This window comes from Pseudophryne corroboree, chromosome 7 (genome assembly GCF_028390025.1).
Source record: "Pseudophryne corroboree isolate aPseCor3 chromosome 7, aPseCor3.hap2, whole genome shotgun sequence".
NCBI lineage: Eukaryota > Metazoa > Chordata > Amphibia > Anura > Myobatrachidae > Pseudophryne > Pseudophryne corroboree.
The window spans coordinates 118,192,814-118,481,171 of NC_086450.1; the positions used below are offsets into that span (position 1 = coordinate 118,192,814).

Sequence of the window (288,358 nt, forward strand, 5' to 3'; positions counted from 1 at the left end):
GAGCGCCTGGTATGAACTTCCGCCCCTGCATGGCCCCTTATTTGAATAGAAGGTACCTTTTTGTGCCTTTGCAAGACCATGATGTGCTGGTTGGGGATAGCAAATTTTAAATTTGCAAACATACCAGCCGGCTCAGTATTTTTATGTAATATGCAAAACATGGCGGCATTTTCCCTACATGTACTGTATATCCCACATGTATAGAACAAATAGATTTGGTTCCTTGTATTGCGGCATGGTTTGCTCAGGTGCAATTTTATACAATTTGGGTCTCACAGTATTCTGAGTTGTATGTAAAGTGGTCACAATTCTTGACGCCTGCAACAAACAGAATGTGGACAGAATGCTAATGCATCTATATGTCCATATTCTAACTAGTATGCATGTATGCGATTGCAATGTCCCAATCCACTGACTGCAAGAGCAGCCATAATCACTAACACCATGCTGCAGTAGGTGCAGGAGATCTGGCTGAGGGTCTAATTCAGACCTGTTCACTCCTCTATGAGTTTGCAGAGGTTTGCAATCAGATAGTTGCTGCCCAGGCAGAGTGAAAAGCCGCCCTGTGCAAGTCTGCATATGCCGGGCGAAAAGCTTTGTAAATGCCGGTGAGCTGCAAATCCATTCGCAACTCACGCACCATTTAATGATTTTTCCAGTCTGTGGCTGTGCATAGCCCAGGGCCTACTCCTACAGTGCAATAGAAACAGGCTGGTCGGGGCTCGAGCTGACATCACACACCCTCCCTGAAAATGCTTGGGAACGCCTGCGTTTTTTCTGACACTCCCAGAAAATGGGCAGTTACCACCCCCAAACGTTTGCTTCCTATCAATCAGCTTGCGTACTCCTAGCGATCAAAAAAGACGCTGGATTCTTTCGCAGTTTGGCCTTGCACATGCGCACTATGATCCATACGCATGCTCAGTTGATTGATAATCGGCCGCCTTGTGAATTTGCACAACAGCGATTAGGTCTGAATTAGGCCCTTAATTTGGTTACATGCCCATTACCAGGGGTAGATTGGCCATAGGGCTCACCAGGAGGATTCCTGGTAGGCCGACATGTCTGTGTGGCCTGTTTTGTGTGTTGTCATGTGGCCCCAGCACCCACATGACAGACAACCCACTGCACTCAATACACTGTATTGTCCCCATTCATTCCGTTATTCCACCTCTGCAGTACAGTGACCCTGCCATCCTTTGATGCTGCCATGGCTACATGTTGGGCCACTTCTAAAATATTTTTAGTTCCCAATCCGCTCCTAGGGGGTAATTCAGACCTGATCGTAGCAGCAATTTTGTTAGCAGATGGGAAAACCATGTTGCACTGCAGATGGGGCAGATATAACATGTGCAGAGAGAGGTTTGGGTGGTGTGTTAAAACTGAAATCTAGATTGTAGTATAAAAATAAAGCAGCCAGTATTTACCCTGCACAGAAACAAAATAACCCACCCAAATCTAACTCTCTCTGCACATGTTATATCTGCCTCCCCTGCAGTGCATATGGTTTTTCCCATCTGCTAACAAAATTGTTGCTACGATCAGGTCTGAATTAGGCCCTTAGTCTCAAAAGACACAAAGAATGCACATTTGCGCACATCAGGCCTTATGAGGAGGCTCCAGCCCCCTCAGCAGGCCACACCCCCTTATCATACCACAACCCCATTAGGGCTGCTTCCATAAATTTCCCGTGCTGGTTTTCCATCCCTATCCGCCCCTGACCATGACTCACCCATAGAATGTATAGGTGATAAACCGTATGCAGCCATGTCACCATCTTGTTACTTTACATCAGGCATGTCCAAACTGCGGCCCTCCAGCTATTGAGAAACTATACATCCCAGCATGCCCTGACACAGCTTTAGCATTCTCTGACAGCAAAACTGTGTCAGGGCATGCTGGGATATGTAGTTTCACTACAGCTGGAGGGCCGCAGTTTGGACATGACTGCTTTACATGGTAGTAACATAAATACTAAGTGTTATTACTTTGTGTTTATTTTTAAGAAAAGAAAATAGTCCCAGGTTTTGCAAAATTATGTTTTATTGTGTATAACTAATAGTCAAATACATCTCACTGTTTCATGCAAAATAAAATAGCATTATAATAAGGACATCACAAACAGATGGGTTTAGTCAGTAGAAATGTGAAATAATCCTGGAATAAGGAGAACATATGATACATAACAGCATGTATCTGATATTAATGCTACAGTTACTGTACATCAGACTTTGGAGAATACACAGTGCTACAGTTCAGATGTTGGTATCACATATAATTCATTGCAAGATTTTTTTTAAATTAAGTGAATGGAAACAAAATATAAAAATGTGTCCATCGCCTATAAACAGTGGAGGAAGTCATTTCATGGGTACCATCCGGTCAGATTGTCGACAGCAACCATGTCAAAAGTCATAATGTCAACACAGCAAAGTCAACATGGTTCATTATGTTGACAGGCACCACGCCGACAAAATCAGAATGTCGACATGCTCACAGTGTTGCTATCTGAAAAGTTGCCATGTGAAATTCTGACATTCTGAGGATGCCGACAGTTAGGGTTAGGATGTGCGAGGGGGATGGGAGGTTAGGGTTAGGTACTAGGGGGAGTTTAGGAATTAGGATTAGGGACAGGGGTAGACTACTCAGCACATGACTGCCGGGACACAGAAGATGATGTTGGAACTGCTGCTGCCCCTGGACGAAGGTAAGACACCACTAAACCACCAGGACTGTTTGTTGACAGTTCATAAAGTCAACATATAATTTGTGTAGGCATGATGAACTGTCGACAAATAATACCACACCCATTTCATGGGTTAATCCAATATTTGTGACAAAACGGCCTATCCATACTCTAGGAACTAGTGACATCATGATGTAACTGGTTTAGATTCGGAAATATATGTTTAACTTCCAAAGTGAGCTCTTTCTAATGTGTGTAAGCACCAGCTACATGCTACGGTTGTTTAACATAGAAAGAATGGCTACATCTTTGTATTATAAGCCTGTGAGTGCACACGGCAGTCTTATTCAGCCAAAGTCTGGCACAGCTTTACATTTCTTCCACTGATTAATTAACTTTTATAAGAAACACTAGTAAAGTATATACATTAACAAATGTTGCAATTACTGTAGCACAACACAAAGAAGACATAGGAGTTTATTGCATGCAAAGAGCATTGCCTGTGAAGCTGTTTTAAGGTTCTAATCTGTGCACTTTTAAATACAATAACCTATGATGTATAGAAATACAGAAATGGTATATACTCATGCTCGCTATAGCAGCTTTAGTTGTTACATAGGCACCAGGCAGTTATTTCTGGAATAGTAGGGGCCCCATTGTGACAAACCCCCTGTCATGCTTATAAGTTCCTTGATGGACTGGCAGTCCTATGCAGCACTCCGCTCTCCTCTTTCTGCTGGGCCTGTTTGGAACAAACTGATATCCCCCTCGAGAACTTTATTAAAAGTTCAGGTTTTAGTTTCATTTTTTCCACTCCACCAAAAACAAAATAGCTAAGACTCAACAGTGCAACGGTGATCATGATGTGATTAAAAGCTACACACAACCTATTCACTACCTGTAGCTTGTAAGGGCAGGTGGGCAGTGTGTGTCAAATTTTTGGCAGCAGAGCCAGATTCATTGCACATCTTAGGACCCCACCAAGGGCCTAGCAGGCACTGAGAGGCTCATATTACCCTAAACAGTTTTTATATTGTTAATTTTTAACACATACAAAAGGGGGCTCCAAGCTAGTATGTTTTCTAGATCTCCATGAAGGGCCATAAAATAGCGAAGTCTGATACTAAAGTAATTCTTCAAAAAAGTTTAACTTTTATGTTGTAAACTGTAACAAAATCTTTACATCTTTGTTTGGTTAATGGGAGTTACAGAAGCTTTCATCCATGTACCTGTTCAACAGTTTTCAAAAATGTCCCTTAATGTTCTTTATTTCCCATTGAAATACTAAAAAAATGGAATCGAAAGTATCCTTAACAAGTTCCCACGTCATGAACGGTTGGCTGTTTTTATATTTTGATCAAAGATTACATGTAGGAAGACCTTGTAGAAAGGTATGTACAAACTGGATTGGAATAATTTTTATCTTGGAAGTTTCCATTCAATTAATGTATGTTTCCACTGACAAGACCCATTTTCTGAATAGAAAGTACTGCACACCTAATATTTAGCTTAAGTACCTAGTTTACCAGCAAAAATAAATGTAATTTAACAATCTCTACCCTCACTATCATCCAAGCAGTTTGTTTGTAGGTTCCTGACCCACTGTATTTACGTGTCATTTCTTTTTGTTCATTTTCTTTTTCGTATCATTTGATAGTTTTATGTTAAATTGAAAGACATTCACAGCATTTATACATGACATTTTACATTACATTTTTGTTTGAGTGATATAATGTTTTAAAGGTTGTTTTGAATAGATATAGTGTAAGTCAAACATATTTGTTTCTGTGTCTGAGTAACATCTTTTCTACGTAGAACTGACTTTGTATAAAAACGACAAAACAAACAACAAACTCTCAACATCATTCTGTTAAAACCAATGTACATATTATGTCCGATATATTCTGAAAAACATATTATATTACCATTCAGTCTCTTAGGCACACCAGGTGCTTATTACTTTTTCAGAAACCAAAACATGATACAATATTCTTTATATATCTAGTAGAAAGTCATGCCATAACATTTTGTATAAATTCACAAACTCCCCAAATTGTTGTTTATTGCCCTCTTCATGGAAAATAACTGCAGACAAAACTGCCTAATACTGTCTTATACTTTATATTGAAGGTTAAGCATTTAATAATAATAATAATAATAATAATAATAATAATAATAATAATAATAATACTACAGCAAACAGGTTAATAAAGAATATTATGGGGATTTTCAACAGGTATTTCACCTTCAGCTGACATTAATTACTGGTTTGTGTATCCTCTGTTGCCATTTGTAATGCTATATATTTCTTGCTTCTGCATTTTTCATCAAAGTCTTTACATTATCCAGAATTGTTTTGTTTATGCTCTGCTGTTCACCACACAACCTTAGATGACATTATATTCAATGCAAAAATAAAACTGAACAATATCCATGTACAGTAGCCAATGAAAATATAAAAACACACACAACTCTTCTAAGATGATATAAAGATATTAGTGAAAAACATGAAAGGAAGCCAGAATGATAAAACAATGGATAATTTAAAAAGTTACCAACAGTTTCAAAACTGTTACATTAGGATTAATTTGTATGAGTAGTATTCTTATCATTTATGCACTGAAGTCTATTTTCTTTTAAAATAGTAGGTAAGTAAATTTGTTTATTTCCCGACCAATGCCTTGGAACATTGGTTTAAGGCTGTAACACTGTTTATTTCATGTCTTTTAGCCATGCATCACAGTCTTTCACAGTTATTCTTTCAAACTTTGGCTGAATGTACTTTGCAGAATTGGCTCTCTACCTTTACATGGCTCATTTATAACGTTGCCCTGCAAACCACTTGCATTAGGCTTCTCAGGAGTGAGAGGCTGTGTTGACAAGCCATGTGTAACAATTGTTTGTGTCATTTCTTTCTTCAGAAATATCACAGCAATGTGATTTTTCAGCTTCACTTTTCCCTGAATCTATTGTCTTATTTGTAGTAGGATCTAGGCAGAAAAATTCTTCAGAAACATGCAGAATATTTTATGGAGAACTCAAGTCAGCTGTCTAATATTCTTAAATTTTCATAGTTAGAAACAGCACAAAGCTTTGCATGTCCTGTGTTCTTTTTACTAGCTGTGTATTTTTTTGTCAGCTGTGTGTATTTTCTTACGTGAAAGTTTTCTAAAATGTACATTGTAATTGATGGGGTTATCATTATTGTTATAATTATTATTATTATTATTACTTTTATTGCAAACTTTTGTGGTGTGTGTGGTTTTCCTCCTCATTTCCATCAATTTTGGTGACCTTCAATAAACCGTTTGTATTTTCTTCTTTTTCCAAACATTCTGCACTCGTTCCAGAACATTCCCTTTTGCTCAAGTTGTTTGTAAAATGTTGAACTCCATCTTTACCTTCCTGGTCAACTTCACTTTCTATATCCAGTCTAGAAACTTTCAGTTCCTCATTCCAGATATTAGCTACTTTTTCACTCTCGTGTTTGCCTTGTTCCCCACCTTCTGGGGGTGGTCTTACCCCATCTACTTGCTTCATGTCCTCATCTGGAGGCCATTTTGGTCTGTTTCCTATAACTTTCTCAACTGTAGAACTTTGCTTAGAACTCTCTGCTGATGGAGGCCATGTGATGCTCAGTTTACCTCTTTCATTGGAGAGCTTCCAGTTGCTATCATCTAAACTGCCTTGCTCCCCACTTATTGGCAAGCTTTGAGAATTACTTTTGCTTGACTCAGTTTTATTTTTTCTTTGCCTTTCCACTGTGGGGTCAGCATCTTTAGGTTTTGTATTCGGGTTCCACAGCGCTTTATGGGGTTTGTATCCAAAACCTTCATCATAATTTCCTTTTGCTTTGAAGAGTTGTTTAAAGTGTGGTTTGCAGTATATGTTTCCATGAAGAGATGCATAACTTCCTAAACTGTGAAGAACCAGAAAAAAAAATCTTAATAATCAAATAATTGGAGCCAACTTCAACTTTTTGCATAAATGCTGATTTAACATAGTTTACACTTGTCCCATACAGATTTTATATTCAAGTGAGATGTGAAAATGTAAAAATGCTAATGACTACTTGAAGTGCCCAAAAAGCATCATTGACCCCTATAGATTGTAAGCTCATATGAGCAAGGCCCCCTACCCTGTATCTTCTCTACCTAATTATGCTAACTGCACACTTTACTTATGTATCTGTGTGAAATTATACAGTGCAACTGAAAAGTATTCACAGCACTTCACTTTTTCCACATTTTGTTATGTTTCAGCCTTATTCCACACATAATACCCCATAATGACAATGTGAAAAAAGTTTTTTTGAGATTTTTGCAAATTTATTATAATCGACCAAACATTGACAAAAACTGACCCAGATCGATTTTTAGTAGTATATCCTAAACCCATATTTACTTAAAGATGATCTTTTCTGTGTCAAAAAGTTATTATTGTGAAAATATAAAATAGTTCAATGTATTTGAAGATAATATTTATGACCAAATATAATGGGGTAGATTTATCAAAGATTGGAGAGAGATGACATAGAGAGAGAGATGTAGTACTAACCAATCAGCTCCTAACAGTCAATTTACAAAACACGTACTTTAACATGACAGATGCCGATTGGTTAAGACTTTATCTCTCTCCAAGCTTTTAGAAATCTGCCCCATACTGTGTGTGTCACCATAAGCGTGCACAAGTATGATGTGATATGGCTTGTCAGTTTTGATTAGACTTAATCTAATATTTCCTGTTTAGTTAAAATTGTAAGGTTTGACAGTTTCTTAAAGCAAGACAGAAAGAGGGCATCTAGCAATAAATACCAAGACTGAACAATGCAGAAGAGCTGAAGGCCGCTATTGAAGCTTCATTGTCTTCCATAACACCTTAGCAGTGCCACAGGCTGATAGAATCCATGCCACGCTTGCTTTGAGGCAGTAATTTATGCAAAAGGGACCCAAACCAAGTACCGAGTACATGTGCATGATTATACTTTTTCATAGGGCTGACATTTCTGTATCTAAAATCCTTTTTTTATTGATTTTATGTAACTTTCAAATTTTCTGAGATTTTGTATTTGGGGTTATCTTAAGCTGTAAGCCACAATCATCAAAATTCTAACAAATAAAGGCTTGAAATATCTCACTGTGCGTGTAATGAGTCTATATAATATATTAGTTTCACCTTTTAGGTTGAATTACTGAAACATATGAACTTTTACACAATGTTCTAATTTTCTGAGTTTCACGTGTGTGTGTGTGTATATATATATATATATATATATATGTAACAAGAAATGATACAGCGCCACTTGTGGGGTAGGGTCTCAGTAAGGGAAGTGAATTAAAAATCACTAAAATATTAAAAAACACACATAACCTTGTTATAGGTGTCTGCCAACCCTTAAGAGTGCAATGCTGGTACAGTACTGCTAAAAAGAGTATAGAGTGGGGGGATAAGGGTACCGGCGACTTGTTTTGTTTAAAATACAATCACTAAAACTTAAAATTTATGAGCCAAAAAATATATAATAATACAAACAAGTTTGTAATAACACATAAAAGTGGAATAAAACATAAAAAGTTTTTTAAAACTGGTAAAAGCATAAAGGTCTTTGTAAAAGGTAAGGAGTTCTGACTTAACGTAAAATAGGCGAGGGGGTCAATGCAGGGAAACCAACGCGTTTCATCACACCAGACTTCTTCAAAGGGGAAGAAGTCTGGTGTGACAAAACGCGTTGGATTCCCTGCATTGACCCCTTGCCTATTTTAAGTATGTATACACATACATACAAACACACACACACACACACACACACACACACACACACACACACACACACAAACACACACACACACACAGAAATGGTCTCTACTGTTTCAAGAAAGTTGTTAACTATATCATATTGTGATTATGAGGTGTATAGGACATAGAAAAGGGCCTTCAAATGCGTTTTCAATTTCAATAATGATGTTTTTGACTGTCTGAAAAATAACACTCACCTTAATGTACTTGTACAATGTTTACAACGAAAGCAGTTCTTATGAAAGGTCTGCTTGTCTACCACCAGGCATTCCATTGGATAAACCTTCTTTTGACAAATAATGCACATTTCCTTTTCCTGAGGAAGAATTTTCTAAAGGGGAAAATAAATAAATATATAAATAAATGTGTGCAATCTCCGTTATTGTATCGCCAATGCTAACTTATATTCATCAGATTCTCTCTTTGTCTTCCTTAATAGATTATGACTCATGAAAGTTTCATAGAAATCTCATTGTATAATATTTAGGACTATTTCTGAAATAAATGTTATAATGTGGATTTAAATTTGCATTATATAATCTTCATTTAAAAATGAAAAATGATGTAACTCAGAAATGTCATTACTTAGAATAGGGATATAAAGTACAACAAGGACCTGACTCCTTTGTGCCCCAGTTTTTCTGAAAGACATTATAGAATGCCATCAAGTAATATTGATATCCATCCCACAATCATTCTGCTTACACTTACTGTACGCTGTATATAATGAAAGACTTGGAAAGCTGAGCATGTCCTCACTGTTAGTAGGTAGTAAAGAATGGGATTGTGTGTAGATGTTTTCTGTTTTTAAAAATACTTACAAATAATGTATGCCTTTTGCTTACAAGTCAGAAAACATTTTCCACATCTACCATATAATTTATTTGCCACCATTGGGTTCAGGTATCTGTAACCTCTCACCACATTGTATTATACAGAGTACGTTGACATCAAAACAGTTTGATGCTTGAGTATGCTAAATTATTTCTACAGCTTACAACTCATCTAATATATATTAGCCCAGATCTGTGACTCTGTGACTGTGTGTATAATGCTGGGAGGAGTCACAGCGCTGGGCGGAGTCAGGACGGGATGTACTAACTTCTACAACTGTGGTATCTGGCTTAACGCATCCTGTGTGTTCTCCTCGGTAATAAAATCACCGCCCGCTGCCCGTAGTTTTCTCCTCACTACACTTCCGCCTCATCACTGCCGCGGCCACTCAGTTCTGAACTCTACGTAGCTGTTGATCAGCGCTGCGCTCCCCCTGCCAGTCGCGCGTGCGCACCATGTTTGTTGCATACAGCAGAGACAAGTGAGCATGCGCAACTTACAGGGGGAGCGCATCGCTGATCAACCGCTATGGAGAGATCAGGACTGAGTGGCCATGGCAGTGATGAGATGGAAGTGCAGTGAGGAGAGAACTACGGGCAGCGATGGGCAGTGGGCGGCGATCCTATTACCGAGGAGAACACACAGGATGCAATAAGCCAGATACCACGAGGTTAGTACATCCCACCCCCTGAGTCTCCCGCACCTGTCTCTCTCCCACCCACGGCACACCCGTGCCCACCCCTCCCCCACCAGCAGAACCCCCGCACTCGCCCCACCCCCACCCAGCGCCCGCAGCACCACCGGACCTCCATCCGTGGAACCCTGCAACCATTCCTCCCCCACCTGCAGCACCCCTGCAACCCCTCACCCAAACGTACCCCCCCTGCACCCTCCCCTCCCCCACAGACAGCACTTCCAGACCCCCTCCTTCATCCACGGCCCTCCGCATCCACCCCTCCACTCCCAGCAGCATCTACATACCCACTCCTCCATCCGCTGGTGTGAAGAGCGCCCGTAGGGTGCGATGAATCACCTAGTATATGTTCTTAGCAGTTGAGCTAGGAAAATTTTATAGATACTATAGTAATGCTGAATCATAAATATGTGCTTGCTGGGTGGCACTAGAACTCTGTATGGGATTCTATGACTAGGTACTGTGTAGTAATGCTCTTACATTAAATGGATTGTAGATATTGTACTTTGCTATAAATGAAGGTTACTACAGCCAGGGTTGGTCTGACCCACTGAGGCACATAGGAAACCCCCCATGGGTCCTACTGCCTGAGGGCCCCAACCCTTATTCTAATGTCAGGTACCAGACTCTGTACTCAAATTATACATTGTTACAATATTAGAGAGTCAGTTGTATGGTCTCTTATGACTATTTGAGCCTTTGTGGGGGTGCATCATTGTAACTCGCCATACCTCTTAAGCATGGCCCCTACCACTGTATTCCCCCAGTGGGCTCTTAATGCACCAGTCCAACACTGGCTACCGCCATTTGTTGTGCTAAGTGCTCCTTCACCCTCCCTTCAAACTGTTATCACTGGCGAAGTAGACAACCCAAGTTGCTTAACTTTGGAATTCCCCACCAACGCTATTTCTGACCTGACTTCCCTCTTAGAGCTGTTGTTGTAGCGCACAATGCAGGAAAATGCTCTACTGTAAAGCTCTCAATACATTGAGGGGGAGATGTATTAAACCTTCTAAAAATGACGGATAAGTTGCCCATTGTAATTAATCAGCTTCTAGCTATCATGTTATAGAACGTACTTCATAAATGGTAGCTAGGATCTGATTTGTCATTATAGGAAGCTTCTTCACTTGTCCTTTTAGAAAGCTTGAGCCATCTCCATGTGAGTCTTCTTAAACTACTAGCTGGAGAGTAATACAGCTTCCAGATACAGGTAATGGGAAATTATCCAGCAGTGGGAACACCCTATTTACTTCATGGAGGTGCTAGATCAGATTAGGGGATAAACCAATGAAGTGCCTAGCTGAAAAGTACACTCAGTAGGGGGTGGAGAATATTGTTGCCACAAGGTGAGATTGGTTAAGTCCATGCAGATGTTGCTCCATGCATTGGGCATGTACAGTAACATTTGGCTGTGAGACCTGAAGGGGTAAGGTGAGAACTGGGAGTAATACAGAGGGGATTGTGGGTGTGTTATAGAGAAAAAACAGGCACTATTATGCACTTAGTGCAGTGTGGGAACTCAATACTATGTATATAGATATTTATAGTATGTAATGTTGGGAAACAGATAGTGTTGCCTTGGTTTTTGACAGCTTTCTTCTTGGTTTTGAGAGAGCAAAACACAGAGATAGGTGGAAAGAAATTGGGCTGGGGGCACAGAGAGAAAGAGAGGTGAGGCTTGGGTGGGTGGAGATGACAAAGGGAGAGAAAAAACCCTTAAAAAAATGTAAAAATTAGCAGCTAGCACTATATACTGAATCATTAAAGGAAAGGGGAATTGGATAATGGTTGGGTGCCTACTATCCCTTGAGGTGACATTAAAATATAATTTTATTAATTTCATTCTTAAAAACAGGTACCAGAAATTACACCATATTATTATAAGCTGGAAGGTTATCTAGCACTGTACATAGGTCCAAATGGGGACCAAAACGTTGATGTAACCAGCTTCTGCCTCTGCCAAATAAACCTACATTTGTAACTGCGAGTCTGGTTAGTGCACCCTCTACTTGACTTCTCAGTGTTTGCAGCTTCTGCCCTAACATGGGTTGCGGCCCCAGCATTCTAGTTATTAACATGGAATGAGTGTGGACCTGTGGTGACCGAAGCCCAATGTGTGGCGAGCGCAATGACCCCACGAGGGGACTCACTGCCAGGATTCCAGCAGACAGAATGCAGTTGTCAGTATAGTGACAGTCGTGTTATCCCGTCTGCAGGGATATCATATGTATACCAATTACTAAATGTAGGGGCACTTTGATGTTGCAAATGTGTGCACAATTGCTGTACTTAAATGTAACATTTCATGTCAGGCAGAGTTATAGCTACAATGAGTACAATCCAATCCAGACTTGTCATGAAATAACTGTCTGAGTTTCTCTTATTACTGTACTCCACTATAGACTGCATTATGCTTTAACATGGATGCATTATTATTTCTAACTTCTTGTAGAAAATCCTTGTTCTTTTACATAATAAAAAATAGAAACTGAGACTTAACTAGCGCGTTCTCAATTCCTGCTGACTCTTGTAGTTCCACAGAGTTCCATTAATCATAATTGGATGCCATATGGAGAGAAAAAAAAGTATGTATATAGTGAAAGGGGAAAAGTACATGGACTAGTGGGTTGCCATAGTGATGAATCCACCCACCTATTCCCTACACACTGTGGATATAAATTAGCCTGTGGGACGAGGAGGGTCGGCATGGCAACAAACCCGCCCACGGGCTATCTCTGGATCAGGATCACAGCTGCTATGGACACTCTGGCAGAGGATCATGGAACTTTTAGGTAATAATGTATAGGATCCATCTGGGTGCCTAGCAGTTTCATTGGTGGATGGAGGTTTAAATATTAGTATGTGGAGGGAAGGAAGCATTCAGTTTGCAAAACCTTGAGAAAGACCCCAGCCAGGGGTAGAAACGCGTAGGTTGTATCCTTACAAGCCAGGGGACGGACGCAAGGACCAGCACTCAGTAAGATCTGTTACCTGCATGGTGGGACTATCCGGAAATCCCATATAACATCTTGCATGCGTTTTCAGAACTGTCTAAACCACAGTTCAGAATCATCTGGTAATTAGCCTGTCCTCCTGTTCTTTGCTTGAAGGGATTATGTAATATTGTGGATATCTGTGTATTTTTACTCAATTGTTTGTTATATATGTTTTACCATTAAAACAGTACTTCACTATATACATACTTTTTTTTCTCTCCATATGGCATCCAATTATGATTAATGGAACTCTGTGGAACTACAAGAGTCAGCAGGAATTGAGAACGCGCTAGTTAAGTCTCAGTTTCTATTTTTTATTGTGCATTTTATTGGTGAGGGGTGAAGGAAAACCTCCTATGAAACTTTGAGACTATACCAGCAGCTGTATTTGCGCACAAAGTTTTCCTATTCATTCTTGCATTGTGTTGTTCTTTTACATGTCTAACAATCGCTGGGAAACATTCAGTTACATCTCTTTGATGATTCATAATATTTCATGCAATTATTAAAGAAGTTGCAAAACATGAGTTTGATGCGTGCAATTAGTATACAAACATATGCAAAATATAATGTTATTTTTACCTTGCGATTCAAACTCCATTTACTGTCAGCACAGCAATGATTGTTAGTCACAAACACACATACACACAGGGTGCCATTAAAGAAGATGCCTTCAGAAAGAGAATAGAAAGGCAGTAGTAATAAAGGACAGCATAATGTAGATAATATTTTGTTAGTTTTCAACAATATATTATTGTTTTTATCGGAACTGCATAACTCACTGCATGTGTCAAAACATATTAGTCAGATAAGGTCTCTTCAAACTCTCACCATGCCTGTTTACCAGTAATTAATTTCTCCTGATGGTAGCTACTTGTCATCTCGGAAGCATCTGAGACGGTATAGCCAAGACTTTTAAATACCCTTTCACTTTCTTCCCAGGTCTTCTGAAAGTTCTTAAGTATTTCCTCTGGGGATTCAGCAGCAGAAATATCAAGCATATGACCTGATATGACATCTTCATATGTTGGAGGTGCATGTTTGAATTCAAATCCAGTCTTCATACCTTCGGAATTCCGTGAAGCCCTTGACCTAATCACCTTGCTTTCCATCTTGTCAACACCAGAAACTTGTGGCATTGTCTCAGAATGCATCATTGGTTTAAATAAATGATCTTTGCTATCTTCGTGTCTGTTCATATATATTTGCTTGGAAATATTTTCCCTGTTGTCTCTAAGCTGTTTTATTGGCACCGTTCTAGCTTTCTCTGTAGTAGGGACCTCATTGACTGACTTTTGGCTTTCCTGGTGCAGTGTCTTCTTTTGTTCACTTTGAAATTTACCGCTCTGTGTTCTAAAGCTAGCACTTTCTGCTTGGCCTGACATATGCCCTTCTCTGGTTCTTTCTAAATTAGATTTTTTATGGACATTTGCTTTATCTCTCGTATAAATATTTTTATCCTTTGTCTCATACTGATGCTCTGCAGGGAGTTTTGTTTTATGTGATACTGATGTTACATCCATGCTATCCACGTCTAAGCCCATCCATTTTGGAATGTGTTTTGGATCTTTTTGAGAGAGTGTTTGATGTGTTTCTGATATTCTAGCTTCCTCGTAAATTTCTGTTCTGTCCTCCACTGTGCTGACAGTCACTTCTCCTATAGGAACAGGTGTGGTGCTTACGGATCCGGAGCTATGGCTCTCTATTTTCAGCTGCCTGCGCAGAGTAGCAGGAGAATGTATAATCTCACATTTTTTCTCCACTACAACTGGAATTGGGGTGATAGCTCGAGGTTGTGTTGTTCCATATGATAATTTTGCTGTTGTGTCTTTTAGTTTTGCAAGTTGCTCAGATCGACTTTTTTGAGGAGATGGGGATGGACATGACATTTTAGGTGTTGCAGAACGTCTCGGTGGCAGTGGAATTGTGACTGATTCTTTGGGGAGAGGAGATGGACAGGGAGCTCTGTCTTTGTCTGTGCTCCTCGCTATAGATTCAATAGTAATATATGTAGGTGATGGAGATCTCATCTTCAGCAGAGGAGAGCAAGCACGAATATTTGTTTGCTTCATATCACTTTGGAGTCTACTAAATTCATTGCTGATCTTTCTTTGCCTATTTGTAGTGGCAACTTTATTGGAAATGGCACTAATTTGTTTGTGAAGTACTTCACTTTGACTATTGGTTTCATTTCTGTTTTTCACCAATGTAGCAGATCTTATAGCAGACTGTATATTACCTTCCAAGGTTGACTGCATGTCCATTGCATGATTCTTAATATAGGACAATTGCTCTGTAATACTCTCCATATTGCTGGATGCTGCCAGGTCTGCTATGTCTTCCTTTTTCTCTGGACTGATTAACCAGCTTGGGACAACACTCAGGAAAGTTCGAAATGTGCTTATACTCAATGTCTGTGGATCTGATTCAAATTTATTTGCATTAGATACTGTGTTCTGCAACTCCTCACATTTTCTGAGGTATTCTATTATGTTTGATGATTTAATTTCCTCTTTGTTTTGTGAGTCAGATACAAAATTCAGGTTTCTGTTCTTTTCAATGGTTTCTCTTGTTGCAGATGTTTCACACACCTGTTTCTCTGTTAAATTTTTTGCAGTGGAAATATTTTCTGGCACCGACTCTTTTGGAAGTGGCAGGGGAGGATGTGCTTTTTGTTGATGGATTTGACGATGTTGAAAACTTTTTGACTTTTCAACATGCTCATGAACACCAGACATATTCTGCTTGGCTATAGCATCACTTTTCACCAGGTCCTTCTTAATCTGTAATTTCCTTTGGAACTTTGGTGATTCTATGGTTTTTGTTACTGAGCCAACTATGGTTTGACTTTGTAATGTTTTTGTTTCCTTTTCAATAGACACTGATTGGATGTTACTTGTGCTCTTTAGTTGGTTTCGTTTTGAGCTTTCCAAAATGGATTGTGCATTTAAATCCTGGCTTAGACGTTTTTCTGTAAACTGTTCATCTGCTCTGTTGCTGTTCTTCACATTGCCTATATTATTTAAAGGTGTAGCCGTAATTTCAGACCTTGCCATTGGAAGACTTTCCTTAAGACCAGCTTGAGGAGAACACGTACGTGTGGCTTGCAATGGGTCCACATGTTTTGTCTTTTCTGACTTGTTAAAAGCATATTGCTTATTTGTCTGCTCAAGTGTATCGGATTCCTTAAAAACCTTTGAGTGTTGCTGCGTCATTTGGATTTCTTTTGAGAATGTTTGTATATCAAGAACATTGCTTGTAATAGATGATGAGGCTAATTGAGTAGAATTGTGTTTATCAATATTAAAAGATTCTTGATGGGCTTCATTTGACAAAACATTTTCACTTGCCTTTATTTGGTTCTTTGAATTGGTTACATCTTTTGTTGAGGTCACTGTTGTTTTAGGTGATTCTCTTGATGTAGACTGGACAGCTTCTGTCTTTGCTGTTACTTCTTTGCTCTGGGATTCAGAGGCTGCTGAGATAACAACATGAGATATAACCTTGTTTTTATTTTTCTCTAGTTCTTCTCTCTGCTGACGGTACTTTTCCTCTGCAATCATTAGCGGAGTCTTGAATTTTCTGACATACGTTTTAGGTTTTGGTGGTGGAGTTTCAACGTGTATGGCTGGAGACATCCTAGGTGGAAAGAACACTTTTCTTTTGGGTTTTATTGTTTCTTCATGGATTTTTTCCAATTCACGATCACATTCCAGTTGATCTAAGTCCTGTTCACTTAATTGAATGGTGTTTTCCATCTTTTTCTGTACTGATGCTGTTGCCTCTGAAGTTATTGCCTCGGAAGTGCATAACTTGTCCTGATGAACATGATTAACTGTCACATCTTTTGCATTGCACATTGATGACTGAGCCACATTGGTTAGCGCTGGAGATATTCTTGGTGAGAAAATAGCTTTTGTCTTGGGATTTATAGTCTCCTTGTGAATTGTTTCCAATTCCTGCTCACGAGTTATTTGATCATAAGCTTGCATGGTTGACTCACTTTTGTCCACAGTTTTCTCACAAATTATGGTTTCTTGCGTAACTGCTTTAGAAATAATTGGTGAAGTCCCAGATTTTATTGCTGGAGATATATTTGGTGAATATAACTTTTTCTTTGTATTTAAAATGCCTTTATTGATTAGTTCTACTTCTTTACAGAATTCAGATTGTTCATAATCTTCAGCATGTGACTTTGTGGTGCTAGCATTTTGTTTCAATTCTGAAACTGTTGATTGAGAGCTAAAATTTTTACTTTTGTTGACCTTTGACGTTGTCATTGCTCCTGTTTTAGATTGAAATATTGGAACTTTAGACTTTGGAAGCACGTCAGGTGCTTGTTTTTCAGAGTGCTTACTAGATTGTTTTTTTTCAATGGATTTTTGTGACTGTTTAAGATCGAGTTCATTTGCAGAATATGTATTCAAATATGACCTTGACTCTTTGCTTTTTGTGACTGGTTGCTTGTGACAAGGCATACTAGTTGATTGTTTGTCTTGCTCTTTGTATTGCATAACTAGTAGTGGTGTTTCTGGCAGAGATGGAATAAATTCATTCTCTATTTTATCCACAACTGGTGGAGGTGGTGAAGGAAAATAGTCAGATTCCATATATGCCTTAAATGGTAGTTGAGCTGGTTGTGGCGGTGGTGGTGGCGGAGGTGGTGGCGGTGGTGTAGGTGCCAGCGGAGGCTCCATCAAAGAAGACTGTGGCAATGGCGGTGGAGGAGGGAAGTAAATTTCAGGTTTTTCCCTTTTGTTTGCAATGTTTTTGTTATGATTATAACTGCTCATAGAAATAGATTTATTCTTTTCACCGACCTCTTGGACTGTTCTATTTTTAGTCACATGTACATTGTGAATATTTTCCATTTCTTTTTGCAATGAGATTTTATCAACAGACATTAGTACTTTGTCTGCAATTTCTACATTGTTATTGATGGAATCTAAAACTTGAGCTTGTTGAATGTTCATTGCATTCTCTGAAACCAGTCTTTTTGACTGCTGTGATTGCTGATTTGTCACATGCCTCTGAACATGATTAGATGTTTGAAAGCTCCCTTTATTAATCACATTGAAGGCTGTAGATTTGGAGTTATTGATACTGGAAGACATTTTTGCTTTTTGCATGGCCTTGTTTTGATTGATTAGGTCTGTGGATGATTTTTCTTTCTGCCCCTTGCTATATCCTTGGACTAAACATCTTTCCTCTTCAGACATTTCTTCTACAACTTGAGTATTGGAGAATGTATTACTTTTTTTCCAGCCTTTGTTGGTCACTGACTTTTGTACTTTTTCCCCTCTAGAAGTTGTAGCTTTGCTATTCATAGTTTGATTAGACGTATCACAAATTTCTTCTTTTTCTTGACCTTTCACATCAGTGAAAATATTGGTTCCCGTGACCTTCTGTTGCACTCTGTCGATATTTAGTTGACTTTGGTGATCAATTTTTGTTGAATTTTCACTAGCCTTCTCTTGTAACATATTAATATTTTGTTGACTTTTTTTATAAATTTTTGTTGATGTATATTGGTCATCAAGACCTACAGTGACCAATTTCTCACTTGACAGTTGACTTTTAGCTGATATTTCATGAGCTTCATCATTAGATTGTACAAAAGTTTTTATTGTGCCTTTCACATTGCCTTCAACACTTGGTTTACATTGGGCTGTCTGAAAGTTAGGCTGTTGCAATGTCTTCGTGGTACTTTTTACATCACCTTGTATGCTGGCTTGATGTTGGACATGTTTTTTTTCTGTAGAAGAGTCCAGCAGGCTTTGCATTGTTGCATTCATTTCTACTCTGACTATATTTTCTTTTTCTACTTGCTTTACTGACTGCTGTGCTTCTTTTAAAGATTTTAATGATGCCTCAAGGTTGCCTTGGATAACTTCCTCCTTAACAAACTCTGTTTTAAGGTTTACTGCTTTTTCTAGAGAGTCAATGGTTGCTTGAATGTCACCAGGGATAACATCTGGCTTTTCTGTATCCCTCACTTGATTCTGTGATTCAGTCAGAGATTTCAGTGTTGCATGGAGATCAGCTTTAATAATATCTTCTTTTTGTACAACCCCTGTCTGATTTATGGCTTTGTTCAGTGAATGTAGTGTTGCTTTCAAATTGCCTTTTACAACTTCTTCTTTATTTATATCATAGGATTTATTCTCAGGCTCAGTCATAAAAACTTTAACTGTATTATAAACGTCTCCAGGGATAATATCCATTTCATCAACAGTTCGCTCGATTTGGCACTCTTTTTTTTTTAGTAACAATTTTGTACCTTCAACATCACCTCCAACAATTTCTTCCATTTTCTGTTCCACAACAACATCATCTGTCACCCCCTGCAGTCTTTTTAAATAATCTAATGCTCCAGATTCAATACATGTGGTATAAAACTGCACATTGCCTCTTTCTGAATCATCTATTTTTACTTTCTCCAACTTCTCACCCGTCATGGCAGAGGACTTTAAGTTATAAAGTGTACGTTTTATATCTCCAGCTACCACTTCATCACGCTGGAAATCACATTTGCTTTTCTTGTTAAGTAGAGAGTACACAGTCATTTTTATATCCCCTTTCTCACTTTCTTGAATGAGTATTCCTTTTTTCACAAAATCCTCACTGCAGAGGTTTTTGATAGCTTCCTGTATATCTCCTCCTACAATGTCCTCTCTCCAGGTCTGTACATCAGTTGAGCTACTGAATAATTGGGATTTTGTCAAAGATATGTTGCCCTTTTCTTCATCATTTAAAAGCACCATTCTTTCTGTTGATGAGTTTTGGGAAAGTAAATTCATCATTATATTCTGAAGATCTCCTCTTATGATTTCTTCTTTTTCTATCTCTGGACTTTGTTGATTCATTAGTTGGTATTTAGCCATGCGGACATCCCCAATTTCATCTGCTTCTAGAATAATTCCGTGAGACTTCACAATATTTTGGTTATACAACTCTTTTAATGTTTCTTGTATACTCTTACCAATAATGTCATGCCTCTCTGATTTGTACTCATTAAATTCATGCAATGGTGTTGTTTCAAAAAGCCATGTTGTTGTTCTAACATCAGCTTGTGGAATTTCTTCCCTCAAGGTCCTTTTAACATCTTCATCATTTACCTGGATTGAGTCCAAACTCTGGTTTTCAAAAAGCCACACAGCTTCTTGTACATCCCCTTTTTGGATGTCTTCTACTCTCACTCTTTTCATGTTGTCATAATTTTCTTCATGAAGCTCATCAAGAGTATGGGTTTCAAATAACCAAGTAGATGTTTTAACATTGCCTTTTTTAATCTCACTAATACTTACTGTTCTTACAACCTGGCTCTTATCTCCTTTTTCAAAAATCTCTCTGTTGCCTTTAACATCTCCGCCTTGAATATTTTCAATAGTATGAACATCTAATTTAGCCTCATCAGAAATTTTATCTAATGATTGAGTTTCAAATCTCCATCGTACAGAATTAACATCACCCCTCTGAATATCCTCTTGAGTTACTGCCTTTATGATAAACACTTCATTAGATTCATTAATGGAGTCTAAAGGCTTTGTCTCAAAGAGCCATCTTGTTCCACGAACATTACCATGACATACTTCTTCTTTCTTCACTGTTGTGACTTCATGATAAAATCCTTCTTTATCTTGAACAGCATAGAGTGGCTGTGTTTCAAACATCATTGTGTAATGTTTCACGTCACCTTTTAATATATCATCCAAATCAACTGTTTTTGTCAATATCTCTTCTGAACTTTCATCTTTAATCTGATCTAAGGAAAAGGTCTCAAAAATAAAACATCCCTTTCTTACATTTCCACCTTGAACATCCGTGATTGCATAAGCTGCTTTATTGTTGTCCTGGTTTTCATTGATCTCATCAATAGAATGATTTTCAAAAATCCACCTGCAATTTAAGACATCTCCTTTCTGGATTTCTTCACATGTCATGTTTTTTATCTTTTGCAACACCTCTTGTGAACTTGAACTAATTTTATCTAGTGGTTTGTTTTCAAAAATATATTTTATGGTAGAGACATCACCAGATTGAACATCAATTTCAACCACTCTCTTAAAGTCTTTTTTCTCTTCTCCTTGTATATGTTCTAAATTCTGAGTCTCAAATAGGAAGCAAACTGTTTGTACATCTCTACCTACAATCTTCTCCTGATCTAAGTTTGTGGACTTTTCTGATTCTTCTTGTATTGTGTCAAGTGCTTGAGTTTCAAAAAGCCATGTGCAAGTTTTGACATCTCCCTTTTGAATTTCTTCACTACTTGCCATTTTAACTTGTTTGTCATAAAGATTTTCCATTGGCTGAGTTTCAAATAGCCATTTACACATCTTGACATCACCTTTAACATTATCTCTCCTATCTTCTTTTACTATTTCTTCATCTTCAGAATTCCTAAAGTGTTTAATAGAATCCAATGGTTGGGTCTCAAAAAGCCATTTTCCTGTTTTGACATGACCAGATTGTATTTCTTGAGAAGAGATTCCTCTGATAAGCTGGTACTTATCAACACTTTCTCCAAACTGATCAATTGGTGTGGTTTCAAACATCCATTGACATGTTCTTACATCTCCTCTCACTACTTCCTCTTGACGGATAGTTTTGACTTCATGATAATGTCCAAAACGATCCTGAATAGCATACAAGGGTGTTGTTTCAAAAAGTTTTTTGTTGAGTTTTACAGCTCCCTTATCAGTGTCTTCAATTTGAATTTTATATGAAAAGTCACCTGTTTGCCAATCTTCTCTTTCAAAGGCATTTCTGCAGGTATTGACATCTCCTCTATGGATTTCATCTAGCTGGACAGTCCGCATATATTCTTTTTTTTCCTCCCTAATCTGTTCAAGAGGACATGTTTCAAAAACCCATTTTTGATGGCGAACATCACCTTTTTCCTCTTCTGTTGTTACCATTTTTTTAAGCTTGCCAACTTCAACATCTTCTTTGAGTTCATCCATTGGCACAGTTTCAAATAGATATTTTGTGTTGCTAACATTACCTCCTATTATCTCTTCCCCCTGAAGAGGCCTTTCATTAGCATTGTCCTTCAACATATCCATTGGAAGGGTTTCGAAAATCCAACATTTTTGGTATACATCTGCACCTATAATAGTTTCTTTTTGAGCAATAGAATTAGCCTCTTCTTTAATTGAGTCCAAAGGATGTGTTTCGAATAGCCATTTTGCCTTTCCCACTCCCCCTTTAACACTTTCTTCCATAGATATTCCTCTGACAACTTTAATTTGGTCTTCATCCTGATTAATCATGTCCAAAGGCTGTGTTTCAAACATCCACCGTGCTGTTTTAACATCACCCTTTTCAATATCTTCCTTGCATACAGTTTTAATCTCAAGTACTTTCCCTGAACTATCTTTTAAGACATATTTGGGTTCAGTTTCAAATTGTTTTACAGTTCTTTTTACATCTCCTTTAAACTCATGTAGTTCTGATTTGAGTCTCAACATATTTAATTCATCAAATGAAGAAAGACTCCCATCACGATACTTTGTTTCAAATAAATATCTTCCAGTTTTTACATCCCCTCCATGAATGTCTTCAGATGCCAGAAGAACATCAGAGTCATTATCCTTGTATATTTTGTTTAGAGAGTCTAATGGCTGGGTTTCAAACAACCATGTTGCAGTTCGAACATCTCCTCTTGCAAGATCTGGAACCTTGTCAGCATTCTCTGTAGAGATGGAAGTATCCACTCCCAAAGCATGAATTGGCTGTGTCTCGAACATCCAAGTTGTATACTTCACATCTCCTCCAGCAATAATTTCTTGTTCTCCAATACTTTTAATATGACTTTGTTCTGGTGATTCATCTTTAATTGAATCTAAAGGTTGATTTTCAAAGACCCACCTCATAGACTGCACTTCTCCTTTCAAGATTTCATCCCATTCTAAATACTCTCTTTCGGGGCTAAGACATTTCTGCGGGCTGCCTGCAGGATTTTCAAATACATATCTTGCTTGTTGCACCTCACCTTTTTGCTCACATTGATTTGTTACAATATTGGAAACGTCACTGAAAAATTCCTTTTCCAAATTCTTTCTTACTTCTGGATGAATGTGCTTATATAAACGTTTAAGCTCATTTAAGTTCCGCTGCTTTGAGTATACATCTTTGGTTGAAGCTGATGCATATCTTTCTGTAGAGTTGGGAGGTTCTGGGGACTGGGAAAAATCTGCTATTTCAGAAGTCTCTAAAATATCTGGAGGAGAAGGAGGAGGTGGTGGGAATTCCTCTAAACTTCCAAAGTGAACAAACTTACTAGCAGATTTTGAAGCACGTTCTGTTTTCATAGATGAACACACAGAATCATAGACATTGCTGGATGAGCCAGATGTGCTGGCATTTACCACTGGCCATTCAAATTCTGGATGCTCATTATATATCTTTAGGGGATAAAATACATGTTTTTAAGTCACCTTAACTACATTTGCTATAAAATATTTTACATAAAAATTAATTTTATTTCTGCACTGGAGAAAATTACTTATCTTAATATATTTAAAAACATTATATTTGCATCTAATAATTATGCGATGCAACATCTAATATGTAAATGTAATATTAATATTTAAAATAAATATTATTAATTTCTTAAGGGGCAGGCCTGTACATTTTTTTGTTTAAACTTAATTATTCAGGCTGCTCTTTTGTGTGCTTTTGTGTGCTTTTTAAATATTTTTTTGTACAAAGAATGAATGAATGTCAGTTGAAAAAGAGTATAGTTTGTTAAAATGGAAAAGAGAAACTTAAAGCACAGAAAATACAGATGTAAAAAGAAAATATTCCTTTAAACTATGCTTGAATCACTTTCTGAAAAAGAAATTATATAATTTTACACAAAATATTTTATTGTTTAATCTAATTTTATCAAATATTTATTTTGTGTACTTGTGAAACACAGTTTAGGAAAGCTATTCTTATAATATACCTTTGCATGTTTCCCTTGTGAACTTTCTTTTCCATGAGCATTGGTGCTTTTTTCATTGAGAGATCTCTCAAACTGTTGCTTAAGAACTTGTGCTGAAATTTTTGGGTTCTCCTCGTAACCTGTTAAATAATTATATAGAGTCAGCTTATGAGGACAGTATATTCATCCTTTATAATAAAAGGCTAATGCTGCTTCTCACCTCTATGGGGGAAATTCAAGTATTTTGTGTGACGGTGGCCACTAGATGTCATCTGACAGAGCAATTCAACTGTTGCTCCATTCGACCACACACAGACTCTAGTGCTGACATTACTGTTATGTTGTTCCTTCATTTTGATGGGCTGGTAACTAGTACATTAATAACAGTTGAGGCGAGGATCTCTATGGATAAATGTATGAACTGGGGACAATATTCTTTTATTATACTATTTTGAAACATTCTGAATTGTATGTGAGTCTGTAAATATACTTTACACCCACTAAAGTGTATTTAACATATATTCAACCCAATAACACAAAGATCCATACCATAATAAAAATTATAGATAGTAGACCATATTCTTGCAAATTTTACTATCAATTTTAAAAATGCTTATATGATAATATAGTGACATGATGGTTCAATCAGGCATGCTAACTTGAACTGTACAGTAAACAGAATAGACACACTGGAATAAGCAGTGAGAGCTGGAAGAATTGCTATCTGGAACTTCTAAACAAAAACCTTTGGTATAAACATATTTCAGGAACAGAGGAGTCGGAATGGGGGGGGGGGGGTGTGCTTCCGCTGCATGCTCTGTCCTAGCTGGCTCTTCATACCGATTCATTACTGGGAGGAGGCGGGGATGTCCCAGCAGGCTCAGCATGGCCACACCTCCTCCCAGTAATGCATCTGTATGAAGAGACGGCTAGGACAGGACATGGGGCAGCACACTGCGACTGCAAACTTATTAAAGTAGGACTGAAGTCTCCGTGATGATCCGGCGGTAAGCTCCCTGCACGGTGTGTGTGGGTGAGGTAATCGTTGGGGGAGCGCCAATCATTGGGGTAGAGCCAAAATTTATTTTTTTTCCATGCCCCCTCTGCCTCCCAACCACAAAACATTCTGGCGCCCCTGGTCAGGAAAGTATCATTGTTCACGAAAATTATTTTACTTAGCTGCCCTTTGGTCATTGGCTGTACATGTGTCAAGTTTATATAATCTCCTCATATTTTTGTGGATTTCCATTAGAAGTTTATCCCACAGTTAATTGGCTTCTTAAGCCTAGTGTGTTCCATGTGGTACTGTAGGCAATATAGATTGTAAGCTTCACCAGGGCAGAGACCCGTGTGACTCATATTATTTTCTTTGTAAATTGCTGCATAATATGTAGGCACTATATACAGTAAATAACTGGTGATAAAGTGGTCTACAGTATGTGGCTATGATTAGCTGAATGCATCTCTAGAGCAGGCATTCCCAACCACGGTCCTCAAGGCACACTAACAGTGCAGGTTTTAGTGATATCCAGGCTTCAGCACAGGTAACTTAATTAGTAGCTCAGTTATTTTATAATAATAATAATAATAATAATAATAATAATAATAATAATAATTTTATTTATATAGCGCTCTTTCTCCAGTAGAACTCAAGGTGCTTAACAGATACATAGCATAATATAGTACAGAAAATAATGAAGTACATTTTCATAAAATACAGAAGCATGAAGATACTAAAAGGGACATTATGGAAATGCTTGAGTAAACATAAAAGTCTTGAGTCTACTTTTGAAGGATTCTATAGTTGGGGCCTCTCGCACTGTGCGGGGAAGTGAGTTCCATAGAGTCGGAGCCACATGACTAAAAGCTCGACCCCCAGATGAATTACGATAGATTCTAGGTACTGCTAAAAGTCCTTCATCTACAGATTGCAGTAATCGAGTGGGGCAGTATGGGGTCAGAAGCTGTTTCAGGTACCTTGGGCCTTGGTCATGTTCTGCTTTGAAACTCAGTAAGCCAATCTTGAAGATGATTTGCCATCGTACAGGCAGCCAGTGAAGGGAGTAGAGGATGGGTGTTATGTGGCTAGAACGGGGCTGGTTGGTTAATAGCCTGGCAGCTGTGTTTTTCACCAGCTGTAAGCGCTGCAATTCTTTTGCTGGTAGACCAAGGTAGAGGGCATTACAGTAGTCTAAACGAGATGATACAAATGCATGTATGACTTTTAGCATATCATCTGAGGGAATTTTGATTTAACCATCCGTGCTGCAGCCTGTATATCACTAAAACCTGCACTGTTGGTGTGCCTTGAGGAACGTGGTTGGGAATGCCTGGTCTAGAGGCTCTAGAATGAATCAGGAGTAAAAAATAAAACAAAGTGCAGACCTTTCAGTAGACAATGTTTAATAAATGTGAAACTTTAACTTACCATAGAAAATGTAATAAAATAAAAACAAATACAAAATAGAAATTTCATTTTTAATAAACATCTGTTATTTGGCCCCTTTACACATCAAATGGGATTCCTTTTTCCTCTCACAGTCCAAATGGAAATAACTATTAAGCAGTGCAAGTGATGGCTGTAACACCATATAACTGCTAATGATATGAAAGCTGTCAGTGGTAGGGGTCAATATGCTTACTGCTAATTATCATTATTATTGAGTCTCACGGCACCAGCCCTTCAGTATGTGGAAGAGATGCATCTCCTGACAGGTGTATCTGTATCTACATCCAAGTTATCTTATGTTATCTTATGCCTTTACTGTACCTGGCCTACACTCTCTCATCTCCCCATTCTTTTCTCCAGTCATGAGTAGTCATAAAGGTATCATGTGCTGTATACGTATATCTACACATCATGTGCAGTTCATATATGCTTGTTTTCCGCACATAAATCAGCTGCAAGTCAGACTATACATGAGTCCCATGAAGTATACATGTGTCTTTATTCCTAAGTAGCTCATATTCTCCGTCCAGTTCAATGCTTGTAAAACTCAAAATACTGAAAGCCGTAGCATAATTTCCTCAGAGTAGTTAGTTGAAACTGCATTATATGTATTATGTCTAATGGCATTTATTGTATTCGACTCCTACGTTAGTAATAATATTCCCTTCTACTTCTTGGTTGCAGAGGGTCTGGTTGGAGTATGCAATGAATGAAGTATTGTTCTCTCACCTGGTGTTCAATTCTATAGCAAAATTAAGCCTGTAATGCTCCTTTCCTTCATATACATGAATTATTCTTTATTTTGATCAACCTTTTAGAGGAATTATAATGAATTGCTAAAACTGGAGATAAAGAAAAGTCAAATACTCATCGTTCATGTAACTATCTTTACTGGAAGACCTTGTTCTCACACAGCTACACTGAGAACACACTGGCTGCTGCAGAAAGGGCAGTTTGGAAAGGACTGACATGTGCTCCATAAAGGCATTTCACTTCCCTCCCAGCTGGATTTTTATTTATGCTGAGACATTTTGCATACTTAGATAAAAGTTGTCAGTATAATGACAGTGGGAGTCATCAGTTGCCATGTTGCCTGCCTGCAGTCCCTTAACATATGTGCTAGCCAAAGACCGCACTTCATTTATATAGGTTAACATGCTTGGCGGTTACCTAAGTGAGCAAGAGACAGGTGGGGTGGGAGATAGTAATAACCCAAACATGACCCTACAACTCATTAAAATATGCTAACACTTGCTATATTGAACAGGCTCAATACAAAGAATGTATCTGCATTGATGTGTTATCAGTTTACCTGTGTAGGATATTATATATGCATGTACACCTCAAAGGCACATTAAACAGTATCACCATTGTCTTCATCATCAACATCACACGCACTTTTTGTGTAGAAAAATAATTATTCATCAATCTATTGCTAAGTTCTTAATATTTACTAATGAGAGTATTTATGTGGTATCATTTGCAACATCCCTATAGGTCCCTACTATACACTGCAGACAAGCATACTAACTGCTATTCACTTCTTGGGTCACTTCTACAAAGAATAACAATGGAACTTATTTGAAAATTAACGCATACTGTATGTTTTCTCAGATATGCATAAAACCCCAGTTAATTGGCACATGTGACCTTGGAGACATATAATAAATTGGAAGCTCAAATACCTAGATTAAAATGTGCAAACTAGACAATAAATTCTATTTTATAAACTGCAAAATATGTTGACCCATAGAAAACTGTAACCACATTTTGGCTTTGGAACTTGCACTACAAAATCATTCTGTATCTACTCTTGCATTTCTGTTTTCCTCCTACAATTCCGCATCCTTTATGTCTTAAATACACATTATAAGATGTTTCATACTCCCTCTTCCCCGGAATTACCTGTTACTAAGATCCTTCCTTACCTTCGACCCTGTTATGAATTTCACAAGAACCTGTAGTTCATCTACAGTATATACTAATTCTATAAAGTTTTTTACTGTGAGACCTATTTTCAAAATAAAGGTCTTACCATGAACATGTGCCAGTCGAAGAGAAAAATTAGATTTCTGGCAACGGTTCTGTTTTTGTGGAGCAGCAAACTTCCCATGTAAAGTCTATCAGAGAACTATGAGTGAGGAAGTTTACATTTGTTGCTTCATATGAGTTTATTCTTTTAAAAAAACAAAACAAATAACCATCAAATTGGCCGGGTTTCCTCTAGTTCTTTTTATGCACTGATGCCTCATCTTAGTGTATTTGTACTGAAATTTAGGAAATCTTTACGCTATTTTATTGTTGCAAAATCCCACTACACTTTCCATTCTGTTTCTGTTTTTCTATTTCTTTCCCCTCTTAACTTGCAATTACAAACAATGTAATAAAATATATTTTGAAAAAATCATAAAAATGGAATAAATGAAATAAGGTTGTGTCAAAATCCAAATGTGAAAATGCACATGCACATAAAATGTACATCTTTTACATAAAACTATAGATCACCCCCTATACATATATCTTGCTGTGTGAATCCACAGGTTGCCAATGAGAGTGCCAGTTGTGGCATGCAACTAGTTAGGGTGCCCTTCAAGTTCCAGTTGTGGCATGCAACTAGTTAGGTTGCCCTTCAAGTTCCAGTTGTGGCATGCAACTAGTTAGGTTGCCCTTCAAGTTCCAGTTGTGGCATGCAACTAGTTAGGGTGCCCTTCAAGTGACAGTTATGGCATGCAACCAGTTAGGTTAGTCCTTCAAGTTCCAGTTGTGGCATGCAACTAGTTAGGGTGCCCTTCAAGTGACAGTTATGGCATGCAACCAGTTAGGTTAGTCCTTCAAGTTCCAGTTGTGGCAGGCAGCTAGATAGGTTGCCGCTGGAAGTGCCAGTTGCAGCATGCAACTAGTTAGGATGCCAATGGAAGTGCCCATTGTGGCATGCAACTAGTTAGGTTACTAATAGAGTGCCAGTTGTGGCATGCAACTAGTTAGGTGGCCACTGGAAGTTCCAGTTGTGGCATGCAGCTAGATAGGTTGCCATTATAACTGCTCATTATGGCATGCAACTAGTTAGGTTGCCATTGGAAGTGCCAGTTGTAGCATAGAACTAGCTAGGTTGACACTGGAAGTGCCTGTTGTGGCATGCAACTAGTTAGGTTGACATTGAAACTGCCAGCTGTAGCCAGGCCCGATGACAAAGGGGGGTACAAAGGGTGCACAGGTCCTGGTATCCGAGGCTCAGAGGGACCTGAGGTTCATGAGCATATAAACAGGGCTGCAGCTCCTTATAGGGTTTTTAAGAGTGTTGGGATGAAAGCCAGAGAGGATGCCCGTATCTCACAGCAGAGTCTCAGTATAGATGGCTTTAGTGGAGCTGGCAGCGGGGGTCCCCAGCGCTGATTCAGCTGCATGGTTATGTGTTGACCAGCTGATCCAGGGCACATACGGATGCTGGTCAGTCAGGAAGATCTCTTATCATTGACCAATAAGCACAGAGTAGTGGATGAGCTGGGGGAGTAGCTCTTAGAAGCATGTTGCCATTCAGTGTTGAACAGAGAACAGAGGAAGACTGCATAGAGGTCTGTAAGTGAACTGTCACTCCACCAAGACATGTACTTCAACATCCATATTAATACAGCTTACCCATCAGTGACACTAGAAAATACAGACAGGATAACTAATCTACACTAGCCTGCATCAGCTGCAATTACTGCAAGTGTCCTGTAAGCATTTCCATCATTTCCACTGTAGCAGACAGGTTTAGCTTCACCTAAGGAGTGTAGTTATATCTTTGAGAGCAGAACTACATAAACAGCAATAGCTGTATTTAGGCTGTGGAACCTTCATCATAAATGAGAGGTTGCCTGCTAAACCGGAGTAGGCAAATGCCTGGTGTACTGTAACGCAATTCTGTTTAGTTTACAAGGACAATATTAATCTACACTATGATCATCAGCCCTACCAGAGACCAGTAGAAGCTTTCAATAGGTTATTTAAGATCGCCACCCCCAGTATCTAAGAGACAGTTATTAAAATCTTTGCAGCCTAAATAAGCTACTCAACTAGGCTGGCAAGAGACAATAAAATTATGAAGTGCTGGTCTTTTCCTGTTTGTTCTTGCAGCCGCCACCTAAGAAGAGAAGGAGGCAGCTGAGCAGGAAGAACAGCTGCCCACCGCCTAGACAGTGCACTATGCATTGCCTGTTTCAGGCAGTAGCCCCACTGTTCTCCTAGGGTACCAACATCATCCCTGGCCTGGCTGGCAGTCTAATCCATGATGAGGCACCAGAGACAGTGACAACAACACTGCTACTGGCAGCGGGGCATCCATAGCCTACACTAAGACTTTAGTGGTGTGGTAAGTCAAGTTACAGTATATTTTTATTTCATTTCATTTTGCTTTGGATCATTTGGATGTTTATATATGGGAGTTTGGCTGTGGTGAGTTCCTTTGGCAGTGAATGGGTTACCACTAACACAGACTGTATTACTGTGAAGGGAGGAGTCAGGGGTAAAGGTTTGGTGATACAGTACATGTATTGGCACATAAAGGGGAGGGGAGGGGCATGTTGATTGAGGGGCCCCAGAGATATCAGTGTGCCATACCCCAAGATTCTGTTGCCGGCCCTGGTTGTAGCATGCAACTAGTTCAGTTGTCAATGGGAGTAAAAGTTGTGTCATGCAACTAGTTACTGTAGACTTCCTGTCCTGCTCTTTATTTTTTATACTGTCACAATTAAAGATTAGTTTTGTTTGCATATATAACTTTCCAAGTGGTGCATAGAACAAGTGTGAATGTGGCCATTATTTTTGCTCTAGTGTTTTATTTAATCATACTATGGTTTTTAGATCAGAGAAACACTGAGGTCTGAATCCAACTGCCAGCACTTTTTGAAGTCTAACGGGAACTACTGTACAAGGTATGGTATAAATCCACAAAAGAAGAAAGAAAAAAGTTCTGGCGCTTTCTAATCACTTAATTTTAAAAGTTGGTCTATGAATTAAAGTGCAAGATGCAGCTCTCAACAAGACAGTACTGAGCTGCCCACTACTAAACAATATTAAATGCTAAAACAGAGAGAGCGCATAAACAAGTTATTATCAATTTAAACTAACACATACACATTTATTTAAGATAAAATTGATAATGTATATATATTATATTACTGAATAAAAAACCCTGATTAAAATGTTCTCCTACTCCAGCGGTAAAAAAGACTGTTTTCCTTTAATAGACAACTATTGTACACTATAACTGAAGTTCTTTAAAATAATTTACTGGAACCATTCCTTTTGTTTTATGAAAGAGCTAACCATAACTGCATATATCGTGGTTACTTCCTTTGGTTACATTCCCTTTTATTCTTCTTGTACTCTTTCTGCAATAGATTTACACATTGTTTTGCACTATTCTGTTGAATATTTGTATTATATCATTGTATTGTATTACAAATTTATTTGTAACGTTGTTTACTTCTTTTATGAAATCACTACAAATATTCCCCACTACATTTGAACCTAAATATCTATGGTCCACCCAACTCCTCCCATGTTTTTATGTGTGATTTGCACCCCTGCAGATGGGCATATTCTGTGCTCTTTCTGTAAATATACAGTACTGTATGTGCATTCATGCACACATAGGGGCATGATGTTACCAAACGTCATTGGTGATGCCGCCACTATTTTTCATGAATCTATATATATATATATATATATATATAAACGGATGTATGTGTGTATGTATGTTCCAGCATAACTCTGGAATGCCGGGAGCAATTAACACCAATCTTGGTACACATATGACTTGCAATCTGGAAAAATAATACTGTGGGGGTAAGACACTGCTAGCACCCCTAGGTGTGGGGGTGAGGGTGGGAAGGGGGTGACATATAAAAATCCATAGTTTTCGGGGTTGCTGAGATGAATAGTGACACTCTAGATGCCATTTCAGTCCAAGTTCAGCCCCCATGGGGGGTGAGAAGGGGTGAAACATAAAATGTCCCAGTGACTTTAAGCGTTGTGCAAAAATCTTTTACCTTTTTACCTCAAAGGAGGAGCCATAAGGAGAGCGAGAAGCTAAGCAAGGAGACCATGCATATTTAACATACAGTGGGCGGAGCTTGGCCTGTCATCCCAGCATTTACAGCACTGAGCAGGGCAGCATCAGAGGCGGGACGGGGCAGAGAAGGAGGCGGATTATTTTCCATGGCACCAGCCTTCTGACAGATTGGCAGCGGCGGGTGGAGCAAGTAGAGTTTAAGTCTAATTGCTGATCTTCTGTGATAAACTAACCAGTTAACTTTAGGTATATCCCGTTGTGAAAATAAGACACAGAGACTACAGATTCTCTTACATTAAAATCTTTGTGATTATACTTGACATTCCATAGTGAAGCACGGGTATTCAGCTAGTTGATTTATATTTTGCACTATGCCATATGACGGTTAGGCTTATTGTTTGTTGGTCTGAAATATAAAGTAACATAGGTCTGCTTTGCTCTCTGCTTTGGATACCACTGAATCTGTTTGTACTGTATTGCAGGGTAATTACAACAACCAAGTCGCAAGTTGCAGTATGGACTGACTAACACTTAACAGCACCCATAAATGCAATATCCCCTACATTTATGGTAGATATTAGTTCATTGTGTATTTTATAAATAGAACATTAAATTCTTCTTCATCACTCACAGAAATAGTTTCTCATCAGCAAACTTACAGGCTAAATTCAGTCTTTAATTTGCTACCTGACTGCATTCCACTTTGTAGCTGCTCTAAACACAGCTAAAACTGTGTTCTTACCGTCTCCATCAGCTTGATTATAATTAGACACTGCGTTCGTCTCATGGGTGCTTTGCTCTTGAAAGGATACCTAGATAACGTAAATGATAGCATTTAAAATATAGCGTCATCAAAGCTTAAGTAAACGCATGAATGGACATGGCAGTATATCCTGCAAAACATTTGGTTGAGTATAATACAAATTCTGAGTCTTTTTTTTTCTTTCTAGTAATATAAATACTCAACATTATCATGAAAAGTTGTATAATACCTGTTCTGTATCGCAAGCTGAAAACTGAGTTTCATGATGCTCGGCTGCTTGGCTGCTCCTTGTGAACGCAATTTCATTGCTTTTCTTTGTTTCCTTAAAATATAAGTCAGAAAATTGGTTGACGTTTTTTTTTAAACAAACAAATATTTGTCTTACATGAATATGAATAATTTAGCATTAGAGTTTGTCTATATTAAACAAATGTTATTGTTTAGTAGCAGCATTATTTAATATACAGTAGACTAACGCCCTTCTTAGCACAGGGAATCCTGTCCTGTTTTTAATTTGATCCCTTTTGGTTAAGTTGGGTAGCCCATTATTTCTCTTTTGGTCGCAGAGTTTGGATGTAATTTGGTGCTGCCCTTACATTTGCTTTCAGTTAGCATTAGAGCCAGTGGCGTAACTAGAAATTTTTCTCCCCCAAGCCAAAAAATCCTTCGGCGCCCCCCCCCCCATACCCCCCCTAATTGGCACTAGTAAAGGGACAAATATGCGCGCGCCGCCAAAAGGGTGTGTGGCTTCATTGAAATGGGCGTGGCTTCACGTAAAGGGGCGTTGTATTGCAGGAAAAGACTACCTTATACCCCAGTTTTGCAACCTGCACGCCCAGACGTTAGCCACCACAGGAAAGAAAAATAATCCTGATTCATGCCCCTTACATTATTTGTCATTTTTCCTCCTTATAGTAATGCCCAGTATACATTATGCCACATACTGCAATGGCCCTTAGACATTATTCCACACACAATAATGCACATGACACAATATGCACACACTGTAATGCCCCGACACATTATGCCACACACCGTAATGCCTGTGACACATTATGACAGGAATCGCAATGCCCGTTATACATTAAGCTACACACTGCAATGCCCCTGATGCATTATAGCACATACAATGCCTGTGACACATTATGACACACACCGCAATGACCCTGAGACATTATAACACATACCACAATGCCCGTGATATAGTATACAACACACCGTAATGCCTGACACATTATGACACACACCACAATGTCCGTGATACATTATGCCAAACACTGCAGTGACCCTGAGACATTATACCACATACCACAGAATGCCCGTGATATAGTATACCACACACCGTAATGCCCATTACACATTAAGTTCTACAGTAAGGCTTCCAATTACTTTTAAATTACCTGCTCGTTGCCAGGGGTTTCATGCTCTTGGTTCCATGCACGGTGCCAGGGGTTTTCATGCTCAGGGTGTCATGCTCGTTGCCAGTGGTTTCATGCACTGGGTGTCATGCTCGTTGCTAGGGGGTAGTGCTTGTTGCTAGGGCCATGCTCCCAGTGCCACATATGCCCCCAGTGCCAGATATTTCCCCACAGTGCCAGGTATATGCACCCAGTGCCAGATATTCCCCCACAGTGCCAGGTATATGCCCCCAGTGCCAGATATTCCCCCACAGTGCCACATATGCCCCCTCAGTGCCTGCTCCCCCCAGTGCCAAATATTCCCCCACAGTGCCAGGTATATGCCCCCAGTGCCAGATATTCCCCCACAGTGCCAGGTATATGCCCCCAGTGCCAGATCTTCCCCCACAGTGCCAGGTATATGCCCCCAGTGCCAGATCTTCCCCCACAGTGCCAGGTATATGCCCCCAGTGCCAGATCTTCCCCCACAGTGCCAGGTATATGCCCCCAGTGCCAGATCTTCCCCCACAGTGCCAGGTATATGCCCCCAGTGCCAGATATTCCCCCCAGTGCCAGGTATATGCCCCCAGTGCCAGATATTCCCCCCCAGTGCCAGATCTTCCCCCACAGTGCCAGGTATATGCCCCCAGTGCCAGGTATATGCCCCCCCCAGTGCCAGATATTCCCCCACAGTGCCTGCTTCCCCCCCAGTGCCAGATATTCCCCCCCAGTGCCAGGTATATGCCCCCAGTGCCAGATATTCCCCCACAGTGCCTGCTTCCCCCCCAGTGCCAGATATTCCCCCCATGCCTTCCCCAGTGCCAGGTATATGCCCCCAGTGCCAGGTATATGCCCCCCCAGTGCCAGGTATATGCCCCCCCAGTGCCTGCTTCCCCCCCTACCCCCTCCCTTGTGTTGGAGGGACACGGAGCGCACATCACGCGCCTCTCCAGTGTCCCTCCTGGCTCTCCCCCGGCCGGTCTAATAAAGGAAGTGCCGGTTCGTGAGCCAATCAGAGCTTTTTTCGCACCATCCCGTTGCTATGCACCGATGCCCGGAGCAGTCGTCCGATGCGCCAGCGCATTGCGGTGCATACACATATGCAGTTCGGACCTGATCGCAAGCTGTGAGAAAACGCAGCCTAGTGATCAGGTCTGAATTAGGCCCTTGGTGTGTTGCGAGTTCCTGACGACTCCAGGTCACAGTACAATATTCGTGAGTAGAAGCTTAGAGAACACCGACGAGTACACATACCCGATGTCTGCATTGCTTAGTTAGCTCTTCTGAGTTACAGTATATAATAAAGTTCGATTAACTCCAATGCCTAATTTCTACCATAACAGAGCAAATCTATCTTGTTCAAGCATTTTTGTCTATTTTTGACTGACACTTAAAAAATTCTTTCATTTTCTCTGAACACAGCATAAATAATGTTTTTCGTAGGTTTTTTGTAGACGCAGAATATCAAAGCCTGAAAAAAAGATGCACCAAAGCGGTGCAGGAAAATGGAAAAATTGGTTTACTAAAATTGTTGGTTGATAAAATTAAAAACCGATAAGGAGATAATTCATGAGGGGGTAGATTTTGACTGCCTAGGGGGCTCCACAGGGTTTAATCTGGCACTGCACTTATCCACCAGGACATCTCTTCCAATTTAGAGCTGACCCGAAAAAGCAGTTCTCACTGTAGTCCATACATCGATGTGCTGCCATCAGCCTGTGCATGCACAAGCTGCAGGAAGTGGAGAGGGATCCTTTGGTTCCCCCTTTCAGTTTTTCATGATAAGAAGCCCATAGGCTTCTATAGACAATGCTCTTTAAAGTTTCTGCATGCTGCAATGGGGAATGCTGTCCTTATTGGGACTGCTGTGCCTTGAGTTCGCAGTATATATCTCCAATATTTGCCGTTTTAAAACACATATCGGTCAATATGTATTGTAAATTTGTAATAAACCTCCAAAAAAACAAAATTTTCAGAAGTTTTACCACATTTTAAGATTGATACGTCCCACCCTGAGAGAGAGAGGAGATGCAGAGTGAAGGCGCCCTGAATGAGGATGACCTATGTATGCTTTATTACAGTCATTACATCATGAGAGTCTCTGCTGAGAAGTGTGGCCTCCTTACAGCATCATCGTTGAAAGACTTTTATATTGGTGTGTGTGTGGGGATGTGCACTTTTAATTTGCATGTCAGGTGTGCCGAATTTGGGTCGACTATTACTAAAATAAATAAATGAATAACATAATAATCCCAAAGTTATTGTTGCTCATCAATGTCTGCCTGTATATAAATCTGGTCAGCATGTTGTCCTTAAAGGGTATTTGGGATTATACATAGGGGGGAATTCAATTAACCATGATCCTTTGTCGCAGAAAAAAAAATCACAATTAACTCCCATTTGAGCGCAGTTTTTTTGGGGGGTAAATCAATCACCCCCCATTTTTTCCGTACCCGTTTACACACAAAAACACACAGGGTCTGTGATAAGTTCCCAGATCCATGTGTTTTCGCAAATGGAAGCCACGAAAACACAGCACTTATGGTTTTTTTTGTTTCTCCTGTCTCCAGGGATCACTTAGCCTTGGAAATTTACTGTGACTAATTGAATTCCCCCCAAGTATTCCAAGTACCCCCTAATTTTTATAAATATTTACAAAAAATCCTGCAGCAAAAACGGTGATATAGCTACACTCGGACCCTATTACATTCCCCACATCATACATCCTACTTTATTTATTATTTATTTATTAACAGTTTCTTATATAGCGCAGTTTTGGAAGTTGCATATGTAATTCTTGTAGTCTGCTCCCATATTTACCACAGTGTCACTCCACTGCAATTTCGTCGAGACTGTGTACTAATGGGTTGAAGACCACTGGTCACATTTTTGGCAGGGGAATCCCGATGCTCACAATGCAGATGGATCTCTGTGAGTATTCTAACCTTAATCCACCTTTCCCTCAGCCTAACCATTAGTGTCCCCCTGGCAGGCTAACCTTAACCCACTCAATAGTGCCTAACCCTAATACTCACCATCGGGATCTGTCAGCATTATGACTGTCGTAATTCCGCTGCCAGAATTGTGACTGTTGGGATCCAGACAACCAGGATACTGACTACATCCCCTAATAATTCCTCATGCTACGTTTTCAAGAATTTCTCTTACAATCTGAATCTTTTCCTTTTCTATAGCTGGTAATTATGTAATGTGTTGTGCTGTGTACACTGATGATCATGGCCGGAGTAAGCCTTCGGTGGGCCCAGGCAATTTAAGACAGGGAGGCCCTCTCCATCTTGTCAGCACCGCACCCCTGGCTGTGTGTATATATATATATATATACACACACAGATAGTTATATATACATACATACTATATATTCTAATGTCCTCACTCCTTCCCATATATATACAGCAACTCATCACCTGCAACTCATCCCATATATATACAGCAACTCATCACCTGCAACGCATCCCATATATACACAGCAACTCATAACATGCACACCTTATAAAATCAATTTAATTATTTCTTCCCCCATATATTTCTATAATATACTCCCTGGACTCTGCTGAATGGTGCGTCCCACTCTCAGCATAGACGGGCAGCAGCTTCAGCAGCCACGCGCTCCTTCTTTGGGGGTGAGTAAGGTCTCATTACGTTTCACCCCCAGTGTCAAATGAGCAGCGCTGTCTGCTGGTCACTGGCGTCGTTGGAGGGTGGAAGGCATCAGGTACTGTAGGCGTCAGTACGATTCTCCTCTCCATGTTCCGCTGCCAGCAGCTGCCGCTTAGGGAAGGACATCGGAAGCCAACCATCATATGATGGCTAGGCTTCCGCCATTGACACTTTCGATGCAATGGTTACTAAGCATCGCATCGAAAGTATTTTATGGTAAAAACTATTTATATGACTTGCGCTTGCGCTAAATCCCTGCAGTGTGGTTGGCAGGAGGTGGGATCGGGGGCTGGGCCAGTACTCCTCTACACTCATCAATGAGGACAACCTGCTCAGTGATACTAGCCTACAGTGCAGGCTGCATGTGGTCTATATATACTGTTCCAGCACTGGAAGTACCCTCTGTATACACTATTTCATCACTGGGCATTGTGTGTATATAATATATATAATATATGCACACAATGCCCAGTGATGAAGTAGTATATACAGAGGGTACTCCCAGTGCTGATGGAGCAGTGTGTGTGTGTGTGTATATTAGAGATGAGCGCCTGAAATTTTTCGGGTTTTGTGTTTTGGTTTTGGGTTCGGTTCCGCGGCCGTGTTTTGGGTTCGACCGCGTTTTGGCAAAACCTCACCGAATTTTTTTTGTCGGATTCGGGTGTGTTTTGGATTCGGGTGTTTTTTTAAAAAAACCCTAAAAAACAGCTTAAATCATAGAATTTGGGGGTCATTTTGATCCCATATTATTATTAACCTCAAAAACCATAATTTCCACTCATTTTCAGTCTATTCTGAATACCTCACACCTCACAATATTATTTTTTGTCCTAAAATTTGCACCGAGGTCGCTGGATGACTAAGCTAAGCGACCCTAGTGGCCGACACAAACACCTGGCCCATCTAGGAGTGGCACTGCAGTGTCACGCAGGATGGCCCTTCCAAAAAACACTCCCCAAACAGCACATGACGCAAAGAAAAAAAGAGGTGCAATGAGGTAGCTGTGTGACTAAGCTCAGCGACCCAAGTGCCCGACACAAACACCTGGCCCATCTAGGAGTGGCACTGCAGTGTCACGCAGGATGTCCCTTCCAAAAAACCCTCCCCAAACAGCACATGACGCAAAGAAAAAAAGAGGCGCAATGAGGTAGCTGTGTGAGTAAGATTAGCGACCCTAGTGGCCGACACAAACACCGGGCCCATCTAGGAGTGGCACTGCAGTGTCACGCAGGATGTCCCTTCCAAAAAACCCTCCCCAAACAGCACATGACGCAAAGAAAAATAAAAGAAAAAAGAGGTGCAAGATGGAATTGTCCTTGGGCCCTCCCACCCACCCTTATGTTGTATAAACAGGACATGCACACTTTAACCAACCCATCATTTCAGTGACAGGGTCTGCCACACGACTGTGACTGATATGACGGGTTGGTTTGGACCCCCACCAAAAAAGAAGCAATTAATCTCTCCTTGCACAAACTGGCTCTACAGAGGCAAGATGTCCACCTCATCATCATCCTCCGATATATCACCGTGTACATCCCCCTCCTCACAGATTATCAATTCGTCCCCACTGGAATCCACCATCTCAGCTCCCTGTGTACTTTGTGGAGGCAATTGCTGCTGGTCAATGTCTCCGCGGAGGAATTGATTATAATTCATTTTAATGAACATCATCTTCTCCACATTTTCTGGATGTAACCTCGTACGCCGATTGCTGACAAGGTGAGCGGCGGCACTAAACACTCTTTCGGAGTACACACTTGTGGGAGGGCAACTTAGGTAGAATAAAGCCAGTTTGTGCAAGGGCCTCCAAATTGCCTCTTTTTCCTGCCAGTATAAGTACGGACTGTGTGACGTGCCTACTTGGATGCGGTCACTCATATAATCCTCCACCATTCTTTCAATGTTGAAAGAATCATATGCAGTGACAGTAGACGACATGTCCGTAATCGTTGTCAGGTCCTTCAGTCCGGACCAGATGTCAGCATCAGCAGTCGCTCCAGACTGCCCTGCATCACCGCCAGCGGGTGGGCTCGGAATTCTGAGCCTTTTCCTCGCACCCCCAGTTGCGGGAGAATGTGAAGGAGGAGATGTTGACAGGTCGCGTTCCGCTTGACTTGACAACTTTGTCACCAGCAGGTCTTTGCACCCCAGCAGACTTGTGTCTGCCGGAAAGAGAGATCCAAGGTAGGTTTTAAATCTAGGATCGAGCACGGTGGCCAAAATGTAGTGCTCTGATTTCAACAGATTGACCACCCGTGAATCCTTGTTAAGCGAATTAAGGGCTGCATCCACAAGTCCCACATGCCTAGCGGAATCGCTCCCTTTTAGCTCCTTCTTCAATGCCTCCAGCTTCTTCTGCAAAAGCCTGATGAGGGGAATGACCTGACTCAGGCTGGCAGTGTCTGAACTGACTTCACGTGTGGCAAGTTCAAAGGGCATCAGAACCTTGCACAACGTTGAAATCATTCTCCACTGCACTTGAGACAGGTGCATTCCACCTCCTATATCGTGCTCAATTGTATAGGCTTGAATGGCCTTTTGCTGCTCCTCCAACCTCTGAAGCATATAGAGGGTTGAATTCCACCTCGTTACCACTTCTTGCTTCAGATGATGGCAGGGCAGGTTCAGTAGTTTTTGGTGGTGCTCCAGTCTTCTGTACGTGGTGCCTGTACGCCGAAAGTGTCCCGCAATTCTTCTGGCCACCGACAGCATCTCTTGCACGCCCCTGTCGTTTTTTAAAAAATTCTGCACCACCAAATTCAAGGTATGTGCAAAACATGGGACGTGCTGGAATTTGCCCATATTTAATGCACACACAATATTGCTGGCGTTGTCCGATGCCACAAATCCACAGGAGAGTCCAATTGGGGTAAGCCATTCTGCGATGATCTTCCTCAGTTGCCGTAAGAGGTTTTCAGCTGTGTGCGTATTCTGGAAAGCGGTGATACAAAGCGTAGCCTGCCTAGGAAAGAGTTGGCGTTTGCGAGATGCTGCTACTGGTGCCGCCGCTGCTGTTCTTGCGGCGGGAGTCCATACATCTACCCAGTGGGCTGTCACAGTCATATAGTCCTGACCCTGCCCTGCTCCACTTGTCCACATGTCCGTGGTTAAGTGGACATTGGGTACAACTGCATTTTTTAGGACACTGGTGAGTCTTTTTCTGACGTCCGTGTACATTCTCGGTATCGCCTGCCTACAGAAGTGGAACCTAGATGGTATTTGGTAACGGGGGCACACTGCCTCAATAAATTGTCTAGTTCCCTGTGAACTAACGGCGGATACCGGACGCACGTCTAACACCAACATAGTTGTCAAGGACTCAGTTATCCGCTTTGCAACAGGATGACTGCTGTGATATTTCATCTTCCTCGCAAAGGACTGTTGGACAGTCAATTGCTTACTGGAAGTAGTACAAGTGGGCTTACGACTTCCCCTCTGGGATGACCATCGACTCCCAGCAGCAACAACAGCAGCGCCAGCAGCAGTAGGCGTTACACGCAAGGATGCATTGGAGGAATCCCAGGCAGGAGAGGACTCGTCAGAATTGCCAGTGACATGGCCTGCAGGACTATTGGCATTCCTGGGGAAGGAGGAAATTGACACTGCGGGAGTTGGTGGGGTGGTTTGCGTGAGCTTGGTTACAAGAGGAAGGGATTTACTGGTCAGTGGACTGCTTCCGCTGTCGGCCCAAGTTTTTGAACTTGTCACTGACTTATTATGAATGCGCTGCAGGTGACGTATAAGGGAGGATGTTCCGAGGTGGTTAACGTCCTTACCCCTACTTATTACAGCTTGACAAATGGAACACACGGTTTGACACCTGTTGTCCGCATTTCTGGTGAAATACTTCCACACCGAAGAGCTGATTTTTTTGGTATTTTCACCAGGCATGTCAACGGCCCTATTCCTCCCACGGACAACAGGTGTCTCCCCGGGTGCCTGACTTAAACAAACCACCTCACCATCAGAATCCTCCTTGTCAATTTCCTCCCCAGCGCCAGCAACACCCATATCCTCCTCATCCTGGTGTACTTCAACACTGACATCTTCAATCTGACTATCAGGAACTGGACTGTGGGTGCTCCTTCCAGCACTTGCAGGGGGCGTGCAAATGGTGGAAGGCGCATGCTCTTCACGTCCAGTGTTGGGAAGGTCAGGCATCGCAACCGACACAATTGGACTCTCCTTGTGGATTTGGGATTTCGAAGAACGCACAGTTCTTTGCGGTGCTACTGCTTTTGCCAGCTTGAGTCTTTTCATTTTTCTAGCGAGAGGCTGAGTGCGTCCATCCTCATGTGAAGCTGAACCACTAGCCATGAACATAGGCCAGGGCCTCAGCCGTTCCTTGCCACTCCGTGTGGTAAATGGCATATTGGCAAGTTTACGCTTCTCCTCCGACAATTTTATTTTAGGTTTTGGAGTCCTTTCTTTACTGATATTTGGTGTTTTGGATTTGACATGCTCTGTACTATGACATTGGGCATCGGCCTTGGCAGACGACGTTGCTGGCATTTCATCGTCTCGGCCATGACTAGTGGCAGCAGCTTCAGCACGAGGTGGAAGTGGATCTTGATCTTTCCCTAATTTTGGAACCTCAACATTTTTGTTCTCCATATTTTAATAGGCACAACTAAAAGGCACCTCAGGTAAACAATGGAGATGGATGGATACTAGTATACAATTATGGATGGACTGCCGAGTGCCGACACAGAGGTAGCTACAGCCGTGGACTACCGTACTGTACTGTGTCTGCTGCTAATATAGACTGGTTGATAAAGAGATGTAGTAGTAGTATGTATGTATAAAGAAGAAAGAAAAAAAAAACCACGGGTAGGTGGTATACAATTATGGACGGACTGCCGAGTGCCGACACAGAGGTAGCTACAGCCGTGGACTACCGTACTGTACTGTGTCTGCTGCTAATATAGACTGGTTGATAAAGAGATGTAGTAGTAGTATGTATGTATAAAGAAGAAAGAAAAAAAACCACGGGTAGGTGGTATACAATTATGGACGGACTGCCCAGTGCCGACACAGAGGTAGCTACAGCCGTGGACTACCGTACTGTACTGTGTCTGCTGCTAATATAGACTGGTTGATAAAGAGATGTAGTAGTAGTATGTATGTATAAAGAAGAAAGAAAAAAAAACCACGGGTAGGTGGTATACAATTATGGACGGACTGCCCAGTGCCGACACAGAGGTAGCTACAGCCGTGGACTACCGTACTGTACTGTGTCTGCTGCTAATATAGACTGGTTGATAAAGAGATGTAGTAGTAGTAGTATGTATGTATAAAGAAGAAAGAAAAAAAAACCACGGGTAGGTGGTATACAATTATGGACGGACTGCCCAGTGCCGACACAGAGGTAGCTACAGCCGTGGACTACCGTACTGTACTGTGTCTGCTGCTAATATAGACTGGTTGATAAAGAGATGTAGTAGTAGTAGTATGTATGTATAAAGAAGAAAGAAAAAAAAACCACGGGTAGGTGGTATACAATTATGGACGGACTGCCGAGTGCCGACACAGAGGTAGCTACAGCCGTGGACTACCGTACTGTACTGTGTCTGCTGCTAATATAGACTGGTTGATAAAGAGATGTAGTAGTAGTATGTATGTATAAAGAAGAAAGAAAAAAAAACCACGGGTAGGTGGTATACAATTATGGACGGACTGCCGAGTGCCGACACAGAGGTAGCTACAGCCGTGAACTACCGTACTGTGTCTGCTGCGACTGGATGATAAATAATGATATAAAAAATATATATATATCACTACTGCAGCCGGACAGGTATATATTATATAATGACGGACCTGCTGGACACTGTCTGTCAGCAGAATGAGTTTTTTATAGAATAAAAAAAAAAACACCACACAAGTGAAGTCACACGACGAGTGTTTAACTTTTTCAGGCAATCACAATATAGTATACTATACTACTAACTATACTGGTGGTCAGTGTGGTCAGGTGGTCACTGGTCAGTCACACTGGCAGTGGCACTCCTGCAGCAAAAGTGTGCACTGTTTAATTTTAATAATAATATGTACTCCTGGCTCCTGCTATAACCTATAACTGGCACTGCAGTGCTCCCCAGTCTCCCCCACAATTATAAGATGTGTGAGCTGAGCACAGTCAGATACGAGTGTTTAACTTTTTCAGGCAATCACAATATAGTATACTATACTACTAACTATACTGGTGGTCAGTGTGGTCAGGTCACTGGTCAGTCACACTGGCAGTGGCACTCCTGCAGCAAAAGTGTGCACTGTTTAATTTTAATAATAATATGTACTCCTGGCTCCTGCTATAACCTATAACTGGCACTGCAGTGCTCCCCAGTCTCCCCCACAATTATAAGATGTGTGAGCTGAGCACAGTCAGATATATACATAGATGATGCAGCAGCACACTGGGCTGAGCAGTGCACACAGATATGGTATGTGACTGAGTCACTGTGTATCGTTTTTTTCAGGCAGAGAACGGATATATTAAATAAAACTGCACTGTCTGGTGGTCACTGTGGTCAGTCACTAGTAAACTCTGCACTCTCTACAGTTCTACAGTACTCCTAAGCTCCAGTAAATCAGGTCAATCTCTCTCTCTCTCTCTTCTAATCTAAATGGAGAGGACGCCAGCCACGTCCTCTCCCTATCAATCTCAATGCACGTGTGAAAATGGCGGCGACGCGCGGCTCCTTATATAGAATCCGAGTCTCGCGAGAATCCGACAGCGTCATGATGACGTTCGGGCGCGCTCGGGTTAACCGAGCAAGGCGGGAAGATCCGAGTCGCTCGGACCCGTGAAAAAAAACATGAAGTTCGTGCGGGTTCGGATTCAGAGAAACCGAACCCGCTCATCTCTAGTGTATATATATATATATATATATATATAAAAAGTTGCAGCAACACTAGGAGTGCACACATTGTGTGTTATCAGTCACACTGCATGTCCTGAGCTCCATGTATCAGACTGTGGCAATTGTTGTGAGTGAGTGTGTGTGTGTGTGTGTGTGTGTGTGTGTGAGTGACTGGCTGCTGTAGCAAGGAGAGGGCTGTGCTCTGATTGGCTCTTTAGGTCAGTGAGAGCCAATCAGAGCTAACAATGTGCACTGATGCCTAGCAGCAACCTAGAAAGGGGAGGGGGTAAGAGGACTGAGGCGGCTCATGTGTGAGGCAGAGATTCAGCCTCCAACGAGCCAAGGAAGATTCCCTGATGAAGACACACACAGGGGAGGCATATTATTAGTATTTGTTTTTTAAAAATCCACCATCGTAACACCATTGAATGATCACCATTCGATGGTGGCAAACATTGGAAGGTCCCCATCGAATGGTAAAAACAATATGATCGAAGGAAAACCATCTATGTTTCAGAAACATCGACCATCGATGTCCATCCCTACTGCCGCTCAGGGCCGGCAACAAGGCGGGTCAAAGGGGACACCTGTACTGGGCCCCAAGGATCAGAGGGGCCACAAGGTTATAGTACTTAGTGCCAGGCCTGGATGTGAGCCGTTTTGTCCAAACAGGGCGGCGAGCTGTAAGTGGAGTGGGCACAGCCTCAGAGTGACAGGAGCCTCTCACACACAGTGACTGTGCGGTGAAAGTGTGCGCCACTCTTCTGGGTCCAGCTCTGTTGCAGGCAGTTATGGAACATGGCTAGAGTGACCATATTATCCCTTTTACCTGGGACGCTCATGGATTACACAGGTTCTGTGGCTGATTAAAACCATCTGAAATGTAGGCTTGAAGTCAGCCAGCCACAGAACCTGTGTAATCCATGAGCGTCCCAGGTAAAAGGGATAATATGGTTACTCTAGGCATGGCAGCAGCTCTGCTGGCCAGGATTCCCGTGCCCTGCGCCGGCCTCTTCTGGTGGGGTGTGAGGACTGCATGGTACCTGCTGTGTGGTTTTCAAGCCTGAATACTGGGGAGTGCGGCGCAGGTGAGTCTCTCCCCAGGGTAAGAGTGGCTTGTTGAGGGGATACAGGGCTTTGGGATAGGGTGGGGGAACTGGGAATGCAGCATAGAGTCATTGGGGAGAGGCAGACTGTGGGGTGTGTGGGAGGAAGGAGAGAGGAAGACACATACTGTGGTGTGTGTGGGAGGAAGGAGAGAGGAAGACACATACTGTGGGGTGTGTGGGGGAAGATGGAGAGATACATATTTAGATATGTGTATAGATAAATATATATATATATATATATATATATATATATATATATATACATACATATATTAAAAATGAAGTAAAACAAGTGCCTAATAGTGTCGGTGAGATAAAACTTGTGCAGTCAGGTGCAGTTATTAAAATAAATAACAACTTAGCTTCAAATACTTTCAGGCTGATGACATTTGGAAGCCGAACATGTAAAGAGAAAATAAAAGCAACATAGTGTGTACTGTTTTAAAACACAATATTTTACGGTGAAATCAGGAATTAGGAATGTGGCTCATTCCAATTATTTAAGTAAGCAGAACTGATAATGGAGACTGAAATATATTAAAAATATATAAAAAAGATGGAAGCTATAAAAGACAAAGTTTTCACTAAAGCTTAAAAGCTAGGAATGTGGCTCATTCCAATCAATGTTAAGCAAACGTGATAAAAAATAACAATTTAATAGGCACAATCCTGCCACGCTTAAAAGTAACAAACGTACAAGACAATTAAAACAAATAGGCAGTTCATCTGTCCATAAGTGCAGGTAGCACACGTAAAGGATTGAAAAGTAAAAACAGCTTATCTGTCCGCATATAGGGAGTCCAAGGGGTAAGTAGCAGGTCCCTGTCCCAACGCTTTTCGTCCTATTAGGTGGACTTAGTCCAGATAAGATAAGCTGTTTTTACTTTTCAATCCTGTACGTGTGCTACCTGCACTTATGGACAGATGAACTGCCTATTTGTTTTAATTGTCTTGTACGTTTGTTACTTTTAAGCGTTGCAGGATTGTGCCTATTAAATTGTTATTTTTTATCACGTTTGCTTAACATTGATTGGAATGAGCCACATTCCTAGCTTTTAAGCTTTAGTAAAAACTTTGTCTTTTATAGCTTCCATCTTTTTTATATATTTTTAATATATTTCAGTCTCCATTATCAGTTCTGCTTACTTTAATAATTGGAATGAGCCACATTCCTAATTCCTGATTTCACCGTAAAATATTGTGTTTTAAAACAGTACACACTATGTTGCTTTTATTTTCTCTTTACATGTTCGGCTTCCAAATGTCATCAGCCTGAAAGTATTTGAAGCTAAGTTGTTATTTATTTTAATAACTGCACCTGCATGCACAGGTTTTATCTCACCGACACTATTAGGCGCTTGTTTTACGTCATTTTTTTATATTCTATTCACATACTGTATAAAAGCTGCCACTCATATAGATGAGGTGTGTTGTGTAAAAAGAAAAAAATTATTTTCTCTGCCTTGGTCTCTATTAGATATACCTAGGCTCTGTTCTCCACTGCCCTCATATATATATATATATATATATATATATATATATAAAAATAAACAGTTTGTTATATAGCTGACGGGGCCCCAGGGATATCACTGTATTGGGCCCCAAGATTTCTGTTGCCGGCCCTGCTGCCGCTGCTGCTATTCATGGAGACCGGAGACGAGTAGAATCATCACTGGAGTGGACACTGAACAGCAGCTCCGGCTGCCCCTCCCCTAATCCTGGATACTTATTCCCTGTGGATACTTACCCCCTGCCCCCACATCCCCTTAATCTGGCACTGCCGACGATTATGTATATATAATCTATTCATAGAGACATACATTTAAATGCAATAATATCATAAATTTGCTAACCCCGGTTATATGTTTTGGGGCACTTACACTGCCCACTATAAATAATCCCCACAATAACCAAATGAATTCAGATAAACAGACTTTTGTTCACCACATTACCATAGCTCAGCAGATATTTTCTTTAAGCCTTTAGTTTGCTATAGCCATATTATATTAAGAGGACATGAATAGCCCATGTGTTCCAGACTGTAAACTGAAGTCATGAAAAATCTTTCAAACCACAGAGCCAACCACAACGAAGTTAGAACACTTTAAAGTGTTTACTTGCTCTAAGTAATTAATTCCCACAGGTAATGTCAGCCTAGTGAAAACGTACTGTGCATTTTAGGTGAGCGCTTATATGTTACTAGCAGGATGAATCAGAGGAATTAAGCTCTTATGAAATGGGAGAGTAATTGGAAATGCTGTGTCTGAGCTGATGGTGAATACTTCATTCTCCTTGCCTCTGGGATGCATTAGTTTTTAAATGTAGTCATTTTGTGAAAAAACAAAACAAAACAACATTTCAAGCTTTGTTTTAAATGACTAAATATGCAAGCTGAACACCCAGCTTAATCAGACAAGTAAGCTCTCTGAGCTACTGTATGAAAGGAAATAGTACTTAATTTTAATATATTAGCACTGTTTTAAGTAGTGATGTGCACCGGACATTTTTCGGGTTTTGTGTTTTGGTTTTGGATTCGGTTCCGCGGCCGTGTTTTGGATTTTGGCAAAACCTCACCGAAATTTTTTTGTCGGATTCGGGTGTGTTTTGGATTCGGGTGTTTTTTTACAAAAAACCCTAAAAAACAGCTTAAATCATAGAATTTGGGGGTCATTTTGATCCCATAGTATTATTAACCTCAATAACCATAATTTCCACTCATTTCCAGTCTATTCTGAACACCTCACACCTCACAATATTATTTTTAGTCCTAAAATTTGCACCAAGGTCGCTGGATGGCTAAGCTAAGCGACACAAGTGGCCGACACAAACACCTGGCCCATCTAGGAGTGGCACTGCAGTGTCAGGCAGGATGGCACTTCAAAAAAAATAGTCCCCAAACAGCACATGATGCAAAGAAAAAAAGAGGTGCACCAAGGTCGCTGTGTGAATAAGCTAAGAGACACAAGTGGCCGACACAAACACCTGGCCCATCTAGGAGTGGCACTGCAGTGTCAGGCAGGATGGCACTTCAAAAAAATAGTCCCCAAACAGCACATGATGCAAAGAAAAAAAGAGGCGCACCAAGGTCGCTGTGTGACTAAGCTAAGCGACACAAGTGGCCGACACAAACACCTGGCCCATCTAGGAGTGGCACTGCAGTGTCAGGCAGGATGGCACTTCAAAAAAATTGGCCCCAAACAGCACATGATGCAAAGAAAAATTAAAGAAAAAAGAGGTGCAAGATGGAATTGTCCTTGGGCCCTCCCACCAACCCTTATGTTGTATAAACAGGACATGCACACTTTAACGAACCCATCATTTCAGCGACAGGGTCTGCCACACGACTGTGACTGAAAAGACTGGTTGGTTTGGGCCCCCACCAAAAAAAGAAGCAATCAATCTCTCCTTGCACAAACTGGCTCTACAGAGGCAAGATGTCCACCTCATCATCATCCTCCGATTCCTCACCCCTTTCACTGTGTACATCCCCCTCCTCACAGATTATTAATTCGTCCCCACTGGAATCCACCATCTCAGGTCCCTGTGTACTTTGTGGAGGCAATTGCTGCTGGTGAATGTCTCCACGGAGGAATTGATTATAATTCATTTTGATGAACATCATCTTCTCCACATTTTCTGGAAGTAACCTCGTACGCCGATTGCTGACAAGGTGAGCGGCTGCACTAAACACTCTTTCGGAGTACACACTGGAGGGAGGGCAACTTAGGTAGAATAAAGCCAGTTTGTGCAAGGGCCTCCAAATTGCCTCTTTTTCCTGCCAGTATACATACGGACTGTCTGACGTGCCTACTTGGATGCGGTCACTCATATAATCCTCCACCATTCTTTCAATGGTGAGAGAATCAAATGAAGTGACAGTAGACGACATGTCAGTAATCGTTGGCAGGTCCTTCAGTCCGGACCAGATGTCAGCACTCGCTCCAGACTGCCCTGAATCACCGCCAGCGGGTGGGCTCGGAATTCTTAGCCTTTTCCTCGCACCCCCAGTTGCGGGAGAATGTGAAGGAGGAGATGTTGACGGGTCACGTTCCGCTTGACTTGACAATTTTCTCACCAGCAGGTCTTTGAACCTCTGCAGACTTTTGTCTACCGGAAAGAGAGATACAACGTAGGTTTTAAATCTAGGATCGAGCACTGTGGCCAAAATGTAGTGCTCTGATTTTAACAGATTGACCACCCGTGAATCCTGGTTAAGCGAATTAAGGGCTCCATCCACAAGTCCCACATGCCTAGCGGAATCGCTCTGTTTTAGCTCCTCCTTCAATGTCTCCAGCTTCTTCTGCAAAAGCCTGATGAGGGGAATGACCTGACTCAGGCTGGCAGTGTCTGAACTGACTTCACGTGTGGCAAGTTCAAAGGGTTGCAGAACCTTGCACAACGTTGAAATCATTCTCCACTGCGCTTGAGTCAGGTGCATTCCCCCTCCTTTGCCTATATCGTAGGCAGATGTATAGGCTTGAATGGCCTTTTGCTGCTCCTCCATCCTCTGAAGCATATAGAGGGTTGAATTCCACCTCGTTACCACCTCTTGCTTCAGATGATGGCAGGGCAGGTTCAGGACTGTTTGGTGGTGCTCCAGTCTTCTGTACGCGGTGGCTGAATGCCGAAAGTGGCCCGCAATTCTTCGGGCCACCGACAGCATCTCTTGCACGCCCCTGTCGTTTTTTAAATAATTCTGCACCACCAAATTCAATGTATGTGCAAAACATGGGACGTGCTGGAATTTGCCCAGATGTAATGCACGCACAATATTGCTGGCGTTGTCCGATGTCACAAATCCCCAGGAGAGTCCAATTGGGGTAAGCCATTCTGCGATGATCTTCCTCAGTTTCCGTAAGAAGTTGTCAGCTGTGTGCCTCTTCTGGAAAGCGGTGATACAAAGCGTAGCCTGCCTAGGAACGAGTTGGCGTTTGCGAGATGCTGCTACTGGTGCCGCCGCTGCTGTTCTTGCTGCGGGAGGCAATACATCTACCCAGTGGGCTGTCACAGTCATATAGTCCTGAGTCTGCCCTGCTCCACTTGTCCACATGTCCGTGGTTAAGTGGACATTGGGTACAACTGCATTTTTTAGAACACCGGTGACTCTTTTTCTGAGGTCTGTGTACATTTTCGGTATCGCCTGCCTAGAGAAATGAAACCTAGATGGTATTTGGTACCGGGGACACAGTACCTCAATAAAGTCTCTAGTTGCCTCTGAATTAACGGTGGATACCGGAACCACGTTTCTCACCGCCCAGGCTGCCAAGGCCTGAGTTATCTGCTTTGCAGCAGGATGACTGCTGTGATATTTCATCTTCCTCGCAAAGGACTGTTGGACAGTCAATTGCTTACTGGAAGTAGTACAAGTGGTCTTCCGGCTTCCCCTCTGGGATGACGATCGACTCCCAGCAGCTACAACAGCAGCACCAGCAGCAATAGGCGTTACACTCAAGGATGCATCGGAGGAATCCCAGGCAGGAGAGGACTCGTCAGACTTGCCAGTGGCATGGTCTGCAGGACTATTGGCTTTCCTGGGTAAGGAGGAAATTGACACTGAGGGAGTTGGTGGTGTGGTTTGCAGGAGCTTGGTTACAAGAGGAAGGGATTTAGTGGTCAGTGGATTGCTTCCGCTGTCACCCAAAGTTTTTGAACTTGTCACTGACTTATGATGAATGCGCTGCAGGTGACGTATAAGGGAGGATGTTCCGAGGTGGTTAACGTCCTTACCCCTACTTATTACAGCTTGACAAAGGCAACACACGGCTTGACACCTGTTGTCCGCATTTGTGTTGAAATAATTCCACACCGAAGAGCTGATTTTTTTTGTATTTTGACCAGGCATGTCAATGACCATATTCGTCCCACGGACAACAGGTGTCTCCCCGGGTGCCTGACTTAAACAAACCACCTCACCATCAGAATCCTCCTTGTCAATTTCCTCCCCAGCGCCAGCAACACCCATATCCTCATCCTGGTGTACTTCAACAGTGACATCTTCAATTTGACTATCAGGAACTGGACTGCGGGTGCTCCTTCCAGCACTTGCAGGGGGCGTGCAAATGGTGGAAGGCGCAAGCTCTTCCCGTCCAGTGTTGGGAAGGTCAGGCATCGCAACCGACACAATTGGACTCTCCTTAAGTATTTGTGATTTAGAAGAACACACAGTTCTTTGCTGTGCTTTTGCCAGCTTAAGTCTTTTCATTTTTCTAGCGAGAGGATGAGTGCTTCCATCCTCATGTGAAGCTGAACCACTAGCCATGAACATAGGCCAGGGCCTCAGCCGTTCCTTGCCACTCCGTGTCGTGAATGGCATATTGGCAAGTTTACGCTTCTCCTCAGACGCTTTTAATTTTGATTTGTGGGTCATTTTACTGAACTTTTGTTTTTTGGATTTTACATGCTCTCTACTATGACATTGGGCATCGGCCTTGGCAGACGACGTTGATGGCATTTCATCGTCTCGGCCATGACTAGTGGCAGCAGCTTCAGCACGAGGTGGAAGTGGATCTTGATCTTTCCCTATTTTAACCTCCACATTTTTGTTCTCCATTTTTTAATGTGTGGAATTATATGCCAGTATCAATAGCAATGGCCTACTACTATATATACTGCGCACAACTGAAATGCACCACAGGTATGGATGGATAGTATACTTAATGACGACACAGAGGTAGGTACAGCAGTGGCCTTCCGTACCGTACTGCTATATATAGTATACTGGTGGTCACTGTGTCAGCAAACTGCAAAACTAAAATGCACCACAGGTATAGAATGTAGATGGATAGTATACTTAATGACGACAAAGAGGTAGGTACAGCAGTGGCCTTCCGTACCGTACTGCTATATATAGTATACTGGTGGTCACTGTGTCAGCAAACTGCAAAACTAAAATGCACCACAGGTAAAGAATGTAGATGGATAGTATACTTAATGACGACACAGAGGTAGGTACAGCAGTGGCCTTCCGTACCGTACTGCTATATATAGTATACTGGTGGTCACTGTGTCAGCAAAATGCAAAACTAAAATGCACCACAGGTATAGAATGTAGATGGATAGTATACTTAATGACGACACAGAGGTAGGTACAGCAGTGGCCTTCCGTACCGTACTGCTATATATAGTATACTGGTGGTCACTGTGTCAGCAAACTGCAAAACTAAAATGCACCACAGGTATAGAATGTAGATGGATAGTATACTTAATGACGACACAGAGGTAGGTACAGCAGTGGCTTTCCGTACCGTACTGCTATATATACTGGTGGTCACTGTGTCAGCAAACTGCACAACTGAAATGCACCACAGGTATAGAATCTAGATGGATAGTATACTTAATGACAACACAGAGGTAGGTACAGCAGTGGCCTACTGTACCGTAATGCTATATATTATATAGTGGTGGTCAGTGGTCAGCAAAACTCTGCACTGTACTCCTCCTATATAATATTATACTGGTGGTCCCCAGTCCCCACAATAAAGCAGCACACTGAGCACAGATATGGAGTGTTTTTCAGGCAGACAACGTATACTGGTGGTCACTGTCAGCAAAACTCTGCACTGTACTCCTGCTATATAATACAGCTGCTCCCCAGTCCCCACAATTAAGCAGTGTGAGCATAGATATATGCAGCACACTGAGCACAGATATGGAGCGTTTTTTTCAGGCAGAGAACGGATAACTGGTGGTCACTGATCAGCAAAACTCTGCACTGTACTCCTCCTATATTATACAGCTGCTCCCCAGCCCTCCCCACAATTAAGCAATAGTGCACAATCAAGTTCAACAATAACGGAGAGGACGCCAGCCACGTCCTCTCCCTAACATTTCCAATGCACGAGTGAAAATGGCGGCGACGCGCGGCTGCTTATATAGAATCCGAATCTCGCGAGAATCCGACAGCGGGATGATGACGTTCGGGCGCGCTCGGGTTAACCGAGCCATACGGGAGAATCCGAGTATGGCTCGGACCCGTGTAAAAAGGGTGAAGTTCGGTGGGGTTCGGTTTCCGAGAAACCGAACCCGCTCATCACTAGTTTTAAGTGAGATAAGAGATAGTTTTATTTGTACATGTACTGTATAAAAAATAAGCTTTCCAGATACAGTAGATGTGGAAAAACAAAAAGTCATGCTACAATTATCAACAAACCAAAGTATTATCTTGGACATGGCTGTTTTAATGAAAAATAATAATAATCATGAACGCAGTATACACATTTAGCAGATATCTGAATGACAATTTTTAAATAATAATATAGTAATAAACTCAGTAATGGTGTATTTTTCTGTGTGTATATATATATATATATATATTCAGTAAACAGATACAGGTGCGCTGGTAGCTCTTAAACAGAATCCAGTCCACATGACACCAGTCCGGGCTCGAGCTCATATATACTTAAATACCGCGGCAAATCTCTCCTTAAATAGCTCCGAACTCCAGGAGTAAGTCTTTCTAAAAACAAGGACGAAGAGAAATTGCGCTCATAGTGCAAATCAAGTTTTTAATAAATAAAACAATGTCACAGGACAGCGCGGTGTATGGTCCTGGGTAGCAGACGGCGGCATGCAGTAATAGCCTTTTGGAGCTTATTCTACCATGTGGTAACCAGCCCACAGTGTGGGTGATCAGGGTACGAGCCTTACCATTATTGTTTGACCTGTCCTATGACATTGTTTTATTTATTAAAAACTTGATTTGCAGTATGAGCGCAATTTCTCTTCGTCCTTGTTTATATATATATATATATATATTGGATAGTGGGAGTATGGCGCCACAGGTGTATGTGAAATAGAATAATAAAGTGATAAATACTGCAATTCAGACACTCCTTTAGTGATATAAGGCGTCAGCTAACCCCTAAGTATTCGGCAGGGATAAACTGCCTTGAATTAAATATGTAAAAAGGGGGATAGGGTTGTCAGCGACCGACAGTGTCTGATAAAAAGTGATATAAATATGAAGAAACTTGCCGGATACGTAATAAAAACATAACAGTATATTTATTTATACAATTTAAAAAATATTTTTAGGGTGGGTTTAAAAACCGGAGGATATATATTGCTAAAAGATACTGGATAAAATATAGCTAGAGAAGTGGATTAAATAAATTCAATAAAAACAATAAAAACATCAAATATAGGATAAGAGAGTACTGCTTATCTTAAAAATGGAGAGTCAATTGAGGTACACCCAATATACTGTTATTTTTTATTACGTATCCGGCAAGTTTCTTCATATTTATATCACTTTTTATCAGACACTGTCGGTCGCTGACACCCCTATCCCCCTTTTTACATATATTTATATATATATATATATATATATATATATATATACATACATACACACACATATATACAGTGTATGTGTGTGTATATACAGATAGATCCACCCACGGTTATCTTTGCTTCTCTGCTGCACCTAGGCACACCATGGTTTATTTACATAAACCTTTCATCTATTGTTCTCAGCTGCAATACAATACAGAGAACAATACAGCAGGGGATTAAGTCATTACAGCAGGGGATTAAGTTCGACTGCCCAGTCTCAATTAATCCTATTAAAGGCCAAGATAAACGTGGACTCTCTCTCTCTCTCTCTCTCTCTCTCTCTCTCTCTATATATATATATGTACACAGTATAGTGGATATTGTTAGGAGATCAAGGTAGTGGTGCCCTTTCTTGGGGTAGATGGGCACTTCCAAACACACAGCAGCCAGGAATGAATACACCAGTCCAGGGTTTTTGTGCAATCTGGCCATAGCTAGTTTTATTGTGCAATACACAAAACATAAAACATAAAAATAAATCTTAGTCTGTAAAGTTAAGAAACAGGTTCCCTCTCTCTGAGTGGTAGAACCCAATGCCCCTACCACAAACATAAGCAGGTGCACAGAACTCTTGGTCAGAAATTCACATTGTCTAATAATAGGTCTGCTGCCTGTTCCCCAGGTAGTGACACCCTGAGTAAAAAGCTTTTGGCCACATATTATAGAAAGAACTTCTGTGATATTCAACCTACACCAGGTTTGGTGGTTTTCTGCTCAGTTTTTGCAGGACCAAATGTAATACAGAATTCCACTCTGCAGTGACCAAGGTGGGGTGCTGCTGCACATTATGACAGAGGGATCTCAAGCTGTGAGACTTCTTGTAAACATCTTAGTGATATTTGGTGGACCCCTTTCTTTGAAAGTAAAGCATTCATAACCTAGAACCAGAAATAACGACACTGAGACTTGAATTTTGGCAGAAAATTGCTAGCTATTTATTTGTCCCTATCCATTAGGAAACCTGTAATAAAGAAATTAATTTAATATGCCGCTCCAGCTGGCATATGGTGGCGGCCCAAAAGAACGGCTCAATTAATCTGAATTAACTTTAAATAACTAACCCTATAAATTTACTAAAACTTACTATAAACCGGTAATAGGTGACAACTCAACCCCCACAGTGACTACCCACCGCTCCTGGGTGCCCTGCCGCTGCCTTCCCGGACGGGTGGTCAAGCGGCCATAAGTCGATGGAGGTGAGTGCACCTAAACCACAACAAACTGTAAAAACACTACAGTTTTCCCTACAATACAAAACTGACGTTCTTTTCCGCCAATAAATAGCCAACGAAAACAGCCAACAACTTAAAGCCAAAGCCCACGTGCCACAAATTCTTAATACCAGGGCGGGAGGGTGGGAAAGCAAATCACCAAGAGACTTAAGATGGCCTCTCCTTCCCTATATATAGCAAACCCTCCCCCTAAAGAAGGCTGTACTTTCCTCACAGCTAGGTCCACCCCTCCCCAGATGTTTAACTCTTTCCTCTCCTATGCAGTCAATACTCTCTCCTAAACATCTTAGTGATATTTGGTGGACCCCTTTCTTTGAAAGTAAAGCATTCATAACCTAGAACCAGAAATAACGACACTGAGACTTGAATTTTGGCAGAAAATTGCTAGCTATTTATTTGTCCCTATCCATTAGGAAACCTGTAATAAAGAAATTAATTTAATATGCCGCTCCAGCTGGCATATGGTGGCGGCCCAAAAGAACGGCTCAATTAATCTGAATTAACTTTAAATAACTAACCCTATAAATTTACTAAACTTACTATAAACCGGTAATAGGTGACAACTCAACCCCCACAGTGACTACCCACCGCTCCTTGGTGCCCTGCCGCTGCCTTCCCGGACGGGTGGTCAAGCGGCCATAAGTCGATGGAGGTGAGTGCACCTAAACCACAACAAACTGTAAAAACACTACAGTTTTCCCTACAATACAAAACTGCCGTTCTTTTCCGCCAATAAATAGCCAACGAAAACAGCCAACAACTTAAAGCCAAAGCCCACGTGCCACAAATTCTTAATACCAGGGCGGGAGGGTGGGAAAGCAAATCACCAAGAGACTTAAGATGGCCTCTCCTTCCCTATATATAGCAAACCCTCCCCCTAAAGAAGGCTGTACTTTCCTCACAGCTAGGTCCACCCCTCCCCAGATGTTTAACTCTTTCCTCTCCTATGCAGTCAATACTCTCTCCTAAACATCTTAGTGATATTTGGTGGACCCCTTTCTTTGAAAGTAAAGCATTCATAACCTAGAACCAGAAATAACGACACTGAGACTTGAATTTTGGCAGAAAATTGCTAGCTATTTATTTGTCCCTATCCATTAGGAAACCTGTAATAAAGAAATTAATTTAATATGCCGCTCCAGCTGGCATATGGTGGCGGCCCAAAAGAACGGCTCAATTAATCTGAATTAACTTTAAATAACTAACCCTATAAATTTACTAAAACTTACTATAAACCGGTAATAGGTGACAACTCAACCCCCACAGTGACTACCCACCGCTCCTGGGTGCCCTGCCGCTGCCTTCCTGGACGGGTGGTCAAGCGGCCATAAGTCGATGGAGGTGAGTGCACCTAAACCACAACAAACTGTAAAAACACTACAGTTTTCCCTACAATACAAAACTGCCGTTCTTTTCCGCCAACAGCGAAAGACTCATCCCCAAAGTCTTTCGCACCGCCACCATAAACCTACCCTAACTCCTGCAAAGCGAAACCTAGATCCTCCAGAAAAAACATCATCCCCTCATTGGATAGATGTACTCCATCGCGCCGGAAAAGGTGGCTGTCTCTGAACCGTATCCTCGGGTGGCGAACCACCCTCCCACCGTGGGACAGCACCCACTTTGCCACCGCTCCGTTCACCTTTTTCCGGGCCTCATCAATCTGGCGACCATCCGCCACACCCCTCCAACACAATCTTGGCACCATCATGGAAAAAACCAACACACAATTGGTCCATGCCGCGGTCACACTTGCCAGATCCTGTATCATGGCCCACCGCAGATCCAAGGATGTCCTCTTCCCCAGGTCGTTGCCACCTAGATGGACAACCAAAACCCTAGGTACTCCATGCTTGCTGGCCTGACTCACTAACCTACTCCTCAGCTCACCCCACATCATTCCTCGCCAGCCAAGCCATCTGACACCCTGTGTTCCTAGCAATGCCTGAGACCCTTCCGAGGCCACAAACCTGGCCGCCCAGTAAATGTAAGAGTGGCCAACCACCCAAATGGGCAAATAGTCTCCGAACCATCCTGAAGGGAAAAAGAGGGGTAGAATTGATTACTAAGAGGCTTATTAATTGTTTATACTGAAGGATCTGCCAAAAAAGAAAACTTTAGATCTCGCCATTGCAGCAGTCACGGCCTAGCCGACTGCACCATGTTCCGTTGCCAATTTAAAGCGCAATTAAAGACACAAAGGGGAAGGATCAAATAAAACAAACAAAATAAAAAAGGGGGGGGGGTATAAAATGGGAAACACATGTAATAACTCAGCTGGAGGTGAAACGTAAAGACCTGCTGAGGGACTCTGATTAGACCAAATTAGCCGAATTATAGATTAGAATTCAGTCCGTCAAGTCAGGCAAAAAATCGCAAATAACTCCAGACCCCCGCTGCCGACTCATGCCAGCAACGGCGAGTAGCTAATCCCTGAGTAGGATAAAAAAGGGGGAACACCAACAGACGCACAACACCATAAAATCACAGAACTGGAACAACGTAATACATTGCCATTTAAACAAAGCCCCAAGCGCAAACCGACCTCTCATGTGACGGGGCGAATATATCGTCTGTAACTTGACGACTTCCATCGCCCCACCACTTGGATTTCAGTTCTGGAGCAACCCGCCGCAGCAGCCGACGTCGCTGCGCCTATGCGAAAGGAATGGGTACCGAAAGCAGTGGGTGGGAGGCCCAAGCCCGCCAAACAACGACTCAGCATCCAACGAAACTGGTATTTCGTGACTGGCAGCCCATCATAATGCAACAGCCAAGACCCCTCCTTAACGGGTCGCACCACCACATATTGCCTTGCCAGCCAACTGGGCAAACGCTCTCCTCTAGCGCTGGAACCATTGTAACCCAGCGCCCTCTCCCCACTTGATCCGTCTTGGAGCGTCGCAACCTGCACAGCAAGGACCTCTCACCCACTACCACGTCCCCGACCAGCATGCGCGAATCTGCTCTCTTGGAAGGCGCTACCAACTCAGAAACTCGAAAGGCCCCGTGGTAAGCCATTGAGAACGCCAAACTAAACAAAAGCGTCTCAAACCTGGACGACGCGACTCGCCCTACCGCCTCGATGACGGCTGGCAACAAAGCCGCATCGATGGGCCGCCTCCTATCCGGTGGCGACGGCGCAACTCGCGCCCACCCTTTCATTGCCTTCCGCAGAACCTCGCTTTTTGTTACGTCAGGGACGCCTCGCAGCTTGCAGAAAAATGAGATGCCTGCCAAATACCGCGATACCACTGCTCGTGACCTACCGGAGACGTAAAGCTGCCACATAAAAGAAAGCATCAGCCGATGCCTACTCTTACCTTGATGCTGACGCCCTTGGACAAACTCCTCCCATTCACTCCAAGCTTGTTCGTAAGCCTTGAGCGTGGCTGGCGCTACTGACCGCAACGCTAGACCCTCCAGTCCGGCCCGATCACCTGCCAAACCTAACCGGGACAATGAAAACCTTGCTCGTTGGCCTCAGGTGCCAACAACCAACACCTCTCCCACTGTCCTCGCGACAAAGCGTCGACAATCCCATTCTCCAAACCGGGCACATGTTGCGCGCGGAACCACAGGTTCCTACGCAAGCATGTCAAAAGCAATTGCCCTAGCACCCGCATAACCACCAACGACTTTGCCCTCTGGTTATTAATCGCATGCACCACGCCCAGATAATCGCATCTAAACAAAATGCTGCGATTAGCCAGCCGATCGCCCCAAACCTCCAAACGCCACCATAATGGGAAAAACTCCAGAAGCAAAAGGTCCTTCGTGAAACCCCCGCGATGCCATTCTGCCGGCCACGAGGCCGCGCACCAAGATCCCTCCAGATGGCAACCGAATCCAGAGGCGCCCGCTGCGTCGGTGAACAGCTGCAACCTAGCGCTGTCCGCCATTGGGGCCTGCCATATACACACCCCGTTGAAGTCCTCGAGGAACGAGGCCCATATTGCCAAATCCCTCTTAATCTCTGAGGACAAACGCACGAAATGGTGCGTTCTGGCACACCCCGCAGTCGCCCTTCACAGCTTCCGGCAGTACACACCTAAAAGCGAACTCAAATGAGCCGGAAGGCGCCTGGAGCCTTCTTAGGAACCACCCCCACTGGAGAGATGACCAAGTCATCCCCCGAAGGAACACGCCGCGTTGTTAAACGTGAAACATTTTCCTTTTGTGGTGGCACGCCCCCCTGCGCGGACTGCCGACCTACCTGACTTGGCCAATCCGCCGTCCGCGCCGAACCACTGGGAGGACGACCCTGCGTGGTGCCCGTCCGCCCCTGGCTTCCGGGGCTCCTCCGCCTGTAGCGAAGCCCGGGTGACCTTGAGCCCAACCTCAACGTCCTTGAACCCGAAGTCCATGACCTGCAAACCTTCCTGTTGTTCCCAGAATTCCTGATCGTACCTGCGCCACTCCGATCCCGAAGACGTGCGCTGCATGTCATGTACGAGATGCAGGTACCTAATTATATTCGTGTGCTCTGCCGGCCTGTCCTCCAGGTAAGATGCCGCGAAGACCCAGAACCCGGCCAGGCAATTATCGAAGGTACGGAATGCCTCAGCCCCGATGCCCTTCTTTGCGCCGCCACCTTATACTCTTTCTTCGCGACCTTCGTCAATACGAACACGTCCACGAAGTCCCCCCTCCAAATCTTCTTGCGGCAGCTATCTCGCAGCCCCCGCAGTACAGCAGTATAGACGAATCGCACGACACCGGGCAAATTGCGAGCTTCTTGGCCCTACGCGCTTCCTCGCTAAGCCGCTTGCGCCTGTTCCGCTGCCCTCTTGGCGAATTTATGCCCGCTTCTTTGCCCTAGTTGTGCTACTGACTTCGGACGCCTGTGACTACATTGAAGATGAGGAAAAGGAAGAACTACGCGAACTAGAGCTCGTGGAGGAACCCGAATACCGACTGCACCACCTTACCTGATGCCGCCGACTGCCCCGACATGGAATCTTCCGGCGCATCCAAATCGTTGCCTTCCTCCTCGAAATCTGCCATCGCCTCATCCCCGAGCTCCCTTGAAAAAGAGGAAGAAGCGGAGGACCCCTCCAGCACTCGCGGCACATGCCGCGGCCTCAGTGCTGGGGGCGTTGCGGCCGTGAGCTCCCCCGCGTCCTGCCCTGGACCCTGTTGTAATTCTGCGGCGACCGTCCCGAGCTCACGGCAGGCGCGTGCCACCCGCTGCGCCGCCATAGCCCGCAGCCCGCCGGAACGAACAGCCGTTCTAGGGGAGGCAGCTGCGGCTAGCGGCCCTAACACCTTCACCGCTGTGGCCAGGGCCGAGCCAGCGCTCCGGAGGGGTCGTGACTGCCCCAAAACGCGGTCCTGGGTCCTTCGCCGGGGCCCGCGTGCGACCACGCACTCGCCGCCCGACATGCGTGTGCCGGGCATCCGACGCACGCTGCCCTTGCGGGAAAGCGGAGGCACCGCTGTCGACGCCCGCACTGCCCTCGCCTCCGAATTTGTCCCCTCTTCCCGTGTATCGGAACTATCCGATGCCGCAGAGGGGGGGGGGGTGGGACCGCCGCGTGCTCCTGCGGCGCGTGCAGCAGCCCCGCGGCCACTAACCCATTCCCTGTCCCCCCTCCTCCCCCGCAGGCCGCTAGATTCCGGCCCTGGGGGAGTGATCTGAAAAGACCAGGAACCCCGCGGCGCAGCAGAGCGCGCGCGCACTGCTCCGCTTTCAGTGGACATGGGCTCGCGCACCCGGTGACCTCTTGCTGCCGCACCCCTTCTCCTTGGTATCGCACTGCCCTGCCAGTGATCATAATTGCCCTGTCTCCCCTCTCCCCCCGGCTCCCGCCGGACTCCGGCTGCCTGGGAGATAGCAGGGGAGACAGCAGGGCCGGCGGCGCTGCTGCGCACACACGTGCGCGGCTAGCGGCGCCAGAGGCGAGCGTGGGTGCACGCGCACCTCGGGCGCGCGCCCCACTGCTCTCTGTCACCACAAGGCCTCTTGTCTGGGCTCCTGCATTAAGAGCTCCATTAGCTTAACCTGGTTGATCACTGCCTCTCCCCCTCCCTCCCCGCTCCACACCGTGTTCCGGCTGCGGGGGAGAGGGCTGAGGAGACAAGGAGGAAAGCGGCGCCGCTGCGCGCACACGTGCGCGAGCGGCGCCGCCGGAGCCGCGCGCGCGTCCCACCGCTTCCGGTCCGTGCTCTCTCAGCCGAAGCGTTTGGGGATGACGCCGTGCGAGGCCCTGCGAGGCCTCGCTCGGCTGGCCACCGTCCCCCGCCCAGTGCCCTCCCCCCGCCTGGAACCACTAGCCGGCCCCGGCAAGGGGGAAGAGCTGGGCATAGAACTCAGTCTCCGGTCCCTGGATGAGCGCCTGGCGCGGCGCGCTCCCGCGGGCACCCGGCACTGGGGCTTCCCCGGCCATGCCCGGAGGCAAGGGCTGCTGCCCGCCCACCTCCGGGCGGCCTGACTCCCTCTCTGATCCTCCTCGTCGGCCGCTCCCGCCAGTCACATCCGGCCCGGCTTCCGCCAGATCCCTCGAGGAGGCCCTAGGAGACGGGACGCCGTCCCCAGGGCCAGCCAGCTCGCCCCCGGAACCAGCCCCCACCGCCCGATGAGCGGTAACGTGGGCGAGTGGCAGCCAGAGCACTGATGTGTGACCTAAATGCAGGGAGCTGACAATAGAGATGGCTACTGACTCTCTGTCTCAACACAGTGACTCGAATCATCAGGAAGTGTGAATGACTCGAGTCACTCACTGTTTCATGAGTCGAGACAGCAGCAGCAGCAGCTTCTCTCAGACAGAGGGAGGAAACTCTGTGTCCTGTGTCCTTCAGTCAGTGTGTTCTGCTGTCTTTAGCTGTGATTGGCCAGAGGCTATACCAGGTGACACCCTGTGGGAGGGGGGAGGGAGCAGTCACGACTCACCAGTCAGTGAGTGCTGTGCTGCTGTGCCTGATCCATGTCATGAATCATGATTCATCCTGAGTCTGCCAGTGAGTGAGACAGTTGTACACTGTGTAGACTCAGTGACTCAGTGAATGAATCTGATTCATGCAGCAGGAGGTGGAGCCCCTGTGGTACAGGGCTCTCGGCTCAGTGCTCACTGATCCTGCTCAGTGTGATTGTGGGTGGCAAACTCCCTGGAGGCTAGATAGTGGATAATATAATAAATCCAAGGCCACCTAAAATCATCCAATCAGCAAAGTATGCAAGATAAAAAAAAACAAAAACGTTTTTATTTGGTTTAGTTACAGAATGAATGATGTGTTTCATGGCTGTTAAGCTTTCTCTCCTCAGCCAAAAGTAATGTCATATTCTATAACTAGTATGCAATAAGTGGTTATTAATAATATATCAACATAACAGTAAATCTATGTTAACATATTATTAACAATCAAGGCATAAGCAGCTGCCTCCCCCAGATACACTGTACAATCACTGCAGCTGAATAACTCCATGAGTCCAGCACTGATCCTCCAGCACTGGCAACTCACTGATTCATGTGCAGTCTCTGCAACACATTCCACTACAGATGAGTCATGACTCATGTGCCGAGACACTGACTCCAGACACTTCACTGAACTGAGTCATGTGTCTCAGCTCAGTTCAGTGAATCACTTTGCCCATGACTAGCTGACAAAACACTGAAATGTATAAATCCGAAAAAGAAAATGGGGGGATTCTGCAAAGCAGCACTTACCCCAAAGCAAATCACCAAGAGACTTAAGATGGCCTCTCCTTCCCTATATATAGCAAACCCTCCCCCTAAAGAAGGCTGTACTTTCCTCACAGCTAGGTCCACCCCTCCCCAGATGTTTAACTCTTTCCTCTCCTATGCAGTCAATACTCTCTCCTTATAGAGCAAACAGCTCAGCTTGGCCTAGCTGTTTGATCTTTTTGTAGGGTGACCCACACCTTTTATTCCCCTGCAGAAGCAGTAACTATGCGGTGTAGAGGCAGCATTCAAAAGTGTGTGCCACCACTGTGCATTGGTACACAGCAAAAGGGGGCATGGTCAGTGGGCAAAGGGTGTCCCTATAGTCAGGGGCATCACTGGGGTCAGTGCCGCCTGGTTTGAAGACAAGAGGCCCCCCCCCCCTTCCCCCCGGACATAAGCAACAGTACCCTTGCTTGTGTAAGTGCCATTCATACCCTGGCCATTGCAGTGGCCATTTATGACAGACAGTCATTACTGATAAGAATTTCATCTTTATTGAACTCATGACAAAATCTGTTTACCGCAATAAACAGATGTCATCTTGCATCATTCAATTATTGCAGCGAAGATCTTAGGCAACTGAACTGGCTTCTGAATTTATAGTGGGCCATGTTGAAGAATCAATAATTAAGTAAAAGGATTGGATTGTTTTTATAAAACATGTTTTATATGACTGAAATCGACATGGTTCTCTCACATAATTGCCATCTAACTGCTTACCAAGGCCTTGTCTCTCACTCAGCCCATTAGAAACTGACACAGAAGACTATTCACATTAAAATATGATGTCTATTATCTACTGCTAGTTGACGTTCTAATGTATTTGAGAGGCAGTTAATGAACGATAGCTACAATCATGATTTGATTAGATGACCCATGATACTTTTTTTCTAATCTATATCAAACAAAGATTAGACTTTAAGTAAGTAGTTTGTTAACAATAAAATCTTTACAAATAATATTTTGGTGAAGTTGTGGTAATCAGTCATGACAAACAACATGAATAACATCTGTTAGGATAATTAAAGTAGATGTGTCCCCTAATCTACAGAAACAGTATTTGAGCTGGGTCAATTTACAGTCTTTTAATTCACTAGGAAATGATTACTGTATATCCGTCGTGATCACACTATTCCTTATTTATTATTTTACACATCGTGTGGATGCAGACGTTGTATTATTGTAAATGCAGACTTTGTATGGATGCAGACATTGTATTATATGGATCCAGGCGTATGGATGTGGACGTTGTATTATATGAATGCAGACTTTGTATGGAGGCAGACGTTGTATTATATGGATCCAGGTGTATGGATGCAGACATTGTATTATGTGGATCCAGGTGTATGGATGCAGACGTTGTATTATATGAATGCGTTGTATTATATGTATTATATGGATCCAGGCGTATGGATGCAGACATTGTATTATATGGATCCAGGTGTATGGATACAGACGTTGTATTATATGAATGCAGACTTTGTATGGATACAGACATTGTATTATGTGGATCCAGGCGTATGGAGGCAGACATTGTATTATGTGGATCCAGGTGTATGGATGCAGACGTTGTATTATATGAATGCGTTGTATTATATGTATTATATGGATCCAGGCGTATGGATGCAGACATTGTATTATATGGATCCAGGTGTATGGAGGCAGACATTGTATTATGTGGATCCAGGTGTATGGATGCAGACGTTGTATTATATGAATGCGTTGTATTATATGTATTATATGGATCCAGGCGTATGGATGCAGACATTGTATTATATGGATCCAGGTGTATGGATACAGACGTTGTATTATATGAATGCAGACTTTGTATGGATACAGACATTGTATTATGTGGATCCAGGCGTATGGAGGCAGACATTGTATTATGTGGATCCAGGTGTATGGATGCAGACGTTGTATTATATGAATGCGTTGTATTATATGTATTATATGGATCCAGGCGTATGGATGCAGACATTGTATTATATGGATCCAGGCGTATGGATGCAGACATTGTATTATATGGATCCAGGTGTATGGATACAGACGTTGTATTATATGAATGCAGACTTTGTATGGATACAGACATTGTATTATGTGGATCCAGGCGTATGGAGGCAGACATTGTATTATGTGGATCCAGGTGTATGGATGCAGACGTTGTATTATATGAATGCGTTGTATTATATGTATTATATGGATCCAGGCGTATGGATGCAGACATTGTATTATATGGATCCAGGTGTATGGAGGCAGACATTGTATTATGTGGATCCAGGTGTATGGATGCAGACGTTGTATTATATGAATGCGTTGTATTATATGTATTATATGGATCCAGGCGTATGGATGCAGACATTGTATTATATGGATCCAGGTGTATGGATACAGACGTTGTATTATATGAATGCAGACTTTGTATGGATACAGACATTGTATTATGTGGATCCAGGCGTATGGAGGCAGACATTGTATTATGTGGATCCAGGTGTATGGATGCAGACGTTGTATTATATGAATGCGTTGTATTATATGTATTATATGGATCCAGGCGTATGGATGCAGACATTGTATTATATGGATCCAGGTGTATGGAGGCAGACATTGTATTATGTGGATCCAGGTGTATGGATGCAGACGTTGTATTATATGAATGCGTTGTATTATATGTATTATATGGATCCAGGCGTATGGAGGCAGACATTGTATTATGTGGATCCAGGCGTATGGATACAAACATTGTATTATATGGATCCAGGCGTATGGAGGCAGACATTGTATTATGTGGATCCAGGTGTATGGAGGCAGACATTGTATTATGTGGATCCAGGCGTATGGAGGCAGACATTGTATTATGTGGATTCAGGCGTATGGATACAGACATTGTATTATATGGATCCAGGCGTATGGAGGCAGACATTGTATTATGTGGATCCAGGTGTATGGATGCAGACGTTGTATTATATGAATGCGTTGTATTATATGTATTATATGGATCCAGGCGTATGGAGGCAGACATTGTATTATGTGGATACAGGCGTATGGATGCAGACATTGTATTATATGGATCCAGGCGTATGGAGGCAGACATTGTATTATGTGGATCCAGGTGTATGGATGCAGACATTGTATTATATGGATCCAGGCGTATGGAGGCAGACATTGTATTATGTGGATCCAGGCGTATGGATACAGACATTGTATTATATGGATCCAGGCGTATGGAGGCAGACATTGTATTATGTGGATACAGGCGTATGGATGCAGACATTGTATTATATGGATCCAGGCGTATGGAGGCAGACATTGTATTATGTGGATCCAGGCGTATGGATACAGACATTGTATTATATGGATCCAGGCGTATGGAGGCAGACATTGTATTATGTGGATCCAGGTGTATGGATGCAGACGTTGTATTATATGAATGCGTTGTATTATATGTATTATATGGATCCAGGCGTATGGATACAGACATTGTATTATGTGGATCCAGGCGTATGGAGGCAGACATTGTATTATGTGGATCCAGGCGTATGGATGCAGACATTGTATGGCTGTAGACTTTGAAACATATTTTGTAATCATTATTATTTTTGAACTTAATATAAATAATACTGTTGTTCAGGTGCCAGGACTCAGAGATGACTATAACATAAATAGCTTTAGATTCTGGACACTGGATAATATATTGCTGCTACTTGGAGCGAAGTGGAGCATTGCAGAATCATTTAGGGCTAGGTACAGTTCTTCTTTAAAATTCATATTTACAATAATCATGTTTGTGTGTGCTCACCAACCCAATGCACTATGTTTCTGAGATTTCCAGGAATTCACTGGCCAGTTCACCTAACAAAGATTACAACTGTAGAGATGTATGTTTTGAAGTTTGTGCTCTGTCTTATTCCTTCCATCTAATGTAATTTAGACTGCATATAATTTAAGGATAGCTAGGTCTTTAAAGACGTACTATACCAAACTTAAAATCCATGTTGTTTTAAATAAAAGAAATAACAGTAACATTTAGTTCCAGGTCCTTCTCAGAGCTCTACAGCACTAACATTGGAAATTACAACTGTGTTCAAAAACATATTGCATGTGAACAAGTCATCATCTTTATCTTCTTTTCCTGGCTATTTAAACATGATTGCCCAGGGAAGAAGTTGATGATGATTACTGATGGATATTTGAACAATACTGAGCAAGTTCTTACTAAAGCTGGGCTATAGCAAGCATAGGGAAGTATGGATGGTCTAATGGTTAGCATTACTTCCTCACAGCACTGAGATCATGGGTTCAATTCCCCTCCATGACCCTAACTGGTGGATGTTGTATATTCTTCCCAAGCGTGTGTGGGTTTCCTCCAGGTACTCTTGTTTCCACCCACACTCCAAAAATATACTGGTAGGTTAATTGGCTCCAAAATAATTAACTCTGGTGTGTAAGTGTGTGTGTGTCTTTAGGGCACACTCGATGGGCAAAATGGTTCTTATCTGCCATCAAATTATTTGTTTCTATGTAATCATAAGGTTCAACCTCTAGAGTGGTAAACAGCCCCAGGCTACAAAGACTGGACTTCTTTTAATCTTTAACGGAGACACTAACATCGTGTAAACCTCCTGTCATAGTGGGAATCAGACAGAACCCAGTCAGAGCAGGGCTGGCACCACTGTGGTAATGGGGGGTGCACAAAGTGAATAGTTTTTTTTGCATATTTTAGCCTAGTCCTAACCCTAAACCTAACCCTATACTTAACCTTACCCTAATTCTAAACCTAGCCCTAAAAATAACACAAAAATGTACTTTCTGCATTCTGGCGTCAACATGATAAATTTCTGAATGTTGGCAGTGTGTCTGGATCCAAAACACAGGCATTCCTTTTAAACTTTACAGATGTTTTCCCATGCTGTCCATTTGTGATTGGTTGAGCAGCTGTTGGCTCTCCTAGTCAAATAGTGCTGGGATTCCAAACAGAACAGTTCTCATTGTGTAAAATTTGTTTTTAATGTAGAGTCTCATGGATTACAAAAATCATGTTTAGGTTACAAACTGCAAAAAATCCTTTTGAATGTCAAACAAGCAATATTTCCCATTGATTAAAGCAGGACAAGATAAAAGACAATGTTAGTGTATTTTAAAATGGACAACAAAGGCCCCAATAAGTGATTTATGCAAATAAACTTGATTTTACAAATGTGATTTTTATTTTATGAGTGTATTTTTAGTTATTTATTTTATACTTAATCTGAGCAGGTTCTTAGATACCCTTCAACATTAAACAGGGACTAGAGGGGTCACAGAAATTGTTACTACAGAGATTTATTTTACCAGTAACTGTCTTAAGCTTAGTATGGGTAGTAAGAGCATACAGAAGGGTGTCAGTGCTTTATTTGGGGTTGGATACTGGTTTTCGCAAACCTCCAGAGAAGATCTTGCCCTGTATGGACCAAGCTAGTGCTACTGTATCTACTGTACTGTATCTACTGGATGTTTCACATTAATATTTTGTTTTAAAAACTGCTGTTTGCGCTAAACCACATGTATCACTGAGAGAGGTGGATTCTATCAGTAAAATCTGATTCCCCAAGTGACTGTATAGCAGTGGCAGTGACTTCCCATTGAAAGTTCTACCTGCTAATCGCATGCCACAGTAGATAGGCAGTCCCATGCCAGTACAGACTGCAATTAGCAGACAGAGTGCTTCCAATGGGAGGTCACTTCCCTGTTATAACACCAGCCCACTTGTTAATTTGAGTGGGTTTGTGACCCAGTGCATGCACACATTTCAGACTGGCAAACTGACTTGGAACTAGAGCTTGGAACCTCTGCGGATCATTAACATACATCAGGGGCATAGCCAGAACTTTGTGGTCCCCATAGCAACATTTTGAAGGGGCCCCTATCCCAATGCTTCTAGAGAGACACTTCTCTGCAGCAGTTGTTAATTTTATGCCCTATAGTAGTGTCCTACAGTGCTGTAGTTCATTTTCTGAACCATAGCAGAGCCTTATTTAATGTTATGCCTCATAGTAGTACCCTAGTTTTTTTTATGAATAGTAGTAGTGAATATGTTCACCCTATAGTACTGTACTGTATGTCACATTTCAGAGCTGCCAGTACACATTATGCCACACAGTACCCCCAATTCACATTATACTGTATATAGTGTGCCCCAGTTCATATTACAGTATATAAAATTAAAATGCCCTACAGTTCATTTTATACCACACTACAATGAGCAGGTCCAGGGGCATACCTAGATATATTGCAGGCCCCAAGGAAAAAGTTTGAAAGGACCCCTACATACCACCCAAAGGCGAAAAATGTATATACAGTTACACATGTAACTTTGACAGGGTAGATGGGCCCCTCTTATCTCTGGGCCCCATAGCAGTTGCACTGCCTGCACCTATGGTAGCTATGCCCTTGACATACAGTACATACACTATTGGGCAGCTCACTGCCATCCAAAATATCAGAAAACTCAATATCCCAATGATCTGATTGGCTACAGATTGTGTTAAACCCCTACAAAACAGTAGACATCCAGTAGACTAGATATCCTGGTTTTAGATTAAAATACTATAAGACCTTCAGATCTTAAGGCTCCCATACATCAGTAATCAATTGGGGGCAATTTGGCCTTTTGCAGATGATTGTGAAAAATAAAGATCCAATGTATGGGAGCCACAGATCACAGATTCAGACCAAAAATCGATTGGGATTGTTAGCTTAGGTTGTCCTACATGTTGGATTTCACAGATCAGTTGGGGTTGTAGCTTACTAGTGTATCGTAACAAACAGCAGATTTGCAGACTGTTTCTACTAAACTGATGAGCCTTTTAAGATTGTCAGATCTGTATTAGCTGAAAATGATCTGCAAATCAGTGCAGGTGCAGGTGGCGGGACTGGGGAATCTTTAAATCTGGGGAAAAAAATCTCAGAATTTTTTGTTTAGTTATTGGACGGCACTCTGAGATTCAATAAAAAAAAACAGACTAACTGCAGCAATTTCTTGACTGAATCTAAGCACCGTCCACTATCCTACATAATATATATATATATATATATATATATATATAAATGTATATATCGATTTGGGATGTCCGGCACTCTGTCAGCTGCACATTTAGTTCCGGTGCCCGAAACAGTAATGTGTATATCAAAGGATGAAATATACGGCACTCAAGGAAACAATCTTTCAAGTACAAATGCGGTCACCGCATTGTTTCCTTGAGTGCCGTTTATTTCATCCTTTGATATATATATATATATATATCTACAATCTACAATCCATTTAGGCAACACACATGTTATCCATATATAAAACAGTCCGGTGCCCTCCATAGGTATTCCCTCAGCGATGTGTTCAACACAGCAACCAGAGACGGTAGCACTCGGAAAATGAATGACAACAACCAGCAGGTGAGTATGCCAATATTTTGAAGCTTTACATTATCATAAGAGTTTAAAATACATATATAAAAAAATCACCTTACATCTCCTCATCCACTTGTATAGGCGGCAACCAGATTTGCAGACACAACGCCTTTTAGTGACATCATCACCTGCAGTCTGTTGCCATACCAAACAAATAAACTGACATGGGGGTAATTCAGACTGGATTGCTGCAGCAGCAGCGATCGCAGTCTGAAGCCCTTTGTAGAGTGCTCACGCGCAGTGGTCACACTGCGTGTTTGCACCCCGGGAGGCCCAGTGAGATACTAACATCATCACAGGGCTGCGATCACCTCTTCCTGATTGACAGGCAGAGGCGGTCGCGGGGTGGGAGGGTGCATGTCTGGACCGTTGTGGACCGTTGCGGACCTGACTGTTGTCAGGTGTGTCTGTGAACGGCGTCATTCACAGACATATCGCGTTGGCCTTGCAGCACAGTCGATGCTGTGTGTACAGGTAGTCTACTTGCTGCAGGGACTGACATCACAGCTGGGTGGCCAAATTCAAATGCCTGGCCACCTGGGCATCCTTAACGACACATCAGCTGATCGGTGTGTTAACTTACCAGAATCCACCGCTCTGTCAGCATGACAGCGGATCCACAAACATGTATATAGAGAGGAAACGCTGGCAAGCAGTAAAAATAAATGTATTAATCTCTTTCACTTTAATTGTAACAAATCTTTAAAGATTTTTCAATGTAACAGCTGGTAGCACTTAAAATCATTTCTACATAAAAAAATAGTAAAAAAACACATATATTTAAGGTGTACTCCTTTTTTTGGTCATATAAAGCAGCAACATTTTTTTCTCTTTTTAATTGGGTATAATTAAGATCAACATCACCCCTCTTATGTTCTTTTATATATATATATATATATATATATATATATATATAGCCCAAATATACGATTTGATTTTGCTGCTCTGTATGTCCACTCCAATAGTACACACAATTTCTGTTTATTATACAATATTTTCCTTAGTTTCCCTTAGAACCCCTAATTTACATACATTTATAGACTCTCTCAATTGTTCCAAGTTTCCAGATAACCCCTACTATAAGATATAGAACAGAATGATGCAAAACAGGTACAGTAGATATGCTTCTTATTGCAAAGTGATGTTAATTGCAAGCAAGCTTTTTAATCAAGTGTTAGTAACTCACAGATCTTTATTTCAGGTGATGTTAATTGCAGGAAACCTTGTTAGAATATTTAGTAAGGAAAGTATTGTAGCATAAGTCATATAAGTCTTGCAGCTATCTATCGCCCACCTGGGCATCCCAAACAATTTCTGGAAGATTTTTCTGCCTGGCTCCCTCACTTCTTATCCTCTGACATCTCCACCGTCATCATGGGTGATTTCAATATTGCTATTGATTGTCCTAAATCTGCTGCTCATGCCTCCAAACTACTCTCTCTAACCTCCTCTCCAAGCCTCTCCCAATGTACTGACTCCTCTACTCATCAGGAGGGCCACTTCCTTCATCTAGTATTCACCAGACTATGCTCAGTTTCTGAACTCACTAACATTCCTTTCCTCCTCTCAGATCACAACCTTATCACCTGCATGCTCTCCTCTGTTAATTCAAACTCTGTGCTGCTGAAGTCCTACAATCCTCCTCAAACCCACAGAAATATTAACACAATTATTCTTCAAGAACTTTCCACCTCACTCCAACAACTGCATTCACCTATTTCTACATTCACCTCTCCTGAGATGGCTGTATCACATCTGAACCAGACTCTAGAACTAGCCCTTGATGAAGTGGCTCCAGCTACCCATCACACTCCACGTAGGCCTAGATGTCAACCATGGCACTCTAAATTAACAAGACAAATACAAAAACTCACACGTAAACTTGGCCGTCGGTGGCGTAAATCTCATATTTCAAGTGACTTCCTCAGATATAAGACTGTCTACCACTCTTATAGAAATGCACTGCACACTGCCAAACAAACATATTTCCAAACTCTTATCTCTGCTCAAGCCTCTAACCCCAAACAACTCTTTAATACATTTAAATAACTTCTGAATCCTCCCTCACCTACCCCACCAGCCACTATCAAGGCACAAGATCTTGCTTCCTACTTCAAGGAGAAGATTGATAAGATTCAAGATGAAATGGTATGCTCTTCGGCAGCCTGTGACATGCTCAGTTCTTTACCTGAACCCTCTGGCACTCTCTCTTCATTTGATCCCACAAATGAATATGAAGTATCATCACTCTTCTCATCCTGCTTCTCTACTACCCCTCCTCTTGATCCTTTACCATCACAAATAAGTAAGGCTCTGTCATCCAGTGCTCATCCCTACATTAACGAACATCTGTAATCTCTCTCTCTTCTGGTATTTTTCCTTCACTGTTTAAGCATGCAGTGATTATTCCCATTTTGAAAAAACAAAATTCTGACCCTAACTATATCTCAAATTACCGCCCTATCTCTCAGCTCCCTTGTCTCTCTAAGCTACTTGAAAGACTTGCGTACATTCGACTCACACAGTTTCTTAACTCACACAATTTATTGGACCCACTTCAGTCAGGCTTCCGTTCCCAACACTCCACAGAGACAGCACTGACTGAAGTAGTTAATAATTTGGTCACTACCAAGACTAAAGGCCATTACACACTACTTATTCTTTTAGATCTATCTGCTGCCTTTGACACTGTTGACCACTCTCTTCTCATACAAACTCTACAATCCCCACGTCCTAAAGACACAGCCCTTTCTTGGTTCCTATCCTACCTACAGTATCTAATCGCTCCTTCAATGTTCGTTTTTCTCTTTCCACCTCCTCTTTGCTACCTCTTTCAGTTGGAGTACCGCAAGGTCTTGGGTCCTCTGCTTTTCTCTATCTATACCTCATCTCTTGGTAAACTAATCAGCTCTTTTGGATTTCAGTATCATCTGTATGCAGATGATACTCAAATCTGCCTATCCTCCCCTGATTTGTCCCTAACTGTACTGGCCCGTGTCACTGAATGCCTTTCTGCCATTTCATCTTGGATGACATCTGACCAACTCAAACTTAATATTTCAAAAACAGAGTTAATTATATTTCCACCGGCCAATAGTAGGTACCAACCTGATATCTCTATCACTGTTGAAAACTCAACAATCTATCCTACCCCACAAGCTCGCTGCCTAGGTGTCATCCTTGACTCTAATCTGTCCTTTGTTCCCCACATTCAATCTGTCTCAAAATCATGTTACATGCATCTAGAAAACATATCCAAAATACGTTCATACCTTACACAAGACACTGCTAAAACTCTAATCCATGCTCTCATTGTCTCCTGCATTGATTATTGCAATAGTCTCCTGACCGGTCTTCCCAAAACGAAACTCTCACCAGTACAATCCATTCTGAATGCAGCTGTGAGGTTAATCTTCCTCACTTGCCGTTCATTGTCTGCAGATCTGTCAGTCCCTCCATTGGTTACCTGTATTCTACCGTATTCAATATAAAATACTTTTACTCACACACAAGGCCATTAACCAAACTACACCAACTTACATCACTTTGCTTATCTCAAAATATCTCCCAACCCGACCTCTTCGCTCTTCACAAGATCTGCGTCTCTCAACCACACTCATTACGCGCTCCCACTCACGATTGTATGACTTTCATCGGGCTGCACCCACTCTGTGGAATGCCCTACCATGCACAATAAGACTCTCCTCTAGTCTCCAAACCTTCAAGCGTTCACTGAAAACTCACCTCTTCAGGCAAGCGTATCAAATTCCAGAACCACCCGCATAACTTTCATAAACCTTCCTATCAAATTGCATCCACTCTGCACAGTCCACACATATCCTCACATGTCTTCTCATTCTTCACTTTCCCTTTCTCTCGACCCCGGTTCATCATTGCTGTATGACCATATCATACAGCCCATCAAGAACCTTTGCAATCTGGTGGACAACTATGCAATAGATAGCACCTATCCTTGTGCATCCATGCCTATTTCCCCATAGATTGTAAGCTTGCGAGCAGGGCCTTCCTACCTCCATGACTGTTATTACCCAGTTTTGTTTTATCATTGTTATTTCCAATTGTTAAGCTCAACGGAATTTGCTGCGCTCTATAAGAAACTGTTAATAAATAAATAAATAAATATATAACAGTCACTGTTCTATTACTCCTTTTTATAAGGGAGCAGAATAAAAGCAGAAGTTATTGTGCAGATTTCTGTAGCAAGCATAAAATATTAACAGTCGAACATTGGCATGTTTGTATGTAAATGGAGTTTCTGTTACCACAACCTTTTTCCACGGAGTGTGCAGGGATGGATATACCTCCCGACTGCTGTCTGCTGTTCTCATGCAGCCATACCCAGAGTTGTCTCAATGTTTATTTTCTCTGCCAATGCTCACAGGTGTGTTGTGAGGCTCCAGCTGGTATCTTTCCAATAAAAACAGTGGTAATATGCGTTTCCCCACCTCCACTAACTTCAATCGGCTTCCTCAGTTAGCATAGTACCCCTGACCATTGGAAGCCGCAGGTATTCAGCACAGTGTATTTGAAAAATAATATTTTTTTAGGAGCCTGGTATACTTTCTTGATCCACAAACATCTGTGTATGGTGTGTACCCAACCTAAGCATCTGAGTTTACAAACATTTCTGGGACATGCCTGCAACACTCCCATAACATCTTTGTGTCTGAACAGTCACCTCCTAGTTATAGCCCACTAACACCCCAATACATTTTAGGGTCCGTTCATCTCAGTTGGTGCTGTTACTCTGTACATAGTACGTATGGTGTAATGGTTAGCTCTACTGCCTCACAGCACTGAGGTCATGGGTTCGATTCCCACCATGGCCCTAACTGTGCGGAGTTTGTATATTCTCCCCGTACTTGCATGTGTTTCCTCTGGGTACTCTGGTTTCCTCTCACATTCCAAAATAAATATACTGGTAGGTTTACTGGCCCCCTACAAAATTATCCCTAGTGTGAAGGTGTCTGTGTGTACATGTGATAAGGAATCTAGATTGTAAGCTGCACTGGGGCAGGAACTGATGTGAATAGCCAAATATTCTATGTAAAGTGCTGCGGAATATGTGTGCGCTATATAAATAACTGGTAATTAATTAATAAATAATAATACGCACGCATCGTGGGCTGCATTCGTAGTGCCACTTTTACAAAAATACTTAGACACATGCACAGTTGAAAAACATTTAGAATTTGTGTGAATATTGGCATTGCATGAGACTCAGATTCAGACTCATTTAACTTACAGGTTAAACTTGTGAGGCGTTGTTGGAAGGTAGAAGGTAAAATAAGTGACTTACAAGTGTACGCAGTATACACTCTGAGAGGCTATACATGCAATCCTCTGCAACTCTTTATTAAGTATATACTGCATCTGATTTGTCAACTGCTGAGAATAATTGACCCAAGTTTGACTTTGAATATAATCTTTTTATAATCTAAATCTTTACTCACCATTACAGACTCCCACAAGTGTTTTATTATACAGCCCGTCAGAGTTTCAGTGCTACCATAAACTCATCGCTTTACTGCACAATTATCATTTTTCATTATGTGCCTTATACAGTATATGTAGCCTGATGAGCTTTATTACAAGACTATTCACGTATTCTAAAATCATTGTCTCTTGCAACAATTTACCAAGATGTATGATAATGAAGTAATAAAGTCAAGAAAACTCTTATGTGAAACAACATTTGCTTTCTGGATAATGTATCTTTATGTAGCATCTGCAATGTTTGATGTGCAGAGGAATTCTGATTAAATGTCAGCCATTAAAAACAAGTGACTACTTTTCAAGGACTCAGCAGAATGTTACATTTGAAAGCTTATCTAAGAACATGGTGCAGATGGTCAAATGTGCTGTAATCCATTACTACTTATCGGGTATTATACAGTATGTTATCAGACAACTATCGTAAAGCTGCCCCACACACTGCGATCACAGCTTGAGCACCATTATATAGGATCACCGCCCAGTTCAGAAACAATTAAATTATATAAAAGTCTAGGAAAATGTTGAATTAGACAGACAATAGCAGAGTCTGTACTATGGAGATAAGTGATATTTGCCTTTGATATGAATTGTATCAAAATGATTATTTAAAAGAAAAAAAAAGGAATATATTCAGGGCTTAAAGTGGTCCTGGAGAGGTGGTGGAACTCATTTACCCAGCCACCTACCCTCCCCCCTCCCTCATTTACCCCGCCACCTCCCCCTTAAGCGGAGCCAGCGCTAGTATTTTCGGCATCCCCCTGCAAACTATAAATTAGTGCCCTACTTCCCATACTTTAGAAAAGGACATTGATCTCACAAAGAAGCAGCTTTTCTGTTGGAATAACTGTGCAGGGCAATGGAGGTGGTGGAACTAGTTCCCCCTAAAATTACAGATGGTGGAACTCAGTTCCACCTCGTTTTCCCCCACTTTAACCCCTGAATATATTACACCATGGAAGTGTACACTTTTCTCATTCTGCAACTGGGCCGTAAAGCCTGGGGGAGATGCAGACCCATATAGAAGTTGGTATGCTGAACTATTATCCCCGATCTGAATGTAAGCAGTCATTGCAATTGCCAGGGATGTGCAGACACCAGCACAATTTTGGCGACATAGCAGTTATATCTAAAGTGGCAACCAACCTGCTTTAGCCCTAAAACTAATTGCTAGCAGCTATATTGCTGAAGCTGCATTGGTGCCCGCACGTTGCAGGCTTTTATATTTGTATATATAATTTATTTACAAAAACTATTATATAATCAGTTAATGTGTCAGTCTAGCATAGGAACAGTAGGAGCCGGAGTCAGGCCCTGCTCCCTCCTCTGACAGCTCTCACTGGCTGCCTGACTTCCAGACACAGCCTGTCTTCTGCCCTCAGGCAGCGTTGTATAGATTTTCTCTGCTACCAGCGACCGAAGACACTGCCATCCCACTCGGACTCCTCAATTAAGCGCTTCCATAGAGATTAATGAAATTTGAACCACAAAGTTGCCTTTTTCAAAAATATGAATTTTACATTACTGCACAGGCTCTCATCTCGGTCCTCAGGACCCCAAATAGTTCATGTGATATTTTAAAATGTGTCAGTGACCTGCTGTATGGTATGAATACACCAGTACACCAGCTAGGTGACAGGGAAAATGTGAACTGTTTGGGGTCCTGAGGACCGAGTTTGACACACTCCATTACTGTATTAATTCATATTTTATTTTTAATATAAAAACAATGAGAAAAAGATTAAGGTACATGTGCCTTTAATGATCATTTCTAGGGAAAAGATACACAATTGCTTTAACTCCCCCAAGGATTACAGACTGAAATACCTGTTCCAGCACCAACAAGAGGAATTTCCCAATGGTCTCAAAACTTTTATAATTGCCTCACCTTCACAGATCTGTGCTGATACTGATATTGCGAAGCAGCACTGCGAGACGACACATTGTCTGTCTTTTCAAAGTGTTTCTTCATGCTGGCCAATCCACCAGGCACCGTGCAAGCTTCAGACTCCTCCAGCGCCTAGAACAAAATTCAAATTATGGATATTTATGCTTTAAAAGCCAATGTATATTTCCCTCAGCAGAGACTGGAAAGAACTGATAGATCTGCACATACATTCCAAAGTCTAATAACCTGCATGCTGTATAAAACACTTTTTGCTAAATAAATGTGACCTATATTTAAAATGCCTAAAAGATGCATTGGAGTAATTCTCCATTTTGAAATGATTCTGCTTTCTTCAAAGCCTTTTTATTTAAAATAAAAAATGGAGTTGAAAATCACTAATCAATATAAAAGATTTTTACATATTTTTTAGCAAGCATAAAGGCACGACCATGTGATTAGTTTTAGGAAAGACAACCTGTCGAGAAGGAGGAAATAAACAGTGAAAATGTCAGCTTAAACATATTACTTCTGACAGCTGCTATGCATCTCCTATCCGCGCGTCATGCTGACAAGCCATCTACATTTTTTCGTAGCATTTTGATCCAATTTGGTTCGCCTCTCAAAAGAAAGGTGTGTGTTCATAAAACAGAGTAGGAGGTAATGAATAAAAAGCCTACAGCTCCCCAGTTTCTATACAGAAAAGCAGATTGATGGGTCTCTAAGAATTTTTTTTCCTATTGTTTCTGAAAGAGATTGTGGTTTGAAATGCAGTAAATAAAATTTATTTTGTTTAGAATATGCTGGTGTTTAAATGTACTTGGGCACCTTTAACTACAAATATACATTTTTACCTGCCCAGCGCCACCATTCCTTATTTTAAATCTAAATTTAGGATACATTTTAATTAGAGATGGGCGCGGAGTCTCATGTTTTGGTTTTAATTTCATTGTCATGTTTTGGTTTTGCAAAACCATCCTCAAGTGTTTTGGGTTTGGAATTCAGATTAAAAATCAGCACCTTGGGTTTGGATTTCTTGAAAATTGATAAAAAACAGCTGAAATCATGTCATTTTTGCAATCCATAACGCTATATTCAGATTTAAAATCCGAATTCCGAACCGCATGAAGATCTGAACTGGGACCCACTTCAGGACTTGGGGGGTAATTCAGACCTTATCGCTCCTCTGTGAATTTGTAGAGGTTTGCGATCGGATAGTCGCCACCCTGACAGAGTGAAAACCTACCCCATGCTAGTCCACATACACCTTGCGAAAATCTCTGCAAATGCTTCAAATCCATTCGCAATTCACTCGCCATTGAATGATTTTTACAGTCTGTGCAGTCTGTGTGTAGCCAAGGACCTGCTCCTACAGTGCAATAGAATCCGGCTGATCGGGTCCAGAGCTGACGTCACACACCCTCCCTTAAAACACTCGGGCACGCCTGCGTTTTTCCTGACGCTCACAGAAAACGTCAAGTTACCACCCCCAAACGCCGGCTTCCTGTCAATCAACTTGCATACACCTAGCGATAACAAAAACGCTGTATTTTTCCGCAGTTTGGCCTCGCATGTGCGCATTACGATTTGTATGCATGCACAGTTGATTGATAATCAACCGCCTTGTGAATTCGCACAACAATGATCTGGTCTGAATCAGGCCCTTGGTTCGGTATGGATCTGCGAAATTCCGCTGGTTTCAGATTTCTTCAATCTCTTTTTTTTTGTTATACAGTGTGAACCAGTCTCCAGCACACAATAGAGACATTCATTTTGTTAGCTTAACCAATAATCAATTGATTCCCTAGGAGGAAGTAGTGGATATGAAGACAACTGAGCAGCACCATCAAGCAGTGAAAAGAGTGGAGACATGGACCAGTGTCCATAGCAACCAATCAGCAGCAAGGTAACATTTCTTAAGAACATTCTAATGAAATGGTAGGTAGCAGCTGATCAGTTGCTATGGGCAACTTCTCTACTTTATCCGCTTCTCAACTCTTTTCACTGCTTGATATATCTGCTCCTATATGTGACTGCTTGCACTCTGCTAAATGGAGAGACTTGTGGGGTGTCCCAAGAGAGGAGCCTCTACAAAGTAGTGTTGTTGGGAAAGTTGTTAAAGTAGTAAACCCTATTAATATATACACTTCATTACAAGTAAACAGGGACATAACAAGGAAAGATGAAGAACGAGACTGCCCCCATCCTTCCTCCCCTATAAATATCACTTAGTTACTGAGATAGGTGGGACACATGTTCGAATAGTACTGGCTTTCAGGACAAAATTAGGAGGCAGGATTGTTCCATTGAAATAAAAGAGATCAAATGGAACAATCCTGAATGGAACAATCCAAATTGAATGGAAAAGAGATCAAAACGCATAGTGGACAGTCAATATCTAATTGCCAAATAAAACTTTATAGCTCTGCTAGGTGCATTTCTCAACACAAATAAGCAAGCTGCACAGACTGTGGCGGACATGTGTTTATTTTCTTATCTATATCCTATATCAGTGGTTCACAACCTCAACTGCATAGTTTTATAAGCTGCTCATGTTTTGAAAATCTATGTCTGGGGAAGCTGGCAAGATAATTGACTCAGCAAAATATGACCTGTTGGTGGTACTTGAGGAAATGGAGTTGAGAATCACTGGACAAGACAATAGTCTTTGGGGTCTATTTACTAAGCCTTGGAAGGATATAAAATGGACGGAGATAAAGTGCCAGCGAATCAGCTACTAACTGTCATTTTTCAAACACAGCCTGTGACATGACAGTTAGGAGCTGTTTGGCTGGTACTTTTTCTCTGTCCACTTTCTCTCCATCCAAGGCTTAGTAAATAGACCCCTTTGTGCTAATAATGAAAGCAGATTGGGCCTAATTTAGAGCGGACGCAGGTACTGCATCCCACGCAGATTCTTAATTATCGGGAATCTGTGACTGAGCAAGGTCTCTTCTACTGAGACGTCTTCTGCATGTCCCTCCTTATAATCAGATGGAAATGCAAAGCTGCTTGCAAGCAGCTTTGCATTTTCATCGATCTCTGAACCAGGAACATTGTGCCTTTAATGCTAAATGACGGATCAGTATGCGTTTGGTGCTAATAATCATAGGGTATATTTACCACTTCAGATATAAACCCTGTCTTTATCCCAGCTTGGACCCTGGACACAGAACACGGGTTTAAGCCAGGGTTTCAGTACTTAACCCCTATTCACACCTGGTTGATTGACCCAGGTTTTTGCCGTGTCATCACCCTTCGCACTGGACCCAGGTGTTCCAGTGATCCAGGTCTTCTGTCTATCAGTGGGCGCTTGGAGATGTTGTCATCTCCAAGCATTACTGTGGCCACCAGTGACCTCCTTTCAGGCATAACCTCGATCATCAAGACCCAGGGTCATACCTTACACACATAAGCTGGGGCACTGACCTTGGCTGCAAGCCCCTGGAATAACCCTTGTCTACTGCAGGGTCATGGACCTGGGACTGTCAACCCGGATCTGACCCTTTCAGACTTAAGCTGGACCTGGCAAACTCCCGGGTTTTTGCTTATGTCTGAAAGAGGTATAACATTGCATTTCACTTTGCATTCATCCACACCAAACAATCAAGTGTGTGACTAGTAGCTATGGCCAGGGCCATAACTATGTGTGTGCTAGTGGTGCTTTTGCCCAAAGCACATATGCACTGTGGGCAGAGAACCGTTGCTATCACCCGTAGGACTTTGGTGCTGGATTACTGTGTGGTCATCATTGCTGTAGTGGGCGACCAGGTGATTTGTGACAATATGGTGCTACAGGTTCTCGTCCAGATGCTGCGCCTCTGACAGGTCTGACATCACAGACAGCTGTAATCACAAGCACAGGTTCTGATCATCATTTACAGGTAATGTAGATGTAACACATACACACCCCTCATCTACCTGGCATAATGTGTATCATGGGCTCTATCTGGCATAATGTGATCTCTACCTGGCATAATGTGGGCTCTACCTGGCATAATGTGGACTCTAACTGGCGTAATGTGTATAAAGGCTCTACCTGGCATAATGTGAGCTCAGTCTGGCACTATATGGGCTCAACCTGGCATAATGTGTAAAAGGGGCTCTACCATTGTGTAACGTGAATAACGGACACCACTGTGCCCTGTAATGTGAATAATGGACAATAATGTTTAATGTGAAATGGTAATATTCTGTGACCATGCCCCTTCTCCAAAAAGCCATACCCTATATTTTTTCCATGCCTGTGTTCAGTATGGTGGGAGAGGGGGCACCAATTCTTTCTCTGGCACAGGGCACCAAAATGTCTAGTTACGGCACTGGCAATGGCTGTAGCTTAGTGCATTTTTTTCACCTAAATACATTGTTATTAAATGAGACTACTGAATTACCTATGTTTACATTTATTAACATGTCCATTTCAGTTTCTACCTGCTTCTGTAACAAAAATCATGTAGCTTTACATTTCAACTATTCATTAAGAAGAGAAAATTACTTTTTTCATATGGTTTTATTATCTCCTGTCCGTAAAGCTGCCAATCATACAGCATCTATCTTCTTGCACTAATCATAATTGGTTTAACTGAGTGAGTCATTGCTACTCTACCTTATTTCTATGTTGATTAGGCTGCTCCTAATGGATTTGGAGTGTACAGAAAGAAAGGGAAAACTGTACTGCTGGAGAATTAAAATGAGATTTAAAAATTATGTTAGCATCCAGTAACAAAAGCTGAGCACTATCTATAAATCTATAAAGTGTTATTGTAAGATTGCCTTTTTACACTTGGGTAGGAGAAAATCTGAATGCTGGAGATGTGTGCGAGGTGTTTTTTTCATTAGCAAATGTTATTGCTGCTTTGACCCATGATTAATTATATTTAATTGCAATTTTTCACTAGATTTCAACTAAAATTAGTATTCAGCACTGAATGTATTTGCAAGGCCTGTAATGATTTTTTATTTATTTTTCTTTATATTCAAAAGTATCCTGCGATGGAAACAGATTTTTATAATACCGTCCCCACCACAGCAATGAGGGTGCCATTTTGTGGAATGAGGAAATAGCCACCAGGAACTGGCAACATCAATGAAGCATTGCATACTTTCAGTGATGTCAATACTGGTTCAGACCACAAAATGGCTGTGTCCACTGTGTTTTATTTTGTTTCACATACTGTTTTGTAGAGAATCCAGCATAAATGTACAGTATGCGATAGAGAAATGTGCATGGTAGATTACAGTGTAATAAAATGTATTCATGGTTGAAGAAGGCAGTCTACTTTGGCATTTATATTCCATACCTCCCATCCCAAAGTTAGCACATTGATGCTGATTTGCGGAAGAATAGGAAGCATTTCCCCTGCTGTATCCAGCTAAAGGATGGTGTACCTGTGCATTACTGAGTAGAGAAAGTTTTGTACTGAAGGAACACGGGTCCATGGAGTGTACATTTTTCTGTATTTTTCATATAATAATCATATAACATAGTAACATAGTTTCTGAGGTTGAAAAAAGACAATTTGTCCATCGAGTTCAACCTACAGATGGGTCCATGTTTATCTTGACCTTTAATAGGATTAACTGAGACTGGGCAGTCGGACTTAATCCCCTGCTGTATTGTTCTCTGTATTGTATTGCAGCTGAGAACAATAGATGAAGGGTTTATGATAATAAACCATGTTGTGCCTAGGCGCATCAGACTAGCCAAGATAACCGTGCACCCATCTGTATTTGTGGTCTCCTACACAGTATTATTTTAGGACTAATAATAATACATCAGGTTTATATCATGCAATGAACCTGATGTATTTTCCCTCTAAATTGGTGTATCCAGAAACAAAAGAAAATACATCTCTATTCTAGCGCACAATTCTTTGCACTTGGTCTCTTTGACTTGGAGACAAGCTGGACCCATTGGGAATCTCTGGTTCTCTCATGCCTTCAACCCTTACTGATTCTGGACTTTCCCCTTGCAAGAGTTTCAGGAGATGAACATAACACACCTGCAACTTATCCCTGGATGACACTCCATATAATTTACTGGATTTATGGTTCTAGTTACCTTGCAATTGAGTAAAGAGCTTTACCTTTTTGGGGAAAACGATCATCAATAGTTTCTCCATGGTTTAAATCACATGACACAGTCCCATTATAATTTTGTCATTGCCTCCCTTGGGACTCTACAAGGTCTCTGCCAACATGCACAAAAGGAGATGTGTACACTAGATACAGGATATCAATGGGGCCCTGTAAGTCTAGGGCAGATTTTAGTGCAGCACAGAAAAAAATATTTTTCCTTTTTAGTTTGTGTATACTATATTATAGGTCAATAAAATTTATGTTAGTAGAATTATGTAATGTTTACTCACGTGTTTTGTCTACCCCAATATCATAATTGAGACTGTGCCATTTCCTAGTACCTGCAGACCATAAATCTGTGGACTTCTCAAACCTTGAAGGGTACTAATGTAAACTGTGTTCCTAGCAGGCTGTAAAGGCTCTCTGCTTCATTACTCTTGCTCTGTCACATTCTACACTGTGTTATGCAGTACCTGCATGCTCTTAACACATTCTTTGAGAAATTGGCCAAAAATTATGGCTCACAGGCCTTTGACTGCATCACCAGGCTGTGACTGGAGAAACAGAACCTGGCGTTATCGTTTACAAAGGGCATACTGTATGTGCAGAATTAAGAAATCTGTCCAGGCAGATAGACACCTCCTCTGCCTTTATAGGGAAGAAGTCACCTGGCAGTAAGTGTTAGGTGATTAAGGTAAACTCTCAGATACCTGGCTTCTAAACCTGGCTCCTGTGTGTGCGACTCAAGCATTTGACCTTTGACTATGTTCTGACCCTACATCTGTGATTAATTTGATCTAAAATCCTGTGTACTGACATGGCATTTGTTCTGGACTTTAGAGATGTAAAATCCTATGTATTGTACCGACCCAGCTTGTGTTCTGGATGTGATGAATTTAAAATCCTGTGTATCAACCCAGTTATTTTTCTGAACCTATGTAAAATCCTGCGTACTGATCCGGTTTTTGTTCTGGACTCCGAGTGAGTGATAATATGTGTACTGGAATTTGATTGCTACTGGGCTTGCTCTAAATCCTGATCATTTACTGAACATCACATTGTCCTGTGGTTCATGAACAGGCTGCCTGACCACCAGAGCCAATACACAGCCTCTAAACAGTTAAGCCAAACTTTTATTTTAAATTGTTACTCACAGTTACATTTCCCTGTCACAGTGGTCTTTATTACAATAAATATATTATTCTTAAATGACTGTGACATTCAAAACTCTTAATGCATTTGCTAAGTTAACATCATTATGCTGATCCTGTAAGGGGAACTGTCTTTGTATCTGATTAGAGTCTTTAACTCTTGCTCTGTGTAGCTTTCCACATCATGTTTTCCAAGTATGTGGTGCAATGGACAGGGTAAAACTGAAGAAAATGACACAGGCTGCACTCCATGGGCTTCTGTAACAGGGGACATTGGGCCCAGAAATTACCCCAACTTCTGCACTCAAAACTTTCTACCCCAGTTACTTTCCTTGCTGTCATATTTACTAAACTGGCACTCTCACGCAAGACTTTTGGGGTACTCACGAATTGTTTTTGTTATCAGACAGCCTCAGGCAAAAATGGTTGTGGCTTAGACACCTGATGCATAGCCTCAAATCTGTACACAACATTATTGATATCCTGGAACATGTTTGGATCACTTCGTAGGACCCCCGGCGAAATGCCTCAGTCCAGACCTCAGCTGAAGTGATCTATTGTCAGAATCTCTATGATTTGTACAGTACTGTTGAATTATAGCCTCCGGTGAATGCAATTTCTTAAGACATCCCCGGTTTCTTTTTCCTAAAGCACAAGCAATGAACTTGTTGTGCTCTCCTGGCAGATATTACTCAAATGCAATCCATAATCTCCCACATTAGTGTTGATAGTTCCATACAAATTAGTATAGGTTTTCTATTCTTTACTACACATTTTTTACAGTCACATCTCAACATCATCCGCTGGTGTTGCTTTCTGCAGACTACAGTATGCTACACCCCATTATCTCCTTGTTGCTGCATAAATAGGCCCAATTGCATCTGCAGCATCCTAGCGGCCTCCTACTGGGTCTTAGCTACATGCAGCATTTGGGTTTGCTGGTCAAGTAGCCAGTTCTGTTTATTTGAGTGGAAAGCTACCATAAGGACCCCACTTCTAACACCAACTGTGACACAGATACCTTAAGGATGACACTCACTCTGCAACTTTGGCTTTTATAAGTCTATTTTATTTGTCAGGATGACAGGCAACTTTCGTACAAACAAAATAATTTATTTTGGCGATGCCTAGCATAAAGCTAGCATTGACTATCAGATCGTCTATTTGGTTCAGCAGAGATGAGCCCACGCACAGGAAAGACAAACCTTTTAAAATCTAAGTTCTTTCCACAGCTGTAACCTTATTCACAGGCGTCACTCCAATTTTTTTTCCCACAGATAGTCTTCCAACAGCCACCTGCCATGTACTTGGGTAATTAAAGGAGCTGCTCTGTTTAGGTGGTTTGCAAAGCCTCAATGCAGCTCAAGCCTGGAATCTGCTGTAAGACACATAGTATAGTCCTTTTGCCACAGTGTGGAAAAAAGAACCCAATCAATCAAATAATGTTTTCATTCATTTATGGATCAAAATGGTCAGCATTAAACATTTTAGTTGAAAAAGTGTGTGTAGCTCTAAGACAATCAGTTCAGGTAAATGTATAATTAAGTAAGCATGCAAATCAATGGATGGATTGCATTTAGGCATCCCTGTCTATTTAATAAACCAAAGGCTGAATTCTGTACAACCAAAGTCTGGTGTTTACCACAATAATTTGTTAAGCCTCAATTAAATAGATTCCTGAGGACTTTAGAAAAAGAGTTGTCGGAGCTCCTCAGATTGAAAAAATAACAAAACTATTTCTGCAACAAAAATCACTCTACAAAATGGCATATCATATTGTGGGAAATCACATAGAACCTCAAAGTAATGTGAAGGGATCTGAAGTCATCTCTGGCACTGGTAAATGCTATCAGGCAAATGCTAAATAAAAATAGTGTGCATGGGAGGATAACAAGGAGGAATCCACTTGTTTTCAAGAAGAACATTGCTGCCCATTTAAAGTTTGCTATAGACCACCTAAATGATTCAGGAGATTGTTGGAAGAATGAGTCTAAAATAGAACTTTATGTCTGTAGAAAACCAAAAACTGCATTCAACCTACAGTAAGAACATAATTTCAATTGTGCAATACAGCTTATGGTTTGGAACTGTTTTGCAACCACTGCACCAGGATGGCTTGGCATTATTGATGGAATTATAAATTCCGGATTGTAACAGCAAATTCTACTTGAAAATGTCAGGGTGTTCCTCCATGATATAAAGTTGAACAAATATGTATTTCAGACAGACAAAGGGGGTCATTCCAACTCGTTCGCATGCTGCTATTTCTCGCAGCGGTGCAAACGGGTTGGTTCTGCACATGTGCGGTGGCCGCAACGGCCATCGCTGAGCAACAACAAGAAGAACGAAGAAAGAGATCCCTACCGCGATCGCAAGAAGATTGACAGGAGGAAGGCATTCCAGGGCGTCAACTGACCATTTTTTGGGAGTGGTGCGGCGAACGCAGGCGTGTCCAGGCGTTTGCAGGGTGGGTGTCTGACGTCAATTCTGGGACCTGCAACGCTGGATTGATCACACAGGGTAAGTAACTCTTACCCTGGTCTTGTTCTAGACAAAACTTTTTTTGCCTTGCAGGGCTGCACAAGCTATCACAGCCTTGCTATGTAAAAATACACTCCCCCCCATAGGTGGCGTCTAGTTGATCGCATGGGCAGCAAAAAGTTGCTATGTGCAATCAACTCGGAATGACCCCCAATGAGCTTTAACACACAAGTCAGTCTAGAACAAAATGGTAAAAGCAGAAGAAATTTAGCATTTTAGAATGGCTGTGTCAAAAATCTTAAGCCGAAAGTATTGCTGTAGCAGTGCTTGAAGTGAGGTGTTCATGCAAAACAAGCTTATCAATATCCAGGAGTTGTAACCGTTCCATAAGGAGGAATGGCCCAATTCCTCCAAGCTGATGTAAAAACAGTTTCTGTAAATCTTTCATTGATATCATTGCTTCCTAAAGAGGTCATTCCTAAAGAGGTCAAAGTTAATGAATCTTAGTCGTTCACATACAGTTTCCAACAAATTTAGTGTTGAGCGATTTCAATCAATAAATGAATGAAAATGTACAGTATATCCTTTTGTGTGTTATTTGATTTTTGGGGTTCTCTCATCTATTTCTATGAGCTTATATGATGATCTGAACATATTTAAAATCATATTTGTATAAAAATTCAGAAAATTCTAAAGGGTTCACAAACTGTAAGCCACACTGTATTAATATATAAAATACATTATTTTCATTTATTGTACCAAATCATTTTATTATTTAGTTTATGAACAACAAAACAAAGCTGAAGTGTTTGTATAACTTACAGTCACGGCGGTGGTTTGTCCTTTGTTGGTAACAGCCGCTTGATACATGGCCATTCTTTCTTTTAACGGTAGAGCTTCAAGCAAATCCAAATGTATATTAGCACTCTTGGAGGTGTCTTCTGATGGTCCTTTTTGGTTTTTTGTGACACCTAGAAACAGATTAAAGTATCACAAGCATTAACTTGGTTCCACAAACTGAATATGAGAGACTCTTGGGAGCATACATTCTACAAATACATAAGACTACATATCTATTTGGCAGCAGTATAGTCTAAAGTCAAACGATTTCCAACCCCCTCGCTGCCCAAAGATCACCTGTGTTATCCACCAATATTCCGTTTACCATTCACCACAATAATTGAACCAGAAACTGGGCTAGAGAAAAAAACAGGAGGAATACCTACTCTTCATTTCCTGTCCCACAAGTTATCACAAGCTTACCACACTATAGCAATTTAAGTATGGAGAGCAGGAGACTTGTGTCATTCTACCATCTAGGCAGCAGTCAATTATTGCAGATTTGCCTGGTGGTGAAAGTACTGGGGTGGTGGGAAGGGTAGAGTTAGGATCCAGAAGGCAAAGTGAGAACATCATCTCTTCATTCACTTCTGGATATAGCTTCTTTTTCTTGTGGGAGGAGATGCCCTGGCTATAGGAACTTGACAATAAAATCAATGTCTGTGGTAGGGATGTGCACTGGCCCAAATCTCAGGTTTTGGGTTCTTGTTTTGGATCTGTATCTCCTTCGTGTTTTGTATTTGTTTTGCCAAAACCTCCCTTGTGACTTTTGGATCTGTATTTGTTTTAGGTTTCATGCAGGTTGTTGTGAATACATATGAAAAAACAACACCAGTTAGCCAAAAAATTGGTTTATCAAAACCTATGATGTACTGGTATAGTTTTTTCAATTGTTTTTGATTATTTTATAATAAGGTTTTAATATTGTGTCTAATATATAGTTAAACCCCCGGGAGGTTATGTGTATGTATATGTGAATAAATTGTATTTTATTTTTACTACTGGTTGCATATGTATTATTAAGCGCCAATTCGGATTATTTGCATCTTTGGTTTTGGTCTAAGAGGCTGGCTTACCTCTTCATTCCTAATCGGCTGCTGATATACACTGGCTAGGAGCAATATTCAGTACAGCGCCCTAAAGCTAAACCTTCTTTTTTTTTTGTATTTGTTTTAGATCTGTATTTTTTTTTTAAATCATAAAAACAGCTAAAATCACAGAATTTGTGTCTGTTTTTGTTCCTACATTATTATTAACCTCAATAACATTAATTCCCACTCATTTCCAGTCAATTTTGACCACCTCACAGTTCACAATATTGTTTTCATCCAGTTTAGGTCAAAAGGTTGCATTGAGCTAGCTGCCCTGTTTAAATTGTTAGCTAAGCGACAGCAGTGGGCAGCACAAACATGTGGCACTTAAACTTCCAACATGACACATCTAGGAAACAGAATGGCACTGCAGTGGCAGACAGGGTGGCAATTTAAGAAACTATAGAAATGTGCAGTTTAACAAACCAATCATATCAGCAACAGGGACTGTCACTTGTGGCAAAAATTATTGGTTTGTTTGGGCCCGTACAAAACATTTTTTTAGAAAGACTACCTCCAATAAGTAATGACTCTTGTACAAAAAATGTCATGTCTTCACCACCGTAACATGGAGTAGGTGCCTAAATGGCTAATGGCCCTCATTCCGAGTTGTTCGCTCGGTAATTTTCTTCGCGTCGCAGCGATTTTTCGCTAATTGCGCATGCACAATGTTCGCACTGCGACTGCGCCAAGTAAATTTGCTATGCAGTTAGGAATTTTACTCACGGCATTACGAGGTTTTTTCTTCGTTCTGGTGATCGTAATGTGATTGACAGGAAGTGGGTGTTTCTGGGCGGAAACTGGCCGTTTTATGGGTGTGTGTGAAAAAACGCTGCCGTTTCTGGGAAAAACGCGGGAGTGTCTGAAGAAACGGGGGAGTGTCTGGGCGAACGCTGGGAGTGTTTGTGACGTCAAACCAGGAACGAAACTGACTGAACTGATCGCAGTTGCCGAGTAAGTGTGGAGCTACTCAGAAACTGCTAAGAAGTGTCTATTCGCAATTCTGCGAATCTTTCGTTCGCAATTTTACTATGCTAAGTTTCACTCCCAGTAGGCAGCGGCTTAGCGTGTGCAAAGCTGCTGAAAGCAGCTTGCGAGCGAACAACTCGGAATGACCACCAATGTTCCTACCTCTACTAACTTTGGTCTCACAAATGGAGCAGATGCTTTTACAAACATTGTCAGGATTGGGGAAAAAAATAATCCCACACCCAAGAGGTGGCGTATTGGGGTTTTATGCCCAGGCATCCCAATGGCTTTCTTTTTATCACGGTCAACAACTGCAGCCACCATGGCTGAGTTACACAAACAACATCATAACATCCTCAGTGTCAGAAAGTAGTAGTACACATATATCCCCCTATCCTGTTACACTTACACACGAATCCTCAATTTCTATTATGTCCTCCTCATCATCACCATCTTTACTTGTACTGCTCCCCACTTGTGCAGATGGTTCAGAAATGGTGGAAGGAGGTGAAAGAGGCTTCTCTATGAGGACAGTGTGAGAAATGTCAGACTCAGACATAGCTGAAGTGGACACCCCTAAACCTTCCTCAAGAATGTCTGATGGTTCTGATTCTGAATGCACAGTTTATCTTACTGCCTCTGTAGCTAACTTTCCATTATTAATTTTTTCTTTACCACTGTAAAATTAAATGATTTTACATGCCCTGATTTAAGCCCTCTATGCCCCTGGGCATCTGCCTTAGTAGATGACGCTGACAGACTTGTACCGTCATGACTGATAGCAGCACCTGCGCCACTAGTATGTGCTTCCTGCTCTCCTCTCAGTTGTTCATCCTCCATATCTATCCACAAACATAAATGATGTGGGGTACAGCACACACCAATTTTTTTTTTAAAAATGTACCACCTTCATTGTCGCACAATACGTGTATGAGTATGAAATAGTAATTAAACACTGTGGTTTAATTTCACCAACAGTGTCGCACAATACATGTATGAGTGTGAAATAGTAATCAAACACCGCAGTTTAATTTCACCTACACTGTCGTACAATATGTGTATGAGTCAGAAATAGTATTCGAACAATGCGGTTGACCTTCACTAACAGTGTCACACAATAAGTTTATGAATAGGAAATAAAATATATTACTGTGGTACCACCTTCATCCACAGCATCCCACAATACCTATGTGCATCAGAAATAGTGATCGAACACTGTGGTTGACCTTCACCAAAAGTTTTGCACCATACGTGTATGAGTAGGAAATAAAATATATTACTGTGGTACCACCTTCACCCACAATATAACACAATACGTGTGTGCATCACAAATAGTGATCGAACACTGCGGTTGACCTTCACCTACAGTGTCGAACAATACATGTATGAGTAGGAATTAATATACTTCGGTCTGACCAGCAGTGTCACAGTACTTATGAAAATAAAATAAAAATTGTATATGTACCCCCCCAAAAAAATAAAATAAAAAAATAAATGTAAAATTATATTTTTAGGCTTTTTGTTGTTAGCTTTTATTATTTTAATTTTACACTGGAGTGGAGCCCCTGGATGGACGCACAGATCTCCCCTTTCAGATACAGCAGACAAAGTAACCCACCTGGACTGATACAGCAGAGCACCCCTTTTAGATACAGCAGACAGAGCACCCCTTTTTCAGATACAGTAGACAGAGCACCCGTTTCAGATACAACAGACAGAGCACCCACCCGAGTAGGTCCAGTTTTCTGAGAACCGTACCCGCTCATCTCTAGTCTATAGGTATTTATCAACTCTTGCCCACTAATATACCAATGTGGGCTATACCAAGAAAAAATGGCTTAACGCAAGCATAATCATGGAATCATCATTATTTTGGACATAATATTTAAAATGCTATAGACCAGTGCATTCTATAATATATAATGTGGATTATTAAAGGCATGACCTTTTAACAGTATCTACTGTTATAGGACATCAGTATTTATCATGGGCAAAGAGATGTGGCAGATTGTCAGTGTGGTATATCTTCTCAATTATTTTGTATTCAGGATTGTTGGGGACATTGAAAGATAATGATATATATACACCGAGTTAAGCAATCTAGCATAGTTCAAATCCCCTGAATTTCAGTGATTTAAAACATTTTGGGGCCTATTTATTAAAGTAAATGCCCCTGAGCCCCGAAGTCATGCTGAAATGGCTGTTTTTGCATGAATTTAGTATCGGGGCAATATACCAAACATATGAGATATTAGCATACCACAGTCTCCATTACAATAGCTAAACTTTCCAGGGTTTGGTGTAAGATTGCCTTAGGTCATTGTAGCCTATGGGTTACATCTTTGTAATTGTTTTCCAAACACACAAGAAGTAAAGGAATTTGGGTTTAACATATAAAGACATTTTTTTTAAAAACAACTTTTTTTTTAACGAATAGTTAACATTTGTGAGGAAAGAGAAATTAACTATCAGTCCAACATTCAAAATCATTCCGTCACTTGAACCAAGACTGATTTCCTCATCTCTAGGTAACCTCTGTTAGTAGCACTACATTGCAAGATGCTCTGCACTCAGAACCATTGTGAGTGCTGGATTTGAAAACACTTTTATAGATTTTCTTTGTGTAATATTTAATATGTACCTGTTACTTCAGAGGATGAAGCCACATAACCTGAAATCTGTTTAGCTTAATGTTAGCTTTGAAGCTGACACATTACAATGCTACCAGAGAAATTATCTCCATAATCTGAAAGATAAATTTTGCACTGCTCAAAGGAGACACAAATTCAGAACATCTTGTGCTTGAGGTTCTTGTTGCATATGCACAACTTTATGGGGGTAATTCCAAGTTGATCACAGCAGGAAATTTTTTAGCACTTGGGCAAAACCATGTGCACTGCAGGGGGGGCAGATATAACATTTGCAGAGAGAGTCAGATTTGGGTGGGTTATTTTGTTTCTGTGCAGGGTAAATACTGGCTGCTTTATTTTTACACTGCAATTTAGATTGCAGATTGAACTCACCACACCCAAATCTAACTCTCTCTGCACATGTTATATCTGCCTCCCCTGCAGTGCACATGGTTTTGCCCAACTGCTAAAAAATTTCCTGCTGCGATCAACTTGGAATTACCCCCTATCTGTGAAACTAGATGTCATAAATTTAAGGGACCTTTTTGTTAATAATTTTGAAGGTCCCACAAAAATAAAGGGTCTAACTTACTGTAATTTGTGGTGGCAGTCCCATATCTACCAGAATAATTCATTATTGCTCCAGCTTTCTCCAGCTTTCACCGCTAATAGTTGCTTTACACTGTCATGTCCTTTCCCAGCAGGTTTACTACACATGTGCGACCTTAGGTCCTACATGCACACTGCAAAGGAGGCGGCGGCGAAGGGATCTAAATAGTGGAGGCGGCGGGATCTAAATAGAACAATCGTCACAATCTGGCCCTTCTTTCTATAGGTAGCAGCGGGGCTAAAGATGGCTCTATTTCTCTCAGTCAAGAGTTTTTGGAACTTGTTAAATAGAATAATTGCAATGCCGTGTCGCCATACTAGTGAATGGGGACAGCGTTGCACATCAGGATTTACATGTGATATTTCCTGTATTGCAACAGGATGAATGGGTGTGTTTATCATGCAAAAACTACTTTTTTCTCATGTGTAAAACACCAGCAGTTGGTATTCCGCAGTCAGTAGACCGAGGGTTAGGCCCCTATGGTGGGTAAGGGTTAGGGGTAAGATTAGGGGGTTCAGAATGATTACCCGATGGACCGGATGCCAGCGGTCAGAATACCGACAGCGGCATCTCAGAATCCAGACATCCCCCGATATTTTGATCACCAGGATCCCATCTGTCGGGAAGCTGACTACTTTCCGATTAGGGATAGGGAGAAAATGCTTACCGGGATGTGTCAGAATTCTGGCCGTCGGGATCCCGCTGTTGATCTCATGGATGTTTTCCGGTTTTCCATACCTAACCCATTTAACAGGGCCACTCACATCGAGACACAGACCTCCTAAGTCTTTATGCCATAAATTTTTATTTAAAAAAAAACACATTTTGATTTCAATCAGGCTGTGTCTAAACAAGCACATACATTGCAATGTGTAGTTTTCCAAGGATGAACTAAAACTGAAATAAAATAAAACTGTTATTGACTCAACACTACAGAGTAAAGCAGTGGATTTATTTTGCAGTTCGTCAAAATAGACATTGTTTTTAAGACCAGGTATTTGAACTATATGATTTATGCTAGTCATATGTTTTTCTTGGTATAAAGTGACTTTTCTATAAAACAATAAAAAATGCGTTGGATTGTCGTTTTCCAAATAAGCACAGAACTCTGTAAGAGTACAATAAATCTTTTCTATGCAGCACTGAAATCCTGATAATTTGTTTCAAAATAAGAAGCAGTAGGATAGATACCCCAGGCTAATAGCACAATGTGCAAAGATAATTAGAAAATGTAGCTACATGCCTTAGTGGTTCTGCAATTAGTTTATAATCTGTTGAATAATATATCCAAGCTTTGAAAACTGTTTTTTGACAGGTAGGATTCCTAAAACTCCGAGGGTCTAGTTCAGACCTGGTCGCACGCAGGCTATTTTTTGCACTGCTGCGACCAGGTAGTCGCCGCCTACAGGGGGAGGGGGTAAGGGCTTTTCAGGGGTGCGATGGCCTGTGCAGTAAGCTGCACAAACAAAAGTTTGTACAGTTTCTGCACAGCCCAGAATTTACTCAGATGCTGCGATGATCTTGGCCAGCGGTGACGTCAGGAACCCTCTTCTGGAACGGTCGTGCTTGCCTGCGATTTTGCCGACACACCCAGGAATAACTTCTGCCTGTCAATCTTCTTGCGATCGCCCCTGTGATTGCTTCCATCGTAGAAACCGTCGCTTTTCGGTGACCCCCGTCGCCAGGCAGTGAATCGCCTGCGCATTGCAGGTCACACGCATGCACAGTTCAGACCCGTTCTCACGGCTGCAAAAAAATGCAGAGTGTGAACGGGTCTGAATGACCCCCCGAGTCCTAATCCTCTGCTTTTTATGGAAGACACTGAAATTAGATGGTGTACCTATTAGAGATGAGCGCCTGAAATTTTTCGGGTTTTGTGTTTTGGTTTTGGGTTCGGTTCCGCGGCCGTGTTTTGGGTTCGAACGCGTTTTGGCAAAACCTCACCGAATTTTTTTTGTCGGATTCGGGTGTGTTTTGGATTCGGGTGTTTTTTTCAAAAAACACTAAAAAACAGCTTAAATCATAGAATTTGGGGGTCATTTTGATCCCAAAGTATTATTAACCTCAAAAACCATAATTTACACTCATTTTCAGTCTATTCTGAATACCTCACACCTCACAATATTATTTTTAGTCCTAAAATTTGCACCGAGGTCGCTGTGTGAGTAAGATAAGCGACCCTAGTGGCCAACACAAACACCGGGCCCATCTAGGAGTGGCACTGCAGTGTCACGCAGGATGTCCCTTCCAAAAAACCCTCCCCAAACAGCACATGACGCAAAGAAAAAAAGAGGCGCAATGAGGTAGCTGTGTGAGTAAGATTAGCGACCCTAGTGGCCGACACAAACACCGGGCCCATCTAGGAGTGGCACTGCAGTGTCACGCAGGATGGCCCTTCCAAAAAACCCTCCCCAAACAGCACATGACGCAAAGAAAAAAAGAGGCGCAATGAGGTAGCTGTGTGAGTAAGATTAGCGACCCTAGTGGCCGACACAAACACCGGGCCCATCTAGGAGTGGCACTGCAGTGTCACGCAGGATGTCCCTTCCAAAAAACCCTCCCCAAACAGCACATGACGCAAAGAAAAAAAGAGGCGCAATGAGGTAGCTGTGTGAGTAAGATTAGCGACCCTAGTGGCCGACACAAACACCGGGCCCATCTAGGAGTGGCACTGCAGTGTCACGCAGGATGTCCCTTCCAAAAAACCCTCCCCAAACAGCACATGACGCAAAGAAAAAAAGAGGCTTTTTACTGATATTTGGTGTTTTGGATTTGACATGCTCTGTACTATGACATTGGGCATCGGCCTTGGCAGACGACGTTGCTGGCATTTCATCGTCTCGGCCATGACTAGTGGCAGCAGCTTCAGCACGAGGTGGAAGTGGATCTTGATCTTTCCCTAATTTTGGAACCTCAACATTTTTGTTCTCCATATTTTAATAGGCACAACTAAAAGGCACCTCAGGTAAACAATGGAGATGGATGGATTGGATACTAGTATACAATTATGGACGGGCTGCCGAGTGCCGACACAGAGGTAGCCACAGCCGTGAACTACCGCACTGTACTGTGTCTGCTGCTAATATATAGACTGGTTGATAAAGAGATAGTATACTCGTAACTAGTATGTATGTATAAAGAAAGAAAAAAAAACCACGGTTAGGTGGTATATACAATTATGGACGGGCTGCCGAGTGCCGACACAGAGGTAGCCACAGCCGTGAACTACCGCACTGTACTGTGTCTGCTGCTAATATATAGACTGGTTGATAAAGAGATAGTATACTCGTAACTAGTATGTATGTATAAAGAAAGAAAAAAAAAACACGGTTAGGTGGTATATACAATTATGGACGGGCTGCCGAGTGCCGACACAGAGGTAGCCACAGCCGTGAACTACCGCACTGTACTGTGTCTGCTGCTAATATATAGACTGGTTGATAAAGAGATAGTATACTCGTAACTAGTATGTATGTATAAAGAAAGAAAAAAAAACCACGGTTAGGTGGTATATACAATTATGGACGGGCTGCCGAGTGCCGACACAGAGGTAGCCACAGCCGTGAACTACCGCACTGTACTGTGTCTGCTGCTAATATATAGACTGGTTGATAAAGAGATAGTATACTCGTAACTAGTATGTATGTATAAAGAAAGAAAAAAAAACCACGGTTAGGTGGTATATACAATTATGGACGGGCTGCCGAGTGCCGACACAGAGGTAGCCACAGCCGTGAACTACCGCACTGTACTGTGTCTGCTGCTAATATATAGACTGGTTGATAAAGAGATAGTATACTCGTAACTAGTATGTATGTATAAAGAAAGAAAAAAAAACCACGGTTAGGTGGTATATACAATTATGGACGGGCTGCCGAGTGCCGACACAGAGGTAGCCACAGCCGTGAACTACCGCACTGTACTGTGTCTGCTGCTAATATAGACTGGTTGATAAAGAGATAGTATACTACTAATATTATATACTGGTGGTCAGGTCACTGGTCACTAGTCACACTGGCAGTGGCACTCCTGCAGCAAAAGTGTGCACTGTTTAATTTTAATATAATATTATGTACTCCTGGCTCCTGCTATAACCTATAACTGGCACTGCAGTAGTGCTCCCCAGTCTCCCCCACAATTATAAGCTGTGTGAGCTGAGCAGTCAGACAGATATATAATATATATATAGATGATGCAGCACACTGGCCTGAGCCTGAGCAGTGCACACAGATATGGTATGTGACTGACTGAGTCACTGTGTGTATCGCTTTTTTCAGGCAGAGAACGGATATATTAAATAAACTGCACTGTGTGTCTGGTGGTCACTCACTATATAATATATTATGTACTCCTGGCTCCTGCTATAACCTATAACTGGCACTGCAGTAGTGCTCCCCAGTCTCCCCCACAATTATAAGCTGTGTGAGCTGAGCAGTCAGACAGATATATATAATATTATATATAGATAATAGATGATGCAGCACACTGGCCTGAGCCTGAGCAGTGCACACAGATATGGTATGTGACTGAGTCACTGTGTGCTGTGTATCGCTTTTTTCAGGCAGAGAACGGATTATAAATAAAAGTGGTGGTCACTGGTCACTATCAGCAAAACTCTGCACTGTACACTACTGAGTACTCCTAATGCTCCCCAAAATTAGTAAATCAAGTGTCTCTCTAATCTATTCTAATTCTAAACGGAGAGGACGCCAGCCACGTCCTCTCCCTATCAATCTCAATGCACGTGTGAAAATGGCGGCGACGCGGGCTCCTTATATAGAATCCGAGTCTCGCGATAGAATCCGAGCCTCGCGAGAATCCGACAGCGTCATGATGACGTTCGGGCGCGCTCGGGTTAACCGAGCAAGGCGGGAAGATCCGAGTCGCTCGGACCCGTGAAAAAAAACATGAAGTTCTGGCGGGTTCGGATTCAGAGAAACCGAACCCGCTCATCTCTAGTACCTATATCTGAGGACTTATACTAAGCAAAGTGAATGCATGTATGCAGGCATTCAAAGAATCTGAATGGCAAGTGTTAACACTACAGTGGATCATTTTCTAAACTGTACCAAAACTTACCACATAGGATGCTCTTAATTAGAGCATCTTTGTACTGCAAACCAGTATCCCCTCCTGCTAGCATTCTTAGTATTTAGTCTATGCTTTGGGGGACATATTTATCAAGGGTTTTTCCCCATAAAATTATTAGAGACTGCAGTTGTTGCATATTTTTTATGTATACCACTAGGTACTAATAGCAAAATGTAAAATCTCCTGCAGAGACTACTGCTGCAGCTCACAGTCCCCATTACTGTCAGTGGGGACTACAGTCTGACCCCTATGTATCAAACTAAAAAAAACACAGCTTTTCAGAATCCGGCCCTGCTGATTTATGCAATCCTCATATTGTGTGAACTGCGTTATTTCTATGGATGCAACCTCGTAGGAGGGGTAGTTTACGATCCCTCTCTGCACGCTATATCTGCCTGTCCTGCAGTGCATATGGGGCCTAATTTGTTAGCTAATGGCCAAAACCATGTACACTGCAGAGGAGGCAGATATAACATGTGCAGAGAGAGTTAGATTTAGGTGGGGCGTTTCCAAACTAAAATCTAAATTGCAGTGTAAAAATAAAGCAGACAGTATTTACCCTGCACAGAAACAATATAAGCCACCCAAATCTAACTCTCTCTGCACATGTTATATCTGCCCCACCTGCAGTGCCCATGGGGGGTAATTCAGACCTGATCGCTAGGCTGCATTTTCTCACAGGCTGCGATCAGGTCTGAACTGCGCATGCATATGCACCGCAATGCGCAGGCACAATGGACCGCAGGAAAGGGGAGCGCCGGTCAGCTATGGGATGGTGCTAAAAAACTGAACGCACTGGCGATCACAAGGAGATTGACAGGAAGAGGGCGTTTGTGGGTGGCAACCATTTTTTAGGAGTGTCCGGAAAAACGCAGGAGGGACCAGGCGTTTGGAGGGAGGGTTTCTGACGTCGGCTCCGGCCCCGATCATCGCAGCGAGTAAATCCTTGGGTGAGCAGAAACTGCACAAACTTATGTTTGTGCAGTTCTGCTACAAATGCGATCGCATACCTGCACACATCCAAAACCCTCCCCCTATAGGCGGCGACTACCTAATCGCATGGATACAAAAAATGGACCCTAGCGATCAGCTCTGAATTAGGCCCATGGTTTTGTCCATTAGCTAACAAATTTGCTACTGCGATCAGATCTGAATTAGGCCCCCTGTGTTTGCCACTGCACAGGGACAGCAGTTGTTGTGGCCTTCAAATGTATAGAATATGATCTGCTCTTGTAGGTTTTAGCAGCTCAATAAAATAGTTTAAATTCAAAGATAAAAAAAGAGAGCGCTTTATTATAGGTGATGTGTGTATGATAGTGTGTATTTACAGCAAAAAAAAAAGAAAAAGAAATTGGGTTTAAAAAAAAGTGGTTTCAAAAAAGGGTTTTAAAATAAACATACAGATGTGTCCTTTTAGTCTGTTGCTGCGATGCACACAGACCATGGCATAGCATAGCCATTGGCGTATATATAATGGGCGCAGCACCATTTTTTTTAATATTCACCCCTCCAGAGTCCAGCACCGACATCACCGGCGCTGTTAAAATCCTGTGAAAATGGCGCAGTGGCCATATTCACTGAGTTCTGCACATGCACAGTAGACAAATCACTGGGAAAATGACCGCCATGCCATTTTCCCAGAGATCTGCACATGCGTAGTAGACTAAGAGCCCTCTAGTGCTCAGACTCTACAGGGTTCCCGGCAGAGAGGAGGGAGCCCAAACGGAGGAGGCTGGACATGGTCCTCCTCCTCTCTTAAAGCGCACCTGAGCATAGCGTATGCATTGCATGCGCTCTGCTATATACTGAAGTGAATGGAAGCTGCGCGTGCCCATTTATTCTAATGGGGAGCTGCTAGCGATATGTATGCTAACCTATGCTGTGTATTCATCTCAGTCCCGCTACAGCACACGTCTAAAAGCAGCAACGCTGTGGTGGGACACATCTGAACACATACCTCCCAAGTCTCCCGATTTTCGCGGGACAGTTACGTTTCTTGGAGACTGTCCCACTGTCTCACCAGTGGGCCACAGTGTTCTGTGGTTTGGGGGACAGTTTGGACGCTCCTGTCACTTACTGCTCTGCCTAGCAGAGCCGCAGTGAATAGACGATGTGTACATGCACACAGCATCTATTCATGGGAGACAGAGGCTCTGAGGGCATGCCAGTAGTTCACAGAGTGCTGGCCATGCCCCCATAGTGACAGAAAGCCACTCCCCTTTTCTATAGTCCACATCCCCTTTTCAGCGGAATGCATCTTCACCCTGCTAGGGAGTCCCGCGTTGCCATCTCCCGATGTTGGGGAGTCTGAGAACACATTACACAAGAAGAAGAAGAAGAATGGTGGGGTATATAGAGGGAATGGGAGGGTAGAGTTAAGAATGGGAAAAAGGGGAAAGGATGCAATAATGTTTATACTGTAGTCTGTTCTATTTGTGGAGAGGAAGTGAGTCCGGTTAGCTTAGAGAGATTTAAGTGCTGCTGTGATGATATGGGGTTTTGGAGATATTTTAACACGTTATTTATTTTAACTTAAAAATAATTCTAGTACAAAATTAATTTTATTTACAAATGAAAGCTACCGCAATGGGTAGCCTTCTATATTCCCCAACCCTTCTTCTTCTTTTAAACATCTTGGTGTATTGTGTACATTTATTTTAAAACCTTTTTTTCTTTAACTATTTTTTCTAAGCCGTTTTTTTTCTAAACCCAGTTTATTTATTTTTTAGTTACTGCGGCATTGTTAATACATACTTGTAGGCCTCTTAGTTTCTCATGCCAATAATAAATAATTCTTTTTTAGAGATGAGCGTGGAGTCTCTTGTTTTGGTTTTGGTTCTAATTCCATTACCACCCTAAAGTGTTTTGGTTCAGAATTCAGTTTTAAAATTGGAATCTTGGGTTTTGGATTTCATGTAATTTTTAATGTAAAACCCGAAATTTGGATTTAAAATCTGAATTCTGAAAAAGTTAGAAGATCCGAACAGGACTTCAGTTTAGTTCGGATCCACAAAATTCCGGTGGGATCAGAATTCTAAAGAACCAAACTGCACATGTCTACTCTTTTTGACCATTCAGATGTGTGTACATGGAATGTCAGTAGACATAAACCATTTGGCTTTATTCCACTTTTGCATTTTTTTGCATACGATCATAGAAATTTACTTTTAGCAATGAGCTCCTCTCACAGTTCTGTCAACTTTATTTTTTTCTTTCAATAAATTGTCTGAGAGTCTTTTGTTTAAAATGAAAAATAAAACTGCAATTCTGGAATTGTGTGTCTGAAAATAGACAAAGGGAGGTAGAAAACTTTTTACAGGCTTAGGGGCAATTTGAATTGCTTGCGCTATTTGTAGCATACAGTATATAATAAATTTGGATTTATAGATGGTTTGAATGTGAGTAATACCTGAATATTTCCTTTGGTAAAGCAGCTTTTCAAATAGAAAGTAGTAGTAAAGAATATCATTGAACATAAGAGAAGATCTTACTAATAAGTTAATAAGTATTTGTGGTTTGTGGTGCTGACTATGGCAGTAAGGTCAAGTAGCATAATGAGAGCTGAGAGCTCTTGGTTTTTAACAAGTAAGTACTTCTAAATAGTTAGAAAACACATTTACTGTAAGACACGGACAGAATATTTTGTCCTATTTCAGAATTCCATTGGGTGATTGGTTATTGGGGTAATTGTAAATAGGCTGTGATTTGCAGGTGCTCACGGGTCTTAGGCAATTTAGTATCATATACTGGCTTATGTCTACCATATATCACATATCACCCATATTTATAGTCATTTGTTTTGTTTGCAAAATCTGCATTTGCTAACAGGCTTCAACAAAACTTACATTTGTCTAATACATCAGAAACAACTTTCCATTGAATGGATGAGACCAAATAAAATTAATTAAACATGCACATAATTAAATAATATATGCCCAAGCAACAAAGAAAGCACCAATCAGCATCAGTGGAGCATTTGCGGGGGCGACCGTCGTCATCCTCATCATCATCATCATCATCATCAAATGCCACTTGCATCGGCTCTTGTCCTAATACAGTAATACAGTATAGGTGCGTGCCTTTTCGAAGGGGCCAATTCATTTGTGAGTGATATGCATTTGTGATGTGCGCTTATTATCTGAGTGTTCAGACGCTGTACGTTTTCCATCACTAAAACTAAAGATGCCGTATATGCATAAATGATAAGCAAGATATTTTCTCAGAAATTCAGTTACTTTGTAACATGAGGCATTTTAGATATGTCACACAGCACATATCCAGCAATATATTTGCTTACTTTAAGGATATTGTAAAGTGACAAATAATAGCTTGCTTGTAATTGGAGCTTACTTTAAACTATTAGAAGGTGAGGGAACCTTTGCTGCTATACACAGTTTTAATAACAGAGCTTATGTCTTACCTGCACCACAGGGAGCAAATGCTGTCATTTCAAATGATTTCTTTTTACAGCAGTAAATAAGCAATAAAATGCAGAGAGATGTGGATTGTTAGTATATACTGGCTGTTCCATCTATATACAAATATGTCCCCCTCCCACCCCTCGGGATGCACATGTGTACTAGTTGCAATTGCAACAAGCTGCTGCAAACTGCAAAGCATTCGCGGGAGTGTACACACACCCATGCGATCTTATAAATTGCAGGTGCTTGAGCCAAAAGCACACAAATCACAGCGATGGAATTACTTAAAAATTTGATAAAAACTGCTAAAATCATATGATTTTAACCTTTCTTTGTTCCTACGGTATTATTAACCTCAATAAAAAAAATCCAGTCATTTCCACTCATTTTTGACCACCTCACAGCAACCAATACTCTTTACCAATATTGGCCAAGGTTGGCTGTCTAAATTAAGCAACAAATCAGTGGCACAAACACCCGTCATCTATATCTGTTGAAAAATTTGTTTTCAAATTAGTAATTCAAAGACCGTCCCCAAATGCCCCCCCCCAAATACAGCCCATTATGAAAAGAAAAGTGTCCCTCCCACCCACCTTTCTGTTGGAAATTAAAATGACATTCACAATTTAACAAATCAAGCATATCAGCTTTTGTGGCTGACGTGCTTGGTTTGTTTGGTCCCCTACAAAACAACTTGGTGTTAATTACATTAAAGTTTAGTCAAAAAAAATTCATGAACTCGCCACAAATTACGTATCATTGAGGAGGTGCCTAGATGTTTAACATCTTTCCCTCTACTAACTTTACCTTCACAAATGAAGCAGATGCATTCACAAACTTTGTCAGGATTTGGGTAAATATAATCCACACCCAAGAGCTGGGGTTTTTTTTGGTCTAATGACCAGGCATCACAGTGGCTTCATTTTAATCATGGGCAAAAACTGCTGCAACGGTGGCTGACTTTCACAAACAACTTCATCAATATCCTCATCCCCCTCATTAGTGTCAGGTGTTAGTAGTACACAAATATCCCCCTCATCATGGTCCACACCACTTCCATACCAGCATCCTTAATTATATTATGTCCTTATCACAATCTTTACTTGAACTGCTCCCACAAGAAATGGTTGAACGAGGCAAAAGTGGCTTTACGGTGTGAGAAATGTCAGACTCACACATACCTAACGTGGACATCCCTAGACTCTCCTCAGAGATTTGTGAACACACAATTTGAGCCTTAGTGCTATTTTTTCGGTGGCAGTGATTTGTTGCTTTTTAAGGTGACTCCTCAAACCCCCATTTTTTTTTAACAATGTGAAAGATTTTGATTTCACATGCCCTTTCCTAAACTTTCTACCCCCTGGACTGTCTTCAGTAGATGTTGTACTATCATGACTGGCAGCAGCTGCAACTCTAGCATTTTGTTGCTGATCCTGCTCTTCTCTTGACTGAGAATTATACATACAGTACCAGTGAACACATACATATTGTATACAAAAAACAATTATAGTATTTATTTAAACTTTTTTTTCTTCATATGACAACTCACACTGCAGACTGACAGTACTTATAATATTTGAATGCAGTTGGGTATTGCCTGCTGAGTCACAGTACTTACTGCATATATTATGTGAACGTAGTGGGATACAGCCTGCACAATTCTTTTATTATGTGAAGACAGTGGTGTAAGGCCTGTGGAGTCACAGTGCTTTATTATGTGAAGGCAGTGGGGTACAGCACCTACTGTACACATCACACAAGTTGTTAAAAAATAACATAAAAACTATTATTTTTTTTTCACAAATGCCAACTCACAATGTAGAGTCATAGTGCTTATATGTATGAACGCAGGGGGCACAGCCTTGCCCTGAACACACACTAGATTTTTTTTTATTATTATTATTATTATTATTATTATTATTATTATTATTTTTTACAGTTTTGGGGTTTTTTAGATTGAATTTTTTTATCAAAACTGCTGTGAATCACTGCGCTTATTATAGAAATGGTGAAACTCACCAGTGTGCACCAAAAAAGGGTCAATCAATATATTAATGGCATTAAAATACAATAAATAATGCTGCACTTAGGAGGGGCTCTGGGCTGTGTGCAGTGTGTGCAATGTAATTATATTATTATCATTAATATTATTATTATTAATGCCCTGGCAGTCTAGTGGATGTGCTCTGGGATGTGTGCAGTGTGTACAGTTAATTAATATAACTATTAATAATGCCCTGGCAGTCGAGTGGATGTACTCCCTCCCTCCGGTGTCTGTTGTGAAATGGCATTGGCACGAGTCATCGCCGCAGGGTCCTTATATAGAATCCAACACTGGGATGATGACGTATTGCCACAATTTGGAATCTGAGCAAGGCAGGACTCGAGCCATCGCTAGGATTTACTTGGATCAGGTAAGTTTGTGTGAGCTCGGATCTCTGAGATCTGAGCCCACACATCCCAAATTTGATCCTAAAATTGTTGGGAACAGGTGCCCAATTGCATCTGTTCTGGGCAGCACACAGCACAGAGTGGCTCCTGAGTCTGATTATCAACGACACATAACACATCATGTCAATGCCGCTGATGAGGGGACTCATGAGCTGCTCTTCCCTGCATGCAATGCATAGAGCCGGAAGTATGCTGCCACAGTAGGGGAGTACCCAGGCAGCATGGGGGGTGAGGGAGGTGAACTTTTGGCATATTGGGGGGCAGGGCGAGCAGTCATCTTATTGGAGGGGACCACCACAACTTAGTTGCTCCGGGGCCTCCACAAGCCTTAATACGGCTCTGAATGCTGGTGCTGCTCTTGCACATCTGTGTTACACTGGGAATGTGGAGTTTGGCTGTGATGTCACTGCCAATTACCACACTCCCAGGCCCAGGAGGATAGAAGGCCGCCCCTAACTCTCATCTGAAAAGATACGCTGCGAGGGTGCAAGGCAAGGGGGCTGCTGCTTTCAATGGCAGTCGAAGAGCCACCAAGGGTGCTTCTAGGGTTAGTGCCAGCCCTGGATAAACAAATACAGAATAATGCAGTCTAGTAGTGCATTGTGAATTCATGAGAACACAGAGGCATGAGGCACTGTACAGTAAAGGAGGCAGTATCCATGAGAAAAAAGCTATTGATTAGTGACCCTGCTGAAGCATTAGGCACACAGTGTCATCATATCCTACCGACCTGATAATCTGAATATTGGTTCAGCCCATTTAATATACTGTGTGAATCTTTTTATTGCATTGCTTGGGGTGTGTGTAGAAGAGTGCAATGAAATGAGATCTGAAGAGGACTAGCTCTAAGCTGGTATAAAACACCTTCCAAGTCCTTCCAAGCGGAGTAACAAGAATATGTGGGAGGAAGGAAGATGTCAAAGAGTGAGAAACTTTAGGAGAAGGGTAAAATTATTGAAATTGTATTAAAATTTACATTTCACATCTATAGGAGAGTATTAAGTACATCTGCTATATTGTGTCCAGTAATTCTAAATGTCACAGATATCTCATGTGTTCTATAGACACCACTGTGTTGCAACTTCGCATTCACTCTTATTCCTCACTTCCTGGCAGAATCCCAGTTGAACGACATCTGGTACGTCATGGGTTGCTCAGACTTTCATTAGACCATAGCAGCATCCAGCAATGTCTGACAGAAACTCTGCAAAGTATTTTACCCTCCAGTTGAGTCACAGGTGGATCTGTCATAATGACTTATTCCCTCTTTGCTTCATGTCCTCCTGTGCAGTATACAGTAACAACATGTATCAAGAACAGAAGTGCTGTTGGCAAGATGGAGTTTTCTGAAATTCACTGCTCTAGTTCAAACTCAAAGCTTTCCTTCTGAGCACAATTCATTATAAAATAAGAATAGATATATTTTGTATAATTACACAGTATACTTAATTAGAAAATATTATACCTATATGTGTAATCATATTAAAGTACAATGTTTTTTCTATGCTTAAGTTTATTAATAACTGGATTGCGTTTGTAATGGTAATAATTTCGAAATAAAATCATAATAAAATCATGTAATCATCTGACTCTGAGTGTAAGAATGTAACACAATAACAGCATGGTCACCAACATGGTGGTAAGTGTATGGTCCTAAGTCTATAAAAGCCCTTCAGGTCTCTGGTTACTATAGAGACCGTGGAACCAATATTCAGAGAGTGCAAAGAATTTTTATTTTGTGTGAGTTTTGTTTTTTCTTCTGTGTTTTTTTTGGCTTTTACTACCCATTCATTTGTATCGGTCAAATATAAGGAGAAAAGGCTTTAGGGCAGAATAATATTATCATAGAAATAAAAAACATTTATGATGTTTGTGTTCATCACAATGCCTGAGCCAATACAGCATGTATTGTAAATATAGCCCTGCAAGCTCTCAATCACTCTCCTTGCGTGAAGTTGCACTTACGGTAGGTGCTCAGAAATTAGTGCATGTAAGTGCAGGCAATGAATAGTCATACACATCTGTACTTACAACCAAACAAGTGGGACTGGCAGGGCTGGATTAAGGTTTGCAGAGGTCCCTAGAGCCACTAATGTATGGAGGGTCCCAACCAAAAAAATAACATGCCATACAAGCCGGTGCAGTCACACATGGCGGGATGACTTGGGGATGGTGCAGGCAGTACTTACCCTCAGCTGCAGAGCACGTCCTACACAGTGTATGCCACACAGTGCCCCAAATATGAATCACAGTGACCCATCGTACCACACAGTACTCCTACCTACTGCTGTTCACAAAAGAGACTGGAGTAGATGGCTCCAGCGTCCTGCCTCCTGATGACACTGTGGCCTAGTGCTCCATCTCCTAAAGACATTTCTGCAACTTCCATATGCTGCACGCAGTACCGAGCAGCTGTTTGGGGGCATATATTTTACACCGAGTGCAGTGCAGGTGCAAGCGCTCACTAAAGATGATGACTAGAAGCTAACCAATCGCATTATCAGATGCAGTCACACCCCCAGTGTGTACATTCCTGCATGTTGAAAACACACTTTTTGCTCTAGAGCAAAATCTGCCTGATTTACTTCCAAAGCTACCCTAAATATAAATACTCCTCCCTATATTTTGTGCTATCCCCTTACAAATCTTGTGAGAGAAAAAGACCCCCCATCCATCATCCATGCACCCTCTCACAAAAGGGTAACAAGCTATGTGTAGTTTGTGCGCTGAAAACCCACTTGTTGTTTGGCTGTTTATATTAGCCATCATATCTGTGACCTTAATAGAACTGAATTATTGTAACATAAAGCTCCTGCCTGAGAACAGTTTTGAAAGCCTCAATTTGCCGCTTGGAGCTTCTGTGTACTGAAATTGTGTCCTGATCTTTCAATAAGCCTCCTTGGGAAAATGAGCTGTACTTTGTCAGTTAATGTTTTCTTAAAATTATTATAGAGCCTTGACAGTTAATTGAGTTTCCATGGCAGCTGAGGCTGTTAGGGGAAGTCATGACGGTGGATTTTGAGACACCGTTGGGCTCTGTAAATGGACAGTAAAATAAACAAGGCTGTTCATCACCCGGACCCAGCAATGCTTAAACTGCTTGAGAACATTATGAATATACTAACACTGCACACATGTGCATTCATGTACACGGACAGTGTATATTTGCATAATAAAGCAATATTATGCACATCTAAGAAGGCAGTTACTTCTGGATATTGTCTTGCTCAGACAAAGGCAAAGTCATTTATTCTTCAACAAGAATGCCTATAGGTGTCCTCTTAATAAGACACATCACACCACAAATCACTGTGCATTGTTGTTTACTGTTTGCTGTCCCCAAGGTTATGGCGATTTCTAATAAAACGTAAAAAATTTCTACTGAAACATACAATGCTTAAATAAATAACTAATTAAGATTAGCTCAAGTAAAATTTTGATCTGTCCTTCCATACACTGTAAATCATTGGCATTTCTATCATGGGTGCAATGTGTGCGGTGCACACGGGCCCTGGGCCCAGGGGGGGGGCCGCACCGCACACATTGCACCCATATTTTAGTACTCACCTCTCAGGAGTCCAGCGTCGCTCATTGCACCAGCATCTATCGTGCAAAATACCCCTCCAAAATGTCCGCCGCGCATCCGCAGTTTGAATTTTGTCTCCAGAACATGGCGGGTGCGCAGTAGGCTCTGGCACGATGTCGGAGCCTATGGCACCGTGGAGAGGAGGGGGCCCACCCGAGGTCTGCACACGGGCCCCCTCCTCGCTTAAGACGCCCCTGCTGTAAATCCAGGAGATTTAAGAGTTCCAACGTTTCAGCACACTTCCTACACATACTCCACACTCAGACATAAAGATGAGCCTGTAGCGCAGGTCAGGACTTTTACCTCAACAATGAAGACTCCCAAAGTAGAATGGTCATATTATGCAAACTCTAAATGAGCCAAGATAATCTTAGTAACATAGTTAGTGAAAGCGGACGGGCCACACAGGATAGCCAAAAGATGATTTTATGTCTATATGTTTTAGATCAGAAAAAGAACTACAGTACAGTATATAGCATAAAATGAAAGTATTCATAGACTTTGGCTCTTAAGCACACAATACAACACTATGGCCCTCATTCCGAGTTGTTCGCTCCCTAGCTGCTTTTAGCAGCCGTGCAAACGCTAAGCCGCCGCCCTCTGGGAGTGTATCTTAGCTTAGCAGAAGTGCGACCGAAAGGAACGCAGCGCGGCTACAAATAAAAGATTGTGCAGTTTCTAAGCAGCTCCAGACCTACTCCTACCTTGCGATCACTTCAGACTATTTAGTTCCTGTTTTGAAGTCACGAACACGCCCTGCGTTCGGCCAGCCACGCCTGTGTTTCCCCCGGCACGCCTGAGTTTGTATCTGACACACCTGCGTTTTTACACACACTCCCAGAAAACGCCCAGTTACCTCCCAGAAACGCCCACTTCATGTCAATCACTCTGCGGCGAGCAGTGCGACTGAAAATTGTCACTAGACCTTGTGTGAAACTACTTCGGCTGTTGTGAAAGTACATCGCGCGTGCGCATTGCGCCCCATACGCATGCACAGAAGTGGCTTTTTTTGCTTGATCTCTGCACAGTGACCGAAAACAGCTAGCGAACAACTCGGAATGACCACCTATGGACATAGTTGAGAAAATGTCAGCATTCATGCACAGTATGTAATATTTACACCTCACATGTATTTGTTCCTTCCGTCTAAATAAGCTGTATTTTTGGGGGAAACGCTCACATAAAGTGAGAGAATTGTGCAGTATTTTTTCACTTACACAATTAATACAAATTCTAGAATCAAAGGAAGATTTGATTCTAGAATTTGTATTAATTCTATAAGTGAAAGAATACTGTACATTTCTCTCAGTTTATGTGAGCGTTTCCCCATTGCTAATAAGGGTGTATCTGGTTACGATAGCGCCACGTGTCATCACTTTTTTAGTTTGTATGATTTAATTAGAAAGTCTTTTGTGGTACACAGGCTGTCACCGCAATTTGCAAGTGCGGTATTGGATTATTTTTTGTTCTAAACTGTATTTTATGTTGGCACTCCAGGTCAAACTATTTTTTACCCCTTAATCTACCTTTAGCCATAAAGTATATCTATGTACAGTATTTTCCCCCTTCTATCACAAGTGCATGAACTAATCCTATTGGGGATGTAGTTATGTGACCGGCAGTCGAGAGAACACTGGTCATTATACCGCCGCCGGGATCCCGCTAGCTTAACAGACCGACAGCCGGCATGCCAACTGACAGGGACTATTCCCACTCATGGGTGTCCATGAGACCCATAGAGTGGGAATAGAATCTGTGGTGAGCGCAGCAAGCCACCGAGCATGATGCGTGACATGCCCCGCCCAGCAATCTAAAGCTCAGGATCTCAGGATCCCGGTGTCGGTGTGGTGACCGGTGGGATCCCAAACGCCGGTCACACAAACTCAACCCCTCACACATATTTCAAGCATAGCATTATATTCAAGAATATTTAACTACATGGCCAGCAGTATTATGTGGCATGTTATATTTAGCTGTCAGGATATTCTACACAGATGAGTACTTTAAGGTTGAACAACGATTGGATTTTACTGAATATTTTCTGGCAATATGCCTAGAAACAAGGTCCATCATGACAAGTGATACCTGTTTAAATTTACACAATGTGTCATATGGTGTTTTAGAGAGTGATTTGGAGGATCATAGTGACAGGGAATATATTTATTTGGAAGAGTCATCCTACAGACCATTGGTTTATTTGCTAAAAGCCAATCAGACGCTGTGCTCTGCGGCAGGGAATGAGAGAATGCCACTAATCCCTTTGAAAAGAAGGGAAATGCAGTCTCTTTTCTAGAGCCCCTAACCCACACGTCACGCAGTTAACAAACATTCACAAATATATACATAAAAGATCTGAGACCTTCTTACAGATAATAATATTTGATATACTGTAATGTTTTAATCGGGTCTCTGCATTGTAAACTCAAAGCAGACTTCCCATGTTAGTAAGCTTGTAAATTGTCCAGCAGGACTTAACATTGCAGGTAAGTGTCACATATGTCCAGTAGTTGTCACTTGATACTTTAGTTATACATGTTGACAGTAAGCTAGGTTGGATTGGAGGGAGTCAGATTCTACCATAATAATCAGACTGTGTCATAGTCTAGCCTATATTCTATTTTCATTGATCTCTTGCTTGATAATATTGGGGGTCATTCTGACCTGATCGCACTGCGCTTCCTCGCAGCAGTGCGATCGGGTTGGAACTGCACATGCGCGGTGGCCACATTGTGCAGGCACGTTGTTGCCTGGTGACGGGCGTCGCCAGGCAGTGACGCCACTAGTGAGGAAAGCGGTCACAGCTGCGACCGCAAGAAGATTGACAGGATGAAGGCGGAACCGGGCGTCAACTCACCATTTTAGGGGACTGGTGAGTCCAACGCAGGCATGTCCAGGCGTTTGGAGGGCGGATGTCAATTCCGGGACCTGCATCGATGGATCGATCGCACAGGGTAAGTAACTCATACCCTGGTCTTCTTTTACAGGAAACTTTTTTTGCATAGCATGGCTGCACAAGCGTTCGCAGCCCTGCTATGCAGAAATACACTCCCCCATAGGTGGCGTCTAGTTGATCGCACGGGCAGCAAGAAGTTGCTAAGTGCGATCAACTTGGAATGAGCCCCCATTGCCCAATGTTATTGTAGCTGCTATATAAAGAGCCAAGTGTATTTGGCTTACAACTCTGAGGTGCATCTCAGCTGCATTTAATATTTAGGGAACTATTAATATTTAGAGAGAGCTCACAAAACCACCCGTTTTTGAGGGGTACCCTTCTAAATTAAGAATTCCCAAAATGTATGTACTGGGCACAGCAGCAGATATCTGTTAGCGCCAGGAGGTGCGCATCCTGGCCATTGCCTAGGAGCCAGGATGCCTCACCTTTGGCTGACCCCCGCCCGGTGCCAAGCAACAGGCGAATGCCCGGTGCAAGGTCCCGTTGACCCCAGCCCAGCGCCTAGCAACAGGTGTATGCCAGGCGCAAGGTATCCTGGTCCCTGCCCGGCGCCTAGCAACAGGCTGACACCGGGCACTGGGAGCCGCCAGATTCCTAGCAATGGGAACGCCGCAGGCAGATGGCATTCTCCGTTGCTTAGGAAATAGATATGTGCTGCAGGGCAGCTGCACTTACTTAGACATTAGGATCCTGATTGGGGTAGCCTGTATTTATGCACTTCCTGCTGACTCCCAAATCGCTGGTGATGGTTCCTGCTTTAGTATGAACCTGTCAGCTCCTGTGAGAACCTGTCTAGCCTGTGATTCCGAGACCTGATCTTATCCAGTGAGCCTTGTATTCAGGTTTTGGTGTGGAGTTTCCACACAGGCCCAGACTTGACTGCATTTCTTTATTATATCTTGTGCATTGTTGCATGTATTTACAGTCTAGTTGCTTATAACATCTTATGCATTGTTGCATGTATATAGTGATTTATTTTGTTTATATTCCAACCTGTGCATTGTTGCACGTATGTGCATATCTCATATATCCCTCAATCTGTGTCATAGCACAGTAGTAAGATTGTGTCAGGTGATGTCTCGCTGTACTGCATTTACTCCTGCCCAGCCTCCGATAGTCACCTTGTATATACGTAAAACCTGGGGGCATCCGAGTATGGAGAGGACCTAATCCACCCTGGAAAGGTGGCTGTTATAGGCAAAGTCTGCAGGAGACTAAAAGACTGCTGGGCAGTAGGTAATTGCGTTATAAGGCACCACCTGTAAACCTCCGGAATGGAGTGTCAATATAACAATATCGGAGATAACTACCACCACTGTTACATTGCTTTTGGTCATTCAATGGGACAAGGCTTTTTTGGAAGCTCCGTCCATCACTCCAACAATAATAAATGCATGCAGTTTTTTTATCAACTCATTGTGAGTTGAGACATAAATTTTATTGTGTCCCAACCACATTAAAAATGCATTTGGTAATAAAATCACCCCTTAGTTTTGGTTGTGAGAGATTACTATTTGGTGTTGGATGAATGATAACTGTCATTACATTACCATTTGCCATAACCAGCTCAGTGTGGATCGGTGCTGTGACTTTGGATACAACAGATCTAAGTATTTAGTAAACAAAATGCTAACTACTGGCTTTCTGGGATCTGCTGGTTGCATCCCTAGATGCAGCATCCTGCGTGAATATTGGGCCACCATCAAATATCTGAGTAACTCTAGGGTTACTTAGGATGTCTGGAAAAACAATGATGTTGGGTCCAATTAAACTGGCTTTGGCATGCACAGCAAACGGGCAACACGACCCTGTTTTATCCAACGCTCCCTCCCCACACCCTCAAAAGGCTGCAGACTATCACTCGTCTGATGTCTGCAGCTGCACTGCGTCCGACATCACTGGGCCAGATCTACACATGCACCGAGTGGATCCTGCACATGCACAGATACCAAAAATTGGGATCATCGTAAATCTGTACAACTAAAACAACAAACAAAAATTTGAGCCTTGTATGTGGGCTAAACTTTATGCTAGGAGAGCCACAGTGGTTATATACCTGCCTCAATTTCAGAAGACCTAGAACGGTGGATAAACTTTTGTTCACTGGCTCTACTTGAAAGAAAATGTGAGAAAGTTTTATTTATTCAGTTGCAGACATGACAGTTCCAAGGTTAGAGGGAGATATAATGCAGCAACAAACAAGAGTATGATATTAAACAAACAAACACAACAAGGATAAGACATAGTAATAAGGAAACTAGACATATGCCACTTTTAGACAAGATAATAGAGCCCGTAACTTATCAAATGACATTTGCCTTGGTACACGACTCCACAAGGAAACATACAGAGGTCACATACAGAATCATCATAACTTTCTTACTGTAAAAACAGATAAAAACTACATTTTCTACAGCTCAGTGACTAAAATTGCAGCAACCACTCATACACATGCTTTCACCGTCTAATTTGCACTAGACAGACAAATTCTAATTGCTGAGGTCCAGTGCATTTTTTACACCTAAATGTAATAGTAATAAGCCTCTCTGTCTGCTTCTCTAGTCAGGAGCCACAGAAATACTAATTATTTGGTAGATGAGGATACAACACAATCAAACCATAAAGTGGTATTAATGTGGATGATTCTACTTTATGCTAAACACACAATTCATAGGATAAAAGAAACTGATGAAGAAATTTAAAATAGATGATCTTGCACATTTTTTCATATGTAGTAATTATACAGACTCTGCCCCTTTTGTCACATTTGTCACATTCATTTCAGAACTGTCCCATGATGCAATGCTGATGCTAGGACACGGTTTGGGCACCACTAGGCCGTGCCTATTCCTGCACCTAAATCCTCAAAATACTTCTGCACTGCATCCTGACTGTCAGGATGGTGCAGCATGACCCCAGGATCAGGACTGTGCAACTTAAATCAGGACATTTGTGAGATATGATCAGGAGCGTTAGTTTTTCCAGAAGTGAGAGACTTTTCTTCTGCTGCCCCAGTCTTTGTAGAGTATTCACAACAGCATGACGACAGGCTGTGAAGATTATTGGAAGCCCAGATGAGCGGGAGAATAGTGCTGGGACCGACCAGAACGCTGACCACCACCACCAGATGAAGACTCTTCTCATGCGACAGGTGAGTACAGTGGAGCAAGGAGGAAGGACGGGGGTGGAGGTGCCAGCTGCAAGTAGCCAGAGCACAGCCAGGAGGGATCTGAAAAGATCCCTCTTCTGCTCTAATTGTCAATCTGTGAATATTATTGGGGGCTGTATGCAATCGCAGGATGGCGTACAGTAAGTTCAGAAGAAAAATGCTTTTCAAAACTAGACGAATGTCCCTGACACTTAATTTATATAAAAGTAGATACAAATTTTAATTTTCACCTGCTTTTGTGCTAATTAAGTGATGGTGAATAGACACTTATTGAGTAAAGTCAGTGGACTGAAACATGAGATAGACTTCACAGATATAATAAAGCATTTGGTAAGAAACTTTAAAAAAAGTATCTGAATAAGGAATGCTGTTCTGATAATCATGGACTGATAAGAATGCACTGCTCACTATAATATATGCAGCACAAATTAATGCAATAAATAATAGAGAAGTCACAGGAAAGTTCTGTTATCATATACAGGTTGAGTATCCCATATCCAAATATTCCGAAATACGGAATATTCCGAAATACGGACTTTTTTGAGTGAGAGTGAGATAGTGAAACCTTTGTTTTTTGATGACTCAATGTACACAAACTTTGTTTAATACACAAAGTTATTAAAAATATTGTATTAAATGACCTTCAGGCTGTGTGTATAAGGGCCCTCATTCCGAGTTGATCGCTCGCAAGGCGATTTTAGCAGAGTTACACACGCTAAGCCGCCGCCTACTGGGAGTGAATCTTAGCTTCTTAAAATTGCGACCGATGTATTCGCAATATTGCGATTACAAACTACTTAGCAGTTTCAGAGTAGCTTCAGACTTACTCGGCATCTGCGATCAGTTCAGTGCTTGTCGTTCCTGGTTTGACGTCATAAACACACCCAGCGTTCGCCCAGACACTCCTCCGTTTCTCCGGCCACTCCTGCGTTTTTTCCGGAAACGGTAGCGTTTTTAACCACACGCCCATGAAACGCCGTGTTTCCGCCCAGTAACACCCATTTCCTGTCAATCACATTACGATCGCCGGAGCGAAGAAAAAGCCGTGAGTAAAAATACTATCTTCATTGTTAAATTACTTGGCGCAGTCGCAGTGCGAATAATGCGCATGCGTACTAAGCGGAATTTCACTGCGATGCGATGAAATATACCGAGCGAACGACTCGGAATGAGGGCCAAGGTGTATATGAAACAAATGAATTGTGTGAAGAATGTACACACACTTTGTTTAATGTACAAAGTTATAAAAAATATTGGCTAAAATGACCATCAGGCTGTGTGTATAAGGTGTATATGAAACATAAATGCATTCTGTGCTTAGACTTATGTCCCATCGCCATGATATCTCATTATGGTATGCAATTATTCCAAAATACGGAAAAATCCGATATCTAAAATACCTCTGGTCTCAAGCATTTTGGATAAGGGATACTCAACCTGTACTGTATATGTCGTTTACTACAAATGGCCAAACTCTTTGGCAACAAACATTTTATACTGTATTACTTTACAGCAAATGAAGCAATACCATCCGAAATGACAGATTTTAGGAAAAAGCTTCAGAAATCATTGTTAAGTATACAGTATACAGATATTATTAACAGGCGAATACAGATACTGTATATAAAATAATTTGTTTATTATCTCATAAATAACATGCTATATTTACAGTACTTTGCCATGAAGTCTAAATTGTGAGAATAGCAGTGGTTAGTGGTATTTTAATAATAAAAAAGGGCCATTTTTTATTTTTGTCTGTATAGATGCTGTGTTGCAAGATGTTAGTGTGCAGCAATTTCTAGCTGGGTTTATTGCATTACTCTTATCCGATTACCAGTTTTAAATTTGATCACTAGACACCAGGATTTCAGGAATGCCTGGCATCTAGCACAGACACACTTGTTATTAAAATTGGGATTCTAAATCTAACTTGCAGAAAGCAGCAACTCAATATCATGTTTCAGTATTTTACTAATAATTATCCCTAACATTTTTTTGGGGGGTTTTGTTTTTGCAACTCTGGGGGTAATTCCAAGTTGATCGCAGCAGGATTTTTGATAGCAACTGGGCAAAACCATGTGCACTGCAGGGGAGGCAGATATAACATGTGCGGAGAGAGTTCGATTTGGGTGTGGTGTGTTCAATCTGCAATCTAATTTGCAGTGTAAAAATAAAGCAGCCAGTATTTACCCTGCACAGAAACAAATAACCCACCCAAATCTAACTCTTTCTGCACATGTTAAATCTGCCTCCCCTGCAGTGCACATGGTTTTGCCGAGTTGCTATCAAAAATCCTGCTGTGATCAACTTGGAATTACCCCCTCTGTCCAGAGAGGTTACATTAACATTTACCATTCAAATGTAACTAATTCATTATAAAGTGTAATGACATTTAGATATATCCATAGTTATCCTAATATGCATATTGATTTAGAGTGCCAGAATATATAATCTTTTATGATCTTTTTAGTTGATTATATGCATTTCATTTTTAGAAAGTGATGGCTCTTGCAGTTTTTGTTCTGACTGTGTAATCAATTAATGATGCATCTTCCATCATGCTAAATGTTGAAAATGAAAGGCAGGTGATGCAGTAAAACTTTCTTTGTGGTAAAATAAATATACGACGGCCCTCCTTAGAATTATCATGCAAATATACACTTTATATGATGGGTAAGATAATTTTACAGGCATTCAATGCAGCCATTGGCCCTTCAGTGATGTCACTGGCATATCTTTAATGGGTGCAGTGTGTGCGGTGCACAGGGGCCCCTGGATCCAGAGGGGGGCCACACTGCACACACTGCACCCATTTCTTCTATACTTACCTTTCCGGTGTCCATCGGCGACTGTGTGTGGGCCGCCTCCTCTCCCGTAGCTGTGACCGCCGCTGCTAGCGCACTGAGCGCATGCGCAGGAAAAATGGCACGGCTCTCTACAAATGCCACTGAGTGATGTTATACGTATTCTACACCTGAAAGCGTTGGGGTCTGGTGGCATCACACACACACACACACACACACACACACACACACACACACACACACACACACACATATATCTATTTATATTTTTCATGTTGAAAGTGATTTTGTTTTTTATTCTCACATTGTGTAACCCTTGGGTGCTCTATAAATAAAGCATAGAATAAATGTTCGTGTCCTCTGGATAACATAAATTGTTTAGTCTAATTGTATATTTTTATACTGATTTGTTTGTGCCTGTAACCATCATGTAAGAAATATAAGAAACAAGATTGTCTATGAAAAAGAGTTATGCAGATTTTTGTTATTGTGAATGCAAGTTTCTCAAAATCTCACATTATAAGCAGTGAAAATCACACCATGAATATCACACCGTTTTACTTAAATGAACCTCTGTGTACTGTGATAGTATGATGTACTGTATTGATCTCTCATTATAATCTAACACATCTGCCTCTCCTTTTATTAACACTTTCTGTTATCACAAGTATTTCTTTACAGGAAATTGACTGGTAATTTAGCTTGAGACTGGAAACTATACCCAACACTCTTCCCCTCCTCAATGTTTTCTTCTCAAATGATGCAATGATGCATAGACTGATATATTGTTTGTGTCTTTTCCCCAATCTCATCTAAGTTGCTACCTCTCTACTTTCTCCTATGGTCCAAAAAAATCAGATGTTTATTATACAGAGACAAAACAAACTACACCTCTCATGATGCAGCTGAAAGCAATGAGGCATGATTAGAATAGCAGGCTTACATGACAGCTCTGGCACTGATTGTCTCTGCAGGGGTCAGCTGACAGCTGATATATTTGGCATAGAAGTTTTCTGCTCCTCTACAGTGAACAACATGGTGGAAAGTATAGGCATGATGTAATAAGAATACATTTCAAACTGCAATTGTCAACAAACACACAGGAACAGTTAACTGACAAGCAGGTCCGTACCATAGGAGCCATAATCTTACCTGTACTATATACTCTGAGAATCTGTTCCTGCTTATCATTTACATGCATGTGCATATAAAATAATAGTACAGTCTAACATGCATCATAAATAATATTTCAAACCAGTTGACGGTTTATGGAAGCAAGCTTTATTTATTTATTTATTTATTCCAGAATCAAGCTTTGGAAACCCCCTTCTACAAATTCTGCATTTTTTCTGGTCAGAGTAACAATCCCAATCAATTCTTGGGATAACTGTGTGATGTAACCAAGTAAGGAGTCACTGAGGTCACTAATGATTTCTTATCACTAAATCCAAGTTCAGTTCTCTCTATCCATCCTCTTGAACTTATCTGCAGCCTTTGATATTGTGAAACACCCTCTCTTTTTCAGACACTACAATCCTTTGGTCCCCGTAACTTTGTCCTTTCCTGATTTGTCTTCCTACCTCTCTAACTGCTCTTTTTCATTCAACCCCTCTGTCTCCACCTCCCACTGTTACCTCCACCAGTCAGTGTTCTCCATGGGTCTGTTCTTGTCTTTCCTCTATACTCTCTTTACACCTCCGCTCCTTGGTGATATCAGCTGCTTTGGACTTCACCACCTATATGCAGCAAACACCCAAATCTACCTCCCTTCCCCGGTCCTCTCTCCCACCATCCTCTTTTGTGTCTCCAACTGTATTTCTGGCATCTCCTAGATGGCAAAAACATTTCTTAAACTCAATATATTCCCACCATCCAGGACTTCCTCACCTCCCCCTCTATCACTATCTGTTGAAAGCAATCCACTCACTTCCGTCACTCAAGTCCACTGCCTGGGTGTCAGCCTCTCCTTCACCTCCTACATTCAGTTTAACTCATATTTCTGCATCTTGCATCTTTCACCTTTGCAACATTTCTTGAATCAGACCTTTAAACCTTCAATCATCTGAGGAGTGTACCATGCATACACCATATATACCGTATATACTCGAGTATAAGCCGAGTTTTTCAGCACATTTTTTGTGCTGAAAAAGTTCCGCCACGGCTTATACTCGAGTGATGCTCCGGAGCAGAGCGTAGAGAGCTCTGGGAAGGAGGGAAGGAGGAGGAGGGAGGGGGACACGGGAGCCACAGCAGCGCACTGTAATTGGTGCATCAATCAGTGACGCTGCTGCAGCCGTCCGTCTCCCTCTCCCTGCTCGCTGAAGCACCGCCGCGCCGCCCGCCTCCTCAGCCGCTGCAGACTTTCCTGTATGACCTAAGGCCGGCCACCGATGCCCGCACCGCCTGCTGCTGCCCGCATTCCGCTGCCCCTTCATTCGTTTACACATAGCCCGTCAATGGTGAGTAGAGACAGGCGGCGGCAGTGGGGGGGTGGGGGGGGGGGTTGGGGGCTGTGCATATCTGGCACCATGAGGGTATATCTGGCACTGTGAGGGCATATCTGGCACTGTGGGGGAATGTGTAGCACTGTGGGGGCATATCTGGCACCGTGGGGAAAATCTGGCAGTATGAGGGCATATCTGGCACTGTGGGGGCACATGTAGCACTGTGGGGGTATATCTGACACCGTGGGGGAATATCTGGCAGTATGGCACTGTGGGGGCATATCTGGCACTGTGGGGGCATATCCGGCACTGTGGGGGCATATCTGGCACTATGAGGGCATATCTGGCACTGTGGGGGCATATCTGGCAATGTGGGGGCATATCTGGCAATGTGGGGGCATATCTGGCAATGTGGGGGCATATCTGGCACTGAGGGCTGTGTACGGCTAGACTTGCATTTCCCACCCTAGGCTTATACTCGAGTCAATAAGTTTTCCCAGTTTTTGGGGGTGAAATTAGGTGCCTCGGCTTATATTCGGGTCGACTTATACTCGAGTATATACGGTAATTAATACATTCATAAATAAAACAATAATGTAAATAAACACTTGGAGACATGGATTTGTTAGCTATTTCTTAAGAACATATTAAGAGTATTTTAATGTGTTTAAATAAACTAAAGCATGGTGGCAATGAGAGGACAGCTATAGTCAGACCATTCCAACAATGAGCTAAACAACTAACAACATTCAACACTGACTGATGTCGCCAAGGATGCACAAAAAAGCAAAAAATCTCAACAGCTACAACAATAGGTATCCAATCAACCTTCTACCATGACTACCCACCCGGTAGGATGACGATGCAGCCCCTGTCAGGGTGGTCCAGCGAACAAACGAGTTAGCAAAGGTGAGTGGACCCAAAACTATAACATTAATCAACTTAAATAAATTTGCACCAGAAGTGGTGATCTGCCGTTCTTTCCGCGCCTATAAACATCTAACGACAAAAACCACCACCGCAATAAAATTGAGGAGGGTGGCAAGACAGGAACAAAGAGGCATTGCCACAGCCCACAAAGCTTCACATACCGCATAACTACACACCCCTCAACTTATCACATGATGTCTCAAAAGATAGCCCCCAGACTTGAACCAGACTTGAGGTTTGTATCCATTCTGCTCTCATGCAATTACTCTGTTTCTCTTCTCACCATGGACACACTCATTCATGCACTTGTTTCCCAGACATTTTACTGCAAATCTTCGTCTATCTGGCCTTACTTTCACTAATCTCTCCCCACTTCAATCCATGACCACTACCATTCGGCTCATTTATCTCTCTCGATGCTCTGTGTCAGTCTCTCTCCTTTGCAAATTGCTTCACTGGCTCCCCATCCACCCCAGAACTCCTCATACTCAGATATAAAGTCCTCAATTGATCCACTCCTACATTTCTCACATGTATACACTCCATTCTGCCCTTTGAGCTCCTCCACCGACTACCACCTTACTTTCTCTCACATCTGCATCCCATATTTCTCCTGTGCTGCCCCACATCTCTGGAATCAGACTCTTAGACAACCTCCATACCTTCAAATAAACCCTCAATACCTCATACAAGCCTATCAGATATCATAACTCTTTATTCAGTATCTCTGCCCATCTACCTAACTGATCTCTCAGTTTACCCAACTGGTTACTCCCCTCCCTTATAAACTGTAAGCTCTAATGGGGAGGGTCCTCTTATCTCATTCTCCCTTCCTAGTACTATGCTTGTCATTTGTACACAGCTGTTCCCTGTCTCCATTCTTCATTCTGGTGAGTCTGATTCTTTCTGCCCACTCACACATTGATTGCTGTTTGCTCTCTACTCCCCCTTGTGTGACCCATTATTGCTTGCTTTTAAGCCTTAATGAGTTTCCCCTTTGCCCCAATATTTTTTTATTTTTTTATTTTGATCATCATTTGCATTTTTTTGTAATTTTGTTTTCATTGTACAGCGCAGTGGACAACTTGTGGCACCCTATAAATAAAAGTTAATAATAGTAGCAATAGCAATAATAATAAGTAGAATGGTAGATGTATATAATGAAACTGACGATTTATTTAATTCGGGAGATGCATAGGTGCCCCTTATTTTAATCAGCTATACCTATACTGGGTGTGGGTATGATTTGCCAGCGGTTGGGATGCCGGTGGAGAGAATACCATGTGCGGCGCCCCGATGTTCAGAATCCCGACACGGAAAGCCCCCTAACCCTAACCCACCCTTCCTGCAGCCTAAGCCTAACCCACCCCTCGCGAACCTAACCCTAACACTCCCTGGTGGTGCCTAAATCTAACCCCCCCTGGTGGTGGCTAAACCTAACCCACCCTCCTTGCAGCCTAACCCATCCAGGGTGCAGCCTAATCCAAACTCCCCCTTCGAAGCCTAAACCTAACCCCTACCTCCTACCCCCCGCGGCTTACCTCTCCTGCACAGTTGTGTGTGGTTATTCCATATCCCGGCTGCCTGGATTATGGCGACGGGCTGGAGACCCTATTCGGGATGTGGGCGCCAGGCTGGAGACTCTATTTGGGATGCCACTGTTGGCATTCTAAATAGTGTTGGGATTCTGGCATTGGTATTCTGACTGCTGGGATCCCGACCGTCAGAATTCTGACCAGATCCCCTTATACTGTGCTCCCATACACAAGTCAGCAGCTCCACTCTTAACTTTCTTGTAACTAAGCCTACATATTGTATGTAGAAGCATGTGTCTGGTGAATTGCCCATTTCATTTTGACTTAGAATTTATCATTAATAGTAAAAAGTTTAAATATACTGGGAAATAACATTTTGCAGAGCAACTTTTGCACATTTGTTTGTATTAATTGCTTTAATATAACACTATAAAATGATTGCATAGAGATCGTACAGTAATGTGAGTGGTGAGGGACATGTACTGTACTTCGTAAAACAAGAGGGGACTTTGATGCACCAGACCTGAGATCTAGCATTTACATAATGTAGAGCCAAAAGCACTCGAGCAGTTATATTGCAGCAAACAGTATTTTTTTCTGGGAATGATACTATAAATATTGTTTGCTATTATTATCAGCAGGAGGATTTGGAAGCACCTGAACATTTCCAGATAAAATACAGAAGAGTTTCAGGTCCTTGTTTATGTTTCCAAATATAGAACAGTTGAAAAGGAAATTGCATTCACAACACTGAAATGAAGCTACGCAATAAACATTCCTTCATTTAACGGAACACTCAAGAGTTTAAATAATGTGCAAATATTAAGGGATATTTTTTATTGGGAACATACATACCTTGCTAAGTTTCTTTTATTTAAAGCTGTGTTTACAGCAGTTGTCACTGTTAGTTACAGTACTTCATAAATATTAATTACAATCAGTCAGATGAAATACATACTGTAGGTCAGGTCTACAGCCGATGCAATATCATCTAGATAATACATTTTAGAACGTTTCCCCATCACTTTAACTAGAGACCTTGGGCCATTGTTACCTGTGGCTCTGCTTTTGCTGTAATACAGAATGAGCAAGTGATTTCAGCTAACCAACTTTAAATGGTGGCAGCCGAGACATTGCAATTAATTTACTGAATGGTCCTTCTGCTAGAACCAGGGGTGGATTTAGATGTCAGGCCGTCCCTAGGTACAAAATTAATAGCCTAATTTTATTATTTTCATTATTAGGTTAAAAGCCCTAATTTGGCACTTTAAAGTATGATGCAATGTAATAATGAACCAAGTTATGAGCTATGACATTTCATATGATAATTGTGTCACTGGCTGGAGGCAGGGTGCTCTCTGGTACTTGTTTTATTACTGTCACTGAGAGTAATAAAACAAACCTATAACTAGAGACCGTCTGTCAGTTTGAAATTTGCCAGCAACTACAAAATATTTCCTGGGTAACGTAACGCACTGCTACACAGTCAGACAGATGCCTCTGATAACTAGACAGGCACCTGCTAAGTCCATATGCTGATTGGCTAGCGCCAGTGCCCATGGACCAACTGATTGGTTCCTCCATTCCCCAGCAGCTACAACATATTTCCACTGTACGGTACGCATACCCTTCTTATTCACACTCCACTGAAGATGGCATATGATACAGTACAGTGGAAATAATTTGTAGCAACTGCTAAATTTCTGACCGACAGTAAAAAAACCTGTTAGCCATTGTCTGGTTTGAATATTCCAACCACTGTTCTCCACTGCGTTCATTGCACCTGCAGATATCATTAGTGTTTTGCTGCTTCTAAAGTTAGACTTAAAAAAAATACTGTAGCTAGGGTAGGTACAGTAGCTATAGTAGCTTTATCCAGACTTTGGTATCGAAGAAGTTGTTCCTTCTTTCCTTTGCTTAGTGCTGAAAGCAGAATGTTAGGTTTGAATATGTTTGATCGTGATATATGGAAATAAAGAGTTACTGTTTGATTATACACTCTGCTGCTCTTACTGTATATAACATACAGTATCAAAAACAAGCAATCCCCCAACAAGTGGCTCATGTGCAGGATCGGTCTAAGGTTTTTTGGCGCCCTAGGCAACATTTCACCCACTGCCCCTGCCATGCATCAGTGTCCCCAATTTATAATATGTCACATATCAATGTCCCCAATGTATAATATGTAACATATCAGTGTCCCCAATTTATAATATGTCCTGATTCTCATAATATGCTATATAGAAATGCCCCAACTAATATGACACACACACACACACACACACACACACACACACACACACACACACACACAGACACAAACTCTGCCAGCATTCCTTAAATCCTCCCTACACACACACACACACACTCACGCATACCCTGTCAGCATTCATTAACCCCCTCATACACACACACACACACACACACACACACACACACACACACACACACACACACACACACAAGACCCCCACTTACACACACATTTACCCACTCATTTCTCATTTCTCATCACAAAGAAATAATAACAGATATACTGTACCAGGCTTCAATCAGCAGCAGCAGGCCAGCAGCTCCTTGTGTTGTATAGGGGGGCAGAGCTTTTTATGTGATTGTCACACATTGGCATCTGGAGGAAAGAAGAGGACTGGAGGAGAGGGAAGGGGTGGCTACCACTGCTGCTGACTCCGCCACACTGAGAGGGGAGAGTACAGTGCTGGGGGCTGGGAAAGTTCTGGAGGCTTGACACCTTGGTCACTTCATCCTTGACTGAAAGCATACCTACCAACATAACTCATTCCAGGAAGGACAAGATGCTCTGTTCCTGGACTTCCCTTTTAATTTATTGTTGCCATCACCTGTGTTGAACTAGTTAATTGATAAGAAAGGTGTTTCATCACAGGTGATGGCAATCATAAATTAAGAGGGAAGTAGAGTAACTTTGCCCCTCCTACAATATGATAGCCTTCATTTATTTTTGTGGACTCAGTGGCGCCCATAGGCAGCTGCCTAAAGCAGTCTAGTGGTGGCGCCGGCTCTGCTCATGTGCTTAATGGGAAATTCAATAATGGGTAGAACCCTACCACTGTTATTCATCTGGGACTGTAAGAAAAATTAAGGAACAGAAGGAAAATGGCTGCAGGAAGCAGACCCCAGGGGAGTTCTGGTAAAGGGAAGGAGCCATTTCGAAAACATATTTTAATAGCTGGTAATGCACTTTAGTCATTCAGAAACAACTGTAAAAGGTGCACCTAGAATGATTACCATTTTTTTTCATATTGCTCAATTATTGACAAAGCTTTGCCATTTTTCAGATCATCAGCAGTACTCGATTGCCCCAAAGAGCAAAAATGAACTTTAACATACAGCCAGCCTTCTGAAGGGTGAATTTTCCATCGACTAAGCAGATGATATGGCGTGTTGCTAGCTGAAACAGTATTTCCTTTTCCAAGAAGTGTTACAGAGCTGATTGCCCTTTTCCAAACTGGCATACCCGTAGCTCTAGAAAGCACAAGCTACAGAAGAGTTGAATTCAGATGCTGACTCTTCCCAGAAACAAAGTTTTTTGGAAATCGGCCACAGAAAGTCAAATCCGGATATAAGGAGATGAGGATTATGGATGTGAGCACTAGATGGAGAAGAAACTGTAAAGAAAGCTGATCTCTGCTGGTGTCCTAGAATTATAGTACTTGGTAACAAGCTGTCCAGAGCTGCAGGAGATTGCTTTGAGACTAATTGGAGCTGGCAGGTACCGGTGCAGTAGCTGAGGATAGCAGCTGGGGAATGGTACTATGAATGTTGTGAGCAATGTATTGTATAGTCAGAGTCAAGCAGAGGTATTATGGAAACAACTACATCTGAAGCACTATTTGCAGACACTCATCCTGCAAGAAAGTCATACTCTTACTACTGTTGTAAAGACAGATGACATTAAACTCAGATGACTATAGAGAAACCTACTAGAAATACCACCAGCATCCCATACGAAAACATCTCTTTATCAAGGTTTCATGTAGCCCTCAGATATCATCTTTTTCAGTTTGATGTTATCCAACTAATGAAAACAATTATCTGATTTATTTTAATGGGTTTCTGCACATTTAAATAAAAAACACCATCCTCTATTACATATAGGCCAGAGTATAAATGCTATTAGTGGTAATTCGGAATTTGTGCTGTCTGGTAATACATATAAGAAGTTGCATTACTAAAGGGCCCTACACACTTGCCAATGTGTGAGGGCAATATGAGCGATCTCGTTCAGTAATGAATGAGAAATCGTTCATATCGCTCAGTGTGTAGGCACCAACGATGAACCACATGCGTCCCCACGGTCGTTCATTGTTGGTTCTCTGTCGCTTTGCAATGCAAGTCAATTTGGACAATGATCGATCATCATTCAGATCAATCATCGTCAAAATTGGATGCATCGGCAAGTGTGTAGGGGGCTTTGGTCTAGTGCATAGGTCTGCAAACTCGGTCCTCATTACCCCACACACTGCATGTTTTGCAGGTCTCCTCACAGAATCACAAGTGAAATAATTAACTCCACCTGCGGACCTTTTAAAATGTGTCTGTGAGTAATTAATACACCTGTGCACCTGCTGGGTTACCTGCAAAACATGCACTGTGTGGGGTAATGAGGTCCAAGTTTGCAGACCTATGGTCTAGTGCTTAGAATGCTGAGTGCTTCTGCGTTTGTCACAACATTATATAATCATGATGCCTTAATTTATTTAATTTCTCTCATCCTCTTTGGTATCACAAGCTATAATGATATGTATTTACAAGTAAAAGTTCAAAGCACACATTGAGGTTTCCCTAGTCCAGCATACTTCCCTGCCCTCTCAGACCATCAGTTCCTCCCAGTAATAGGTTCCTTCTCACTATGCTATGTGCTCTGAATTTCTCCACTACATGCTGTTTCGAGGCGGAAGTGGTAACAAGGAACAAAAACAGCTATTTAAGGCTCATTAACACTAGTACAGTCTTTTGCTTGTACAAAGTGATACAGTTAAGACATGCTTACTATGTGCATATTGGTTTGAAAGCTTACAGTGGTCTAGAGATTACTTATTCCTATGGCTACTGTACTTTCCCTGTTCGCGCTATAATAGACTGTGAAGACCACTACACTAGAAACAATTATAAAAGCTTTGCTTGTGCAGTGGTGTACTGTAATGTGAGTGTGTGAGATGCCTTGTCCTAGGAATTAATGGTTTCTAAGTCTCTGTGTGTTTTACAAGTGGCAACACACAATGAACAGACCGCACGGATATCCTAGTAAATACTCCCTTAATATCTCTTCACGAGGTCTAATGAACAGGAAAAGGTTTGATGAGAGCTACTAATAATTTCTGTTGTACTGCAATGCTATATAACAAAATACGACATGAAGCAACTTTTTGTTCTTAGTGTTTCTCTGATATATTTCAGTCCCATACTGCATCATACTGTATGTAAAAAATACAAAACAACATGACACCTACTTCTACTGTATGAACAGGGGTGTCAGAACATTTTTTGGTGGGAGGGGCAAGATATAATTTCAGTTTGGCGCCCCTAAATCTCTCAATGTTGCCCCCTCTGTGTTATACCTCATAACAAAAATGGAGAGAGAGATGGAGAGAGACACACATGGAAAGAGATAAGAAGAAGGAGAGAGAGACCTGGAGAAAGACACATGGAGAGAGAGAGAGATACATGTAGAGCAACATGAAGACAGAGAGAGAGGGGGGGGTATATCAGCAGCAGCAGAAAGTGAGATGCCCGGGAGAGCAATTACATGGAGGTCTCCAGGAGGAGGCTCTATTGTTTCTTCGGCTAGGCAGCGGTTCTGCAGGGGCGCTTGTGGGCTCCCAGGCCGTGGGCAGTGGTCCGGCAAAAATTTGGTGGCCATTGGGTGAGTGGGGGAGGTTGGGGGGGGATGGATGGGAGGATAGGAAATTACAATGCGGCTGATGCAGGATGGTGTGAGGCAGGGGCGTAAGTAGAACTTTGTGGTAGAGAAATCTTGAAAGGGCCCCCCTACCCCCACCGTTGTCACTACAATACCCCTTAGGGAAGCAGGAGAGAGAGAGAGAGAGAAAGCAAGTATCAGGGGGAGAGAGAGAAGCAAGAAAGAGAGGGAGGTCAGGGAAAGAGAGAAAGATGAGAGGTAGCATGTCAGGTAAAGATAGAGATTCAGGGAGAGAGAGAGTGAGTGTCAGGGGGTGAGGGAGAGACAGTGTCAGAGAGAGAGATAAAGACAATGTCAGGGGAAGAGAGAAATGGTGTCAGGGTGAGAGAGAGGGAGAAAGAGATAGTGTCAAAGAGAGGGGGAGAGAGACAGACAGTGCCAGGGAGAGAGAGACAGTGCCAGGGAAAGAGATATACACAGCATAAGAGAGAGAGAGCAAGAAAGGGAGTGAGGGAGCAGGGCTGTAAGCATAAATCTGGGGGCCCGGTAAATGGATATCTCTGAGGCCCCCACCAACCCCCTCAATACACTTGCGCAAATATATATAGTGTGTGTGTGTGTGTGTGTGTGTGTGTGTGTATATATATATATATATATATATAGTTACCCCGGTGCGGCACTCGGTACTTGACAAACGGACTCTGGAGACCAGTGTAGTTCAACAACGTTTCAGTGCTCACTAGCACTATCGTCAGGTTTATAAGATTAAACAAGCCATTACATACCTTAAATACATGTGCACCCGTGAAAGACGCCGCGCCGGAGGTTGAGGGAGAACCTCCTCCTTTCCGGACACAGCTGATTACGTCATCCTAAAGTGACTCCCATCACCATAGTAACATACAAACATTAAAACAACGGATCTGTAAACGCAGAATCACATAGTTATAGAATCAAGATAACATTAGTCACTATCTCAACTACATATTGATACAAGTATCTGATCATCAAAAGCAGTTAAAACTCAAGTACTCATTTAGCCCGCGCGGGGCTACTACATCCAACCGGTGAATCCATTGGACCTCACGCTGAATTAATAACCTGTTTCTATCACCACCTCTCACTGGTTTTTTTACCCAGTCAATCATCCTATATTTAATGCTTGCAATTGAATGTTTTTGTTCTGCAAAGTGACGTGCAACAGGTTGATCTGATCTAGTGCTGCTACTTAAAGCTGCTCTTATTGCAGATCTATGCATGGCCATACGATCTTTAAATCTCCCCTGGGTCTTTCCTATATATGAAAGACCACAGGGGCAGATAATCTGATATACAACATAACTTGAATTACAAGTAAGATGGTGACGGATCAGAAATTTTTTACCTGTATGGGGGTGATAGAATGAATCCCCTGGTATCAAATAACTGCAAGTAGTGCAGCCGCATTTAAAACATCCAGAAGCTTTCTTAGAGAGAAAGTGAACAGGTTTATTTTCCTCATATTTACCTATGTCAGCATGTACTAATAAATCCCTGAGATTTTTCCCCCGGGTATAGCATGGCATAGGATTTGTATCTCCAAACGGCAGTTGTCGATCAGATTTAATAATATGCCAACTATCTTTAATTACCATGTTCACCTCCCTTGAGTGTGTGTTAAATTGATTGACAATGGGCATCTTATTAATCCGTTGATTGGTATTGATTTTTTTAAGTAAGGAATTCCGATCTATTCTTAAAACTTTGTCTCGAGTATGTAAGAGCATTTCTCTAGAATAGCCTCTTACTACTAATTTTTCAATAAGAACTTCAATTTGCTCAGTAGCAATCTCACTATTCGAATTAATTCTCCAGATGCGTAACATCTGGGAATATGGTAATGAGTTCTTTAATTTGCCCGGGTGACAACTGTTATACTGTAATAATGTATTTCTGTCAGTTGATTTTATGTGCACAGATGTTACGAACTGGTTACCAATTAGTTTAATATCAACATCTAGGAAATCAATTCTTTCCTGACTCATACGGTAAGTAAATTTAACCGGACATGCACTAGAATTATTATCTTCCATTAACTTCACAAAAACATCCACAGGCCCTGTCCAGACAATGAATAAATCGTCAATAAAGCGAGTATATAATGCAATGTGAGACGATACAACCAAATCCAAAAAGAATAACTCCTGCTCGACCCCAAACATAAAAATATTGGCTATTGCCGGGGCTACTGCTGAGCCCATCGAGCAGCCACTCATTTGAATATAATATTTTTTGTCGAACAGGAAATAATTCTTCTTTAGAGTAAACTCTAAGAGTGCTAGGCAAAAGTCAATAAATGCCATATCAAAGATATTACTTGCAATCAAAAAACCTTTCACTGCATATAGACAAGAATCATGTGGAATTATTGTGTATAAGCTAACCACATCAGCGCAGATCATCCATGAATTTTCCGGGATCTCACGCAGTGTGGTCAGCTTATTCAGAAACATTGTTGTGTCCAACAAAAAGTTCTTACTTGAGTTTCAACTGCTTTTGATGATCAGATACTTGTATCAATATGTAGTTGAGATAGTGACTAATGTTATCTTGATTCTATAACTATGTGATTCTGCGTTTACAGATCCGTTGTTTTAATGTTTGTATGTTACTATGGTGATGGGAGTCACTTTAGGATGACGTAATCAGCTGTGTCCGGAAAGGAGGAGGTTCTCCCTCAACCTCCGGCGCGGCGTCTTTCACGGGTGCACATGTATTTAAGGTATGTAATGGCTTGTTTAATCTTATAAACCTGACGATAGTGCTAGTGAGCACTGAAACGTTGTTGAACTACACTGGTCTCCAGAGTCCGTTTGTCAAGTACCGAGTGCCGCACCGGGGTAACTATATGTATGTACTGCAGTACATGTGAAGGCACCGGTATATCATTATAGCTTCATCGAGGAGTGCCGGACCTATGCTACCGTATAATGTGGATTGTGCTTACAGTCCTAATTGTCATGGCACCTGATAATTGAAAAAGTATCGGAGTACAGGTTTACCCGTTTTTATTCACTGAAAGTCACTGGGTGTGATTATTTACAACGGACTGTGTCTCTTTGGAGCTTATTGAAATTTATGATTGTGATATTTCTCACAGGAAAGATTGTGGACATGGTATATTGAATCAAAAAACTCATTTGTCACATAGTTACCTGTACTATTCACACAGATTGTATCAGGTGGAATCATGGCTGAAGGCGGAGATACTGAAACTGAGTATCCCTTTAACCCTGCATTATTCTCTGGGAGTGAGATTTTTGGTTTCTCAGATGCTGAAGCTGAGATTATTCTGGAGACACAGTGTCTTAATAAACAGCCAGAGGCAGCTACTGGTGATACTCTATATAAAGACTTATGGAAAATGAAAAGAAAAGAAATAGATTATCATTTCCATGCTATGTCATTGAGTGATCATTATAGAGCAAAGATTATACCGAGAGGGCTACGCATGAAAAATGGCCCAACAGTGGGGAGGCAAGATCCACAATTTTGCAAAAAATGGATCGGCATATTAAATCGCTGTTCATTTGATTTAATGCTTCTGATCATAGAGTTCTCTAAAAAGGAACAAACAGCATTAATGGAAAAAATCAAACAATTTGAAACCCAACATGCAGTAGCATTGAGCACTGACCCAGAAGGTGATTGGATGAAAAAATTGGAAAACCAAGTGGCCACGTACAGGCGTGATTTATTGAAATTTAAGAGAGAAAAATTCTCAAAAGTACAACAGGATTATGAATCACACACGGTTTACCAATGGATATCTGGGGGCAGGAACAACAGTAACAGACGACCATTTTTTCGTCGGAATCAGAAAAAAGATATCTATGGAGGATCATCCTCACAAGAGTTCAATAGTACCAACAGTGACTCAGAAATTTCTATGTCTGGATCAATCCCTTTAGGGGCTCAAACACGAGCAAAGCTATTGGCAAAAGATGCAAGAGAACCAGGAGGGGGGGCCAAAGCAAAAGGCTCAAACCCCGCCAAGAAACCACCAGCACCACGGAAGAAATAATTATAAACCTATCTTCATATGATCTATCAAAAGCGGAAAGGTCTTTGCTAAGTAAGGGATTATCTTATATCCCGACTACATACTTCGATGATTTTAAGTGGCAACAAGAAAAACATCAGATGTTTAGGAAATTGAAAATTAAAGAATTTTTTAATAGGCAAAAGGTAATGGAACCAGTGGAACAAAAGAGGCCTATTCCTGAACAGCTGAAAAAGATAATACCTAAATCAACATTTGATCCCAACACCAATAATGCCAGTCTCAAGACCTTCATGCGCATAGTAGATGGAGGAGTTCAGAATGTTACAAAACGTCACAGAGAGATCCACCCGAATTTGACACCAGAGGAGAGAGGAGCAATAGAATCTCTATCTAGGAATAATGAGATAATCATAAGACCGGCGGACAAAGGAGGGGCGATTGTCCTACAGGATGTCCAAGACTACCGGAGTGAAATCTTACGCCAATTATTGGATGATAAGACTTATCAACTGTTACCGGGTGATCCAGTGGACACATTCCATAGAGAATTGGGGGATATCTTAAGGGATGCAGTTCAGAATGAAATCATTGATCAGAAATTAGCAGATGCATTATTACCTAAGTATCCAGTGGCACCACTTCTTTACACTCTCCCTAAGGTGCACAAGGGGGTATTGCCACCACCAGGACGACCAATTGTGTCATCTCGAGGTTCGTTGACACAACCAATTTCTACATATTTGGACGCAATATTTCAACCTTTAGTACAACAGCATAAGAACTTTTTGTTGGACACAACAATGTTTCTGAATAAGCTGACCACACTGCGTGAGATCCCGGAAAATTCATGGATGATCTGCGCTGATGTGGTTAGCTTATACACAATAATTCCACATGATTCTTGTCTATATGCAGTGAAAGGTTTTTTGATTGCAAGTAATATCTTTGATATGGCATTTATTGACTTTTGCCTAGCACTCTTAGAGTTTACTCTAAAGAAGAATTATTTCCTGTTCGACAAAAAATATTATATTCAAATGAGTGGCTGCTCGATGGGCTCAGCAGTAGCCCCGGCAATAGCCAATATTTTTATGTTTGGGGTCGAGCAGGAGTTATTCTTTTTGGATTTGGTTGTATCGTCTCACATTGCATTATATACTCGCTTTATTGACGATTTATTCATTGTCTGGACAGGGCCTGTGGATGTTTTTGTGAAGTTAATGGAAGATAATAATTCTAGTGCATGTCCGGTTAAATTTACTTACCGTATGAGTCAGGAAAGAATTGATTTCCTAGATGTTGATATTAAACTAATTGGTAACCAGTTCGTAACATCTGTGCACATAAAATCAACTGACAGAAATACATTATTACAGTATAACAGTTGTCACCCGGGCAAATTAAAGAACTCATTACCATATTCCCAGATGTTACGCATCTGGAGAATTAATTCGAATAGTGAGATTGCTACTGAGCAAATTGAAGTTCTTATTGAAAAATTAGTAGTAAGAGGCTATTCTAGAGAAATGCTCTTACATACTCGAGACAAAGTTTTAAGAATAGATCGGAATTCCTTACTTAAAAAAATCAATACCAATCAACGGATTAATAAGATGCCCATTGTCAATCAATTTAACACACACTCAAGGGAGGTGAACATGGTAATTAAAGATAGTTGGCATATTATTAAATCTGATCGACAACTGCCGTTTGGAGATACAAATCCTATGCCATGCTATACCCGGGGGAAAAATCTCAGGGATTTATTAGTACATGCTGACATAGGTAAATACGAGGAAAATAAACCTGTTCACTTTCTCTCTAAGAAAGCTTCTGGATGTTTTAAATGCGGCTGCACTACTTGCAGTTATTTGATACCAGGGGATTCATTCTATCACCCCCATACAGGTAAAAAATTTCTGATCCGTCACCATCTTACTTGTAATTCAAGTTATGTTGTATATCAGATTATCTGCCCCTGTGGTCTTTCATATATAGGAAAGACCCAGGGGAGATTTAAAGATCGTATGGCCATGCATAGATCTGCAATAAGAGCAGCTTTAAGTAGCAGCACTAGATCAGATCAACCTGTTGCACGTCACTTTGCAGAACAAAAACATTCAATTGCAAGCATTAAATATAGGATGATTGACTGGGTAAAAAAACCAGTGAGAGGTGGTGATAGAAACAGGTTATTAATTCAGCGTGAGGTCCAATGGATTCACCGGTTGGATGTAGTAGCCCCGCGCGGGCTAAATGAGTACTTGAGTTTTAACTGCTTTTGATGATCAGATACTTGTATCAATATGTAGTTGAGATAGTGACTAATGTTATCTTGATTCTATAACTATGTGATTCTGCGTTTACAGATCCGTTGTTTTAATGTTTGTATGTTACTATGGTGATGGGAGTCACTTTAGGATGACGTAATCAGCTGTGTCCGGAAAGGAGGAGGTTCTCCCTCAACCTCCGGCGCGGCGTCTTTCACGGGTGCACATGTATTTAAGGTATGTAATGGCTTGTTTAATCTTATAAACCTGACGATAGTGCTAGTGAGCACTGAAACGTTGTTGAACTACACTGGTCTCCAGAGTCCGTTTGTCAAGTACCGAGTGCCGCACCGGGGTAACTATATGTATGTACTGCAGTACATGTGAAGGCACCGGTATATCATTATAGCTTCATCGAGGAGTGCCGGACCTATGCTACCGTATATATATATATATATATATACACATACACACTATATGGAGTCAGGCTCCACCGGGGGAGGCGGTTAGGTTTAGGCACTAAGGGTGAAGGGTTAGACTGTGGGGACACGGGGTTAGGATTAGGTAAAACCGGGGGGAGGTAAGGGTTAGGCACTAAGGGGAAGTTTAGGGTTAGGCTGCGGAAAGGGAGGGTTAGGGGTTAGGGGAGAGGGGCTAGCTTACTTAATAAATATAAATCTGTTAGGAAGTTGTCCATGGCCATGTGTAGCATGGGGTTAAAGGGCCCATCTATCAAAGTATATTTACGGCTATATATATATATATATATATATACACACACACACACACACACACACACACACATATACACACGTTTTCGGGGGGGTTCCGGTATGAAAGATAGATAGTGTCTAGTTAGACAGTCAATAGATAGACACCATATGTTAGATGGACAAAGGGTCGACAGGGTCAAAAGGTCGACAGGGTCAAAAGGTCGACATGGAAAAGGTCGACAGGTCAAAAGGTCGACAGCTCAAAAGGTCGACAGGGTCAAAAGGTCGACATGGAAAAGGTCGACAGGTCAAAAGGTCGACAGGTCAAAAGATCGACAGGGTCAAAAGGTCGACATGGAAAAGGTCGACATGGAAAAGGTAGACACCATGTTTTTTGCATTTTTCTGGTTTGTGTGGATAGTTTTGTCATCTGGGACCCCCAGTTGTAGAAAGGCATACCCTCGCGGGGCTCGCTTCGCTCGCCACGCTTCGGGCACGGTGGCTCGCTGCGCTCGCCACAAGGTTTATAACCAACTCTATGCCGACATGGATAGAGAAAGTATGAAATAATCCAAAAACATGTTACATTTAAAAAAAAACATTTGTCTATCTTTTTTATGTCGACCATTTTCATGTCGACCTTTTGACCCTGTCGACCTTTTGACATGTCGACCTTTTCAATGTCGACCTTTTGACCATGTCGACCTTTTGACTTGTCGACCTTTTGACCTGTCGACCTTTTCAATGTCGACCTTTTGACCCTGTCGACCTTTTGACCCTGTCGACCTAATGTCCATCTAACATATGGTGTCTATCTATTGACTGTCTAACTAGACACTGTCTATCTATCAAATGGATAGGTTTCGGGGGTTACCCGCAAATATTAGGGATCTACTGAATGTATGAAGGCGGGATCTCAGCAGTTATCAGTGATACCTGCTGCGATCCCTCCATTGTCGCCCGCACCAGCATCCCTCACAGGTTTCTATGGGGAATGCGATGCTGCCTGGTTTACCAATATCCGGAATGCAAAGCATTCCCAATATTATTCCCAGCAGCTACTGCAATTCAGCCCATTGTAGCCTATGGGCTACACATCGTATTGCTGGCTCTGGAACCCTCCCCCGAAGCAACCTCTGTGCATGTGTGGTCTAAGCTGACCGTGCATGCGCAGATGTCCCGGCAGACACCACAGCACATCGCAGGTATGCTGCATTATACATTCAGGGAGGTAAGATCCCTCCCAGGTCGCATTCAACATGTGATACATGATAAATGGGCCCCTAAGAGTTGGTCTCCGCTGATAGAATTTATGTGCACTACATTTTCCAGCAGGGCAAGATAGAACTGCAGCTGCACTAAATCTTTATGACACCAGTGGTCGAAGTGGAAATTTTGAAGTGTGGGTATGGAAAAGTGAAGGCTGTTATTAAGCGCGCGCACTCCTGAAAAGGGGGCATGCCCTAAGTGTAGTGTACCACACCATATACCCCTTATACACATTATTCACCACAATAGTAGAACCCCTTATACTATCTAGTACTGGTGCTCCTTACACATTATGCCACATGGAATGAGCCAAAATTCACATTATGCCACATGGAATGAGCCAAAATTCACACAGAATGAGCCAAAATTCACATTATGCTACATGGAATGAGACAAAATTCACACGGAATGAGCCAAAATTCACATTATGCCTCATGGAATGAGACAAATTTCACATTTTTCCACACAGTATGAACCAAAATTCACACGGAATGAGCCAAAATGCACATTATGCCACACAGTATGAGCTGCAATTTAGGGACAGGGAGAGTGACCTAGGGACAGGGAGAGTGACAGCAGGGACAGGGAGATTGACAGCAGGAACATAGGGACAGGGAGAGTGACAGCAGGGGCATAGGGACAGGGAGAGTGACAGCAGGGACAGGGAGATTGGCAGCAGGAACATAGGGACAGGGTGATTGACAGCAGGGACACAGGGATAGGGAGAGAGACAGCAGGGACATAGGGACATGGAGAGTGACACAGAGAGGGACAGCAATGACATACAGAAGGGAGAAAGGCAGCAGTGTAAAATTACCTAATCAGCAGTGGCGGTGTGGAGGAGGCTATGATTTGCGGCGTGGAGGATGAGGATGTTGTGGTCAGCAGCGGTGCAGAGCTGGCTGTGGTCGGTGGTGCGGAGGCTGTGGGCGGCTGTGCGGAGGAGGCTGTGCTGTGGGAGGTGGCGGTGCCGAGTAGGAGGCTGTGGTCATGAGTGCGAAACAGACAGAGGGCTAAATCAAATCTGCTACGGACCGGCAGACAATCAGGAGCGGCCGCGGCTGATTGGCTGCCGGTCGTGGCCGATTCAATAGCGCTGAATTTTAAATACTGCGACGGCGGTGGTCTCAGTCAGTGCTTGATGTGGCGGTATGCCATACCAGTGTATACCGGCCCACTTCGAGCACTAGATGACATTGTGTGTAACAATCAGCATAAGACCACACACAGAGCAAAAAGGGTGGGGGTACGAGAGGTTGAGCAGACATGGACAAGTCGTTTAGTGAAGTGGTAGGGGAAGGTCACTGCTGTCAGCTTGCTGCGTGTGGGCTGAATGCTGTCAGTCATGTCTCAGGGCAGCGTGACTTTGAGGCTATACCTTGGTGCAGGAGGATGGATTCCTGCTGTTCTTCTCCCCATCTCTGTAATTGTGGCGGGAGGGCGGCGGGAAAGCAGATAGATCGCTCTTGTGCGATGGATTTAAACTGTCCAGTCTCGGCATTGCCGCTGGGCGAGCTGCTGTGGCCAGCAAGTGTCCTGACGTGATGTGCCCTCTCATGCAGGTAGCATCAACACACACTGCTGTCATGTCAGGAGGTGATTCTCCTGCTGGGCTCAGGGATGATCTGCTGCGTGGCGTAGAAACAGCATGGAAGGGCTGGAGCAGGACCAGACCAGGTGACAATGTAACGGGGAAGAAATGGCCGGTGAGGCGCAACTACATTTTTTTTTTTGTTAAACTTAATTGGCTTAATTAAAAAAGTAGGACTAAGCACTCGGGCCCCCGTTTTTTGTTCCCCTATTCCTCAGGGCCCCTCTGAACTGTGGGGCCTTGCAAGGGTGTATCTAGGGGTCCGAGCACCCCTGGCAAAGTAAAGGACTGGCACCCCCACCCCATATTTAAAATATGGAAGTCCAGTGTGCCAAAAAAAGGGCATGACCACACAATAGTAACCCCAATTAGGGAGGTTAGCTTTAGACAGGAGAAGAGGGGTTAGGGTGTAGGGACAGGAAAGGTTAGGGTTAGGTACCGGGGAGGGGGGATTCGGGTTAGGCACCAAGCGGGGGGGGTTAGGGTAGGGGACAGGGGTAGTTTAGGGTGCTAACTACTGGGCTGTCGGGATTTTAATGGACGGGATGCCGATGTCGGTATTCTGACCATCAGCATCCCGTCTCTCAGCATTACATACTGAACCCAAACACAATTATACTACTCACGGTTATAGTATTCAATATATATCTCCAATTCATCTAAAGCTACAGGTGGGAGGCAGTCAATTGACCGCCTGCCGGGATCCCAGCGGTCAGGATCCCAACGCCGGAATCCCGACACCACCTGAAATACCGTCGGTCGGAGTTCTGACGGCCGGCTGGTTACACCTCTTGAATGGTGGTTCACTCAACCACCTGGAGGGGAATAGAAACCTGTGGCGACCAAAGATCGCCATCGGGCCCGAAGCGTGGCAAACACAGCGAGCCCGTGAGGGGACACGCTGCGCTCGCCGCTGGAATCCCGGCTGTCGGGCTCCTAACCGCCTGGATCTCGTACTTATCTCCTACAGGTATGTAATAACACACTAGCAGACAAAGCAGGAAACTAACCCTATTTTATAGTGTGGTTACCTGTGAGAACAGTACAGTGTCTACAGGGCAGGTACCCAGATGTCTGTCACACAGAAGACATGCTTAGCAATGTAGTGCCACTAGTCCCTTGTTAACTCTCTAGTGGCCCTCTCCTCAGTGCATCTTTTCTGTATCCCGGGTATAATAGTGACCCAGACCCCACCCGCCACCAGTTTCTCCCCACACACACATGCACAGTCCGAGCTCTACCCTCGGGTTACCTGCTCCTGGGAGTCGCCTGCTGCTCCTTTCCCTGGCTTTGAGCACCATCCGCCGCATTCCCTCAGCAGCTGCATGCATCACCAAGCATACACAAATCCCGTGTTGGTAGTGCAGCGTGGCTTGGTTCTTCATCCAGGGTGGCATGCTTAACAGTATTCCGGCGCGGTACTTCAGTCCTCCGTATTGCGCAAGACTTCCGACTCCCGGAGCCTCGCGGGACAGCAGGCGGCCGCGTCACTGTGCATCTCAAATTGCGGTTGCCGGCCTAGCATTGGGGTGATGAGTAGCCACTGAGGGGACCTCGGAGCCGGCAAAGGAGGGACCAACCAGGCATCCCGGCAACGACCACAGAAGGCAGCAGCGGCAACCACTGTTCTTGTCTCCGGCACCACTCCGCAGTCCGCACTACAATCAAGTAATTCTGCAAAACTACAGCTCCCAGCAGCAATGGCTGCTGGGAGCTGTAGTTTTGCAGAATTACTTGATTGTAGTGCGGACTGCGGAGCGGTGACGGAGACAAGAATAGTGGTTGACGCTACTGCCTTCTGTGGTCGTTGCCGGGCATCCCTGTGGGTGGGGGTCTGGGGACACAGTGAATCTACCCCCTGGCTGTGGGTGGCACCGCCAGGCGGCGCCCCTCCACAGCTGGCACCCCTGGAGAGTGCCATCCTGGCCAATAGGTAGATACGCCCCTGGGGCCTGATATAGTTGCCCCTTCCCTCTCACCGGGCCTGGAGGTAGACAGTGTAAAGACAGGGGGGAGAGAGAGAGAGGGGGAGAGGGAGAGATTAAGCCAGCCGGAGACACACTTCCAAAGTACAACAGAGCAGAGGTATTTTATGGGGGCGGGCACTTCACGGCATTAGGCCCCGCCCCCTAAATACCCAAAAATCGCGGCACTTTCACCGGGAGCCGGCCAGGGCAAGCAGGGTAGGGGCAGAGCAGGCCGGGTCAGGCTTGATATATCCCACCTGCTACATCCTCCGTTTCTGCAGGGGGGGTTTCCAGGCTGGGAGGAGGAAGTAGAGCCACTGCGGGAGGGGGCGGAGCCACTATTGAGGAGGGGGTGGAGCCACTACGAGGGAGGAGGTGGCGCCATGGAGGAGTCCGGGACCACACAGTCAGATGAGGAATCAGGAGGAGGTGCTGCTGCTGCACGCACGTCAGCTGTAAAGTGCAGCAGCGGTATTTCCGCTCCTCTACTTCAGTTAATAGGCGCCTCTCTCATTTTTGCTGGGGGCGAGCTGCCCCCTTGCCCCCCCCATTCCGACGCCCCTGTGTATGAATGAATGATGTTATACAGTATGTGACAGGAGACACATGACAAAACAGTACAAAATCTGTTGGACTGACAAACTATGCAGAACAGAAAGATGTATGTAGAGTTTCTCTTTGGGAACTATTCTTTATATACAATAACAGTATCATTCAACATGGCTGATCTATCAGGCAGATGTATCACACATGCTCAAGACTGTCTGTGTATATTTATACCCTTTTTGTGCTATTTTATGTATGTATTTTCCATTTTTGTGTGCTGTTTTATGTATGTATTTTCTATTTCTGTATTATATTACAGCTTATACTTTCTGCTGCAGCTTCTGAAACTAACCTGGATGTGTCTACTACATAGATGCACCTATAACACCATAATCTTCCTGCATCAAATTGACAGGAGTCTGACATTATAGCTCTCCCAGAGAGTTCATCTCCCATAGAAATGTAGATAGGCCCTGACCTCACTTAAATGCACATTAAAGCAGCATTAATATCCTCTTCACATCAACATTTACAGAAGTTGAAACCTGCCAAAAAGCTCCACAGCACTGGACAGAGAGTATAATGGATCATACAAAAATTCAATAATACTGTACAGAAAACAGAATATATGAGATTGATGGAGGAACTGTAGTCAGACAATAGAGAGAGGATAAAGATGGTTCTTCTTAGGAGAGCTTACAATCTACGGGGAGTTGTGATGCTGACGCAGTAGAAGCTATAGGGATTGGATGGTAGCTGATAGTACCCAGAGGGAGTAGTTTCAGATGGGGTTAAGATTGGTTATAGTGAAGTTTGGTGTTTGCAGAGTGCTTAAGGTATTAAAGGTGGCGACATCTTGTTGGAGGCGGTAGTGAGTTCAGTAAGTGGGGAGCATACAAAGGTCAGAGGCAAATCTAATAAAGGGCCCCAAACACTACAACGATATGTCTGAGACTGAAGTTGGAGGCAATTTCCCTTGAACTCTCCCAGGAGCTTCCCCGGATTGGTTCCTTACGATTCCATACGATTTGGTACATTTTGTATGCAATATATCTTATGTGATCCCAGCCATGCCTGCGGGAACCGACATATCACGAGTGCAGCACTAACTATCTTGGGGAGCTAATCCGACCCTCACGGGAATGCGCATCGGATCGAACCGGAATCACATCCAAAATGCCCGATTTCACCCGATATATCGGCCCGAATGCCCGAAATTGGATGAAATCGGGCATTATCGTTCTGGTGTATAGGGCCCTTAAGAGTAGCTTGTGACAAGGGGCCAAATTCAGAGTTGATTGCAGCATCAAATTTGTTAGCAGTTGTAAAAAACCATGTGCAGTGCAGGGGGGAGGGGGGCAGATATAACATATGCAGAGAGAGTTAGATTTGGGTGGGGTGTGTTCAAACTGAAATCTAAATTGCAGTATAAAAATAAAGCAGCCAGTATTTACCCTGCACAGAAACAAAATAACCCACCCAAATCTAACTCTTTCTGCAAATGTTATATCTGCCACCCTGCAGTGCACATGGTTTTGCCCAACTGCTAACTAATTTGCTGCTGCGATCAACTCTGAATTACCCCCAAGGTCTAAGTTGGGCCTTTTTTAGGTCCCTACGACAATATCACCTGGCTAATATCCAAAGTAACCAACATGTCATCTTCCAAAAATACAGCTATGTGTACATAGTGTTTCCCCCAGCTCATGTTAATTCTGAATGCATGATATGAATGCTCAGTGTGACAGTAATCTTGAATGAGCTTACAAAAATATATATAGAGGACTCAAATGCTTAGATGGGAATATTGCTTGCAATATAGAATGAGAGAAAGACATTAGAGGAGAATTTAGGGGTAATATAAAGGGTGCTAAAAATATTGCATTATAAATCAATGTGACAAAGAGCTTATCCAAAATGAAATATGAACAGACAGCTGTGTCTGAGAATTCCACAATGAAAGACTAATTGTTTCATTATTATCTAAGGACAATTTATCTGTTAGGTTTAAATGCAATCAAGATGACAACAAAAGGCATGAAACATAACAAGGAATTTAGCAGTAATTAGGGTAATAAAACAATGACAATTGAGTGCTATGATAAGAAACTTGTTAGGTTTAAATCCAGGACTGCGTTTGGGTGAGTTAATATTTTTAATGACATCAGCACCAACATTTACTGCAGAGCTGTACTACCCAAGTTTCCAGTGTCTCTATGTTGTGCTAAATACTGTGCAGCCCTACAAAAATACAGTATATAGCATGGTAAATATGAGCCTTGGCATTTGCACCTACCCTGTGTTGAGTGCACGAGATACAGCATACTGTACCAACAACTGGTTAATTACTCAGGTAACATGCCCAAAACATGCCCATGACAGACCTAGGTAATGGCTCTCTTCTGTACATACACCCAGTTGCCACACAGAAATGCCCCGTTCCCATGCATTAAAAGCGTCTGAGTCTGTCTGATTCAAAATCTCCTTTGTATACACAATAATGCAGCGGGAACGGGGAGTTAGGGTTAGGCACCATCAGGGGAAGGATAGGTTTAGGCAGTAAGGGGGGATGGTAAGGGTTAGGCTGTAGGGCAGAGGGGGGGGGGGGGAGTTAGGGTTAGGCACCATCAGGGGAAGGTTAGGTTTAGGCAGTAAGGGGGGATGGTTAGGGTTAGGCTGTAGGGCAGAGGGGGGGGAGTTAGGGTTAGGCACCATCAGGGGAAGGTTAGGTTTAGGCAGTAAGGGGGGATGGTTAGGGTTAGGCTGTAGGGCAGAGGGGGGGGGGGGGAGTTAGGGTTAGGCACCATCAGGGGAAGGTTAGGTTTAGGCAGTAAGGGGGGATGGTTAGGGTTAGGCTGTAGGGCAGAGGGGGGGGGAGTAAGGGTTAGGCACCATCAGGGGAAGGTTAGGTTTAGGCAGTAAGGGGGGATGGTTAGGGTTAGGCTGTAGGGCAGAGGGGGGGGGGAGTTAGGGTTAGGCACCATCAGGGGAAGGTTAGGTTTAGGCACTAAAGGGGGATGGTTAGGGTTAGGCTGTGGGGCAGGGGTGTGTGGTTATGGTTAGGCTCCACCAGGGGGAGGTTATGTCAGGCACTAATGGGGGAGGTTAGGCTGTGGGAATGGTGTATTAGGAGTTAGGGGAGGGGGGGTAACACTCTTACCCCCCGTCAGGATTACAACTATCAGGATGCATGCATCAGTATTCTGATTACCGGCAAATCATACTGAACTTATGCAAATCTATTGGAGCATCTGGCTGTGTGCATGGGCAGCCTACACTTGCTGCAGGGACTGATGTTAAAACTTTTCAGAATTTCAGGACTGACATATCGTATGGTCGATCGGTAAGTTGGTATACCTACCTGGATCAGCCGCTCTGTCCATCTACATGTCTGTTCTATGTCCTCTGTCCCAGCAAGTCAGGCCCATTGTCCCAAATCAAAATAAACAATGTATTTTAAATGGTAATTTTTAAAGAAGATTCCTTACTTATAATGCTCTGATGGTGACCTTTAAACTCATACCCCATAAAGGGTATCTACTCAGAATGTCGACATACAGTATGTCAACACCAAAATGTCAACATCTTCTGAATGTTGAAAGTCAGAATGTTGACATGGATGTTATGCCGATAACATACAGAAGTGTCAACATGGTCATAATAAAGCACTACCCGTTTAATTGCTGCATTATGGAGTTCAATATTTCATTGGCTAGCCATATCTATTCTACACGTGTGCCATATTGTACTAAAGCTAGTCAATGTAGACACAATATGGAATATTTCTCGGGGGCAGAACTGTGCTCTGCTAAATTTCATAACAAGATGTGAGGGAAGGCACACTCTGAGAAAAGCAGAAAGGGTCTCGACTGAGTAAGTATAGTACATTGAATGCACACAGAATACCCAACTTCGTTGCACATGCACCAGACCTTTGTTCTGCTATAGAGCGAGGAGACTGGGTGCCTGGGAGTAAGCATTGGCAGGCTCCATGGCAAGTACTCCATTAATTTCCCCCACTGAATAACCCAACCTTGATAAACAATCAGGGGTATTACTGTTCGGTGGATATACCTTTTATAACAGCAAATAATTATTAGTGATAGTCTAACAACTCACATAAATGTATTTACATCTTTAGCTTTGTTCTACTATTTGGCATCTACGAGCGGGAATTTGGTTGTTTTGCAGACATAAAACAAATCTGGATGAATGATAGGCAGGGTAAGACAATCTGAGGCACCAGTCACAGTCATAAATTAAATATGAGGTATAACCACAATCATTACACTCGGAGATTACTGACCAAACATGGAGGTGATCCTTCCTAAACAAAGGATCAGACTCACAAACATGTTAAAGTTTTACATTAGGTTCTGTTGTGGTATAATGTAGAGATGAGTTGTTGGTATTCAAGTCAGATGAGACACATCTGAAGTTTTTGTATCCTGAGTGCCCTAGATTGACTTTAAATTGCCAAAACTGTTGGATTTTACAGTGTGGCAAACCTTAATCTTCACATGATCAGATGTTGGATTTCGTGAGATTTGGTTATCACCATCCCAGATTTCTGATTTTATGGGAAATGCAGTTCTCACATTTTTGATGAAATCATTTGTCAAAGCCAAAACCAACACTGAAATAAGAGGACAGTTTTGGAAATAAAACCAAATCCAAAACATGGGGTGGATTGCTAATCTCTATTATGAAGTAAATTTCAAGGTGAAATGTTTGCAGGAGGTGAAGTGCCTGATTCATACAGTACAGTAGCAAGTAAATCATCTAAACCTGACACTAGAGAAGTGCACAGACCCCCATGTTTTGGATCTGTATTCATCTTTGTGTTTTGGTTTTGCAAAACCACCCTCATGTGTTTTAGTTTTGGAACAGTTTTTTTTTTTTTTAATAAAAACTGTTCAAATCATGCAATTTGGACCTGTTTTTGTTTCTACCATGTAATGAACCTCAAATAGGTTAATTTCCAGTCATTTCCAGTCAATTTTGACCATCTAACCAGTTACAATATTGTTCACCAATATACTGTATGCCAAAGACTACTGCTGAATTGCTGATCATTAATGAGGAGGTTGATGATGAGGGTGATGCTGGCGCATATTGCATGTGCTGGTCCAACCTGCTGGCAGCTGATACTGGATTGCTTTTTATTATTTTTTGCAAATTATTAGAATTTTGGATTTCATGAACTTACTGCAATTGATGTAACAAGGAGGCGGTATCTAGATGGTTGATGTCCCTACCTCTACTAACTTTGGTCTCAAAAATGAAAATGACGCCTTAAAAAATGTTGTCAAGATTTGGGTAAGAATAATTCCAGACCAAAGACAATGGCTTTCTTTGTATCATGAGAGAAACTGCTGCAACTGGTGACTGACTTACACAAACAACATCCTCATGCACTAAACACGCTTGAGATAGGCATACGAATATCCTTACAAAGACCTAAGGAACAAATAGGATTGAAGTTGCCAAAAGAATAAATGAAAAGGGGCAGACTAAATGGGCCAAGAGATTATCTGCTGTCAATTTTTATGTTTCTATCAACGTCCTCATCGTTAACATCCTCAGAATCAGAAAAAAACACAAATATCCCCCTTATCTTGTTGCACTTCTTCCACACTAGCAACTTCAATTTCTATTACAGTGTGTCACCATCTTTACATGTACTGCTCATCCCCACATTTGCAGAGGGTGCATAAATGGTGGAAGGAGGCTTCTCTAGGAGTATAAAGTCAGTAATGTCAGACTTACACATAGCTAACGTGGACACCCCTAGACTCATCTCATGGAACTGTGAACACACAGTTTTTTCTTCATCCTTAGTGTTCTTCTATTTTTCTGGACACTGATTTGTCAGTTTTAAAGGTGACACCTCTACCTCTTTTGTTTAATATTGTGAAATATTTAGATTTCAGGTGCCCTTTCTTAAACTTTCTGCCACCCACCCCCACCCCCGGGACAACCTTTAGTAGATATTGTAGTACTATTATGACTGGCAGCAGCCTCAGCACTTGTACTGGGTTGCTGTTCCTGCTCTTTTATTGACTGATCCATATCAACTCACAGAACTATTAGTAAGTAACAGTGGCACCTACTGAACATTATTTTTTTTAAGTACAGTGCCTGAACAACAACAACACACATACGGTACTTTTTTTTATAATGATGATTTTCCTAACACTGTCATAGTGCTGCAGACCACAGCCCTGCACTGATGATACTGAGTCTGAGGTTGACACAGTATCCCACTGCCCTTAACCACAGTCACAGTATCTCATTAAAAACAGTCACAGTAGCCCACAGTCAGGGCCGTAACTACATGTGTGCCAAGTGGGCTTGGCACACAGCGCAGTTGCCCTGAGGGCGCACAGCCAGCGGCATGTAATGAGTCAAATTGACTCATTACATGCCGCCTCTGAAGTCCGCACCGTGCGCCGCAGCCGCGCTGGAGGAGAGAGAAGCGCCGGAGGCAGCTGAGAAGGAGGAGGAGGACTGGAGCCGCAGCAGCGCTATTTCATTGGTAGTAAGCGCCGCTGCAGCATCCCCCTCTCCTTCCGTATAGGCTGCCCGGCGCTGCTGTGGATGCTTGGATGCGGTTCCTCCATCCCAGTATCCACAGCAGCGCCAGGCAACCAATACGGAAGGAGAGGGGGATGCTGCAGCGGCGCTTACTACCAATGACATAGCGCTGCTGCGGCTCCAGTCCCCCTCTCTCCTCCTCCTTGTCCGATGCCTGCACACTGCACAGAGGGAGATGCCAGCACGAGGAGCCTGTCAGCGGGGAGAAGGTAAGTATATCCCTCTCTCTCTCTCTCTCTCTCTCTCTCTTTCTCTCTCTCTCTGGGGGACACCGTCTGCCATAATGTGTAAAAAGGGGTCCTGGCTGCCGCAATGTGTAAAAAGGGGGACTGGCTGCCGCAAAGGGGGCCTGGCTGCTGCAATGTGTAAAAAGGGGGACTGGCTGCCGCAATGTGTAAAAAGGGGGACTGGCTGCCGCAATGTGTAAAAAGGGGGACTGGCTGCCGCAATGTGTAAAAAGGGGGACTGGCTGCTGCAATGTGTAAAAAGAGGGCCTGGCTGCTGCAATGTGTAAAAAGGGGGACTGGCTGCAGCAATGTGTAAAAAGGGGGACTGGCTGCCGCAATGTGTAAAAAGGGGGCCTGGCTGCCGCAATGTGTAAAAAGGGGGTTGGCTGCCGCAATGTGTAAAAAGGGGTCCTGGCTGCCGCAATGTGTAAAAAGGGGACCTGGCTGCCGCAATGTGTAAAAAGGGGGACTGTCTGCTGTAATGTGTAAAAAGGGGGACGCTGTCTGCTGTAATGTATAAAAGGGGCTCTACCTGGTGTAGTGGCGCTACTGTGCAGCGTAATTTGAATAATGGAGACTACTGTGCACCGTAGTATGAATTGCTATTATTTTGTGGCCACGCCCCTTCCCCATGAAGCCATGCCCCTATATATTTTTCACGCGCCTGCGGCGCGCAATGCCACTATCTTGCATGGGGGGGCGCCAATGTCGTTTCTTGCACACAGCGCTAAAATGCCTAGTTACGCCACTGCCCACAGTAGCCCTTATTTGTGCTACAGCCAACCCCATAACTACTCCCTCCGGCGTTATGTGTGAAATGGTGCCCAAACCACAATGGAGGTACTTTCATCATATCCAAAACACACGAAATCTGACTCTGGGTGGATCACGTTGTGCCTTGATTTCAGTTTTGAGTTTAGCAGGAAATTCCAAGCCCAGGCTCGGAATTACTTGGAAACTGGAAGATTGGGTGGTTTGGTTTCCAAGGAAACTGAACTGCACATCTCTACCTGACACATTTACTAAAGTCATCTTCTCTTATTTTTACCTAATGCTTTAAAGAAGACAATGGATGAAGGGCAGCTGATTGAATGAAAGGAGTGGTTTACTGGAACACATTCAGACAGTGTGTTCAGCCTTGCTCGGTCTCTTCATAATCCCACTACACATTTTTGTTAGAACTGGTAATTGACCCCCTAGCTGGTCAAAAACAGAAAGGAACACTTTGCAATAAACTTGTCATTCCCAGTGCTACAATTGTAGCATTTACCATTTAAAAAGCACTAAACGCTTTTGGGTTAAACGCATTTATAATTGCTTTATAAATGGCAGGTTTACACCCATTCAGGACCAAACCAATTTTCTGACTTGTGCGATGTGAATGTTTGACTGACAACTGCTTTTTGATTTCTTGGCTTGATATTATTTATTTGGGACAGATTGGCCTCTCCTAAGTGATATTAATAAATGGGCTGTTAAGTTTTTTATTACTATATACTAGGAAAGTATGAAAAAAGATGAAAAATTATTAAATTAATTTTAAGTAGATCCTAAACTTTTGTATTTAGCCACGTGTCCTATTTACAGAGACTCCAAATATGTGGGCTTTGTTCAAGGCATGACAAAGATAAATGGCATAGAAACAAACAAGAGTGGTGCAACAGGTACAAAGTAGTGGCAGCATATAGGGCCTCATTAAGAGATGGACACACTGTCGATGCTGTATGCAGTGAGGATATGTTTTGCATTGTAGTGTGCATGCATTGGAGTCGCACTCAGTGACAATGGTCTTGTGACAACGGTCACATTGAGGCTTTATTAGCAAAGAAATTGTCAATCAGGTGCAGTTTGTGGTTGGTAATGGTTGGTTGGATGGTTGGTGGCTAAAATGCAGTTGTGAAACCACCATTTGGGTGGGGAGGGGTGTACCTGCCTGTGACTGCAATTCCATAAGTAGCCAAAATGGCTTATACTCAGTGGCACAAAAAAATGGACATTAAATGCAATCAGCTACATTTTGCTGTCTACAGAGATTCCGGATTGGGTACAAAATCCCGGCACTTGGAGTTCCAACAGTCAGAAGACCGAAAGCGTTATCCCAACAGATCCTAGTAAGTATGTTCACCCTACCCCTTATCCTAACCTGAACCCACCACGCCCACAGCCTAACCCTAACATCCCACACTCATAGCCTAATTCTGACCGTCCCCTTCCGCAGCCTATCCTTAACAGTCTCCGTCACAGTCTAACCATAACCTCCCCCGCAGTCTGACCCTGACCTTCCCCCCTTAGTGCATAACCCTAACCGTCCCCTCCAGCAGCCCAAACCTAGCCTCCCTCTTGTGCCTAACCCTAACTGCCCCCCCTCCCCGCAGCTTAACCCTAAACCCTCCCTCCCCACAGCCTATCCCTAACCTCCCCCACCCTCGCAGCCTAACCCTAGCATCACACAAGTGCCTAACCCTTACCCCCCATAGTTACCTCTAGGATCTGTCTGCATTCTGACCATCGGGATACAGCTGATGGATCAACTGACTGACTATCGGGATCCCAACTACCAGGATTTTGACCACATCTTGAGATGACACATGGGCATGCATTAGCTACTGTGAGTGGAACAGGAATAAATGTACACACTATTAAAAATTCCTTGCATTTATTGCCTACAAAAAGACCAGAAAGTCAGTATAGCTCCCCATGTTTAACATCCAAACTATTCTAACTTTTTTGAACAGCAGCTATTTTGCTCAGTAATATATTAATGTGCTGTATGGATAAAATGTATATCTAAAAATAGTTCCCTTTAATTCTAATTAATTCAGGATTTTATTTATTAGAGCAACATAGAAATCTCCCCATCATATATCCATTTTTTACTTATACTTGAGCAGAAATTTATTTTTACAACAGTTTCTTGAATCCAGGAGATATGAGCCGTAGGCACACAAACATAATCCTATTATTTTTATTTAGATCCTTATATCTATTTGTAACTGTTAACAATAAGAATTTATTCTTTTGAGAATATTTAGAAAACTTAAAAAAATGTTCAGCACAGAAAATTTAGATAGCATTCTGTACAATATATTCTTATGGAATATAAAATAGTTTAAAACAAAAAAAAGTTGAATTGCTTGGTATCATCAATATGTGTTTCATAGTAATAAACCTTTCATTTAAAATTAACTTTAAAAATAGGTTTAGAAAAAACAAAAAATAAAAGATTAATGGGCATATTCATCATCACTTAATTTTTATAAAACTATTAGAAAAATAACTAATTCACTTACTTTGTAGATTATGAACCCTAGTTCACGTAGGCGCACTAGCCCTGTCTGGTCAAACTCAGTACTGCTAACATCCACTGCTACGAAAGTAGCAGTGGAATGATTCGTGGAGACAGCTGGTTTTGGGATGAACTGTCTCCGCACCAGAGCAATGAATTCAGGGGCGTATCTAGAGAGGCGGAGGCCCATGTGCAGGCTCTGTCAGACCCCCCCCTCTCTAGCCGGCAGCAATGTTGTGACTCTGGGCGCTAGGGTCTCTAGGGGACCCTAGCGCTGTCTCAGAGTCTAGATTGCATGCGCAGATCTCCGGGATAAAGTCACGGTGGCCATTTTCGAAGTGATTTTTTTTTTACTGCCCACGCATGAAACACCAGCAAAATGGCTTAGCGCCATTTTCCCAGTGATTTCTGCGGTGCTGCTGCTTCACTGCAGGACTCCGTAGGGTAAGTATTATGAATAAAGGGTGCAAGGTGTGCGGTGTCGGCCCACCTGAAGCCCAGGGTCCCATGTGCACCGCACACACTGCACCCATTATAAATACACCAGTGAATGAATTGCTCCAATAATCTAGAACATTCCCTTACACAGTTGTGAAACTTTATGTAGATGAGACTGGTTGGTAGAAATAGCACTCATGCAGTCTGACCTCATGACCCAGAGTTCTAGTGACATCAGTTGTTGGGCTCATAGGTATGTACTTTTACCCATACTATTATAGCACCAGTACTGGTATCTGCGGATAGCCTTTCATGGCTTTAGTTGCCAGTAATTTAATTATTACACTCATAGAGAAATGTCAAAGTCCGGGTCTCTCTAGCTGTCCCTCAGACCTCTACAGGCACATCTGTGTATATGGTCATAAGCAAGCACATAGAGTTTCATTATTCTCAAAGCAAGGTGACTCCCATAACAGTGACCTTGGAAACGTATAGCTATCAAATCTTAGTCATTGTCCCCCACATACACATACACAAAATAAATACTAACAACCAACTAAGAATAAAAGAGCTAAATTCAGCTGTTGATTAAAAAATGGTGGAGAGGGACAAAAGAGACTTGTTTAATTTTTTGTTTTGTCAAACAGTAACTTTGTTGCTTGTTCCTTTAATTAACACAATGGAGACGAGGCAAATACCCATGAGGTCTCTTACGAGATATGTTTCTGTGCAAAACATGGCACTCACTCACTCACATTTTTTTACTCGCACCTCTATGCGATATAAGTTTTCTATGGAATTTTACAGTTAATTGAATCATCCATGATGACTGTGCCCAGAGAGGGTTCTCTTAACTACAAATACTTTTTTGCTGTGATCTCTTTGGCTAGGAATCATACAGATTGGTTTCTGGCTCATGCCATGTGATTGCAGGGGTGGTCTTCAGGATCCCGGCGCATAGTATATCGGCGCCGGAATCCCGAACCCGGCATACCGACAGATATTCTCCCTCGTGGGGGTCCACGACCCTCCTGGAGGGAGAATAAATAGCGTGGCGCGCGTAGCGCGCCACCGCGCCCGCAGTGTGGCGAGCGCAGCAATCCCGCAAGGGGCTCATTTGCGCTCGCCACGCTGTGGTATGCCGGCGGTCGGGCTCCCGGCGCCGGTATGCTGGTCGCCGGGAGCCCGGCAGCCGGCATACCATACTGCACCTGATTGCAGCTATAAAAAATATCAAGCTGCTTATATTCAACAGGTTAGAGATACTGTAGGTGAATTCTAACAGATCTCTGTTGTAAATGTTCCCTGGGATATCTGCATGAGGAAAACATACTGCTTTTTGTATTATGTATGTGCAGAAAAACCCAGAGCTTTACTGTGCTCTCATGCAATGTGTGTGTGGCTTACCGGTCTTCCACATACAAACTTATATAAAGCACAGTTGCAAGCAGCAGACAAGCTGACATATGTAATGATATGCATGTAATGACAATAAACAGTTATTCTGGTCTCATCCCATCACTCACATAATGTGAGATCATTAGTGGAACAAAAGGAACAGTTAGTATACTTGCTTACTTTTGAAAAAACATTTCAGGGAGATTGTGAAAGCAATATGAGCACAGCATTAAAGTGGACGCGTGCTGCTCACCTGAGCATTGTTACAGTTGTTACTCAGTAAGATCTACTTGTTGACAAAACAACACTGTTACATTTCAGGCCTTGCTCATGGATTGTGATCTACTCACATGTGGTTCCATATAAGTGGCTACCAGAAAACTTATTTGAAAATTCATGTAGCCGTAGGGATCATTGTGTCTTATATCCAATGCCAGGGCTGCTTCTAGCCAATTTGACTCACAGTGCGAACACAAAAAAAAGTGCCACCCCAGAAAAAGGGGCGTAGTACTGCTGAAATGGGCATGATCTTGCAGAAAAGGGTGTGGTCTTATAGTTAAGGAAAATACTACCTTAACCATATTATTCCTCAAACAGTAATGCCACTAGCACCAAATTATGCCTGACACAGTAATGCCCCTCGCACCTTATTGTGCCCCACGCAGGAATGCACCTAGCACCATATTATGCCCAACACAGTTATGCCCCTTTCACCATATGTCCCATACAGTAATTTCCCTTGCTATGTGACACACAGTAATGTCCCTTGAACCAAAGTATGCTCCACACAGTATAGGCCCTTGCTATGCCCCAGAGTAATGCCCCTTGCACCATGCCTCACTTAGTAATAATCACAATGCCCCTTGACACTGTACCTGGTCCTGCTCGTTGTCAGGGATTGTTTCATGTGGCTGCTGCTGCTAGCCTGCTCCCTCCACTGCTGCAACCGCCATCACATTCCTGGCACTGCTGTGCCATTGCCTGCCTCCTCCTTCCGGGTTCCGTCTAAATGTCACTCCCAAAATGGCCATTGCCTCCTCTAGTATCCATCAAAACTGTTTTCTCTGAGGCGGTGAGGGACATTTTTCACAGTATTCTATGTGGCCGGCCAGACCACATAGAATACTGCACATAGTGGTCACGGGCCAGTGCCCAGTGCGATTGCACGGCTGGCCCAGCCCTAAAAAGGGCACTGACCAGTGCAAGAAAATGGAACTGATGATGCTATTTGAATGTACAGTATATATCGCTGATTTTTTTTTTTTTTTTTAGTATATAACAGCTACATAATGTGGGAAAGATGCTGTCAGGGAGATTGCTACTATTTCAGGGAGTCTCCCTGAAATTCGGGAAAAGTTAGAAGAGATATACATATACAAGCTCATAGTAGCCAAATCATGACTGCAGCATTTGTGGGGAGGAGGTGATGTCAGAGGCCCCCGCTCTGCTATATTTAGTTCTGAATATTGTCAGGCATCACAGTTATTTAAAAACTACATAGTGTACATGGGGCCCGGTTCAGGGTTGTTAGCAAAGCAAAACAGCACACAACTGGGCAAAACCATGTTGCATTGCAGGTGGGGCCGTTGTAACATGTGCAGAGAGATTTAGATTTGGGTTAGTTATATTGTCTCTCTGCCAGTAAATACTGGCTGCTTTTGCATGTAGCCAATAAAATGTTAGACAGCTTTATATTTACACTGAAATTTAGATTTCAGTTTGAACACACCCCGCACAAATCAAACTCTCTCTGCACATGTTACATCTGCCCCACCTGCAGTGCAGCATGGTTTTGTACAGTTATGTGCTTTTTTGCTTTGCTAAAAAACCTGAAACAGACCCATGGAGCGTGTGATTAGCTTATTTATTAACTTGTTATATTGGTTTACCAACAAAATGAACAAATGATTTTAAGAATGTGAAATGGTGGAGATATTTCTAAACAAATTGCTTTTCTTCAAGTATAGTTGTTAGATACTACAGTATATGTCATTACCTGTCTGTCTAGTTTCAGTCTAACAATGGTTGACTTAAATGACCTAAAATATAGCCATTAGCTATTACTGACATTTACAGATATGGGGTATGTATAGTATGATTAGAATATTCAGGTACATAAGAAGACTGACTGTAGAAACTGAGGGGCAGATTTATTTAGCTCAGTGAAGTGATAAATTGTAAGGTGATAAAGGACCAGCCAATCAGATCCTAACTGACATTTTTCAAACACAGCCTGTGACATGGCAGTTAGGAGCTGATTGGCTGGTCCTTTATCACCTTCCACTTTATCACTTCACCGAGCTTAATAAATCTGCCCCTGAGTGAGTTACTGGAAGAAAAGTTCCCATTTAGATGAATGCTGCACTTAAACATCACATTCCTTTATTAAAACATGTTAATATCATTAATAAAATATATGAAACATGTAAAGTAGGCATTGCAAAATTATTAGCAAAAGCGAAGGAAATGTGAGAATGTTAGCTATAGTAGTGCCTTGTGGGGGTTATATACAATATATGATGCCTGGGCTAAACAAGTGCATACCAGTATATGCAAACCAAATATATATCTGCTTAGTTCTTATGATGGAACGTAGTAATGATGTATTATTAATTGAAGATAGCATTGATTGTGGGTTACACAGAGGTCTCCTTATATATTAGGTGTCTTTATGCCACATAACGTGAGAGGCCCAGCACAACTAAGAGGAGAACAATATAGTATTTTTCTTTACATTTTGCATCTGAGTTTCATCACAGTCAGGGCCGTCTTAACAGCAGTGTAGGCCCCTGGCAAAGCAATGCACTAGAGCCCCTACCCATCCTCCAGTGGTAGGGATGGGGGGTGCTACCAGTGGCAGCTTTGATTTACCGCGGGTGTAGGTGGTGTTCTGTCTACCACTCAGCATGTAGGACCTGGAGCAGTAATTTCTGCTAATTACTTATTTACTGCACAGATGGTGGGAGATGGGACAGGAGGGAGAATACTAAATGTAGAAGAGGGCATTGGACTGAATGAAGGGGCCCCGGTATATGACTTCCAGGCTTGTAGGGGGTGTTTAATAAGCAGAGGAGGGGTGGATAGTGGAGTTGGCTTCATATTCATAATTTTCTGGTGGGAGGGCAGGGTGCTTGACTGCAGATATCTCCAGTTCCTTGAAATATATTTATTAGCTATCAATAGAATAAAAAATCTAGAGTCTCACCTTTCAGAAGGTACTGGGGACTTGGGGATCAGAGTTCAGGAGCCAGAGTAATTCACCAACGAAAATATAAAACTGCATACCAGGCGTGTGGAGCTGGAGCAGGGACCAGCTGCTGGAAGGCTGATATCTCTGGTTCTGGGCATAGCATAGACAAACTGCCGGTGTACACAGAAAGGGGAGAGTCCCAGCTTTGGGAGTATACCATCAGAAAAACTAAGTCAAACAGAACCCAAAATATCTGGCTGAGTAGAGCAATTAACAGGCTTGGATGGGGACCACTTCTTTGAAGTTGGATATCTCTGGTTCCCCAGGGCTGATTTTCAAAAATCTGGTACCCCTGGAAAAAGGGGGACCCTCAGCTATCAGCCTTTATACTCCTGGGGCCCTTGGTCAACTGCCCACTGAGCCCATGAAAAAAGAAAGCCCTGCTCACAGGTGCAGCACAAAGTTACTCTCAGTATATTGGAGACACTGGGCTGTGACTTTAACTGTACAATAATTGGTTTCTGCACATACAAAGAAGCAGATGAAGTATAGCGGAACTTGGCGAGAGGAAAAGCCCTTTTTACACACAGTCAGGGATGTACACATGTCACCCCCCCAATGGTCAGAGGTATCCGTTCACATGGTCGACCATGTTATGGTCGACAGTCATTAGGTCGACAACTATTGGTCGACATTGACATGGTCGACATGGACACATGGTCGACACATGAAAATGGTCGACACATGAAAGGTCGACACATGAAAAGGTCGATATGAGTTTTTTAACTTTTTTTCTTTTGGGGAACTTTTCTATACTTTACGATCCACATGGACTACGATTGGAACGGCAAAGTGTGCCGAGCGAAGCGGTAGCGGAGCGAAGGCACCATTCGCTCGCCATACAAGGGGACGCGGTGCACTAATTGGGGTTCCCAGTCACTTTACGCAAAAAACGACACCAAAAAAGGTTAAAAAACTCATGTCGACCTTTTCATATGTCGACCTTTCATGTGTCGACCATTTTCACGTGTCGACCATGTGTCCATGTCGACCATGTCAATGTCGACAAATAGTGGTCGACCTAATGACTGTCGACCGTAACATGGTCGACCATTCATACCGGAACCATGGTCAGAGTATCTCAGTTGTTTAAATTTTGTGCAACAAATACACTGGGTGCAGCTAAATCACATGGGACTTGACGCGTAGAGAGGGGCTGTTTTTGCGCAGTAAAAAAAGGACACATCTATTTTATAAACAAACTTAAAAAAATACTTGCCAATCTGTTCATTGTAATAAGTTTTTCTTATTAGTTTTTTTATAATTGTTATAGTTACATGACCTGCACTGTCCTATTGTGACAATGTTATATGTAATCCCAATATCATTAATGCTGTGAGGAAACATAGACATTTACCAGAATTTACAATGATTAAAGTGAATTTAGTTTTTGTTTATTAACAAATCTGATAGATTTCCAAGTCATAGCAACTATTCTGTTACAAATTAGTTATTTATTTCAATATTTATTCATTTACGAATTAATAAATGTATGTAAGGAGTTTATATGGGTTATATTAAATATATTACTAGTGATTATTCTCTAAATATATTTTAGATTGTAGATTTGAGTTTTAGATGAGCCTCGTTTTCCCAGGTAATGAACATATTGGCTTACACAGGATTAGACATGTGTCATCTGCACGTGACGTAGGTAGACAGAAATAAGTAATGGACATAAAGCTGACAAAATATTTCTAAATTGATATAAAGAATGACTTCAGGAAGGAGCTCAGGAGATTGTGTTTCACAAGCAGCTAACTTGGGAAGCCCAAACATACGATATGACCTTTGACAGTCAGCAGCACTTAATTGAGACTATGATTTCACACCAAATTCCGGGGACAGGTTTAAAGTCTCCTTGCCTTTCCAGAAATACCTGCACTGAGGCGACAGACATGGATTCCTCATGCCATGCTTTAAAAAGTTCTGGTACATGAACATTGTATCTAGATGAAGTCACTGCGTAATGCATTTCAAAACAAACCTTTAAAGAGAATCTAAAATAGTTTGTAATGAGTAAAGATTTGTCCCCTTACCCAGTAGTGTAAAAAAATCTTGCTATTACTAGTAATTTCTGTGTCATATACACCTGTATGGTAATGGAACCTGTTAGTTCTAATGATGGGAACCAATGGAGCCTCAGCTGTTGAGGAAATATAACTGCGCTCGCAAGTTGGTATGCCACCTTTTGCAGGTGCAGCAGAATGTAAAGTGGGTACGGTCCAGCTCACTAGTACGGGTCCATTAGCTCTCTAGGGGGCCCTGTTTACAAGGGCCCAATATTCATACTTGGTGGACTTTTCTTGGAAGCTTGTGTAATGTGGCTGGAGGAAGTGAGCAGAAATAAGTGTTAACTGCTGCCTCAGGGCTGCTCACGGATATCTAATTGAATAGCTTCAGAAATTTTACACGTATGAACAGCCCAGTGCTGGCGTTCATTAAATGTCCTTCAAGTGAACATAAGTGTTGTTACTACCACTTCACATTTTCACTTATACCATTACTTGCCATCTTAAATAAACCATATATAATACTGTATATAATACAGTATAAATACTGTACACAAATATTTATAAACATTAGTGCATAATTCATTCAAATATATATTTTGTCTCAATATAAAAGATGAGGCAGAATTCTAGTTGTATCGCAGTTTTCATTCCTATCTGTCTAATGTGTGTATAGAAAGTCCAGCATTGCTATATCTTTGGCTGCTCAACCCTCCAGCTGAAGACCAAACTTGATGTCGCCTACACCAGAACAGGGAAGCGCTCTCCTGACATTTACAGGGTGATTATAAGCTGGCTGCGTCTAAGTTGCACTGCGCATGTGCAACGAAACGCATGCAATGGCGGTCGCAGTGAGGTTTTATTCGCAAAGTGATTGACAGGCACCAATTGGGGGTGGTTACTGGGAGTGGCAGCAAAAACACAAGTGTGTTGTTACAATTTTCAGTGGATGCCTCAACCTACGACTGTGATCCTGTATGAGTAAATGTTTCTAGACACATAACTTGATATGTTTGCTTATCAAAACGTGATTGCGTAATCCCACATTTTTGTGTACTGTATGCATAGTGGGTACTATATTCAGTCTACAATCTGATAGACCACTACAATAATCAGTCTGTGGCACATCCAATCGAGAGGGTTGTTGAAACTGGAAGCAACCATCAGATAAGCTTATTTCTGTAACGTCTCTCATTGCCTCCTAAATGTAAAACCCATTCCATGACAAGCTCCTGTTCACCAATGTCTTGTAAGTGCAATTCATATATATATATATATATATATATATATATATATATATATATATATATATATATTATATATATACAGTATATATATATATATATATATAGTATACAGTATATCTTCAATATATACATATATTTTATTAGCAAACATTTAACAGCACTCGATAAATCATATAATTTTTTTTACAGTACTTTCTGCTGTCTGTTAAACCTTTGTAAAAGACGTGGATTAATTTGCAATTGCTGGTATGGAACTCTTCAAAGTACTCCAAAGTATTGGGGAAAGATAAAATAGATTTTTAGGGGACTGTGAACATTTTTTTTATTTTTTTGTATATTGAAAACCGTAGCCTCAGTACACAGTTCTAATAAATTTAGATGGGTGAAATGTATTCCGCTCAAACAATGTTCCAATTTGCCAATTAACTTGGTTTGGAAGAACAGTATCTGACAGTATAAAGCAAATGTGGAAAAATTCCAAAGGAGAGGCAAAAAACATAATAAATAAACATAATTTAAAATGCAGATACTCTTCAATTTATAAACCTATTATGCACTTTAATGATCAAGCCTTCCTTCCAGCTGTGACATGCCGATTCAGATAATCAAACATTTTATCAGTAGGTCCATTTTAGCCAAATTTTACCACAGACAGAAAATCATTACTAGTCAGACTGGCATTGTCTTAGAAACAACAGCAGCCATTAGCCTGAATTCCAATAATAAAATTCCATACTTAAAATAAGAGATTGCTATTTGCATATTGGAAAATGACACATAACATTTTTTTATTATACTTTAGATTGAGCAGAATTTGATTGATGCTTATATAATAGCTTAATAATGAAACTATTAGAATTCACAAGCAGCCACTGATATGAGCAACAGTACATTAATAATGTGCTGTTTAGTGCAACTCTGCATAGTAAATTTTTCACTCCTAGGTGGTAAAATGGGAACTTAGGGGGTCATTCTGATTTGATCGCTCGCTAGCAGTTTTTAGCAGTCGTGCAAACGTAAGGATCGCAGAGCGACTACAAAAGAAATTGTGCAGTTTCAGAGTAGCTCCAGACCTACTCCTAGCTTGCGATCACTTAAGTCTGTTCAGTTCCGGATTTGATGTCATAAACACGCCCTGCGTTCGGCCAGCCACGCCTGCGTTTTTCCTGGCACGCTTGCGTTTTTTTCGAAAACTCTCTGAAAACGGTAAGTTGACACCCAGAAACGCCCTCTTCCTGTCAATCACTCTGCGGCCAGCAGTGCGACTGAAAAGCTTTGCTAGACCTTGTGTAAAAATACATTGGCCGTTGTGAAGGTACGTCGCGCGTGTGCATTGCGCCACATACGCATGCGCAGAAGTGCTGGTTTTTTGCATCAACGCTGCCCAGCGAACATTTTCAGCTAGCGATCAACTCGGAATGACCCCCTTAGTGACAATAAGTGATTTAGTTATTGGTGAAACAGCTGCCAAACTTGCATGTAGAAACTACAGTCCCAAGGGACTAAGGACATAACCACAGAACTACAGGAGATGGAGCCATTGTAGACCCTGAAGGCAGTGGGGCCTGTAATACACTGTTCTTCCAGTCTCAAGAACCCAAGCAATCAAGTGTCTGGAATTATTTGGAACCAAAAAATGTATCTGCACACACACTGTATTTGTCTTAATCTACATATGAAACATAAGTTCCATCATAAACCCCTATTTAGATTTGTGGTAATTACCATCTATTATGGGGGTGCTACCAACTACAGTTATCATAGATACACGAAAGAAAGAAGGAAAGGACTGTATTGTCGGTGCACAAAAGGAAGATTAGATCTGGTTATCACATCTACCTATATATAATTAAAATTTAACTTAATACTAATAAAAGTTAAATTTTAATTATATATAGGTAGATGTGATAACCAGATCTAATCTTCCTTTTGTGCACCGACAATACAGTCCTTTCCTTCTTTCTTTCGTGTATTATTTGGAACCAACCTGGTTTTGCCTTGTAAATTATTGCTGCTTTAAAAAAAATACATGAGTTTGGCCAGAATCTTGGAGCTCCACCCATCTCGCACTGCATTACATCTGGCACCATGTCTGTATAGTCCTTGCTTTGTGTACTGCGGCACAGACATGTTGCCATAGAAAAGGGCCTTCCCCAAACTGTTGCCACAAAGTTGGAAACATAGCATTGTCCAAAATGTCTTGGTATGCTGAAGCATTAAGACTGCCCTTCACTGGAGATAAGGAGCCTAGCCCACTGAAAAACAGCCCCATACCATTATACCTCCCCCACCAAACTTCACAATTGGCATAATGTAGTCAGGCAGGTAACGTTCTCCTGACATTCCCTAAAGACAAACTCACCCATCTGACTACCAAATAGAGAAGCGTGATTCGTCACTCCACGGAACATTTTTCCAATTCTCCACAGTCCAGTCTTGGTGTGCTTTACACCACTCCATCCAATGCTTGGCACTGGACTTCGTGAGGTGAGGCTTGCTTGCAGCTGCTCGCCCATGGAAACCCATCGCTGCACAGTTTTTGTGATTACATTAATACCAGTGGAAGTTCAGAACTCTTCAGCTATGGAATCAGCAGAGCTTTGGTGACTTTCACACACAAAGAACAGTCATTGACCCACTCTGTGATTTTTTTGTGGTCTTCCGCTTTGTGGTTGGATCGCTGTTGCTCCTACAGTAAATGCTTCCATTTTCTAATAATTTCACTTGCAAATGACTGTGGAATATCCAGCAGGGATGAAATATCACAAACCGTTTTATTGCTAAGGTGGCATCCTATAACAGAACCAAGCTTTAAATCACTACGCTCTTCAGAACGACTCATTTTGTATCACCAATGTTTGCAATTGTAGACTGCATGGCTAGGTGCTTGATTTTATACACCTGTGGCCAGGGCCGGTGCTAGGGTGTTCGATGCCCTCCTGCAAACCATACATTTTGCGCCTTTCTACAAACACAGATGTGGCCAATCTCATCCTACCCGCAAGTCACCACATCATGCTTATGACTAGCTGTGGCCTGTTGCGGGAGTGTACACACCATGCAATTGTATGGCTAGCAGGTGCATGCACACTCGCGCATACCCACGGGCAAGTGTATCATGTCAAACAAATTCTGTTTGCTGAGATAGCAGAGGGTGAAAAGAGAGGATGAGAGGGAAAGGGTGAGAGTCACAAGGAGGTGACAGGGAAGGGTGAGAATCACTGGGTGACAGGGTGCGTTTGACGGGAGAAAGAGGTGATGGGAGAGGAGTGGTTGACAGGGAGAGTGCGGCAGGAGAGAGAGGTGATGGGGAGAGGGGTGAGTGACAGGGAGAGGGTGGCAGGAGAGAGAGTTGATGGGGAGAGGGGTGGGTAACAGGCAGGGTATCCGGTCTCCAGGTCGACCACACTTAGGTCGACAATGTCTAGGTCGACCACTATTGGTCGACAGTAAGTAGGTTGACATGCTCTCTATGTTGACATGCTCTCTATGTCGACCTGATAGAAGTTCGACATGAGTTTAAAAAAAACAAACATTTTTTTTACTTTTTCATGCTTTACGGTTACCTGTGACAGGGAGATAGTGGGTGACTGAGGCAATGGTGACAGGGATATAGCGGGTGACTGAGGCAGGGGGACAGGGAGTTAGTGACAAGGGACTTTATACAGGGAGCAGGGGCACACTGACATACACATACACACACACATTGTGCAGGGAGAGCTGGCAGCCATGCAGAGGCACATACCTTTGCACCTCTGTCATGGGGCTGCTACAGTTCCCTGCCGTAACCACATGCTGCCCTGTTCCCTCTCCCTGTTTCCGGGCATCAGGGGAGATCTGGGAGCTGGGGGAGGGCTGCAGTGCAGGGAGAACTGTGTCCAGGAAGGGCAGGCGGCTACGGCGCTGTAGAGAGTAAGTCAAGATGACTAACTGTGTGCAGCAGTGCCTGCAAATATCAGGACAGTTGAGAGGCATGAATATATAATGGCATGGTATAATTACAGAAAATTCCCTGCCTCACTGACAGCAGAACATCCCTGCCTCACTGGCAGCAGCACATCCCTGCCTCACTGACAGCAGCGCATTGCTGTCTCACTGACAGCAACGCATTGCTGCCTCACTGACAGTTGCACAGCCCTGCCTCACTGACAGCAGCACATCCCTGCCTCACTGGCAGTAGCACATCCCTGCCTCACTGGCAGCAGCACATCCCTGCCTCACTGGCAGCAGCACATTGCTGCCTCACTGACAGTTGCCATACCCGGCCTCACTGACAGCAGCACATCCCAGCCTCACTGACAGACATAAACATTTCTGATAAAAATACAGATTTCTGACTGAAAACTCTCCCCTATGGGGGTAATTCCAAGTTGATCGCAGCAGGATTTTTTTTTAGCAGTTGGGCAAAACCATGTGCACTGCAGGGGAGGCAGATATAACATGTGCAGAAAGAGTTAGATTTGGGTGGGTTATTTTATTTCTGTGCTGGGTAAATACTGGCTGCTTTATTTTTACACTGCAAATTAGATTGCAGATTGAACACACCACACCCAAATCTAACTCTTTCTGCACATGTTAAATCTGCCTCCCCTGCAGTGCACATGGTTTTGCCCAACTGCTAAAAAAAAATCCTGCTGCGATCAACTTGGAATTACCCCCTATGTACGCTAACTATTCATTCATTAAAATAATTCCAATTAAACTTTCTGAACAATATTTTCCTCCTATTCTGTGTCTCTTTCAACCTACTTTGTCACAACAGGGGCCATTTTATAAGATAGATATACAGATGTGTCCTCTTACATCTTTGCTCCGTGCGCTATGAGTCATATTACACATAACGCGTGAGTGCCGTGTGACTCGGTAGCACCAAGCATCTTTTTTTGCATTTTTCCCCCACAAATACACACAGAATATTGGCATGCTGCATATAATTTTAGTCAGCAGAAGCTGATTGTGCGTCCTATTACATTACTTTGCATCTAAGACGCATTTTAACTAGAAAATAACGTAGAAAAAGATGCTCGGTGCTACCAACTCCTGCCACGGCATGGCTGTTTAACATGACTGCAGCAAGGATGTAAAAGGACATATTTGTAAATGTAAATCCCTTGTGTGTGCGGTCGCACTCTGATATACACATGTCTTGGTTGTGAATGCACATACAAGAGTGGTGTATCTATTATATATATACATTTATAGAATACCTATGCTTTCAGAACACTCCAAGGAAATGGATTTGGATAACTAATCTTCTTATACCACATCAGTGTCAGACTGGGGTATGAAGGGCCCACCGGGGGAATGCAGTGATAGGGGCCCATATTTAGGGGTGTGTCCAGCCTACAAAGGGGGTGTGGCCAGCCTCCACAGAGGCTTGAAATGCACAATAGTCTTGTGCAGTGTAATGCAACTTATCTACCATGTATAATACAAGTGCACAGTCTGGAACCTGATCCCTAAAGGAAGGAGTGGGCCCTCAGGCAGTGGGGCCCACCGGTGGTTTGCCCTGTATCCCTGTGGGCCAGTCTGACCCTGTACCACATTCATGCACTTAACGTGAGAGCTCTTTGTCATTCAGTTACATTATCCTTTATTATTTATTATTCATTAACATAATCCTTTATTTTAAATCACATTTCTTAGCAGTCATACCCAGGATCTCTCACACTGACAGGCAGGAAGGCTCCTGTAAGTGTAATAGCATATATGCACCTTCAATTACATCCTCGATTATTTAAGGCAAACATTTCAAAACACTGTCATACCTGGGACTCGACCCTATCACCTCTTACATAGCAGTCAAACACCTTACACACAGCATGCCTATTCTAACTTTATGAAGCTGCTTATAATTATTTATTTATTACCAGTTATTTATAAAGCGCACACATATTCCGCAGCGCTTTACAGAGAATGTTTGGCCATTCACATCAGTCCCTGCCCCAGTGGAGCTTACAATCTATATTCCCTACCACATGTACACGCACACACATTCTCGATAGGGTTAATTTTGTTGGGATCCAATTAACCTACCAGTATATTTTTGGATTGTGGGAGGAAACCGGAGTACCCGGAGGAAACCCACGCAAGTACGGGGAGAATATACAAACTCTGCACAGTTAGGGCCATAGTGGGAATTATAGGTTCAAAACCATTGCAAATAAGCAGATCTATGGAGTATGCAGCAACACATCCAATCCCCATGCAGCCAAACACTACATAGATCAGCTCAGCTGCAATTCTGATGATTTTTTTTTTTTTTACAAAGTATATTGAATCTGACAATTACAAGTAGCTTCATATAGTTAGAGTTTTCAGCATTCCTTGCAGGAGCAAACAACTTCATGTGTAACGTGCCTGATTTCAGTGTAAGAGGTGACAGGTTTGAGTGTGTGCCTTAAATAAAGGAGATGTGACAAAAGAGGAGGGAGACTCGACCGCGGGGAATATAGGGGTGGCCAGTGGATGCTGGGGATCAAAAAGGAAGAAGCTACAAGTGGAAATGATTAACACAAAAAACACTGAACAGCACCCCCTACCTTGGCACATGTTACACCGCCTTAGTTATGGTCCTGCGAATCAAAATCACGATCACCCCCAAAATGTGCATCTTTTTTTACCTTTATGTAATCTTGAGCATGTTTGTGGATTAAACTGTGAACCCTATTTAACTCTACTTGTGTGCAGTCCACGCTGGTGGTATGCCTAATCATGGCTAAGCACTGTGTCACACCTGCTGTGATCCTTCTATAGCTAACCCATCTTTACAGCACATTGGCTGAAATCAACCTACAGTACTAAGCAACTCAGGAGATTGCGTAAACACTGAATCTGTGTATTAATCCTGCTTTTCCCAATTGTAATCTTTGAATGGCTTTGCTTCAGTTTTATACTTATATCCAGAGATAAGCGCAGGATTTGAGAGGGAGGATTAAAAATGTATCCAGATTTTTATGCTTGCTATTCAACCCCTTTTTTTTCGAGAATGCCAAATTAAATGTTTAATATGAATATCACACATTAAATATATAGGCGTTGGGTCTCGTCTCTTAAACTTTTTCATCTTAAAAAAAATCCTAAAAACATACTGTAGAAGTACAGTAACATTAGTAAACTATAGCTGCTGTTTGGTTATAATGTCATAAATCAAAGGCAGGTTACAAAGGTTATTTTTATGTGTCATTTAGTAAATTATAAGCATGATTCTCCTCAGTAGGGGGGACAATACTTATCATGTTTCCAGATTTACTGTATTCATTCAAAATAGTTTGACGTCAGATGTCTAAGATTTTTTTATAGCATTTCCAGTATCCTATGTCTAAAATGTATTATTAAAAAATACATTTATGCTAGAGTTAAGAAGACATTGGAAGCATGTAATGCAGATCTTTTAATGCACTGAAGAAGGCAGCTGTCTGTGTATATCTCAATGTTCTTGTCCTAGGACCAGTCTTTGAAAGGTAGAGTTCAGCTAGGGATAAAGAAAGAGCTGATCTGCATAAATACATAGAGCAGTGAATATAATGTAGGCTGGGAGGAAGTGTTGCCCACAGAGCTTTCTAGGATATGAAATCTTGACAATACTGTACCTGTCACTTGTATCACATAGCGAAACCTGTGAGGAAGGAATTATGCAATTTTACAAAGTAAAAAGTGATGATTTGTATAATGTGGCCTACATGCTAATCTACCCAATTGATTTTGCGATATACAGTAGTACAATAATCTGATAGAATTTAGTCAGACATTTCTACAGATAAAAGTAGCCTGTTATCTACACAAGGAGCCCATGGAGTAATCTGCTGTGAGTTGAGCCAATATTGTGCTTATCAGTTTGGAAAGTGTCTCGATGATATCACTGAATAGCTTTCATGAGCAAGGAGGGTTGTTAACTTGGACCACACACCCTAATTCCAAACATAATAAGAGGTGCTATGATGCAGAGGCTTGTAGTTCCACACACAAAAAAAGGAAGTGGAGATGCACACTCTACAGTACTAACTTTTGGCTTCCAGGTGACCTAATCAGGTGAGTCCCTAACACTACGGTTCAAGTCCACTGCACAGGACGCCCCAAGTCAGCACAGGCCAACCGCCACAAGGCAGCACACTAGTGAGAGTATAAAGTGTTACATAAATAAGAAGCAGAAACTATGTGGTAAGAGTGTTACATTTGTGAGAAGTAATAATTATAATGTTATGGTGTTACATAGGTAAGGTCATTTTTAATTATTATGGATCTCTGGCATTTATAGACTGCATATTGGGAAAGGCACTATGATGGTAAGTCCTGAATAAATGTATAGAATTTATCAGTTTTGTTGGAGTATAGTGCACTCAGTACCTTGTCTCATGTGTATACATTACACTGGGTGTGCATCCTCTAGTGTTTACCATCTAGTGCTGGAGCATCAAGGAGGTGGTGACTGATGACACAGTTCCTCCTGCAGTGGAGAGACAGAGACAGTTCCTCTTGCAGTGGAGAGAAAGAGACGGTTCCTCCTGTAGTGTGTGTCGCACTGCCTCAGAGGGACAGAGAGTAGTGGGCAGTGTGTGTTCCTTCCAACGGGAATAAGTCTTCACGGATGTGCAGCCTTCTATCTCATACTGTCAGAGTCACTACCTTACCACAGCCGCATGATGTATAGCGATGTGTACTGCGCTTTCACTGTACCAGCCTGTTATATATATGAGCGAGTTACTGCTGCTGCAGAAATGTCTTCCGCATTAACAAGTGTTGTCTTTGTATGTTACTAAACCAGCGTTCTGGTTATCTATCAATTGTGTAGATTAGCTTCACTATCAAACACCACAACACTCTGCCAACAAGTTTTAGGAATGAGTTCAGGGTGCAGGGCCCCCTGGGTTGGTGTTGACTGACTACTTTGAGGCATCACATTGTAATACTTAATCGAGCACTTTTTTTCAGCACCTATTTTTCTACTTATGTAACACCTTTTAACACCTATTATTATTAAATAACTTTCTCAAACAGGGGAGTGGAGGGAGATTTGCAATGCTGAGCAATAGTAGCTCTGGCAGATATTAGAATGTGGCCAAGGACGTAATGGGCGGATTTGGGAACAATACTAGGGTACAAATGCAAGAGGCATACAGAGGGATCCAGGGTTAATGTGAGGCCTAAAACATCCTGTATAATGGGGAACACTTTCACCTTCAAAGGGGCGTAAGTAAAGCAGGGCAGTTCCAAAATACATGGAATGACAGAGACGCCAAAAAAACTTTGCAGGCCATATCCTATGTAATTTAGAAAGAGTTAAATAAAATCTATGTAATAATTTAATATGCATTCCACTATAATTGGTGCATTTAGATAAGTAGAAAGAGGAGAGGTGAATAGATTCCTGCTGTTTAAGGGTAAAGGTGCAATGAAGGTCAGTCTCCCAATTAAGCTGAGCGGGTGACATGATCAGTGAGTCTGGGGATGACAGCAAACAGAACCAAAAAGATATGGCACCATGGGAGGAGAATCTAGTCAATCTACCAGAGTCGTTCTGGGCGAGTCGGGAATAAAGTAAGACTAGTGCCTATTTTATCCACCCAGTGCTTAAGTTGAAAATAATAAAACCAAGCTGAGAAGCCTAGATTAAATTTAACATTAAGATCAGGAAATGACAATATGGAAGATGGGGAGAAAAATCCACAAGGGACTCGATACCCAGACACACCCAGTAGGAAATGTGAAGATATGGCAGCGATTTGTCTAATGCCCGAAGAGAAATATGCTTAGTAGGGAGAGTAAGGTCAAAATGAGTTGAACGTTTAAGATCCTAAACTCTCAAGGTATCAAGAACAGTTGATGGGGATAATGGATATTGTAGGCTCAGTTTCCGGGGCAACCAAAGCAGGTCAGGAGGAGGGAAATCCTGGAGTAAGGCACATTTCAAGTCCACCCAAGCCTTAGAGTGAGGGGGAAAAACCAAGTCACAGGAGCGAAAAGAGGCCGCATGATACCTAGTTAGATCGGGAAGGGTGAGACCACCCTTGTGGCTTAGGGCGAGTCATACGCATAGCCAGATTAAGAGGTGGGTGCAGGGCATACTGTACCCTGGGTCCCCCTTTGTCAGGGGGCACCTGAGCCAGAGTACACTGACATCACTAGCTTTCCCTCTTATGCAGCAACAGAACCAGGCAATCAGAATGCGAGCCGGACAGTGTTTAGTGCAGGCAGAGACACGGGAGTATCAGGTTTCAAGAGTTACCGATGAAAATTTAGGGTCAGAGGCGAGATAGGAGGGTGGAGAGAGCTGTAAGTGACACAGGAATCTCAGCTTCTCCTCCTCACCACCTGGGTGTCTGAGTCCTGTGTAACCTGTTATCTAATTAGGGTCTAGATAGAGACCTCCTGAGTCCTGTCCCAGTGTGTAAGTAGTACAGAAACTGCTGCTATATTTGCATGTGACAAGATAAATAGAGATTATATTCTATGTGCATTTTAAGGTTGTTTAAGTTGTCTATGTTCCACTGCAAGAATATTTTATAAAATAGTTGTCTTTCAATTAGGTGCCACAATAAGCTGTACCCAAGCATTATTAAACTATTAGTTTAAATCTAATATACACCATTGTTTTAAATTTAATATACACAATCCATACATCCCAACATGACCCATTCCAGGAGGGAAAAAATGCTCTCTTCCTGGACTTCTTTCTTAAGTTATGATTGCAATAGCCTATGTTGAAAAACCTTTCTTATCAATTAAATAGTTCAACACAGGTGACATCAATCACATATTAAGAGAGAAGTCCAGGTAGAGAGCATTTTGTCCCTCCCAGTATGGGTCATGTTGGGAGGTACTGTATGCACAATCTAATATACACCCCAACCCCACCCCCTTCCACAAGGGCCCCCCTATCTTAGGTGCCCCGGGCACCCCCAAAGCTTAATTCAACCCTGGTCATACAGGTATGAGCCAACCTTACATTTTCACACATAGCAAAGCATCAATCTTCTCATCTGACAGAATAATTTAAAGGGATAGCACAAAATAAATACATCAACTTTGGTAACAGCATCATTTTAAATGCCACAAGGCAGCCAAACCAAAAGAGACCTCATGATTCATCCAAGTAGAGGTTAAGGAAGTCAGCTAAGTCAGTAAAGAGACATAGTCAACAGTTTGCACATTATGAATGTTAGAAGGAATGGCGATTACCAAATATAGTAAATAAGAATCCTTCCAAATACACTGAAGCATTTTTCCATGGACTGTAAAACCATAGGAGGGATATTGATGGGAAGGGCATCAGATTTAGTGGTGCTCATTTTGTAGTACGAGGCAGTACTATCCCTATCTAGCATATCATGGAGGAAGAGCAACAAAGTCTCTGGATAGGTTTCAAACAATAAAATAATGTCTTAAAAGAGACACACTTTATGGGGAGTATTACAGACTGAGAGACCGGAGAACTCTGAGGCTAACTGGATCATTTGGGCAATAGCTAACAGAAATATTAACAGGGAAAGTGGGCACCCCTGTCGAGTGCCATTGGAAATTTGGAAGGAAGAGGAAAGAAAACCATACTAAAAAGTCTAGCTAAGGGGTCTGTATAATGGCCAAAAATAGAGCAAAGAACTGAACTGACAATAAATGCAACAATGCACAAGGTGGTAGTTATAATGAAATAAGTGCGAAAGACAAGAATCTGTGTAGAAGTTACACACAAAAACCTGAATTCTAGGAGAGCTGGTTCCAGTAAGGAAACTGAACAAGAGAGGGTATCCAAGTTTCAGGAGTTCACAGAGCTGACAGGTTCTCACATGTAGGAGGAACTTATAACCAGCACGGGAGAGGAAACAGGAAGGGCATATAAAGGGAGACACTCCCAATCAGATCAGCCAGAAAACCAAGCTTCCTGGTGAGGAGATACAATGCAACTGGAAAGCTAGACACACAGAAGCAAACTACTAATTAAACAGCAGTTGAGGCTGAACACAGGGATACATGCAGAAATCTAGCTGCTGGAGTGTAGTAACACAGACATGCTGCTAGCGGCTTGTAACACATTGCGGCCCACGTCAAGCTTTGTAGGTTGCTGCCTATCACCACAAAGTTGGTAAATACCTTTCCAGTGTTTATTCTATCCCAGGATTGTGGCTGGTTTCCTTGGACAATCATTTAAATAATTCCCAGCAAGCTCAGTTTTAGACTGTAATTCTGATGTAGCATGTGGACCGTAAGTGGAGCATCAGCAGAGGAATCAGAACCAAACCATAGAGGTGGATGCCAGACAGGGCTTCCCAGTAGGCACTGGGTCAGGAGTATGGCTGGAACAATTTTAATTGGGGGATCAAGGGCAGAAATCTTTCCCTGTTTTGCAGGCATGGTGGATGTCCAAGGAGTGAGACAGTATATAGCAGTAGAAAACCAGTGGTAGCAATATGTGTGGTTCTAGATCAGTCAGTCAGGAACAGCTGAGGTCTCATGAGTCTGGGTAAAAGAGCTCACACACAGAAACGTAACTTTCGGTAGGCAACGGAGTCATCTGCCGCCGGGCTCCTGCTCTGAAGGGGGGCACCTCTCCTCCCATTCTGTGACACCACTGAATTATTTATTTATTTATTTTATTTATTAACAGTTTCTTTTATAGAACACCAAATTCCGTTGCGTTTTACAATTGGACACAATGATAAAACAAAACTGGGTAATAAACAAACAGTCATAGAGGTAGAAAGGCCCTGCTCGCAAGCTTACAATCTATAAGAATATAGGCATTGATACACAAGGAAAGGCACAATTGCATATTTGTCCACTGGATTGCAAAGGTTCTAGGTGGGTTGCATGATATCACATCACAGCAATGATGAACCATGGTCAGAAAGAAGGGAAAGTGAAAAAAAAGAAAATATGTGGAGGATATGTGTGGATTGTACACTGGGGATAATCGGATAGGAAGGCTTATGAAGGTTGAGTGAGTGGCTCTGGAATGTGATAAGCTAGCCTGAAGAGGTGAGTTTTCAGGGAACGTTTGAAGGTTTGGAAACTAGCAGAGAGTTTTATTGTGTGTGGTTAGCTGCCACTATGTCTTCAGTGGCCAACTTCCTCACTGGTCCCTGAACCTTACAAATCACACCCTTTTTATTATACTGTAGATTAGGGATGAGCAGGTTCGGTTCCCTGAGAACTGAACCCTTCCGAACATCACGTCCTCAGCCCGGATCTGAGTCCGGTGGGAAAACCCAACAAGGCAAAACGTCATCATCCCGCTGTCGGATTCTTGCAGGTTTTACATTCCATATAAGAAGCCGCGTATCGCCGCCATTTTCACTCCAGTCCTGGAGAGTGTAGCGAGAGGATGTGACTCCTTAGTTTCTGTGCAGGAAAGTGGTGTGGCCCGTGGGGTGGTGACCTGCTCTTTTGTGTCATTCCAGTGCTGTCTTATGCTGCATCAGTCCAGTGGTGGTGTCCTATGCTACATCATGTCAGTCACAGTGGTGGTGTCCTGTGCTACCATAAGTCCAGTGGTGGTGTCCTGTGCTGCCATAAGTCTAGGGGTATTGCAGTATAAGTCCAGGGGTACTGCCGTATAAGTCCACTCCAGTGGTGCAGCCATATAAGTTCATGGGTAATGCTATATAAGTCCAGTGGTTCAGCCGTATAAGTCCAGGGGTACTGCCGTATAATTCCAGTGGTATTGCCGTATAAGTACAGGGGTACTGTTGTATAAGTCATGGGGTACTGCCGTATAAGTTCAGGGATAATGCCATATAAGTCCAGGGGTACTGCCGTATAAGTCCAGTGGTACTGCCGTATAAGTCCAGGGGTATTGCTGTATAAGTCCAGGGGTACTGCCGCATAAGTCCAGTCCAGTGGTGCAGCCATATAAGTCCAGGGGTACTGTCGTATAAGTCCAGGGGTATTGCCGTATAAGTCTAGTCTAGTGGTGCAGCCATATAAGTTCAGGTGTACTGCTGTATAAGTCCAGTGGTACTGCCATATAATCCAGTGGTATTGCTGTATAAGTCCAGGGGTATTGCTGTATAAGTCCAGGGGTACTGCCGCATAAGTCCAGTCCAGTCCAGTGGCGCAGCCATATAAGTTCAGGGATAATGCCATATAAGTACAGGGGTACTGCCGTATAAGTCCAGTGGTACTGCCGTATAAATCCAGTCCAGTGGTTCAGCCGTATAAGTTCAGGGGTACTGCCGTATAAGTCCAGTTCAGTGGTACAGCCATATAAGTTCAGGTGTACTGCCATATAAGTCCAGGGGTACTTCCATATAAGTCCAGCGGTACTGCCATATAAGTCATGGGGTACTGCCGTATAAGTCCAGGGGTACTGCTGTATAAGTCCAGGGGTACGGCCGTATAAGTCCAGTGGTACTGCTGTATAAGTCCAGGGGTACTGCCATTTAAGTCCAGTCCAGTGGGGCAGCCATATAAGTTCAGGTGTACTGCCATATAAGTTCAGGGATAATGCCATATAAGTCCAAGGGTACTGCCGTATAAGTCCAGTGGTACTGCCGTAGAAATCCAGTCCAGTGGTTCAGCCATAAAAGTTCAGGGGTACTACCGTATAAGTCCAGTGGTATTGCCGTATAAGTCCAGGGGTACTGTCGTATAAGTCCAGTCCAGTGTTACAGCCATATAAGTTCAGGTGTACTGCCATATAAGTCAAGGGGCACTTCCATATAAGTCCAGGGGTACTGCCGTATAAGTCCAGGGGTACTGCCGTATAAGTCCAGTCCAGTGATGCAGCCATATAAGTTCAGGTGTAATGCCATATAAGTTCAGGTGTAATGCCATATAAGTTCAGGTGTACTGCCGTATAAGTCCAGTGGTACTGCTGTATAAGTCCAGGGGTACTGCCGTATAAGTCCAGTCCAGTGGTGCAGCCGTATAAGTCCAGTGGTACTGCCGTATAAGTCCAGTGGTGCAGCCGTATAAGTCCAGAGGGACTGCAGTATAAGTTCAGGGGTACTGCAGTATAAGTTCACCAATATTGTGCGTGCATTACATCTGGGCAAATTCTAGCACGTCCCATGTTTTGCACATTCAATTAATTTGGTGGTGCAGAATTTTTTTTTAAATGACAGGGGCGTGCAGGAGATGCTGTAGGTGGCCCGAAAAAATTGCGGGCCACTTTCGACATTATGCCACTGCGTGCCATTCCTAGATGGGCAAGGTGTTTGTGCCGCACACTTGTGTCGCTTAGCAAAGTCATCCAGCTACCGCATTGCACCGCTTTTTCTTCTTTGCATGATGAGCTGTTTGGGGCCTAGTTTTTAAAAGTGCAATCAGTTTGGCCTCGTTCCAGTGCATTACGATCCATACGCATGTGCAATCGTTCGATTATCGGCCGCCTTGCACATCAGCGATCAATTCTGAATTAGGCCCTATGTAAAAGGAAAATCAACCAAGCTATGTAAAGCTAAACTATTTTCTTAGTTTAGTAAATTAAGCATACTCACAGGTGGTCCTGAAAGCTAATGCCATTTCTAGATGGCAACATTAGCCATTGCAGGAACAAGCACAGGATGTTTAGGGCGGTGGGTTATACAGTATATATATATATATATATATATATATATACTGTATAAATATAAAACACACAAACATGAGGGGTGTGCAATATGTTTCTGGATGTGCAGTGCATAGGTTGAGTGGACACAGGATGACTGTCTGGTTGTGAACTGTAATATCTAATATTGGTGATATGATATCATGATCAGACGTGGGTTGAATAAGCTGTCAAAAAGCTCGCCCTGCCTATAGGGGAATAGAGGGTGACGTGGGGCCCAGGCAATGTAACGGGGTGTGTGGCCTAAATAGGGGGCATGTCTATACCCCTGAAATAAATAATTTATTAAACTATTAATTGCAAGGGGGCAGGTAGGGCGCAGGAAAAGGCACCTACTTCCTACCTTACTTGATCAGATGCGGGTCCCTCCGCCTCGGCTGGTGGCACCATCTTCCCAGTGACATGTGACAAGATGGCGCATGTGCACTGTGCCAGAGTCTTTGCTTTCAATGTGCGGCGGCCATCTTCCTGAAGTTGTCACTGGGAAGAGGGTGCTGCCCAGTATCGGGCAAATGTAAGTATATTCGGGGAGTGTAGAAACAGACAAAATCAGCTGCGCAAAGTATCAGGGAAAGGACAGTACAATTTTAGGAGAACCGATGTATGTATATAAATTGATTTATTAATGAAAAAGCATAAAATAGCAGTAAAAGATGACATAAAATTGTTGGATATAAAAAGGCACACCTTGACTAAGTTTATCCGTTTAAACAGACACCAAATAGTGTCGGTTCTCTATATGGAAGTCCACAAAGGGAAATAAAGTCCAGCTGTTTGTTGGAAAGCAATAGATGGTAATAGCCGTAATGTTAATACTGGAAGTGAATGATCAGTGCAGTAGACATCCCATAATAATAAATTGGGGGAGTGATCCAGTGTTATTTATTGTTCAATTACCTCTCCTTAGGTGGGCTGGTCCAAAGCCGAGCGTCTTCGGCGATGTGTCCTGCAATGCCCACTGTGCGAATGCCGCAGGGGAGAGGGAGCCGTGGATTCACTGTAAAGTGTATGCCGTGTGCTGGTTTATCCGGCTGACGGGGAGCCGTATGTTGATACGGGCGGCTCGAGAATTCAGATCCGCGGCTATTCTGGGATCTCTGTGGAGATGAAGGACGGCTTGCGGGGAGAACAAACCCGCTAATGCTTTCAAATCGGATACCTCGGCAGGTGTGCAGACAGGAGGCGTGGCCACGCCTCCTGTCTGCACACCTGCCGAGGTATCCGATTTGAAAGCATTAGCGGGTTTGTTCTCCCCGCAAGCCGTCCTTCATCTCCACAGAGATCCCAGAATAGCCGCGGATCTGAATTCTCGAGCCGCCCGTATCAACATACGGCTCCCCGTCAGCCGGATAAACCAGCACACGGCATACACTTTACAGTGAATCCACGGCTCCCTCTCCCCTGCGGCATTCGCACAGTGGGCATTGCAGGACACATCGCCGAAGACGCTCGGCTTTGGACCAGCCCACCTAAGGAGAGGTAATTGAACAATAAATAACACTGGATCACTCCCCCAATTTATTATTATGGGATGTCTACTGCACTGATCATTCACTTCCAGTATTAACATTACGGCTATTACCATCTATTGCTTTCCAACAAACAGCTGGACTTTATTTCCCTTTGTGGACTTCCATATAGAGAACCGACACTATTTGGTGTCTGTTTAAACGGATAAACTTAGTCAAGGTGTGCCTTTTTATATCCAACAATTTTATGTCATCTTTTACTGCTATTTTATGCTTTTTCATTAATAAATCAATTTATATACATACATCGGTTCTCCTAAAATTGTACTGTCCTTTCCCTGATACTTTGCGCAGCTGATTTTGTCTGTTTCTATATTCTCCAACCAAACACCCACATAGTGTTTTTCAGCCGCGCATGTATCAGGGTAATTTGATTATTAGCCTCCTGCAATTGAGGCGCTGTAGAAGCAGTCTTCTGTTTTTTCTTTTTTTCTTTTTTTTTTCTCTTATATTCGGGGAGTGGGTGAGGTGATCCCAGGCCCCTTCAGCAGCCTGGGCCCAGGTAATTAGTACCCCGCCCCCCCTACACCTCTCGGCACTGCTGCCTGCATAAGGGTGATAGCGAGTTTAAACAAAATCTACCTTACAATGGCCACATGCACGTGTGATGAAAAGTACATTTTTAGGTGTGTTTTAGAATATATATATTTTTTCATCAATCCTGTGTCCCCTGAGCCTCCCCGCTTACCCTGTGCCCCCCTGAGCTCCCCTCTCCCATCCTGAGTGTCCCCTTCCTGATGGTTCACCCTTACTTTGTGCCCTCCTAAGCATCCCCCCTTACTCTGCGTACCCCTGAGCTTCTCTTACTCCATCCTGTGCCCCTTGAGTATTCCCCCGTACTCTGTGCCCCCCTGAGTGCTCTCTTCTTACTCTGTGCCCCCGTAAGCACCCCTTCCCAGTCCTGTGCCACCCTGATCATCCCCTACAACAATGTGCTTCCCGACTGTCCCCTACAAGCCTGTGCCCCCTAAGTATCTTCCCTTTTCCTGTGCCCCCTGACCTTCTTTCTCCACCCTGAGCTCCCACCCCCATTCCACCAACCTTGCTCCACCTTAGCATCCCACCCTTACCCTGTGTCTCGCTGAGTTTCTCTTCTCCCATCATATACCCCTTGAGCGTCACCCCTACTCTATGCCACCCTGAGCATCCATCCAATCCTGTGCACCCCTGTGCATCCCCTACAACCCTGTGTCTCCTGAGTGTCCTTCCGAACCCTGTGCACCCTTGAACGTCCACCCTAACCATGTCCCCCTTGAGTGTTCCCCCAACCCTGTGCTCCCTGACCTTCCTTCTGCACTCTGAGCACTCACCCTATCCCCCCAACCTTGTTCTTTCCTGATGCCCCCTTCCACCCTGTGCACCACGAGCATGCCCACACCCTCTGCCATGTAATGTTTAAGGGGTGATATTGGCTCTTACCTATACAAATTGACTGGAAATGAATGTTACTGAGGTTAATAATACTGTAAAACAGGGCAAAATTACATGATTTTGTCAGTTTTTAGCATTTACACACAAAAAAAATACAGATCCAAAACCAAAACATGGAGGTTGGCGCACATCTCTAATATGCTGTATATATATATAAAAGTGAAAAACATTTCTACTATGTAATACTCTAGTACCATTTTTTTTTCAATTCTGCAGGCATAAATGCTTTCCCGGGAATGTTGCAGTTTAGTAAATTAACCCTTTCTCTTAAGGTGCATACACACTGAGAGATTTTGACTATGAGAGATTTTGACTGAGCGATTTCCCTTGAACTGGCAGTAGGAGATTTTGACTAACTTTTCCAGCGATTTTGGCTATGGGCGATTTTGGCTAACTCATTCAAGCAAGGGTATGCTTTTTCTTTCCCAGCGACATAGCCAAAATTGACTTGCCTGCACAGTCTATTTTTAGCAGCGATAGCGACCTGGCGGGGACGCGCATCGCTATCGCTGGCTGTGTACACATGGAGAGATATGCACTAACTATCTGAGCGATTTTGACTATATAGTCAAAATCGCTCAGTTATATCGCTCCGTGTGTATGCACCTTTAATCTTTATCAACTCATGCATAAAACAGAACAATATAAAAGGTGAATCCTAAGTAGTAAATCAATTTAAGTGTTGCTTTTCTATTTCGCAAAATACTATTTTGGAAGACTTCTACCTTTTAAAACAATAACAGGCCTTGAAATTGGACTTATTTCTGATTATTAGTCACTGGCAAATCCTAGGAAAGAATGACTGTGTGGCTGCTCCCGTGAGATTGCAATGCAAACCAAAAATAAATATACCTAATGGTGTGGCTCTTGCTTTTATAATAATACTATTCCGACTTTTCTTAGACCAGCGCGTTTCAGACTAAATGCAGACAGGCAGAACATTTTTTATTATTAAACACAGAGCATGTCATTGAATCTTTACTTTGGGTGATTTAAAAAATAAGTTTTTCCTTCTTAGTTTCATTACTTGTTAAAATATCCAAGCACAAGGAATAAATCACTTTAAACTGCAATCTGTCCGTAACTGGTACCGAATAACCTGGCCTACAATCCAAGTGGATGAATATTTTTCTTTACAGTTGACAGTAATCTATGTACATTGGTTATGCTTCCAGCATTAATTTTACCCTCTCCGCATAGTGATGTAGCTGGTGCGCTGTGTTTCAGTCATATAAAGAGACTTTATGTTTTCTTTTGATTAGAAAAGCTGCAGACAAGGAAAGTTCTCTGTGTGTGACGTTCCAGAGGATAACCAGGACTAGTGACTGCAGATGTGTTACTGCATAAATGTGGTGATGTGCGTTTATACTTATAGACAACTAGGGTTTCAAATATAATTTCTGATTACCGGTATATTAAAATGCAACCAGTTGCAACTTTGAGAACCTTTGCGCTGCTCCTGCAGTTTCAGAGGAGTCCATGAACTAACAATTGAATTGCTACCTATGTAGAACTGAGATATAATTGGAAATGAGGGCAACATTTCCCAAATCCTGTCCACAGGACATCCTAACTGTGCAAGTTTTCCAGGTCTCCTCACAGAATCACAACTAGTGCCAGCAGTGAATCTTGTGTCAACCAGTGATAAATTCACGTGTGCTCCAACAAGGATATATGGAAAACATGTACTGTTAGGGTTCTCTGTGGACTGGATTTAGGAAACACTGTATCAGGGGATTATAGTACTTATTTTGACTGTTATCCTGTCTACAAAAAACAGTTTTATGACCTGAACTCATGTTTTTAACCCTGGACTGTACTGTTATGGGGGCAGATGTACTAAGCCTTGCAAAGTGATAAGGTGGAGAGTGATAAAGTAGCAGCATATCAGCTCCTAACTGCCACGTTACAGGCTATGTTTGAAAAATGTCAGGAGCTGGTTGGTTGGTAGTTTATCACTCTCCACTTTATTACTTTTCAAGGCTTAGTAAAGTACATTCCCCCATTGTGCCTTGTGCTTAAATGTTTTCTGCCCAATGAAAGATTAAAATGCTGATCATAACTTGGAATCAGGAATGCTGTGATACAGTATTAGACACACTACTGTATGGTATAGTACAATACAGAGGTGTACATGTCTAAATAAAAATGTAGACATGAAAATATTGCTATATATCAAGAGTGAGCAATGTTTTAAAGCTGGAATGACATAGAAAAAAAGTGCCACATTTGTCATCTGATGGAGCAGAAACCTGAGACAAAATGTTTGTTCCCTACTAAACAAAAGGATCTGCATAAACCACGTAAAAACAGACTTAAAGATATCCAACAAGCATACATATAGTGCTAAGAAACCAAAAATCTTGTGTTATAGTTATACAGAGAGCAATTCCTACTTGTTCAGTAAAATGTGGCTACTACGTTAAATATTAAAAAAAGTGCAAATGCAAAGCACCCATTGCAAACAATCAGCAATTAGCTTTTATTGATCTTGTGTAGGTAAAACAAGCAAAGCTGGAATCTCATTGGTTGTTATGGATTAATTAATGTCCTTAAAAAATTCTCCTAGAGACTAGTTTTTAGTTTGCTAACAACAAAAACACCTTACTAGAAATATTTAAGGTGCTTTGTTTTGTAACACAAAGGGCGGTTCAATTCCATATTACTATGGGCGCAATATGCACGATAACGGGGATCACTTTAGAAAGGAGATTGGCCGTGATATATCATTTGAATACCGCCCATAAAATGTAAGAGCATAAAACAGTTTATAACAATCTAGTATAAGCAGCCAGTGCAGACAGGGGCTTACCTTATATCCACGTTTTTATTGTAACAACCCAGGTACCAGCAAAATACTGTGTTCCTCCTCTGGCGCGTTGTGTTTTTGCAATGATGATTTTGGATAATATTCTGGTGATTCTGTGTAGAATAGTTCCCAGTCCCCGTTATATTACAGTCAGCCTGTGGAGGCCAGCTCCACACTCACTGCTTCTTACTTCTCAGACACGCATTAATGGTAACAGCTGATTTTATTTTTGCTTGCATGTAAAAAGGTGGACCCTGTGCTCTATTTTTAGGGCCTGAGTCCCGTCTGCATAGTGCCAGACTTACACACTGTCTCTAACAACCTGTTTTTAAAGATACCATTAACTTCTCCATCTGCTAAAGTAAAACATACATTCGCTACTCTAATCGCCCTACTCTTTATTAGTGACAAACGGAACGTGGTAACAATTACACTAAACTGTTTTATGTTGTGGGAAGTGTGAACATTGGAGTGTTGAGCTACTTCTGCGTGTGGCTGGCAGAGTTGTGATTGGATGGTAAATTCATGCCACCAGCTCAGCTATTAGACCTTAGCAGAGCTGTTGGTCTATATTATACTGTTAGGATAGAACAGAAAGGGGAGTTCAATAGCTCTGTTTCCTAATGAGGTTTTGTGGCAGCTACAGTAAAAACGTGTGTGCACTGTGCACTAGTGTCTGTAAAAAATGATGACATTTCCATACACCTGGCAACATATACAGTATGCTACAAATGTGTTATAGAGATTACATCATAACTTTGGGATCCCAGTAAAACCATGCCCCGGCTCTGCGCAATTCTGGGGATCTGAGTGGACCGAGTCCTGAGTCGGGTCTTCCCTCGATTTCATAACTCGGATTTAAAAACCTGAATCTCAGGTTTTGGATTACATGTAACTCTCCCTCTAGATTTTAGGGTCCATTCACTCAAGAGAGTGAGGTGGAAAAAACTGACTGAAAATGACTGGAAATTAATGTTAATATAGGTTGAGTATCCCATATCCAAATATTCCGAAATACGGAATTTTTTGAGTGAGAGTGAGATAGTGAAACCTTTGTTTTCTGATAGCTCAATGTACACAAACTTTGTTTAATACCCAAAATTATTAAAGATATTGTATTACATGACCTTCAGGCTGTATGTATAAGGTGTATATGAAACATAAATAAATTGTGTGAATGTACACAAACTTCATTTAATGCACAAAGTTATTAAAAATATTGTCTAAAATGACCTTCAGGCTGTGTGTATAAGGTGTATATGAAACATAAATGCCTTCTGTGCTTAGACTTAGGTCCCATTGCCATGATATCTCATTATGGTATGCAATTATTCCAAAATACGGAAAAATCCGATATCCAAAATACTGCTGGTCCCAAGCATTTTGGATAAGGGATACTCAACCTGTAATACTATAGTAACAAGCACAGTTACATGATTTTAGCTGGTTTTTATCGATGTGCATGCTGGCACTCGTAGTGCTACAAGTGAGCAGTATGGTTGATACCCAATCATTACCTAGAAATCAGCCTTCTAAATAATTATTTGCTTTAATAAACCACTTGTTTAAAATTTTAATTATTTCTTAATTAATAAATGAATCAACTTTTTTTTATCTCGCTTTTGGTATTTGCAACATTTAGTAAAGTAACAGATGCCTATACCTTTGTTATTGAAGATTTCTTTTGACGCCTTAGTCACACAGCTGTTAAATAAATGGCTAATGAGTTTGGTTACTGGAACTATAAATATGTTTTATGAAAGAAGAAAGGGAAATACACCTAACAGTTGCTGTCCCAGGAATCGCTCAGTGTGTGATATTGGAAAGATCTGTGTCTGCAGCAGGCCAGTGCACCAGTCCCAGCTGTCAGACTGTAATGTACAGCCTAAAGCCGTGAATGTCGTTTTTCTGAATCTAAGTTGTACATAGTTATGTACTGTAAAAGTATGGGATGAAAATGCAGTGAGCTAACAAGTATGTACTACATGGAACACTTGTGTGTTGTTACTTTGGGTTGTTTTGGGGTTTCAGTTTTGTGTACAGACCTCGTGCTTTGGTTCTAAATCATCGTCATGTATTGCAAACCTCTCTAAAGCGTTTTGAGGACAGTTTTGGATATGGGTTTCTTTAAAAAAAAAAAAAATCAATAAAACCAGGTTTTGATTCCACTTTGGTTTCAATTGGGGGATTGATTTTTGAACTTCCTGTAATTTTTATCACATTGATACTTAGATTGTAAGCTTGCGAGCAGGGCCTTCCTACCTCTATGTCTGTCTGTTTTTACCAAGTTTTGTTCTATTACTTTTGTTTTAATTGTAAAGCGCAACGGAATATGCTGCGCTATATAAGAAACTGTTATTAAATAAATAATATATACTTACCTACTCTCCCGGAATGGCTGGGAGGCTCCTGAAAATTGGGTGTCCCTCACGACTCCCCACCCCAAATAATAGGTAAGTCTCCCGATTTGAGTTGGACCCCTGCCCTGTGTGCAATCCGGGTGGCTGATGACGCGATTCTGGCTGAATTGCGTCATCGTAGTAGCTACGCCCCCTGCTGTATCACGCCGGTAATCTCGGCTTTGTATAGTGGGGGTCGTGGCTATGATGACGCGATCGCCGCTACCACGTCCCCATACCATCTTCTTTTTATTATTACGCCTCCACTCTGCCCCCTGCGGTTCACCACACCCCCGCACCACTTCCAAGCTGAGCCGACGTGGCTGCTCTCTCTCGGAGAGAGCAGCCAGGAAGTCAGCAACGATGATGTTACTCACACTGCCATAAGATTTGCCTCAAGCATTAGCAATCTGCAATGCTTGTGACACGTCCAAAAGACAGTAGGAAATAAAACATACAAAAGGTGTTGCAGCGCATTTCTCTAGATATTATTTCCAATCTGCACTAGTACTGTATGTGAAAATAGTGTCTACACTTTGGTATTACAGTAAAATTCATAGAATGTTCCAAACTGCTACTCAGTATTTTGTTACCTGAAGGTACGGTATGGTAGCCTTCCAAAATCACATTAAAATGAAAAAACAAAAAAACAAAAAACAAAAACAAAACAAAACCTACAGTAAATAAAAAAAAAACATTAGAAGCAAATAAAAATGCCTATAGTTATGTATAGATATTGACATTTTTGGTTGCATCATATTGATTGCTGTAGTACATAGGAAATGTGGGCAATTTTGGGGCCATTGGAGTGTAGATATTATTATATTATTATTTATTAAACCATGGATCCTCACTTAATATTTTACTGCCTTATTTGCTACAAAATATAAGATCTTTACTGGATATTTTTAGAGTCACATTTCCAATAGAATGTACTGCAGAACCCTTATGCCATGTATTTTAATGCATGCAGCAAGTCTACAACTACATATGTTTTTTACAATAAATAGTAATGTTTAATACACAAATTGATTATAATATACATACACAGGATCATATTAAGGTCTGAGGCCTCAAGTAATTTGTGGGGTTCCTGACTATGAAACCTCATTGTAAGTGAGCATTAGGTTTAGTTTCCTAAACCCTTCAGAGACGTAAAAAGTTATATTTTTTTAAAATTGAAACAATACAAGTGCACTTTTTAAAATGCTGGGCAGAAGGCATGCACTGCTCTCTGGGAGCAGCACACGCCACACTGCTGCAGAATAAGTAAGGTGCTGGGTGCAGTATGACAACAAAGAGAAATTAATTTGCTTGAGCCCCATTGTGTAGTGGCCCCAATTCTACCTCCTTTAATGCCAGCTCTGGTCGTATACATCAGCCCCTTATTTGCCACAGTCAATTTAAATGCAAAAAGATTAACAGTGATGGCTAGTTCCCAAACAGTACCCCATTTCCTTTATGAGTTCCTGAACGCACGGAATAGACAATAGTGAAAGTACAACCATTGGCTCCGAGGGGAGGGAGTGGATAAAAAATAAACAGGCCCGGGCTGCTGGAGGGGCCTGGTGGGGGCCCGGGCCCATCCCTTTCCCCCAGTATCTCTATGCTGTGGCCGGTGGCAGCGGCGCTATCTTCCTGGTGATCTCTTCAGGAAGATGGCGCTGCACATAGAAAGCAAAAACTCTGCCACTGTGCCAGAGTCTTTGCTCTCTAGTGGCCAGAGTCAGCTTTCCAAATATCCCTAGGAAGATGGTGCTGGCTGAGGAGGAAGGACCCACTTCCTGTTCAAGTAAGGTAGGAAGCAGGTGCTCTTCCCTGTATCCCCCCCTGCCCCCCCCATGTTAAAATTGCACCACAGTGTGGAGCATGTGGGACGCAATTATATTTTATTATATAAATATTTTTCTAGAAACGGGCATCATCACACTCCTTTTGTAAGCCACGCTCCCCTTTCCCGGGGCCCGGTATTGCTCTCGGTGCTCCTGAGTACAACGCCAATAGTAAAAGTCCATGCCTCTCAGAACAGTATAAATGGTGGCTGCTCAATCAATGTAGTAATCCTTCACGGGTGCATGAAAGGGAGGGGTTATTTTAGACAAGGAAAAATATTACCCAGCACGCTAAAATGGATCAGCAATGAGATTTGAATACTAAATAATAATAGAAATACAGGGATCTCAGTTTGCATATATTGCAAAGATATGATTAAGCCTCCAGGCTGCGTCAAGGCATCTGTTTCTGGTGGTCCCTAATATAATAATAGCACCTGTGAAGGGACACTAAATTGATTGAGCAGCCACAATTTTATATAACTATTTTGAGAGGCATGGATGGGACCAGTATTTATAGGGCATGCTGGTCCTTGTAGTGCCATTTTGGAGGATATTGGGGTGCCTCCAGGTGAGTTGGCTCTCAATTAGATATATTTATGTATGTGCTATTATCACCTAACCTAACAATATGCAAATATATAACTCAGATTGGGTGCTAGTATCATGAGTTAGGGACCGCCAGAAACAGAGATGCCTTGATGCAGCCTGGCGCTTATTATGTAGTATTAAATTCTCATTGCTGCTCCTTTCTAGTGTGCTGTTGGAATATTTTTCTCTTTTTTCTCATTTTTTTAATGTCTAGAGTAGACTGTGAAGGGGCACTAAATTGATTGAGCAGCCACCATTTTATATTACAGACAACTGAGTGTTGTAAGACTTGGCTTGTCCCAACAGCAGGCCTGGTGACAGAGGTGTACAAAAGGTACACCTGTCCTGGGCCCCGAGGTTTAAAGCGGCTATGCTGCAACTGACTTGTAGCAAAGACTGAAGAATATTGGACTTGTAACAAGTACTGCTGAATATTGGACTTGCACCAACGGCTGAGGAATATTGGGCTTGCACCAATGGTTAAAGATATTGGACTTGCACCGATTGTTGAAGAATATCAGACTTGTACCGATGGTTGAAGAATATTGGATTGGCACCAATGGTTGAGAAAAATTGGACTTGCACCGATGGTTTAGGAATATCGGACTTGTACTGATCGTTGAAGTATATACTCTGGAGAGAGTCTGAACTGGAATCAGGATTCTTAGGAACCGAACGGGTTTACTAGGGAGTACACAGAGACTAAGCTCACACACAGAGCTTTGTGACTTATGGCACTGACAACTTCAGCCTTGCGAAGCAGGAAGCTTTATACACAAGGGTAGTTCTGGATTGGCTGGGAGCATCAGCTGAGCATCAGAAGGGACCAGATTGGTCAGAATCACATCACCTTACAGAGGGCAAGATGGTGCCATCCATGCTGCCAGTCCAGCAGGACTGCACCATGTGGAACACAAGCAGTGCACCCCGAACATGTATTTTAAATGTTAATCAGTGGCCTCCACTTATTTCATGCAATGTTACTGAAATGTCCTTTATATGCTAGAACGCCTCACTGGTAATAGGTACTGTGACACAGGGATTACAAATTACAGATAATTATTCAAGTTTTGACATGGTTATAATTTTATTTTCTGCAGATGCCCTTGTCATCTTTCATTTTCATGCTGTATGCCCAACTTGCTATTCCGACCACTTGAAGCACAATTTTGCAAAGAGCTTTTTTAATGGTTTAATCTTGCAAGTGCTTACTTGAATATTTTAGCATGCCACGAAAAATCTGTTTCACTCATTAAACACTGTCGAAGTATATGCTTTATATTATGCAAGTTAGCTGTTCTGCAATTCTCTGTTTTATACGATATTTATGAATTAGTGGCTTACTATATACTGTATATTATTTAGCCACTCATCCGGCACTCAAAAGTTATCACAAATATGTACTGGCCAAGTGCCCTCCGCATTAACTGTAATGCTAGCAGTCACACATAAACGTCCACAGAACGGCAGCACTCTGGACTTAAAAAACAACTTAACAACACTGACTCTTTAAATGTCTGTTCTGTGGACGTTTTATATATCTCCAGTATGTATAATATTGTATTGCATGATATACTGTCTGCTGTGATACCAAAGAAAGTGGAGCATACCTGATAAAATAATGTGCAGATCTGTATACTGCACCACAAGTCCACAACACGTTTTTTATCTGCTAAATGCACACTGGAGGTGAGACCTACAATTGGAAGACATTGATTTTTATGTCCAACAAGCGAGATTAGGAAGTAGACGTCATCCCTAAGTATCATGAGAATTGTGAATGATAAAATACTGACTATCTTTTGTTATGCCAACCCTGTATGTTATGTTTCCTCTAAAGGATATCTGATATTTACAGTCTCAGCTGCACACCTAATAACCTGGATTTTTATTTTTGTAGTGTACTCCGTGCGAACAATTAGATGTATATGGATAAACAAATGGCAAGACACATTGGGGCAGATGTATTAACCTGGAGAAGGCATAAGGAAGTGATAAACCAGTAATAAATGCAAGATGATAAACACACCAGCCAATCAGCTCCCACATGTAAATTAACAGTTAGGAGCTGATTAGCTGGTGCATTATCACCTTGCACTTAACACTGCATTATCACTGGTTTATCACTTCCTTATGGCTTCTCCAGGTTAATACATCTACCTCATTGTTTGATTGAGACATTAGTGACTAGCACACAAAAAATCTAATTAACCATTGTAAATAGTGAAACATGCATCAGTTTCTCCGGCCTTTACACAGGCTGATATCCTGCATCCATGGCCTAATGTCCATAATGTATAACAAATTAACAACACACATTACTTAAGCACTGTTTTTACCTTGATTGTTTTATAACAAAACTCAATGGCTACATTCATTATTACAGCTGAAGATACACTAGTGTGCTTGTGGATGCCATACATCCCATCTGTCCCGCTTTCAGTGGGACAGTCCTGTATCTCTGGGACTGTCCCACCCATGGGCCGCTGGGTCCTGCAGTGGGAGTCAATTCTGTGCGAGCACACACGCAGCGGGTGAACAGTACTAATAGAACAAGGAGAACAACCTGGGGGGGCAGACTAGAAACTTGGGGAGTGCTGGACACGCCCCCACTCCAGAGACATGGATGGGGTCCCGCTAAACTCCGCCTCCTTTTGACAAATTATATTGCTTTGATTATGCACTCATAAATCAGAGGTCTGATATGAATGAAAACACCACACATCAATTCACTAGCATATTATTAATATATATATATATTAATATATATATATATATATATATATATATATATATATATATATATTAGTGATGTGCACCGGAAATTTTTCGGTTTTGTGTTTTGGTTTTGGATTCGGTTCCACGGCCGTGTTTTGGATTCGGACGCGTTTTGCCAAAACCTCCCTGAAATGTTTTTGTCGGGTTCGGGTGTGTTTTGGATTCGGGTATTTTTTTACAAAAACCCCTCAAAAACAGCTTAAATCATAGAATTTGGGGGTCATTTTGATCCCATAGTATTATTAACCTCAATAACCATAATTTACACTCATTTTCAGTCTATTCTGAACACCTCACAATATTATTTTTAGTCCTAAAATTTGCACCGAGGTCGCTGGATGGCTAAGCTAAGCGACACAAGTGGCCGACACAAACACCTGGCCCATCAAGGAGAGGCACTGCAGTGTCAGGCAGGATGGCACTTCAAAAAAATAGTCCCCAAACAGCACATGATGCAAATAAAAAAAGAGGCGCACCAAGGTCGCTGTGTGACTTAGCTAAGCGACACAAGTGGCCGACACAAACACCTGGCCCATCTAGGAGTGGCACTGCAGTTTTCTAGCGAGAGGATGAGTGCTTCCATCCTCATGTGAAGCTGAACAACTAGCCATGAACATAGGCCAGGGCCTCAGCCATTCCTTGCCACTCCGTGTCGTAAATGGCATATTGGTAAGTTTACGCTTCTCAGACGCTTTTAATTTTGATTTTTGGGTCATTTTACTGAACTTTTGTTTTTTGGATTTTACATGCTCTCTACTATGACATTGGGCATCGGCCTTGGCAGACGACGTTGATGGCATTTCATCGTCTTGGCCATGACTAGTGGCAGCAGCTTCAGCACAAGGTGGAAGTGGATCTTGATCTTTCCCTATTTTACCCTCCACATTTTTGTTCTCCATTTTTTAATGTGTGGAATTATATGCCAGTATCAATAGCAATGGCCTACTACTATATATACTGCGCACAACTGAAATGCACCACAGGTATGGATGGATAGTATACACAGAGGTAGGTAGAGCAGTAGCCTTCCGTACCGTACTGCTATATATATATATACTGGTGGTCACTGTCAGCAAACTGCAAAACTAAAATGCACCACAGGTATAGAATCTAGATGGATAGTATACTTGACGACACAGAGGTAGGTAGAGCAGTGGCCTTCCGTACCGTACTGCTATATATACTGGTGGTCACTGTCAGCAAACTGCAAAACTGAAATGCACCACAGGTATAGAATCTAGATGGATAGTATACTTGACGACACAGAGGTAGGTAGAGCAGTGGCCTTCCGTACCGTACTGCTATATATACTGGTGGTCACTGTCAGCAAACTGCAAAACTAAAATGCACCACAGGTATAGAATCTAGATGGATAGTATACTTGACGACACAGAGGTAGGTAGAGCAGTGGCCTTCTGTACCGTACTGCTATATATACTGGTGGTCACTGTCAGCAAACTGCAAAACTAAAATGCACCACAGGTATAGAATCTAGATGAATAGTATACTTGACGACACAGAGGTAGGTAGAGCAGTGGCCTTCCATACCGTACTGCTATATATATATATACTGGTGGTCACTGTCAGCAAACTGCAAAACTAAAATGCACCACAGGTATAGAATCTAGATGGATAGTATACTTGACGACACAGAGGCAGGTAGAGCAGTGGCCTTCCGTACCGTACTGCTATATGTATATACTGGTGGTCACTGTCAGCAAACTGCAAAACTAAAATGCACCACAGGTATAGAATCTAGATGGATAGTATACTTGACGACACAGAGGTAGGTAGAGAAGTGGCCTTCCGTACCGTACTGCTATATATACTGGTGGTCACTGTCAGCAAAACTCTGCACTGTACTCCTCTTATATAATACTGCTGGTCCCCAGTCCCCACAATAAAGCAGTGTGAGCACAGATATAGGCAGCACACTGAGCACAGATATGGAGCATTTTTCAGGCAGAGAACGGATAAAACTGGCGGTCACTGATCAGCAAAACTCTACACTGTACTCCTCCTATATAATACAGCTGCTCCCCAGTCCCCACAATTAAGCAGTGTGAGCACAGATATATGCAGCACACTGAGCACAGATATGGAGCATTTTTCAGGCAGAGAACGGATAAAACTGGTGGTCACTGATCAGCAAAACTCTGCACTGTACTCCTCCTATATAATACAGCTGCTCCCCAGTCCCCACAATTAAGCAGTGTGAGCACAGATATATGCAGCACACTGAGCACAGATATGGAGCGTTTTTCAGGCAGAGAACGGATAAAACTGGTGGTCACTGATCAGCAAAACTCTGCACTGTACTCCTCCTATATAATTCAGCTGCTCCCCAGTCCCCACAATTAAGCAATAAGCACAAATATTTGCATCAACATTAATAAACGGAGAGGAAGCCAGCCACGTCCTCTCCCTAACATTTCCAATGCATGAGTGAAAATGGCGGCGACGCGCGGCACCTTATATAGAATCCGAATCTCGCGAGAATCCGACAGCGGGATGATGACGTTCGGGCGCGCTCGGGTTAACCGAGCCATACGGGAGAATCCGAGTATGCCTCGGACCCGTGTAAAATGGGTGAAGTTCGCTCATCACTAATATACACACACACACCACACACACACACACACACACACACACACACACACAATATTATTTATATAGATAGATAGATAGATAGATAGATAGATAGATAGATAGATAGATAGAAAGAAAGAACGACCAATAATTTCTGCCAGGGGGTCTTATTGTGAACTGGTAGCTAACTACCTGGATTACTGGTTGCAACCATGCATCCAGGAAACAGTGACACATTTAAAGGATACATCTTTATTGTTACGTAAATTGTCTGATGATATTTCGCATGTTCCAGACAATTTGTTACTTGCTAGTATTGATGTAACTAGCCTGTACACCTGTATACCCCATGAATGGGGGTTACAGGCAGTACAGCACCTTATTTCATCCAGTCCACATTTCATCCAGTTCACAATATCAATTTTTTCATTCGTCTCCTGGAATTCACGCTGAGACACAATTACTTTTTGTATGATGGTAATGGCTTTTTACAAAGCTCTGGTTGTGCTATGGGCAGTTGCGTGGACCCGGCCTACGCAAATGCCTTCGTGCACGCGGTAGGGATGAAGTTGTTTTTTGAGGAGCCAGCAGTTTTAGCTAATGTGTTTAGATATTATCGCTATATAGATGACATCTGATAATATAGATGACATCTTACTGTTATGGCAGGGACAACCAGCAACATTGCTGGAGCTGATTGATTTGCATAATACATCTGTATGTCCAGCTAAACTTACTGAGAACCAGTTTTCAACAAATACATTTCTTAGATGTAAATATTGAAATTACTAATGGTTTTATCAAAACAAGTCTGTATACTAAACCTACAGACAGAAATACGATTCTCAGACATAATAGTTTCCATCCCAAAGCCACAGTAGATAGTCTGCTCTTTTCGCAATTTGTACGGGCATGTCGGATTACCAGTGATCTGGTAGAAAAAGAAGCACAGTTGGAGGTACTAACACAGAAATGTCTGGCGAGGGGTTATCCAACATCAGTATTATCATCAGCTAAATGTAAAGCCCTGGCTTTGGATAGGGGGATAGGGAGACATTATTAAAAGAAAAGATTCCAGACACAGTAGGGAATGTGGTAGTCCCATGGGTCAACAAATATACTGTAAAAAGCATGGCCATTCAGAAAAAGGCTAAACAACTAGGCCCATTATTAATTCAGATGCTGATCTACCCTCGTTAGTAAACTCCAGATTACTACCAAGCTATACAAGAGGCCCGAATCTTAAAGACATGTTAGTAAACACTGACATTACGGGCATGGGACAGTCTAAACAACAACACTTTTTGAGCAGGAAGGGCGGATGCTACCACTGCACGGGGTGCACAACGTGCAGTGCCCTCATTACTGGTAATAAATTCCCACATCCATATACAGGAAAATTGTATGAAATTAAAGTTCCATTATCCTGTACTTCTAGGTTTGTTGTCTATCTTCTGTCTTGCCCATGTGGGTTACACTACGTGGGCAAGACAGAAAGACAATTCAAGGAAAGGATTGCCCAACATAGGGCGGCTATTAGAGCTGCTCTGATCATGGGCAATAGTGATCAAGCTTTTGCGAGGCACTTTGCGCAGGCAAGGCATAATATGGCCATGCTAAGATATCGGATGACAGCACAGGTTCCCAGTTCTCTTAGAAGGGAAGATAGAACAAAGAAATCATTGCAACTTGAGGCCAAATGGATATTTTTGCTAGAGACTGTGAATCCCAAAGGTCTCAATGAATCTTTGAGCCTTTCTTGCTTTCTGTAAATTCCATCTGCAGAGAAGGCTTTAGTTAGATCATTTTTTTTATACACAGTGTCAAATGTGATAATTTTTCATTGGTTAAGCTGCTTTATTTATTTTCTCTCCACATTAAATTATGATGCTTGGATGTTAAATGTAGCTAACAACTGCATGCGTCTCTGATAAGATGTCAGTAACACAGTGGCTTCTTTACATATAGTCAATTACTCAGTTTGACAGCTTTCTATAATTGGACCATACATCTAAGGTTATACCAGATGCCGTGTTTTGTGACTTTATGGGGCTAAACAGGTCCTTTACTGTATTTTTCTCTCCCTGGCTGTATGTCATAGATATCATTTTAACTTTTTTTAGTATGCACTGATTTGTTCACTGTTGATATATATATATATATATATATATACATTATTTGTTTGAGATACATATTGTTTTTACACTATGTTTTGCACATATGTGCAGGATGCCCATTCTGCACCTTATATTTTGTAACACTGTGACATTTATTGTGTAATGTTATGATTATGTGTTACCTAGGTAACGTGTCCTGTGTTCCCCTTCCTTAGCCTGCCTCTGGCGCTAACGATAACGTCACTTCCGTTGGCAGTTACCGGAAGTGGAGAGGAGTCCCGGGACGGTGTCCGGTGGCGAGCAGGAACGGAGGAGCTTGAAAGTATAAAGTTGTGTGAGCACGTACACCCGTTATCCTGATGATGGGGCAACACGCCCCGAAACGTTGATGTTTGCACTTATGTGTGTGCACTAAACGTTTTCCAGTTTAAAGTCTTAGAGTGCCGCCTCGTTTTTTTCTTGTGTATATATATATATATATATATACATACATACATATATATATATACAGCACTGTGAGCTTTCATTGGTTCACACATGGTGCCATTTTTTAAATTCAAGATGGCCACAGTGAGACAATTTGGGGTCACCGCGTCATCACCCTGTACCCTTGACCTGGCTATGATAGCCAGCGTAAGACAGGGGGCAGGCAGGCTGACGACAAAGGAGAAGCTGAGAAAAGCTCCTGATGACTCCAGTGTCCTGAGAGGGAGTCCAATTGGCTCACCATGGCTATCTTGAATTTAAAATATGGTGTCGTGTGTGAACCAATGACGACTTGTGGAGCCATTTTTTAAATGGGCAGCCAGCCAATCACGAGCGTTCCTCTCTTGGGATTTAGTACAGGAACACTCTGCCACTGCACGGACTCCCGCACTCCTACTACTACCGCCGCCGCTCTGCCCCGCCCGCTCCCAGGTACTTGGCGCCCGCTCACACCCCCTTAATACCACTGCTGCACCCCCACCCCTTCTCTACCCACAGTATAGGCAAAGTGGTAGAACTATGGGGGTAATTCTGAGTTGATCGCAGTAGGAAATTTGTTAGCAGTTGGGCAAAACCATGTGCACTGCAGGTGAGGCAGATATAACATGTGCAGAGAGAGTTAGATTTGGGTGTGGTGTGTTCAATCTGCAATCTAAATTGCAGTGTAAAAATAAAGCAGCCAGTATTTACCCTGCACAGAAACAAAATAACCCACCCAAATCTAACTTTCTCTGCAAATGTTATATCTGCCCCCCCCCCCTGCAGTGCACATGGTTTTGCCCAACTGCTAACAAACTTCCTGCTGTGATCAACTCAGAATTACCCCTATAAGCCGATCAGCGCCCATACACTACGGATATAGCAGCAATAAATCATGATTTTTAAACATCCTGCCATTTTCATCTAAAAAATATTTCCAGGATCAGACCCTTTCTAACCCAGGATGCTACTAAGACTCTTATCCACTCACTGGTCATCTCCAGACTGGACTACTGTAATCTGCTCCTGACTGGCATTCCTGACAAATACCTCTCTCCACTGCAATCTATCCTCAATGCTGCTGCCCGGCTCATCTTCCTCACCAAACGCACTACGTCCACCTCTCCTCTCTTACTAGACCTTCACTGGCTCCCCTTCCCTTTCAGAATCCATTTCAAGCTTCTCACACTCGCTTACAAAGCCCTCACCCACTCCTCTCCCATCTACATCTCTGACCTTATCTCCCTTTACACTCCCACCCGTCCTCTTCGCTCTGCTAATGCACGCCGACTCTCCTGCCTACGGATTACTTCCTCCCACTCCTACCTCCAAGATTTTTCACGTGCTGCACCACTTCTTTGGAATTCCCTACCTCTCCCCCTCAGACTCTCCACCTCTCTACAAAACTTCAAACGGGCTCTCAAGACCCACTTCTTCACCAAACCCAGCCAAATCTCATCCTAACCCTCTGTTCTACGCTCTCTATGTAGCCCAACTGTGTCACCCCTGTCTGTCTACCCCTCCCCTTTTAGAATGTAAGCTCTCACGAGCAGGGCCCTCTTCCCTCATGTGCTTATCCTTTCTTACTTTAATAATCTTCAACTGTACCACATCCAGCAGTCTTCTGCCACCTGATACTTATTCCAGTGTCATCTGCTGATGTAACTATGTTTATTTACCCTGTACTTGTCCTATACTGTCATCAACTGTAAGTTGCTGTTTTACTGTTTGATTATTTGTTTATGTACTCTGTAATTGGGCGCTGCGGAACCCTTGTGGCGCCATATAAATAAAGGATAATAATAATAATAATGTTCAAAAATCATGATTTGGTGATTCCGATCATGTTTTGATCAGAATTGCCATGAGCAATTTATTGTGGCAATTATCTCCAGAATGGAGGTTTGTCACAATTTATTGCACGTGTATGGGCCCCTTTAGATGGAGATAACATATACAGAGATAAAGTACCAGCCAACCAACTTGTGTAATTTTTCAAACCCAGTCTCTGACATGACAGTTAGGAGCTGATTGGTTTTACTCAGTGGCGGCTCCAGAGGTGGGGCTGCAGGTCAGTTCAAATTTCAAATAGGGGAGCCACACTATCACCAACTGCCATTTCAAACTGACTCACTGGCAGTTGGTGTGCCTCCCCTATTCGAATTTTGAACTGAGCTGCAGCCCCACCTCTGGTAGTACTTTTTCTCCATCAAAGGCTTAAGGGGCTCATACATCTGCAATCCGGAGATCCCCAGATTCATTGTTTTTACAATCCATCTGAACTTGCCCATACATTACAGATATTTTTCAGTGATTTTCAGATCATTTTCAGTTAAACAGATCTGCCAATCTTGAAAGACTCATCAGCTTACTAGAAATGGTCTGCAGACCTGCTGATTGTTGCCCATACACTAGCAATCTACAGTCCAAATTTATTTGTGAAAGTAAACATATTAAAAAACCTGATTTAACAGTCCCACTCGATTTGTAGCAGAAATCTACGATCTGTGAACCACATACATTGCAGAATTATTGAAACAATCATCTGCAAATTGTCAGATTGCCCAATTGATTGGTGATGTATGGGCCCCTTTAGTAAATAGACCTCAGATTTTGAGTACCTGTGTACTAAGCCATCAGGAGTAACAAAGTGGAGAGAGATAAAGTACCAGCCAATTAGCTCCTAACTGCCATGTTACTGGCTGTGCTTGAAAAATGACAGGTGCTGGTTGGTTGGTACTCTATCTCTCTCCACTTTATCATTCTCTTAGACTTGGTACATCTGCCCCCATAATGCATTGCTGCCAATTGTGAATTCGACACATTACTTTCATCTTACATATTTGTGGAACATTGCAGTAAATAAACATCAGGGAATGTAACCAGTGTGTACACAGTTTTCAATATCCATATTGTTTTATTATTAACTTAGCACCTCTCTCTTATTAGATATGATATCTACAAATTACTTAAGAGTTTATTTTTATATAACTACCTTCCAGGGGTGAGCTGTACTGCAGTCAGGGGCTCAAAATAGAAACACAGTATGACTTGTGAAAATCATTAACACTATTTTTAGTCCTGGATTAAACAGATTATAAATAACAACTTACTTTCATTGCGTATTTGAATGTGAATTTGACGTATTATGTACATAAAACAGACTAACAACCACTTGAAAAGGTTTTACTCACCACTAAACATCAGTGTCGAAAGCTTGGGAAAAGGCTGAAAATTTATGAACTATATAAATAACTGTTGATGAATGAATAATAATGTTGTTGTAATAAAATAGTATACTAAATCACTAGTGTTACTTGCTGTTATTATGTTATATTGTTTATAGAGCCATTTGTATCTTACTTTTGCTCATTAATTGTTTAATCTTATTGGCTAATGGTGGTGTTCTTTCCAGCATCCAATATGAATTAATTGTAGGTTAGGGAAATGTAGCCCTATCAGCCAATACTACAACTGGCATATCCAATTTGTGTCTCTCAGAAATGTTGTTTCACAAGCTGGTTATTCACAACAGGATTTTACACATATGTTTAGAGTAGAACTGTAAATGAATGGCTGCCTATTCTTCCCACTCTTAGGTAAATATTTATGAATATCGACATAGAAGTGGCACTCATATTCAGCTTAAAGCCCAGCTTGTGTTACACTGTCTGCGAGTTACTGTGTGTGTCTCTTTAAATTTTCTGCTCCAAACCACCGAGAAGCAGCTGCTTACAATTGCTGGCGATTGTAAATATAGCCCCTTAGATACACTAATTCAATCCTTCCCTCTTTCCACCAACCAAAATACAGAATTCAGCTACAATATGATGAGTGGAAGTTGGGTATGTTATCCCGGCGATCGGGATGCCAGCAGTCACATTACCAACAGCGGTATCCCGACACTGACGATCCCGACCTGGACGGGATAAGTATTCTACCCCTCTGCCATCCCCTACCCTAACCCTTCTGGGGTGGCGGTTATGACTAACTCTTCGGGGTGGCGGCTGCAGAATTCGAAATCTGAACTTTCCTGCAGACTATTTCTCCTGATGTGCTGCATATTTAAATGTTAGTTCACTTACTCTTCAAAAAACACCTCCTGTCTGTGTAACATTAACAATCAGTACTGAACTCCCTGTTTTGGACGCAGCAAGAACTTTCCACTACACCTGCAATTACTTGTATTTATACTTTCCTTTGCTCTGTGTCTCTCATACATCCTCCACTCCTATTTCCAATTGTACACCACCTATTTACCTCATCCACACTGTGTATAGGTTTCTTCAACTACCCCATCACTCCTTGTCTACCTAGTCCTTTATTTTGTCCCCTGTTCCCACCTAAATCCTTCCCCCTAGTCACCTACATCTCCTCTCTTCCCTCCTCTGTTTCTAATCTAACCCACTGCTTCCCTTCCCCTCCTCTGTTACCCCATTTCACTCACATTTACCCCTTCATGGACCCACTACCCCATCACTAATCCCTACTCCCTCCCTCCACTCCCTGTCACCTCACCTCCATCTGCATCAAACTGTACTCCCTCTCTGCCCATCTCTTGCAGTTTCCCTTCCTAGCTCAGGAGCTCACCCCATCACTACACCCTCTTTATGTTGCCCTCTAAATGAATCTCACTTCAGTGCTACTGCAAAACTGATAAACTAATTCACATCTCTCCCACAATCTCTCTCCCTCTATCCTGTTTCCTCTGGAATGCCAGATCTGTCTTTAACAAACTGGTCACCACCCATGACTTTTTATCTCCAACTCCCTTAATCTCCTAGCCTTTACAGAAACCTGAATTTCCTTCTTTGACACCACTTCTCCCACTGCTCTCCCCACTGGGACCTCACATTCTTTTACACACCCCTGCCCAGGGGTTACCATGGTGGTGTTGTTACGGTCTTTCTATCCTCTGGTTACTCATACCCCAAGAACCATGCCTTGCATACTCTACATTTGAAGTCCATGCTATACGCCTTTTCCAACCTGTTTACTTTTGATTAACTGTCATTTACTGGGCACCTGGCTCTACCTACAAGTTATTTTCAACATCCCAATCCTTATCCCCACTAAATCCTCTAAACTCCTTAACCTCACATCATTGCTTGGTCTCTCCCAGTGCACCACTTTACACTCCCATGTTAGTGGACATTCACTTGATCTGGTCTTCACTCAGAATTGTGATATTTCGGACTACTCCAACTGACCATCACCTACTCTTTTAACTTATTTCTCTATACTTCTCCACCTCTACCTCCAAAGGCTACCATCACCATTTCCTTATCTTCCCTGTTTGACTCACTTCTCGTTCCTATTCTCTCTCTCTCTGCTGACCTGAACAAGCTAAGGCCCCATTCAATGCCTCCCCTTCTGCTCTGGAGTATGTTGCTCCAGTGACCAATATCCAACCTCGCAGATCAACACCTCAACCCTGACATTCCAAATGTACCAGATATCTGCAAAAATGTACATGTATCTCAGAGAAAAAGTGGAACAAATCCCGCTCTATGGGGGTAATTCAGAGTTGATTGCAGTAGCACTGCAGGGGGGCCTGATATAACATTTGCAGAGAGAGAAAGATTTGGGTGGGTTATATTGTTTCTGTGCAGGGTAAATACTGGCTGGTTTATTTTTACACTGCAATTTAGATTTCAGATTGAACACACCCCACCCAAGTCTAACTCTCTCTGCACATGTTATATCTCCCCCCCCCAGAAGTGCACATGGTTTTGCTTAACTGCTAACAAATTTGCTGCTGCGATCAACTCTGAATTACCCCCAATGCTCTTATCCTACAGTGCTGCTCTCTTCCTCTCTAAACAGTCGTATTTCAAGAACCTCATCTCCCCATTTTCAACTTCCCTGCATTTCTTTGCCACTGTCAACTCCCTCCTCTGCCCACCCCCACCTTGGCTTTCCTCCTCACTCTTTGCCCTTGCCGTTGCCACCAACTTCACATTCAAAATTGACTCCATACATCAGGACAACATATTCCACCAGACCATCGGCAACCCACTCCTTTCCCTAACCATGCCACTCCATCCTTCTTACCAACTTTGACTTTTCCCCCCCTGTATCTGGAAAGAAAGTCATAGTCCTAATCCGGTCATCCCCACTTGACCCTATCCCTTCCTGCCTCCTCTGCTACAGTACCTCTCTCCTTCTGTTTGTTCACACCCTGCCCACCTCCTCAACCTCCACATCTTATCAGGCACTGTCTGCTCTGCCTTCAAGCATGCCCTTATCTCCCCTGTTCTTAAAATACCTACCCTTGATCCTAACATTCTCTCCAACTACTGTCCCATTTCTCTACTCCCTTTTGCCTCCAAACTCCTTGAGCATATTGTTTACAACCACCTTGCTGTCTTTCTCTACTCCCACTCCATTCTTGACTCATTTCAGTTTGGCTTTCATTCTCTCCACTCCACTGAATCAGCCCACACAAAAGTCTGCAATGACCTCCTTGATGCCAAATCCAAGGGCCACTAGTCTCTGCTTATTTTACTTTAACCTCTCTGCTGTTTTTGACAATGTGGACCATTCTCTCCTCCTGCAAACGCTTCACTCCATTGGTCTGTGTGATATTGCTCTCTCGTGGCAGCCCTCCTACCTTTCTCTCTCCTCTCATGACTCCACCACCCCACTTCCACAAACAGATAGTGTCCCCCAAGGTTCTGTTCTTGGAACTTTCCTTTTCTCTTTCTATACTCCCTCTTTAGGTGAGCTTATTAGCTTTTTTTGACTTTTAATATCATCTTTATGTTGATGATACTCAAATCTACCTTTGCTTCCCTGACCTCTCACCCTTTCTCCTCGCTCGTATCTCTAACTGTCTCTCTGCTATCTCTTCTTGGATGTCCTAGCGCTTTCATAAACTTAACGTGTCTAAGAGTGAGCTAAGCATCTTCCCACCTCACTTCCCACAATTTTTTACCTATTGATGACACAACTATCTCCTCAAGCTGCCAAGTGCGCTGTCTTGGAGTTATCCTTGATTTCTCCCTCTCGTTCAAACCACACATTTTGTACCTTTCACAGTCCTGCCGTTTCCATCTCAAAAATATTTCTAGGATAAGATCCTTTCACACCTGCTACATCCACTAGGATGCTCAGCCACTCACTGGTCACCTCCACATTGGACTACTATCTTGCCTCCCTGACTAACACCTCTTAACTCTAATCTATTCTCAATGCTAATGCCTGAATCATCTTCCTCCTTAAACGTACAGTATTGTGTCTTTCTCACATCCCTTAAAAGCCCACACACTGGCTACACTTCACATTCAGAATCCAATTCAAGCTTCTCACACTCACTTACAAAGCCCTCACCATTCCTCTCCCATTTACATCTCTGACCTTATCTCTCTTTACACTCCTGCCCACCCTTTTCACTCCACAAATGCATGCCACCTCTCCTGCCTACTTATTACATCTTCCCACTCCCACCTCCAAGATTTTGCACATGCTGATTCCTATCAGTGGAATTCTCAACCTTTCCCAATAAGACTCTCCACCTTTCTACAAAACTTCAAAGGGGCTCTTAAAATTCATTTCTTCATCAAACCTAGCCATTTCTCATCCTAAATTAATCCTTTGTTCTATGCTCATTGTCTACACCATCTGTATCATACCCTCCCCTTTAGAATGTAAGCTCTCACAAGCAGAGTCCTCTCCCCTCAAGTGCTTTTCTTTATCATACTTAGACAATCTTCTACTCCATACCCCCCACAATGGCACCTACAGTAACATTTGGTTTCTGCCACCCTGATACTTATTTTATGTTGCAGAAATGTTTATATACCATGTACTTGTCCTTCATTGTTTGTCCTACATTGTCTTGTATTGTAAGTTGCTGTTTTCTTTTTGTGCTTATTTGTTTATGTACTTTGTTGGGCTCTGAGGAAGCCTTGTAGCATCACATAAATAAAGAATACTATGACTACTACTACTACTACTGCTAATAATAATAATAATAATAATAATAATAATCCCCTTCACAATCTGAAACTCTTTCCCTTGGGGAAGGTTTGGGGTCCAGGAATCAGCACTATCTGAAAATGGTGAAGGTTCCCGCAGTCAAGCCCCAAAAAGTTAGTATTTTCAGAGCTTGATGAAGTTAGGTCCACATACTAGTATATGGAGACAGCAGGCCAGATTGGGACTGAAAAATTTATTTTGTCACTTACTTTTGTAGAAATTAAGTAATTATGGATATGTCCCTGTAGAGTTTAATAAAAGACACATTTCAAACCAATTCTTGGACATCATTTTACTCTCATATGCAGTGGTTAAAGTGGGCCGGAACGGGGCGGAACTGCGTTCCGTCACCTCTAATTGCAGGCGGAACCAGTTCCGCCTCCGCCCGGCCACAGCATCATGTCCCTGTTCCATAGTAAAGGTGGCAGCGGCCGCCAGCCAATCATGGCTCGCGGACCGGCTGCAGCACCAATCAGAAGAAGATGAGGCTTTTTTGGCGTGAGCCAATCACGGCTCGCAGACCGCCAGCCAATGAGAAGCTGCCAAGTGGCAGCTTCTCATTAGCTGGCGGTCCAGGAGCCGTGAATGGCGCACAGCCGGCGCCAGGTTCAAAGTGCCATCTCTCCCCCCCTCCGCCGCTGCCACAGCCGCCAGAGTGTGACTGAGCCGCGGTTTGTAACGCCCGATCCCCCCCCCCCGCAGCCGCCGGAGTTAACTGTTCCATAGTAAAGGTGGCAGCGGCCGCCAGCCAATCACGGCTCGCGGACCGGCTGCAGCACCAATCAGAAGAAGATGAGGCTTTTTTTTTAATCTGGCGTGAGCCAATCACGGCTCGCAGACCGCCAGCCAATGAGAAGCTGCCAAGTGGCAGCTTCTCATTAGCTGGCGGTCCAGGAGCCGTGAATGACGCACAGCCGGCGCCAGGTTCAAAGTGCCGTCTCTCCCCCCCTCCGCCGCTGCCACAGCCGCCAGAGTGTGACTGAGCCGCGGGTTGTAACGCCCGATCCCACCCCCCCACCCCCCGCAGCCGCCGGAGTTAACTGTTAACTGACGCTGAGCAGCGGCCAGTAATGCCCATGCCCACTCCCCATCTCCCTGCCAGCGCAGCAGCTTAAATTCCACCCTACCCCTAAGCTTAGTGACCCGCGGCCTGTAATGCCCTCCCCACCTCCACCGGAGCACTGTCTGCAAGTGAATGATGGTCCGAGGCCCTATCCTAACTGTGGCACACCCCTGGGCGTCTGGCAGGAGAGTCAACTCGCCCTCCACATGAAGACCTCCAGGTAACTGCTGCCACAATTCACAGCTCTGGGTGCCCAGTCTTTCTGCTGCTGATATTCTCTCTCTCTCTCTCTCTCTCCATGTTTCTCTCTCTCTCTCTCTCTCTCTCTCTGTCACTCTATTTTGCTATGTCTCCCCCTCATCTCCCTCTTTTGCCATGTCTCTCTCTCTCTCTTGCAATGTCTCTCTCTCCATGTCTCTCTCACCCTCTCTTGCCATGTCACTCTTTTTGTCTTTTTTTGCACTTTCAAGACTCTGAGAGAGAGAGAGAGAGAGAGAGAGAGAGAGAGAGAGAGAGAGTGTGTGTGTGTGTGTGTGCGCGCGCTGGAAGGGGCTCTACCTGTCGTACTGTGTAAAAGGGGAAGCTGTCTGCCGTACTGTGTAAAAGGGGGCTTCGCCTCCCGTACTGTGTAAAAGGGGGACTCTGCTATTGTGTGTGTAAAGGGCATTAGTATGTGGGGCGGACAATGTGAATAAGATTGTGCTACTGTGAAGCATTATTTTGAATTGGTGTTACTTTTGTGTGGCCACGCCCCTTCTGTGTGAGGCCACACCCCTTTCTGCGGCATTGCGGGTGAGGTGAGTTCCCCCACCTCTCCAGGACCACTTTAAGCCCTGCTCATATGAGCTACAGGAAAAATAAATGTTCACTATTGCAAGTAAGGGTCCAAATGCTCTTATTGAATAATTCATATTTTAACATCCTTTTCCTGGCATGTTAATACTCCAATACAGTGGATGGAATCACATGATATTAGTGCAAATAATTAGCATTAAAAGATGAAAATAGCATACACTAAAAACCTCACAATATAAAAATATAAAATATAGTAATCGAATGATAAAATAACATATAGACGTAAAACTATAGGAAATTATAAGAAAACAAAAAGAAAATAAGACTTTAAATCAATAATAATCTCACTGTATAGTGTCCAAAAGAAATGCATTTTGCAGATCGCAGTCCGCTTTCTCAGGTGTTACAATCTTTTTTTTTTGCAGTTTTGCAATACTGTCAAAAATAAAATGCTGCTTAGGCTAACAGGTAGGTTTATTTAAGACTTTAGCTCCATCGGGAGAGCAACACTCTGTGCTGTCTCCTGTGCTGTCTCCTATGCTGCATACAATCTGGGCACTAGGACCTGGGCCGGTGCTAGGGTGTTCGGCGCCCCCCTGCAAATTATAAATTTTCGGCCTCCTATATTTTACAAAGGGACATTGTGCGTCAAAAAAGGGGAGTAGTCTCACAAGGAAGGGGCGTGGACACACAATAGTACCCCCATACATCCACAGTAGAACCATCTTATTCACATTACTCCACACGTTTTAGTGCTGCTTATACACATATTGCACCCAGTAGTGCCTATTACAAAGATAATGCCCACAGTAGTAGTGCCACTTATACACATAATGCCCATAATAGTAGTGCTGCTTATACACATAATGCCCCCAGTAGTAGTGCTGCTTATACACATACAGTAATGTCCCCAGTAGTAGTGCCACTTATACATAATGCCCGGAGTTAGCAGTGGATTTTAGGGGTCATGCCGCCCCTAGGCACAACATTTTTGTCCGCCCCTTCTAAAAAAACAACAACAATTATATGTCTCTTACTCTCACATCCATTGCCACTTCATTGCCTTCTCAATACCCATTTCATAGCTCTCTCCTTGTCAGTTCCCTCCATATCTCACTAACCTCCCCACTTCCACAGCTCATAGTGCTCTCCTCACACGTTGCTGCTCCCCACATGTCACACTGCCCCGGTCACACCTTACTGGTCCCCCAGCTCAATACCCAATCACAACTTACTGCCCTATCACATGTCAGTGCTCCCCCCCTCACACACACTGTCTCCCTATTGCTCACACTGTACACGCAATGCACACACAGAGTCACACACACAGACTGTGACATACTGCACTATTGGATGCAGTAATGTGCTGAAAAGATACTCCAGTATACTCCAGATTTTTTACTATAAAAATATTAAAAATACAAAGAAAATTTTATAAATATCTTCTTTGTATTATTCTAATCATTTTATAGTTAAAACTCTGGAGTATACTGGAGTATGATAGGTGAGGCTCTGTCTCCCCGCCTATCTTTTCAGCACATCTCTGATCAAAACTCACCAGATTTTCAGCAATATACACTGCTGCACCTGTGAATAAAGCCCACATGAACCCTCGGGTTCATATATGTGTGTGTGTGAAAATCTGGCTCTAAGATCCTTTGCCTCCTCAGCCATTTACCTCACAACACATCACTGAACCCCCATCCCCTCCCTCAAATTATAAGTGTAAGGAGAATGAACCACTTCCTATTAGCTGAATGGGAATCAGTATGATATGCCGGCTGACAGGATCCCAGTGTTCATAATACCGACACCGGGATCCCAGTGAGAAGACTGACATGGGTAAGTGAGCGGTGTTCTCACTTCTCCCCAGCCCCCTAACCCTCTCTGGTCACAGCCTAACCTTAATCACCCCCCACCCCTGGAGTTACCTTATCCTAACTCCCCGTCCATGCTGCCTAAACCTAAATTACCCTCCCAGCAGCCTGACGCTAACCCTACCCGGGGGTGCCTAACCCTAACCCTCCCTGGCCACAACCTAACCCTAACCACCCCCTGGAGTTGCCTAATCCTAACTCCCTGTCCCTGCTGCTTAAACCTAACTCACTCCCTTGCAGCCTAACCCTAACCCTCCCCGGGGGTGCCTAACACTCCCCACTGTCTAATCTTAACCTAACCCCCTCCTCCTCACTATGACCCTAACCCCCCTGTCTGGTGCCTAAACCTAACCCCCCTCTCCCGGCCCTAAACCTCACCTGCCATGTATACTTACAGTCGGGATACCACAAGTTGGGATTCAGCCTTATGGATTTTATCTTCATAGACAGGGATGTTAATTAGCTTCAGGATCACCCCCTCTCCACCCCCCCACCCCCCCACACCCACACACCCTACTACCACCACCTCCTTTCTCTCTCTCTCTCTGGCAGAGGGTGGGGGTGCTGGGTAACTGGTGGGCATGAGCAGGAGGAAGAGATAAGATGGCACCTGTGAGAGGGGGAAGGCTCTGTGCAACACCTTCCTCTCCTCTGCTGGCTGCTATGTTTTCACCATCCCCCTCACACCCCACAAACACATACACTCACACACATGCACAATTGCACATATTATACAAATATACCTATTTCCCTCCACTCTGGCTTACAGTATAGTACCTCACAAGCAGCAGCTGTCCCTCTCTGGCAACCTGGTCCATGTAGCTCCACCCCTCCGTGCCATGAAGCCCTGCCCCCTTTCTGACGAACACTATCAAGTGGAGGAGGACCGGAGGTTTGAAGCTGCCAGCGCTGGTGCCTATCACACAGTGTGACAGGCACCAGCGCCGGCAGCAGCAGCAGGGGACAGGCGCAGCGGCAGCACAGGTATGCAGAGCAGGGAGAGTGCCTCTCCTGCCTCGCGCCTCCCTGCACTGCATCCCTTTGCTGAGCAGGTAGCGCCGGGCCTGACTAGGACCCAAAGTCTGCAGACCGCCAACCTGAGGCTACTGCACATGTGACTGCGGCAATCTTTACTTTCCAAGAGTGTCACAATAGTGTACAAACATGCAGTACTTAGCTCATACTTGCCTATTCTCCCGGAATAGCCGGTAGGCTACCAAAAATTGGTGGGCTGGCAATTTTGCGGATTTCGTAGGTCCCCCCTGCCTGACTGCCTACTTAGTGAGTTAAGTGGGTGGTCCGGGCAGTCGATGATTGTGTCATCATAGCCACACCCCCTGCTGTATAATGCCTGTAATCTTGGCAATGCAGAGGAGAGTGGCTACAATGATGCGATTGCAGTCACCTCACTCCCGTTCCGCCTCCTTTATAATGTTCCACCTCCACCGCGCCCCCTTCGAGGCATCACACTTTTGCTCCTCCCCCTGCTGAGCTGACCAGGCTGCTCTCCTTCGGAAAGAGCAGCCAGGATGTTGACAACTATGACTTAGCTACTGAGGTGAGAAACCCAGATACCTGCTATATATACCGCTGTTACCCTGTGTTTTATACCACTTCTGTTAATCCCTGCATTCCCATTGTGTTCCTGCATTATCCTGTTACTGCTGTTTACCAAAAACCCCAGCATGCTGGTTAAGGACTCTGTGTGTGGTCTACAGACGTGTCCTATTGGAGCTTTGCTGCTTTTGTTGGTAACAATATGCTGCGGGAGGCTGAGACTATTCTCACATGTGGCTTTCCCATTCAAGTGACTGTATGAACGCACTTGCGAATCTCGGGAGTTGCATGCCGTGATGCGTATGAATCGCAGCAATAAATTAAAAGGACTATATAAAACAGCTAATGACAAAAGCACCAAAAACAATAGAATATGTGAAGGCAGGGTGGGAAGAAAGGAACAAAGAGGCCCACAAAGCAACACAAACTATAGTACTTTAAACTAGAGTGTGTATATTTACTAAGGTGTGCATTTTTTAGAAGATGAGATGTCGCCCGTAGCAACCAATCAGATTCCACTTATCATTTATCAAGCTGATTCTAGAAGATAATAGATAGAATCTGATTGGTTGCTATGGGCAACCTCTCCACTTCTAAAAAAATATCTTATTGGCTATCCGGCTGTCACGTGTTTTGGATAGCCAATATGAAAAAATCTGGATAAATCCAATCTTGCGGTAATTTAGCATTAAGAACTAAGTAAATCGGCCTATCTGTACATTAAACACATACTCCTAACAATTATAGAACAAGCCAATCACATGATGTCCCACATGTCATGTCATGTGATCACTCTATTCCTCTTCATGGCCCATTATTTTCCCTAGGTCACCATGTAGGGTGTCTGAAGGCCGGGACTTTTTACTTGTGAGCCAAGGGCACAGGCCTTCTTTGCCCAACTATTAAAACAACCCTACATGTTTATAATGTAAATGGAGTGATTATGTTGAGATTAGCAATGCCCGATACAAGTCCTCCAAGCTTCAGTTTACTTTTTGCCTAAATCTAACTTAATAAGGTGGTAATGTTATTATGCACTATTATTAAGTCTTCTTCCTATTGATTCATGGGAATGATAAATATTGCATTTGTGCACATTGATTTATGTAGAATAGCTGGTAAGGATGTTATCTTGACCTTGAATGCAGTCAAATGAAACACATGACTAAACCATGACATGGGAACATCTTGAAGACTGACGGCAGAGTGTACAAAGTACATAATGATTTAGAAGTACTTTCATGCAGCAATGCCAAGTGTCAGGCTGAACACAAAATCATCTCTTATTTTGTTCACTAAGCACTTCTGAAGCTTTCCAAAATGCAAGTAACAAAAAAAACAAACGGTAATTCAAAAAATATACTTCTTAATATACACATAAAGTTGGAAATGGTCTTTAACATAGGCAGTCATGTGTCAGAGAGCTTTTAGAACTCAGATTCAGTTTACTGTCAGTCAAACTGTGCATCACTGTGCAAGGGTATCTACAGGGTTGGTGACACCCGCTGCGGAAAAATAAAGCCCACTGCGCACGCCGCATGGAGGCATGGCCTCACGGGAAGGGGTAAGGCCTTGCAGCATGCCCCCATTTTCATCATTCCAGGGAGACCGGTCACAATATTGATGCCGGATCCCGAACCCTGAATATCCTGCCGGTCGGCGTGCCGATTCCCACAAGGGGGCTTCGTTGCACTTGCCCCCCCCGGCCGGACATCTAACAGCAAACCCAACCTTACAGTATATTTAATTAGCTACAGCTCCTACCTGCTGGCTGCGCTGCCTGGTCCAGAGGAGGAAAGGAAAGCCCTTTCCACTGGCTGTGTCCCTGCACCGGAACAATAGAGCTGACAGTCGCATGCGCACGCAAGATGGCAGAACTGCATATGTGCAAAACACCAGCTTCTATGGACTGCATTGACTCTTATCCTCTAGGATGACTAACACCATGAAATATGGTGTTATCTATCGGAAGCAAGCTCAGAATGTTACAGTAAGCCTTTAGGAGCTTAATACATTCACAATACCTATAGAAATATAAGGCTTTGCTCTGCCAATCAAAAATAGAGGGGCCACAGCAGATCTGCTGCAGTACACTATTATTACTGTACTGTATGTGTAGAGTTATGTATACAGCACATAACTCTACACATTGCAGGGACCTGAGGGAAGCACCATCACTTCCCCACGGCCTTTGCTACTGGCTAGCAGGGTATCTGGAACAGAATGCTGCAACCGGTATCGCTAATGCAGCTCCTCCCGGAGCATCTTTTGGCCTCTCCAGACATGCACTCTGTTGTCTGTTTAGTCCTGGCGACACTCGGGCAGTGCTGCACATCCCAGTTCTGACAGCCCCGCCCCTCTTGCGTCACATCATAATATCATGTGTTTATGGGGTGGGTGGGCACAGGGCGCATTGCCACCCTGTTACGCAACTGGTGAAGACACCCTCACTGTGCTAATCATACACTTGCCTGTTACGCATTTTTAGGCATAGGGGGCTGCAAGTCTCAGAGATGCACAAATCTATATAGACATGTGCTCAGTGCCGTTATTAGATATTGTGGTGCCATTTACCAGAAAAATAATTGGTGCCCTCCCAATATTTGAAAAGGCAGTAATGTGCACCAAAAATAAACGGCTGTGACTTCATGGGGAAGGGGTGTGGCCACAGAATAGTACCATTATTCACATTACACCCCACACCAGACTGCAGAGCCCCTTATACACATTGCACAACAGTAGTGTCAATTATTCACATTGCACCGCAACAGTAGAGCCCCTTATACACATTGCACAACAGTAAAACTCCTTATAAACATTACAACTTAATAAAAGCTATCCTCATCATACTTCATCATTCCTCCTCCTCCTCCTCCTCATCATCATCATCATCATTCCTCCATCTCCTCATCTTCATTCGTTCTGTTTAGGAGTTTGATAAAATAAATATAATTTACTCTTCTTTACATGATACTGCACTGTATGACATTAGTAAGAATATCTCATATAGGAGAGCACATCCGTTTACATTCTCCATCAGCTGACAACTTCAAACATTTGCCAAGTTAAAGAAAAGTTACAAGACCTATTAATCCTTCCCGAGTTTGCATTTCACAGAGCATTTTTTTCCCTTCACTAAATACTCTTCACAAGGAACTCCAATGAGAAAAGAAGATAAGAGATTAGAGCTCACCTGCAGGGCTACCGTCCTGCTCCTTCTCTGACATCTTGTGAAATAAAGTTTTGCCACCTTTCGCGTTGGAATCTGTAGTTGAAAGGCTGGAATAATTCCCAGGCTTTCTCTTCAGTGCCGGTGTGTGTAAACTTCTCTCAGTTTCAGCTTCCTGTTAGCAGATATAAAAGGGATGTTTGCTGTAAGTTATCTGAAGGAAACAGATGCAGTTTTTCCTAAGGGTGTCTACAACAAAAGTGATGTTTCACAGTATAATGCTCCAGTGGTCATGAACCTGGATGGCTCTAGATTGAGCCATGAAATATGCTGTTTTTATTAATAAAGAATTCAATTAAATGAGGCTATCTAAATGGACATGATGCTTTATTAGAATCAATATATTATTGTGTGATATATGCATTATAATATTACTTTTTATTTTCAATTATTTTTTAATTGATTTTTTAAGAGATGTAAAGGAATCCTTAGCAACTAAAATATTTAATAATACATCTTTATGAAATTGAAATATTAGAAGAATGTATACCTTCCTTTGAGATTAATTACGGGATAACAGTTACCATTGTACTTCAAACAATAATAACTTTGGTAGATTTGTTTTTACAAATAGTGATCAATGTAGGGTTGTTGGGTGGGTCTGGACTGGTTTGGTGTGATAGGGCTGTGTTTGGGCAGGTTGTGGGTGGGATCATTATGTCTCAGCTTTGTAGTTCAACTGTTGAGAGGTACATCTTACAGTCAATGACCGAGAGCGACCTTCAGGATCCTTTTTAAGGCGTGTAGAGAAGGGAGGGGGTGTGGTGGGGGATGGGGGGGGGGGGTAGAGTTTGATTAGCCCATATAAAAACAACACAGTTGGGGCATCCATACAGAAAGCTTGATGTGCGGTGTCCCTACAATATCAGTGTATCAGGAAGTCCTACTCCTACAGTATTTTATACTAGGGATTATTCTTAATAAATCATAACACTTTAAGGAAGGCGTGCTAGAACTGTGGTAGGGCATGCTGGGATGTGCAATTCCACAACAGCTGGGGGGCCGCATGTGGAGCACCTCTGCTTTAGGGACATGTCTCTGCAATGTACTGCTGGACATCACCATGTAATCAACCTGCGCACATTACCCTTTAGTGCAGTACTGTATATGGCGTAAGCAAAAATGAGCGGTACTTGTTGTGAAGTGAATCACCCAATAAAAAATAAAATATACATGATTTTATGTGTAGTCTGTTTCTGATATTTAAGGAAATTTATTGTGAGAAACATCAACTGCAGTAGACTACATTATATACTTTATTATTTTGTAGTTGCCATTTACAATACACTTATCTTCACGGCTGTGTCTAATAAATATTTTAAATACCATCTATTTTCAACAAGGTCACACCTCTACCTTGAAGGCAACGCCTACTTCTTCCCCCCCCCAAAAAAAAACAGGACCAGACTATAGGTCAACAATGTCTAGGTCGACAGTCAATAGGTCAAACCAAAAGGTCGACCAATGAAAGGATGACACTGGGAAAAGTTGACATGGACAAAAGGTTGACAGGTTCATATGGTCATCATGGCAATGGTTGACATACATATGATAGACACATGTTTTTTCTTTTTTTGTGTTTTTGGATTTTTTTCATCCTTGACTGTCCATGTCACAAATCATAATCTTAAATTACCTTGTGCATACACTATATAACTATCTGTCAGATCATCCACCAAATGTGGCTGGTTGGAATGAAAATCTGGTAATGGATGAGTGCAAATGACAGTCGACCATTTGCTCCCAAACACTGGAAAATGAAGAAAACATGTCGTCCATTTTCGAGTGTTTGGGAACAAATGGTCAATTGTCATGTGCTCTCATCCATTACCAGATTTTCATTCCAACCAGCCAGATCTGCCAGATGATCTGCCAAATAATTACATAGTGTATGCACAGCTTTCGTCCATGTCGACAATTTCCTGTGTCGACCTTTCATAGGTCGACCTTTTGTCCATGACCTAATGCATGTCGTCTATATGGGGTCGATTTAATGACTGTCGACCAAGACATTGTAGATCTTCTTTACCGTACCCAAAAAACCAGATGTTTCAAAATCAAATGTCTCAAACGATATGGCAGCACGTATACATCAATGAAGACCTAAACATGTACATTATGACAAGACTTCAAGAAATAATACAATAAAATATTGTATTGGTATGAATGAATGTGATCAAGCTGTACTTGTACATGGTTATTGTATAATAGGTCGACAGTGTCTAGGCCTACACCAAATGGTAGATATGCACAAGGTCAACATGAGTAAAAGGTCAACACAAGCAAAAGGTCGACATGGAAATGGTCGATACATGAATCGGTCAACACAAGATTTTTATGATTTTTATGATTTTTGGGTGTTCATTTGTAGGTTTCAGCACATGAAACCCCAATTAGTGTACCGCGTCCCCTCACATGGCTCCCTTCTCTTGCCATACTTTGGGCAAGGTGCCTTGCTCTGCTGCCGCTGTGCTCGGCACAGGTTAACGTTCCCAATCATAGTCTACGTGGATGGCTGGCAAAGTATGAAAAAGTTGAAAGAATGCAAAAAATCCTTAAAAACTTGCGTCGCCCATACTATATGTTGTGTCGACCATTGGCATGTTGACCATTTAATTTGGTTGAACTTTTGACCAAGTCGACCATATGCATGTCGACCTATTGACCGGATACCCTTGTACATCTATCAGTGTATTAGTACTCACATATCCTCTTTATGGGCTTTATTCAGGTTTGTTAGCAAAACAAAAAAGTTAGCAACTGGGCAAAAACATGTTGCACTGCAGGTGGGGCGGATGTAACACGTGCAGGAAGAGTTAGATTTGGGTGGGGTGTGTTCAAGCTGAAATATAAATGGCAGTGTAAAAATTAAATAGTCAGTATTTATCCTGCACAGAAACAATATTACCAACCCAAATCTAACTCTCTCTGCACATGTTACATCTGCCCCACCTGCAGTGCACATGGTTTTGCCCAGTTGATAACTTTTTTGGTTTGCTAACAAACCTGAATAACCCCTATGTTCGTATGCATAGTAACATATCTTATTTCTGGATTTGGACAGTCAGGCCTTTCATATGACCCTTGGAGCCTGGTCAGGGGACTTTGAATGTTTGAGCGCACTTTCTGTGAACATTTTAAAAGCAAGTAATAAATGTTTTCATTTTTATTATTATGACATTAAACTATGATAACATCTTCCATCATCCTTTCTCAACTCTGGATATGGCAGAACATTTGCATTTATTTACATGTACGCAATTCACGAAGCCTCTGCAGCCAATGTGCTTTCAACTTTAGATGCTAAAATACCAAACTGCTGATTTGCACTGATACAATAATCCAATGACAGTTCCACATGCCTGCAGAAGTGAAGGATTATGCTATTTCTGAAGTATTGTATTCTTTGTTATATTTTAACTTTGTGATTTCAAGGTGACACCTCCAGTAGCAACCAGTATAAGAAACATCGCTGCAACCATACTGAGAATACAAATGTGCCTGAACAATCATTTTGGATGATCAAAATCCAATCCAAATGGATTCTATCAGACGGAATGCAAAATTGTCAATTGTCTCTACAACTATGGGAGGTCACATTCCATTATGATCAGGTGGCTCAGTCCTATGCTGGACGGATGCATTTAGCGACACTCGTGTGTGATAAAATTGTCAAATTACTCAAACTACTCCATAGATCTGACAGTGTAAGAATACAGCAAATTACCAGAACTGCATACAGGATATGGGAAGATAAGTGACCTGAAACTTTGAAAGCAATGAATTCCTATGCTGATACTTACCAATATTATATATAAGTTGACCATTCATGAGGTAACAAGGGGGGTATCCAGGTGAGAGGTCCAGCTGCTGCTTCATCATGGCTCTGCTACTGCTTCTCAATGACACAAAGCTGGCAGTGAGGTGCAGGGTCACGATAACATCAGTGAGTGCAATTTGCCTCCAAAGGCACGCCGAGGAGGTGGGCAAATCTGAGACACTGCCTGTTCTCTCGGGTTTACAGGAGACCTCCCCAAAGCTGAGGAGCATCACAGACATTGCGGGAGGGTAGGCAATTGGAACACTAAATGACTGTTGTTATCTTTCTCGATACCCTGTAAGCTACAGTATTTGGAAGATAAAATGATAGGTGTGAATGGCTTATTCCAGAAAAATTGCAATAATATACTTAAGTGTGAGCTGTAGTTTATTATAAACTTAGTTGGCTGCATCATGTACGTTAATATCATATTTACTCAATGAGTATTTGCATAATGTTGTATATATAGAGGATTTGTTTGACCCAGTGTTTTGCCAACATGCTCTTACCGCCTTGGAAATGTATGAAACTGTGCATGACAATTAGCAGAAGATTGCAGTAGCCCAAGCAGCATTAGATAAGAGCTAGGGTGAGATTGCTTCTAAAAACATTGTGCAAAAGTGTTAATATTAAAATAGAAGGTGAGGGATAGATTACATATTATTACCACCCTGTGGCTTGATGCCGAGTCAGTTGGGTTTGTGCTTTTGTTGGTCCAGGTTTAGGTGGGGAAATAAGAACATCTATTTCTTACAAATGTATTTTAATGTGGCAATGAGCTTCTATAGGAAGCCATACAGTGTAGTCATGGCTGCTGTTATGCTTTTTCTAAGTTAGTGGATTTAACTGTGTTTGATACCTCAATAAAATCTGCCAGTAGAAGGATGTACAAGAAAACAATCAGTGGGACCCATAAAAAAGTTTGAAACAGGGCTGGATTTAAATTGTCTGAATAGTTTACCCCATTCTCTGTAGCTAAATAGGATTGGCAGTGATATATATATTTACTGTGAACGCAGTGGGGTACAGCCTGCGGAGTTACAGTGCAGTACAAGTGTGACACACACAATAGGGTAACTAATTTCCTGCAATATAAAAAATGATAAACAATGATTTGCTAACTGCCTGTAATGTAAACCTAGCTTGGCTAATATTACACTTAGGGGACTGGATGCAGTGGACGCAGTGGCGTCACAAAGTGGGTGTGGGGGGTGCGGCCCGCACCCGGGTGTGAAGCCTGGAAGTGGTGACACCAAACTATGGTCTCCTCCGCAGTGACAGAAGCATGGTGCTGCAGTGTGAAAGTCTGCTTCAGCACCCGGCTACTGTCATAGAAGAGACAGTCTCCGGGGGCAACTCAGCATCTCCGGAGATGCTGGACACGCCCCCGGAGTGACAATCCCATGAGGCCATGCCGCCTTTGTTTGAAGCCATGCCCCCTTTTGCCACGAGTGTGCAACACGCTGGCATATTTTCGGTGCATACCGGGTGTCACCACACCCGGTGACGCCTCTGAGTGGACAGATAGGTCCACAATTGATGACTAGCTTGTATGGATTTTATCTCCCATGGATTTGCAAGGCCAAGAAATTGAGCAGTATCTGGGGCCCATATAGCTTTTATTCAGCCACTGAAACTTCTTCATGTATTGTTACACTGTAATGGGAAATGGTTTGCACCCCAGCAAAGGGAGTCCAATTTACTGTTTATGGAGGTGTTATATGGAGGTGTTAAAAATCAAATTGGATCCCTATTAGTGCACATTTCAATAAGAAGGCCATAGGATTCTATTAGATGGCGGCCAAACCTCTGAAAACTGCATTTCCGGATGTTTCACCGCATTTTTACCTTTGATGCATTCTGCCCTAAGTCTTGAGACAGTGTAGCCTGCATATTCCATTTAAAAGTAAAGACAACCCAGAACCATAGAATAAATGCAGCAGGCGCCGGTACCTTAATGTAATGGTTTCCCCAACATTGACTTCTGTATTCAAGCAAGCCATGGGTGACTACTATCTACAGGATGGGGCACCGAGCTGAGCCTGACAGAAAGCTTACAGTAGATTCACCCCTGTCCCTATTCCTCTCCTGTCTCATGATAACTACAAGCTTTGCCAGCATTTTAAGAAAAAGTGGAAATGGTAAATAAATTAAGGTCTGTAAACCTAAACTCTTACTTTCACTGTTTCCACCCTGCATATTTTCTGATGCACCCACCAATCCACAACCCATACTCATACCTCCAAACTGGGGGCCAGTCCCGCTAGTTGGACACTGTCCCGCTGTCCCACCCGCAGGATACAATGTCCCGCGGACCGGGGGGGCAGGTTGGGGGAGCCAGTGATCACTGCTGCTCTGCAAAACAGCCGGTGATCACTGAATAGATGTCGTGCGCATATGTATGGCATCTTACAGTGCAGGGAGGTGAGAAGGGGGCAGCCCAGCTGCTCGGGAAGTGCTGGGTATGCCCCCAAAGTGACAATCACAGGGGTTGGGTGGTGAGGCCACACCCTCCACCCCAGGCCACGCCCCCTTTTTGGGTATGCATGCTTTACATGGAATTATTTTACAGGGGTGTTTCCAAAGATCGCAAAGTGGATGCGTACTTTAAAATGTGATTGTCAGGCAAGCAAAAATATGAATAAAACATTACTTAGGACCTGCTTTTGAGTAGGTAGTAAAACAACCCCCCCCCCCCAAAAAAAAAAAAAGTACTGTAACTGTGCACCTGGGTAAAACCACGTGCAGAGGGATTTAGATTTGGAAGGAGTGTGTCCTAACTCAAAGGTAAATGCCATCTTAAGAATAAAGCTGTCCAGAATTTGTGTCTACATGCAAAATCAGATGGTATTTACCCTGCTAAACTATTGCCCCCAGGGCCGGTTCTAGACCTTGTGGCGCCCAGGGAGAAAGTTTCCTTCGGCACCCCCCACGGTTAAACATAGTGCGCGCCGAAGGAAACTTTAAAGGAAACCTTCGGCACCCCCCAAGGTTAAACATAGTGATCTCTTCTAGAGAAGAGCGGGTTTGGTTCTCGAAATCCGAACCCCCCCGAACTTCACCTATTTTACTCGGTACCGAGGCAGCCTCGATCTTCCCGCCTTGCTCGGTTAACCCGAACGTGCCCGAACGTCATCATCCCGCTGTCGGATTCTCGCGAGATTCGTATTCTATATAAAGAGCCGCGCATCGCCACCATTTTCACTCGTGCATTGGAGATTGAACGGAGAGGACGTGGCTGCGTTCTCGCCCTGAAAAGCTCCGTTATCTGTGCTCAGTGTGCTGCAAATATCTGTGCTCAGTGTGCTGCAAATATCTGTGCTCAGTGTGCTGAAAATATCTACGTTCTCTGCCTGAAAACGCTCCATATCTGTGCTCAGTGTGCTGCAAATATCTGTGCTCAGTATGCTGCATTGTGGGGACTGGGGACCACCAGTATATAATTGTAGTAGTACAGTACAGTAGGCCACTGCTGTATCTTGCAGCTCTGTGTCAAGTATACTATCCATATCTGTGCTGCATTATTGTGAGCAGTATATAGTAGGACAGTGCAGCATTTTGGTGACCAGCAGTATACATATAGTACAGTACAGTAGGCCATTGCTGTATCTTGCAGCTCTGTGTCAAGTATGCTATCCATATCTGTGCTGCATTATTGTGAGCAGCATATAGTAGGACAGTGCAGCATTTTGGTGACCAGCAGTATACATATAGTACAGTACAGTAGGCCATTGCTGTATCTTGCAGCTCTGTGTCAAGTATACTATCCATATCTGTGCTGCATTATTGTGAGCAGCATATAGTAGGACAGTGCAGCATTTTGGTGACCAGCAGTATACATATAGTACAGTACAGTAGGCCATTGCTGTATCTTGCAGCTCTGTGTCACTTCTAGTATCCTGATCAGTGCTTAATATCTGTGCTCAGTGTCAGTGCTGCATTGTGGTGACCAGTATACTACAGTACAATAGTCCAGTGCTGTTCTTGCTGCTCAGTGTCAGTTCTCCGTAGTATCATCAGTGATCAGTATAATCAGTTCTCAGTATAATCAGTGCGCTGTTTGACGTGTGCCAATTTTCCGCCATTAGTGCAGTGGGGTTTAGACAATTGATGAAGTTATTGTGTCCCCGGTACAAAATCCCATCTAGATTCAACTTCACTAGGCAGACGATAGCGAGATTTTATCAATTAATATCAGTGATTTATAATTATTAATTACAGTGATCTTGCCAAATAATTCCAGTGATTTTGTCATTTTCTTCCAGTGGTTTGGACCAATAATACCATTGATTAGAACGCATAATTCTAGTGATTTTGTCATTTTCTTCCAGTGATTTGGACCAATAATAAAATTGATTAGAACGCATAATTCTAGTGATTTTGTCATTTTCTTCCAGTGATTTGGACCAATAATACCATTGATTAGAACAAATAATTCCTGTGATATTGAGGTGTTTGTGTCGCTTAGCTTAGCCGTTCAGTGAACACAGTGTACCTCTTTTTCTCTTTTCTTTACATCATGTGCTGTTTGGGGCCAATTTTTTTAAGTGCCATCCTGTCTGACACTGCAGTGCCACTCCTAGATGGGCCAGGTGTTTGTGCCGCCCTCTTGGGTCGCTTAGGTTAGTCATCCAGTGACCTCGGTGCAAATTTTAGGACTAAAAATAGTATTGTGAGTTGTTCAGAATAGACTGGAAATGAGTGGAAATTGTGGTTATTGAGGTTAATAATGCTATGGGATCAAAATTACCCCCAAATTCTCTGATTTAAGCTGTTTTTGAGGTTTTTTTAAAAAAAAATAACACCCGAATCCAAAAAAACATTTTCAGGGAGGTTTTGCCAAAACGCATCCGAATCCAAAACATGGCCACGGAACCGAATCCAAAACCAAAACACAAAACCCGAATAATTTCCGGTGCACATCTCTAATCTCTTTGCCCTCCCGGTGATTGGCGGTTTATGTTACTGGGAGATAGGATTTAAGTTTGGCGGTAGCAGGAGGTATAGCCTTAACCCAGGGCAGGTCTTCAGCCCGGCACTGCTAGGAAACAGACTGGCTTCTTGGGACTGCATAGACTGCAGCCACTAGAGAAGCCAGATAGGGCTGCAGTTATAGCAGGATGTGCGCTTTAACTGCTATCGCAGTCTGTACTGACCGTTCCAGGGTGAGAAAACACCTTCCCCTGAGACTGCCTGCTTGGCATTGATTAGCAGAGAGTGCTCCAATGGGAAGTCATTAGGTAAAATCGGCTACTGCGTGCAATATTTCCAGCCATGCGTCTCTACAGCCAAACACCGGGACACGGCTCAGGCTCCCTGATGTGTTCATGTCTCCTACAAATGGCCTTTGTTTGTCCCTTGTAACACCCGGTTGATTATATAGTTTTAATATTTATTAGTATTTCAAGATGTTTATTATGATAAATGTTTTCAGTTTGTTAATTTTTTGGAATAGTATTCAATGACAAAACATCAGTAACTCATACAGGTCTTTAGTTACAGCTTCTAGCAATTTGAGCTTTCTGGGATTAAGGGTAAACCTTAGTACACGGAAAGTAAGATAAGTGTAACTGGAACAGAAACTATTGATTGAGTACAAGGAAATCAATACAAAATATTCTGCCCTACACAAATTCAATTTTGCATTATATAAACATAAAAGACTTGAAGTTTTACTTGAAAAACTTCTCTTACTTTTTGGAAATATGGTAATATACAATACAATATATAAGAATAACACCAACAGCAGTAATGGTAGCAACTATTCTCCTTGTCTAGTACAGTACCTTAAACAGCAGATGATACACAAAGCTAGCAATTGTGGCCATGGAGTTTTTGTATATGCATGTGGCGGTGGATTTTACCCTTGGGGCTGCATACCTCTCTCCCTCTCCCCCTTTAAAAATCTGCCACCTGCAGGGACTACCTAGAATTCACTTATAATCACATGCTGGGCAAGCACCCCTAGAGGGAGGTATTTCTCCCCCTGAGACTGCCAGTCTGGACTGCAGTAGCAGAGTGTGGTGCCCTTACCAGCTACTAGGGGCTGCAGCCAATGTAGTCCCTAGAAGCTGGACTACTTTTTCATATGTGCACATGTGCGGGGTCGCAATCTCCGGACGGCAAAGGCAGAAGCCACGGCTATACATACATCTGTTTTTCTTGCTTAACATATGTATGTACTTCTTTACTGCTTAGATGCACCAAAATGTGCAGCATTACAGATGTATCTTCATACATTAGGGGTCATTCGAGTTGATCGCACGTAGCAACTTTTGCTGCCCGTGCGATCAACTAGACGCCGCCTATGGGGGGAGTGTTTTTTTGCATAGCAAGGCTGCAATCGCTTGTGCAGCCCTGCTATGAAAATAAAGTTTTGTGTAAAACCAGACCAGGGTAAGACTTACTTACCGTGTGCGATAAATCCAGCGTTGCAGGTCCTCAGACATCCACCCTCCAAACATCTCGACACGCCTGCGTTTAGATCTTCACGCCCAAAAAACGGTTAGTTGATGATCCGTAATGCGTTCCTCCTGTTAATCTTCTTGCGGTCGCTGCTACGACAGCTTTCTTCGCTAGCGACGCCGCTGCCTGGCGACAATGATGTGCCTGCGCAATGCGGGTGCAGCGCATGCACAGTTCCAACCTGATCGCACAGCTGAGACGAAGCGAAGCGCGCGTTCGGGCGGGAATGACCCCCATTGTTGCTGCAGTTGCGGCAAACAGCCCCCCTCCCACCCCCCTCCCGACATGCTATCCACTGAGACTTCTAACCTCTGGTATCTTTTGGGCCGAAAATGCTTCGTAGTCGCAATGTGATGTGACTAGGATGCTCCAGGAGACTGTGCTAATTAATTTGAAATGTGACACTTGTATATCTGTGTGCAACTGAGTCTTTGTAACTGTGTACAAAGTGCTAAGGTTCAATTGCTGCAGCTTTTTGCCATGCCAAGTTCCTTAGTGCTACATATAGAGACTCATTTGCACACAGATATAAAAGTGTCACATATCATCAAATTAATCAGCACAGTCTCTTTGTGCGTTCTAGTTGCATCAGGTTATGACTAAGACACATATCCTGTCAGCTCACTCCCGCCAGGCTTCTTATTATGCATGGCACATTGAGGACGTATGAGGACATATCTGTAGTTAAAAAAAGACATGTGCGGCTGGCACTTTTCGTGTTTTGGTTCTAATTCCACTTTTGTGTTTTGGTTTGGGCTTGGTTTTGCCAAAACCACCCTTTAGTGTTTTGATTTTGGATCTGGATGATTTTTGAAAAAAACATAAAAACAGCTAAAATCACAGAATTTGGGGGTAATTTTGCTCATACGGTATTATTAACCTCAATAAAAATTAATTTCCACTCATTTCCAGTCTATTCTAAACACCTTACACCTCACAATATTGTTTTTAGTCAAAATGTTGCACCGAGGTTGCAGGATGACTAAGCTAAACGACACAAGTGTGCGGCACAAACACCTGGCCCATCTAGGACTGGCACTGTAGTTACAGACAGGATGGCACTAAAAAAAACTAGTCCCCAAACAGCACATGATGCAAAGAAGAAAAAGAGGTGCAATTAGGTAGCTGGATGGCCAAGCTAAGCGACACAAGTGTGCGGCACAAACACCTGGCCCAAATAGGAGTGGCAATGCAGTGACAGACAGGAGTGCAGATATCAAAAAAGGCCCCAAACAGCACATGATGCAAAGAAGAAAAAAAGGTGCACCAAGGTTGCTGTATGACTAAGCTAAGCAACACAACCACCATCTAGTAGTGTCACGCAGTTGCTGAATGTCGACAGTGGGCCGCAATTGTTCGGTCCACTGACAGCATCTCCAGCACGCCCCTGTAATGTTTGAAAAATTCTGCAATTGGTGGACTTATACGGCAGTACCCCAGGACTAATACAACAGTACCCCTGGACCTATACAGCAGTGTCAGACAGGATGGCACTTTTAAAAAACTAGGCCCCAAACAGCACCTCATGCAAAGATGTTGAAGAGATGCAATGAGGTAGCTGTATGACTAAGCCAAGCGACACAAACAATTTCCATTGGAATTATACGTCCAAATCAATGGAATTATACGTCCAAATCACTGGAATTAAATGGCAGTACCACTGGACATATACGGAAGTGTCAGACAGGATGGCACTTTAAAAAAATAGTCCCCAAGCAGCACATGATGATAAGAAGAAAAAAGGTGCAAGATGGAATTGTCATTGGGCCCTCCCACCCACCCTTATGTTGTATAAACAGGACATGCACACTTTAACAAACCAATAATTTCAGCAAAAGGGTCTGGCACACGACTGTGGCTGAAATGACTGGTTTGTTTGGGCCCCCACCAAAAAAAAGAAGAAATCAATCTCTCCTTGCACAAACTGGCTCTACAGAGGCAAGATGTCAACCTCATCCTCATCCTCCGATTCCTCACCCATTTCACTGTGTACACAGAGTATTCATTCGTCCCCACTGGAATCCACCATCACAGGTCCATCTGTACTTTCTGGAGGCAATTTATGGTAAAGGTCTACCTGGAGGAATTTATAATTTATTTTGATGAACATCATCTTCTCCACATTTTCTGGAAGTAACCTCCTACGCCGATCGCTGGCAAGGTTACCGGCCGCACACTGGAGGGGGAACAACTTAGGTAAAAAAAAGCCAGTTTTTGCAAGGGCATCCAAATTGCCTCTTTTTCCTGCCAGTATACATATGGACTGTCTGACATGAATACTTGGATGCTGTCACTCATATAATCTTCCACCATTCTTTCAATGGTGACAGAATCATATGCAGTGACAGTAGACATGTCAGTAATAGTTGGCAGGTCCTTCAGTCCAGACCAGATGTCAGCACTCACTCCTGACTGCCCTGCATCACCGCCAGCAGGTAGGCTAGGAAATCTTATCCTTTTCCTTGCAGCCCCAGTGGTGGGAGAAATTGAAGGAGCAGCTGTTGACGGGTCACGTTCCACTTGAGTTGACTATTTACTCACCAGCAGGTTTTTGCACCTCTGCAGACTTGTGACTGCCGGAAAGAGAGATACAAAGTAGGCTTTAAACCTAGGATTGAGCACGGTGGCCAAAATGTAGTGCTCTGATTTCAATAGATTGACCACCCTTGAATCCTGGCAAAGCGAATGAAGGGCTCCATCCACAAGTCCCACATACTTTGCGGAATGGCTCAGTCTTATCTCCTCCTTCAATTTCTCCAGCTGCTTCTGCAAAAGCCTGATGAGGGGAATGACCTGACTCAAGCTGGCAGTGTCTGAACTGACTTCACGTGTGGCAAGTTCGAAGGGTTGGAGAACCTTGCACAAGACAGAAATCATTCTCCACTGCACTTGAATCAGGTGCATTCCCCCTCCTTTGCCTATATCGTAGGTGGATGTATAAGCTTTGAATTGTTAAGTGTTGAATTCCACCTCGTTACCACCTCTTACTTCAGTTGATGGCAGGGCAGGTTCAGGAGTGTTTGCTGGCGCTCCAGTCTTCGGCACGCAGCGGCAGAATGTTGAAAGTGGCCCGCAATTTTTTGGGTCACCGACAGCAATCTCCTGTACACCACTGTCAATTTTCAAAAAATGTTGCACCACCAAATGAATTGTATGTGCAAAACATGGAATGTGCTGGAATTTGTCCAGATGTAATGCATGCACAATATTGTTGGCGTTGTCCGATATCACAAATCCCCAGGAGAGTCTAATTGGGCTAAGCCATTCTACGATGATGTCCCTCAGTTTCCGTAAGAGGTTGTCAGCTGTGTGCCTCTTATGGAAAGCTGTGATACATAGCGTAGCCTGCCTAGGAACGAGTTGGCATTTGCGAGATGCTGCTACTGTTGCCGCTGCTGTTGTTGCTGCGGGAGGCCATACATCTACCCAACGGGCTGTCACAGTCAAATAGTCCTATAGTCCTTAGTCTGCACTGTTCCACTTGTCCGTGCTTAAGTGGACACTGGATACAACCGCATTTTGTAGGACACTAGTGACTCTTTTTCTGATGTCTTTGTACATTCTCGGTATCGCCTGCCTAGTGAAGTGGAACTCAGGTGGGATTTGGTACCGGGGACACAATACCTCCATCAATTGTCTAAATCCCACTGCACTAATGGCGGATACCGGATGCACGTCTAACACCAACATAAGTGTCAAGGCCTCAGTTATCCGCTTTGCAACAGGATGATTGCTGTCATATTTCATCTTCCTCACAAAGGACTGTTGGACAGTCAATTGCTAAGTTGAAGTAGTACAAGTGGTCTTCCGACTTCACCTCTGGGATGATGATTGACTCCCAGCAGCAACAACAGCAGTGGTAGCAACAGCAGGCGTTACACTCAAGGATCCTCCATAGGAATCCCAGTTAGGAGAGAAATCCTCAGTCTTGACAGTGACATGGCCTGCAGGACTACGGACATTCCTGACTGAGGAGCAAATTGACGTTGAGGGAGTTGGTAGTGTGGATTTCAGGAGCTTGTATCCAACAGGAAAAAGGGATTTAGGTGTCAGTGGACTGCTTACGCTATTACCCAAAGTTTCACAACTTGACACTGACTTATGATGAATGTGCTGCAGGTGACGTATAAGGGAAGATGTTCCTAGGTGGTTAACATACTTACCTCTACTTATTACAGATTGACAGAGGCAACAGATGGCTTGACACCTGTTGTCGGCCGGATTTGTAGAGAAATAATTCCACACCGAAGAGGTGGCTTTTTTGGTAGTTTGCCCAGGCATCACAATGGGCTTCTTCTTGTCCCACGGACAACAGGTGTCTTCCCCTGGTGCCTGACTTAAACAAACCACATCACCATCAGAATCCTTATTGTGAACTTCCTCCTCAGCACCAGCAACACCCATATCCTCATCCTGGTTTACTTCAACAGTAACATCTTCAATATGAATATCATGAACTGGACTGTGGATGCTCCTTCCAGCACTTGCAGGGGAGTGCAAATGGTGGAAGTAGCCACCTCTTCCCGTCCAGTGTTGGTAAGGTCAGGCATCGCAACCGCTGACACACTTGGACTATCCTTGGGGATTTGTGATACAATCTCATGTCAAAGTCGAAAAATATTGCAGTACACACATCACGTACAAACTACACACAGATGGCCTCCGTGCATGTACTTGTTCTGCTGTGCGTGCGCATATTCGCAATTTGCGTATGGTCGCTCCCGCAGTCCTGCGCATTAGCGCATGGTATGGGTATTTACGGTAGAGTTTGTGAACGCATGGAAAATCCATCAAAACACATTACATATTTAATCCAAATAGTGCACAATGTACACATAGTCTCCCCGCACCACATCAGCAAGTTACAACAGTTTAAATGGTATCAGAGCAAAGGGATTCACCTTTACAGGATAGGAGGGGACAGAACAAGGTTATAAGGTGGTGTTTGGTATCCAGCTGTAGGGTATTTTAAGGGTAATATTCTGGTGTTGGTTTGCAGAAGATCGCACGTTCCTGTGAATAGTTATGTGCAGGAGCAGAAAATAGATATAAACTGTATTTACTGTACATTAGGTATGCGGTGGGAACCCAGAGGAGACCACCCACAAGTGCATCTTGAACAGACATCGCCCACCTATTCAAACCAACCTATGACCTCTCCTGTACTATAAATGACAATCCTTGTGTCCAATGGACAGAGATTACATTATCCATTGTGTTAAGTTTTGGAAGATTGTATAAAAGGAGACAGCTGCAGGCCTGCTCACACAAGACTCTCAATGTTATCTATCTAGATGACCGAGGACCAGACTGGGTAGCGCAGTGAAATTTAAACAAGTATGTACCATTGACTGTAGCCATTATTCTCTTGTATTGTATTGCTTTGTTATTGTAACCCCCTTTCAATAATAATATGTTGTGGTGTCGGAACCCAGCAGTTTAAATACAATCTGGTGTCGTGTTTTCCTTTCCCTGCTAAGGTTTAAAGTGTATTACTATCGCATGCATAGCTGTTAAGGGTTCACGGTGTATCTTTGGGTGTGTACGTGCTGCGTGTACTTTGTACAGTCAGCGCAGCGTTTGTACGCAAAGTCCGTACATAGTACGGGACTCTGTACACTAATGGTGTAATAAGTACGTAGGTTGTGGATTAAGTATAGCGGCCACAGCGGCTTCATTTAAAGTGTATGAAATGTCTTTTTAAAGTGTTGCTTTTAGTCCTGTATGTAAATCAGTGTTTACAATTGGGGGCTCATCCGATTTCCACATACTCACAGCCTAACAGGTCATAGCAGACTTAATCTATCAGCAAAAGGGTGGACAGAAAGTATCCTACGTAACCTTTTCATGGTCGATGGATACACTGAAAACCCTACTTGTGTGCTGATTAGATGACGTCTGCTCTGTATGGTTTGCAGAGGTGTTGGTAGAACCCGTAAAACAACAGGAAAAAAGCTACTTAAAAATCTGTGAAATTTTTTTGGTGCCAAATAGCGTACACAAAAGACACCCATACTTTGCATACCCTCTCACATTGTTGCCATAAGACTCAGATTGCTAGATTCATTTTGATCTTTGTGAAACTGGATACGTTTGTTGCTCTATAGTTAAAACTAAAATAACAGTGTTTAAGGAAGTAAATATAAAGCATAACACGCAAGTCTGGCCCGGTCGTTAAAGGTTACACAGAACAAGCGGTTGTGCTTGTGAGCGATTATAGTTAGCATTGCTCACATTTATAGAGCTGTGGGATTTGTTTTATTGCGGACGCACGGTTTTGTACACGTGTCTTGGACAAAGTACAAGACTGCGCACGCAGCGTAAGAGACACGCACGGTCGCGTATTTATGCATAGTGCGTAAGATTGCGGGCGCTAAGTACAAATTACACAATAGTGTCGTTTAGTTCAAAGGTGGGACAGTAGCCATGCTACAATAGCACAAAACTACTCGGTTTCTAAAGCAGATTAGTATAAAACTTTTGTTTAAACTGTATTGCCTCTGGGGGTAAAGCTGCCTATCTGAATGAATTTAAATTTTCTGTACAGAAAAACCAAAGTGTATTTGAGTGAGCGAACGTAGGAGTGAGTGGATTTGAACCCAGGGAATTCGGGATCCCGTAGTGTGGTACACCAAGTGAGTGGAGGCTTGGTGGCGTGAGGCGGCTGACTCACGTTAGTATAAGGTTTAATACGCAAATCATGAGGAGATTTGCAGAGGAGCGTAATAGGGAATTGTGCATTGTGTAGTATTGAAGTAAAAAGGTTTGTACATCGACCCGTGGTTGTTCGGCAGATAGGTAACAAGTACCTATACGCTGTGCGATTGGACCGCGTGTTTGTGGGTGCGATATATAGCGCAACTTGATACCCCTTTTACGAGTTTTTGCGTAGAATTGCGGTATTATTAGCGCTGTATAGAGCATACGCAAGCGTGACTTGTGTATAAGTGTATAGGGAGTTTTCGTTGGTCTCTCTCAGGAAAATCTCCAGCGGCAGATATTTACTGGAAAAGGTAAGTCACTCCTAACACTTTCAGTAAATAGAAACCAATAGGGGTCTCACTGGGTACGCGGTGTTCACTATTGGAGTGAGTCATGGTACTCAGCGGAGAAGGAGCGAGTGAAAGCGCTAGGTGTCTTTCACCGTCTATCTGCGGTGTGCATTGGGGATTGCGTTTATTGGCAAAAAGTCCTTGATGGGATCCAATTGCACAAGCAGTGGGCGTTTGGTAGCTAGGGTTCAGGCTGAAGAAGTGGGACTGAAAAGGTCAGAATTGCGACCGAGAGGGTCAGCAAGGTTTATTATGTGTGAAAAGTATGGTTCACACCCGGAGGCTTTTTGCAATGAATGGTTACGTATGACTGACAAAGAAAGGGTACCATTCCCTAAGGTGGGCAGCTTTGAACCGGAGGTATTGCAGAATTTAAGGATAAGGATATGTCTGATAAAATCCAGAAAACAAAGGATTAGACATACAGATTGTTTAAATTTATGGCAGCAAGAGGGGTATGTGCAAAGGGAATTAGCTCGCGCAGCAGGTTCCAAACCTAGCGGGAAAACAATGGCGACGCACCACCACCACCATATATTGTTGGGGAGAAAGTGGCTACAAGCAATGGTGCATTGGTACAGGATAGAAATGTGATTGATAAATGTACTAACGCTAACCCTTGCCAGCTGTATCCCATTTTAAATTTTCCACAGGATTATGAGCAGGAAGATGATCCCAGCACGATATCGGCACTCTCTCTAGCAGCCACCATACAAGATACTCAGGTGGGCACGGCCCAACCATCAAGACTTGTAGCAAGGCCCCCTAGCAGAGGGATAAGTGAGGTCGTGTCCACAGGTAAGTACGGTACCATACACTATGCAGAAACAGTAGCTCCCCACATTGTAGAATCAAACCAGAAGGACATATTTGAATTAAATCCTGTCAGGGTGATTGCAGTTCCCAACGGGAGAACTGACGCTCAGGGAGTAACTCCCATCAGGAATATTGCCATGCATTGTCCCTGGTCCCGGGCAGAGTTAAGGTCAATTATGTCTGAATTTCCCGATCCCAGGAAAGATCTAGTCGGATGCCAGAGATTCATTAAAGAGTTAGGTAATGCCCATGAGCCTACAAATAAAGATTGGCGAACAGTGCTACAAGTGTGTTTACCTCAAATATTGACACCACGAAATTCATAGCAGACAGTAAGTTAGATGCAGGCGTACCTCTCACTGATGAATACAATCAGCAGAATGTAAAGCAAATCAATCTGCAACTAGGAGTGTATTTTCCTACTGTTTTCAAATGGAATAAAATTTTCTCCATAAGACTAAAGGAAGGTGAAATGGCATCTGAATATTTCCATCGAGCACTGCAGGAAATGGCTAGATACACTGGGATCGAGGACATAAAAGATAATGCACATCACAGGGAGGTAGCTGTTACTGTATTAATGGACGAGTTGAAGGAGGCATTAAGAACAAGGGTACAAACCTCTCTACCTAACTGGAGAGGTATCTCGGTGGCTGCATTGAGAGAGTCCGCTAGAGAGCACGACCGGAACATCAGTAAGCACATGGAGTCTCAGGGGGATAAGCTGATGACAGTGAGTATAAATGCTCTTACAACAAAACCACATCAGCTAAAACCCCAGACCCCTGATGGTAAGCTACGTATAGTAAAATATTATAATTGTCAGATGGAAGGACATTTTGCAAAGGATTGTAGGAATAAAGGTACACACAACGTATACCCCCTAGACCAGAATGTGAACCACACTACAATTCACATAATTGGGATCAGGGACCATATAGAAGAGATTATAAGCCACATAGATGGGAAACAAGGAGGTACCCACCAAGAAGAGATTGGCAGGCCTCCGAAAAACCACAGCTACCCCCCTCACATATTGTAGCTGCCAATGCACTGCGAGAGGGTACCCATACACAATAGGGGTTGGGCCACACCTGTAGTCTGCAGCCAGTGAAATTAATTGCTAGCCTTGGTAGTGAACCTGAGGTCACGGTTGATGTAGCTAGTGTACCATTACCATTTCTTGTAGATACAGGGGCGGCCAGGTCAGTGTTGAATTCCACATCAGGTATAAAAACCACAGGAAAAATGATTTGAGCAATGGGAGTAACAGGAACGGTGCGACAATACCCTTTGAGTAGACTTGCAGAGTTTACGATAGGGCCCTTGCAAGCCAAACATTCTTTTCTGCTGGCTGCATCGGCTCCAACTAATCTACTCGGCAGAGATTTATTGTGTAAAATACGGTGTGTCACATACTGTACTCCTGAGGGTGTCTTCTTGGATATATCTGAGAACCACGCTCAAGAAGTGCAAGATATATTAGACACCCCTCAAAGGCTAATGTCGCATTCTACTGTTATAGACAAGTGTCCATCAAAGGTAGAGGAAATGATCTCACAAATACCAGGTTCCCTTTGGACCAAAGATGGACAAGACACTGGATTGTTGGCGAATGTAGCTCCACTAGTGGTACAAGTAAAAGATGGTAGGATAGCTCCAAAAATCCCTCAGTATCCTCTAAAGCCAGAGGTAGAATTAGGAGTGTACCCTGTCATAGAGCGGCTGCTACAGCAGGGCATCCTAGTCAGGACGTTCAGCACCGCGGGTTACAGACTAGTGCAGGATCTAAGGGGTATAAACAAGATAGTTGAGAGCCAATTCCCCGTAGTGCCCAATCCAGCTGTTATCCTCATGCAAATTCCCTCTACTGCAAAATTATTCACTGTCATTGACCTATGTTCTGCTTTCTTTTCTGTCCCTCTTCACCCTGACCGCCAGTACCTTTTTGCTTTTACATACAGGGGAGTACAGTACACTTGGACTCGTCTCCCCCAAGGTTTCATTGACAGCCCAAGTATTTTCTCCCAGGCTTTGCATGACTGTTAACAATCCTTTCAACCTGAGAGTGGATCAGTACTAATACAGTATGTCGATGACTTATTGTTGTGTTCTGACTCACTCGAATCGTCCTTGAAAGACACGAAACAGCTTCTGTTTCATCTTTCCCAAACGGGACACAAGGTTTCAAAGGATAAGTTGCAGTTGTGCCGGACCAGGGTCAAATGTTTGGGACATTGCTTGACTCAAGGACTTAGACACCTCACTGCTGATAGAATACAGGCGATTCGCGACATGACTCTGCCACAAACGCAGCAACAGAGCCGCACTTTCCTTGGAATGTGTGGGTACTGTCGAAACTGGATTCCAGGGTTCTCTATACTGGCTTTACCTTTGCAAGAAATTGTCTTTTCGAACAAACCAGAACGGATCTCGCACACAGATGAGTCCAAACTGGCATTTGAGAGACTCAAACAGTGCCTATCACAGACACCTGCATTAGGTATGCCAGATTATGAGAAGCCCTTTGAATTGTACGGTACAGAAAGTGCAGGGTGCACGGCAGGAGTTTTAACTCAGAGACATGGTGATGCCAGCAGACCGGTAGCTTACTACAGTGCACAGTTGGACACTAGCGTGGTCTCTCCCCACTTGCTTGTGAAGTGTTGCAGCGATAGCTTTGCTGGTAAGTAAAAGTGAGGACGTAGTGTTAGGACATGACCTGACCATTCATACACCTCATGCAGTATCAGCCTTACTAAACTCAGCCCAAACCAGATATGTCTCATCTGCTCGGTTTACAAAGTGGGAATTATCACTGATGGCCCCGGTAAACATCACCATTAAGAGATGCAGCTCACTAAATCCTACAACTTACTTGCCAAGTGTGCCTGGACAGGCACAAAGGGTGGAGGATGAGAATGTTGGTGAAGGAGGATTTAGTGCAGATACTGATAAGCATGATTGTATGGAATACCTGAATCAGACTTTCACAGCGAGACCTGACATCAGTGACAACCCACTGGAAGGAGTAGACTTTACCTTCTACACTGACGGTAGTTGCCACAGACAGACAGAATCGGGAGACTTGTGCACTGGATATGCAGTTTTAGATGTTGAAGGTATCATAGAAGCTGAACCCCTGGGCCCACCACACTCAGCACAAGTTGCTGAGTTGGTCACCCTAACCAGAGCGTGTGAATTGGCCAAGGGTAAGTCAGCTAATATATACACAGATTCTAGGTACGCCTTTGGAGTAGTGCATGATTTCGGGGCCCTATGGCACCTCAGAAATTTCATGACGGCAGCTGGCACACCTGTAGCGCATGCGTCCCACATCAAAAGGCTTTTGACAGCAATACAGGAACCAGACAGAGTGGCTGTTATCAAGTGCAAAGCACACACTTACAACCAAGACCCAATTTCACTTGGTAACAGCCGGGCAGATGAAGCTGATAAATCAGCAGCAAGCACCCCCATACAAACGAACATCACATCACTAATGACATTTAACACGATCAACACACAACAATTAATTGAAATGCAAAATGTGTGTTCCCTACAGGAAAAGGCAGTCTGGAGGGCAAAGGGGTATGGCCAGGAGTCCTCAGGACTGTGGACAGGTGGACACGGTAAGCCGGTGGCCCCCAGAGCATATCTTCCAAGCCTAGCTGAGGCGGCACACGGTCTGACTCATCTGGGCAAAGAGGGTATGTGCAAATTGGTAAGAGCCTACTGTTGTTTGCCAGGATTCTCTTCTCATGCAGGTAAGAGAGCAATGACATGCTTTATTTGCTTGAGGAAGAATACTGGAAAGACAATACCAACAGCGCCATCCCATATCCCTCTCACAGACGGACCTTTTCAGGTAATACAAATCGACTTCATACAGTTACCACCCTGTAGGAATTTGAAATATGTGTTAGTGTGTATTGATGTATTTTCCAACTTGGTAGAAGTGTTCCCTGCTGCCACAAATACTGCTACGTTCACTGCAAAGAAAATTGTGCAGTAATTTGTGTGTAGATATGGTATCCCTAGAATAGTTGAAAGTGACAGGGGTACCCATTTTACAGGTGAAGTCTTTCAGGTCATGTGCAAACTGATGGGAATTAATAGCAAGCTGCATGCTCTGTACCGTCCACGGGCAAGTGCAAAGGTAGAGCGAGTGAACAGCACTATTAAGCTGAGCAAATTAATGGCTGAGACTGGATTGTCATGGCAAGAAGCTTTGCCACTAGTGTTGTACAGCATCAGAACCACTCCCAGGTCTCCCCTTAACTTATCACCCTTTGAAATTCTTTTTGGTTGACAACCTCATGTAATGATAGACCCCCAGGATGATTTTAAATGTAATAATGAAGTGACTGTGAAATATTTGGTTAGGATGAGCCAGCAGCTGAGAAATCAACAAAGAAATGTAAAGCTGGTGATCCCTGACCTACCAAACAGTAATTGTCATGACATTGAGCCTGGGGATTATGTGATGATTCGAAATTTCTTACGCACAGGTTGCCTCATAGACAGGTGGGAAGGACCATACCAAGTCTTGTTAACCAAAAACGACAGCACTGAAGGTCGCCGAAAGAGAGACTTGGGTCCACTTGTCCCACTGCAAGAAGGTCGCTGACCCGGAGAGAACTTGTGACAAAGAGTAGAGTATAGAGAATCTCGTATCATTGGAGTGTTTGTTCCGGGAAAGTTGAGAGGCAGGACTGTTGAAGGGCATCTGAGCATAGAGAGTAACAAGATCTAGAACGGTTGTCGCACCATTTTCTTTTTTCACCTCCCCCTGCAGTTTCCTTTTCTTTTCTACTTCTTATTTTCCTCCTTTCCCCTAACGAAATGGATCGATCACAAGAGACTGCGTTTCGGGTTCTGTTAGTAATTCTGGTTTTGATCAGGACAGTTTGTTTTGGTGAGGGTCCCAGAGAGGTCGAGCAGGGATATGGAATGGGTTCTGATGGCGAGTATGAATTTGTAGGATATCAGGAGCAGCACATCACTCTAGTAAAGGCTGACATCAGTAAGCGCTCTGGTAGTCAGGGAGCTCGGAGGCACTGTGAGGGATTATTGTCTGATGAATATTGTATTTGTAGGAATTGTGAGAATATAGTAGAGAATGGGTGCATCCAGAGATGTCAGTCCAACCTTAATATCGACATGGACCACCATCCGTTGAGTGATTACCACTCACTAGTGGTTAAGGTCTTAAACCAGACAGAATGCTGGGTGTGCTCACAAGTACCTCAAGGTCAGAGTAAGTAAGGATTAGTACCATACCCTTTAGCAATAGATGAGGTACTCAAATTGCGGGGTGGGAGACCGGTGGACAAGAAATTCAATATCTCTAGGCCCCCTAGTTTGAAGCTCCACCAGTATCATGTAGACAGGTCCTTATTGTGTTTTAATATTTCCAATTACCGAAAACCGGGAAATTGTGAAGTGACATGGAATAACCAGACAATGACCTTTTCATACAGAGCTGATAGGATACCCATAGACTCTGAACTTGTGCGCCAAATAGCCAACAGTGGGAGGAAGGCGTACAAGTGGCTTGCCCCGAGCTCAGAGGGATTGTGTTATATTGGGAGAGTACTACCAGAGGTCATGACCATAACCCATGATAAAATGAAAGATGTTCACCGCAGTGCTCAGGCTCCTTATACTCATACTCACTGCGAACACCTCATCAAGAGACACCTCATAGATAGGGCAGAGCACGCAGCCTCTGATTTGATCCACGAATCCACCGGGATTCAGTTCCTTCTCGCATTAGACATTACCCATACTGCCAGAGAAACTATAAATTATAGGTATATCCATGCGCTAGCGAACTTGATAGATAATATCACTGAGATGTATGACGACACCTTCAGGTATACGGGAAGGGAGTTACAAGCTTATAAGAAGGAACTGATTCAGCACAGGATGGTCCTTAATTATGTCACAGCCGTGACAGGTGGGTACTGTGTTACCCTGGCAACTCAATATGGTGTGAAGTGCTGTACTTATATTACAAACAGCACTGACGACCCAACGGAGATTATCGATCAAAAGATGGATGATATCTTGCAGTTGAAGTGGGAGTTCAGGAGGAAGCACAACCTTACCTTAGCGACTGTGAGTAATGAACTGACCAGCTGAGTCTCATGGTTGAACCCACGCAAATGGTTCTCAGGTTTAGGAGAGTGGGCTCAGAATGTCATTATGAGTGTGGGGAAGTTTATCCTTTGTTTCCTGGAAGTCGTCATAATTATTGGTTCGATATTTAGGTGTGTTCAAATTCTAATGCGGCGCAAGCATGGCACAAATTTGATGAATCTAAGGAGCGAGGGCGCTGTTATAGCAGCAGAATTAATTTATGACCCATCCATAGAGACAGTGTTATGATAAGGATTGCAAATGAATTTCATGGCCTGTTTCTTTCACCCGTTTTTCTTTTGTCTCCCCCTCTGCCCAGATACATTCATCCAGAAAAGACATCAGCCCTACCCAAAATGTTTATGTGAATGTATTTTTATATATGTGTCTTATCTTCATCTCTGCAACCTCCAGCTAATGACACACATAGTCGACAGGTGATATCCACATATACTAGCACTCACATATATTCCCCCTATATGTATCATCAACTAAATGTGAACCCATTTGTTGGAACAAGAAGCCGAAAAGAGCTCGGTAGTGTTTGTTGGCCCATTTACAGACCCTTAATGCGGGATGAGAAGGATTTAATGTATACTTCGCAATACCTCGAATCTTATGTAGAATGTATATGGCATAATGATACATGCCCCTCAGACAGGGATTCATACATACATGCTTTTACTATCCCACTAGGTCATATTTCCCACCTACAACTCTCTCCCGACCATCCAAACTTCTGTAGATATTGTATAGATATTTTTCTGTTTATTGATTAGGTAGTGGCAGTTATTGGTGACTGCCAAAGGGTGGACTGTCAAAGTCGAAAAATATTGCAGTACACACATCACGTACAAACTACACACGGATGGCCTCCGTGCGTGTACTTGTTCTTCTGTGCGTGCGCATATTCGCAATTTGTGTATGGTCGCTCCCGCGGTCCTGCGCATTAGCGCATGGTATGGGTATTTACGGTAGAGTTTGTGAACGCATGGAAAAGCCGTCAAAAAACAAGACTCTCAATGTTATCTATCTAGATGACCGAGGACCAGACTGGGTAGTGCGGCGAAATCCAAACAAGTATGTACCATTGACTGTAGCCATTATTCTCTTGTATTGTATTGCTTTGTTATTGTAACCCCCTTTCAGTAATAATATGTTGTGGTGTCGGAACCCAGCAGTTTAAATACAATCTGGTGTCATGTTTTCCTTTCCCTGCTAAGGTTTAAAGTGTATTACTATCGCATGCATAGCTGTTAAGGGTTCACGGTGTATCTTTGGGTGTGTACGCGCTGCATGTACTTTGTACAATCAGTGCGGCGTTTGTATGCAAAGTCCGTACACGGTACGGGACTCTGTACACTAATGGTGTAATAAGTACGTAGGTTGTGGATTAAGTATAGCGGCCGCAGCGGCTTCATTTAAAGTGCATGAAATGTCTTTTTAAAGTGTTGCTTTTAGTCCTGTATGTAAATCAGCATTTACACTCAATATGCACAGTTCTTTTCTGTGCTCTTTCCAGCTTAACTCTTTTAATTTTTCTAGCGGGAGGATGAGTGCTTCCATCGTCATGTGAAGCTGAACCATAGGCCAGGGTCTCAGTCGTTCCTTGCCACTCCATGTCGTAAATGGCATATTCGCAAATTTACCTTTCTCCTCAGACCATTTAAATTTCTTTTTTTGGGTCTTTTTACTGGACTTTGGCTTTTTGGATTTTACATGCCCTCTGTTATCACAATGGGCATCGGCCTTGGCAGACAATGTTTATGGCATTTCATCGTCTATGTCATGGCTAGTGGCAGCAGCTTCAGCACTAGGAGGAAGTTGTTCTTGATCTTTCCCTATTTTATCCTACAAATGTTTGTTCTCCATTATTTTTCTGGAGTTATATAACACAATGGCCCTCATTCTGAGTTGTTCGCTCGCTAGCAGATTTTAGCAGCATTGCACACGCTAGGCGGCCGCCCTCTGGGAGTGTATCTTAGCTTAGCAGAATAGCGAACGAAAGATTAGCAGAATTGCGAATAGAAATTTCTTAGCAGTTTCTGAGTAGCTCGGGACTTACTCCTACACTGCGATCAGCTCAGCCCATTTCGATCCTGGTTTGACGTCACAAACACGCACTGCGTTTGGTCAGCCACTCCCCCGTTTCTCCAGATACTCCCGCGTTTTATCCTGGCATGCCTGCGTTTTTCCGCACACTCCTAGAAATCGGTCAGTTTCCGCCCAGAAACACCCACTTCCTGTCAATCACACTCCGATCACTTCAACGATGAAAATTCTTCGTTCGGACGTGAGTAAATTTACTAAGTTTTGTGCTAAAATACTTAGCGCATGCACACTGCGTACCATGCGCATTTTTGCCTTAATAGCTCCATTGCGAAAATCGGCAACGAGCGAACAACTCGGAATGACCCCCCATATGGAGCACAAGAGAGCGTACCCCTAAACCTCACAGGGCAAACCCTGTAAAAATTATTTGGATTAAATATTAATAACCCCTTTATTTGGAGTAAATAATATACAGTACAACACATGACAGCACCACCAAACTTACATGGCGGCACCACTGGACTGAATTTATATGGCATTATAAGGATTTATATGGAATAATACAGCAGGACATTTTTCAGGTTTTGTGTTTTGGTTTTGTATTCGGTTCCGCTGCCGTGTTTTGGATTCGGACACGTTTTGGCAAAACCTCCCTGAAATTTTTTTGTCGGATTCGGGTGTTTTTTTTTTTTTTAAAACCCTCAAAAACAGCTTAAATCATAGAATTTGGGGGTAATTTTGATCCCATAGTATTATTAACCCCAATAACCATATTTTCCACTCATTTCCAGTATATTCTGAACACCTCACACCTCACAATATTATTTTTAGTCCTAAAATTTGCACCGAGGTTGCTGGATGATAAGCTAAGCGACGCAAGAGGGCGGCACAAACACCTGGCCCATCTAGGAGTGGCACTGCAGGGTCAGACAGGATGGCACTTAAAAAAAATTGTCCCCAAACAGCACACGATGCAAAGAAAAGAGAAAAAGAGGTGCACTGTGGTCGCTGGACGGCTAAGCTAAGCGACACAAACACTTCAATATCACAGGAATTATTTGTTCTAATCAATGGTATTATTGGTCCAAATCACTGGAAGAAAATGACAAAATCACAGGAATTATTCGTTCTAATCAATGGTATTATTGGTCCAAATCACTGGAAGAAAATGACAAAATCACAGGAATTATTCGTTCTAATCAATGGTATTATTGGTCCAAATCACTGGAAGAAAATGACAAAATCACAGGAATTATTTGTTCTAATCAATGGTATTATTGGTCCAAATCACTGGAAGAAAATGACAAAATCACAGGAATTATTCGTTCTAATCAATGGTATTATTGGTCCAAATCACTAGAAGAAAATGACAAAATCACAGGAATTATTTGTTCTAATCAATGGTATTATTGGTCCAAATCACTGTAAGAAAATGACAAAATCACTGGAATTATTTGGCAAGGTCACTGTAATTAATAATTATAAATCACTGATATTAATTGGTAAAATCTCGCTATCGCCTACCTAGTGAAGTGGAATCTAGATGGGATTTTATACCGGGGACACAATAACTTCATCAATTGTCTAAATCCCACTGCACTAATGGCAGAAAATGGGCACACGTCTAACAGCGCACTGATTATACGGAGAACTGATTATACTGATCACTAATGATACTACGGAGAACTGACACCGAGCAGCGAGAACAGCACTGGACTATTGTACTGTAGTATACTGGTCACCACAATGCAGCACTGACACTGAGCACAGATATTAAGCACTGATCAGGATATTAGAAGTGACACAGAGCTGCAAGATACAGCAATGGCCTACTTTACTGTACTACTATAATATACTGGTGGTCACCACAATGCAGCACACTGAGCACAGAAATTACCAGGTGTATCTCACACATCGCTCAGTACAGATTACAGGATGTATAATCACCAGGTGTATAACACACATCGCAGAGTACAGTATACAGGGTCTATAATTAATTACCAGGTGTATCACACACATCGCACAGTACAGTATATAGGGTGTATAATCCCCAGGTGTATCACACACATCGCACAGTACAGTATATAGGGTGTATAATCCCCAGGTGTATCTCACACATCGCTCAGTACAGTATACAGGGTGTATAATTAATTACCAGGTGTATCACACACATCACACAGTACAGCATATAGGGTGTATAATCCCCAGGTGTATCTCACACATCACACAGTATAGTATATAGGGTGTATAATCCCCAGGTGTATCTCACACACCGCTCAGTAAAGTATACAGGTTGTATAATTAATTACCAGGTGTATCACACACATCGCACAGTACGGTATATAGGGTGTATAATCCCCAGGTGTATCTCACACATCACACAGTACAGTATATAGGGTGTATAATCCCCAGGTGTATCTCAAACATCACACAGTACAGTATATAGGGTGTATAATCCCCAGGTGTATCTCACACATCGCTCAGTACAGTATACAGGGTGTATAATCACCAGGTGTATCACAAACGTTGCACAGTACAGTATAAAGGGTGTATAATCACCAGGTGTATCACATGCCGCACAGTACAGTATACAGGGTGTATAATCCCCAGGTGTATCTCACACATCGCTCAGTACAGATTACAGGATGTATAAAATCACCAGGTATATAACACACGTCGCACAGTACAGTATACATACTGGTCACTACAATGCAGCAGATATTGAGAACTGATCAGGATACTAGAAGTGACACAGAGCTGCAAGATACAGCAATGGCCTACTGTACTGTACTATATGTATACTGCTGGTCACCAAAATGCTGCACTGTCCTACTATATATTGCTCACAATAATGCAGCACAGATATGGATAGTATACTTGACACAGAGCTCCAAGATACAGCAATGGCCTACTTTACTATACTATATGTATACTGCTGGTCACCAAAATGCTGCACTGTCCTACTATATACTGCTCATAATAATGCAGCACAGATATGGATAGTATACTTGACACATAGCTGCAAGATACAGCAATGGCATACTGTACTGTAATATATGTATACTGCTGGTCACCAAAATGCTGCACTGTCCTACTATATACTGCTCACAATAATGCAGCACAGATAAGGATAGTATACTTGACACAGAGCTGCAAGATACAGCAATGACCTACTGTACTGTACTATATGTATACTGCTGGTCAACAAAATACTGCACTGTCCTACTATATACTGCTCACAATAATGCAGCACAGATAGGGATAGTATACTTGACACAGAGCTGCAAGATACAGCAATGGCCTACTGCACTGTACTATATGTATACTGCTGGTCACCAAAATGCTGCACTGTCCTACTATACACTGTTCACAATAATGCAGCACAGACATGGATAGTATACTTGACACAGAGCTGCAAGATACAGCAATGGCCTACTGTACTGTACTACTTTAATTATATACTGGTGGTCCCCACAATGCAGCACACTGAGCACAGATATTTGCAGCACACTGAGCACAGATATGGAGTGTTTTCAGGCAGAGAATGTAGATATTTTCAGCACACTGAGCACAGATATTTGCAGCACACTGAGCACAGATATTTGCAGCACACTGAGCACAGATACGGAGCTTTTCAGGGAGAGAACGCAGCCACGTCCTCTCCGTTCAATCTCCAATGCACGAGTGAAAATGGCGGCGATGCGCGGCTCTTTATATAGAATACGAATCTCGCGAGAATCCGACAGCGGGATGATGACGTTTGGGCGCGTTCGAGTTAACCGAGCAAGGTGGGAAAATCCGAGGCTTCCTCGGAACCTTGTAAAATAGGTGAAGTTCGGGGGGGTTTGGATCTCGACGAACCGAACCCGCTCATCTCTAAGCCCTAGTTACTGACATATAATTGATTTCTTTCTAAATCCTAATGTAACCCCCCTGAAGAATGGTGTATGTGCCCCTGAGATACATTGTGCAATAATGACAATGTATCTCAGTTCTATCCAAAGAGGGTGTAGCTAGCGAAGGGAAGGTAGTGTCTCTTAACAAATATAACTCAATTAACAATGAGGGTCTCTTGATTAGATAAATGCAGTGCATCTTATACCTTTTTCTTACAGAGATCGGGGGTCGCAGCCGGGAGATTGACACGGGTGCTACCCTGCTACGACCCGCGTCAGCCCCCTATCCCACTGCCATCTCCAACCCGGTTTATTGCCGGGTTGGTGACGTAGCCGATGATGCGGCGGGGGCGGCACTTGGAGATCACATGGTCTCCAAGCACCGCCTGTACATTCTCTGTAAACAGGAAGCCGGGTCGCTACCAATTACACTGCACAGTTTGCCGGGACCCTGCAAACTACCCGAGTTGGAATACTGGATCACTGGACCAAGATTATTCCAACTCTGCACTTTTACACCGAGCAGCAACACGGGTTATGCACGTTCATGTGCAATAACCCATGTCATATGTGGCAGTGTAAAAGGGGTATAAGTTAAAGTGATTTACTTGCACTTGTATAAATAACTCAGTCCTATCCAGATTAAGAGAGTTTTTAGCAAACTAAAAAAGTTAGCAATTGGGCAAAACCATATGCACTGCAGGTGGGGCAGATATAAAATGTGCTGAGAGAGTTAGATTTGGGTGGGGTGTGTTCAAACGGAAATCTAAATTAAATGATATTAAAGAACTGACTACTGAGGCATTCTAAAATACATCTAAACATTTTCTGCCCTCAACTTGCAAATAAACAGCAACTGAAATTAGTAGTAAAAATACCTGAAATTTTTCTGTTTGGATTCTACTATATATGGAGCTACAGTAATGTAGACTTGTTATTACCAAGGATTTGTAGTCTTTAGATATACAGTTTCTAGTTAGACAGTCAATAGGTCGACACCAAATGGTCGCCATGCATTAGGTCGACATGGTCAAAAGGTTGACCTATGAAGGTCGATAGTGCTTATAGTCGAAAGGTATTAAAGGTCTATAAGTTCACATAGTCAACATGAGGTTTGTACCTTTCAACCTTTTAATGGTCAACCTAATGACCATGTCAACCTTTTGTCCATGTCAACATTTTCACTGTCGACCATTTGGTGTCTACCTATTGATTGTAGACCTTTTCACTGTAGATCTATTGAGCCATAACCTATTACCAAACAGAATCTGGATTTGCTTTTAAAATGAAGTAGGAAGTAATTAAGTCATAAATATCATAATATAAAATAAAGGTACACTGACCCTGTCTTATATGTAGGGAAGCCAATCACTGCCCATTTTTTCAATCCTGGGTATCGGGATTGAAAAATGGTCAATCCCGGGATTCCCAGGATACCCGGGATTGGCTTTAGACTGTGTCCGGCCGTCGCCCTGCCCCTCCCCACCCACCCTGCAGACATAAAAAAACCTACAAACCTGCACAGCGAGGTTGAGGAGGATCCGGCAGGTGAGTGCTGGGGAGCCGGGAGGAGGCGGCGGGTGAATGCAGGGGGAGCCGGGACGAGGCGGCGGGTGAAGTCCGCCGTACTTTCCGGCTCTGCGGCTGCTGACAGCTCAGCGTGACCTCACAGGCACAGGTCATGCTGCGCAGGGGGAGACAGGAGGAGGGAGCCGGGCAGCGTCTGAGCGTCCTGAGGACGCTCAATGCTGATCCCTCAATCCCCGGGATTGGAGCTTCCAATCCCGGGATTGAATCCCGGCCATTTTTGGGCCTAAATCCTGGGATCCCGCCGATCCCGATCCCGGGATTGGCCTCCCTACTTGTATGCTGTAAAATTACAGGGGTGTTCTTAAAATAAAGGGTTGCTGGCCCTTTCTTATATGCTGTAAAAATACAGGGGTGCTGTGAAAATAAATGTACACTGGCCCTGTCCTGTATGCTGTAAAAATACAGTGGTTCTGTTGTTAAAATAAAGGTACACTGGCCCTGTCTTGTATGCTGTAAAATTTTGTTGTTAAAATACAGGGGTGCTGGCCCTGTCCTGTATGCTGTAAAAATACAGGTGTTCTGTAAAAATACAGGGGTGCTTTAAAAATAAATGTATACACGCCCTGTCCTGTATGCTGTAAAAATACAGGGGTGTTGTTGTTAAAATAAATGTACACTGGGCCTGTCCTATATGCTGTAAAAATACAGGGGTGTTGTTAAAATGAAGGAACACTGTCCCTGTCCCGTATGCTATAAAAATTCAGGGGTTCTGTTGTTAAAATAAAGGTACACTGGCCCTGTCTTGTATGCTGTAAAATTACAGGGGTGTTGTTAAAATACAGGGGTGCTGGCCCTGTCCTGTATGATGTAAAAATACAGGGGTTCTATAAAAATACAGGGATGCTGTGAAAATAAATGTACACTGGCCCTGTACTGTATGCTGTAAAAATACAGGGGTGTTGTTGTTTAAATAAATGTACACTGGCCATGTCCTGTATGCTGTAAAAATACAGGGGTGTTGTTGTTAAAATGAAGGAACACTGGCCCTGTCCTGTATGCGGTAAAAATACAGGGGTGTCGTTGTTAAAATAAAGGTACACTGGCCCTGTCTTGTATGCTGTTAAATTACAGGGGTGTTGTTAAAATACAGGGGTGCTGGCCCTGTCCTGTAAAAATACAGGGGTTCTGTAAAAATACAGGGGTGCTGTGAAAATTAATGTACACTGGCTCTGTCCTGTATGCTGTAAAAATACAGGGGTGTTGTAAAAATGAAGGAACACTGGCCCTGTCTTGTATGCTGTAAAAATACAGGGGTGCTTGTTTTAAAATAAAGATACACTGGCCCTGCAAAAATTAATAATCAGAAAAAAAAGAAATTATCTGATGAGAAACGTAAAATTGTCAATATGCCATTCACGACACAAAGTGGCATGAAAAGGCTAAGGCCTTTGCCTATGTTCATGACTGATGGTTCAGCTTCTCATGAAGATGATAGCCCTCCTCCCTCTCAAAAAATATAAAAAAATAAGCTTGTTAAAGCACAGGGAAAAATCAACTGTGCGTTCAGAGATATCACAAATCCCCAAGTACAGTCCAAGTGTGTCCGTAGTTGCGATGTCTAGACCTGACCTTCCCAAGACTGTATGGGAAGAAGAGGCTCCTACCACCATTTGCATGCCCCCTGCAAGTGCTGGGAGGAGCACCATAAGTCCAGTTGCTGATATTGAGGTTGAGGATGTCACTGTGAATTACACCAGGATGAGGAGGATATTGGTGTAGCTGGCGCTGAGGAGGAAGTTTACGATGAGGATTCTGATGGAGATGTGGTTCATATAAACAAGGCACCAGTGGAGACACTTGTTGTCCATGGGATGAAAAATCCCATTCTCATGCCTGGGCAAAATACCAAAAAAGACACCTCTTCGGTGTGGAGTTACTTCTCCACAAATCTGGACAACAGGTGTCTAGCCTTCTTTTGCCTTTGTCAATCCATAAAAAGTAGGGGTAAAGACGTTAAACACCTAGGAACATCCTCCCTTATACGACACCTGCAGCGCATTCATCATAAGTCATTGTCAAGTTCAGAAACTTTGGGTAATAGCGTAAGCAGTCCTCTGACAACTAAATCCCTTTTTCCTGTTGGATACAAGCTCCTGAAATCCACACCACTAACTCCCTCAAAGTCAATTTCCTCCTCAGTCAGGAACATACCTGTAAGTAGTACTTCAGGCCATGTCACTGGCATGACTGACAAGTCCTCTCCTATCTGTGATTCCTCCGGAGCATCCTTGAGTGGTATGCCTACTGCTGCTGCCACTGCTGTTGTTGCTGCTGGGAATCGATAGTCATCCCAGAGAGGAAGTCAGAAGACCACGTGTACTACTTTAACTAAGCAATTGACTATCCAACAGTCCTTTGCGAGGAAGATGAAATATGACAGCAGTCACCCTGTTGCAAAGTGGATTACTGAGGCCATAACAACTATTAGACATGCATCCAGTATCCACCATTAGTGTAGTGGAGTTTAGACAGTTGATGGACATTCTGTGTGTCCGGTACTAAATCCCATCTAGATTTCACTTAACTAGGCAAGTGATTCCTGGACTGTACAGGGACATTAAGAAAAGTGTCCTCAGTGTCCTGAAAAATGCGGTTGTACCCAGTGTTCACTTAACCATGGACATGTGGACAAGTGGAGCAGGGCAAACTAAGGACTACATGACTGTGACTGCCCACTCGGTAGATGTATTGCCTTCCACAGCAACAACAGCAGTGGCACCAGCAGCAGCATCTCACAAATGTAAACTCATTCCTAGGCAGGCTATGCTGTGTATCACCGGTTTCCATAAGAGGCTCACCGCTGACAACTTCTTACAGAAACTGAGGAACATCATCGCACAATGGCTTACCCCAATTATACTATCCTGGGGATTTGTGATATCTGACAATGCCACCAATATTGTGCGTGCATTACATCTGGCCAAATTCCAGCACATCCCATGTTTTACATATACAATTAATTTGGTGGTGCAGAATTTTTTGAAAAAAATGACAGGGGCGTGCAGGAGATGCTGTCGGTGGCCCATAAAATTGGGGGCAAATGTCGACATTCAGCGACTGCGTGCCGAAGACTGGAGCGCCAGCCAAAACTCTTGAATCTGCCCTGCCATCAACTGAAGCAAGAGGTAGTAATGAGGTGGAATTCAACCCTCTATATGCTTCAGGGGATGGAGGAGCAGCAAAGGGCATTTTAAGCCTATACATCCACCTATGATATAGGCAAAGGAGGGGGAATGCACCTGACTCAAGTGTAGTGGAGAATGATTTCCGTGTTGTGCAAGGTTCTCCAACCCTTCAACCCTTCAAACTTGCCACATGTGAAGTCAGTTTTGACACTGCCAGCTTGAGTCACGTCATTCCCCTCATTGGGCTTTTGCAGAAGCAGCTGGAGAAATTGAAGGAGGAGATAAGATGTAGTGATACCAATAAGTTTATGGGACTTGTGGATGGAACCCTTCATTCGCTTTGCCAGGATTCAAAGGTGTTCAATTTGTTGAAATCAGAGCACTACATTATGGCCACCGTGCTCTATCCTAGGTTTAAAGCCTACATTGTATCTCTCTTTCCTGGCTGTCAATGTCTCCTGCTGTCACCTCTGGCCTGCCCTGTTCCATGCCTAGTCTCCGAGTCCAAGTCAGTATACATTCATCTGCTACTCCTCCTCCTGCTCTGCGGCTGCCTATACAATGGCCCACAGTATAGTGGTCAGAGGGAGGGGGGCAGGCGGTTGCATGCCCTCTAACTTTTCTGGTGCCCAGAGCTTGCGCTCCACCAGAGTCCCTCTTACTACATTCCTGTGTAAATGGTAACACAAAATACAGTTTATAAATATGTGAGTTTATAAATATGGACATGCAAAGGTTGTTTGCTGTTACCATGCTAACACCCTGTTTTAACCACTTAACTGACTATTTTTGTTTTCGAAAACCACCCTGAAATTGTATTTTTTTTAATAAGTGAATTAGGTGAAGACTACGTTTTTAACCTTATCCTAAATGATTTTATTTCAAAAATTTTTTTTTTGATATTTGAAAAAAAATATTTCCCCCCCCCACAAACATTGGAACATCGGTAGTCACCATCAGAACATTGCGACCATAGGAACACGTGTTTGTGCCGCCCACTTGTTTCGCTTAGCTTGGTCATACAGCTACCACGGTGCAACCTTTTGGTCTAAAAACAATATTGTGAGGTGTGAGGTCTTCATAATAGACTGGAAACGAGTGGTGAATAAATGTTATTGAGATTAAGAATACCGTAGAAAAAAAAAAAAACTTAAAAAAAAAAAATCCAGATCCAAAACCCGAAAGGGTGGATTTGGCAAAACCAATCCAGATCCAAAACATGAATGGAGATCCAGATTCAAAACCAAAACACAAAACCTGAAAAAATGTCTTATTGAGAAATTTAGAAAGAAATATGGAATTAAGTAAACTGTGTTTATATGTTATCCTTATGTGCAGTTGTGTGGTGAGGGACAGGATTTCCTTCTGTTTGTCACAATATGTTATGGTTGACAGTCACCAGCACTGGTTTTACGAATTACATTGACTATAAATAATTTAAATTGGTCCTGGACCAACAATCCAAGTCACCCCTGCAAGTGTCCCAAAGCACCCCAGTGTTGTAGATGAAGACTGTGACAAAAATATAACTCAAAAGAATAAGATAATTTACATTATATTGTCAATATTTAAGTTACTTTTAATGCAATCCCACCTCTTTCAATTCTCAAGAATACAATTAAAATATAAATAATAGTTTGTGGTCAGGTACAACTGTTGTAAATATACTGTACAATAATCCCTGGGAATTTGGTAATAATTTTTGACTCTTATGATTTGTGTGTTTTAAATAAATTACCACCAGTTAATTTATTGTGAACATTTGTTGAGCAGAATGAAAGCTAAATATATGCACTTTCCAATGAGGATATTACCTGCTGGGCTACAAACAATTGTCTTGTGAGGTTTAGAACACTCAGGGAGTTCAAGGACATCTTTTAAAATAACTAGACGTGGAGAGTCATTCTTCAGGTAAGTTTTGAATGCAAATAAATGATAGTTTATCCTACACAATCATCTTGCTGTGAGGAACAACAAGAAAGGCAAAGTGCAAGGCTGGTAATGATGGGAATTAACAAATCAAAGTAGGATTGCCTTTGATTTATCTCACAATTATTATGTTCTGAAAGAAATGAGGAGCACACTGCTATTGGCTGTTGTTCAAAGAATCTTACAGCCACAAGCTAGTTAATTAGTTTAATTGGATGACCAATTTAGTGGAAAGTTGATTAGAAGAATTACTGAAGAAAAATACTTAAAATAGATCTGATATCCTCACATAAAACCTAATATGTGAAATAAGGAAGTTGTGAATGGAATGGCATGAGCGGCACATGAGCAGAAATTATCAGTCCTGGGGGTATATTTAATTAGAGTGACCATTTTATCCCTTTTACCTGGGACGCTCATGCATTACACAGGTTCTGTGGCTGATTAAAACCAGCTGAAATGTAGGCTTGAAGGCAGCCAGCCCCAGAACCTGTATAATCCATGAGCATCCCAGGTAAAAGGGATAAAATGGTCACTCTAATTTAATAAAGTGCGGAAAACAGAGTGTTTTATTCACAGAAGGGTTATGGGTAGACTTTGGTGTAAAAGGAGCACTTGCTACATTGTTGCTTTGTGTATCCTTGAAAAAGGTCCCTTAGGGGGTATAGTTACTAAAGTGCAGGTTTATAGAAGTGGAGATGTTGGCCACAGCAACCAATCAGATTCTAGCCATTATCTTCTAGAAGGTACTAGATAAATGATAAGTACTGTAGATTCTGATTGGTTGCTATGGACAGCATCTCCCCTTCTATATTCCTGCACTTTAGTAAATATATCTCTTAAGGACCAAAACACACCCCTTAGAGACTAAAACATTGTATTGTAAGTTGTGTTTTCATCTGTGCTTGTAGAGTGCTGGAGTCCTTACATGTTGGCATTTTCATCCACCCTATAAAGTGGTGATCCAAAACCTATTTATATATAAAATATATATAAATATATACATCCAAGCTGAACTGCCTGTATAGAAACCCAATAAAAACACCACCCATAGGAGTAAATGTATGAAGCAGATAAGAGTGGAGAAGTGAGCCAGTGGAGAAGTTGCCCATGACAACCAATCAGCATTGAAGTAACATTTATAATTTGCATACTATAAAATTATACATAGCAGCTGACTGGTTGCCATGTGCAACTTCTCCACTGGCTCAGTTCTCTACTCTTATCACTGCTTCATACATTTACCCCGTAATAACAAATACAGTAATAAATACAATTGCATTTTCATTCATGTACTGATTTCAGACCCATCTCAAGATATGCCCAGCTCTAGCATTTGTGCCAGGTGTATGACAGGATTAACAGATGTCTTTACTTACTGTTCGTATCACAATAGCCTAAAGAAAGATTAAGGATAGCATATAGATGTGGTCTGACAGTGTCAGTAGATAGTAGTAGAAAATATAGTAATGTAATGAAATGTCATATACACAGTAGATATTAATGTTTGGACAAAGTTAATAGAGGCAAAAATCACATTTCCGAAAACAAATGTTATAAAATATACTAACAAATACAAAAAAGTAAAAATTAAATGAAATACAATGTTTTCCCTTTTGAGAATTACATTTTCTTTCAAGTCACAGTCCAAATAGTAATATTATTCACCCCAAATTAGCAGGGCATAACACCAGTATGTACAGATACCCGATAAGAGCAATAACAGTAATAAATATATATTAGTTTTTGTGCTAATTATTAAAGAGGTCTGGCATGTGAATTAAACACTCAAATACACTAGAATAAATATTCCGGGGTCCCGCTGCCTTTGATTCTGTGATAAAGTCCTGAGAGTGCCGCCTAATTGATATATATATATATATATATATATATATATGTATCATCTGTCTCTTCTGCTGTAAGGTCCTGAGGACGGGGTGCTGTCCCTGAAAGTACTCTACCACAATACAGTTTGCTTTTTGCCAGAATGTCTACTCTGAGTGCCGTTTCTTACATGGAGCTATATATATATATATATATATATATATAATCTGAGTGTGCTATATATGATTGTACTGCTATTCACATCAATCCAATTATAACAGCAATTAAGAGACTCAGTTCTTAGAATTTATTACATAAAACAAGCTTAACAGAATAAATATTATAGCTGATAAAATTCACAACATGAAATATATCTGAAATGGATTCAGTGGTGGTGGATTCAGTGATGATAATTGGCTTTTGTTCATAACATCAGGCGAAAGATGGATACAGTACTCAAAATAACCCAACGTGTTTCATCCCTTTCTTGGGACTTCCTCAGGGGTATATATCAAATGCCAAATGTTTTTGAAATATCCTGAAGGAACATAGACTTCACTGGGTTTATCAATAAGAAAGGTATAAAAACCAAGTAATTATATAGGAAGGCTTACTAGCATGATTCCACAATTAAAAGGAATCCATATCATTGGAGATAGGGTCTATTGACCATACTTATGCCTGGATACAATCTAGCTCTGACTCTGTGTAGGTGGCTGATAAACAACGATTACTCCACAATTGGACGACAAGTTAAGCACAATGTGGTCCTCTCAGAGTTCAGAGTGAACTTCACTATGTGCCGGTCCGGATCCCGTTTCGGTATTCCGACCGCCGGGATCCCGTCTGGTGGGATGTCGTACTGATCCCCTCCAGGGGTCTTTAGATTGGTTCCCTTTAACGTCTATTAGTGTGACAGCTCACCACAGTTTTTCTTTTTGAGTGTAATTGAAATTGTATCCAAATAAATCTATAAACAACAAGTTAGTTTTTAAAGGAGCAAATTTCCAATGCCCTGTTATTGCTGACCAGGTTAGCAGTTAAGTAGATGGTAAGGTCCTTAGAGCAGGGCCCTCTTCTCTACTGTTCTCACAGCCCTCTTCTCCTGCCCTTCAGTTACAGCTCTTTCCTACTCAGTGACATATGTTATTTGCATTTCCTCTTGCTCGTGAGTGTTCATCTCTTCCAATAACTCCCCGCCCCTAGCAGTATGCTGCTTACCTCTTTGCTTCCTGACATCTCAGCTGTATTGTGTACTGAGAACTGTGGTGCTAATTGTTACCCGTGATCTGTTTTTTAGTTTTTTATGATGTTAAGTTCTGTTTACCCTGTATTGTTCTGATGTGTATTCATGTATGGCGCTGCAAAACACCTGCGGTGCCTTATAAATAATAATAATATTAATAGATGTGCACCGGAAATTTTTTGGTTTTGGATTCGGTTCCACGGCCGTGTTTTGGATTCGGACGCGTTTTGGCAAAACCTCCCTGAAAATTTTTTGTCGGATTTGGGTGTGCTTTGGATTTGGGTGTTTTTTTTCAAAAAACCCTCAAAAACAGCTTAAATCATAGAATTTGGGGGTAATTTTGATCCTATAGTATTATTAACCTCAATAACCACAATTTCCACTCATTTCCAGTCTATTCTGAACACCTCACACTTCACAATACTATTTTTAGTCCTAAAATTTCCACCAAGGTCGCTGGATGACTAAGCAAAGTGACCCAAGAGGGCGGCACAAACACCTGGCCCATCTAGGAGTGGCACTGCAGTGTCAGACAGGATGGCACTTCAAAAAATTGGAGAGAAGAGAAAAAGAGGTGCACCAAGGTCGCTGGACGGCTAAACTAAGCGACACAAACAGCTCAATATCACAGGAATTATTCGTTCTAATCAATGGTATTGGTCCAAATCACTGGAAGAAAATGACAAAATCACAGGAATTATTCGTTCTAATCAATGGTATTATTGGTCCAAATCACTGGAAGAAAATGACAAAATCACTGGAATTATTTGTTCTAATCAATGGTATTATTGGTCCAAATCACTGGAAGAAAATGACAAAATCACTGGAATTATTCGTAAACATTTGTAGAAAGTTGCTGCTTTCTGATTACAGAAATTATCAGATATTCCTGCGAATTTACAATCCCTTCCCAGAGGAAAAACAAATTGAGAAACCGTTGTTTGAGAACGTTTGTTCTCTTTCCCTTACAAAGGAACAAACCACTTTCCAAGAAGACTGACATTTTTGGGATTATGGAGACATAATATAAATCCTAAAGCAGGTGGTGTATTAGAGCAAAAGAGTGCAAGAGACCAGCCATGCAGTTTCTGAAATATTATGACAAAATGTTACTGTATTTCATAAGCACTCATTCCTAACTCTCCTAAGTAATGTTTGGTATACTGTATCTGGCTTCCATGAGGTAGTTGTCCATTATTTCAGCTTCCATTGACCTTTTTGAAAGCGGTAGAAGTTATCGATTCTTTTTTTTTAATTATTATTTTCCCCTATTTTTCTCCTGCATAGCCCAGTAAAATGTTGCAATGTTAAGTATTGACTTGTGCCTTCTGGGGGTCCACTTCTTCACCAAACCCAGCCAAATCTCATCCTAACCCTCTGTTCCACGTTCTCTATGTACCCCATCTGTGTCACCCATGTCTGTCTACCCCTCCCCTTTAGATTGTAAACTCTCATGGGCAGGGCCCTCTTCCCTCATGTGCTTATCCTTTGTCTTACTTTAATAATCTTCAACTGTACCACATCCAGCAGTCTTCTGCCACCTGATACTTATTCCAGTGTCATCTGCTGATGTATCTATGTGTATTTACCCTGTACTTGTCCTATACTTTCATCAACTGTAAGTTGCTGTTTTCCTGTTTGATTATTTATGTACTCTGCAATTGGGCACTGCAGAACCCTTGTGGTGCCATATAAATAAAGGATAATAACAATAATAATATAGGGTGTATAATCCCCAGGTGTATCTGACACATCGCTCAGTACAGATTACAGGATGTATAATCACCAGGTGTATAACACAAGTCGCACAGTACAGTATACATACTGGTCACAACAATGCAACAGATATTGAGCACTGATCAGGATACTAGAAGTGACACAGAGCTGCAAGATAGAGCAATGGCCTACTGTACTGTACTATATATGTATACTGCTGGTCACCAAAATGCTGCACTGTCCTACTATATACTGCTCACAATAGTGCAGCACAGATATGGAATGGATACTTGCAGTGACACAGAGCTGCAAGATACAGCAATGACCTACTGTACACAACTATATTCTGTTGGGTCACCAAAATGCTGCACTGTAATACTATATATACTGCTCACAAAAATGCAGCACAGATATGGAATGGATAGTTGCAATGACACAGAGCTGCAAGATACAGCAATGGCCTACTGTACACAACTATATACTGTTTGGGTTTGGTTCTCCGAGATCTGAACCCCCCTGAACTTCACCTACACTGTACACAACTGTATACTGTTGGGTCGCCAAAATGCTGCACTGTAATACTATATATACTGCTCACAAAAATGCTGCACAGATATGGAATGGATACTTGCAGTAACACAGAGCTGCAAGATACAGCAATGGCCTACTGTACACAACTATATACTGTTGGGTCACCAAAATGCTGCACTGTAATACTATATATACTGCTCACAAAAATGCAGCACAGATATGGAATGGGTACTTGCAGTGACACAGAGCTGCAAGATACAGCAATGGCCTACTGTACACAACTATATACTGTCGGGTCACCAAAATGCTGCACTGTAATACTATATATACCGCTCACAAAAATGCAGCACAGATATAGAATGGATACTTGCAGTGACACAGAGCTGCAAGATACAGCAATGGCCTACTGTACACAACTATATACTGTTGGCTCACCAAAATGCTGCACTGTAATACTATATATACTGCTCACAAAAATGCAGCACAGATATGGAATGGATACTTGCAATGACACAGAGCTGCAAGATACAGCAATGGCCTACTGTACACAACTATATACTGTTTGGGTTTGGTTCTCCGAGATCTGAACCCCCCTGAACTTCACCTATTTTACACGGTTCTGAGGCAGCCTCGGATCTTCCCGCCTTGCTCGGTTAACCCGAACGCACCCGAACGTCATCATCCCGCTGTCGGATTCTCGCGAGATTCGTATTCTATATAAAGAGCCGTGTGTCGCTGCCATTTTTTTCACTCGTGCATTGGAGATTGAACAGAGAGGACGTTGCTGCATTCTCTCCCTGAAAAGCTCTGTAATCTGTGCTCAGTGTGCTGCAAATATCTGTGCTCAGTGTGCTGCAAATATCTGTGCTCAGTGTGCTGAAAATATCTACGTTCTCTGCCTGAAAACGCTCCATATCTGTGCTCAGTGTGCTGCAAATATCTGTGCTCAGTGTGCTGCATTGTGGGGACTGGGGACCACCAGTATATAATTATAGTAGTACAGTACAGTAGGCCATTGCTGTATCTTGCAGCTCTGTGTCAAGTATACTATCTCTGTGCTGCAATATTGTGAGCAGTATATAGTAGGACAGTGCAGCATTTTGGTGACCAGCAGTATACATATATAGTACAGTACAGTAGGCCATTGCTGTATCTTGTAGCTCTGTGTCAAGAATATTATCTCTGTGCTGCATTATTGTGAGCAGTATATAGTAGGACAGTGCAGCATTTTGGTGACCAGCAGTATACATATATAGTACAGTACAGTAGGCCATTGCTGTATCTTGCAGCTCTGTGTCAAGTATACTATCTCTGTGCTGCATTATTGTGAGCAGTATATAGTAGGACAGTGCAGCATTTTGGTGACCAGCAGTATACATATATAGTACAGTACAGTACAGTAGGCCATTGCTGTATCTTGCAGCTCTGTGTCAAGTATACTATCTCTGTGCTGCATTATTGTGAGCAGTATATAGTAGGACAGTGCAGCATTTTGGTGACCAGCAGTATACATATATAGTACAGTACAGTACAGTAGGCCATTGCTGTATCTTGCAGCTCTGTGTCAAGAATACTATCTCTGTGCTGCATTATTGTGAGCAGTATATAGTAGGACAGTGCAGCATTTTGGTGACCAGCAGTATACATATATAGTACAGTACAGTAGGCCATTGCTGTATCTTGCAGCTCTGTGTCAAGTATACTATCTCTGTGCTGCATTATTGTGAGCAGTATATAGTAGGACAGTGCAGCATTTTGGTGACCAGCAGTATACATATATAGTACAGTACAGTAGGCCATTGCTGTATCTTGCAGCTCTGTGTCAAGTATACTTTCTCTGTGCTGCATTATTGTGAGCAGTATATAGTAGGACAGTGCAGCATTTTGGTGACCAGCAGTATACATATATAGTACAGTACAGTAGGCCATTGCTATTGATATATTACTGGCATGTAATTCCACACATTAAAAAATGGAGAACAAAAATGTGGAGGGTAAAATAGGGAAAGATCAAGATCCACTTCCACCTCGTGCTGAAGCTGCTGCCACTAGTCATGGCCGAGACGATGAAATGCCATCAACGTCGTCTGCCAAGGCCGATGCCCAATGTCATAGTAGAGAGCATGTAAAATCCAAAAAACAAAGTTCAGTAAAATAACCCAAAAATCTAAATTAATAGAGTCTGAGGAGAAGCGTAAATTTGCCAATATGCCATTTACGACATGGAGTGGCAAGGAACGGCTGAGGCCCTGGCCTATGTTCATGGCTAGTGGTTCAGCTTCACATGAGGATGGAAGCACTCATCCTCCCGCTAGAAAAATAAAAAGACTTAAGCTGGCAAAAGCACAGCAAAGAACTGTGCGTTCTTCTAAATCAAAAAACCCCAAGGAGAGTCCAATTGTGTCGGTTGCGATGCCTGACCTTCCCAACACTGGACGGGAAGAGGTGGCACCTTCCACCATTTGCACGCCCCCTGCAAGTGCTGGAAGGAGCACCCACAGTCCAGTTTCTGATAGTCAAATTGAAGTACACCAGGATGAGGATATGGGTGTTGCTGGCGCTGAGGAGGAAATTGACAAGGAGGATTCTGATGGTGAGGTGGTTTGTTTAAGTCAGGCACCCGGAAAGACACCTGTTGTCCGTGGGATGAATATGGCCATTGACATGCCTGGTCAAATTACAAAAAAAATCACCTCTTCGATGTGGAATTATTTTAACAGAAATGCGGACAACATTTGTCAAGCCATGTGTTGCCTTTGTCAAGCTGTAATAAGTAGGGGTAAGGACGTTAACCACCTAGGAACATCCTCCCTTATACGTCACCAGGAGCGCATTCATCAGAAGTCATTGACAAGTTCAAAAACTTTGGGTGACAGCGGAAGCAGTCCACTGACAACTAAATCCCTTCCGCTTGTACCCAAGCTCCTGCAAACCACACCACCAACTCCCTCAGTGTCAATTTCCTCCTTAGACAGGAACGCCAATAGTCCTGCAGGCCATGTCACTGGCAAGTCTGACGAGTCCTCTCCTAATGGGATTCCTCCAATGGATCCTTGAGTGTAACACCTACTGCTGCTGGCACTGCTGTTGTTGCTGCTGGGAGTCGATTGTCATCCCAGAGGGGAAGTTGGAAGACCACTTGTACTACTTCCAGTAAGCAATTGACTGTCCAAAAGTCCTTTGCGAAGAAGATGAAATATCACAGCAGTCATCCTGCTGCAAAGCAGATAACTCAGGCCTTGGCAGCTGTGTTGGTGTTAAATGTGTGTCCGGTATCCACCGTTAATTCACAGGGAATTATAGAATTTCTTAAGGTAGTGTGTCCCCGGTACCAAATACCATCTAGGTTCCACTTCTCTAGGCAGGCGATACCGAGAATGTACACAGATGTCAGAAAAAGAGTCACCAGTGTCCTAAACAATGCAGTTGTACCCAATGTCCACTTAACCACGGACATGTGGACAAGTGGAGCAGGGCAGACTCAGGACTATATGACTGTGACAGCCCACTGGGTAGATGTATTGCATCCCGCAGCAAGAACAGCAGCGTCGGCACCAGTAGCAGCATCTCGCAAACGCCAACTCGTTCCTAGGCAGGCTACGCTTTGTATCACTGCTTTCCATAAGAGGCACACAGCTGACAACCTCTTACGGAAACTGAGGAACATCATCGCAGAATGGCTTACACCAATTGGACTCTCCTGGGGATTTGTGACATCGGACAACGCCACCAATATTGTGCGTGCATTACATGCGGGCAAATTCCAGCACGTCCCATGTTTTGCACATACATTGAATTTGGTGGTGCAGAATTTACAGGGGCGTGCAAGAGATGCTGTTGGTGTCCCGAAGAATTGCGGGCCACTTTCGGCATTCAGCCAGCGTGCTGAAGACTGGAGCACCAGCAAACACTCCTGATCCTGCCCCGCCATCATCTGAAGCAAGAGGTGGTAACGAGGTGGAATTCAACCCTCTATATGCTTCAGAGGATGGAGGAGCAGCAAAAGGCCATTCAAGCCTATACATCTGCCCACGATATAGGCAAAGCAGGGGGAATGCACCTGACTCAAGCGCAGTGGAGAATGATTTCAATGTTGTGCAAGGTTCTGCAACCCTTTGAACTTGCCACACATGAAGTCAGTTCAGACACTGTCAGCCTGAGTCAGGTCATTCCCCTCATCAGGCTTTTGTAGAAGCAGCTGGAGAGATTGAAGGAGGAGCTAAAACAGAGCGATTCCGCTAGGCATGTGGGACTTGTGGATGGAGCCCTTAATTCGCTTAACCAGGATTCACGGGTGGTCAATCTGTTGAAATCAGAGCACTACATTTTGGCCACCATGCTCAATCTAGGTTTAAAGCGTTGTTTCTCTCTTTCCAGCAGACACAAGTCTGCACTTTTCAAAGACCTGCTGGTGAGACACTTGTCAAGTCAAGCGGAACATGACCCGTCAACAGCTCCTTCTTCACATTCTCCCACAACTGAAGCTGCGAGGAAAATGCTAAGAATTCCGAGCCCACCCGCTGGCGGTGATGCAGGGCAGTCTGGAGCGAGTGCTGACATCTGATCCGGACTGAAGGACCTGCCAACGATTACTGATATGTCGTCTACTGTCATTGCATATGATTCTGTCACCATTGAAAGAATGGTGGAGGATTATATGAGTGACCGCATCCAAGTAGGCACGTCAGACAGTCCATACGTATAGGCAGGAAAAAGAGGCAATTTGGAGGCCCTTGCACAAACTGGCTTTATTTTACCTAAGTTATTTTACCTAAGTTTACCTCCAGTGTGTACTCCGAAAGAGTGTTTAGTGCAGCCGGTCACCTTGTCAGCGATCGGCGTACAAGGTTACTTACACAAAATGTGGAGAAGATGATGTTCATCAAAATGAATAATAATCAATTCCTCCGTGGAGACATTCACCAGCAATTGCCTCCAGAAAGTACACAGGGACCTAAGATGGTGGATTCCAGTGGGGACGAATGAATACTCTGTGAGGAGGGGGATGTACACAGTGAAAGGGGTGATGAATCATACGATGGGAAGGAGGTGGACATCTTGCCTCTGTAGAGCCAGTTTGTGCAAGGAGAGATTGATTGCTTCTTTTTTGGTGGGGGCCCAAACCAACCAGTCATTTCAGCCACAGTCGTGTGGCAGACCCTTTGGCTGAATTGATGGGTTTGTTAAAGTGTGCATGTCCTGTTTATACAACATAAGGGTTGGTGGGAGGGCCCAAGGACAATTCCATCTTGCACCTCTTTTTTTTATCTCTGCATCATGTGATGTTTGGGGCTAATTTTTTTAAGTGCCATCCTGTCTGACACTGCAGTGCCACTCCTGGATGGGCCAGGTGTTTGTGCCGCCCACTTGGTTCGCTTAGCTTAGTCATCCAGCGATCTCGGTGCAAATTTTAGGACTAAAAATAATATTGTGAAGTGTGAGGTGTTCAGAATAGACTGGAAATGAGTGGAAATTATGGTTATTGAGGACTAATAATACTATGGGATCATAATGACCCCCAAATTCTCTGATTTAAGCTGTTTTTGAGGGTTTAAAAAAAAAAAATACCCGAATCCAAAACACACCCGAATCCGACAAAATATTTCAGGGAGGTTTTGCCAAAACGTGTCCGAATCCAAAACCAAAACACAAAACCTGAAAAATTTCCGGTGCACATCTCTAAAGATTACTCACTGTTCTATTCCTTTACAGCAATGTTAAAATGAGAAAATATCAGGAAAGGAATCAGGGACATTTTGCATCTGTTTACAAAGAAATAAATCTGACCAAAAAATAAGAAGAAAATAAAATAAAAACACAAATGTTATGTTAAATCTGTGACACGCACAAAGCATTAAAGGCTTTGTGGGGTATCCAATTACCTGAATAGTGCTGCAGGTGCAAAACATGGGTGTGTTTCATGTAATCGCCCTATCCAATTAGGTCCCACAAAAAAACACCAATTTTTCGCATGAATATACATAGGTCGAGCAAAAAGTCGCAGACCTATGAATTTTCGCAACACTTATCGCGGGTCTAGGAGGCACTTATTGTGGATTATGCTTTGTGTGCCTGAGGCACGTGAAGCGTACTGCCCGATAAGTGCATGCATCGGGGATAAGCTCATGCTTATCAGGGCTAATTGGATAGCCCCTGGTGAACCAATAAGCCATGGTTACCTAACGTGGCTAATTGTATCCAGAATGATGACAAAAATTGGTATGAAGCTCACATGAATTACTGACACGTCAGAAGTGATGGTATAACTTTGTGTTTTAGCAAGTGTCAAACAAATGTCAGCACAATGAAAAACATGTTGTCTGCAACTAGCATCAATATTCTAAAGGAACTTCTACCTTGTATTTGTTTTCTCATATAAATATAAAGGAATTACTGGATTAAAATAATCGTAATAAAGATCTTTATGCAATTTCTACAATGGTACTATTTAGACCACTTGCCGAGCACATTATTTACTAGCCAGTGTTCTTCCTTTCACCCAGAATCTCTTTAATGCCTCCCAGAGCTATCCTATCAATATAATTAAGATTTTACATCTTCTCATTATATAGTAGATTATGGGTGTATCCTAATGGCAATGTGTGGGGTATAGTATGTCATTAGGGATGTGGTCAAGTCCACAAATTACACAAAACATTCAAAAGAGCAGGTGAAATATAAATACCAGAGCCATAACAGGACTGAAAACATCCCTGTGCTGGCCACGCCCAGGGGGGCAGGGGAGCTTCTACAGCAGAGAGCCCATCGGCCCTCCTGGAATTTGCCAGAAGTGCCAGATGGGTAGTCCGGCCCTGCAGCACGGTGTTGTTCTGGACTAAGTAAAGCAACCTGTGGATCTACAGTACTAAAATGTATCAGTGAGGAATGACTACACCTGTGCACCTGCTAGGTAACCTGAAAAACAAGACCTTTTTTGGGGTCTTGGGACCGAGTTTGAGATCCACTGATCTAGTATAATCAGTTACATCCACTGTAACTTCAATATACTGTAACAATTAGCAATTCCTGCCAGTCATTTAGAATTGTTACAATACATCAGTCCAAGAATGTTTTTGACAAAGAGAACCAAATGCAATTATTTGCTTCCTCTGCGCCAGAACATAGAGATTTAAAACAATGATAGTGGGAATATTTTTTTGCTAAGTACAAATTTCCAGTGATCTATACTAATAATTATGCAAAGAATATATCAGTGGCCCACAAGTCCCTGGAATATTTGCAATATCCAACACGCAAAATCAGCAAAATACCATGGGGTCAAATCAATTTAGACGCGACTTAGTCACCGCCGTAAGTTCAGCTATATGCCAAACTTACGGTATCGCAGACTTACAGACTTTTGTTCACAGCACTGTAGGGCTGGTACAGAAATCCACAAGTCCTGGGTGAGATCGGGTCGCAGGGGGGCATGATGCTGTTACAATGGCATCTCATCCCATTTTGCGTCTAATTTAATCAGCCCCTTTATTTAGTTACAAATGAGTGAATTCAAGTTAGTAAAAAAGCTGGGCCCTTAACATTGTTAGTTAGGTAAAATTTCCATTCTGCAATTAGTAGAGAAAGAGAGGGGAGAAAATGTTCCTTTGTACAGGTTTGTACATTCTGTTTCCACATTCTGTATTGAATTGTTTTGCTTTGTCTAACAATAAGTATTTAATTCCCTTCTCTGCTTCAGCACTATGGTATTGTAATAATAGAAGACATAAAAGTATTCCCTGCAGACAGCCTACAGCATTGTTTTCACCGTCATACAATTCTCATGCTGGGGATATTTTTGCCAGGACAGTATTTGTCAGACTGGAATTTACAAGAACTGGAAATGGGTTTAACTACTCAATTCCCCCAATTATTGTCTTTCTGCCAGTACTTCTCTCTTCCTTTTAAATTACTGCTTTCCTTCATTTTTAAACCATCTACGGATGTTTAGACAAAGACAATAAATGCAGATCTTTTGTTCTACTGCATAAGGACATACAAATAATTACAAGCAAGACATTGGGCTTATTATCCAATTGCCTGTGCCACTAATTAGCTTTCATCAGTCCGATTGCTGTTAGTTGTTGGTGAATAACCCCAAATGTCACCACACACACACAAACACACACACACACACACACACACACACACACACACACACACACTGCTAATACCAGTGGCGTGCGGTGAGGTCAGAGGCTGGTGAGGCACTACAGCCATAATGTCCGCCGAATCCTGCCGATGACCCCTACCGTCGCCGAGCCAATGCCCACTACTGCCACTTAGCCGATGCCTGCTGCCACCGCCAATGGCTTACAAACTAGCCCACCATCAACTGACCCAGCCCTCCGCCACTAATTTGCACCTCAGTCCGATGCCGCCAATGCCCGCTGCCTGCCTGCTCATCATACTTGTGATATATTGTACATTTTTATAGAAAAAAATAAAAATTAGTGTTTGGGAAGGGAGTGGGAGGAGGACATGAATGCAATTTTGTTGTCCAGGGCTTCCATTAACTAAATGGAGAAGGATCTGAATGGGTTAAAAAATGTAAAAAAAAAATGCGTGAGGTCCCCCTTCCTAAGTATAACCAGCCTCGGGCTCTTTGAGCCGGTCCTGGTTGTTTAAATACTGGGAAAAAATTGGACAGGGGTTCCCCGTATTTAGACAACCAGCACCGGGCTCTTAGACCGGTCCTGGTTCCAAAAATACGGGGGACAAAAGATGTAGGGGTCCCCCGTATTTTAAAAACAAGCACCGGACTCCACAAGCCAGGGACATAATGCCACAGCCGGGGGACACATTTATGTAGGTCCCTGCGGCCGTGGCATTACCCCCCTAACTAGTTACCCCTGGCCGGGGTTCCCTGGAGGAGTGGGGACCCCTTAAATCAAGAGGTCCCCCCCCTCCAGGCACCCAAGGGCCAGGGGTGAAGCCCGAGGCTGTCCCCAGCAACCCTGGGCGGTGGGTGCCGGGCTGATAGCCATAAGTGTGTATAAAAAAGAATATTGTTTTTTGTTGTGGAACTACAAGGCCCAGCAAGCCTCCCCCGCTTGCTGGTACTTGGAGAACCTCAAGTGCCAGCATGCGGGGAAATAACGGGCCCGCTGGTTCCTGTAGTTCTACAACAAAAAAAATACCCAAATAAAAACAAAACACACACACACCGTGAAAGTAAAAAATTTATTAAAACACACTTACACACTCACACATACTTACCTACATCCCACGCCGGTCACGTCCACTTGTCCAGTAGAATCCAATAGGTGGTTCCTGTAAAAATGAGAGAGAGATCACTTACCTACATCCCACGCCGGTCACGTCCACTTGTCCAGTAGAATCCAAAAGGGGTACCTGAAAAAATGAAAATTATACTTACAAACAAAGTAATCCACAGGAGGAGAGAGAGAGAGCGAGAGAGCGAGAGATAGAGAGAGAGAGAGAGAGAGAGGGAGAGAGAGAGAAATTAATGAATATTATGCCCTCGCTGACGCGGGAAGACGTTAGCACAGACAGGGGAGAGTGCTGCTGCTAACTGGGATGATGGAGCAGGCTCCCCCAATAGTTGTGAGCCTAGTAGCTGTACCCCTAGTAGCTTTGCCCCCTGTAGCAGAGCCCCCAGTAGCATTGCCCCGAGTAGTTGTGACCCCTGTAGTTGTGCCCCCAGTCGCTGTGCCCCTTGTAGCTGTGCCCCCTGTAGCTTTGCCCCTTGTGGCTGTGCCCCCCAGTAGCTGTGCCCCTTGTACTTGTGCCCCTTATAGCTGTGCCCCTTGTTGTTGTGCCCCTGTTGCTGTGCCCCTTGTTGTTGGGCCCCCCAGTTGCTGTGCCCCTTGTTGATGTGCCCCCCAGTTGCTGTGCCCCTGTTGCTGTGCCCCTTGTTGTTGCACCCCCCAGTTGCTGTGCCCCTTGTAGTTGCGCCCCCCAGTTGCTGTGCCCCTGTTGCTGTGCCCCTTGTTGTTGTGCCCCCCAGTTGCTGTGCCCCTGTTGCTGTGCCCCTTGTTGTTGCGCCCCCCAGTTGCTGTGCCCGTTGCTGTGCCCCTTGTAGTTGTGCCCCCAGTCGCTGTGCCCCCAGTAGTTGTGACCCCAGTCGCTGTGCCCCTTGTAGCTTTGCCCCTAGCTGTGCCCGAAGTAGTTGTGCTCCCTGTCGCTGTGCCCCCAGTCGCTTTGCCCCCAGTAGCTGTGACCCCTGTAATTGTGCCCCCAGTTGCTGTGCCCCTTGTAGTTGAGTCCCCCAATTGCTGTGCCCCTTGTAGTTGTGCCCCCCAGTTGCTGTGCCCCATGTTGCTGTGCCCCTTGTAATTGTGCCCCCCAGTTGCTGTGCCCCTTGTACTTGTGCCCCTTATAGCTGTGCCCCTTGTTGTTGTGCCCGCCAGTTGCTGTGCCCCTGTTGCTGTGCCCCTTGTTGTTGTGCCCCCAGTTGCTGTGCCCCTGTTGCTGTGCCCCTTGTTGTTGTGCCCCCCAGTTGCTGTGCCCCTGTTGCTGTGCCCCTTGTTGATGCGCCCCCCAGTTGCTGCGCCCCTGTTGCTGTGCCCCTTGTTGTTGTGCCCCCCAGATGCTGTGCCCCCCAGTTGCTGTGTCCCTCTTGCTGTGCCCCTTGTTGTTGTGCCCCCCAGTTGCTGTGCCCCTGTTGCAGTGCCCCCAGTTGCTGTGCCCCTTGTTGTTGTGCCCCCCAGTTGCTGTGCCCCTCTTGCTGTGCCCCTGTTGCTGTGCCCCTCTTGCTGTGCCAGTTGCTGTGCCCCCCAGTTGTTGTGCCCCCCAGTTGCTGTGCCCCCCAGTTGTTGTGCCCCTCTTGCTGTGCCCCAACACAAACACATAAAAAAAAAAAAACACACACACATACTTACCGCTCCTGCAGCGATGTCCTCCGTCCGTCCTCCGTCCGTCCGCCGCCGGCTCGTCTCTTCTGTACTATGGGAGAGACGTCATGACTCATGACGTCTCTCCCATAGTAGCGGCGCTGGCTGCAGCGGGCGCCCACACAGCCCACGGCGCCTGCTGCAGCCGGGAAGGGGGTGATTGGACAGCGGATCCAGCACTGGATCCGCTGGGCCAATCACATCTGGACACTGACAGGGGCATGCATTCATCGCACGCCCCTGTCATTGCGGCACCAGTATAGGTGCCGCTTGTCCATTCATTTTCAATGGGCTTTCACAGCCCATTGCTGCGGCCCGCCCCCTGCCCGCCCCCCCGCTGCCCGGAGTTTTAATGTTAGCAGCGGGAGGCACCTCTCCCGCTGCCTCCCACCCTCACAAGCAGCCACAGGGGGGGGATTATTAAAATAAGGAAAAAAGTTATTGATAACAGACTCTGTTATAAATATATTCTTTTTATTATTTTAATCATTATGACAGGGGAGGCACTGCCTCCCCTGCCTCCCCTGACTGCACGTCCCTGGCTAATACATGTATTTAACTTTATCCTCATTATGTTGTGCACCCTGTTTCTTTTTGCTATAGTGAACACGGATACAGTACCTCTTTTACATTAAAATGCCGGATCACACCTGGTATTTTGTATACGGGTCCAACCTGGATGTGACCCGGCTGAGACCCCCTTCAGAGTGGCGGCTGAACCTGGCTTATTGCCTGGTCAGCAACGTCAACGGACACGTGAGCAGTGCTGACGCTAGGAGATGGGATCATATCCTAGCACAAGTTCTCCCTATGCTGTAGCTTACCTGCTGACACTGCACCATAACCCTGGTCCTTCCTGTCACCAACCTGGGTTAACGGGAAGGACCCAGGTTAACTCTTTTCCACTGAGCCACTCCTGGATTATGTTGGCAATAACCCGAGTTTTAGCGGCAATGGAAAAGCTGTATAAATTTCTCCTGAGGAGCAGGTGCTAATCAAGGAAGCTGCATGTAAAAAAGAGGCTTTGTACAGTTATTTCTTTTTTTTTGCAAATTAATTTTTATTTATTTTTTCAAAAATACAAACATCAAGTAGTAATATCAGAGATACAACATCAAAAAGTTCCCGAAGCCATGAACATTAACAAGATCCATAAAGGGAAAGCTGCATTTCCACTAACATATCGTATCTCTAAAAACATAGCTAGAATTACAACTTCTCATATATATAAAAAAGAAGAAAATGGAAGAGGGAAAGGAAAGATAAAGAACAAGAAAGAGAAAGCCGAGAGGAAAGGAGTAAAGTTACTCCCAAGATAGAGAAGGAGAGTTCTCTCATCCCAACTCAGAGAGCCCTGATGTAACAATAGCAGGGGACTAGCTAAAAATACACTCAAATTTATTCCTACGAGCAGCAAAAAAAGGAATAAAAATCATAAACCGATGTGGCTTAACAAAAAGATTAAGGAACTTATGGGCAAGAAAAGGCGAGCATTTAAAAAATACAAATCTGACGGGGAAGCAGAGTCATTTCAGCACTATAAGGAATGTAACAATATATGCAAAAAGGAAATAAGAGCGGCTAAAGTAGAAACTGAAAAACTAGTAGCAAAGGAAAGCAAAGCGAATCCCCAAAAAATCTTTAAATACATTAATAGCAAGAGATTAAAGAAGGAGAGTATAGGCCCTTTAAAAGACAAGTTGGGAGTCTTAAGCAAAAATGATAATGACATAGCGGACACACTAAATGAGTTTTTTTCAACAGTATTTACTAGAGAGGACCCAATTCAGGGACTAACATATAATCTCAATAATGAGAATATCCCACTGATAGGTACTTATTTAAGCGAGGAAGTAGTCTGTGACCGATTAAAACATTTAAAGATTAATAAGTCACCAGGTCCCAATGGTATTCACCCAAGGGTTCTAATGGAGCTTCATTCTGAACTTGCAAAACCGCTATTTTTGATCTTTAAGGATTCAGTAATATCAGGTATGGTTCCCAAAGACTGGCATATAGCAGAAGTAGTGCCTATATTCAAAAAGGGAAGTAAATCTGAACCAGGTAATTATAGACCAGTTGGTCTTACATCTATAGTGGGGAAAGTATTGGAAGGTATTCTAAGAGATAGTATTCAGGAGTTCCTTGAAGTCAATAAGGCCATTAAAAGGAATCAACATGGGTTTATGAAGGACAGATCCTGTAAAACCAACTTACTTGGCTTTTATGAAACAGTAAGCGCAAACCTAGATCAGGGTAAAGAGGTGGATGTAATCTTTTTAGATTTTGCCAAAGCGTTCGATACTGTACCCCACATGAGACTTATCTACAAGCTACAAAAATCAGGGCTAGGAAGCACAATATGCACTTGGGTCAAAAACTGGTTAGATAATAGGGAGTAGCGCGTTGTGGTTAATGGATCTTTTTCAACTTGGACTGAAGTGCTAAGTGGTGTGCCGCAAGGCTCAGTATTAGGACCGCTATTGTTCAATATTTTCATTAACGACCTAACAGAAGGTCTAGAGAGCATGGTGTCAATTTGTGCAGATGATACCAAATTGTGTAAAGTTATAAATGCGGAGGGGGATGCTGAGTCGCTTCAGAATGACTTAGTTAAATTAGAAGCTTGGGCAGCAAAATGGAGAATGCGCTTCAATACAGACAAGTGTAAGGTAATGCACTGTGGTAACAAGAACAAAAATAACACCTACCTACTAAATGGGGTAAAATTAGGGGATTCTGTACTGGAAAAGGACTTAGGGGTTCACATAGATAACAAATTAAGCAGCAGTACCCAAAGTAGGAGTGCAACAAAGAAGGCTAATAAGCTATTAGCATACATAAAACGTGGAATTGATGCTAGGGACGAGAGTATTATACTCCCGTTATATAAATCACTTGTGAGGTCACACCTTGAATACTGTGTACAATTCTGGGCACCTTACTACAAAAAGGATATCCTGGAGCTAGAAAAGGTTCAAAGACGGGCGACCAAACTAATTAAGGGTATGGAGACGCTGGAATACGAGGAAAGGCTTGCAAGACTAGGCATGTTTACACTGGAAAAGAGGAGATTAAGAGGGGACATGATCAACATTTACAAATATATAAGGGGACAATATACAGATCTTGCGCAGGACCTGTTTTTGGTTAGATCAACACAGAGAACTCATGGACACTCGCTCAGATTAGAGGAGAGGAGATCCACACAATTCAGCGTAAAGGCTTTTTTACGGTAAGGACGATACGTGTTTGGAATTCCCTGCCTGAGGGAGTTGTAATGGCCAACTCAGTCAACACCTTTAAGAATGGGTTAGATAAATTCCTAATGGATAAGGATATCCAGGGTTACGGGGCATAGTCACGCACTATGGTTATTATAAAAAAGAGGGGTTAATCGGAACGGCAGTCAGCAACTTTAGTCAAAATTTTATACAAAATAATCGTGCATAGGAGACCACAAATAGGTTGAACCCGATGGACAATTGTCCTTTTTCAACCTTAGATCCTATGTACTATGTTACTTGAATTTAATAGAAAATTAGGTTTTATCCTTAAAGGGAAGATTTATAATGGATTGTCTCTTTGTATTCCAGCCAAGGTCTCCAAGTAGCAGTAAAGGATGTGTTTCCCACTTCTAGAGATGCAATGAAGTCCTCCATTGCCATATAATGATCTAGGCAGGCGTTCCACTCCTTCATAGTAGGGATCACTGTAGATTTCCAGTGTACTGGAATGACTTCCTTAGAGGCACTTAAAATATGGCGTAGTAGCGATTTCTTAAGTCGATGTCTGGGTGTACGCGTAAGATTTAATAGACAAAAACTAGGACAAAAGGGTAGATCTTCGCCAAGAATAATGTTAGCTGCCTCCTCTACTTTGCGCCAATATGGTTGAAGAAGAGAGCATTCCCACCATATATGTAGGGGGGTACCTACGGCAATCCCACATCGCCAACATGTGTTGGGTATTCCGGGATAGATTTTCGCAAGGAGATTCGGGCATCTATACCACCTTGTGAGTACTTTGTATTGAGTCTCCAAAACCAAAACATTGGTAGTTAAGGAGAAAGTATTATTATAGATATCTTCCCAAACATCTGTAGTTACTAAACCCGCAAGACCTAGTTCCCAATCCTTGACATATTTAGGTTGGGAAGAAAATCTGTGGTCTATTATCCATTTATAAAACTTAGAGAGAGTGTGTCTGGGATATGTTTGGGAGAGACACAGCTGCTCAAACAAAGTCATAGCTCGTTTACCCTTCCCAGAAGAGCAAAAAGTCATTAGGTAATGTTTAATTTGGCGATATCTCCATATTTCTTTGTTTGGTAGATTGCATTTAGCGTGCAATTCGGGAAAGGGTATTATGCCAGATGCGTCCAGCAGCTGATCTACTCTCAGGATGCCTCTTTCTCACCATAGACAAAACGACAAGGAGTGGCAGCCTGGGGGAAACACAGGATTCCCAAACAATGGTGAGAGTGGAAAAGGGGGCGCAGAAACATGAGGAAGGGTACATAAAAGGCGACAACACATAAATATAGGGCCAGCTAGTGGGTGCAGTACCCGGGGGACTTTGGAGAGCCAAAGGGAGTCCGAGCTAAGTGATGGGAGAGAGGCCAATTCAATGTCTAAACATTGTTTCCTGTGGAGTTCGCGACTCCACTCCATTACTCTCGTAAGGAGTACTGCTTGGTAGTATGAGAAAAAGTGGGGAAGTTGGAGACCTCCTTGGTGTTTTTGTCTAAGAAGAATGTCATGCTTAAATCGTGGTTTACGTCCCGCCCAAATGTAGTCTCTAATCTTACGTTGTAGTGAGGAAAACAATGATCGGGGGATAGCGATGGGCAATGTTTGTTGCAGGTAAAGGATTCTGGGTAAGATATTCATCTTAATGACTCCTATTCTACCTATCCATGAAATTTTTCCCCCACCCCATTTGGTAAGGTCAGATTGGAGTTTGGATAAGAGTGGGGGGAAAATTTGAATGGTAAATCTGAAAAAGATCCCTATGGAGGATCACCCCTAAATATTTTAATTGTGTTGGATGCCATGCGAAGGGCAAAATGGATTGGATAATTTGAAGACTCGTCTGATCCAATGTTAAACTCAATGCCGTGGACATATGCAAGTTAATTTTGAAATTGGAGAGAGTGCCAAAATGCTTAAATTCTTTAAGGAGATTGGGTATGAAGGTCAGAGGGTTAGATATCACTGCGCGGAGATCGTCAGCAAACAAGGCAAGCTTATATTCTTTCTTTCCCACCTGCAGCCCTGTGATGTTCACGTTCTGACGAATGGCCCTCGCCAGGGCCTCCATGCATAGTACAAAAATAAGCGGTGACAAAGGACAACACTGACGAGTGTCATTCCGTATCTGGAACGGGTCCGACAGCTCCCCATTTATACAGACACGAGCCGCGGGCCCAGTGTACAGGGCCTGAATTCTCTGGAAACCTACTCGGCCCAAGCCCAAGTGTTCCATTACCCCCAACAGAAAATCCCAATCAACTCTATTAAACACTTTTTTCACATCAGTGGAGAGGAGAATAGAAGGAGATTTGCAGGTTGAGGTGTAAGAGATTAAGTCCAGGACCTTCGTGGTGTTATCTCTGGCCTCACGGCCTGGGACAAATCGCACTTGGTCCAAGTGCACTAGGTTCAGAATAAAGAGTTTTAGGCGTTTCGCCATTAATATGGCGAAGAGCTTTAAGTCTACATTTAACAGGGAAATGGGCTTATAGCTGGAACATTGGGCCGGGTCCTTATCCTCCTTAGGGATCACCGTAATGTGTGCAAGCATAGACTGGGGAGAGAAGAGGGACTTGTCTAAAACCTGATTAAAGGCTCTAAGCATCAGTGGCAACAAAACATCTCCAAATGTCTTATAATATGCTAACGAGAAACCATCAGGGCCCGGACTCCTGCCATTAGGGTTAGTTTGAAATAGCTTCCTCAAGCTCTGAAAGAGTGTAGGGGGTCTCGAGTGATTTCACTTCCTCTGGTTTAAGTGTGGGGAAATTAATTTCATGTAGGAACTCTGCAATAGAGGCCTTTTGGGAGAGGTCAAGCCCGGCTTCAGTAGAACCTCTGAGATTATATAACTCGGTGTAATAATGTTGGAAGGCTGCCGCTATCTCTGTTGTGGTATTCTGTGTTGTTCCAGTATATGATTTAACTTTGGATATAAAAGATGCTGCCCGTTGAGCCTGGAGTGCCCGCGCCAGCAGCTTCCCAGGTTTATTCCCCCATAGAAAATAACGACTATGGCATTTTCTCACCTCCAATTTCAGTCTATGAGACATAAGTGAGTCCAGTTTCTTCTGAGCCAATAATAAAGGCTGAAGGGTATCATCTGACAAGGTGTATTTATGGAGAAGTTCTAAGGCTTGAATTTTTTGAATCAAGGCCACCCGTGCCGCCATGTGTTGTTTTTTTCTTTGAGCACCCAATTGTATGAGTTTGCCCCTTATAACGCATTTGTGAGCCTCCCAGACTACCACTTTAGAGATCTCAGCAGTGTTGTTCACGTCAATATATTCAGTGATAGCTTCCCTAAGCTGCTGCTGGCAATAAGAATCCTGAAGGATCAGCTCGTTCAATTTCCACGTGTAAGAATTTAGGCGTGGAGGGGACAAACGAACCCCCAAAGAGACTGGAGCATGATCAGCCAAGGATATGTTACCCACAGCAGAGACCTCAGCCAAGTGTAACAACCTATGAGGGATAAATAAGTAGTCAATCCTAGTGTAAGTGTTGTGCGGGTGTGAGTAGAAAGTGAAGTCACGAGTAGAGGGGTGTTGTATCCTCCATACATCAATGAGTTGGAAGTTATGGAGAATTCTCCAGACCCTGCGATGGAGTTTATCAAAGTACCTAGGCGACGGGTTAGAGGAGTCTAAACGAGGTTCTAGGGACCAATTTAAGTCCCCACCAAAGAGCAAAATTCCGTTAGTATGGGGCTGGGCTAGGGTAAGGACCCTTTCTAAAAAGGTCGGTTGTACCTTATTTGGGGCATAGATGTTAAGAAAGGTGAGAGCCCTATTAGCCACATTGCAATTAATAAGCAGAGCCCTGCCGGGAATAAGTTGATGACATATAACATCAGCAAGGGCAACATGTTTGGCAAACAATATTGCAACATCTGCTTTCTCTGCCTTTAGTTCTCGCAAGGCCCTTGACCATCTCTCAGGAATGTTGAGTCCCCGGGCGTTAATAGAAACCACCTTTAATAGTGCCATATACTTGTTTAAAAAAAATAGTGAATCTAGCCTCATAAAGATTCCAACAATATTAAGTAGGGGACGGGTACAAGTGGATCCAGATAAGTCTGGAAGGGAGGAGAGAACTAGAAGGAAAAAAGAGAAAAGAGAAGAAGAGGGCAGAAGAAGAACATCAGAACAAAAATACATAACATTATAGAACAATCGAACAAGAAACCATAGTGGAAAAAAGACACCGCTCCCGGTTGTTCGAGCGGTGGAGACAATAATCCCACCGATCAGTCCGGGACCAAACATTGCGGTGCAAACGGGGTAACAAGGGAGGAACAGATCCACCCTCCGACACAAACCACATATAGACATACAGAAATAATAATAATAAAAAATAATAATTATTATTTAGCGACCACAGGAATGCAAACACAACTTATCAATACAATGATAACAATAAGCAACCCAAACTGTTTTAAAGCAGTATATACTATGGTAGAGATGTGAGGCCATCTCCCTAAATGAGTAATACAGTGTTCCGGCCCCTCAAGCAAAAGAAAGAAAGAAACAGGGCCTGAGAGGCATTGCACCTTCCGACTGCATAGCATCCCACTGGGGAATTCCATCCAATGGGCAATGCCCCCCCCCCCCCCACAGAGTCCCTGCATGGCGATACAGTTGTCCGTGGGCCGATAGATCCCATGCTTTAAGAAAAACTTACAAATCAGATAGAGGGATAATCAGGTCTTCGCAGCTAGTGAGGAAGATGAAGAGGATGGGGAGGAGCGGTTCCACTTTTGCAATGCTGAGGCAGAGCCCGCTGTTTGAAAAGGAGGGTTAACCTGTGAGGGTTGAGGGGAGCGGATCCTCGAGCGTACGGATTGCCACTCAGGGGTCTGTACAGGATCAATTGACAGAGTGGAGCAGAAGAGAGCGACATCCTCAGGGGTCCAAATCATGGCTGACCAGCCCTCATTGGTGGCTGTAATGCTGAAAGGAAATCCCCATCTATATTTTGATGTTATTCTTACGAAGGGCATCCGTTAAGGGCTTCAATTGATGTCTAGATTGTAGGGTGTGACGAGAAAGATCCTGGAGAACCTGAATGGGTGAGCCATTGAAGTCTAAGTCGCCAGAGTTCCGGAGTTTTCTAATTATCTCGTCTTTTTGGCTATAGAAGGCGGCAGATAATATCTCGTGGCCATTCAGACTGCAGGCCTCTAGGACGCAGCGCCCTGTGTGCCCTGTCGAAGACAATGGGATCGTTTGGATCAGTTTTTAAGACTGTATCGAAGATTTTGTTTGGGACTTATGGGATGTTTTGTTGGGGTATATCCTCAGGGATGGCCCTCACCCGCAGGTTGTTTCTGTGTGCCCCCTATTGTCTAAATCGTCAAGATGGTCGTGTAGGTTCTGAATCTCCTCTGATTGGAGATTAATGGTGTCTACCAATGCATGATGGAAAGCATTGGATTCCTCTCCAGTAGTCTCCGGTGTTTTGATGCGAGAGCCCAGCTGAGTCAATTCGGACCGAAGTGTGGGCACTTCGGAGTGTACCACATCCCGAAGCTTACTTTCCAAGGATATGAAGTCTGCCTTGGTGGGCAAGGACTGTAAGAGTTTAAGGAGTGAGCGGGAGAGGTGGGCGTCGACAGGGCTGACATGTACGTGGTAAAGCATTCGCAGTGGGCGTCGACGGGGCTGACATGTCCGTGGTAAAGCATTCGCAGTGGGTATACATAACACTATTTGCCAGGAAAATAGAGGTCACAGAGCCCACTACAATGCAGGGTGGGAGTAGTGGGATAAGGGCAGCTGCAGGCCACTTCAATGTTCACTTCTTCCCCTGACAGTGCCTAGCCTGGGCAGTCAATATCGCCAAAAGCAGAGGGGAGAGGGTCCCCAGCAGCCCCCTCTACCAGTAATATATTAAGAGCAGGGCAGTGTCCCCCCACAGAACAGCGGCTCCCAGTATAGGCACTCTGCCAGACACCAAGATGGCGCTGCCAGGCTCCAACACTGAGCCCCAGCAGCACAGGTACCTGTGCCCCAGCCAGCAGGGGAGAATGCATTGGTGGAAGCGGGGAGAGTCCCGGCAGTCACGGGGCCCCCTTCTCGGTTGAGCAGCGGTGAGCGGAGGATGGATGGAGGAGGCGGTGTCAGCCGCAGTCAGCCCTGAGAGCCCAGCCGCTCGATCAGCGCCACACTCTCCCGCCTCACCGAGCCACACAGTGGGCGCCACAGCCAGCTGGTGGATCGCTGTACAGGGCAGCCGGGCAGGAGGCAGGTGAGGAGACTTCAGAGGAGGCAGGAGAAGGTCCGCTGCAGTCCGCGATCAGGGTCCCGCTGCGTCACTTCCGGTCTGGGAGAGCACCGTGCTCGAGTCCCCGGCTCCAATGAGGCAGGTAGGCCGCAACCCACACAGGCACTGGGGGCACCCGCCGACTCCGCAAACCCACCTACCCAGTGCAGGGGAGCCTAAGCAGTCGACTGGTCGGACGCAATTATCAGCTGGAAGGGCCGGTGGGTGGCTAAATATAGAACTCGTGCAGGAGCTCAGGCCCAGCACGTCCACCTCCTCACACAGATAAGCCACACCCCCTGTACAGTTATTACTTTAGGACCTGCTTCCACTAATCTACCTATGGACGTAGGTGGGAACTGACTTGCATTTGATAACCCATTTTCACGTGAAGTTTTCACTTTTCTTGAAAATAGGTTTTCACCAAATTCAATTGCAGGTGAAGTTAGCACGTGATAATTCTCCATAGGCTTTATAATTCTCACAATTTTTTTTCACCACCCCTGGCAACGGGCAAAAGTTGGGAAAAATCTCTATTGTAAGTTTAAAATGTGGGCACACCCTCCCTCATAATTACTTAGCCACTTAGACTTTTTTAATTATCTTAATTTGGTCGTACTGTTGGATGGGATGATCCTGACAATGACCAGATGCAGGGGAATGCGGCAATGAACAATATATATCATGCATTTTTGCAATATACAGTTCAGTGTATACGGCATGGCAGATACATCATTCTATTGGCCATGCCATCGGCTCCATACACACATTGTTAAATGTTTACCCAGCTTAAATATTTTGACAGTTAGACGGTCTTTAGCATGGGGTGTGTATTTTGAATTTGTGTTTTGTATGTGGCATAACATAATACTGTAGGTGTGTCTGTCCCAGACAGAAGAGCAAGGCTGCACAAACGTAAAATGGAATAACCACATCTGATCTGGCATGTTATATTAGATTGGAAATTAGTGTTTGTTTTATCACTATAATGAAACAGAGTATTATCTCTTCTTGGATAGTGGCTTGAACACCAAGTATCACCCACAATCAAATCCTTAGTATTTCATCTGAGGAATGTAACCAGAATCAAGCACTTAATTCTCTCAGAAGATCTGCCCATAGCCCGATTAAGAGGGGGGAGCAGGGGATACTGTACACCAGGCCCCTCAGCCAGAGCACACTGACATCACTAGCTTTCCCTCTTGTGCAGCAGTATAACCAGGCAGATTGTGAGGAGGACAGTATGCAGTGCAGGCAGAAACACTGGAGTATCAGGTTTCATGAGATACAGATTGAGCTTCTGGACTGGAAGAGAGATAGGAGGGGGGAGAGAGCTATAGGTGGCCTAGCCATCCCAGCTTCTCCTCCTCCCCACCTGGGTGTCTGGGTCCAATGTAACCAGTAATCTAATGTGAGCATTTGGGTCTAGAGAGAGACACATACGCAGAGAGACCTCCTGAGTCCTGTCCCAGTGTATAAGTAGTACAAAGGTTGCTGCAATTCGTGCATGTGACAAGATAAAGTATAGATTTTGGTTTTCTATGTGTATTTTAAGGTTAAGTTGTCTTTGTTCCACTACAAGAAAACTTTATAAAATAGCTGTCTCTCAATTAGATAGAGCTATAAACAGTACTCAGGCATAAACTATTAGTTTAAATAGAATATACACTATTGGTTTAAATGTAACATACACAATCCATACCTCCCAACATGAGCCATTCCAGAAGGGACAAAATGCTATCTACCTGGACTTCCTCTTAATTTATGATAGCGACCACCTGTGCTGAAACACCTTTCTTAACAATTAAATAGTTCAACACAGGTGACACCAATCATATATTAAAAGGGAAGTCCCAGTAGAGAGCATTTTGTCTCTCCTGGAATGGGTAATTTTAGTCAATCTAATGTATACCCTCCCTTCCCCCAGGCCCCATGTCTTAAGTGTCCCAAGCCACCCCAAGGCTTAATCCAGCCCTGGATCTGCCTAAAGTCATAAATGCATTTGAATCATCACACATAGACTACTGCAATGCCCTCTACCTTGGTCTCCCAGCAAAAGAATTTCACTGCTTGCAGATGGTACAAAATGGAGCTGCTAGTCTAGTAACCAACCAACCCAGTTCCAGCCACATAACGCCCATTCTCTACTCCCTTCACTGGCTGCCTTTAAATTGGTGAATTGTTTTCAAGAATGGCTTACTGACTTTCAAAGCCCTACATGACCCGGGCCCAAGGCAGGGCCACAACTGGGGGGGTTGAAGTGCGGCATGCAATCCGGGTGCCGGTTTTGTGGGCTGAGCTCCATCTTAGAGTCATCCCTTGGCTGTTAAATGACTTATCTGGATGCCCCCGGCTCTCTGAAGACTGAGGGGCTGGCTCATTGGCTGGACTATAGAGCTCCTCTTTGACCCAACACTGTTAGAGCCCGGCCTTGTACCCTGCCTTAGCTGCGCCTTCAGGTCCTGCCTTCCTACTAGACAGGCACAGATAGGAGGCCGGCACTTAGTTCACAATCCTTCCCGGCTCCAGCTCTCCTGGCTGCTATGATCTTCCTGCACTGCACGCACTGAGCTGCATAGTAGTTCAAACAGCACCTGTCACACAGGGCTTCCCCACTGCTCCGCCTCACACTGGCACCAATAGTCAGTATGTAAGAGTCCTGTATACAGTACAGATACTGTTTTTACCTCCTGATAGCACAGGGCTCCAGGTGCTGAACTCCACTGGGTCCTAATGGATTTCCTCACTGCAGCAGCAGGTGGGGGGGAGAAAGGGAGGTGTAGTGTAGTGGTGTAGTGCAGTGTATAGAGGGATGTACCATAGTGATGTAGTGCAGTGTATAGGGGCACGTAGTGTAGTGATGTAGTGCAGTGTACTGTATAGTGGGATGTAGTTTAGTAATGTAGTGCAGCAAATAGGGGGATGTAGTGTAGTGATGTAGTGCAGCATACAGGAGATGTAATGTGATGTAGTGCAGCATATAGGGGAAATTTAGTGTAGTGATGTAGTGCAGCATACAGGTGGATGTACATAGTGATATAGTGCAACATATAGGCAGATATAGTTTAGTAATGTAGTGCAGCATACAGGGGGATGTAGTATAGTTATGTACTAGTGCAGCGTATAGACGGATGTAGTTTAGTGATGTAGTGCAGCATATAGGGGCATGTAGTGTAACGATGTTGTGCAATGATATAGTGCAACGTATCAGAACACGTTGCTGAGGGAACCATGTGACAGAAAAGGGGGTCGCCATTTGCTGCGTTGCCCCAAGTGACAAAAATTATAGTTTCGGCCCTGCCCAAGGTACCTGAAGCAGCTTCTGATTCCTTACTGTCCCGCTCGATTACAGCGATCTGTAGATGAAGGACTATTAACAGTACCTAGAATCTCTCTGAGTGCATTAGGGGGTCGAGCTTTCAGCTTTGTGGCTCCAACTATATGGAATTCATTTCCCCGCACAGTTCGAGAAGCCTCCACTCTAGAATCCTTCAAAAATAGACTCAAGACTTTTCTGTTTAATCAGCATTTCACTAATATTTACTGTTAAGCTTGTTTTGTATTTTTAGATATAAAGTAAAGCACTATGAGTCCTATTAGGAGAAAAGTGCTATATAAATAAAATTTTTATTATTAAATAATATTATTATTTAAACATGTATTTATGTTAGTAAATACTCCAGCAAATGCCTGACTCCCTTATGGTCACCTTTGTTCTTTGTAATTTATCCTACTGTCAGGAACTATTGCCTGATTTACACTGCTGCTTCCTCTGTAACTTGGCATTTATTTTGGCCTGAAATTAGCATAGATCCTCTTAAACTATCCATTTATTACAATTAACAGCATCTAAATACCAATAACTCATTACATAAAAATCATGCTAAACAATATGCATTACACTATTTTGCTTTGAACATGTTATTAACACTGAGAAGAAAAATAATAAAATACAGTACATTAATCTTTCACAATGATATTTAATTTATAATCCATAAATACTGTATATATACCGGTCATAATAAAAGCAAATTACAGGGAAGTTTAAAGCAATGGCTTCAAACCACCACACCTCGCTGCCAATCACAGGTGGGTTTGAGCTCCAAACCACCATATGTATTTTCCAGCTATTTGGAGGGATTTTTCAGACACCACCACCCAGCCATGTCCAGGGAGTGTGAAGCAAATGTACAGTGGATATTAAATAGCCAAAATGCCAGCTGATTACCAGAAGTAGAGCGCCCTCCTTCCCCATACTATTCTAAATCTATTTGCAGAATGTTAAAAAAATACACACTACAGTGTCTGTATTATAAATAATTATTAATATGCTGCTCCAATTTCATTTTAATGTAATATTATGGCACCATTATATTTAAAATGCTAGTTTTTAGTCCATAATAGAAAATTAAAACTTACTTGCAAAATTTGGGGGCAATTTTATAACAAAAAATAAAAGCAGAAACTTTTTCCGGTATATATTAGTCTTATTAAGCAGTTTATTACATTGTTTTTCTTAGAGGGGCAAGGTCCAACCTCTTTTGGTATGGTTTTAAACAGTGGCGTAACTACTATAGGTGCAGTAGCGGATCTTGCCACGGGCAAGCAGGACTTTTGCCCGGGGCGCCGCCTTCCGGAGGGTGCTGGCGCCTTCCGGAGGGCGCCGCACCGTGGCAAGATCCGCCACTGCTGCCCGCTGTGTCCCCCGTCCGCCTCCGCTGCCCGCTGCCCGCTGCCGTCCCCGTCCGCCTCCTGTGAAGGGAACTAGACGCTATGCGTCTAGTTTCCCTTCGTGGAGAGTAACTTTGCTGAGCGGTGCGCGATGACGTCATCGCGCACCGCACAGCAAAGGTCCTCTCCACGAAGGGAACTAGACGCATAGCGTCTAGTTTCCCTTCGTGGAGAGGACCTTTTGCTGTGCGGTGCGCGATGACGTCATCGCGCACCGCTCAGCATTCAAGCGGCGCTAGCAATGTACAGGGGGCGTAATTGACCACGCCCCCTGTGTTAGGCCACGCCCCTTTCCCCTGCCCGGGGCGCAGAGCGCCCTTGAACCGGCCCTGTATAGGTGCAGTTGATGTGGCTGATACTGGGCCCAGGATACCCGTGGTGCCCATTTGTTCCTCTGTACCTAATCAAGCCACAGCATCTAATAACTGTTTAAAAATTATTTGCTGACAGGCCCGAGCCCCACCCCCTCTCCACCCCGCTGCTCACCTCCTGCAGATCAGACAGAATGATAAGGGCCTTTCCTGTCATACTAACATATAAGCCAGAGTTTTGACTATACAAAGTATATGAAAAATACAAAGAATTTATTAGAAATGTCTTCTTTGTATTATTGTAATAATTTTTATAGTCAAAACTGTGGAGTAAAAAGTTTATGGCAGGTGGCAGCACAGCTCTTCACTCATCTCAAAATATCTCCCTACCCGACCTCTCCGCTCTGCACAAGAACTACATTTCTCATCCACACGTATTACTTGTTCACACTCAAAATTACAGGACTTTATGCGGCCTTCACCCACTCTGTGGAATGCCCTCCCACGTACAATAAGACTCGCCTCTAGTCTTCAAACCTTTAAACGTTCCCTGAAAACTCACCTCTTCAGACAAGCCTATCAAATTCCAGACCCAGCCACATAACCTTTCGTGCTTCCTTATCTAATTACATCCTCTCTGTACAGTACACATAACATCACATATCTTGTCTTTCTTTACTCTCACACCCTCCTGGCACTTGGCCAACATTGTGGGGTGATCATATCATACAACCCATTAAGAACCTAGCAATCTGGAGGACCATTATGCAATAGGTAGCATCTATCCTTGTGACTATCAATGCCTATATTCCTATAGATTGTAAGCTTGCGAGCAGGGCCTTCCTAGCTCTATGTCTGTCCGTTTTTACCCAGTTTTGTTCTATCACTGTTGTTCTAATTGTAAAGCGCAACGGAATATGCTGCGCTATATAAGAAACTGTTAATAAATAAATAATAAATAAATCTCTGATCAAAACTCCCCAAATTTCCAGCAGTATGTACTGCTGCACCTGTGTATAATGCCAACATGAAACGTTGGGCTCATATATTGTGTATAAATCTGGCTCTGGTACTAGAGAGTGCCTCCTCAGCCATTTACCTCACTGCACGTCCCTGCCGAGAACTTATAAGTGCAGTAACCGTAGCCCAGCCTCATTATTACTATGTCACGGGAGTGCAGTCAGACTTAGCTGCAAGGAGCTCATAATCTCAGCTGTTTCCTGACCAGCCAGTGTGCTGCTGCGTGTTGTGGCTGCGCCTGACTGAAGGTGTACTGCTGGGCATGGGGCAGTGTATGCGCTCGGCATGAGGCATAAGGTGTAATGCTGGGCAGTGACTGTGGGCATGGGGGGGGAAAGGGTGTGCCGGCTATGAGGCTGCATAATGTGTAATGCTGGGTAGCGACTGTGGGCATAGGGGTGAGGCTGTGCTAGGTATGAGGCTGTATAATGTGTAATTCTGGGTAGCGACTGTGGGTATGGGGGCAGGGGTGTATACGATGGGCATGAGGTTGTATAAGTTGTAATGCTGGGCAGTGACTGTGGGCATGGGGGGGGAAAGGGTGTGCCGGGTATGAGGCTGCATAATGTGTAATGCTGGGTAGCGACTGTGGGCATGGGGGGGCGGAGCGTGTGCCGGGTATGAGGCTGCATAATGTGTAATGCTGGGTAGCGACTGTGGGCATAGGGGTGAGGCTGTGCTAGGTATGAGGCTGTATAATGTGTAATACTGGGTAGCGACTGTGGGTATGGGGGCAGGGGTGTATACGATGGGCATGAGGTTGTATAAGTTGTAATGCTGGGCAGTGACTGTGGATATGGGCTGTGTAAGTTGTTCCCAGAAATGTATGTATTAAGGCCCTCATTCCGAGTTGTTCGCTCGCTAGCTGCTTTTAGCATCTTTGCACACGCTGAGCCGCCGCCTACTGGGAGTGAATCTTAGCTTATCAAAATTACGAACGAAAGATTCTCAAAATTGCGATTACACACCTCTTAGCAGTTTCTGAGTAGCTCCAGACTTACTCTGCCAGTGCGATCAGTTCAGTGCTTGTCGTTCCTGGTTTGACGTCACAAACACACCCAGCGTTCGCCCAGGCACTCCTCCATTTCTCCAGCCACTCCCGCGTTTTTCCCAGAAATGGTAGCGTTTTTTCGCACACACCCATAAAACGGCCTGTTTCCGCCCAGAAACACCCACTTCCTGTCAATCACATTACGATCACCAGAACGAAGAAAAAACCGTGAGTAAAATTCCTAACTGCATAGCAAATTTACTTGGCGCAGTCGCACTGCGAAGTGAAAGGAGCGCTTAAGATGTATGAAAAAATAAGGGAAAAAGAAAATAATAATAAATTAAAATGAAAAATAATTTTTCTGCAAACACCTGTGAAAAGAAAAAATGGTTAGTGAGAAATGTTTACAGCACTTTCGTGCTAATGTGAGTGGTCCTGTGTGGGAGTCCTTTTTATAAATGCCGGCACTTTTGTCCGTACTGCGGCTGCAGTTGGGACGTCTAGCTAACTATCCCTATTGCTGCCTACCTTTCAGTCACGTCCAGACTGTAATTCTTTCTTGCGGATCGCGTCCTGCCGGCTGGTCCCAATGCTGGTGCACGCGCTCCCGTCTTTACACCTGTTCGGCGCAGGTGGGATGACGTCAGGGCTTCACTCACAGATTGTTTTCCAACGCGTTTCGGACTTGCTGGTCCTTAATCCTGGCTGATAGAGACACTTCCCAAAAGGTTCTCTTTATATAGCTTTATTGTTTAATTGGCTTGATTGGAGAAGGCTCGTTAAGTTAAAAACAGCTGAATAAAATTTGTCAGAAGCTTTTTCTCACTCATTTGACACAGGTGTTTGCAATTTTAAAGGGAAAAAGGGTGATTGTATAAAATAAAGGTTATGAGAAATAATTTAAATCAATCAATTATGAAATTAATTATAAAAAATTCATTATAAAAAGGAATTAAGCTCAAAATCTATATTGAGACCAGTGGGTTCCAGAGTTTGTAACATAAAAGTCCATTTTGCTTCTGCTCTTTTGAGCTTGTCCACTATGTCTCCTCCTCTCCAATTGGGTATGATTCGTTGAATCCCCAAAAAAGATAAAAGTTTGGGATCTTTGTTGTGTTTGTCCGCAAAATGTTTAGACACACTATGGGTTTGTAGTCCTTTTTTAATATTATAAATATGCTCTGCTAATCGGATTTTGAGCTTTCTTTTAGTCTGACCAACGTATTGTAGGCCGCAAGGGCATTGCAGGAGATAAACTACTCCCTCTGTTTCACAAGTTATTCTGTCTTTTACTTTATAGCTTTTATTTGTTGTATTGCAGGTAAATGTGGTTTCAGATTTAGTTGATGATTTTTTCGCTGTCCTGCATGGTAAACATTTTAAACATGAGAAAAAGCCTTTAGTTTCTTCTCTTTGTCTGGTTTCTTCAGGAATAAAGCTTTTTACTAATTCCTGCTTGATTGAAGTTGCTCTTTTATAAATGATGCGTGGTTTATCTTGTATCATGGGTGCTAGTTCCTTGTCCAGTGCTAAAATGTGCCAATGTCTGTTTAATATTTTTTCAAATGCTAAATATTGGCTGTTGAACTGGGTGATGAACAATAATTGAAAGTCTTTTTGTGTTCTTTGTTTATACTTCAAAGTCTCATTTCTGTCTATATTGGCTATCCGGTCAAGATGAGTATTCAATGCTTCTTCTTTGTAACCACTTTGAAGAAATCTCTTTTTCATCTGTATTGCTTGTTCATTGAATGTTTCTACCTGTGAACAGTTTCTTTTCAATCGTCGAAATTGCCCGCCTGGGATATTCTTTATCCAATTGATGTGATGATTGCTACATGTGGAGATGGTGTTATTGCCACTAACGTTCTTTGTATGAGTTCTTGTTTGAATAGTATTGTTTTGTATGAAAATCTCCAAGTCGAGGTATATGACCATGGTGTCACTGGTGACTGACGAAAACTCCAATTTGTAAGAGTTATTGTTGATATATTGCAGAAAATTGTGAAGTTCTTGTTGTGGACCATTCCAGATGAAAAACAGGTCATCTATGTATCTCTTCCAAGTTTGTATATATTGTAAATAGGGGTTGTTATTCCAGATATGGTCTTCCTCCCATTTTGACACATATAAATTTGCATACCCTGGTGCGAAAGAACTACCCATCGCGGTCCCCTGTATTTGGTTATAATAGATTCCATTGTTCCAGAAAAAATTGTGATGTAAAATGAAGTTAATGCAGGTTACTAAAAAATTAACTTGTGCATTAGGTAGTGATGTCTCTGTAGAAAGGAAGAATCTTATTGCTTCACACCCCTTTGTGTGGGGAATACATGTGTACAATGATCTGACATCACTTGTGCAAAGAATGAAATGATTTTCCCATTGGATTTCTTTTAGTATCTGTAAAATGTGTATTGTGTCCCGGAGATAGCTTTTTTGTGATTGTGCCACCTCTTGCAAAAAGGAATCTACATATCTGGATAAATTTGCAGACAGTGAGTTGATACCTGATACAATTGGACGCCCCGGAGGATGCTTTTGGTCTTTATGTATTTTGGGTAATTGGTAAAAAGTAGGTACGAGCGGGTGATTTATATATATATAAAATCATATTCCTTTTTTGTTAATATACCAATTTCCAAACCTTCGTCCAATATTTCCTTTAATTCCTTCTGATATTGTTCTGTTGGGTTCCCTTTTAGTACTGCATACGTGGAATCGTCCTTTAGGAGGTCTGTGATTACGGCTTCATAATCTTCCTTATTTTGGATAACGAGGCCACCCCCCTTGTCTGCCGGCTTTATGATGATGTCCTTATTCTCTTTCAGCTCCCTCAGGGCATTTTTTTCGGATATTGTGAGGTTGAATTTCATTTTCTCTTTGCCGGTCATGGCTCTGATGTCCTTTTCCACTAGCTTTTGGAACGTTTCTATATGCGCACCTTTAACGTGATTTGGGAAAAATTTTGATGTGGTTTTCAATGTTGTGTGTTTAAATTGGTTTTCTGAGGATTGTACTTCAGTGTTATTTTCTTTGCGGGCGAAGAATTTCTTAATGCAGAGTTTTCGTATAAACCTGTGGGTATCGATGTATAGATCAAATTGATTTGCGCTTGAATGGGGGCAGAATTTGAGACCTTTCCGTAATAAGGATAATTGTTCATCTGTAAGAGAGATTCTGCTCAGGTTGTAAATCCCTTCATTTATGGGACCTTTCTTCATAAGTTTCTTCGACTTGCCACCCCGGACACCCCTTCTCCTGGGGAAAACACTGTTCTTTGTTTTTTCTGGCAGTTTGTTGGATTCAGTCTCTCTGGGGGTTTCTCTATGTCTGTGATAAACTCTAAAAAACTTTCCTCATCTTCAAATTCATCTTCTTCCATTGTGTAGGCTCTCTTCTTTGATCTTGCTCCATTTTTCTGTTCTTCTTCGGAGTTTCGTGATTCTATATTTTGCATGAGGGCCAGTGCATGAGATTTTTCTTCTGCAATGATATGAATTTCTAATAAGATGTGCTCTTGGAGATTCTCTTGAATATGTGAAGTTCTTTGGGTTGTATGGTAAATAATCTTTCCTCTGGGATGATGAATGTGGGTATTTGTCAATTAAGGGATCTTTCCCCTTTCCTTGATTTGTCCTTTGAATATTTTGTTTTGATTGAAAATTCTGTTTAGTGTTCCTAATTTGATATTGATTCTGCGGTTTGAATGTTTTTCTGTATGTATTTCTATTTGTTTCCATTATTTGATTCATTTTTCTTCTCTCATTTTTTTGTATAGTTTGGTTTTCTATATGGTCTCTTTGGAACTTCCTTTGCTTTTGGCTAATGATGTCTTCTTCAAATTTTTGCATTTTTGCATTGGTTAATTTCATTAAATTCCTATAATCCTCCATTGATTTTAACGGTTCAAATTTGTCCTCAATTTTTTTGATATTGTCATTAATCCGTTCCAAAGAAATTTTTCTATCCTCTATTATTAAAGATACAAGCTCATTTGAACATTTATCTAAAACATCATTCCACTTGGCAAAGAAATTTATCTTTTTTGGGGATTCAACGAATCATACCCAATTGGAGAGGAGGAGGAGACATAGTGGACAAGCTCAAAAGAGCAGAAGCAAAATGGACTTTTATGTTACAAACTCTGGAACCCACTGGTCTCAATATAGATTTTGAGCTTAATTCCTTTTTATAATGAATTTTTTATAATTAATTTCATAATTGATTGATTTAAATTATTTCTCATAACCTTTATTTTATACAATCACCCTTTTTCCCTTTAAAATTGCAAACACCTGTGTCAAATGAGTGAGAAAAAGCTTCTGACAAATTTTATTCAGCTGTTTTTAACTTAACGAGCCTTCTCCAATCAAGCCAATTAAACAATAAAGCTATATAAAGAGAACCTTTTGGGAAGTGTCTCTATCAGCCAGGATTAAGGACCAGCAAGTCCGAAACGCGTTGGAAAACAATCTGTGAGTGAAGCCCTGACGTCATCCCACCTGCGCCGAACAGGTGTAAAGACGGGAGCGCGTGCACCAGCATTGGGACCAGCCGGCAGGACGCGATCCGCAAGAAAGAATTACAGTCTGGACGTGACTGAAAGGTAGGCAGCAATAGGGATAGTTAGCTAGACGTCCCAACTGCAGCCGCAGTACGGACAAAAGTGCCGGCATTTATAAAAAGGACTCCCACACAGGACCACTCACATTAGCACGAAAGTGCTGTAAACATTTCTCACTAACCATTTTTTCTTTTCACAAGTGTTTGCAGAAAAATTATTTTTCATTTTAATTTATTATTATTTTCTTTTTCCCTTATTTTTTCATACATCTTAAGCGCTCCTTTCACTCCGTTTTATTGTTACCATTTTTTAAAGGAGCAGCTCCACATTATTTCTAAAGCGCGGGTTATCCATTACATATACTGCAGTCGCACTGCGGACATTGCGCATGCGCATTCGCGACTAATCGCTCCGTTGCGAAAAAAAAATAACGAGCGAACAACTCGGAATGACCCCCTAAGTTTGATGCCTGAGGCAGTGGTGTAACTACCATTGGTGCAGGGCCTGGGGCTGCTACGGGGCCCCGTATGACTGTGGAGCTCACCACTCTCCTGCAATCAGTCACGCTGCTGAACAAAATTTTCCCCGCCTCTGCATCTGGTGACTTTTTAAAAATGAAGCTAGGAGGGGTGTGGCGTCAGAGATTCTGCTTTTTAGGTTTTTATGAGAAGACCAACCATATGCCGATTAAACCCTGAAATAGTTATTTAATATTTGTTGTGTTGGTGGTGCTCCCAGAGTCAGTATAGTCAATAACAAAGGAGGAAAGAAAAGAAAGACTCTATATTGGGGCACACTTGGACAATGAAAATGCGTTAAAATATAACTTTTATTCTTGACAGATAAAAAATAGTTTGACACACAGGTTAGTGTAACATAGAACTCCACCTCAAGGAGGGCAAGGTTTAATTAGTGTTAACTATGTGTGGATTTCAATAAGTTAATCCTTGAATGCACCTTACAGTAGGTGAAAGTGTTTAAAAAAAAGATATCTAGCATCGCTATCGCTGGTGCTAGATTGGCCTGCATGCAGGCTCAATCTAGCAGGTCGCTCTTTAAACCCACTGGGTGAAATGAGCGGGCCCCCGTCTCCCCCCGCACGCTCAGCACACATCGCGCTGTGCTGAGCGGGGGGAGAGATGTGTGCTGAGTGGTTCGCTCAGCACACATCTCTCCCCAAATCGGGCCGTGAATATGGCCCTTTAGGAGCACAAATGATTTATAATCAAGACAAAGAGATTAGTCATTTGTAGTGTGCTCCAGTGGTGAAAGCTCTAGACCCTTGTGCCAGACTGAACTAGAGAGAGATGAAGTTGGTGGAATGGTGATATGAGCCACAGGTTTCTCCACTACTTCTGCTTTTTGTTGATTGGGATATTATTACTGCACCTGATATTCCAAGGTAGTCTCCCATCCAAGTACTGATCAGGCCTATCATTGCTTAGCTTCCAAGATCAAACGAGATTGGGCTTAGCCAGTGATGTGTGGCAGTATTGATCCGTTTGAAATGGGCATGTACGATACCAAATGAGCTGGGTGTGGGTCAGACTGTGCACAGGTCTGATGCCAGGCGGGTACAGACGGCCATTTTCGGCAGTAGGTTTTCTTCTTCAATAGGCAACCATACCTTGTCTCTCTCATCCACTGTCCGCTATACTTTTAATATGACAGTGGACAGCAGAAGTAGAGGTGCCTTAACCTATTCTTCTGTCACCAGACTTTTCAAGTACTCTCTCATCCATATGCCAGTATCTCAGCTCTCTGCAATACATGGGTAACAGAGACAATGTGCAAAATTTATTGGACAGCAGAAGTACTTCTTTGATATTTATGCCACAAACCACACTCTCTCATTTGTTTCAAACGGATCAATACTGCCACATATCACTGGCTACGCCAACTCTCGTTTGATCTTGGAAGCTAAGCAGTGATAGGCCTGATCAGTACTTGGACGGGAGACTACCTTGGAATATCAGGTGCAGTGATATCACAATCAACAAAAAGCAGAAGAAGTGGAGAAACCTGTGGCTCATATCACCATTCCACCAACTGTATCTCTCTCTAGATCAGTCTGGCACAAGGGTCTAGCAGTCATGTAATAGCTATTTACATGCAAGACACAATTAGACCAAGTCAGAGGTATTTTCTTTCCCTCTCTGCACTATGTTATATGAGGCAGAACTTTACCTCTCTCCAGCAACAGTAAAGAGCGATACCAGAAGGTATAACCATCAGTGGTTACCCA

General features: G+C 42.7%; 1 protein-coding gene and 1 pseudogene across 2 annotated transcripts; both read right to left on the reverse strand.

Annotated features, from left to right (window-relative positions):
* Window positions 1-6,514: 6,514 nt before the first annotated feature.
* On the reverse strand, window positions 6,515-182,865 carry XIRP2 (xin actin binding repeat containing 2). 2 transcript variants are annotated; one of them, XM_063933592.1, is made up of 9 exons: window positions 182,648-182,865; window positions 89,875-90,023; window positions 79,346-79,477; window positions 33,436-33,528; window positions 33,186-33,255; window positions 23,961-24,079; window positions 13,854-23,415; window positions 8,680-8,813; window positions 6,515-6,600 (listed from the first exon to the last, which is right to left on the reverse strand). In XM_063933592.1, the coding sequence occupies exons 2-8, from the start codon at window positions 89,926-89,928 to the stop codon at window positions 8,719-8,721; spliced, it is 10,125 nt and encodes a 3,374-aa protein (XP_063789662.1). In that variant the 5' UTR covers window positions 89,929-90,023; window positions 182,648-182,865; the 3' UTR covers window positions 6,515-6,600; window positions 8,680-8,718. The 2 variants fall into 2 exon arrangements, with proteins under 2 accessions (XP_063789662.1, XP_063789661.1); XM_063933591.1 differs by having other exon boundaries at window positions 6,517-6,605.
* A 104,625-nt stretch (window positions 182,866-287,490) lies between these two features.
* On the reverse strand, window positions 287,491-287,609 carry LOC134946288 (5S ribosomal RNA; annotated as a pseudogene).
* Window positions 287,610-288,358: the final 749 nt, after the last annotated feature.

Bases quoted from the DNA above. Each gene is read 5' to 3' on its own strand.
- XIRP2 (XM_063933592.1), bottom strand. From the start codon at position 89,928: ATGGCCATGTATCAAGCGGCTGTTACCAACAAAGGACAAACCACCGCC. The intron at 79,478-89,874 runs GTAAGTTATACA...ATTTTGTTCTAG, and splicing joins GACAAACCACCGCCGTGACT to GCGCTGGAGGAGTCTGAAGC. The intron at 33,529-79,345 runs GTGAGGCAATTA...TTATATTTTAAG, and splicing joins ATCAGCACAGATCTGTGAAG to GAAACAAAGAAAAGCAATGA.